A 275,060-nucleotide genomic window follows, 5' to 3' on the forward strand; every position below is an offset into this window, starting at 1 on the left:
GGGGCCAGATGGCTTCCCAGGGGAATTCTACCAAACATTTCAAGAAGAATTAATACCTATTCTTCTGAAACTGTTCCAAAAAATAGAAACGGAAGGAAAACTTCCAAACTCATTTTATGAGGCCAGCATTACCTTGATCCCAAAACCAGACAAAGACCCCATCAAAAAGGAGAATTACAGACCAATATCCCTGATGAACATGGATGCAAAAATTCTCACCAAAATACTAGCCAATAGGATCCAACAGTACATTAAAAGGATTATTCACCATGACCAAGTGGGTTTTATCCCTGGGCTGCAAGGTTGGTTCAACATCCGCAAATCAATCAATGTGATACAATACATTAACAAAAGAAAGAACAAGAATCATATGATCCTCTCAATAGATGCAGAAAAAGCTTTTGACAAAGTACAGCATCCTTTCTTGATCAAAACTCTTCAGAGTATAGGGATAGAGGGTACATACCTCAATATCATAAAAGCCATCTATGAAAAACCTACAGCGAATATCATTCTCAATGGGGAAAAACTGAGAGCTTTCCCCCTAAGGTCAGGAACGCAGCAGGGATGTCCACCATCACCACTGCTATTCAACATAGTATTGGAAGTCCTAGCCACAGCAATCATACAACAAAAAGAAATCAAAGGCATCCAAATTGGCAAAGAAGAAGTCAAACTCTCACTCTTTGCAGATGATATGATACTTTATGTGGAAAACCCAAAAGACTCCACCCCAAAACTGCTAGAACTCATACAGGAATTCAGTAAAGTGGCAGGATATAAAATCAGTGCACAGAAGTCAGTGGCATTCCTATACACAAACAACAAGACAGAAGAAAGAGAAATTAAGGAGTCGATCCCATTTACAATTGCACCCAAAACCATAAGATACCTAGGAATAAATCTAACCAAAGAGACAAAGGATCTGTACTCAGAAAACTATAAAATACTCATGAAAGAAATTGAGGAAGACACAAAGAAATGGAAAAACGTTCCATGCTCATGGATTGGAAGAACAAATATTGTGAAAATGTCAATGCTACCTAGAGCAATCTACACATTCAATGCAATCCCCATCAAAATACCATCCACTTTTTTCAAAGAAATGGAACAAATAATCCTAAAATTTGTATGGAACCAGAAAAGACCCTGCATAGCCAGAGGAATGTTGAAAAAGAAAAGCAAAGTTGGCGGCATCACAATTCCGGACTTCAAGCTCTATTACAAAGCTGTCATCATCAAGACAGCATGGTAGTGGCACAAAAACAGACACATAGATCAAGGGAACAGAATAGAGAGCCCAGAAATGGACCCTCAACTCTATGGTCAACTCATCTTTGACAAAGCAGGAAAGAATGTCCAATGGAAAAAAGACAGTCTCTTCAACAAATGGTGTTGGGAAAATTGGATAGCCACATGCACAAGAATGAAACTGGACCATTTCCTTACACCACACACAAAAATAGACTCCAAATGGTTGAAAGACCTATATGTGAGACAGGAGTCCATCAAAATCCTAAAGGAGAACACAGGCAGCAACCTCTTTGACCTCAGCCAAAGCAACTTCTTCCTAGAAACATCGCCAAAGGCAAGGGAAGCAAGGGCAAAAATGAACTATTGGGACTTCATCAAGATAAAAAGCTTTTGCAAAGCAAAGGAAACAGTCAACAAAACCAAAAGACAACCGACAGAATGGGAGAAGATATTTGCAAATGACATATCAGATAAAGGGCAAGTATCCAAAATCTATAAAGAACTCATCAAACTCAACACCCAAAGAACAAAGAATCCAATCAACAAATGGGCAGAAGACATGAACAGACATTTTTCCAAAGAAGACATCCAAATGGCCAACAGACACATGAAAAAGTGCTCAATATTGCTCGGCATCAGGGAAATCCAAATCAAAACCTCAATGAGATACCACCTCACACCAGTCAGAATGGCTAAAATTAACAAGTCAGGAAACGACAGATGTTGGCGGGGATGCGGAGAAAGGGGAACCCTCCTCCACTGTTGGTGGGAATGCAAGCTGGTGCAGTCACTCTGGAAAACTGTATGGAGGTTCCTCAAAAAGTTGAAAATAGAGCTACCATACGATCCAGCAATTGCACTACTGGGTATTTACCCCAAAGATACAAAAGTAGGGATCCGAAGGGGTACGTGCACCCCGATGTTTATAGCAGCAATGTCCACAATAGCCAAACTGTGGAAAGAGCCAAGATGTCCATCGACAGATGAATGGATAAAGAAGAGGTGGTATATATATATACAATGGAATATTATGCAGCCATCAAAAGGAATGAGATCTTGCCATTTGCAATGACGTGGATGGAACTGGAGGGTATTATGTTGAGTGAAATAAGTCAAACAGAGAAAGACATGTATCATATGATCTCACTGATATGAGGAATTCTTAATTGCAGGAAACAAACTGAGGGTTGCTGGAGTGGGGGGGTGGGAGGGATGGGGTGACTGGGTGATAGACACTGGGGAGGGTATGTGCTTTGGTAAGCGCTGTGAATTGTGCAAGACTGTTGAATCTCAGATCTGTACCTCTGAAACAAATAATGCAATATATGTTAAGAAAAAAAAAAGAAGAAGAAGAAGGTAGCGGGAGGGGAAGAATGAGGGGAAGAATGAAGCGGGGGAAATCGGAGGGGTAGACGAACCATGAGAGACGATGGACTCTGAAAAACAAACAGGGTTCTAGAGGGGAGGGGGGTGGGAGGATGGGTTAGCCTGGTGATGGGTATTGAGGAGGGCACATTCTGCATGGAGCACTGGGTGTTATGCACAAACAATGAATCATGGAACACTTCATCTAAAACTAATGATGTAATGTATGGGGATTAACAGAAGAATAAAAAAAAATAATAAAAATTTTAAAAAATTAAAAAAAAAAACTCTGGCAAATGTCAAAATCAATTTTTCCATATTCTGGACATTAACTAAAGAATTACAAAATTCCAAATCGTGTTTATCAAGAAAAATGGCTGAATCTTGGTAAGAACCATCTTCCCCTCTCCAGCTTCATGGTAGCCTTGAGGACCAAAAACTGTGATAGCCATTAAAACCAGCAATCTAACTGAAGAGGGTAGAATGGGTTTGGAACTTCCCAAAATCCCCATAATTGTCAACATTTGACCAGCTGATGGCAAGTTTATTGATAATCCCCATTCTCAAGACATGTCTTTATTTGACCTGACTCAGAACATGCTCTGTACCAACATCCCTGATTCTAGGGAATTTGAAAGAAAAAAAAAAAATCGGTGACAATTGTTTTAACATTGCAGCTGCCTGAGATGATGTTACTAAATGAGACTAATCAAAACACCTAAAAAGAACAGGGGAAGGCAAAGTCCGTAAGGGACTTTGAAAAGCTCACAGGCTTTCTTGGAAATCTAGAAGAACATGTGCAGGGCTGTGTGCATACACAGAAGAGACTTAAGAAGGTCCTAATCTCTCATCTCTAGCTTGCCTTAAGGCTCTGCACAAGCTAAGGCCAGCAAGATCACTGAAGATATAGGCCAACACACAAAGGCTGGGAAAGTTATTGGTTCAAAGCATTTATGGAAATCTCTGTCTAATCATTAGCTGACCACTAAGCTAACCAGGCAGAGACTTCAATGGCCACATATGACAAATAACACAGGATTTACAGAAAGAGTGCTGGAAAGTCACTAAACAAATGAATAAACAAACAGCAACAATACAACAAAAACAAAAGACCGCAACAACAACAAACCCTGGGGAAAGCATCTGTTTTCCAGAGTTGCCACAGTATATTGTTTAGAGCAGAAAAATATGAGACACACAAAGAAACAGGAATGTATAGCCCAGGCAAAAGAAAACAACCAATTATCCCTAACAAAGTCCAGACTTTGGACTTCTTAAACAGAGTTTAAATTACCTGATGAACTAAAGGAAACTATGTTTAAAGAATTAAAGGAAAGTATGAGAATAATTCAAAACACAATCAAGAAAATAATTCCATTTACAAAAGAAAAAAATTAGAAATAAATTTTTTAAAACACAAGATTTATATACTGCAAATCTACAAAATGTCAGTGAAAGAAATGAAAGAATACCTAAATAAATGGAAAAACATCCCATATTCATGGATCAGAAGGCACTATTATTGTTAAGATGGCAATATTCCACAAATTGGTCTATTCATTCAACCCAATCCCCCTCAAAGTGCCAGCTGTTATTTTTTTGCAGAATTTGACAGGTTGATCTTAAAATTTATATGGAAACACAATATCCAAAGCAATCTTCAAAAAGATTAAGGAACTTGTAGGATTTTTTTTTCCCCCTGAGAGAACGGAAGCATGCACAGGCCAGAGGAGGTGGGGAGGTGGGGGGGCAGGGACAGAAGTTGAGGGAGAGAGAGAATCTTTTTTTTTTTATTATTGTGTTATGTTAGTCACTATACGATATATCATTAGTTTTTGATGTACTGTTCCGCAATTCATTGTTTGCGTATAACACCCAGTGCTCCATGCAGTACATGGCCTCCTTAATACCCATCACCGGGCTAGCCCCTCCCCCTACCCCCTCCCCTCTAAAACCTTCAGTTTGTTTCTCAGAGTCCATAGTCTCTCATGGTTCATCTCTCCCTCCGATTTCCTCCCCTTCATTTTTCCCTTCCTTCTCCTAATGTCCTCCATACTATTTCTTATCTTCCACAAATAAGTGAAACCATATGATAATTGACTTTCTCTGCTTGACTTATTTCACTTAGCATAATCTCCTCCAGTCCCATCCATGTTGATGTAAAAGTTGGGTATTCATCCCTTCTGATGGCTGAGTAATATTCCATTGTATATATGGACCACATCTTCTTTATCCATTCATCTGTTGAAGGGCATCTCAGCTCTTTCCAGTTTGGCTATTGAGGACATTGTTGCTATGAACATTGGGGTGCATATGGCCCTTCTTTTCACTACATCTCTGTCTTTGGGGTAAATACCCAATAGTGCAATTGCTGGATCATAGGGTAGCTCTATTTTTAATTTTCTGAGGAACCTCCACACTGTTTTCCAAAGTGGCTGTACCAACTTGCATTCCCACCAACAGTGTAAGAGGGTTCCCCTTTCTCCACAACTGGAGAGAATCTTAAGCAGACTCCAGATCCAGTGCAGAGCCCAACACAGGGCTCCATCTCATAACCTTGAGATCACACCTGAACCAAAATTAAGAGTCAGATGCTTAACTGGCTGAGCCACCCAGGCACCCCAAACTTGTAGGATTTAGACTTCCCAGTTTCAAAATTATTTATTACAAAGCTACAGTAATAAAGTCATAAAGACAATTATGTACTGGTATAATTCAATGGATAAACAATAATCTTTTCACTCTCTTGGGTCCTTGCTTCTAAGATAACCAAGAAAAGAAGGAATAATGGCCATGCCAGAAAGGGCTCTGGCCAAGTGCAGCCTGTTTGCTGCACCAACTCTGCCTGTTGTGTGCCCAAGGGTAAGGCCATTAAGAAGTTCATTATTCATAACATAGTAGAGGCCACTGCCTTCAGAGACATTTCCATAGCAAGTGTCTTTGATGCCTATATGCTTCCCAAGCTGTGTATGAATCTACATCACTGTGTGAACTGTGCCATTCACACAAGGTAGTCAGGAATTGCTCTCATGAAGCATGGAAGGACCAAACACCCTCACTCTGATTTAGACCCAAGGGTGCTACCCCACAACTTCCATCAAAGCCCATGTAAGGAGCTAAGTCCTTAAGGACTAAAGAAAAACTGTTCTTTAGTTAGACAAAAAATAAAATGAAGAACCAACTTTAAACACACACACACACAACAACAATAATCTTTTCAACAAATAGTGTTGGAACAACCGATGCAAAAGAATAAAATTGAACCCCCTACCTCACACCATATATAAAATTAGCTATATGGTTTACAAATATTACCTCCCATTCTGCAAGCTGTCTTTTCATTTCATTGAACATGTCCCTGGTAATCAAACTGGAAAACCAAATGTGTCTTCCCCACAGAAACAATACTACATATATGTCAGTCACGTGGGGGTGGAATATGCTTGGGTGAGCTAATCTAGGAGCAATTTTAGAAGATGTGTAAGAAATGGCAACTGCATTCCCACTTCCAAACAACTAGCTTATAAACAAATTTAGATCAGACCCATTCTTCTGCTCTTTAAAGATTTTTTTATGTGGGTCCTTTCTAATGTTGTTTTTAATCAAATCAATGCTGCATTCCTACAGAAAACTCCTGAACATATGTTCTGAAATTTTACCTCCTGTCACCCAGAGTAGAGAGGAAGACGGAGCAGGGGTTTTCCTGAATGTGTGGCAATCGTAATGACTCGTGCTACTTCCTCATTCTAACCCTCTCTATGAGTGGGGTGGAGAAAGCTCACAGTCAGTCCTGGGGGAAACCATCTTTACTGCCAGCGTGTCCTTGGTGTAGTGATTGCTTTTTGTTTTCCTTTTGCCACAATGCAAAATGAGGAAATAAAAACGCAGAGCAAGACAGAGTTTAGAACCGTAACTATAGGACAACAAAAAAGAGTCATCCGTAAAATAAATGCAACATATATTAAAATGAATTCCTGAGTGTATGCTATCGAGCAAGTCAAACTCAGCATATTTCTTTGTACAGTCAGGTACTAAATGACTCTTTAATCATATAAAGTCAATAAAGAGAACAGAGGTGAAGAAGAAGAGGAGGATGAGTGCAAAGAGGGGGTAAGTGTGAACATAATTTTCCAACATGGGTAGTCCAGATAGTATCTCAGTTCCCCAAACGCTATTGTTTTGTAATTTCATTGCATTACTCTTTCAGATGTTTTCTCTCTGAATGGCTAGAAGTCAACAGTTCCGGACTCCAAATCTGTCTGTTAAAGCAAAGCACTCAAGTCCTTTCCAATTCACTCATAAAAAGAGGAATAATTGAGGGTTTTATACCTTAAGAGATTTCTCGAAGCATTGCACAGAGACTAAGCATCAGCAATTATGTAAAGCTATTCATAACTTAAAACTGAGGGGGAAAAAAGCCAAGTCGTTGAGGAAACCAGAGCCAAAAAAGGATTGCTATTTAGTTCACTGAACCATGCTGCTTTTGAAATACTATAATTCAGATCATTCAATAAAACTTGTTTGGCTAAAGTTTCCTTTTCTTTATTAAAAAAGAAGGACTTAGAGAAAAGAAAGCATGAACCGTTATTCCATAAAATAGGTATAATTATACCCGACTGTATGTGGTGGTATGAAAAATAAATTTAAAAATTTATAGGTAAAAGACCTAACACAGTGTCTGGCACATGGTAAGGAATCAGTAAGACTTGACTACCATAGTTTTTATTATTATTGCTGGTGTTAGCATGCCTATTATTATGGAGGTTGATCTGTGAGTGACAGGGAGGTTGCTGCCAGTTAGAGAACTGGTCTAAATCATTCAGAATGCTTATATTGTATTTCACGGACATGTACAGAAAATAGAATAATATTTCAGTTTTTGCATCAACATATAATTAGTTAGTGCCAGATCCTTGAAAGAATCCTTAATTTTCATGCTATTGTTCAAAATGAATTTCAGTGCCAAATTCCTGTGTGTGAGTCTTGGACCCCAACAACTAATTTATTCACTAGTTAATTTCTAAATCTTGAGTTATTTTTCATTATAAAGATGTCATATGCCCCAAAAGCACCCTTTTTTAAAAAGATTTTATTTATTTGAGAGAGAGAGCACAAGCACAGGGTTGGGGAGGGGGAGGAAGAAGCAGACTCCCCTCTGAGCAGGGACCCTGACATGGGGCTCAATCCCAGGACCCCGGAATCATGACCTGAACCTAAGGCAGCCACTTAACCGACTGAGCCACCCCAAAAGCACCCTTTAAAGAAAGACTACATGAGAAAAAAGGGGACAACAGACTTTGAAATTTTCTAAGCATCCTGTAGCTCATCCATCTGGGTTATCTATGCGTTTGTTTGCCTCCAATGAGGACACTTCACAACCTTTTAGATACAGAAATTAACTTGTGGAAAATTTATTGTAATGCAAACAATTCCTGTCCATAAAAATGCAAATTGTATTCCTGTGGCTATTGACCAGTTTTACCAGTTTTGCATGTATTTGAGAATTCATGTCACATTCTTTATCTGACTATAAACGTGTGGTTCTCTTTTAAACGGGCTACAACATCTGTTGGTCCCTCATTAATTCCTGAGTTAACTAAAATCTTTGATACATGTTTATTTTATATTGTATGGAGGTCATAATTTTATCTTCATTTAAAATCTCTCCTTCAATAAGCATAAGCATCAAGTTTATATGACTTCCTGAGGAACACATCTGAAATTCAAGCACAGAACCTTCCCCGCGAATGTTCCAGTCAAGGCCAGAATTAGCCCTTTTTCCTGTCACTTCTGGATAGTCATTGTCAGAAAGTCAGTCAGTCAAAGATGGCTGTCGAAGCTTAACAAGTGAAGAATAGTGTCCTGGGCATTTTTAAATAGCTTTTTCTATATAGGAAAAGCCTGCAAAGTTTCTAAGGCAATGTACAATGAGTTGTTGAGGGAAAGTAGGTAAGTATTAACCCCAGGGAAGTAAGATCCCTCTAGGGGGCTTCCTGGAAAGAACATTTGGAAGCCAGATTTGGGCTCAAAGAGGATTCACCTCACAAGAATGTATTCAAAGCTAACACTCTTTGAGGTTTTAAACTAAAATTTGGTTAATGTCTTATGAGAAAGCAAAGCATTGAAAAGCATTTTGTTTTCCTATTTTATCATTATAGTTGTTTAAAATACAGGAATAGAGGGGCACCGGCTAGCTCAGTTGGAAGGGTGTGCGACTCTTGATCTTGGGGTCATGAGTTCAAGTCCCACACTGGGTGTAGAGATTACTTAAATAAATAAACTTTAAAAATAAAATAAAATATAGGAATAGAACCATTTAGATTCTAGAAAGTATGTTGCTAAAATTTCGGGGCTTTCTGCTTACTTTAATCTTACATAATTATAGAATTGAATATTTTACAACTCTAATACCATTCCACTTATGTAAGTAAAATTTTATATAATTGAAATAATTATGTGGGAGGAATTTAGTCAACCCAACTATGTAACCATTCACTTAGGTTATAGAATTATAAAGACATTTAAAACATATTTCTATGTGAATGTGTAGTGTTTCTAACAAAAGTGGTATCAAACTATAATCATATAAGTAGCTGAAGATTATAAATGACCATTTAACGAATATGACTAATTATATTAGTGGGTGTATAATAAAAAAAGAAGCAAGTATGAGAATTTAAGTATGTGTCATCAAAGTGGAACATTTAATAAAAGATTACAAAAACCTAATGAGAGCTTTTTAGAATTAATACAATATGTTTTTAAACTAAGAATACTTCTTTTATTGTGAGTATTCTCCACAAATTGCCTATTATTAATCAGATTAGAAGATGTGAAAATTTTGTCAATCACTACTCAAGCATCACCTCCCCTACAAAGCTGTTCTTGATGCCCAGAGGACAGAATTAGATGTTCTTTCCTTTCTGCTCCCACACGGTGTATGCCATAAGGCTCAATAATTGTTATTTATCCATGGGTCTATATCTATAGGTGTAATATAATGGAAATAATATAGCTGTTAGAGTGAAAGCAGATTTGAATTCCAAAATCACTAAATTGCTACTTGAGTGATCATAGATGAGCAAATAAACATGAACTTCAACAAGAGGCGCATAACAACCATTATAGTATTATTGTATATGCTTATATACACAGTAGTGTTATAATGTTACTACATATGTTTATATATGTACAATAGCACTACAGTAGTGTTGTGATTAAGACTAAGGGAAATTGGGGGCGCCTGGGTGGCTCAATTGGTTGGGCGTCTGTCTTCGGCTCGGGTCGTGGTCTCAGGGTCCTGGGATCGAGCCCCACATCGGGCTCCCTGCTCCGCGGGAAGCCTGCTTCTCCCTCTCCTACTCCCCCCGCTTGTGTTCCCTCTCTCGCTGTCTCTTTCTCTGTGTCAAATAAAAAAAAAAGACTACGGGAAATTGTCAGGGCGCCTGGCTGGCTCGGTCCATGGAACATGCAACTCTTGATCACAGGTTTGTGAGTTTGAGCCCCCCACTGGGTGTAGAGATTACTTAAAAAAATAAAATCTTAAAAAAAGAAAAGACTACGGGAAATTGTATATGTTGCCACCTGGAGCATAGTAGGTGCTCAATATAGGTTATATAAACATTTCCACCTCTCACCTAGATATTAAGTAAGCTATTTTATCAATTTCATTATATATTTGCCATATAATGCTAACTAAATGTTGCAAGAGAAAAGTGGAAAAGACAAAATTATAAATGCCTTCGAAGTTGTTAGTATTTCCCATCTTGTTTTGGTAAGTCATTGCTAATATTCACTTTCTCCTCGACTTGGCTAGAGATGCTGTTTTGACACCAGTGTTTGAAAAAAACACAAATGATTGAGCAATTTTTGACCCTTGCAAAATGTCCCTGGTGCTTCTTCTTCATTATTAAGTAGAAAGACTAATGTCCAGTGCTGCTCAACTGGGTAAAGATGAAATGTTGGCCCAGGCAGAAAGATTCTGCCCTGCCTGTTCACGAAGTCTAGCCGAGGTGAAGGGGTGGAGGTGCTGGGGGTGCTGAGGCTCGGACCCATGCGGAGTCACCAGACCTGGTCCAACCATCTAGCTGGATTTCTCCCCTCCCATTTCACACCTTCTCACACTGCCCAAACCAGATGGCAGCCAGTCTCTGAAGCTGACTTTCCACCTGAGATGTCTCCTGCCTCAGTTGCATTTCTTCCACATTTTAGCTTGCATCCTTTGCAACTCAACTCAGTTCCCATTTTGCCTAGAAAATCTCTTCTGAATCGTCTTTCTCTTAGATCCCTATATCGCCTCTAAAAGACAGAGGTAATATCATCTCTTATAGGCCATGTTCCTCTCTTTTAAGGTTGATAAATTACAGGAGGCCAAGTTAAACCTTTATTTTAATAAACAGTGCATAATTATCAGCATTAGTATGCCCCCAATATTCCATGAGATGTATATGGACTATTAGTTGTTTATCCGAAATTCAAATTTAACTGGGCACCCTGTATTTTTACTGACGAAATCTGGCACTCCTGCTCTCTTGTCTTGTACTACAGTACTGCATTATTTCACTTGTCTTGTGTCACACCATGAGTCACAGCTGTGACCAGGCACTCAGAGACCAGGCAGAGTGTCCAATTGTTTTGTCTCACCCCCACATCTACCTCACTCTTCCTGCTACTCCATCACCAAATGCCCAGCACGGTGCCTTAAGGGCCATTGAGAGAGCAGGAGTAGGGCCCCCATGCATTCTTTCATTCTTTCAGGTAGCAAATACCCATTCAACTCCTACACAGTGCCAGGCACTGAAGGATATTCTGGAGATGCAACTTTAAACAAGACACAACCCTTGTCATAAAGGAGCTTCCAGCTCTTTCAGGAAAGCAGATGTGGCAGAAAGCAATCTCAATCAGTACAATAAGTTCTGAAATATGGTGAGTTGAGAACATGGGAGGAAGGCACAAAACCCAGTCTTTAGGGGTCAGAGGTATCTTCTGGGAGGAGAAACAGCTAGGTGAAGACCTAATAATTAACAGGCATGAACCAGGTAGTGGCAGAGAGAGAAGGCATTCCAGGTCCAGGCAGAGAGAAGAGCATGAACAAAGCCCTAAGGTAAGAAAGACCCTGACATTCATGCTTAACTATATAATCAAATCTGCCTTTTAGTTCAAGCTTATTTGACCCATGGATGCCACTGTCTTTTAAGCCTCAAGCTTCTTAATAGTTTTTTTCTCAAGGAATTCAGTGATGACAGCTCTTTTTCCTCTCTTATCACCTGAGTCTTCTCTAAGCTCCAGGCTGGTTTCTCTCTCCTTGGTGTAATCTGAGCATCTTCAAGAATGTAGAGATGGGGAGCACCTGGGTGGCTCAGTCGGTTAAGCATCTGCCTTTGGCTCAGATCATGGTCCCAGGGTCCTGGGATTGAGCAGGGAGTCTGCTTCTCTCCCCTGCTCATACTCTCTCTCAAATAAATAAATAATTTTTAAAAATGTAGAGCTGACCATGACCAGCCAATCCGGGCTCACCTCACACATTTCACCCCTCCAACCTTCCTCTCTCTGCTCCCTCCAACATTCTTTCCGATCTTCCCCTCAGCTTACTCCTTCCAACTCTGTTGCCCCGTGGCGATGGATGCCTGGACCCACAGCTACTCTCTCATCCACTTTGAGTGGTTCACCCTCATTCCGTACGTCCTACCTAACCCAGCCTAGTCCATACAGCAGCGGTGATGACCCTCGCTCAGTTCCAGTCCTAAAAGGGCAATCACAACAGAAAATAAAGTCATGTCCCTGGCAAGAGAGCTAACAAGTGAAAGAAGGAAGTTTGTAGGTAAAACCCACTTAGATAAAGCTGCTTCTTCACCAGTGTTCTTTTTATTAATCAGCTTTTTTGGTTATTTTCTCCTCCCTGGCTTGTGCTTTATACTCAGTAAACTGTTGATGTAGGAATTTACCTTTTGTTCTAATTAACTCTTCAGTTATGGCCATGTGGTAGAACTGAACAAATGGGATGAACAGTAGCTAGCTTTCTGTACCACGTGTGAAGCCAGGAATTTTAAGTGCTGTACAGAGTTTGTGACAACAGGGTATCCATGATGGTGAACTTTATGTGACAATTTGCGGGGGCCCCAGGAGATCCAGATATTTGATCAAACATTAGCTTGGGCACTTCTATAGGGGTGTTTTGGGATGAGATTAACTGTTAAAGTGATAGACCAAATAAAGCAGATTGCCCTTTCCAATGTGGTGGGCCTCACACTGCACCAAGGGCTTGAATGGAACAGAAAGGTGGACCCTCTCCCAAGTGAAAGGGAATTCTTCCTGCTTGAAAACCAGCTCCTCCTAGGTCTCCAACGGGCCTGCCTTCAGACAGGAACCACACCACTGGCTCTCCCGGTTCTCAGGCCTTCAGACTCAGACTGGAAATATATTACCAGCTCTCCTGAGTCTCCAGCTTACTGCCTCACCCTGGAGATTTGGAAATTTGCCTGCCTTCATAATTGCACGAGCCAGTTCCTTGTACTGATTTTTGGTTCTCTGGAGAGCCCTGACAAATACAGGAGCACAGGTCTGAAGCTATTTGGATTAGAATATGTGCCTTTGGTTGCCTTATAAATCTTTCATGATCCAGGTATATCCCATCTCCCTGGGAAATTAGTTCACTCTTCATTACATGTGGATGATGTGATTCTTATAGGTCATTTTTCCATGTTAAATGTCAAGGGCCTTTGACAAATACTGCTAGTTTATTTGGCAGGAATCAATCTCCTTCATACACACAGCCCCACGAATGTTCTCCATGTGTGTATACATGACCAGGAAGCAGCCCAGAATACTGCCTCCTATTAGAGGCAGTCAGGAGACAGGGAAATGTCTGTGAGTCCTGATATTCAGGAAAGGGGAAAAAATCTAAAACCAATTAATGTTTTCTCTTTAGACCCTCTCATTTCCTGTAACATTATACAAAGTAAAGAACTGGGAAGAAAGAGAAGATTCAAGGCTGTGGAGGGAGGGGATAAAGTGGGAGCTTTGTGGAGCCTTCAAGGACATCAAAGTGATAATCATGCAATGCTAAGAGCGGCTGGCTTCATAGATGTGCCACCTGGGCGGTTGCCCAGGATCCACACTCAGAAGGGCCCGGCGTTGGCTCTAAATGCTCCACCATCAGTGTCTTAAGGTTCTTAATTTTTGAACCAAAGGGCCCCAAATCTTCCTTTCACACTTGGTCCTACCAATTATGCAATTAGTCCTGATGCTACATAAAGCTTTCAGTTTGGTAACCAATTACAAATTAAAAGTAAGTATTTATTCAACTTTCCACCTATTGATTATTCTGATGGCCTTATACTAGAATCCAAGAATAATAGCAAACCAAACAGATCTCATACCCCCATGCTCTTCCGATGGTTGGAAAGAAGACGAGGCAAGAAATGACTTTGAGCAACAACCATCAGGAGTTGTGTACAATTGATCTTTGTGCAAAGCTTGAGAAGAGATGCGTGTTCTTATTAGCAGTTCTTACAAGATCTTGGATAACTGCTCTGAAAAATCAAGCACTAGACCTCTAATAATGGGGTAACATCTGCACCCAGCCAGTGAAGTGGCTTTATAATCTCCAACCTATGACCCAGCAATTGCACTACTAGGTATTTACCCCAAAGATACAAATGTAGGGATCCGAAGGGGCACGTGCATCCCAATGTTTATAGCAGCAATGTCCACAATAGCCAAACTTTGGAAAGAGCCCAGATATCCATTGGTGTGTGTGTGTGTGTGTGTGTGTAGTGGAATATTACTCAGCCATCAAAAAGAATGAAAGGGTGCCATTTGCAATGATGTGGATAGAACTAGAAGGTATTATGCTAAGTGAAATAAGTCAGTCAGAGAAAGACAAATGCTCTATGATTTCACCCATATGTGGAATTTAAGAAACAAAACTGATGAACACAGGGGAAGGGAAGGAAAAATAAAATAAGATGAAAATTGAGAGGGAGACAAACCATAAGGGACTCTGAACTCTAGGAAACAAGCTGAGGGTTGCTGGAGGGGAGGTGGGTAGGGGGATGGGGTAACTGGGTGATGGGCATTAAGGAGGGCATGTGATGTAATGAGCACTGGGTGCTGTATGCAACTCATGAATCACTAAATTCTACCCCTGAAACGAATAAAAAAAAAAAAATCCCCAATCTAGGAATTGAATAATTTGTCACCATTGTCAAAACCTTTTGTCATCCATCCCTCACCCTTGACAGTTACCTGGTGTAAGAAAAAGAAAATGCCAAGAAGCTGGAGGTATATTACTCGCTATACAAAAGTAATCACCCTTACTTCCACTTCAGGCATTAAAACAGACCAAATACCCTATTTCCATGTTTTATACACATATATTCATATCAATACAAATGTGCATCACTGCACAAAGTGACAGAGCTTTCTATTTAACATACTCTGGATAGATATTTTAAAAATGAAGGAATGTGGATATGATTAGTATTTTCCAAGAACTTTCAGCTGGTAGGATAGAGGAAGACATTGCTGCCCAAACTGATAAATGGAGAGCCTGGCCTGCTGATATGGCCATGCTCTTGGTCAGCTCCCCAAATAGAAGACTGCACTCCCATCACTGCTGACTCACATGTACCCTGAAGGGTTTGAGTTTCCTTCCTGTGGCAGAATCTTCTGCTTGCATCCCCACACATTTCACTCCATATACTTGCTCTTTTTCTTCCATACTAATTTCCAGACAATAGGATTGTATTAGTCAGCATTCCCCAGACAAAGTGAACGAACAGGAGATATACAGAGAGGGGGATTTATTATAAGGAATTGGCTCATGTGACTATGGAGGTTGACAAGTCCCCAGATTTGTCTTCTGTAAGTTAGAGTCCCAGGAAAGCCAGTGGTACAATTCTCATCTGATTGCCAGCAGGCTTGAAAGCCAGAAAGAGCCAATGTTTCTTTCCTGGTCTAAAGGCAGGAAAGAGTCAACACCCTAACTCAAGGCAGGCAGGCAGGAGAAGGAGTTACTCAGAACCTTTATGTTCTATTCAACTGATCGGATGAAGTCTTCCCACATCAGGGAGGACAATCTGCTTTACTCAGTTTACTAATTTAAAAGTAAATCTCATGCAAAAACATTCTCACAGACACACCCAGAATAATGTTTGAGCAGATATCTGGGCACCCCCTGGCCCAGAAGCATCTTGCGGCAACTTCCAGGATAGCCAGCCTACCCTGTCAGCCCCTCCTCTTCTGTGTCCCTTCCTTGATGTAGCCATCTTGAACTGTAACAATGAGCTGCTGCCATTTTGGACCATAATAATGAAGGACATCCCTCAATAACAGCAGAGAAATTTGAGGCTCTGAAGATTTTATGGAGCAGAACTTCCAAATCAACCCAGACTCTACATCCCCAGTTTTCCACATCATAGAAGAAAAAAATCTTCCCACTGTTATTTGGTGGTGGTGGCTGGGGGTGGGGGACAAGCCAGGGTGGAATGGGCCCTTCGAAGCTGATTCTTTTTTTTTTTAATCAATTAATGAATATATAGTGTATTATTAGTTTCAGAGGTAGAGTTTAGTGATTCATCAGTTGCATACAACACCCAGTGCTCATTACATCAAGTGCCCTCCTTAATGCCCATCACCCAGTTACCCCTCCCCCACCAACCTCCCCTCCAGCTACCTTCAGTTTGTTTCCTAGAATTAAGAGTCTCTTATGGTTTGCCTCCCTTTCTGATATAGTCTTATTTTATTTTCCCTCCCTCCCCCTATGTTCATCAGTTTTGTTTCTTAAATTCCACATATGAGTGAAATCATATGGTATTTGTCTTTCTCTGAGTGACTTATTTCACAACTGATTCTAATCTTAACTGATGCACGTCCCTTTTTCTCCCACTGCACATTACAGAATAAGATTACAGATTGGACAACAAATTAGCTAAAATACTTAGGACTAGAAAGAAAGAAAACCACAAGACCTGTGTAGCCCATCAACTCTACAGTGAGGGTAATAATAAAACTTCATTCAGCACAGTAATCTTTTGTGCGTCTTTCACAACATTTCATTTCTTTCCAAAAATAACCTTGTGAAGCAGAGAAAGCTGATATTTTTATCCTCATTTTTCTCTGAAAAATCCAGGATTGCCCTTGCTTGGATGGTAATTTGGTTTTAATTGATTCCTCATTTTTAGCTAAGCAAAACCATGCGGTATCAAGTGAACAATCTAATATCTTATTAAATAGAATGCTATCACTTTGCCAACATTTATGGGGAGCTTTAAAACCTCTTTATAAATGCAAATTAAGCCTTAAAGCAAGATTCTGAGATACTGGTAAAATTCTGTTTTAACATGATGGGCATCAAAATGACCGCTAAATTTAAACTGCATTTCAGGGGAAACCTCTGGTCACTGTGGAACAAAAGGATCTTGGGCCTGTCATTTGTTGTACTGGGTTTTCAATAAAACAAGGAAACACTATTGTTGGTGTCACAATGCATGGTAGCATTAAAGGCCAGGAGAGGGGCACCTGGCTGGCTCAGTCAATGGAGCATGTGACTCTTGATGTTGGGGTTGTGAGTTCAAGCCCTATGTTGGGTGTAGAGATTACTTAAAAATAAAATCTATGGGACGCCTGCGTGGCTCAGTCGGTTAAGCATCTGCCTTTGACTCAGGTCACGGTCCCAAGGTCCTGGGATCAAGCCCCACATCAGGCTCCCTGCTCGGCAGGAAGCCTGCTTCTCCCTCTGCCTGCCACTCTCTCTCTCTGACAAATAAACAAATAAGATCTTTAAAAAGACATAAATAAAAATAAAATAAAATCTATAAATAAATAAATAAAGTCCAGGAGAAAGCCTAAAGCTGGGAGAACTCTTTAACTTTAGCCCAGTGTTACTCTAACTTATTTGACCATGAAACAGTGTTTTCTTCTCCTTTTTTTTTTTTTTAATGCTTCACATTTCAAACACTGATGTTGCAAGAGCATGGTTTCAGAAATCCTATACCACATTCTACTGCCAGAGCACTTTCTTCTAAACAAACAGCCCTTAAGGACTAGATTGGAGGGGGTGGGGTATGCCTGCCATCTCCACACCACCCTCCCTAATTAGAATAGCCAGATTTATCCAATAAAAATACGGAGTTCTCAGTTAAAACTGAACTGCAGATAAACAGCTCTTTTTTTTTACGCAATGTTTGGGACACGCTTACACTATGTATATTTATAAATCTATTTATTGTTTATCTGATTTCTGAAATTCAGTTTTAATTGGGCATCTTGTATTTTGTCTGGCAACCCTGCCCCTTATCCATCCTCGGGGTGGAGGAGCTGAGGGTCCTCTTGGTTCATATTTCTGGACATTTAATGGGTCTTTACAGACTAGGAAGGACGCTGGGTTAAAATCATAAGCCTGGTCATCTTGCTTTTTTTATTTGCTTCTGAGGTATTTCTACCTTTTTAGCTTGTTGGTCATCTGTGCAAAGACGCTCCATGGGCCCCTGCAGATCCACTGTCCCCACTTTTCCACCCTGCTATGTTCCCCCTGGGAACCTGGCTATCTGGACCAGAGCAACATTCGCTTTGCCCTCTGACCTGTGATTGGGTTTGCCCTGTGGGGGCCACCAGCAGAAAAGGAAAGGAGAAGTATTTATCCCCCAGGCCCCTCCCTGCTAAGCCCTGGGTAAGCTGTGGCCTCCCATCCCCACCAAAGCACAAGTTCTTGGGATGTGATGGGGAGAAGCCTCTCCTCCAGACACAGTCTCTGCCAGGTCCTGGTCCCACTTCTTCCTCCCTTCATCTTCGAAAGCCTAGGAGAGACTTTCCCAAGGCTGCTAGTTCCCAGGGCTTCACCAACCCCCTCCAATTTCCCTTAACTCTGACCCCAACTTTGTAAATATTCTTTTTGTTAGGTCTCTTTTATTGGCCCCTTTTGAATGTATTCCTGTTCCCTACCAGGACATTGATTATACATGGTAAGACTGAGATTTGGGGGGGATACAGAAGTTTCTCACCTGCACCGTAATCCTAAATCTCAGACTGAAACCAGGTTTGCAGAAAGTCTTGCTTTAAGGGTTTTAGCACCACTAATAAAGAGGTTCCTTGCTTCCCATTTCTGGATCAGCTAGCTAAAAATCAGTGAATGCCAATCAGTCAGCTTTTATAGTTATTGCTACTTCAACTATTATTATTATAATTAATGCCCTAAATATCTGTATTTATAGTATTGCAATGGTCATGTAACAGTTTGGGGGTGCAGGTCAGTGTATTCAAATGCCACCAACACTCATCTTTCTCTGTGGAAAGAAGAACCTATAACCAAACAGAGATTTGCATGTAGACCACAGTGACTCCTGATAAGTCTTGAGTCTTGCTTCTTGCCTGGGATATGACATCTAACCACTGTATTCACCATGTTAGTTCCCAGAAAACCCTAAAATTTAGTTGGGAAACCAGATGTTGTCAGAATACTTAGGGCTTGACACAATCACAAGTTAAATGAAAAACAACAAACAAACAAACAAAAAAAGTGGAGAAAAAAAAAGAAAAGAAAGAAACCATCCCAACTTACCCATGGCTGATTTCTTTCTTTTTCCCAGCTATTTTTAAATTATCAAATCACCATAGTATCTACGGCATTCTGCAGATTACAAGGCTTGTGAGTCATATCCTTATTTACAGGAATGATGGGGAAAGTCAGCATGTTCAGTATTTACTCCATTTTTGAGAAGTGAGCAGACAATTAAGAAGGGGGGTGCGGGGGACAGTCTGTTTCACACACAGTCTGTTTCACAGTCTGTTTCTTGTCCTGCTATCTCTTTATCTTTCCTTTTCCAAGACTCAGATCTTAGAGAACAGCCACTGCCCAGACATGTTCAGTGACAGACAAAATCAGTTCAGAGCAGCTGATTGCAAATGCAAATTCTCCCTCTCATTCCACTGTTGAAAACTTGGTTCCTCCTTTATTCACACTGGCTCGGTCCTTCTGCTCAGAATTCTTGTCCTGAACGCCTTAGTCCAAAAGCCTCCAATAAAAAGTTTGTAAAAGACAAACTCCGGAGGGAACAACTGTGTTTTCTGGTTTGTGAGACTCAGGCCATCCCCTCTCCATCATTATCATATTATCTACACTCGCAGAAGCCGCCCACACACAAGGACTGGATAGGAAGGAACATTTTGAAGGTTTCCGAGAGCAAAATGAAACAGATATGATTTTAACACTGTAACTTAAAACCTTGTAAGTATAAGACATTTCTCTTTCAGGGAGCATTTGTTGGTAACTGTGAGAAATAATATATTCTGTCTATGATATAATATAGACAGAACTGGAAGGGTAGTCAAACAATCTAATGGTTCATGCAATCAGTCTCATAGTTATTTCATCTCAGCATATGTGCATTTCAAGTTTCTATGTTCACGTGTGATATAATTTAACTCTCAGCTCTGATTATTATCGTTCTTTAAAATAACAAGATGAGTAAAAAACATTATCTTAGAAGTTCTAATCACTTAAGAGTATTCTTTTGCCAGTTCTAGGTTTGCAACTTTGAAACACGAGATAAACATTTTTAAAAAGCTGGGGGGTAGAAATATTCATTGAAAAGCAGGATTATTAGTGTCACCCAATTAAATGTATTAATGGTGACTGTGAAGGTAGACTCAGTCTGTCTTTTATTCTGCCAAGACACATGATACTACTGAGGGTTTATTATTCTCTAAGGAGAAAAATATTCATTAAAATGACTTGTCAAGTAAAAAGTAATAATCCTATATAACAAACCCTATCATCAGTCTTTCTGGCCAGCTAGCTAAATATATACAATATAAATAACCCTCTAATGCACTCCCAACAACTGAAAGTGAGGTAACTTAAAAAAGAAAAACACTTAAAACATGTCACTGTAGAAGATGATGTGTTCACATGGTACCCTCTGTGCTTAAAATTCATGGCTTCCTATTGCTTTCAGGATTAAGACCAATATTCTTAATGTGATCTTCAAGTTTCTACAACCTCATCTCTTACTACACTCTCCCTACATCTTCATGCTCAGCCACACTGGTCTTCCTTCAAGGCTTTGAACATGCCACAGGGCCTTTGCACATGTTTTCACTCTGTATAGATGCCTTCCTCCACCCCTTCTTTGCCTCTTTAGCTCTTACTCATCCATCAGATCTTAGCTCAGTACTCACCACCTTAAGGAAACCATCCCAGACTCCTTATCTCAGTTAGATTCTCTTTTGTATGTTCAGTCATAAAGTATGTTTCTTTTCTGCTTGGCATTTACTTACCTCATGATTATGGTATATCTGTTATCTATTGCTGCATAACAAATAACCTTGAAATTTAGTGGCTTAAAACAACAAACATTTATTATCTCTTGGTTCCTGCTAATCAGGAACCAGGAGCAGCCTGGTTGGGTGGTTCTGGCTCAGAGTCTCATCACGTTGCATCAAGATGTCAGCCAGGGTGCACCTGGGTGGCTCACTCAGTTAAGCATCTAACTCTTGATTTCGACTCAGATCATGATCTCAGTGTTGTGAGATCGAGACCCTCATTGGGCTCCACACTGGGTAGGAGACTGCTTAAGATTCTCTCTCTCCCTCTCCCTCTGCCCCTCCCTACTTTCCTCTCTTAAAAAAAGAGAGAGAGAGAGAGAAGAAAGAAGAAAGAAAGAAAGAAAGAAAGAAAGAAAGAAAGAAAGAAAGAAAGAGAAAAAGAAAGGAAAGAAAGAAAGAAGAAAAAAGAAAGAAAGAAAGAAAAAGGAAGAGAGAAAGAAAAAAAATTATGTCAGCCCAGCTGCAGCCATTTGAAGTCTTGCCTGGTGCTGAAGGGTCTGTTTCCAAGTTCACTGGTGTGGCCTCAGTTCTCCTTACCATGTGGGCCTCTCCATGACCTACTTGACTCTCTTCAGAACATGGCAGCTGGCTCACCCCAGAGCAAGTGATCCAAGAGAACAGATGAGAAGGAAGCCCCTAGGTCTTTTATGATCTAGTCTTAGAAGTCACATACTGCTACTCCTTCTCTATTCTGTTAGAAACAAGTCTTCAAGCCCAGCTCACACTAAAGGGCAGGGAAATTAGGCTCTACCTTTGGAAGGGATTTTTGGTTATATTTTAAGACTAACCCAAGACTACATTTGGGTAAATATCTACCTCCCTTACTAGACAAGGGTACCTTGAGAACAGGACCCATGTTTCTCTTGTTCACTGTTGTGTCCCTGGCACCGTCCAGAATGCCTGGCAAAGTACAAGCATTGAGGAAATAGTTAAAAGAATGAATTAAATTATAAAAGAATGAAACTTTGTATTTCAATCCCAGTGCTAGGGAACTCTGGACAAATTCTCTAACATTAGTCACTGGTTTTGGAGAATGGGGTTAATTCTAGCTACCTCTCAAGCTGTTAAAAGAATTAAACAATACAGCCTATATAAAGCACCTAGCAACATCTGGCACAGAAGGGGCTCATTAAATGTTACTTCTCATCTTCTTTGCTTCGATTACATATGCAATCCACCCCAGGCCACACAGATTCTACTTCTCACATCCCTCCATCCCACCTAGTCTGTGACTCCCTTTCAATTGCTATGTCTCTCCTTCTTGCTCACTCCTTTCTACTGCCCTTCTGATAATTCCTGATGCCTCTGGTCTCTGTCTCATGTGATCCATCCCACGCACTGCAACCATGTGAGTTATCTTCAAGCCCTCCACGTTTCAAAACGTTTTTGTCCAAACTCCCCCCACAACCAGAGCCCAGTGGAACTGCACAACTTAATTTTCCACTACCCTCCTATATATATTCTCTACAGGAAGACTACTTACTGCCCCCAAATGTGTGGCTCTCACTCTGTGCTTCCCAACCACTGTTCTTCTGCTCATGCCATTCTTTTCTTCTTTGAGCTCCTACTATAAACTCCATTTATCTTATTGCATTTATGATTATTCATGTGTTCCAGGAACTAGAATGTGTGTGCTATTTCTGTTACTAAATTGGAAGCATATCAAAGGCTGGGACTATGTCACTCATTCTTACACCCTCTATTGTTGTTCCTCTGCCCTGCACTAGGAAAGTGTATAATAAACTTTTGTTGAATTGAATTTGAATTCCAGGTGGCTTTTATTTCCTTATTTGTGCTGACTTAATGATACATTCCAGCCCAGGTACCAGAATGAGATAGAGCAACATGCTCTGCCCATACCGACGATGAGAGATTTGACTTCTAGCCACATATAACTACATTCTTTTCATGTCTACATAAACTAAATGATCCACAAATAGCAAATCTTTAGTAGAGCAATTGCAGGATATAATATGGGTTACATTTTCCTTTAATTCTGGCTCTAATGCAAGTATCTTCACCTTAATATTTATACGACCTCTGTGCTCATTTGTAATGCTCTGTAGCATTTTCACTATTGCTAGTAGCAAGAATATGATAAATATATTTGAAGATAGAAAATTCTTAAATGATTCTGGGTTATGTCAGTAATATGCAGTGGTAAGTAAGATTGGGGGAAATTGTCAAACGAATGAATAGACAAGACCGGCAATGTAAGAAATTTTGTCTTTAGATTGCTCTGGTAATGCTTCAAAAGTAGATGATGTTTTCATATTTTCAATGAAAAAATGTCTGCTAAACACACACACACACACACCTAGGGAAATTCTTGCTTTTGAGTCATGAATAGATACCTTTTGGAAATACACAGTAAAATTTCAGGCTGAGACTGACACAAACATGAAAACTATTTATTCAGTGTCTCCTTACTATATTACCAGTGGTGTTCAAACATTTTGACCTCACAAAATTATTTTCATTCTGGTAGAGCAGAGGTACTATATTTCCCTGGCTCCCCCCCCCCCATTATCTATAAGGGGTCATGACGGCTTGAATTCTGTAAATATATGTAACTCTCTTCAGATGGGCAGTGACCAAAAACTAATTCTTGTGTATAAACGTTGGTAACATACTCTTCATCTTCCCAGTCCATTAACCCTGAATTTATAGAAACTTAGTGAACAATCCCTCCTTTATATTAGTATTTATAAGCCTTGGGGTTACTTAAGAAGGTTCTACCAGGATAATAGGGACTTTCATCTTTGGTCAAATGTTAAAGCAGCTTCAGGGCGAATAGGAGTATGTAACATTAAAAACTTTGAGATCTATCTAAAAGCTTTATTTTACAAATAAAGAAACTGAGGGTCAGGAGATGGAAGGACCTCATGGACTCTGCACCTCATGGCAAGAAACTTGTGACCCCTTGGCATTTGCCCACCCACCCAGTGACTAGTCTGGTCCTGGGTGTATCAAACTTGTCAGCACTGGCACACGGGGCCAGACAATGCTTTGTACTTGGGGTATAACAGATGTCCTGTGCATCTGGGACCTCTAGTCTCTAGATGCTAGTTGTACCTCTTCCTCTTGGTCATGACAACAACAACAACAAAACGCCTCTAGGCTTTGCCACCTGTCCCCCCAGGGGGTAAAATCATCCCCTGCCCATAACAGCTGGTCTATCCTAAGCCATCTTACTGTCAGAATCAACTATTCTCTTTTATGTTTTCTGGGAAAATACCTTAAGACATGAATGCATCATATTGAATATTAGAACTCTGCCTGATTTCCATGAGAAACCACAGTCTTTCCAAGAAAAGGGACTTCACGGCTTACTTCACACATTCAGATACAATAAGAACACAATCTGATGCAGGGTGGCCAAACCCAACTAATCTTTAGCCTAAGAGAAGCTCAGAAAGGGACAAAACACAGATTGACAGTTTTGATTCATGTTTAATGAAAAAGAAGTTACATGAATAGAAATGGACATAAAACAAAGAGATCAGTTTGGGGAAATAAGGTGATAGGTGGAACAGGGGAAAAATCATTTTATTCCTGAATTTATTCATATATTCCTATTCGTTATTACTGATCCAAAATATCTCCTGAAACCCAAAACAAAGTCAGAGTTATAGCTTTACTGATGTTTTCATGGGAATTCACAAAAGTCATATCCAAACAATCCTTTTCCATGCCCCCCCATGCCCCCAGAACACACACAAGCAAAGGCAGAGATGTTTACTGGTTGGTAACGTGGCGTAAAAGAAATGCAGCCTTATCAGCTTTTTATTATAAAGCAAGTTAGCACTGGTAGATGTGCTTTTGGCACAAACATGCTTTCTGCTAATATTTTCATGAGAAAGCTTTTATGATGCACAACCATTTATTCTTAGTACAATCAATCATTGAGGGATTAAACCTAACTCTGGTGAATATAAATAGGTGTGCAGACGTTGCTGACTTCAGGTTCGAGCACAGTTGAAATAGTCAAGACGTGAAATTTAAAAATACACAGATATGAAACTGCAGCGAGCATCTTACTGGTTTGTTTCATGGCTCAATTCTGTTCAGGATTCTTAGCCGAGTCAGTCAATATTCTATTTTTTTGTTTGTTTGTTTTCGTTTTCTACCCTGATGTACAGGATGATCACATCTTCCTAAAGAAGAAAAAAAAATCTTTGGAAATGAATTATTGATCTCTGAAAACATAACAGGTTTGCTTTGATCATCTTATTTCAAATAAAATATCCCTTCTCTCAAACTCGATCTGGCAAGCGTTAAATTCATTATAGACGTTTGCCACGTGGGTAATAAAAAGGAACAATGAAACTTTACACACTATCCCTTTAAAATAAAAATCTTTTGGCCAGCACACAGCCGTCACCAACCTTCTACGCTCACATTGACTCGTTCAAAGTTAGGACGAGCCCTGTCTCTTCTGATACTGAATTCTAAGTTTTTCCAGCTGCTCGACACATTGGGACTGAGCCAACTTCAACGTCCGGTTCTCCTCCATCAGCTCCTCGAATTCCCGGGCCAGCTGAGCAGCATCCACCTTCTCCCTTTCTGCCTGATCCAGCTTGGCGATGAGCTCCTTTCTGAAAATTCAGGGGGCAGTTGAGGAAAAGAGCACAAAATTTAATGCAAGCAAATTAAAGGAGGCAGTAACAGCATAATGGAAGCAGAATGTTTCCTTCTGCTTTTCTGAACTTCACCATTTCTACTGGCTTCCAATGCCTTACTTTTAGCTTTTCCTGCTTCGCGAGTTTTAGCCACTTTATTATTTTTTTAATTTTATTTTATTATGTTAGTCACCATACATTACATCATTAGTTTTTGATGTAGTGTTCCACGATTCATTGTTTGTGTATAACACCTTGTGTTCCATTCAATTTAATAACCATCACCAGGCTAACTCATCCCCCACCCCCCTCCCCTCTAGAACCCTCAGTTTGTTTCTCAGAGTCCATAGTCTCTCATGGTTCATCTCCCCCTCCGATTTCCCCCCTTCATTTTTTCCTTCCTGCTATCTTCTTTTTTTTTTTTTGATATATAATGTATTATTTGTTTCAGAGGCACAGGTCTGTGATTCATCAGTCTTACACGATTCACAGCGCTCACCATGACACATACCCTCCCCAACGTCTATCACCCAGCCACCCCATCCCTCTCACTCCCCACCACTCCAGCAACCCTTCTAGCACCCCTACCAGACACATCCAAAATACTAAATATAGACCAAAAAAGCTCAATAAGTCCTTCGACAGTCAAAAAAAAAAGTGATTTTTTTTTTTTAAAGAGTACAACAAATTGTAAAAGTTATAATTAGTTTAGGGGGGAAAAAAAACAGTAAGTCAGTTTATAATTTAAGATGGGATCTATTGTCCTATGGGTAGAACTATAGTTTGTCCTTTACCTTGTCTTTGTCTTCCAAATTCAATTACTGTCTTCCTTTGTTTTCTACTTCAGGGCTTAACAAAACTTTATTAGGCTTCTTTGAACTAAAGAATCCAACTCCTTCCTGCAAATATTATTTCCCATGTCCTTCCTTACTGCTTATGTATATCTTGCAGCCCTATTTAACAAAACAATATATCTACATTTCATGCTGACCGACTCTAGAATTTAGGAGGTAGGCTAAGGTTATTGGAGGGAACTTGTAGTGATAAGGTCTTAAACAAATTCAGTTCTCAGTAATTACATGTAAATAATTCATTGATATAAATACACATAATAAGGAGCTAAAGATTCCCAGTCCACGTTTAGATTTACTAAACATGACAACCCAAAACAGATCCGCTCCCCTTATGTGAGTCAGTTAATCCTAAACTAGATCTAACCAAATTCTTTGCCTATAAGCGTGTGTCAGACTTCTTTCTCTGTAGGCAAAAGCATAAGAAACTTGGAAGACCGCTTTAACCAAGTGATCAACCTTGACATCACCAGTAAGGAGATAAATAGATATGGCCGGCACCAAGGACACATCCCTTTTCTGGTATTCCTTGCCAAAAATGCATACACTAGACAACCTCAAATTGAGGGAAATTCTACAAAATTGCTAGCCTGTACTCTTCAAATTGCTAGCTTGAACCATTCCATATTTAAGGAAACTAAAGAAAAATGACAACTAAGTGCAATGCGCAATTCCAGACTGGAAAAAAATTGCTGTGAAGGACATTGTTCAGAAATTGATGCAATTTAAATGTGGATTGTGAAATAATGCTAAAATTCTTTTCTTTTTTGACGTAGTGTTCCATGATTCATTGTTTGCATATAACACCCAGTGCTCCATTCAGTACATGTAAAACTCTTAATTTGTAATTATTGTACTGTGGTTAAATAAGAGAATGTGCTTGTTCTTAGAATACTGAAGTATTTAGAGCAATGGGGCATGACTACATAGATAGATGATGATAGATAGATAGATAGATAGATGATAGATAGATGATAGAGAGAGAGATAGGAGGGAGAGAGAGAGAGAACCTCAATAGTGTGCAGTGTTGATGGAGGGAGAATAAAGCACAACTGGGGAAGCTTTGAATAATTAGTGAATCCAGCAAAGGATATACGATTTTTGCAACTCTTCTGTAAGTTTGAAACTATCAAAATAAAAAATTACCCCAGGAAAAGGACAAAACACAAATCAGAACTGAAGTTCTAGTATATTCTTCCTTCACCCAATGGACTGCCTTGTGCACCTACCTTGAGGACCACTGAGCAAAACCAAGCATTGGAAAGAAAGTGCCCAAAGGGGACAAAGGGGAGATAAGTTGGAATACTGCTATACATATACACAAGGTTCCTTTGGGCTCTTATTGATCTTTGAATTTTCCATGGTATTTAGAATTTAAAGGCCCTCAATAAATATTTGCTGAATGAATAATTAAAGAGTAAGATACCTCAGAGACAAATCACATGTATTTTAAAGATGAGGAAATGGAAATGCAAAGTGCTTAACCTAATTGAAAAAGTCACCCAACTAATAAGAAAGAGCCAGAAATCAAGCCTATCTTTCTGATTAAATGTTTATGGCTCTTTGCCTCTAAGTATAGTTTAAGCAATAAAGGTCAATAATTAGGTATTAGTAAAGTTCCTTATATAACTTTCCTAAAGAAATTGATAAGTAAAACTTAAAATTCAAATGAACTGTGTCACACAAATAATTCATATGGAAATAGAGCTTTGCTTTCAAATCATGGTCTGGAAATTGGCAGTACTAGGTATAACAATAGCTATTGTCCTGGTTCCATATCTGACCTCTCTTAAAACTCCTCAGGACATCTGTTATTAGTTTTGACTGGTAAGAAAAGATAAATCACAAAATCACAGATTTTACAGCTAAAAGGAATGATCATGATGGTCTAGTGCAGTTTTCTTGTGTTGGAGAAAGTCAATAATAACTTCTTCCTTCCTGGAATGAAGAGGACTCAAATGATAGATTTCTAAATTAGTTTGATGTACCTGATAAGCAATTATACACATATTCAATGAATACTGTCAAAATGTGTGTTGTCTTCTGTCCAAGACCTATTTATATAGATGTGTTTGTGTTCATCCATTAGCAATTCATAATTATACCTGGCACATCAAGCTATGGAGACAATTTTATAAATAGATGATCTGAGGATCAAATCAATATCTATAACTGGCTAAAATGTGGTCCTGCCCTTGAATCTGTGTTTATTATTTCTAGCATTCCCTTCAGTGTAATCTGATAAGGGGGTAGAAGACCATTATTACAGGAATCCTATTTCGGAAATCAAGAACCTATAATATAGTTTCCAACATGATGTATTTCACCAGTGAAAAGGCCGCGACCTTGGGTCCATCATAGATCATCTGCCATCTCCATCCTAAGCCATATGCCTGGAAAAGTTTTTATTTGCTACAACAAATGGGGGAAGGGAAAGTGCAAGTGAAGAGAACTTTGAAACTTTGTGGAAACTAATTCCAAAATTAAGGAGATTCCTTATGTTGCAGGAGGTTGGGACATGAATTCATCATTAGAACAAGTATTTCTGTTTCTGGAAAGACCACTACCATTATTCTTGGGACTTTCAAAGTTGACTAAGGCTTTTATTTGGAAAAGACAAAATCCTAGATGTTTTGGCTATAATGAACTAAAGGGTTTTGGATAATAATGTGATAAAATACAATCTCCATCATGGGGAGAAGTTTATTCTAAATAGTGATTTAGACTGTACTATCAGTGGTTCTTAAAAGATGTGTGTTCTAAAACAAGCATTGATACACAGGAGAGAAGAAGCAGATGCCTAAAGATGGCACAAAAAGGATGTGAAAGTCTACCTTCATGTCATGTGGCTAGGGAAACAATCCGTGGCATTGAAATGGAATTGCAAAGCACAGTCTAGACTATGGTAAGTGAAGCCCTATAAATGAATAATGCATGAGGAATAAATGTATTACATCATTTGGGAGCCAAAGGGCAACACTGCTTGCAGGAAGAAGTGAGATTTGCTCTAGAGTTTCTCTTGGCACAGTTAATCATTTGGGCCAGACATCTCTGCTATTGGAGGCTACCCAATTCACTGGCATCATAGAAGGTTTAGCAGCACCGTTGGCCTCCATTCACTAAATACCAGTAGCATCTTCCCCCACTGCCGATCATTACAACCAAAAATGTCTCCAGACATTGCCAATATCCGGGGGTTGAGGACTGAGGAATTGGCCCCGTTAAGAACCACTACTCCTGGGCGCCTGGGTGGCTCAGTTGGTTAAGCAACTGCCTTCGGCTCAGGTCATGATCCTGGAGTCCCGGGATCGAGTCCCGCATCGGGCTCCCTGCTCGGCAGGGAGTCTGCTTCTCCCTCTGACCCTCCCCCCTCTCATGTGCTCTCTCTCTCAAATAAATAAATAAAATCTTTAAAAAAAATAAAAAATAAAAAGAACCACTACTCCAAAGGAAATGGAGACTTCACTATTGATCACTCCACAAAAAGTTAATCCTGGAATAGGAATAGATGAAAGGCAAAATGTTTCCTCACTCTGCTCCCCCAAAGACTGGAGCCTCTTTTCTTAGCCAGGGAGACCTACTTAAAGGCACTCTCATTGAGAAGTGGTAAATATTCTGTCCCTTTTAACATGGTTCAAGGCAGAGATTAGATGGAGAGATACTGAGGAATGAGATTCCAGTTAGAAGTCTGAACAGCAGTTAAGTAGGTGGCATAAAAGGCCTAAATCATTATGACGGAGGCATGAACAGAAAGTGCAATCTCAAAGCCTGAAGAAGTTTAGAACATTGGGATTTCACACAAAGCTAAATCCTAAAGTGAAAAAATATCCTCAGCTATACCTCTGGAGCAAAGTAAAGAGCCAAGACAGTTCTTTGGTTCTATTCATCCACTCAAGTATTTCTTGAAATCCTAGTGCAAAGTAGGCACTTTCCTCGATGCCCGCTAGTGAAGTTGGTCTCAGGACGCATATCTCCACTGTTGGAAAATGAACGCCAGTCCTATACCCTACACAGAGGCATCTTACCCACATCAGGATGCCTTAGGGAAGAGGATAGGTCCCTTCCACCATATTACTGTTCACACTGCAAACACTTAGGGAGAAATACTCCATTTACTATTGCTTTATGACAATAAATTTCCTGATTTCTGGGGGCTGTGTAAATTTTTTTAAAGAATTTTTTTCAATGATTGGAATAGAAAAATGAGGTTTGGTTTTCAATGTTTTCTGTCTGTGATACCATTTTTCAAGGAAAATCTCACCCTGAAGTGAAGCAAATAAAACCGACCAAATAGGACTTTCTCTGGTTGGTCTTTGGACAGTCCCCTGCCTGACACCTCCTCCATCCCCAATCTTTGAAAGATTCCCCAGAACACAGCTTTAAAATCTCTGCCATCAGGAATGTCCTAAAGAAATAAATGTTTCTGATTAAACATCTATTGTTACTGGAAAATTCAGAACAAATTAAATGCCATGACTGAAAACAAATCATAACAGGGCTATTTTTAGACTATGCTGTTACAAATTCCATATGCTCCCTTTCCCCCGTCCTGATATGTTCCCCTCAATGAGATGTTGCTCCTTCCATCATCGTTTTATGTATTTTTAAAAGATCTGAAGATAAGGGCGCCTGGGTGGCTCAGTCAGTTAAGCGTCGGACTCTTGGTTTCAGCTCAGGTCATGATCTCAGTGTCCTAGGATGGAGCCCCGTGTCAGGATCCCCACTGAGCGAGGAATCTGCTTGTTTCCTTCTCCCTCTGCACCAGCCCCTCTCCATTCAAGTGCTGTCTCTCTCTCTGAAATAAGTAAATAAATCTTTTTTTAAAAAAAAAAAAAAGATCTGAAGATATAGATCTGATATTTTTGTGTTATTCCCATATGAAAATCCTTTTCTAATGTTTTGCCTGGACCCACAAAAATTATATAACATTTTTTTCAATTCCGTAATCAAAAGAGAAATAACCCAAATGAAAAAAATGGGCAAAGGCTATGATGGACATTTCTCCAAGACATAAAAAATGCCAAAAAGCACATGAAAAGATGCTCAACAATGTTCAGCTGTCAGGGAAGCATCAATCAAAACCACAATGATACATCATTTTGCACCCATTAGCATGGCTATAACCAAAAAGACAAAATAAGAGTCGGCAAAGATATGGAGAAATCAGAAACTTCATACATTTCTGGTGGGACTATAAAATGGGGCAGCCACTTTAGAAACAGTCTGGCAGTTCCTCCAAAGTTTACCCATTGAGTTATCACATGACACAGCCATTCTACTCTTAGGTATGTACCCAGTTGAACTGAAAACACACCTCCACATAAAAACTTGTACTCGAATGTTCATAATAGCCCAAAGGGCAAGCAACCCAAATGTCCATCAACTGATGGATGGATAAATAAAATACAGACTCTCCATACAATGGAATATTACTCAGCCATGAAAAGGAATGAAGCCCTGATCCACACTACAAGGTGGATGAACCTTGAAAACATCGTGCCAAGTGAAAGAAACCAGTCACAAAAGACCATATAGTGTATGATTCCAGTTATATGACATATTCAGAATAGGCAAATCCATAGAGAGAAGGTAGATGAGTGGGGGCCACTGGCTGATGGGGGAGGAGTACAAGGTTTATTTCCTGGGTGATGAAAATGCTCTAAAACTGTGATGATGGCGGCACAACTCTGTGAACATACCGAAAACCAGAGTAATTTTTTTTAATTATGTAACGTTTTTCATCCTGACGTTTCTAAGAGTTTATCTCTGTTTCTGACATTCTAAGTCAATCTTTTAAACACCATTGCATCTGGTGCAATGTTTCACATATACAGAAGACAAATGGTTTCTCCTTTGAACAAGATAAAATACCCTATCTGGAGCAAAGCAACCTTTACTAATTGTAAATCTGATTGTAGATCTAATTGTAGCTTAATCATATACTTTAACTTGCTGTCAAAATACTGGTGATAAATTTCAGAAGTAATAAAATGTCTACCTCTCACTTTTTCCCATTAGATCCACAAAAAAAACTATGTTATATTTTAAAAGTTTACAACATTTATTGAGAAAAGCATGTACACATTTCATTTTATTATATATGCAATTCTATAAAAATATCGGTTCACATTAAAAAGGCCTAAAAAGAGGCAGAAATAATAGTTGGAATTCTGGATGATGTCAGAATTCTTGGTAAGTTTTTAAAGCCTTCAATAAAATTGTCATTTTTTTCAATTGAGAAGAAAAAAAAAATCCAATAAAAGTAAGAACAAGCATTTCATAGATCAAATAAGCCAGAAGTGATTCTTTAAATTAAATTCATTGCATGCTGAATTTATAGTCCTAGAAAATGTTTGACTCTCTTTATCTATCTAATAGACATGATTTAAAATAATAGTTATAATCAACTCTTCTCTCTCCTCCGCAGTCTCCCAAACTTGATCCAGGGTGACCCCCTCTGGAGATGAGAGAGAAGTTCAGCTTCACCTGTGCCCACATGGTTCCACTGAAGAAAAACTCTTTTTTAAAATACCCGAGTTAGCATCTCTCTTTGTGTCTAGCTCACGCTAGCCAATCACCAGAGACAACATAATCACCCACACTTTATGAAATGATGGGAAAGAAATTCTTATCCAAATCATCAAAACACAGAGAGCTAATGACTTGGGTCAGATCCATTTGACCTAATTTATCTTGCTTGAACACAAAGAATGTCCCCCAGGAAAATACCTGTTACATAATGAATTTTTGCTTCGGTAAAGTGTTAATGAAAACAATGATCACCAATAACCCCTGGAGGACCAGTCTCATTTATTGATAAATATAAGCTATATCATACTTCCTATTTTAACAATTTATCTTAGTAATTCCTTATTGCTGATATCGACACAGTATTTTAAATATGGACCATACAAATTACAAATGACACATCTGTTACAGTGTTTGTATACACAGAGGGTATTACCGTGTCTTATAATCAGTCACTCAAAATCACCCTCACTCATGTTTGACCCTATGTACCTGTCCCTCTGCTTGGTGACTGGGACACCAAGAGATGTTAAAAGGTAACCATGTTTGTTGGGAACTCTGCACAGTCAGAAAGTCAGGACATAAAATTAAATAGATAACTATTGATAACACCAGCCCACAAATATGCCAGAAGAATCATTCCAGGGGCTCCTGGGTGGCTCAGTCAGTTACGCTGTTGACTCGATTTTGGCTCAGGTCATGATCTCAGGGTCATGAGATCCAGCCCCACCTCAGGCTCTGTGCTCAGTGCAGAGTCTTCCAGAGATCCTCTCTCTCCTTCTCCCTCTGCCCCTCCCCCTGAACACTTGCCCATGCCTGCTCTCTCTCTCTCAAATAAATAAATATTAAATCTTTTTAAAAAAGAATCATTCCAGTGTATTTTCTTTCACCCAGGAAGAGAGACGAACCCCGTGGACTGGTTGGGCAGGGATACTGGCTAAGCTCTCCTTGAGGGTAGCATTTGGGCATGCAAAGAGGAAGGAACCAGTCCTCCAGACCTAGAGCTTGGTGAATGAGCAAGGGCACAGAGGCAGGAAGAGTGAATAGACCGATGTAGCTGAAGACGAAGGATGAGGCAGAACATTCTACAGGGGTGCTGAGGCCATCATGAGCTAGAGCTTGCAATCCAGGCCAAGAACTTGGTGTCCTTTTCCAACAATGTGAAAACATAGGCAGGGAAACCAGTTATAATATTACATTGACCAGGATATGGAGCAGCAAGTCTTATTCTCAAAGAGCAGAAGCAGGGATGGAGAAAAAGGAATTGAGAGACTTTATAAAAAAGAAAGGAAAAGAGATAACAACAGAATTTGGCCTTTGCCGTGCATCTAGCTAATTATTTAAGAAGAAAGTGGGGGGAGAGGAGGGAGATAACATAGTTTCAAGAAAAAGCCAAAGTTCGAACAGGCTTAAGGGAAAAAATAAGATTAGTTATGTAGAAACAGCAGGAATATGTTTTCAATAAAAGACCACATGAGTCACTATTACATCGTTATCCTATTTTTTAATGAAACACCCAAAAATATAAACTTACAAAACATACAATTTAGCAGGTGAGCTTTGCATTGCCAAAAAAAAAAAAAGGCCACCTATGGGTTCATTGAAATAAACGATGTCTTCCAATACTTTCAATCTGAAGAGTTTACAAATAAATACATAATTACCTGTTATATATGTCTCAACAGCACAGTTCACACACATACACACCCACACACGCACACGAGGAGATACATTTATAGGCTACTGATTATACAAGTCCTCCTTTAACTTCCCCATGGGTATTATTAATAAGCTTCTTCAGCTCCTTTAAGGTTTTTTTTAGGACTCAGATTGCGTGCAAATGTGCAATCTGAGCATTCCAACCAATTTATGAGAACTTTCAGACCAAAAAGAAAGTCTCAGATAAATGAGGGGAAGATTTGTGTTTTCCTGATCTCCTCATAAACATTTTTTCATCCCCTTTAGCCATAAGTCCACGTATGATTTTATGTTTGAAGCATAACACAGCAAGGAAGTAAGAAAAGGTTTGTTAACCGAGGTCTTACAGTAAGTGCAGTCTGACCCTACAACCCATACTGCTCCCCACTATGTTATTCTGTCCAACCATCATCCTGGGGGGACAAGGGGCAGGGAGGGCAGTCTTCAAAGAGTCCCAAGAATTTTATAAATTACTCAAAACATATTTCATTTGCTTTGATTTTGAAAACTAAGTAATACATACCATGTATCACTTCAGGAAGAGGAAGTGGGAAAAAAACAGAAAGTTAAAGAATCAAAACATGTTTTGATTATGTGTCACGCACTCAACAAAAACTGATTCAGCCTCTACATCCCATGTACTGTGCTCGGTTTCAGAAATACGATGGTGAGCGACACCTGACTCTCCCCGCCTTCAGGGATTAAAAGCACTTAGTAGTTACCATGTAGTAGGAGATGCAAATATTAATCAAAAGATCTCACTAATAAATATGTAAGTATGGACTAAACAATGCTAGGGTAGAAAGGTGTCTGAGGCTTTGGAAGTATAAAAGATATGGGGATCACTGGGGTAGACACTGGTAGAACTGAGTGCAATTAAAAAAGGAGAATTCTGCAAGAAAAAGCTAAGTGTGAGTAAAATTAGAATGATTTAATTAATAGAACTCTGTAATTCCCTACAGCAGAACTGGAGTGGTAATGGAAGCTATCAATTTAAAAAACCTCCCTGGGCTATTGGACTAAAAAATGCAGTTAGTCTACCAATGCATTTACATTATTCCAAAGATCTGTCCCACTGGCTTCTTGACTTGACTTGATGCAGAAACTCCACCATTAAGCATTAATCAAAATTCACTCCAAGCCAAAGTTCTCTGGGGCTTTTGGGCACATCCATAGGAAACATAGTGTGACTCTGGCATTCTGGCATTTTTAATTTCCTGAACTAAAAATGCTTATTTAAAAATTAAGTTTCTGGTAGGAAGTCCTCCTGCTATTCTCAGTACTCCATAAAGTAAAGCATTTTGTCTTCAGCAGCTCGATTCGGGTCTTTTCTATAATCAAACATGATATCCACAGAAGTGGCCTAGTAACCTCTGAACCACAGAATGTCACTTGCCCCCATCCCTCCCTCTCACCCTCACGCTCAGCCCATTCCTTCCCTGCCTCCCCCGGTCCGTGACCAGTAGGCAGTACTCGGAGGCCAGAGGGTTCAAAGGGACAGTACTTACTTCCTTTCCTCAAGCAGAGCGATTTCCTTTCTGACCTCATTGTATTCTTCTGCTATTTGGCAGTGTTGTTTGAACACCTGCATGGATTCCACGGAGTCATGACAAGGCGCCAGAGGCTTCACAAACAAGAAGAAGAAGAAATCAGTCCACTTCTTTGCATCGGAATACATTATCAACGATTTCGCTCTACTGATGTCCTTTAGAGGGAGATTTTTGGCATGAGAATAGCATCGTCGGTCAACACTGGACAGAGTTTGGCTGATTCTACTTGACTGAAAAGAGGGAGGGGGGCTGACCTTTCCCCACATTCATCTTCCAGTATCATTCATGGGCATTCTCAGGCCCGAGCCAGAACCAGGAGGCCGATGACATGCTCATTATTGGCCATACATTGGAGTAAAAATAGGTCTTCTAATAATTCTCTACTTCTCCCCAGAAATCTTTTTTTTTAAAAAGATTTTATTTATTTATTTGACAGAGAGACACAGTGAGAGAGGGAACACAAGCAGGGGGAGTGGGAGAGAGAGAAGCAGGGCTCCCGCCGAGCAGGGAGCCTGATTCAGGGCTTGATCCCAGGACCCTAGGATCATGACATGAGCCGAAGGCAGACGCTTAACGACTGAGCCACCCAGGTGCCCCTGCCCCAGAAATCTTAAACTCTGCTTTAGAGAAGGGCAGTGGTGGGGAAATATTTCAGTGGTCTGCTTTAGTTACCGCTTGCTTTCTGTGCCTTTAGCCCAGAGGCATAATCTCATTTTGGAGAATGGAGTAGCCCTACAAGAAAGGCTCTTTTCTGAGAGATGCAAACAAACTGAAGAAATGAAGCTGGGCTGGAAATAAAGCTTGCAAGGATTAACAAACCCCATGAAAGACCAAACCCCAAGTGAGACAATGCTCGTCACATGTGAGGCCAAAAAGCATGGATTCGTGTCTTTGTTTCTCTCCCATCCACAGGGAAAACAAAGGACAGCAGGACAAGCCTTTAGACCCATAACATGTTGAAAATCCTACTCCTTTCTAGAAATTATTTTTTGAAAAACTAGCTTTCCTTGAGTTTATAATTCTAATTCCTAGTTAGCAACACATTATTAAAAACATTACATTAAGAAACACTAGCTAATAGTCTTTTAAAGAGTTTTTTAATCACCCTAGTCAATTATTTATAGAAAATGGCATATACTATCTGAGAAATACAATTTCATTGTTAAGTGGGCTCTTTGGTCTAATCCTTTTCTCGTTATAGTCTATATCTGTGAGTATGTGTCTGACTAGGTCATATTTTCACTAATTTTATATTCGGAAATTAGGAAGTGATGCATTTCTTCCTGCTTGCTCCTCTCTTTATATTCTTCAAGGACAAAGATTTCTTTGGGTGTTGTATTCAGCAACCCCACCCAGGATGTAGTAGAAATTCTATGAAGTTCTATAAAATCCTATAAAGCCTGACTGACAGATAAGATGACCCATCCCATTTATCATGAGGCCTCTGATTAGAGGTTTTCTAAAGGAAATAAAATTCGAAATAGATTTGCCTGAAAGTTACCTTCATGTGGAACATCTCATGTCCAGATTCATGGAAAATCTAATAATAATTGCATTATGAAGCATCTTTACCTACTGCCCCATGAACACATTTGTAGCATAAACTCAGCCTGTTGGAACCATTACCATCTTTCTTTATAGAAATAAATTGAAAAGTACTGCCCAGGAGTATTACAGTATAACGTACCCCATGAGACAAAGCTCTTGCCAAAGGAATTCAGAACTCCTGGCTCTTCTGGTCTATGTCCTAGAAATCACCACCCCCCTCATCAATTTTCACCTGTTACCCTGGCAAATTACCAGGTATAACAGTAAAGAGAATGAAAACAATTTACTCCGGGCACCCTAGCCAAGTTGCTATTAAATCATCTGTGCCCCATGTCCTCACTGGAAGGCCCTAAGACTCTACGCATCTTATTTCCTGTCCTTACGAACATCACATAAACTATATTCAGCTCATTCCATAACCTGCCACCCCTTGTAGGTCCCTGAGTCACACAATCAGCATAGTCACCTATGTGATAGCCAAAGGATTCTAGGAGTCCATGCAAAGGGTTTATGTCCTTAAGAGTAAATAAATGCACATAGCCATGTGCAAGAAGAAATCCCCTCTGCTGCTAGATACAAAAGGGAAAAATGAAAGTTACATATATGTGTGTGTGTATGTGTACGTATAACAATATGTAATAAAGTTACATATATAATTTTCCTAAATTTACATATATAATTTTCTTAAGAAGAGACTATACATTTACATATATAATTTTCTTAAGAAGAGGGGGGTCTTTTCCCCCCTTAGCTTGCTACCTTGCAATCCTTTTTATTAAGTGGGAAGTTTTTTCATTTGTTCTTTTTTTTTTGGCACTTCTTAATTGTGGGAAATTTGAAGATATTATGTATAGGTAGTGTGATCATGCTGCTAAGGGTATATAATATAGGGAGTATTTCAGGATATATACAGTATCCTCACATGCTCTTAGCAGGATGATCAAGCTACTTACACATAACACTATTTTCAAGGTTTTCCACAATTAAAAAGTAGTACTAATTAAAAAAGGAAAAGCCAAAAATATTTAGTGTTCAGCGTCTCAGGGAATAAAAAGATGCCAGGTGTCACTTCAAGCCTCCAGCTCCCGCAAGCTCTGTCTTCACCCAACCTGGCATATAACTAGGCACCACTTCTAGTTCTCCCAATTTGTATGAAAGCATTAAAAAGAATAGAGCAGATTTTCTTAAGCAAGGAGGGAAGTTATGTTGCATAACCCACCACAACATTGTAAAGTCATCTCATTAGTTGCCAGGGGCTTGGCAGGGAAGTGGGGGGGAAATGAGGAGCTATTTAATGGGTATAGAGTTTCAGTTTTGCAAGATGAAAAAGTTCTGGAGATTAGTTGCACAATAATGTGAATAGACTTAACATTACTCAACTGTACACTTAAAAGTCACCAACATGGTAAAATTTATGTTATGTGTTTTCACCACAATTTTTTAAAAAGCTAATGCAAAAAAGGAAAATGGTCATTAGAGTTTCTTGCTGCCCCCACTCTTCTTCTAAGAATTGCTGCAAGGATTCACTATCTGAGGCTCACTTCATATGCACCCAAATGCTCTCTCCTTCCCAAATTGCTCTCCAGGGAACATAAAATTTCTCGCCCCTTTATATCTAGAGCCATTCACCACAAACCCTAAATGTCATTAGACAAAACAAAGTGCCCCCTGACAGCAGGAAGTGCTGTCGTTAGAAGGTATTTGACGTTTATCCCAGCCTAAAATCCATATCCCATATGGATTTTTTAAATACATATGGTTTGCATCCCAACAGGAATTCTGGTGAAGAAGAGTATTAAGATATTTAGGTTTATACCCCCAAAAAAAGTAGAACTATAGGTAATGAGATGTTGTTCTGTACAATATAGAACACTGTTATTGCTTTATGATATACTAGGTGTTTGTGTGTGTGTAGCATCCTAAGGTCTTCACTGAGGGTGACTCTCTCTTACCTTCTTATAACCCCCGCAGAATAAGACATAATATATGACCACTAGCATTCATTGAATAAAATGAAACTGTTTGCCTGAGGGAAAAGATTCCTAAAATTCAAGCACAATAATCAGGTTTCCAGGGCAAAAATGGAGCTATCGATAAGTTTAAGTCATGTGACATTCGAAACATTGGCATTCATGAATTAATCAGTCATGCATAGGCTTAACACATGTTCACACTGAAAACTAAAAAAATAACGTAAGATAATACTGGTGGTAACCAAATGAAAAAATCTATTAGATTCTTGGAATAAAAATTTACACATGTTTTTGCTTTAATGCTCATTGCTTCGTTTTGACTATTCTCATCTGAGAGGCTTTCGTAGTCATCGTTCCGTGCTGGGAACAGGCGAGCAATAAACTCTTCATGTTGACAGTGAATTTCTTTTCACATCAGGAGAAAAAGAAATTTCCTTATTTTCTCCCTAATTACACTACATCTTCCCACACTGGATACACTTCTCCCGCTTGCCTAAAGGATGAACTATTGCATTCCGAAACAGGAGTCCAAAGATACTTGATTTGAAAGTGAAAAGGTAAATGTATTCTTCGTGCACTAGAGCGTGAGTCCTATGGGATCGCAGAAACAACTCTTCAGACTCAATGCCTTGGTATCTAGCCTACTCACGATACAGCCAGTTCTAAGAAGGTTAAATCAAGATATTCTCTTAACAGCAACTCAAGCCAACTTTGAAACACATTTTTCCAAGACCCAGATTGGGGTTGAATGAGGTCAGAGCCCAGGAGAGGGCACTTGCTCCCCACCCCCTTTCCTCCCTGTCCGCCCCATCCCGCGGCTGCCTGAGGATGGAGCTCGTAAGGGCTTTAAATTACACACCGTGTGAGTGAGTCGCTACTACCCCCCCCCCCCCCCGTATCCACCCCAATCAACAGGACAGATTGAACAAGATGAAGTAAGAGAGAAACCGCAGGCTCCTGTTCCAAGAATGCCGGCTTGAGCCACACCATCCCATCTCTGCTCTCTGCCCAGGGTTTATAGCAAGCTCCTCCTGAAATGGACTCCCGTCCTCTGGAAAGTGCCCCGTGGGAAAGGACCCAGCCAAGCATCTCTCTGCAAGGGACAAAGCCAACTTAAGTACTTCCGTTTTCTACTTGGCTTCTTCAAATACTACTGGTCCCATCCACTTAAAAAAAAGTAAGAATTTAATTTTCCTCTCCCAGCTTCCCACACAGAAGATTATATTTAGGAAGCTAAATATTCTACAGTTGCTGAGCAGACTTTTTATTTATTCCTTGAATGTCAGTGTTATCTTTATTTGGGTGGGGGGTGAGGATGGAGGTATCTGGTTTAAATTTATGTTGCATTTTAATATCCCTGAATTAACAGGCACAATTTGTTAAAACTAAATGGAAAAAAACATCGTCAGGACTAATTGCAGTATTTGAAAACTCTGTTATAGTAGAATTTAAAACACTTCTGAAAATATTTTAAAAATGGCATTTTTATAGTATCTACATGATGGCCAAAGTCAACAATAATCATTATACCACATATCTTCTATAACATTGAAATGAAGGACATTTAAGTCATTTTTATTAATGTAAGCATTACTCAAGAGTGTCTCAAACTTTTCCAACAAGGCATCTTGTTGGATGGCTACCAGGCTTCTCAAAAAAAAAAAAGTAAGGTACCATAGTAAAGGTCCAAGGTATCTGCGTATATTTTCCATGTGGTCACAAGCAGCCAATGAATGATAAGATACTTTTCAACATGCGTATGAGGAAGAAAATGCAGACAGTTTCAGTGTTTTCTATGGGATTATTTCTTAATTGCATTTCCAGATGGATGTTCAAGACCAGTGTAGCAGAGTCCCAGAATGCTAAGACTTCCCCATTTTCTATCATTTTCCTTTCCAAGACATCAAGCAATACACTGATGTAAGACCTGAAAGAAATTTCTGGAGAGACCGCTTGGATAACAAGATATTACAGCACACAACTGAAGCTAGGAAATTGTTTATTTGTGGAAGTGACATCAGTTTCTGGACTTACTAGACTCTGTCTGAGAAAAGGCAAGTTCAATGTGTACCACAGAGACACCTGTCACTGTCTTCTCAGATTAGATGGGAGGACTTTAAGAAGGATTGAAGCTATTGCTCAATTTGGCTTAAAAAAAAAATTGTTCCAAGTACCTTAGCTTAACGAAAAGAAGAGAGCATCAGAACCTCTATCCCTTATTCACATATCCAAAGAGATGCTTCTCTTGTCATTTTACACATACAAAAATAAATTACTAGGTTTTTTTTTTTAAAGATTTTATTTATTTATTTGAGAGAGAGAATGAGATAGAGAGAGAGCATGAGAGGGGGGAGGGTCAGAAGAAGAAGCAGACTCCCTGCTGAGCAGGGAGCCTGATGCGGGACTCGATCCCGGGACTCCAGGATCATGACCTGAGCCGAAGGCAGTCGCTTAACCAACTGAGCCACCCAGGCGCCCCAAATTACTAGTTCTTAAATCCTTCATTCAAAAAAACGATTTCACTAGAGAAGGAAATTAACATTAAGTGAGCAATTATTTTGCCAAGCACTGTGCTAGATCTATTCATTCTCACATTTAATTCCCACAACAACAATGTGAGATCAATATTGTTGTCTCCACTTTGCAGTTCAGAAAATTGAGGTTTATTCATTACCCTAATCTCTACCTGATGATAAAAGCATATTCTTCATTGCAATGCAATTAAAACCAGATTACAGCTCAGCTTTGGATCATCTAGAGGTCAAAGGATGATCTCCAAAACACAGCAACATGGTTAAATTTCAAGACAAATGTGGTGCCAACTCAGACCATCCTTCAAAACAAAGAGGGAGGTTGGGCATGATCTCGTTTTCAAATAGAAGGAAATTGAAGCCTAAAGAAAATTATTCCTTGAATCTCAGTGTTATCTTTATTTGGGGGGGTGAGGATGGAGGTATTCTGGTACAGAAAAGTAGTGATTTTTTTTTTCCATCATTCTTAGAAGTGGACATAGAATTGTGCCTCCTTTCTCTGGACGTGTGTGCTAAACCAGCTCAACCCAACTACCGCCTCTAATAGGCAGAGAGAATTTAGAAACCAAGTTCCAGGAAAGGAATCCGCATAAAATAGAATCAATGTACCCATTACCCCCATGCTGAGGCCTAAGGCCCACAAACGAACATTATAAAGAGATGCTCCTTTTAACACCTACCTTACCCCAAAGTCTCTTGCCCAACTTTTGCATTAATAGAGACATCAAGAGAAATGTTTGTCACGGCTATTCTTACACAGGGCTTTTTTTGGCTTCTGTGAAAATAGAAGCACCACGAATTACATGCTCCAACATGTCCACATTCTTGGCAAAGCAACAGAATCTAGGGGGTCAAATTGGTGAGAGAATATCTACCAGATAGCTACTTTATAGCTCCATTTTATAACACAAGAATGTGTAATGGAGATCAGAAAGTCAGAACCAACTTTACAAGGTTGTCCTCGAGGCACATTATGGCAACCTCGCAAACCAGAAACAAACAAACAAAAAAAACCCCGCTACTTATCAAAGTAATTTAAGCCCATACGTTTCCCAAAAGCTATAAGGGAAAGAAAGCTACCAAGATGCAGAATCTGAGATGGAGGTGGAAATAGCAAATTGGTTCAGACCAAAATTTGACCTCAGGTTTCTCATCTCTAAAGTGGAGACATTATAGTTAGCTTACACAATTACGGCGAGGCTCACATGAGATTGCGTGGAAGAGTCACTTGCCCAGCAATACGCAATGTGCACAGTGGGATTTAAATCTGAGGCTTATGCAAAGAGTAGGGATGGCAGTAATCACCTGGCATCCTCTATCTTTCATTTGGCAAGTTTTTAAGGCTCCTGTGGAGATAATCAAGAGTCCGTTTATCCTCGAGCAAATAGTGACAATCAGAAGGCACTTGGCGTACATTTGTCACCTATGTCAACCATTACTATGTGTAGAGAGCACATGACACTGACTCTGAAGAGGGCCTGCTCCACAGAACGGATTGCTCCTTTGCTACATAAAACATTTTCATCACTTTCGATACAGAGACGTCCTGCGGCAGAATGACTTAAATTTATAGGCTTATGCTAAGCATGGAAAGAAGAATGTGCTTTTAGATGTCATTTTCTGTGTTAGCTTTCCCCTCTCAATTCCCACTGTTTTGTTTTTGAGCCAATCATGCCCTGGAGTATAGAATAAAGGTAGCAGGCTACCGCCCCGGACAGAGGCAACCCTAACCAAATGGCTTGACAGTTGGTAAATGTTTATAACAAACTTGGTCATATCCTTCACGGCACAAACAAGCACTTATTTAAATGATTTAAGGTGTGAAGTTGGGAATGTTCCCTCCAGTCATGAAGACGTAAAGCAATACCATATTTTAAGGGAAGGGGATGGGGGGATCAAAACCCATGAGCCAGAAAGAAGCCTCTCAACTGCTTATCTTGTTAAGGCTCAGTGAAGACGAAATAGTCTCGTTGGATTAAAATAATTAAATAGACCTAATTTCTCGGGGTACCTGGGTGACTCAGTCGTTAAGCATCTACCTTCGGCTCAGGTCATGATCCCAGCGTCCTGGGATCAAGCCCCGAATCAGGCAATCTGCTCAGCAGGAAGCCTGCTTCTCTCTCTCCCACTCCCCCTGCTTGTGTTCCCTCTTTTGCTGTGTCTCTCTCTGTCAAATAAATAAATAAAATCTTTAAAAATAAATAAATAAATAAATAGGCCTAATTTCTAATATATATGTCAAATGGAATTAAAACCATAAAATCCAAATGGATCTTGAGATGCTCTAACAGAAAAATTGTCTGGAGAATTGCCAGGGGCGCTATGAATCCTGTAAAGAACAATCCATGAACCAGGGAAGACCATTAATGTTCCCAAAGGAAAAAAAAAAATTTGTCAATACAAAAGAAATAGAATTCACGATCCATCATTTGATGGAGGAAGCAGAACCTGAATATGTTTTTACTGTTCTATTTCCAAAACATGCATACTCCTTATTTTCATCTAACTGCCATGATAATAAAATAGCTTTGAGGTGACATTAAAATAAAGGAGAAAAAAAAAAAAACTGGGACTGCGGGGGGAAAAATCTAGTTTTTATTTTACAACCCCAACTATACCACCAGCAACCTATGCACAGCTCTTTTGTGAGGACAGAATCCAAGTGGGGAAAGCTGTGTGTGTGGTGGAGCATGCCAGACAGAAAAGCACACTGAGAGCTGAGTCTTTCTCCATGGTGAGAAAAAGCGATATTCGGGATATGGTTAGCTATCAGGAGCTAGAGGAACTGGGTTGAAGACCCTGCATGGGGTGCAGGAGAAGGAGGAGATAAGACGGCTGATAGCGCAGAGGAAATTTTAGAGGCGAACAGAGCTGTCCTTTGACATCTGGGTGGTGATCAGCATAACCCTCCCACCTTCTCTACTCTTTGTAATCTCTGCAGAACTGATACTGGTCTGTTGAGCGGGTGTCTGTTGGAGGACTGTGACAATGCCCTGGACTGTGGTAAGAGGTAAGAAGGAGGACTCCTCCAAGAAGCCTAGTCACACCTGAGTCAGGTTGGGTTGATTTTTTTATTTTTATTTTATTTTTTTTAAGATTTTATTTATTTATTTATTTATTTGAGAGAGAGAGAGCAGGAGAGGGGGGAGGGTCTGAGGGAGAAGCAGACTCCCTGACGAGCAGGGAGCCCGATGTGGGACTCGATCCCGGGACTCCAGGATCATGACCTGAGCCGAAGGCAGTTGCTTAACCAACTGAGCCACCCAGGCGCCCCAATTTTTTTATTTTTAGAGACCACTCTAGTACTGGAACACAGGCTCTTCCAATCTGACCTGGCTACTTCCAGGTTTTTAACTCAGTGCCCTGGGTACTGAGATCAGAACAGGAACCCACCAAAAAGGACATTGTTTTGGATTGCACAAGGGCTCATTCTTGGTTCTTCCCACCTCTGTCAAGGGCTGTTCAGGACTGGGGGTCCCACGTGTGAATGACTTCAGGATACCAGTCACACCCACAAATGGGAAGAACTGCTGGGTGTAAGACAATGGGGGACATCAGGCCTGATAGGTGGTAGAGGTTGCAGAGCCTAAAGGCTTTCAAAATCAATACTTAGAGGGAAAAAAAAAAAGTAGTGACTAAGTAAATGTCTGTGCGCAGGATTCAAGACCCCTATTAGATTTGTCTAAGTGTGACTGCAAAGTGAGATACTCAGGAGCACGTCTGGCCCACGGCCAGTATTCAGGTCTTCGGACCGAACCTCTTCCTAAAGCCATCTTTGCCTGGAATCCCCATATATCATCTAAAGAAAATTGAAATGTCATAAATTAGCTCCTTTCAAATGATTCTGGTGTACTGAAATGGGATCTCTTTGATAGGTCATCTGTAAACTACACACACAAAATAGTTTTCTCGCAGATCAAACCAGACAGTATTCAGAATGTTTAACTTAAAATAATTATATTCTACTGAAAGTTGTCAGAGGACTGGGGAGGGGTTGGGGCGGAGGAGAGAAAAGAAGATTATTCTGAAGCCCCCCTCCACCCCCCACCCCCGCCCATTACAAGTCACCTCTGCACAGTTTACCACTACATCACTCATCAAAATGGGCCACAGGGGCAATGGCAACCAGCCCTGCTCCCAGGCTCCAGAGCTCCTGATACATAGGAGCTTGCTTACGCTGTAAATTCTGCATATTCTGGTGTTATCGCCAGATACGCAGACAGGCATATTACATGCGAGTTACATGACTTTGGAGCTCTAGAAACGGAATCCTTGATGACTTGAAAACTCCCCACTCTGTCTCCAAGTCAGTCTTTTCTCAGTGAGGTCCCTTGTGCATTCACTATATCTTGTGAAGCTAAAGAGGAAAAAGGAAAGACTCTGGATAGATCCTTACCTGTAGCTGCTGGTCTAATTCTGGAAAGACCAGAGGAATGGCGTCTTCAGGAGGCGTATCATCTAGAACATGAAAATAAAAGGATTCTTCACTATAGAGCTCTTTCTCTTCTGGTAGGCGTCCTGCTCTCACCATCTTTGGATTTATACAATTAAATCATCAGTATATACTGCTTTAATTATTCTCATCACTTCAGGTGGGGACACAGAGAATACAGAAGACAATCTTGTTCATTTTTGGTACAAACAGAAGCCTGGAGAGCATAGCTGGCCTGGCCAAAATTTTGCAAACAAATATCAGAATCCTCAACTGTCCAGTCTGGAAGCTCTATAATTAAGAAGCACAATATTCTCATGGTAGCCAAAACCAGATTCCCTGGCATGCAGGAAAGTGCTTTAACAAGGCGCTAATGAGGTGATCAGAACAACCTCAATGGGACAGAAGAATGTGTTAGTGAAAAATAGAAGCTCTACTCTGAGTGACTCCAATGGGGGCTTTGATGTCCTTACCACAAATCACCACCACCAGGCAGTTACCCAGAGCCTCGTCTGGGTTCCGGTGAGCAACAGGCAGCAATCCAGGCAGGGGGTTCTTCCCTGCACGGCAGGCAGCAGTCCCCACATGAGGCCCCGTGCACTGCCTTGATGTGGGGGAACCTGAGCGAAGACAGCCATGGCCACTCTGTCCCCAAATGCCTTACACTGACTGACAGACAATAGGCGGCAGGTGTCAATGGATCAGAAGATGTTCTCAGAAGCATCCGAGGAAACCTGAGAGATGTTTGGCCTAAAATACCCAAGTCACCCCCAAATGTCTTCGAGAACATACTGTGACCCAGCCACAGGACTAGAGCACAGCCCCTTGTCAGCAGAACCTCATATGTCCAGGCGGACTCTGGCTCTGCTAGGCCATCCATTCCCATCCCCTCCATGTTGGCAACACCTACCCCGGGACAGATGACTATGAGAATAAGACAAAAGACAAGCTAAAGAATTGTTTAAAAACCAAATCTGTTTTACACTGTAACAAAGAAAGGAAAGTTCGGGCGCCTGGGTGGCTCAGTTGGTTAAGCGACTGCCTTCCGCTCAGGTCATGATCCTGGAGTCCCGGGATCGAGTCCCACGTCGGGCTCCCTGCTCGGCAGGGAGTCTGCCTCTCCCTCTGACCCTCCCCCCTCTCATGTGCTCGCTCTCTCTCATTCTCTCTCAAATAAATAAATAAAATCTTTAAAAAAAAAAAAAAAAAGAAGAAGTTCCAGGCCAGGGGCGTCTGGGTGGCTCAGTTGGTTAAGCGACTGCCTTTGGCTCAGGTCATGATCCTGGAGTCCCTGAATCAAGTCCTGCATCGGGCTCCCTGCTCGGCAGTGAGTCTGCTTCTCCCTCTGACCCTCCTCCCTCTAATGCTCTCTGTCTCTCATTCTCTCTCTCGCAAATAAATAAAATCTTAAAAAAAAAAAAATTAAAAAAAAAAAGAAAGTTCATGGCTTTCATGTTCTCACTATCATAACCAAATCTGTTTATAAAAATGTGCTGTTCTGTTTGAACAAGAGCATGTGCTATGGGCCACACCCGATGCCAGAACAAGTCTCCTCTCCCTACTCCTCGACAGCATGGTCCAGAATAAAACTCAGCATGCAAGGAGCTCCTGGCTTCTCAGGCAGTACAGTTCTTTGAAGGCACCAAAGATAATTACCAGGAAGATAATTCAAACAAGGACAGTCTTTGCCTCTGCCAAACACCTCAAGGGTCACAGCAGTTAATAGCTTCTGGTATATTTTAGCCAAGAGTAGTATAATAATACTCGCATTTAAAAGTGGCTTAAGACAATGGTAACGCATTGCCCAATTTGCATCCACTTTTTCCTGTGCCAGACTGTGGCTGCCCACAGTTTCACTAACTCTGTTCTGCTTCACACAGGAGGTAGAAATGGGGAAAAGCTCCCCAAGACCCTTGCTGCAGGCTGGAGGACTGAATCAAGAGGACACAAGGAGATCCGATCCCCAGGCCCTCTCAGGGCTCTCTTCCTACTCAGAATGACAACTTCTGCCAGATACTGTGGCTCTTCAAGTCCACCCCTTCATCTGCAAACAGTTGGCCAAAAGACAGAGATATTCACTTGCTGCTACCGACCCTTTACAGATAGCCTTCATTATGAAAGCTGTCGTTTGTAACCTGATTTGGGTCTAAGGCACATTTAAATGTACCTCAATAAAATATCAATAAGCCAGACATCATGATTATGTCAGTTCATTGAGTTCGAGGCCAGAACAACTTGACCCAGGTAAATGGGAACCTATTACACTTTGGCATCCCACCCCTAATAATCACAGACGAACAGGCACTTGTTAGAAGGAGAAACCACTTCTGTAAAGTACCAGAATAGATAGTGCCTTCCAGAATCCTAAAAGTCAGCCAGGAAGGGAGCTCAAGGCTTCCTGGGATTTAATCCACCTTGCTGCCTGTGAAGTCACACTCCTTCCTGCTTAATTACAAAAAAGAAGAAGCAAGTTACTCAATGGCTTCACTGTAGTAAAGTAAATAGCCAATACAGGTATGCCCCAGAATTAATACACCACATTGTAGAAATCTACATCATCACCTATAGTCAAACCGTGGCACTTATAGGTAAACATGCTGATAATTTTGTGGACGAGGCTGAAGATTGGATTTCTTGAGTTAAAAAAAAAAATTGTCTAACTCACTGACATAGAAACATGTAATGAGGGGCGCCTGGGGGGCTCAGTTGGTTGAGCAACTGCCTTCAGCTCAGGTCATGATCCCAGGGCCCTGGGATCGAGCCCCACCTTGGGCTCCCTGCTCAGCAGGAAGCCTGCTTTTCCCTCTGCCACTCCCCCTGCTTGTGTTCCCTCTCTCGCTCTCTCTCTCTCTGTCAATTAAATAAATAAATTAAATCTTAAAAAAAAAAAAAAAAGAAACATGTAATGGATGTTGTAATGACAAGCAAAATAAAGATAAGACTTTGGTTAAAGAAGGTTCACGTTGGATTAATCCAAGCGGGAAACGGCAGCGGAAATAAGAAAACCGAAGACAGATGTAAGGAGACGACCGAGAGTCTGAAAGCCAGGCCTGCCTTCCACTGCCTGATGCCATCTGGTTCGTCTGGCATCCCTGCCGGCCAGAAATTTCAGGGCTTGCAAAGCTGCTTACAAAGCTGCTCTGAGTTGATGTGCGGTGTGTTTTCTTTTAAACAGCGGCTGCCTTCTTTGACTGGTTTTAAAAATAGGCAAGTATTCTAAAAGCAGAATGATGAATCACAGGATTGGGCCAAAAGGAAAGAAGGAAAATGATTCAGACAGACTAGTAGCACAGCTGTTCCACCAACATTTGGCCAAATCGTTGTAAAACATTTTGACAGTGACATTGGATCGGCGTTCCTGAGAGCAGTTAGGTTTGTTTTGACAATTCAGAAGCACAAAGTGGATTGTACAGTAGCTATACAAGAGAAGAGACCTTCTCTCTGGCAAATTTGGCTTTTTTTTTTTTAAAGGAGAGCAGTTACCAGATATGCTTATAATATGACAAAATCAGAATGCAAGTACATTTTTATTAAAATATATTTATTTACCAAATAGTCATTGAATGCCTTTGATGTGCGAGGCAGGGACTCAGGCTCTTGCTAAATTGGCAAATCACTTTGTCATGTTTTTTTAATGTATTATTATTTAAAAAAATAATTCACTGACTTCATTTTTCAAAACGCCACTGTGGGCTTTAGTGGACCAAGCAAAATGCATCCTAAAAATTTTTAAAGAACGGAATATAAAGGAAAGAATTTAAAGGGTTGTTTTTGGGTGTTTTTTTGTTGTTGTTTTTTTGATAAGCAGATGTTCGCTGCCTGTTTTGCAAAACACGTGACTAAGTCAATGGTACTTAAGATAGAACTTTCTTATTGGTATCCCAACCATTATGACATGCCATAGTACATAGTCTCAGCATCCCTGGAACAGCTGTTGAGTTGCTTCTGTGGTTATTCTGTTTCAGATTTCCTTAAATTGTCTTCTCTCTGTTCCTCTGTGAATCAGATAAGTGGAACCTACTGGGTCTGTAATCCAAATCCTCACTGTTATTTAGCAATGAGAGCTATGTGGTCAGAGTTTTCAGAGAATGCTGCAGCTGGATGGGGCTAAGCCATCATCTGGTCCAGGACTCCGTGCAGAGCAAAGGACAAGGGCCCCAACAAAGGAAATGAGTCTCGTAAGACTAAGGGGTGTTTCCCAGCGCAGGGCTCTTCCCTATACTACTCTGCTCTTCTTCGCTTTCTGGGCCATGAGCTCCCCGACTTTTGTATTTCATGAGACAGTGAAATTTTCCTCAAAACATTGGGAATCATGCCTTAGAGTGTCCAACTTTTTATTCAGCTGGTGAAGATGACTCAGAACACCTACCATGTATCATTAGTGTCTCTTTATGACAGAGAGAACATTTTAGCCCCCAAATCTTAAGACAAACATAATCATAGAAAAGTGTCCATTATAATGGATAAATTTAGCTTTAGAGACAAAAGCAAACACACATCAAGAAAACCTCACTGCCGTGCCCTTTTTTCTTTCGTCGTACTTCGGAGAAGTGACGACTTCATCAAAGCCAGACCAGGCCTGCAAAGCAGCAGTTGAGAACCACTGTTCTAGGCAATATCTTGACCGGACTTTGGGATCCATTATCTCCCCCTTCCACTGGGCTCTCCAACCCGGGCATAACTGCGGGCAAATCCTTGGCAGGAAGAGTTTAGGTTTCCACACAGAGAAGACCTCAGGACAGAGATAAACCACGCTCAGAGGGCATTCCCAAGCCCCACCCCACTCCCCAGCCAGAAACTCAAGAGGCAGCCCTGCCCAGAATCCATTCCATTTGACTGCATTTTCTGCAGTCCGGGCTGGCCCCAGGGGCACGTGTGCTCACAGACACACAGAGCCCTTCCCCCAGGTGCGGCTCCTGGTGTAATGTTCTAGCGAGAGTACTTGAAATTCTTGGGCAAGTAGCCCTGGGTGTTAGTAGTGTGCCTCCACAAATTACGTAGCTATCCTGCCCGCTGGAGTCCTGAAGATAATCCTTCGGGCACTGGGAACAGACTCACACTTAGGAGGCAGATGGGTTTGGGCAACAGCTAGGGTGCCAAGGCTCATGCAAAAAGGTTACTGGAACTGTGAAAGCTTCTAACCACTCAAGACACAGTGGGTCAGTCCACATTCTGTAGGGCTCAGGTCAGCCACTTTTTTAATGTGGACAACCAACATAATCTCTTCGAGACTTGGTTTCTCCTCTTCTGTCTCAAAAACTTATTAGTAAAGGAATGCATATGTCAATTCATTCAGCCTAAAGCCGGGCACCTAGGAAATAATCAGTAATAATAATGAATATTTAATATAACTGAGCTTACTTTCCATTCCTTTTCAGCATAAACCCAACCAAAGGGGTAATGGGGGGCAAGGCACCTGCACGTGGATGTGTGCATATGAGAGTATGTGTATGATGGTGAGGGTTGAAGGTATTATTTCTCATCTGAATAATACAGACAGGAGGCAGGGTGAGAATCACTGCTTCTGATTACTTAGCTCTCCCCATGCCGGTTAAGAAAGATTTCCCTGGTGCAGCCACAACCTCACGTCTCCTGGGTTTTCTGTCTTCATTTAAATCTGAATTTAAGAAGGGTTTCCCTTTTACTTCCCTATCAAAGCAAACACTTTCCAAATGAAATATTATTTTTAAAATGTTAATTTATGCATGAAAGGTCTTTGAGTACTTTCATTTTAAATCTAAATCAAGATTCGTATTTTAGTTTTAGAAATAAGTGATCTAAGGCTGCCAACTTACATTACTAATATATCAAAAAAAAACTTTTTAAACATGTCTGTATACCTTGGGTCTTGTTAGAACATCACATCATTTTGAGACACATCAAAAGCTTTTTGAAATTTTGCTTCCTGCTTGTTAAACACTGGATGTGTGAACCCTTTAATACACATTGGATTTTCAGGGCCATCAAATTAAAAGTACAGACATGGATACAGGTACAGGCAGCGATTTGGTCTGACACCTAACAGATTGCCAATTCTTTATAATTAATAGTAATCATCATGTCACCTCAGCCAGTACCTACAAACAAGATCGTACATCAAGGGATGCCTGGGTGGCTCAGTCGGTTAAGCGTCTGCCTTCAGCTCAGGTCATGATCCCAGGGTCCTGGGACCAAGTCCTCCATCAGGCTCCTTCCTCAACAGGGAGCCTGCTTCTCCCTCTGCCTGCCCCTCCCCCTGCTTGTTCCACCAACATAAATAAATAAAATCTTTGAAAAAAAAATCATACATCAAACAGACTGAATGAGATTTCTCCACATAGAGAGACCTGATTCAGTTTAAAGACAGGTTTTATGTTTCTTAGAAACATTCATCTAGCCACTATTATTGTAGCTAAGAGTTTGTGAATCTTACCAATTTATTTTTTGTAAGAATATTTTTACTTATTTAGCTTATAACATATTTGCCCAGAAACATTTGCTTCAAAAAGAGCCAGGGGGAGGTATATTTATTTCTCAGCACACCCCCAATAAAACTTACCTCTACTTTTCCTCTTTCCTGCTCTATGAAAACATACCAGAACTAACCTTTCTCCACCATTTCCCATGGCTGTTGAGGAAGCTCTTTGCTGTCAGAAACAATCATGTTTCTCTCTCATTACATGGTCCTTACCTTCAAATGGGTAATCAAGCAAAAACGGCCCCAAGGGCCCGGCTCTGAATCCCTTCCTACTACTTATTAACTGCTTGATTTGAGGCAAGTTCCTTAACCTCCCTTAGCCAATGGTCCACATCTGTGAAATGGGTATAATGACATCTTCCCACAGAGTTGCTACCAGTCTAAATTGATGAGATGATATAAGTAAAAGCATCTAGGTATTCAACAAACAATGACTTCCGTCCGGCTTTGGGGGCCTTAAGCACCAGATACCAACTGATAAATCCAGCTGTATCTCAAAGAACCCTCATCTGATATCGGAATAACAAACTCAAAGTGGTTACAGATATTGTATTATTGATTTTATAGTATTTAATGATTACATTTCTACTGTGGTTCTCAACTCTGTGCTTCATGAAAGATGTAAATATAGGAGACTCCTCCCCCCTCAACTCCCACCGGACCTATGAGGGGGTTTGACTGCTTGCTGTCCCAGCGTGCTGAGACAGCTTTGGAGGCAGGGTCAGAGTTAGGAAAGGTGAACTTGAAAGAGCTCAGAAAGGCTCCCCGAGCCCCTATTCTCCCAAAGATCATCCTCACTCTTCACTGGCTGGCAAAATTCCAGGGGGAGCTTTAACCCTTGACTTCCTACCGATTCCCCTGTGGATATTTAAAAAAATAATAATAATAATAGAAAAAAGAAAAAACACTCCGAGAGATTTTTTTTTTTTTAAAGTAAACCTCAATATTCATTCATTTAATGCTTAGTGGGAATGAGGTTTTCCAGAGTCTTTCCAGGGAACAAGGATTGAGAGCATGGAGCAAAGAGAAGACAGGACACATTAGGGCCCTGAGGAGGGGGAGGGAAATAATACCTAAAGGTACCAAAGGTAGAAAAAGTTGAAGGAAGGCAACAATGACAAGAGACACTTCACCGGCATCACGATTTTGCTGAGAACCAGTTTGTGCACATTCGACATTCACACAACGTCCAGTGAAATTAGATTCAACGTTCACTCTTTCAGCTGCCCCACATGATTCCCGCTGCCACACAAACACCCTGATATGTAAGGAGAATAGTACTACTTAAAAGAGATCTCAACAGAATGGGTCCTGGATTTTTTTTTTAACTAAATGTCATATGATTAATTCAAGCCCAGATATGAAAAATTCTAATAGCTTGAAAGAATTTTTTAAAAACAAAATGTTGAAAGCTACTGGCCTGGGCTGATACTAGTATCCTTGACTCCTTCTTTAAAAAACCCTAAAAACTTAACAACAACCACCACCAAAAGAATCCTACAGCCAAGGTCTAAATTCACACTTGAGTGTAGCAGATTTTATAGCTTGACTGAAATAAAGAAAACTCTCAAGTAATGAACATGAAATCCTCATGTCAGTCCAACTCTACATTCTCTCCAGCTGGAGAAGAGCCAGTGATTCTCTAATAACCCAAGAGATGGGATTCATGTTTCTCTTCTGCATATTTTCTATTGGGAAAACTAACTCCATGAATGTCCCAATTTAGAAAGTTAACTCTTTGGAATTCCCAGGTTAGAAGTAATGTCAATCATATCATTAGTTTGTTAAAAATAGCCATTGCTGCCTCCAGGAACTGTGGTTAGCTAAGTGTTACTTAATGAAGGCTTCTGATGATAGGCTAGAAGTGGTGATTGTATTTTAAAGGGCTTTTTCTCCCCCCTTAAAAATTTGCTTCCTGTATTTAAGCCCCTGGAGGTCCACAGTCTATTTGGAGTCTTGTGGCACATTCTGCCATCAGTAAGCCATGATCAACTCCCCATCCAGAGCCAGTCTGTCACCGAGTCCTTTCAACCCTCCCTTCCTAATGTACTCTGAATTCAGCCATCCCATTCCATCGTCTGATCCAGGCACTCAGTACTTTGTCTCTGTACCATTATAAAAAGCCTCTTCCATTTTCTCATCTCTACACATTCCAGACTGTTCCACCAATCGAACATTTACCATTTTCATCCTATCATTTCCTTGCTCAAGAACTTTTGACACTCGATTGTTCCTGATCAAATCCAAACTCTGTTGTTGAACTTTTAGGATTATATTGTTAACTCTAGTTGATGGCTATATACACAGATATTCAAAGTAAAGCTCAAAGCATCATTCGTTAAATGACATGCCACTCTTCCACCGTTCAAACCTCTGCTCCAGTTGACAAGAATTTTACTATTTGATGGATATATCATGCTCTTCCTGACTCTTAGGTTTTGCTCAGTCTTTTTGTTTGAAAGGAAAAGGAAGAATGGTTAAAAGTTGGATAGCCCCCATTTTTGGTACCTGGTACCCAGAGATGGCACCTTTCCTACACTGCCTGTCAATACCCCACCTGTCTTCAAGAGCAGGTTGACTATCACATTTCCCAAGAAGCTGTTCACATCTGCTCTGGGTGACACAGATTTTTCCTCAACTCTCTTTGCCTTATGAAACCCACAGGAGCGATCATGCCATACTTCGTATTTGCACATCTCACCCACCTTTGGGAGAGCACTAAAGCATAGAAACTAAGTTCAGCTAATTGATAAGAGGAGAGGCAGGGGTACCCCAAATCCTTAAAACTGCTTAAGATGCTTATATTCTCCTTAATACTCCAGAATCAATTATCATAGATACAGGGACCAGTCGAGTCCTTAATTTGTGTCAAGCACTATGCTAAATGCTTTACCTATATAGTCTTATTTAATTCTTACAACCACTGTGTGAATTATCACTATATACACCTTGTGGGAAACTGAAGTTCAGCAAAATTGAGTGACTTACCCAAGATCACACAAATAGCGATGGAGATGGGTCTAGAAACCATGTCTTGAGGACTCCAAGCCCTATGTCCTTAACCTCTACACCAAATCATCTCAGAAAAATATGCAAAAAAAAAAAAAGCCTAATATAATGAAAAGAATGAGCACTCCTTTCTCATGGACTCTGCTTACCCCTGAGTGATAAATACATAAATATGGAATTACTTACCAAAATTCCATCTTAGTTTCCCCATTTACTATGGAAATCTAGGATGCTTGCCTTTGTTTTCCCCCTAAATGTGTGGTCCAGAATGCACTGGAATTCAAAAGGCATGCACAGCATGCGTGATGGCAAGTGTTGTTCTCCGTGACACTCCACGGGCTCCGTAGTCAAGAATTCAGAGGGAGTGTCTCCAAATATCTGCAAAGCATCTTTCTGTGCACTCACAACTTCATATGCATGCAGAAATACAGATTGCTGGACCTCCATCTGTCCCTACTGCCCCAGAATATATAGGAGTAGGGCCTTGGAACATGTATTTTTGGTGAGTGCTCTCAGGTCATTATTTTAAGAAAGGTTGAGAAACACAGAAACCCACTCCTGCCTTGGATTCTCTAGTTAGATGCCTTTTTAGAGATATGAGGACACATAGATCATAGGAAAAAGTTCTTTTTTAATTTTAGCAGTTTCTTTTTTTTTTTTTTAATTTTTTTTTGGATTTTTTTTTTTTAAGATTTTATTTATTTGCGAGAGAGAGAATGAGAGAGAGAGAGCACATGAGAGGGGGGAGGGTCAGAGGGAGAAGCAGACTCCCCGCTGAGCAGGGAGCCCGATGCGGGACTCGATCCCGGGACTCCAGGATCATGACCTGAGCCGAAGGCAGTCGCTTAACCAACTGAGCCACCCAGGCGCCCTTAGCAGTTTCTTTATAAATCTTCCCAAGCATCTTTTTGTGGAACCAGAGAGTAGGAATTACTTGAAATAAATGACAACCCCTTTTTGAAGCTACCGTATTAAAAAACATGAATTTCAAAAGTGGGCATTCTTGGGACATTTGAAAGACTGGAACGAATCAATCTAAATTGACTGGTTAAAAAAACATACAAGAGCTCCTAGTCAGGGGCCGATATCCTTCAAAGGATGGTGGCAAATTAATGACAAGTTGTGCATTTTGTATTTCAAGGAAGAATCTATTTATGCAACCCAAAGATCAAGATTCACCTCTCCATGGCTCTTTTCTGTACATAAATTAAATTTTGTTAAAATAAAGACGAGGAGGGTGCCTGGGTGGCTCAGACGGTTAAGCGTCTGTCTTTGGCTCAGGTCATGATCCCAGGGTCCTGGGATCAAATCCCACATCGGGCTCCTGGCTCAGTGGGGAGTTCTGCTTCTCCCTCTGCCCCTTCCCCTGCTCGTGCATCTTCTCTCTCTCTCTCTCTCTCTCTCTCTCTCTCACAAAAATAAATAAAATCTTAATAAATTAATAAAGATGAAGAAACAGTATATTTATCTGTCTCGTCCAAAATTATGATATAATAATATTGCTTGGAATAAATAAGCTTTATATACTGAAATCGTCTTTGTAAGACTGCTGATTGTAACAACACTTGTTCTGCTCACATGGGACAGGATCACAAGGAAGTAAATTATACTTCTTTCTCCCAGATTTGGGAGCTTACACGTATCTGTCTTGAAAGCTAGCCACTCAAGCATGAACTATTCCTCAAAATCTTACATTTATGAAATGCATAAAAGCAGGAGGGGCTTTTCTTTTTCTTTTTAGAGTAGTAATATAGAATAATAGAGTTCAGATTCATAAGTCTAGAGACCTGCATTTAAATCATAACTCTGTTACCTACTAACAGTGTGGTCTTTGGACCTCAAGCTCTGTGTCTGCAAGTTGGCAATACTAATGTCTACATTGCATAGTTATTGTTTTTAATATTTACTTAGTTATTTAAGTAATCTCTCCACCCAGTATGGGGCTTGAACTCAGGACCCCAAGATCAAGGGTCACATGCTCTACCCACTGAGCCAGCCAGGCGCCCCTACATTGCATGGTTATCTTAGAGATATGAAATAATACATATGAATGCCTAATACAGAAGAGAGGCAATTAATGTTAGTCATCATTTCTTTGTTGGGATGGATTGGTTTGCCTTTGGGGAGGATTTCCCTTCACCGTTGTGTTTCAAGGCAACCCGAGTGGAGAAACAGGACAACAGCAGGCCAGGGAAAGAGGGGTGAAAGCACAGACAATGAAGAGTCAAGGCTTCACCTCATCCTACTCTAGAACAAATCCTCCACTGGGGGCTGCACAACCCAGGAAGACGGGGGCAGGCGGGCCACCACCATAATCGCTTGGTGTAAGTAAAGCCTGAATTGGCTGTATAGTGCCAGACTTCACAGAGCCCAGATCCTTACTCTGCATTATTTTAGGGATGAACTTGCTTCTTGTCAATTATTACTTCTTAAAATATTACCCCTACATGGGCAGTGTAGGAAGAAAAATAGATGGCTGATTGATTGATTGATCGATTGATAGGTAAACAGAATCCGCCCCCAAAAGACCCAAGGTTGGAACAGTAATGTTGTTTGAGCGTGTGATTGTGGATTTTAAGCGATGACAGACTGAGAGCCAAGGCTGATGCCAGTGACAGAGATCCAAGAGTTCCCCTCCTCACGTCTGTGACCTCACACCACCTGGGGTCCCCGTCATAGGTGGTGTAATTCCATATGTGTGTTAAGGGGTCACTGAAGGGAGTCATGACAAAGGACTCCAACTATGGCAGCCTCACCTCAGACCTTACTATTTCAAGAGGGTCTGCCTCACCTGTCCCATTCATCACTCTGGCTGCAGTCTGTTTGTTCAGCCTGAACTGTGGAAGCACCAGCGAGAAACCAGGCTTTGGAACTTGGGCTCCAAGAAATGCTGCTGGGGGACGCCTGGGTGGCTCAGTCGGTTAAGCGTCTGCCTTTGGCTCAGGTCATGATCCCAGGGTCCTGGGATCAAGTCCTGCATCGGGCTCCCTGCTCCGCGGGGAGCCTGCTTCTCCCTCTGCCTCTGTCTCTCTCTCTGTCTCTTATGAATAAATAAATAAAAATCTTAAAAAAAAAAAAAGAAAAGAAATGCTGCTGGAACCGTGATATTTTTACATCACCTAACCAACTGCCAGCGCTTTAATAAACGTCTCCTCACACAGTTTCAGTGATGACATACATTGGAATCATTAGGAATTGTTATAGCCCTGGGAATTTTATAATAAAAGAAAGCTAAATGGGGAAAGTAAAAAGGAAGGAGAAATGTGCTAAAGCACCCAGAGGATCGGAGGCTGGGCGGCATCACCAGAGGCATTTCTGGAAGCCACGCTCCGACAATGCTTGATGAAAAATCACACGCCCCATCATTAGGTCATGCCAGGCATGCATTTTTTCTTTTTGTTAAAGATTTTTTTTTATTTATTCATTTGCCAGAGAGAGGGAGCACAAGCAGGGGGAGCAGCAGAGGGAGAGGGAGAAGCAGGCTTCCCGTGGAGCAGGGAGTCCGATGCAGGGCTCGATCCCAGGACTCCGGGATCATGACCTGAGCTGAAGGCAGATGCTTCACCGGCTGAGCCACCCAAGCATCCCCAGGCATCCATTTTTAAACACCCTTTGTGGAACAGGAAAAGATGACCGCAAAGCGGTGACGGGCAGGGAGGTGGCCCTCTCCCTGCATGCAGAGCGTACCTGAGGCATTATCGAGGCTGAAGGCGATGCGTACTGGCTTATCCGCAGGTACCCTGGCTGTGCTGATCATGTGGGCACCTGAGCTTTGGCCTTCCCCTGGGTCTTCCAGCTGTAAGGACAAGAGAGAGCCATTGTCACTTACCCAAGTCATCCCTCAAATACTCAGAGGATCTTGGAAATTGGAGGGAAAGTTAGTAAGCATTACTTTCTTATTTTGAAGATACTCCCAGTTCCTAGCTTTCTTTCCCTACATGGAAAGTATTCACCTGCCCCATTTAAAATTCTTTTTCTGGCTTATAAAAAAAACTTGTTTTGGAAATACATATCTAGAATGAAATATACAAGATGGAGCAAAATCTCCACCCACCTCACTTTTTTAGTATCCCTTCACACTGACTAGTCCAACCCTGGCCCTTCCAGGTCTTATATAGTGTTTTATTTTTAATTGAGGAGGATACAGAAGTCCTAATAGGGCATCAGATGGCTTCATATTAAATTAGCTTGTCACACTCAAAAGCCTAAGTTGGACCTGAATTATTGATCTGAATTATGGAGTGGTAAAGAATGGGTGATAAAGAATGAGTATCAAGGACCACTTCAAGAATACCAAAGACTATTTTAAAATATCCCACAGGTATAGTAAGAATATTATGTGCTTTAAATATCTAATTAACTGCCTGTGAACCTATCAAACATGTATCAGGTTGTACATCTTAACAATGTATGATACAAGCAAAAGACAGAACTTAAAAACATGCTATTGATGTTCTACTGTACCTGTGAAATTATCATTAATAAACTAAGATCGAATGAATGGAAAAACATCCTACAGATGAGTTGGGATGGGCAAAAATACATGCATATTTCCTTGTTATAATAATAGAATTTAGCCCAAATACATTTTACCAAGATATTTGATAACTTTTGTACAACGGGACTAAGGAAAAGAGATTGTTATAAATACATGATATCTTCATTATTTAAATACATATGTGTAACTTTTCTATTTTTAATCATGCTTCCCTAAACTCTCTACTTTCCTTCTCATGTAGACAGTAAACCAAAAACTCTGAGTGATATTTTTAGGAAAACGTCTCTAAAAATGGCAAAATATAAATCATCTCTTTAACCATCCTCAGCAAGATTCTGGGAACTGTTTATCAGGACATTTTCTCAGAGCAAGGTTTCCAACTCTTTCCCATAACTTTTTTGTATCTAAAAATAGTGTCCAGAACACTGAATTTTGTTTTTACACTTATTTATAGAGCAAACTCAAATGCATACACACACACACACACGTATATTTAGACAAACACACATATGGAATCATCCTACCCAGTGTATGGAAAGAGAACAGGATTATATTAAACACCTAGTATAGCTTTGGAGAAAAACCAGCAACTGTTTATCACCCAGTTAGAATCATATTTGGCCCATTCATTTAAAACCACAAATAGCAATGAACCATAAAGCACTCCGAGTCATGTCCTTCTAAGTTAAAAAAAAAAAAAAAAAGTAATAACATGAAACATTCAACGTAAGAAAAGGGTAATATAAAATTGCTGTTACTTGACTCAGGATATGTTTTATCTTAGCTCTGACATACATTTCTGTGTAGTCTCCTCTGCTTAGAATCAACCATCTTGTTAGCCACCTGTTCCTAGGGAATAGAACAGACTGTCTCAAATTTAACAAAACAAACAGTAAAAAACCCGTTAAAGTTGTAGCTAAGAGAAAAAGTCTGATTGTTATGCACTGTCCCATCACCGACCCATTTTATCCTAACATCAGAGGATGAAAAGCGCTCCTCTTTTGGCTAAATCTCCCAATGCTTCCCTGCACCAAGAAATAAAGCGCGAGAGGTGGAAATTTGCCTCAAGGTTTCCAGCACCCGGGAAATGAAACTGGTAAACACAGCTCATTAGAGCCCCTCCCCTCCACACAATGGAGAACATCTGCCTGCCTCGGAAAGGATGACAGCAGCCAAGGGGGGTGGATTTTGAGTTCCACACGGTGTTGGCCAGGAGAGCTCCTAAACCAGCTTGCCTTTTCATCACACCGCCTATGGGAATGGACCACTGCTGTCCTCCTCTCGGCTGTTAACAGAGCTTCGGTTAAGTTGCTGGTGCCCCGAGTGTTTAGTTCGGTCTTCACACCTGCTGCCTTACCTCACTTAGATGAGTGTCTGCACTTGTGTAATCCAGGGCCAGCCACTGCCTTGGCCAGTCGTCGCCTTTGTGGAGCGAAGACCTAGTGAGAGAGCAGCCTGCACCTGCTGCATAGCAGCCAGTGACAGCCTGAGGGGCAACGACAGCTGTCAGGGCAGTCCACTGCTACCTGCTCTCCTCCAGACCCCTGCGTCCCACGGGCCTCCCTGCTCCGCTTCCCTCCGCAACCCCTCTCTCCTTTCCTTGCCTCTCCACCAGCCAGGATGTTGTCATGCTTCTAGAAAAAGCAAGTGCAAAAGAAAACCCTCCTCCTGTCAGAGGCATTGATAAACAGCAAGTTGTGGAGAGTCCAAATGTTTTAATTCATTAGTCCTGGCAAACCTAAAATACAAACAGACTTGCTTCACAAGACAGGAATGTCTTCAGCGTGACCCAATCGGTGTCTGTGTCTATTCCAGCAAACTGGCAAAGACAGCATGACTCCAGTCAGCAAAAATGTCGGCAGCTCCAATCAGCTCAGCAAGACCCGGCCAACTCCGACAGACCGCAGGCTGACTCTCAGATGATAGCAAGGATCCTGGTTAAGAACGTGAGGTCTGAGATGGAGCCGCTGATGGGCTTGATGACTTGATCCCCTCTACAAACGCACCCGACTGCAAAACCAGTCAATGGTGAAAAGGAATGGAGCATTCGGTTTGTTCATCCTCTTTAATAGCTATAAACCTGCAGGTACCTTAGTACTTTAAAAGAGTTGGATGATGATGTTGAGGTTAAATAATTAAAGATAAACAAGTATTCAGAGAATGCAAAGACAAGCCATAGAAGAGAAGAGTAGTCTTTGCAAACTAAGTACCAGATAAAGAGCTGGTCTCCAAAATATAAAGAGAACTCTTTAAACGGTAAGAAAGCAAACAACCCAATTTTTAAAAATGGGCAAAAGATCTGAACAGATACCTCACCGAAGATGTACGATGGCAAATAACCATACAAGAAGCTGCTGAACACCATAGGTTATTCGAGAATTACAAACAATGAGTGACCACTACACACATATTAGAATGGTCAAAACCAAAACACTGACAGCACCCAAGACTGATGAGGACACATAATGTCACAGACACCTTGGAAGACAATTTGGTAGTTTCTCACAAGACTAAGCAAACTCTTACCCTATTATGCTCCATCAGTCCCGCTCCTTGATATCTACCCAAAGGAGTTGAAAACTACTGTCCACACAAAAACCCACACCCGGATGTTTATAGCCACTTTCTTCGTAATTGCCAAAACCCGAAGGCAAACAAGATGTCCTTGGAAGGTGAACAGATAAACCAACTGTGGTCCATCCGGATAGTGGAATCTAATTCAGTGATAAAAAGAAACGAGCGCTCAAGCCACAAAAAGACATGGAGGAAACTTAAGTGTATATTATTAAGTGAAAGAAACCAATGTGAAAAGGCTAAGGACTACATGATTCCAGCTATGCAAAATTAAGGGAAAGGCAAAATTTAATTAAAATTAAGAAGACAGTAAAAAGATCAGTAGCTGCCAGAGCTTCAAGGGAGAGGCAGAGAGGGTTAAACAGATGGGACTTTTAAGGCAGTGAAACTATTCTGGATGATACTATAATGGTGAATACATGTCTTATACATTTGTCAAAACCCACAAAACGTACAACACCAAGAGTGAACCCTAACCCAAATTGTGGACTGTAGTTAATAATAATGTATCTATACTGGCTCATCAATTGTAACAAATGCACCACACTAACACCAGATGTGAATATCAGGGGAAATAAGTGGGAAGAAGCATTGGGAGCGCATAAGGGAAACCTGCTTTTCATTCATTTTCTGTAAACCTAAAACAGCTCAAAAAAAAAGTTTAATAAATAAGTAAAAGGTCTTAGCAGGTTGTCTTGATCTAATGAATAAAAGACTAAATTTTGGGGCACCTGGGTGGCTCAGTCAGTTGATCTCAGCTCAGGTCTTGATCTCAGGGTTGTGAGTTCAAGCCCTACATTGGGCTCCATGCTGGGCATGAAGCCTACTTAAAAAAAAAAAAAGGCTAATTTGTTATGATATCCACAGCAACAAGCTGCACAGATTCAGATAATTAGAACATTCACATATAAACCTATTTGCATTTCTAACTGCAAATCTTTTCAGGAATCATTATTACTGTTTTGATGTTATTTTATGGTTAATAACATCACCTTACATAATGCATTAGACTTCATCAAAAGAGTCCTATTCACTATCTCATCGTCATCTTCCCTGTAATCCTGTAACATAATCATGGTCAATATTGTCACCCCTATCCGACAGATGAGCAAACTGAGACTCAGACAATAGAAGAAGCAAGCTTAAGGGTAAATGATCAGTATGGAATAAAGAACCCAGATAGGATCCAGGTTTTCTAATTTTTGGTTCATGCTATTTCCATTATACCAGGATGCACTCTGTATGAAATATCCAACTGAATTGTTTCATTAACGATGACTGACTCTTAACTTTTGGCTTGGAGGAGACAAAAGTATAACTTGCTTCAATGGTCTGGCATCCAGGTTCATCTGACCCCAGCCATATTTATCATGACTCTCCAAGGAAATCAAAGTTGTGCGTCTTATCTGTGCTGATGGCGAAGTGGATACCACAACCACACTCACACCCAAATCAACCCCTCAGGGCACCTTGAGAAATGCTGGTGGTGACATCAATATTATACTGATGTCTGGACTCCAGTGAAGCATCTGGACTCCAGTGAAGCTGACCCTTCAGAATGGAAAGACCCGAAATGAGGTAGCACCTTCCTCCTCTGCCCCAATCATCAAAACTCTGGAGGAGCCACCCAGAGATAGAAAGGGAAAAGTTACACATTAAATACAATAGAACTATTATTCTTTATTTTATTGTCAGAAGCACCTGACAGTTGCAACATAGATCTTTATGCAGAGAATTCCCCCGTGTCAATTAAAGCAATCCTGGGGACTGCCCAATTTGTAGGCTTTGGTGTCAATGGCCCCATCCTCATAACATCAAAGATGACATCAACAGTGACGCGGTGGATGCCCAGTTGGCAGAGCTATAAAGAGAAAGATTTCATTAAAGGACAATTTGACAGCAACCAGAAAGGAAAAAAAGAATACATCCAAATAATCTAAATGTGCTCCGTGCAAGTCTCATCATATAAATTCCAGGTTTTAAACAGTAATTAATATTCACTAACTCTTCTGTTCCCATAGGAGCAACAGTGTATTTCTTGGCTCTTTATCTAAACACTTCCAAGAGAGTAACAAATCTGAAACCCAAGTGAAATCCCTTCCCACAACTGTAACCCAAAATAACTACATGGTATTTTAAGAATTCAATAGAATTGTACTAATTCAATCAAAAAGCATTGTGAGTATACATCAAAATAGTAACAAATTAACAGTATGTCTCTGGGTAAAAGCAAAATGTATAATTTTTATTTTCTTCTCTTCAGCAATAAGTGTATTTTCTTATTAGGCGAGAAGTTAGTTTTAATAGTGTTCAAGGAGCTTTTCAAATAATGAAACCTAGACCTGCTTCTGAATGGTGGTCTATAATATGCATAGAGGCTCATGGGACAGGTCATTGTCACAATTAATGTGGTCTGAATGTCTCGATACAATTCAATCAGCATTTGAGGAAGATTTACTTACTTACTTACTTACTTACTTACTTACTTACTTACTTACTTACTTACTTACTTATTTATAGTAATCTTTACACCCAACATGGGGCTCAAACTCACAACCATGAGATCAAGAGTTGCATGCTCTTCCTACTGAGCCAGCCAGGTGTCCCTCATTTGAGGAAGATTTAGTATGCTCCAGGCTACTTGCCTCATCTTTGGGCTCATGCCTTTGAAAAATACCTATTCCCAGGCTCTCCCATGGCAGTGACTCAGTAGGGCTGGGATGGGCCCAGGGTTTTGTAAATTTAAATAAGAAATACTAATGCCTATGCATGGTGTTTCGGGAATGGTTTATAAGACATTCCTGACCCACGGTCCTAAGGGAAGCCTGATTATTTCACTGTCATGGAATAACCGACCCTTGAATTACATGGGGGTTTAGGGGTGCCATCTCCCCGGCTGACAGTCAACCATCCACATGTAGCTTTTGATTCCCCAAAAACGTAACTATTAACAACCTACTGTTGCCCAGAAGCCTTACTGTTAACATAAATAGTTGAGAACACATATTTTGTATGTTTTATGTATTATATACTCTATTCTTGGACAAGGAAGTAAACTAGGGAAAAGAAAATGTTAAGAAAATTGTAAGGAAGAAGAAATATAGTACTGTACTGTATCGAAAAAAAATCTGCATTTAAGTGAACCTGCACGTTCAAACTTGTGTTGTTCAAGGGTCCACTGTATTTTGTGCGGGGGAGAATTCAGGCTTAAGATAGCAGAACGATCAACTTTGTATCACTAAGAGAGGGGTGAATAGATGAGAACTATTAAACCACTCAATGGGTCCTTCTGTTGCCTTGTGGCTCCCTCATTGCAAGAGACAGAACGGTGTATAGCGGACAGCCTGGCTCCATCTCTTGCTGGTATGGGACTTCAGTAAAGTTGCTTAACTAATCTGTGCCTCAGTTTCCCCAAGTATGGTATATATGTCATAGGCTGTTTTGATTATTAAAAGATCAACAATGCCAGGAAGACAATAAGCACTGTGTAAGTAAAAATTATTTTGAGGGGCAAAAACATAGGGAAAACCATACCCAAAGGGTATCTAGAGTTAGAAAGCCTAGGTTTGAATTGTGATTCTGTGCAATTTTACACTAGCCACTTGACACGCCCAGCCTCAGCTCTAATCACAACCTAGAGTAGGGGTTGACACACTTTTTCTGTAAAGGGTCAGAGGGTAAATATTTTAGGCTTTGCAGGCCATACCACCTCTGTTGCAATGACTCACCTCCATCATTTCTGTTGTCAAAAGAGGCAATAGACAACATGTAAATGGATGGGTGGACTCCAGTAAAACTTCATTTACAAAACAGTAAATAAATGAGCACAGCTGTATTCCAGTAAAACTGTACTTGCAGACAATGAAATTAGTATTTCATACAATTTCCAAATGTCACCAAATACTATTCCCCTTTTGGTATTTAAGGTTTCTTTGAGATATAATTGACATACAACACTATATTAGTTTCAGGTGTACAGCATAATGATTCAGTATTTGTATATGTTGTGAAGTGATCACTACAATAAGTCTGGTTAACATCCTTACCACACATAATTACTGATTGTTTTAATATCTACTCTCTTAGCAACTTTCAAATACGTAGTATAGTATTGTTAACTATAGTCACCATGCAGTACATTACCTCCCCAGGACTTCTTTATTTTAAAACTGGAAGTTTGTATCCTTTTGATATTTGTCAACTATTTAAAAATATAAAATCCACTCTTAGCTCATGAGCTACACCAAAACAGGTAGTGGGCCAGATTTTTCCCGAGGTCTATAGTTTTAAGACCCTTAATATACAGAATTAGCCCAACAGGCGAGCATGGGATAGCTCAGGGCTTCCTAAACTGGAATAATATAATATGTGTGTCTGTGTGTGTGTGTCTGTGTGTCTGTGCGTGTGCATATGTGTGTGCGAAGCCTGTTTAACTTCATTTATATATAATTTTAATGGTTTTATACAATACATTTTTCACTTATAATTGACTAGATTTGACAAATATGTCCCAATTTCTGTAATAACTTAGACATCAGGCTCATGGAGAAGAATGACATTTTCTTTAATATTCTTGACTATGGGAAATTATATTTATCTTATATTTCAATATTTGCATCTTTCCCAAGAATATAAACTAGAACAAATAAAACCAAGTTTTAAAACTTGTTACTACAGTACAGATAGATTTATTTTATCATTTTAATATTATCCTAAGGAAAACATGAATTTCCTCTTACCTATAAATAACCCAGTGCGTACTCCAAAAAGCAAGAATACTCCCTTCTTTAGCACATCTGAATAGTGCTAACATACCAAATAAGAACCCCCATCATTGCCCGACATTATCAACATCCAGATAAACGCTCAGATCTCCAGAGATTTCTCACAAATGTCTTAAATTATTTTTTCAGTTCATTTTTTATTTTTAATCAAGACCCAAACAAGTTCCAAATATATGATTGGTTGCTATTGTCTTTACATTTTTAAAATCTATAGATACCACCTTTGATTCATTTTTTGGTAATTTATTTATTTTAGAAAACCATAGAGTTTCCCACAATTACACCTTGACATTGTTGTTCAACACATCTCCTTGTTCTCTAGACTCCCTGTAAATTGACAGTTGGATCCAGAAACTTGATCAGATTCAGATCTGATTTTTTTTTTTTTTTTTTGGTGGGGTCCTGGGGGAGGCAGGACTGCTTCATAGGCAGTGAATACCATTCTTTTAGAAGAACAAGTATTCTCCAATATTGACTTAGATAATTTTGATAATAATGTTACTTAAGTAAGTACAAGCATAAAACTATGTGTAAGCTTCTTACAAAACTCTTATTAAGGGATGCCTGGGTGGCTCAGTCGTTAAGTGTCTGCCTTCAGCTCAGGTCATGATCCCAGGGTCCTGGGATCGAGCCCCGCATCGAGCTCCCTGCTCAGCAGGGAGTCTGCTTCTCCCTCTCCTTCTGCCGATCCCTCTGCTTGCATTCCCTCTCTAGCTGTCTCTCTCTCTCTGTCAAATAAATTTAAAAATCTTAAAAAAAAAAACTCTTATGAAAACCAAATTGATAAAGCACTTATAAAAACATGTTTACAAATTAAATACAAATAAAGCAAAATTAAAATACCATTTAACCCCATTAATTAAAAATGACAGAATGTGGGGCACCTGGGTGGTTCAGTTGGTTAAGCGACTGCCTTCAGCTCAGGTCATGATCCTGGAGTCCCAGGATTGAGTCCCGCATCGGGCTCCCTGCTCGGCAGGGAGTCTGCTTCTCCCTCTGCCCCTCCTCCCTCTCATGCTCTCTGTCTCTCATTCTCTCTCTCTCAAATAAATAAATAAAATATTAAATAAATAAATAAATAAATAAATAAATATGACAGAATGCTTCCCTGAAAATAAGCAAGTACATGCAACTTGAACATAATAGTCATTTTGTACGATATGATTAATTAGGGTTCCTCCATCCACACTGCTGTAAGAATGATGACTGGTTGCTTATGGGACTTTTTCTCTGTGACCTACTTTGAAATTGATGCTTGATTGGTGCCCATGACATCCTTGCCCTTCACACAAGCACATGTGATTAAGAAAGTGCTTAGCACCTGCTGTCTGCAAACATTGGTCTCCTTTTTTCTAACCACAACTGCTTCTTTTGTACCATATTAACCCATGAATACAGCCTATTAAAATTGGAAGGCCTAAACAGATATATCCTGAATACTTTTCTGACATTTCTCAAATGAGCTTCAGTTTTAAGGTCACATCTTTCCTGAAATTATTAAAGGAACTCATTGAACTTCTACTAAAAATCCCAGACACTGAGCTGTATGGTCCATTAATTATTGTGGTTGTCTGTCCTCTTGGTGTGTGTCTTAACTTTGAAAGCCTCCAACTGTGAGAGCAGACCAAATGCCAGTCGAACCTCCCATGTGATTGAGGGGTAGGTAAAAACAAGCTTTAGCTTTAAATTAGGATTTAAATCAGGATTCTTTTAGGTATGAGAGTCAAAAACCAATTTAATGATGGCATAAATAACAAAAGATATTTATTGGCTCACATGACTAGGAAATCCAGGGCCCTTCTCATTTCAGAAGTGGATTTATCCAAAGGCACAGAGACATCAGGAATCTGTCTCTCTTCACATCCTGAGTCATCTTTCTCTTGTATTAACTCCATTCTCAAATGGAGTCTCCCCGTGAGGGGGCCATAAGCTATCTAAACTCACATTCTATCAGCTTTTTTTTTTATTTTGTTATGTTAATCACCATACATTACATCACTAGTTTTTGATGTAGTGTTCCATGATTCCTTGCTTGCATATAAAACCCAGTGCTCCATGCAGTACGTGCCATCTTTAATACCCATCACCAGGCTAATCCATCCCCCCACCCCTCTCTCCTCTAGAACCCTCAGTTTGTTTCTGAGTCCATAGTTTCTCAGACATTTTTCCAAAGAAGACATCCAAATGGTCAAAAGACACATGAAAAAGTGCTCAACATCGTTTAGCATCAGGGAAATACCAAATCAAAACCTCAATGAGATACCACCTCACATCCTATCAGCTTTAAAAGCCCAGTCAAAAGAGAATACCTTTTCCTCAGAATACTTGGGTACAAGAACATTGGCCAAGTTATTGGCCATATCCATCACTGTGGACAGACAAGGAGTACAGTATTTGGACAGTTGAGGCCTGCATCACAGATGCATCACAGAAAGTCAGGTAGGAAGGAAATTATTCCCCAGACTGAAAAATTGATATTGGCAAACCAAAAAAGAAAGGAAAGAAGGAAGAAAAAGAAAGAAATAATGAGGGAAGGAAAAAAAGAAAAGAAAAGACTACTTAAAAATCTTTTGCTACATCTTTGGAGGTAGGATAAATCAGTGTCCCATGAGGCACTTAGATTTCAAGATGGTGGTGAAAATGACCTTGATGGGGAAATAACTATGTTCCAGACCTTGGCTAAGTTCTTTTCATACACCTGATGTCATTTAATGCTCAAAACACCCCTTTAAGATAGCCACTGTCATTTCTATCTTATAGAGGAACAAACTGAAACTCCAAAAGTTTTAGTAATCTGCTCAAAGTTCCAGAGCTAATAAAGTACTGGACCAATTTTTTTTTTTTTTTTTTTTTTTGCCAAAATAAATCTCTTCCTCTACAAATCAAAATCCTGTTCAAGGCAGATGGCTAAAGTTGCCTTTGTAGGAGATACCTTTTCCCATTGCCAGAGTAAGAGTCTCAAAAAGTCATTTCTTTATAAAGGAGAAATGCAAAGTCTCAAAAAATGCAGAGTGTGTTTATTTTAACAATCAAATGCCAAAAGATACAAATCTGGTCACCTCGTCCAATGAATAAAAACGAGTTATTCCTTGTGCAGGGAATCAATATGAAGCTTCCATAATTAGCAGTCAGAGAAACAGAGAACCTTAGACTGGACTAGGATCTTAATCCAACTCCTTCTTGGGGAAACTGAGACCCAGAAAAAGAGGGTTATACCCTTGGAATGGAGAACAATAACGAAGGAGATGAGCACTAAAAGTTCATACCTGTTCCAACAGCATCATCCTCTTTATGAGCCTGAATTTATACGTGAGTCCAGATATACCAACCAAATACTACTTTTGAAAGCACAATAAGACTCTTAGAAAGTATGGATTTATAACATTTAAATTTTGAAAGAAAGGCAGAAGTGAGGTAGGACAAATTCCTGATCTCACTGATTCTTCTCACATAAGACATCCTTTCCCTCACCTCTCCATGCAGAACTGATCACCAAATTGGGTGACTTCTTCCAGGTTTGTTTCACAACATCCAGGTGGTGATATCATCACCAAAACTCCTACCTTGACTCTCCTTTAGCTCATCTGCACACAGCCATCACTGTTAACCCTCCTTTAAAAAGAAAGGTCTGGGGTGCCCAGGTGGCTCAGTCGTTAAGCGTCTGCCTTCGGCTCAGGTCATGAACCCAGGGTCCTGGGATCAAGCCCCTCATCGGGCTCCCTGCTCAGCCAGGAGCCTGCTTCTCCCTCTCCCACTCCCCCTGCTTGTGTTCCCTCTCTAGCTGTCTCTCTCTCTCTCTCTGTCAAATAAATTAATAAAATCTTTTTAAAATTTTTACAAGAAAGCTCTGAATCACTATCATACTCTGGTGAAAAGCATCCATTGGACAGAGGCAGCTTTTGGGGACCTGACTCCCATAGATGCCTTCCAAGAGCCTGGGTGGGACCTTACAATGGGTTCACAGGGTCATATGTCTTTGTAAAATCTGCAAAAGTGAGATAGGTTAGTTGCATTGGTTAAGATTTCCATCTCTTAGCAATTCGACTTCCCTTTTGTCACACTTCCTCTAGTGTTGAGTGGAAATGGAATCTCAGTGGGAATTTGGCTAAAGGGAAGTTGCGTTGGGGATACATTTACTATCCATATTCATCTGTGGTTCTCTGTGTCAGTACAGAGTATATGTCTGGCTGAGCCAGTGTAGGAATGGCTTCCAGTATTACCCCACTGCCCATTGTACCAACCCACAGCATGACAGCAACAAGGTGCAGAGCCATTGGTCATCTCGTGATATTAGTGTGCCCTAGAGGGTATGCATGATTTTCTAGACTTGTTCTCCAACAACATTCCATGAGCTCTAAGCACCACTAATCAAGATCCATGCCTCCATTTCTAAAAAGACTTACAGGTAAAGATGGCAGCTCAAACATTTTCTATTTCTAAAGCCCTGCTAAAATGATAGCAAAGCTTTGTTGTTGTAATTGGTTTTCATTTTTATTGATTTTGTTTTTGCTTTTAGGCATAAATCCACAAGGATGGGAAAATAAGAAAAGACACAACAAGTGGTTCCTTCGATAGCTCAGTTGGTAGAGCGGAGGACAGTAGAAAAGACACAACAGGAACAAAGTTTTGCAAGCTGGAAAGCAGATGGAAGAGTACTAAGAAGTGAAGAGTAGCCTGGGGATTCCTGAATCAAACTTCAGCAAGGCAAGTTGAGAATCAAAATAGATTATAATCTTCATAACAGGAGGAAAAAAATAAAAGAATCAGTGGTCAGAAATGTTTTGGGGGCTCTCAATCACAACACTGGAAACGACAAGGAAATGGAGCTAGTCTTGAATATTCCCAGAACCCTGGGATCATGACCCAAGCCGAAGGCAGAGGCTGAACAACTGAGCCACCCAGGTGCCCAAGAAAAAATTATTTCTAACCTGGAATTCCATATCTGAGCAAACTATCAATCAAGACTGAGGATTAAGATCTTAAAAAAATAATTTATATCCTGTGCACTTTTCTCAGAAAGCCACTGGGATGAACCAGGAAAGAGGAGGCCTGGGACACAGGAGACACAGGAGAGGGTAAAATACTTTTAGGATCACAGTAAAGAAGATTGGAGTGACCCTATATGCCAGGAGCAGGGGCAGCCCATGTCCAGTCCCCACAGAGGCAGGTCCAAAGACCACAGGAACAGCTCCTTAGGAATAGGAAATGGTTGGACTTTATTGGTACCATATGAGAAGAGATTTATACTATTGGCAGAAAGGCAAAGACATTTAGGGTTGAATTAGTGACATGAACTGAAAAAGCAAACAAACAAGAAGATGAACCCAAGGGGGCGTCTGTAGCAAAGTAGAAGGAACTGTAGTCGACTATTTGCCTCAGCTGTGAATAGTATTTACATGACCTTAATCATGTAAATACTGAATATTGACTTAACTAAAATTGCACTGTTGAAAAGAGGTGGTATAGGAAGGGCTCCTGTGTGTGTGATGGCAGCAGGATGCAGGGAGAAACAAACAAATCCTCGTTCTCCATGGTGGGAAGCCAGCAGATAATGGCACAGACCTAAAAAAAGCAAGAAATTGTAATGCAAACACATCGTGTAGGAGTGGGAGGCAAAGACCAACAACATTCTAGAAAGCGGTTACCTCTGGAATGGGGAGGATGGGAAGGAGGGCGGAGCACTGCTGGGATTTTTCAACAAACCTCGAGGAACTACTTGACTCTTCAGTGTATGAGCAGGTCAAACTTTGATAAAAGTTAAGATGCGCAAGGTTCCACTTGTGGGCTGAGTCTTGCCTAGAAGAGAACCTTCAGCATTTGAAGCCCTTCTCACCTTGGCCTCTTCCCCACTGGGCTCAGCTCATGGCCCACTCTTCCGATGAGGGGGCCACACTGAGCCCTCGGTGCCTTGAAACACGACAGCCTTGGTGCCCACTTTGTGCCCTTGCCGATCGATCAAGGTCATCTCTGCTATCACCTCCTCCATGCAGCCCTTCGAGCTCGCTATTCCCAAAGCCCTTTGTGCATGTGCACACTTGTGTTGCTTCCATCTCTTTACAGGTTGGCCCCCTTTCCTCCACGAAACTGCTAGAGAAAAGGTACATGGACGATGCCTGGTCCATAGCAGAAGCTCAATAAATATTACTGGAACTAAATCGAATCTGGGACCCAAGTGTCTAGTGGAGAAGACACCCAGAAAAACCAGGGATATCAGGAGAGAAGTTAAGAGATATCTGCTTATTTTGTCTATATCTCTAATTTTGTCTACTGCCCGGCCTGAATCCAAGTCAACCTCTTAACTTTAGATCTGTTTTTGTGAAGAATCAGTAGCCAAAAAGCCACAGGTATGACCAAATGAACTGAGGCATCCCTGCCCTAAAAGTCATGCTTGAAGAACACGCCAGGTCAGTGTTGACCACGGACCTCTCTTTTGCCGAGGGGCATACGGAAGTCCCCCCAGTTATCTACAGTTTTGCTTTCCATGGTTTCAGTTACAGCCAGGCAACCATGGTCCAGAAGCAGATGATCTTTCTTTTGACGTATCATCAGAAGGTCAGCAGTAGCCTAGTGCTGGGTCACAATGCCTACGTCATTCCCCTCACTTCATCTCAACACATGGGCATTTTATCAGCTCACACCATCACAAGAAGGGTGAGTACAGTACAATAAGACATTTTGAGAGAGAGAGAGACCACATTCACATAACTTTTATTACAGTATATTGTTATAATTGTTCTCTTTTATTCTTAGTTATTCTTGCTCATCTCTTACTGTGCCTATGTTATAAATTTAGCTTTACCTTGGTACATATGTACAGGAAAAAATAAAGCATACATAGGGCTTGACACTGTCCATGGCTTCAGGCATCCACAAGGGTCTTGGAACATACCCTCCATGGATAAGGTGGGACTACCATACACTCTCCAGGCCAGAGATGAGTGGCTCCAGAAAACAAAGGGAATTGAAAAAGCTATGTGAGAAAGAGGAAGTGAGGAAAGAGACCAGGAAACAGGATGCCAAGAAGAGAAACATGGGATTCCAAAGGGACAGTCTACGTTTTTCTGGGCAGTGTGTGATCTGTCTCCCTAGGAAACATACAGTAAAATCCACCTTGTTCACCAGTGCTTTTGGACATGTGTATTTTGAGGATGTAAAAAAGTAGCAAGTCTGGGGGCGCTTGGGTGGCTCAGTCAGTTAAGCGGCTGCCTTCAGCTCAAGTCAGGATCTCAGGGTCCTGGGATCAAGTCCGGCATCGGGCTCCTTGCTCAGCAGGGAGGCTGCTTCTCCCTCTCCCTCTGCCACTCCCCACTGCTCATGCTTCTCTCTCTCTCTCTCTCAAATAAATAAATAAAATATAAAAAACAAAAAGTAGTAAGTCTAAACCCAAAGTTGCTTGTGGGGAGACAACAGAGGTTACCCAAAGGGCTCAGCCACTTTGGAGTATGACACATGGTATTCCTGAATAGTATCACAAAGGCCAATGACACGGAGAGTTGCAAGACTCATCTAAATGGGAAGCTACTGGTATGGAAAAATGTTGCTGTTGATGGTGGAGGTATTTAATTAATCAAATTGCCAACTCAAACTTTTCCATTTCATTATTGGCTTACATAGACTCAGTGTTTTCAGAGGAAGGAGAAAAGTAAAATGACTTCGAAGTGAAGCAAAGAAGAGAGCGGGATATGGCTTAGCAATTCACCTTTTTTGTAGGAAAAGCCACCAACACGATGATAAAAGAAAAAGGACCCAACACAGTGTTTTATTCACCTTTTCATCTTGGTTCTGTCTCTCACACACGTAGCCACATTGAGATTGTTATTTCACATCTCAGGGCCACAGTTTTCCTGATCTCGAAGGGAGAGATTTAAAATTTAGGCTCTCTGGAATTCTTATAATTCCAAATTCTTTCATTTGGAGAGGTACAGCAGCCCCCAAAATGAAAAAAGCAAATCATCCTCAGAATTCCTTCCCTAGTTTTGATTCAGTAAAGGGTCAACCGGTTTGTAATAAGCCAAAAATACATTTTACAGCAACCGTCAAGAAAAGAACAGAATGAAGATAATCCCTCTCCTTTTTCCTGTCGAAGCCAGTTCCCAACACCACCCTCAATTTTACTGCCAAACCCATTTAGTCATCAGATATTTCATACCCCAGCAAAATCCATTCAGTCCCTGATTATACCGTGAAACCGGAGGAAAGTGACAAGGAAGAGATCATGTTTTGTTCATCAAAACATTTTTCAAATTAAGCCATCACATCCTAAAATAGTGGATTAGAATCACCCAGCAGGACTTCTTCCTGAAAGCATGCGAATGCACGATCCTTGTTTAGAAGTGGGGTGTCAATTACTTGTGCAGTTACAAAAATGACTAATAGCTAAAGCCTAATAAGACACCTGTCAATTTCCCTTTTTTTAGCTTAGCCACATTCAATGCATAGAAGTTGCCCAACACAAACAGCATTTTGCTGACAGTTCTGTGTGTGTTTATGCAGTGATAGCATTCAAACGAAAATGGAGTTTCAAATATTTCCATCCACTCCTTAAAAATACATTTTAAGAATTACAGTATTAACCGCAAATGAATGGCTGCCTCGTCTCTCCAGTGAGATACAGAAATAGCATCGTTAAGTCCATCAGAGAAAGGACAGCTTCCTATCATTGCTCCGGCTAAATGAGAATGAAGAAAATTTCCTAGAAGAGTCTACAAATAGAAACTGACGTTTTCCTGGAACAGAAAAATCCCAGTAAAGGACAGGAGATGATCTCCTTTTGAGATCTGAGAATATATTAAATATAAGAAACCTATCAATAGCGAGGACAGAGTTCACAAATGCTTCTGTGTTTCAGGTGAGAGCATGCATCTCTAAGAAAAAGCCTTACCCAAGGTTAGCATAGCCAAGGTAAGAATCCAAGTGGTATTTCACAGGTTGCCAGATTAGCCCAAATAATTTAAATTAGACAAGTCTGTACTACAAGGTCCTTTGTGGACTGAGTTCCATGAAAATGGAAGTTATTTATCAAGAAAGCATTCCTGAACATGAAAAAAGTTTGCTTTAAAAAGTCCTCTGGACTGGGGCACCTGGGTGGCTCAGATGGTTCAGCGTCTGCCTTCAGTTCAGGTCATGATCCCAGGGTCCTGGGATCGAGTCCCACATCGGGCTCCCTGCTCAGCAGGAAGCCTGCTTCTCCCTCTGCCTCTCTTTCTGTCTCTGTCTCTTATGAATAAATAAATAAAATCTTTAAAAAAAAAAAAAGTCCTCTGGACTGGGGCACCTGGGTGGCTCAGTCGGTTAAGCGTCTGCCTTCAGCTCAGGTCATGATCCCAGAGTTCTGGGATCGAGTCCTGCATCAGGCTCCCTGCTCGGCGGGGAGCCTGCTTCTCCCTTTGCCTCTGCCTCTCTCTCTCTCTGTCTCTCATGAATAAATAAATAAAATCTTTTAAAAAAAAGAGAGAAGCTTATTAAAAAAAAAATGTCCTCTGGACAAACTGTAGCTACTTCATCTTTTGAATGTTAAAATTATATATATATGAATATATATAAATATATAAAAATATATATTTTCAAACATTTTTATTTACAATTGACATACAATGTTAAATCTCAGTGATTTAACATAGCGATTTAACAATTCTATACATTACTCAGTGTTCACCAGATAGATGTAGTCGATTTTTTTTTTAAAGATTTTATTTATTTATTTGAGAGAGAGAGAATGAGAGACACAGAGCACGAGAGGGAGGAGGGGCAGAGGGAGAAGCAGACTCCCTGCCGAGCAGGGAGCCCGATGCGGGACTCGATCCTGGGACTCCAGGATCATGACCTGAGCCGAAGGCAGTCGCCCAACCAACTGAGCCACCCAGGCGCCCCTGTAGTCGAATTTTTAAAGAACTCTCTGCAGAGCCTTATTAGCATGCTTTTAGAATTCCCTTTCCAAATTTAGATTCTGAAATTCACATGAACATGAATTATGTTCCCTTTTACCAAGAAAAAGAGTAAATGAAGATTAATGTGACGGTAGAATGAATAGTATGTTGTATTCCATTTAGGTTTTTTAAGCAAGGATTTTTAAAAAATTATCTGCCATTGATCTGAGCTGTTTTTAATCATTTTCTTTAAGAACACATTAAGAGCGGGGCGCCTGGGTGGCTCAGTCATTAAGTGTCTGCCTTCGGCTCAGGTCATGATCCCGGGGTCCTGGAATCAAGCCCCACATCGGGCTCCCCGCTCAGTGGGAGCCTGCTTCTCCCTCTCCCACTCCCCCTGCTTGTGTCCCCTCTCTCGCTGTGTCTCTCTCTATCAAATAAATAAATAAAATCTTAAAAAAATAAAAAACACATTAAGAGCAAAAAGCAGAGTAATTTCAACTAGGTCTTTCCAGTTGTGTCTCCTTGAGCATTAACAAAGGATTGGAGCACAGGTGATTACATTATTAATGCTAGAACTAGATTTCTTTTAAATCATCTAAATCATCTCCTGCTTTAACCCATGAAGAGACTCAACCATCATTTATATTTACATGTATCTTTTTTAAAAAATAATTTACACTGATAAATTCTGTTCATATTTTGAGGACAAGATCCCAGTGTCATTTACCTGACTCTTCTAAATCCATATACATGACAGTTGGGTAACTTCATTTTTTAGATCTAATTAACATTTATATAGATTGCATATATGCTAAACGCTGCTTTAAGAGCTTTAAATACAGGAGCGCCTGGGTGTCTCAGTTGGTTAAGCGTCTGACTCTTGGTTTCGGCCCAGGTCATGATCTCATGGGTTGTGAGACTGAGCCCCACCTCGGGCTCCACAGGGCTTAGAGCCTGCTTGGAATTCTCTCTCTCTTTCTCCTCTGCCCCCCACACCCCCGCCCCCCGCCTCTGTGCTCTCTCTCTCTCAAATAAATAATTTTTTTTTAAAAAGAGCTTTAAATACAGTAATTCATTTAATCCTCACAACAATCCTATGATTAGGGCCAGCTTCCTGGGCAGTGACAGAGGGCCCCATGCTCAGAAAGACCCCATTCTTGGATTAATGCTCTGCTGTCGCCATCTTGAAATTGGAACAAGGGGCCCAGCATTCACTTCACTGAAATTTGAACAAAGGGCTCAGCAAATTATGTAACAAATCCTGCCTATGAAGTGTTAGATAGAACTCTTATCACTCCCATTTTACAGATGCAGGAACTGAGGCAAAGAGAGGTTAAGTAACTTTCTCAAGGTCCAAAAGCTGGTCATTATTGGAACTGGGATTCATACCCTGCACACCTCTGAACCCCCTTGGGGGGAGAGGCTGGAAGCCCTTATGCTCAGTTCCTCACTGGTTCTGCAATCCTAACATAGGTCCTTTACTAAGAGGAATGCTGCTTTCACTCTTTCCTCCTTCAATCAAGGCTTTTTATAGCTACAGAATTGCGGTGGATAAAGAAAAATAGATGTTGCGTTCACAAACAAGCCAAATTTGAAAAAAGAACTGCTTAGCTAAACGAAAGGTGAGAGGGTTTGAAGTGGTCATGGCAGGGGCTTAGCTATTTAAATGACGAGCTAAACAGGATACCTTGGGGGCTATTTCAGGCTCTGATCCCCAAATTAGAGCTTTTAGGAGTGGGATCCAGAGCCCTACATGGGAAAGACCAAGTTAGCTGGGAACGGTGATACCACAGCAGAGGCGGAACACATCAAAGGGAGCACTCCGCTGCCTTTTATAGACGTGAAAACAGCCCTACTGCCCTGTTGTCCCGCGGGCAAACATAAATAAAAGGTTTGCATCAGCTGAGGATCAAATACTAAAGAAAAGATTCAAGATATCCTGAGGACACAGAGTCAAAGGTCAAGTCTCCTGTGGAGAGAAGCATCTGGCCTCCTTTTGCTCTGGAGTTTCCTGCCAACCTTCTTCCATCCCCATCTTCTATCTAAGGTAACTGTGGGTGTTTCACTTTGACTAAAACCTATGAGCTCAAGGGGATGGACTGCAGACATTCCCCAGTAATCCCGGGCCTGGTCCAGACCACATAAACTCTGAGGGCTATTATTATTATTATTATTATTATTATTATTATTATTATTATTAGCTGTTGTTTCGTTTTCTGTCTGCGCTCTACATTCGATTTTTTTTAAAAATCAGAATAAAACTCTCTTGTTTTACTAATTTCAAAACTAGCTTCCAAATACAGGTCAATAAAAAGGCCACCCAGATTTGGGCAGAAATGATGTCTCCAAAGCGAACCCTGGAAGCTGCTGCTTGGAACCCAGCACGCTCCTTATTGCTAACTGCCCTTGCGCAGTGCAGACCAGAACCACACTGAAGAGAGAGACCCAGTAACTGATGGTGGAGTCTTACATGAAATGAATGGTTTTCAAGAATCTTCGAGTTCTCTGACAACACTGCGTGTTTTCTGATTGGAGTATGTAAAGTCAATACAAGGTCCCATAGTTCTTAGACTACTATGATTTTCTGATTGGTCGATAGGGGCTCTGTGCCTTCTAGTATGTAGTAAATTAACCAGTATCAGTCTTCTTAGGAGGTCCCCCAACCTCTGTCCCCCTGCTCAGAACCATCAAGGACCAGGTAAGGATTCCCAAAGAGGCTTCCCTGTCCCCAAATCCATTCTGCATTTGGCTGGTGTCAGATATCCTGTCCCTCCTGGAATTCCTTTCAATAGCATCATTGCTCCATGTGCAACCAAAAGTCAGAAGCACCGACCCTGAAAGAGCAAAGCTGAGGATGCCCCTGTGAAGGCCATAGTTGGCAGCAGGGGAGTTTGCCAGGATGGTGTCTGACCTGGACCCCTGAACACAAAAAACCACCTGCAACCACACAGGTCACCGTCTAGGTTAACATCACATCACTGTTGCAGGAAACTTGGAAGATGAAGTTGTAAATAACTTGAGTGTTTCAGGAACTTCCCTAAAATTCATTTATCCAAACACTAGACTATTCAGGGTTCCTCGTTAGAGTAAATAACCACCTCTCAGAACAGTAGAGCCTTCAACCAGACTCATCAGATGATTTTTTATGCTTCCTGACAGGTGTCATTCTCAGTTTGTCTGCCAATTCTGAACTATTATATAACAAATTTTGCCCAATCCCAATCAATCCCCACCATATTGAAAGACTCACCTTAAACCATACCCCATAAATATCCCACCTTTACCCTCTCGCTGCCAGGAAGCTACTAACTCTGCTTTGCTTTATCAACGTTTTGATATTTGAAGGCTCTTTTCAGGAAGTCAGTAATCGATACTTGCTTCCCCTCCACAACCAGCTCCAACCTATTTGTCTTCCCTGATGGCACAAAGGCCACATAATCAACAACTGGATACAAGGAGGGCCTCGGGCTCTGTGAGAGTTGCAGAGCAGAAGACTGGTGCAGGCTTTCTTCCCAGTGGCTTGGGCGAAAACCTGGGAATCATCACTGGAGGACCCACCTCAGCCTGCAGGGATTTATGGACCCCCAGGAAATGGCCTCCCTGTCCCTTGAGGGGTAAGCTAAGCCCTCCCTGACTGGGAAGCTGGGAAAGCCTAAGAGAAAAGGAAGAGAGACTTTCCCTCCAGGGGTCTCAGCAATGGGTTAGCAGCCTACCTGTGCCTATCCTGCGCCTATCCTGCCTTCCCAGCAGACTTGGCTGCCACCTTTTGGAGACCCCATTGAGCAAAACTATGCCACAATGAATTTGAAAAGGAAAAGAGACACACATAAAAGGAGGCTCAGAGAGAGAGAGTAATCCATCAGATTGTTCCAATTTAGCACATGCCAAGAGAAATAGAAGTGTAGGAGAATGCCAAAGGGAAAAAAATGAAGTCCCAGTTCAGGTCCAGAAACAGGTTGGAGCTAAAAATTATCATTTTCCAGCTAACATTTCACAAGATGAGTTGGAGGAAAGGAAGGCCATGTTGATATCCAAAATGGTGGTATAAAATAACTAAAGGAATAAATATCCTTTTTGCACAAAGCAAAAATATAAATAGAATCATGAAAGAAAAAGTAAAGAATTCTGGGAGAAAGTGGTTATAATCCAAGAATCCTGTATCTAAATCACCTGTCAGTATAAATCATAATAGAGGTTCCAAGGCACAGAGGGAAAAGAAAAGAGGAAAAGAAATGATTGATAAACCTTGAATATATACACACATTCATACAGATAGATATAAACACTCAAACATACATACATATATAGATATATTCATGTACATCTTGATGGTATGCATGTAAATGAATAATGGTATAATATTTAAGAATGTTTATAAATGTATTAGTAAGTTAACATTTATTAAACTATGAAAGAGGCAAAGAGGCATCTGGATGGCTCAGTCGGTTAAGCATCCCACTCAATTTCGGCTCAGGTTGTGATCTCAGGGTCCTGGTAATGAGCCCTGAGTTGGGCTTGTGCTCAGTGGGGAGTCTGCTTGAGATTCTTTCTCTCCCTCTCCCTCTGCCCTCCCCCCCCACTCTCTCTCACATAAATAAATATTTTTTTAAAAGACTATGAAAAAGACAGTGTTTCAAGTACTTGAGTTGTAGTAAATAACTAAACCCTCATAAAACCTTCATGACGATGGTACTAATACCTCTCATTCTGTCAAATAAATAAATAAAATCTTTAAAAAAAAAAAAAAAGATTTGCCTTCATAAGGATAAAGGATTGCATTTAATGTCAATCCTTCCAAAACTACAGCAAAAGATTTTGTAATGAATGAGCACGGAACCTTAAGGAGACAGAGAAGGAGAGGAGGCAACATGAAGTTTAGGGCTGGAAATATCCAGATGTGAGAATGACAGAGGGCTGAACAAACCAGAGGGTATAAGCCATCAGCAGGGTAAGTCAAAATCCAACTCCATTTACATCACAGAATCCTCCAAAGGCTCAGCAATTGGTGGCACCAGGGACCTCTGGAAGGGAGGATGAAGTGAGAAACTAAAATAAGGAGGATGGATTGAAATCTGTTTGAGACATTGTCAGACCCTTTAATTTCCTGTTCTACTCCATACTGCCAGTAAAAGAGTGGTGTTTTATTCTCTGGAGAAAGGAGAAGAGAGGATGAGTTGGTACACCTGCCTGGAAATGGGACGGTGGCGGGGGGAGGTGTGGTTAAGTGAAAGTACAGGTCTTCCTGTCTGCCCGTTCTGCAGTGCAGGCACACAGGAGACTGGAAGATTCTTCTCAGGAAAATCTGACAGACCCAAGAAGACGGGTCTAAAGAGACTGATCCCAGGAGGAGGAGGAGCTCCCAGCAAACCCAATAGCCAGATTACCTTCCAGTGCACAGGCCCACCTATGCATTCAGAGCTTCCGGCCAGCATTTACCTCCTTATTTTTAAACAAGAGCAGACAACCGGAAATCACCAGACACCTTAGGAACACCTCTAACATGAAAAATAAAAAACAACAACAAAAAAATAAAACACACAAACAGACAAACAAAAACCATAAAGCTATTGGAAGATGCAGAGACTACAGAGAGAGGAAAAAATACATCTTAAAATACATGTAGATAGAGGGTGGGGGGATGTGTGGAAGCGATAAAGGGGGTTAAACGTACACTTATGGTGATGAGCACTGAGCAATGTATAGAATTGTTGTATCATTATATTGTACACCTAATATAACTAATAGAACACTGTATGTTAATTATGCTTCAATCAATATATATGTTCAGATTTGATATATATATTCAGAATATATATATTTATATTCAGATTTAAAGGAAGATGAAACATCCATGAAACAAAAATAGGATAGTATAAAACAAAGAAGCATTCAGAGAAGGAAAAGAAGTTCTTTGAAATTAAGAACATGAGGGGCGCCTGGCTGGCTCAGTCAGGAGAGCAACTCTTTTTCTCGGGGTCATGAGTTCAAGCCCAATGGGGGGCATAAACCTCACTTTAAAAAGTAGAAATGAGGGCGCCTGAGTGGCTCAGTTGGTTAAGCAACTGCCTTCGGCTCAGGTCATGATCCTGGAGTCCCTGGATCGAGTCCCGCATCCAGCTCCCTGCTCAGCGAGGAGCCTACTTCTCCCTCTAACCCTCCCCCCTCTCATGTACTCTCTATCTCTCTCATTCTCACTCTCTCAAATAAATAAATAAATCTTTAAAAAAAAAGAATATTTTTTAAAAATAAAAATAAAAAGTATAAATGAAAAACTCAATGGAAAGGGTAGAAAAGAAAATTAAGAAAATTAAGAGCCTACCAGCAAGTAGAACAAAAAGGCACAGAGATGGAAAATGGAATGTGGTGGGGGTTAAGAAAATTAGAGGACTAGTCCCACCATTGTTTGAATATAGGAGTTCCAGAAAGTGAAAAAGTAGAAAATGTACCTCGAAATTAATGGCTTTAGTTAAGATCTATAACTAATTAATTATGGGTGATTAAAGTACATAATGGCAGAGATATATGAATGTATGTCCGTATAATGAATGTGAGGCTTTTTATGAAGGAAAAAGATTAATTTTGTGTTTAAAGTAAAATGTCTGGTCCCAAGGTGTAATTGAAGATAGTAAAAGAAAAAAACTTGCATGGGTACAAGTTGTAGAAGTTTTGAAGAGAAGTGAAAGTGTGCTCGAATTTTCTAAATCAAGGAAATGCAAATTAAATATACAATATAATATCACTTTATACATCATTGGACTGATAACCTCTTAAAAACAGAAAACATCTTTTGTTGGCAGGGCTGCAGGGAAAATATACAGCTGTGGATTGCTAGATTAATGTCTTCTTGGAGAGTAAACTGACAACATCAACTAAAATTAAAGATTGTGTATACCCTCTCACCCAGAAGTCCCACTCCTGGGAATCTACCCTACAAAAAATGAAAGCTGTGGTACAGACAGTATAATACAAGACCGTTTACTGGATTATGGTACATAATGGGAAAAATGGAAACAAAATGAGTGCCCATCAGCAGGAGAAAGTTGGTTCAATCACAATATTGTTATACAAAGGATTGTCATATAGCCATTCAAAAGAATGAATTAGAGCCAATGAAGTTGGATTGGAGGGATTATTGCTGAGTGAGAAAAGCAAGATGCAGAAAAGCATGTATAACATAATTTCTTTGTATAATACATATACATAGTCATAAGTAGGCTTATGCATATCTATGTTTGAATATGATCATATGGGCATGGAGAGAAATATTAAAGGAGACTTTTATTAACATGGGTTGGGAGGAGGAGCAGTGAGTAATGTGGGGACTCTAAGGATGGTAGGAGGGGAAACCAAATCAAAAAGAAAAGAAATTCGGGCGCCTGGGTGGCTCAGTTGGTTAAGCGACTGCCTTCGGCTCAGGTCATGATCCTGGAGTCCCGGGATCGAGTCCCGCATCGGGCTCCCTGCTTGGCAGGGAGTCTGCTTCTCCCTCTGACCCTCCTCCTCTCATGCTCTCTGTCTCTCATTCTCTCTCTCTCTCAAATAAATAAATAAAATCTTAAAAAAAAAAAAAATTTAAAAAAAAAAAAAGAAAAGAAATTCACTTAAACAAGGAGGCAAGATTTGATCACATTTATTCATTTGTACATAGGTGTATGAAGTTTTTTTTTTAACTTACAGGGGAAAATATTGTTTAATTTTCAAAAAAAGGAGCATTATTTGATATATTTAATTAATTGTCACTTTGTAAAGCACAGTCTGAAGAAGATCTGAAGAGATGTTTTTCCAAAGAAGACATACGGATGGCCAGCAGGTACATGAAAGAGAAAGAATGAACACTTCTAGGAAGGCTGAGAAAAATCAGAGAAAGTCCTTCTTTAAGCATAGAATCCCCCAGGGCAAGCTCTACTTCCTGTGTTGGAGTCCTAGAGACACAAAGCAAAAGATCAGGCCTGGTCCAGAGGCTAATCTGCAACTGGTTCCCACCACTAAGCCGGGGGTAGATACCTGGATGGAAATCACACGGTCCCAGGTACAATAGGAGACAGTCAATGAAAGTTCCTTCCCTGCTCATCAGGAAACAATGTGCTTCTCAGTGTGACAAGTCCTATCTCTGGGCTTCACAGGGAAGTGAGTGGTCCTTCACTGGGACCCAGAGTTTGGCTGAGGAGAGCTAGTTATTTACAAATAACTATTAAATGTATCTAGTTGGGGGCAGAGCTAGGCTTGTGTGCCCCCAGAAGATTGACCACTGAATCTCAAAGGCATGCGAAGACTGCAGGAAGGACATGGTTGAGAAGCCAGTGCATGCAGAAAGAGAATGTCCACCTCGGTTAATGAGGATTAGCTGGAGGATATGCTGTGGTTCATAGCAGACGTACTTTCGGGGTAATGCTTCCGGGAGCGTTGTAATTAGAGATGGCCACACACACATTCTGTCATTTAGGCAGGTCAACAAATACGCGGCCCTTTCCTGTGTGTGATTCCAAATACTCCCAGCTCAGGACAGTGTCAGGTTTCTATGCAGGACTTTTCTAATCCAGACAAGCTTTCCCTCTGAGCAAAGGTTCTCAAATTCACGGTATGTGGGTAAGGCAGGTCAGAGAGGAGTGGAAAACAGCAAAGCTCGCCTCCATGTGGAGGAGTTGCTTGTTGTTCAGACCCTGTGTGGTTGTAAATGAAATGACCTCTGTTGGGCGTCCCCATGCAGACCACACACAATAGAAAGAGGAAAAGGGAACGCAGTTAACTGTGGAAAGGGGTTTGTTCTGCTGGGATGACAATAGTTTAAATATAAACCATAGCTCTTGCTGAGAGGAGACCTGGAGAATGTTTCTGGAAGGAGAACAGAAGGAACCTCAAGGGAAAATAACGTGTTGTTTTTAAAGCATCATCTGGGGTGATGCTGATGCCGCTGGTCCAAGGACTACCCTTTGAGGAGCAGGGCCTTGAAGGACACAAGCCCTGAGGCTGAGTGACAAGAAAATATGCATTAAAAAAATGCAAACAGCATCATGGCTGGAGTTTGTATTGATGGGAACTCAACACCACGGACCAGTGGGCTGGAAAACCAGGAAGGATGAGAACAGGATGGCCCTTTTGAAGTAACTTGCTACATAGTAATAAGTACCTAGTACAAAGGAATTTGGCAGAAGTTCTTAAGAGAGACACACAGAAATATCCTCTTAACCTTGACTTTGTCATCTGTCCCAAGGAACTCACCAAGAAACCAGGCAAGAGATGCCCTATGCAAGAGAAAGCATCATGGAGCTGCTTTGTGTCAAAAACCAACCCAAGAAATGAAAAGAGGAAGTACAAAATACAAAGCACACCCCCACCTGGTCAGTGTCAGGCTAAAGGTGGAAGTGGGTCCCCACAACACAGTTCTGACCTAGGAGACCAGGCCTACTCTGCACTCCCTAGACCACTCACTGGTCAGAGTGGGGGGCAGGTGTCAAGGCCACCATGGAAGCAATGGGCATGCCACAAGCTATTAAGGGTATTCTTTAGGTGCATTCTTCTCCCAGGTCTTTAATTTACTGTGCATGCCCTTCAAGGCACCAGGAATCCAGGGCAGCCTAATGTGTTCTGGCTCCCTTCCCATGGAAACCAGTGCAGATTTGGAGGGGAGGAGGAAACAGTGGAAAAGTGGGAGGTGGAGGCAATTTGAGTTTTGCTACAAAGATCCTCCAATATACCACTGACACATTCCCCAGTTGCCTAGACAAATTAATAGGCTTTTGAGTGGAGTTAGGCTCTGTTTGCTTGCAGAGCCACTTTGTTCAAATATATAGTCATATAATTAAGATGATTTTAGCTGCAACTAACCAAAATTCCAACTCAAAGAACTGAAACAATAAGAAAATCTGTAGGGTACAAGACAGAGTTGAGGTAGACTAGTTCCGGTGTTGATTAATTCAGTGGTTTGATGACTTTATCGCAGACCCAATGTATTAGTCAGGATTCTCCAGAGGAAAAGAACCGCTAAGATTCATATAGATATATAGAAAGGATTTATTATAAGAGATTGGCTTATGCAGTTATGGAGGCTAAGAAGTCCCACGATCTGCCATCTACAAGCAGGAGGCCCAGGGAAGCTGGTGGTGTAGTTCCACTCCAAACCCAAAGGCCTGGGAACCAGGACGGCCAATGATGTAAGTACCAAACTGAGACTGAGACCCAAGCACCAACAGCCAAGGGCAGGAGAAGATGCATATCCCAGCTCAAGCAAGAGAGAAAATTTGCCCTTCCTCTATCTTTTTTGTTCTATTAAGGCTCTCAGAACATTGGATTATGCTCCCCTTCCTTAGTGAGGGCCATCTTCTTTACTTAGTCTACAGATTCAAGTGCTAATCTCTCCTGGAAACACTTTCACAGACTCACTCAGAAATAATGTTATACCAGCCATCTAGCCATCCTTGAGCCCAGCCAAGTTGACACATAAAATTAGCATCACACCCAGCTTTTTGCTTCTTTTTTTTTCAAGTTTTTATTTAAATTCCTGTTAGTTAACATATATGGTAAAATTGGTTTCAGCTATAGAATTTAGTGATTCATCACTTATATACAACACCCAGTGCTCATCACAAGTGCCCTCCTTAATGCCCATCACCCATTTAGACCATCCCCCACCCACCTGCCTCCAGCAACCCTCAGTTTGTTCTCTATTAACTATAGGGTCTCTAATGGTTTTTGCTTCTTTAAGCTCTGCTATTCTGTGTTGGCTTTATCCTTCAACTGACTCTTACCATGGTCACAAGATGGCAGTAGCACTTCCAGAGGTCATAGCTAGATATGACAAAATCAATATAAAGAAGAAAATGTTGGGGCACCTGGGTGGCTCAGTCAGTTAAGTGTTAGACTCTTGATTTCATATCAGGTCATGATCTCAGGGTCCTGCAATTAAGCCCTGCATCAGGCTCCGTGATCAGTGCAGAGTCTACTTGAAGTTTCTCTCTCTCTCTCTCCCTCTCCCTCTGCCCCTCTCATGCACTTGCTCACTCTCTCTCTCAAATAAATAAATAAATCTTTAAAAGAAGAAAATGTCTATTCTTGTATATCTCTCTTAGGAATATTTGCCATATTCCTCTGTGTTACATATCTATTCTTATATTAAAAAAAAATTACTACAAAAATTAACAGTTGAGGCAGGGATTGGCAAATTTTCTTTCCATAAAGAATGAAATGATAACTATCTTTGGCTTTGTGGTTCACATAATCTCTATCACAATTACTCAACCCTGCCATTGTAATGGGAAAGCAGCAATAGACAACATGTAAATCAATGGACATGACTGTGTTCCAATAAAACTTTATTTACAAAAACAGGCAGCAGGGGTGCCTGGGTGGCTCAGTCGTTAAGCGTCTGCCTTCGGCTCAGGTCATGATCCCAGGGTCCTGGGATCGAGCCCCACATCGGGCTCCCTGCTCCGCGGGAAGCCTGCTTCTCCCTCTCCCACTCCCCCTGCTTGTGTTCCCTCTCTCGCTTGTCTCTCTCTGTCAAATAAATAAAATCTTTAAAAAAACAAACAAACAGGGGTGCCTGGGTGGCTCAGTTAGTTAAGCGACTGCCTTTGGCTCAGGTCATGATCCTGGAGTCCCAGGATCGAGTCCCGCATCGGGCTCCCTGCTCGGCAAGGAGTCTGCTTCTCCCTCTGACCCTCCCCCGTCTCATGCTCTCTCTCTCTATCTCATTCTCTCTCTCAAATAAATAAATAAAATCTTTAAAAAAAAAAATAAATTAAAAAAAATTAAAAATAAATAAAAATAAATAAAAATTAAAAAACAAACAAACAACAACAACAACAACAAAAAACAGGCAGCAGGCTGGATTTGGTCTTCCATTTATAGTTTGCCAACTCCTGTCTTAAAACAACAAACATCTTTTACCTCACACTGTTTCTTTAGGTCAGGAATCTGGGCACAGCTCAGCTAGGTGGTCTTGGCTCAGAGTCTCTCATGAGGTTGCAGTCAACCTGGGGCAGTGTCATCTGAAGTCTTGACGAAAGCTAAAGGATCTGCTTCCATGATGGCTCCTCCAAATGGCTGTTAGCAAGAGGCCTCATTACATGTACCTCTCCATAGGGCTGCTTAAGTGTCCTCGGCAGCTGGCTTCCTCCAGAATGTGAGATCTGAGAGAGAGAGTAAGAAAAAAGCCATGACATCTTTTTATGACCTGGTCATACATATTTTGCCATATCCTAGTCTTTGGAATTGAGTCATTTGTCCAGCTCACACTCAAGAGGTAAAGAATTAGTGTCTCTCTTGTGAGGGGTCAAAACATAAAAACAAGATGATGGCATCAAATCAGTCTTGATGTCTTGGGCCAAATGTGTGCTCCATTTCTAATAATTGAGATTTAGCCTTATTCCTGAAGCCTATTTTTACCATGTACTTGATTTCTCTGTTCCCTGGGCCTCAGCTCATTGACCTAAAACTCACCCAAGTTGGAGAGACTCTTCAAGCAGACTCCCCGCTGAGTGTGAAGCCCAACGCAGGGCTCACTCCCACGACCCATGAATTCATGACCTGAGCCAAAACCTAGAGTTGGACGCTCAACCAACTGAGCCACCCAGGCGTCCCCAAGACTCTTTATCGCATGTGCTACTGGGAAGCCACAGGTCTGCCATGTATGGTTGTACAGTGTGTACACTGTGTAAGGGGCCCAGATGAGATGAAAAATTGGGGCTGAAATCTAGCCTGCACTCAGTTCATCAAGCCTTGTCCCCTGAAGAAGGAAACAATTTTTGTCATTCTTTTGCCTGAAGGAGCCACCTCTACAAGGATCTACATAAAAGGTGACTTATGTACCTGGGATGTTGATTTTTTGCATGATTTGTCCCCAACCTTGGTATATTTGTCTGTAACTCCAGCCTGTTGAGATTTATTTGGGTCCTGACTCTGGTATTCACCACATTCCCTATGTCTCCATAACTTTATATGTCAGGAGGTTACACATACCCAGAGAATACATGAGACAATCCATTTGGGTTCAGGTTTAAAAAAAAAAAACTTCTGTTTCTAAGGGGTTTTATTCATCTAGAGAAAGAAAGAAATTAAGCCTTACTATAAATTAGTTAATGTTAGTTGATGTTTATAAATTAATGTCAGCAGATGTTCATAATTTATAAATAAATATATGTATATTGAGGTAGACGCTCAGAAGTTTTTATAGATGCATGATCAGGAAATATTAAAGACTATTGTTTAATATCATCATCTAAGTCACTGATAAAAATTTTAAATGAGGCCAGGCTGAAAATAGAACCTAGAAATGAAGACTGATCCAATAGGCTATCTGGGTACCAATACAATTTGATCCCGCATCTAAGCCAAATCAACTGTTACCTAACAGATACTCCATGCTCAGCAGCCTCTAAGATGGTCCCCAGTGATCCCAACTCCTGCTTTTCACACCCACGTAAACGATATTTTGCATGACAGATCATGCAGCTTTGTAAAAATCCTGAACCAGAGGTGTCCGACTAAGCCACCCCCAGATTCCTGACCCATAGAAACTGTGAGACCAAAAATGTTTGCTGTCATAAGTTGCTAAGTCCAGGAAATTTTGTAACACAACAGTAGATAACTAATAGACTCTTCTAAGTGATTTGTAATAGATATCTCTAAACTTGCAACAACAAACAACCCTGCAACCTAAATATTATCATCCTAGTTTTACAAATGAGTAAAGAAAGGCTCAGAGTATTTAAATGGCTTTTCCGGTTTAAAACAGCTAGTAAATGACAGGATTCACTCTAAAATCCACACTCTTTTCCACTTACAATAATTATTCCCATATCTAGCTCTATGACCTTGAGCAAGTAACATCAAACTCTTAGTTTCCTCATCAGTAAAATTGGGGACTGAAACGAATTATTCATCTCTAATATTATAAAATTCCATCCCCCTCCTCTGCTTTAGCCACAGCCCGAGAAGCAAGTTTAAATGACTTTTATGCTAGAGAATGTTGGGGGTGAGGGGTGAGGATTTGAAGATCACTTGATTTAGCTAAAGAAATACATTGAAGTCAGAAACCACTGAAGCTTAGGAATCTCCATTATTTCTGTAGCTGATGCCAACCGCTTCCCATATGTCCCAGTGCTGCCACTCAGAGGATAAAAGGGGGATGCGGTCTATTTCTTTTTTTCTTTTTTTTTTTTTTTAATTTTATTTATTTGACAGAGAGAGACAGAGAGAGAGGGAACACAAGCAGGGGGAATGGGAGAGGGAGAAGCAGGCTTCCCGCCAAGCAGGGAGCCCGATGCGGGGCTCAATCCCAGGACCCTGAGATCATGACCTGAGCCGAAGGCAGACACTTAAGGACTGAGCCACCCAGGCGCCCCGGATGTGGTCTATTTCTTAGGAGGAAAGGAAGAAGCATCTACTCTATCAGAGATCCCCCAGCTACAAAAAATATAACGAAAGTAATAAAACTTATTTTTACTGCAACTCAGCGTACATCCCCTTAATAGAGTGATGTGACAGAAAGAACTTTGCAGAGCAATGCAGAGAAAGAGGTAGCATAGAGGCAAAGAGGGGCGCCATGATGTATTTACACATTCTTTTTTTTTTTTTTTTTAAGAAAAAGAGGGAAAGAGAAAGCACGAGTGGGGAGGTGGGGCAGAGAGAGAGGGATAGAGAATCTTTTTTTTTTTTTAAGATTTTATTTATTTATTTGAGAGAGAATGAGAGCACATGAGACGGGGGAGGGTCAGAGGGAGAAGCAGACTCCCTGCCGAGCAGGGAGCCCGATGCGGGACTCGATCCCGGGACTCCAGGATCATGACCTGAGCCAAAGGCAGTCGCTTAACCAACTGAGCCACCCAGGCGCCCCAGGGATAGAGAATCTTAACTAGGCTCCACGCTCAGCATGGAGCCCAATGCGGGACTCGATCTCAGGACCCTGCGATCATGACATGAGCAGAAACCAAGAGTCAGACACTTGCCTGACTGAACCACCCAGGCACCCCAACTTACACATTCTGAGATTCTGTTTCACTTTATCATGCTTTGCTATCATTTTCACTGGCTTTTTTGTATGTGTTCTGTTTTGACTCTTTCGATCTGTACCGGTGGTGCCTTCAAAAACCAGTGTTTCCAGCTAAGCCTCAAACCCAAAAACGTGGGAGCTACTGCCCTAAACCCTAGGACAATGGCCCACCTTGATCAGGGAGGGGACCTTTCGGCAGAAGCCCCTTCAAAACTCCCCCTGCCACTTTGGCATCTTTGGAAGTAAAAGGAATAGAGAGTTTCCACTTTAACCTGATGAAGAGGCTATTGTCCTCATAACTGAAGACACGAAGTCCGGATAAACAAACAGGTAGATAAAGGTAGATAAAGGTACAACAAGTTCCTCTCTTCCTCAATGGAAAGAGGCCCAGTAACAAATCTCTTGGGGTTTAATAGTATTTAGCAAGGCAGACTAGTTGGAAGCTTAAGGCCTTTGCTGTCTGATCATCCATTTGTTTCTTCGATGGTTCTACCATTTACTAGGTGGGCGAACACAGACAAGTTATTTGCCTTCTCTAAGCCTTAATTTCCATCTTTGCAAAAAGGAGGGAATTATGAAACCTCCCTCATGTATTATTGTGAAGGTTAAAGAAGATAGAACAGGGCACAGTGGTGCAAATAGTGGGGATTCAATAAATGCTGGATTTTCCTCTTTTGCATGCTTTTTTTTCTCTTAAGAAATTTCCATTTTTAAAAATCACCCTGGCTGCTCTAGGGAGACCGTATATAAATGGGAAGAATGGAAACAAGGAGATGAATCCAGAGGCTATTGCAGTTACAAAAGTGAGATACTAGTGGCTTGAACTCAGGGGGTTTGAGTGGAAAAAGAGAGAAGTGGTTAGGTCTGGGATGTGTTTTAAGGCTTTGTATTTTGTACTTCCTCTTTTCATCTCTTGGTTTGGTTTTTGACACAAAGCAGCTCCATGATGCTTTCTCTTGCATAGGGCATCTCTTGCCTGCCTTCTTGGTAACTGACTGAGTTCTGTGGGTCAGATGACAAAATCAACCTTAAGAGGATATTTGTGTATGTCTCTCTTAAGAACTTTTGCCAAATTCCTTTGTACTAGGTACTTATTCCTATGCAGCAAGTTACTTCAAAAGGGCCATCCTAGTCTCATCCTTCCTGGTTTTCCAACCCACTGGCCCACGGTGTTGAGTTCCCATCAACACAAACTCCAGCCATGATGTTGTTTGCATTTTTTCTTTTTTTTTTTTTAAACCATTTTATTTTATTTTATTTTTTATAAAGATTTTATTTATTTGACAGAGAGAGAGATAGTGAGAGCAGGAACACAAGCAGGGGGAGTGGGAGAGCGAGAAGCAGGCTTCCTGCCGAGCAGGGAGCCCGATGTGGGACTCGATCCCAGGACCCTGGGATCATGACCTGAGCCGAAGGCAGACGCTTAACGACTGAGCCACCCAGGCGCCCCATTTTTTCTTTTTGATGCATATTTTCCTGTCACTCAGCCTCAGGGCTTGTGTCCCCCAAGGCCCTGCTCCTCAAAGGGTAGTCCTTGGACCAGCAGCATCAGCATCACCCCAGATAATGCTTTAAAAATAACACATTCCTTTCCCTTGAGGTTCCCATGTATAGACTGCCCACAGCGGTCATTTCATTTACAACCGCACAGGGTCTGAACAACAAGCACCTCCTCCACTTGGAGGCGAGCTTTGCTGTTTTCCACTCCTCGCTGACCTGCCTTACCCACATACCGTGAGGTTTTAAGGGTAGAGTTGACAGGATTTACTATAAGGCACAAGGAAAGAGAAAAAAAATCCCTGTTAAAATTTATATTTAGCTTATTTCATCCCAAAGAAAGGGAACTTGACCCAATCCTATCCAGATTAGCATTGTCCAAAGAACTTTCAGTGACGCTGGAAATGTTCTACATAGGTGCTGTCCAATATAGTAGACATTAGCCACATAAGCCTTTTGAGCTCTTGCAGTGTGGCTAGTATGACTAAGGAATTGATTTTTTAATTTTATTTAATGTTTTTATTTTAATTCCAGTGTAGTTAACATACTGTGTTGTATTAATTTCAGGTATAATGATTCAACAATTCATATGTTACTCAGTGCTCATAATGATAAGTGTACTCTTAGTGCCCTTTATCTATTTCATCTACTCCCCCCCCACCCACTTCTGAATCCCCTTGAAATTAATCATTTTTCCCATAGGCACTATGGCCAAGTTTATATATGTACCATATTGGACAGTGCAAGTCTGGGTAATATGCCCCCTAGATGTTTCCCACTATAATTTCTTCCACTTATACAGACACAATTTACAGAACCTATGATCTGCTCTCACATACACTCTTATGATCTTGTCCAGTCTTAACTACTTGACCGGTTTCTATTGACTGAGCTAAAACCTGGGGAAAAAATTATCAAGACTCCTCTACTTCTGGGGCGCCTGGGTGGCTCAGTTGGTTAAGCGACTGCCTTCAGCTCAGGTCATGATCCTGGAGTCCCTGGATCGGGTCCCGCATCAGGCTCCCTGCTCGGCAGGGAGCCTGCTTCTGCCTCTGACCCTCCCCCCTCTCATGTGCTCTCTCTCTCTCATTCTCTCTGTCTCAAATAAATAAAAAAAAAAAAGACTCCTCTACTTCTGTTCATCCCAATATTATGACAGTAAGGGATAACCCATTTTGACCAACTGTAAACATCATTATAAAAATTATATCTTTACATGTTTTAACTAACTGGAATATTGGTCTTCTGCCTAAAGTATGGGAAGTCAATTGCTAAGAAACTATATATCATGTTGCTTGACCATGGTGCCTATAGGAAAAACTATTAATTTCAAGAGGATTCAGAATGAACTGGTAGTAAACCCACTGTCTTGTAGCCTAAAAACTGAAATGTTCATCACACCACAGGATACTTAGCAGGCATCTCAAGGTTGACTTATGGGGAATTGTAGTGGTGATTGTTAAAATTGAAAATAAATTTTAATTTTGTTTTATCTCATATTTAATGCTTAATAGTAAAATTTCCAATTTCCCTTTCTCTTTTCTTCCTTTCTTTTCTTTTCTTTTCTCATTTTCCTTAGGCAAGTTCCAAATATCTGTTGGCTACCATTTAGTCCATATACACCTAAACAATGTGTTCAAAAACAAACTTATCATCTAAGCTACATTAAAAATCCAAGGTCTCACCATGGCATGCATACCCCCTCCATATTCTTATTAGATGCTTATGAAGATTTTTTTGGTTCTGTCTGCCCAGGATCACTTTTTTTCTGATAATTGCAACTGCTTTCTCCCTAAGATGATATTCCTGTCCCCCACTTGTGATTTGTTTTTATTATTTTTTTATTGTTATGTTAATCCCCATACATTACCTCATTAGTTTTAGATGTGTTCCATGATTCATTGTTTGTGCATAACACCCAGTGCTCCATGCAGAATGTGCCCTCCTCAATACCCATCACCAGGCTAACCCATCCTCCCACCCCCCCTCCCCCCTAGAACTCTCAGTTTGTTTTTCAGAGTCCATCATCTCTCATGGTTCGTCTACCCCTCCGATTTCCCCCACTTCATTCTTCCCCTCCTGCTATCTTCTTCTTCTTCTTTCCCCCACTTGTGATTTTAGCAAGACAGCCAATCATGGTATTCCTCCCATTCCCCAGCTATAATCAGTGGCCTATATATGATGTGATCAGAGTTCTTATCTGAGATTTTATATGCATCATGAAAGAGAGGAAACCTCACTTTTCTTTGTAGTTGCTAAAATGAGATGTTATAAACCTTGTACTAATCATGCCTCTAATCATTAGTTGTCATTTCCCAACCATATGGAGGAAGCTCCTCTGAAATGGAAGAGAGTAAGACCAGCATGTAGAGGACAGGAAGAGAGCAGAGGGGCAGGCCTGATGGTTTCCTTTCATTCCCCTTGAGGACAGATCCACTCATGAACTTCCCAGCCCCATAAGCAGGGGAGAGGAAGATAGGAAGGGCTAGAAATGGAAAGGCAAGTCAAGAGAAGGAAATAACTGAGTAACTGAAATAACTAAGTAACTGGGCTGGAACTCAAACCCAGATGTTTCCTTTTCATAGATAAACAGCAATATCTTAACAGTCAAGGCAATAAATAGAGACATCTGAGTTAGGAAGGTGGCTATGTATATGAGCATGGTGGAATGGGGGGACCTGAGTCCTCAAATGCAACTTCCCCCAGAAAACTATAATGCACTAGCTGTGTACCATCTCTGATGTGAGGAGGGCAGCTTCCCTCCATGAGGCAAAGCCTTGTCATTGCCTATAATCACACATAGATCACACAAAGAATTTAGACCTGGAGCCATACTAGCTAATACAAATTTTGTACCATTTACCAAGTAAAGACACTATTTTGCTGCATTGACTAAGCAAAGAAGCCTATCAAATCAACCAATGCTTATTGATAGAAATGTTTCCAGCAATGGTTCTTAAAGTGTGGTCCCTGGACCAGCAACATCAGCATCATCTGGAAACTTCTTAGAAATTCAAATTCTCGGACCCCAGCCTGGACTTTCTGAATCAGAAAATGCAGGGATAGGAGCCAGCAATTTGTGTTTTAACAAGTCCCAGGTGATTCTGATGCATGCTGAAGTTTGAGAGGCACTGCTCTAGAGGAGAGTTTCTCAAATTCAGCACTATTGGCATTTTAGGACTGATCAATCTTTGTTGTAGGGAGGTATCCTGGCATCGTAGGATATTTAAATGAGTCTCTGGAATCGACCTGCTAGATTCCAGCACCATCCTGCTAATGTGACACCCCAAAATATCTCCAGACTAAATCTCCAAAGCTAAATATCCCCTGGGGGGACACAATTGTCCCCAGTTGAGAACCATTGCCCTAGAGTCACAACTATGGCCCGGACTGGTCCAAGCCTAAATCGTGACATATAAACAATCATGTCAATAACATATATGCATTCAAGTGTTCACAGGTATGTGACAATGTGACATAAACTAAGGTTTGAATCATTTATGGTTTACAAAGCACTTTGATATATATGTCACTTGTTCTCACATTGATCCTATGCAGAAGGTAATTATCATCATTCTCGTATTACTGGTAAGGAAACTGAGATTCAAATAGGTTACTTGATGTGCCCAAGATCACTGCCTGCTAAGTAACTGGGCTGGAACTCAAACCCAGATGTTTCCTTTTCATAGATAAACAGCAATATCTTAATAGATGGGCTATAAAGGGGGTATTTCTATCCTTGAAAAATATCATTGCTGGGGCGTCTGGGTGGCTCAGTCGGTTAAGAGTCTGCCTTCAGCTCAGGTCATGATCCCAGGCTCCTGGGATCCAGCCCTGCATTGGGCTCCCTGCTCAGCTGAGAGCCTGCTTCTCCCTCTCCCTGCCACTCCCTCTGCTTGTGCTCTCTCTGTCAAATAAATAAATAAAATCCTAAATATATATATATATATATATATTGCTTTTGGAACAAATCCAATATTAGCTGAGAAATAGTAGTTGTAGGAATACTTAAATAGAATGTTCAATATGAAATGTGTTGCGTATGCAAGAGTAGGGTAAGCCTATCCATAGATAGCATGGGCTGTTACTTAGAAAGAAAATTTTTGTGACAGTTTCTGTGAGCCTTAGAGATACTGGGGAGATCTGTACTCAAATCAAAGTAGTACAAAATAGCACAGCTAAACAAAGCCAGGAAGACTCTTTGTCCTCTAAACCATACCTTTTTGGGGAAAGTAAAACAGAATCAGAATCATTGGCTGAACGAGAGAAAGAAAGAGAAAAACCCAGAACACCAGAGAGCCATTGTCCCGCTGTGACCCAGATCCTTGCAGAATGAAGTGCTGTTCAACCAGCATTAGGCTCCTAGGGAGCAGTGTGCAAAAAGCCCACAAGGCCCACAGCTTCCAGGGAGTGGATGTGATACTCATCCAGAGGCGAGCTGGGGATTTCCACGGGCACAGTAATAGACTTTGGCTTCTGGGTGCGCATCCAATCACCAGCAGCCAACTCGCTGACCTTTGGACAGTCCTCCAACAAGGCCAAACTTGTTGCAGAGCATAAAACTGAAATTCTAAATAAAGATCAAGGCCAACTCAAAGTCACCATGAGACAAATGACCCCAAAGAAACTTTTTGATGTCAGTTCTTTTTTGCTCTGAGAAGAATTTGAAACCTCTTGCCTCTTCTTTAGAGAGGATTATTAAAGGTCTATAAACTGGAGCTTAAATCTGGAAACATTTCTAATCAGAGGAAAGAGCATTGCGCCTGGAGTCAGAAGGCCTGGGTTCTGGTCCTGGATGTTCAATGGAGAAACCACTGAGCCTGCCCTGGCATCAGGTTTGGGTTTTATTTTTTTTCCATAAAGCAGAGAGATGTGACTACAGAAAGTCTAGGATTCCTTCAGTGAGTATAATACTCTTCACCAACATCTGAAACTTGCAGTTAATATACCCACAACTTGGGAAACATCATGCATAAAGTTTAAAAAGCCAGGATTTTAGATTCATTCAGACCGAGCATGAAATCCCAGCTCTGCTGTGTTAGTTGGGCCTAACCCTTCCTATCCTCAGTGACCTCATCTTTAAAATAGAGGTGATGGTAATAGTACCCAACCCAAAAGGCTATTGTAACTATTAAATGGAATCATCTGGATAAACAATTAGCACACAGTCCTTGGCCCATAAGAAGTATGAAATAAATGGTCGTTGTTATTATACATTTGAAAATGGACACTCGGAAAAATAAAATTGAAGGTTTTTTTAAAAAGATTTTATTTATTTATTTGAGCGACAGAGAGCATGTGAGAGAGAGAGAGAGAGCACAGAGGGAAGGGCAGAAGGAGAAGCAGACACCCCACTGAGCAGGGAGCCTGATGCGGGGCTTCATCCCGGGACCCCGGGATCATGACCTGAGCTGAAGGTAGCTGCTTAATCAACTGAGCCACCCAGACACCCCCAAAATTGAAGGTTTTGATTAAAGTCTGTACCTCATATTGTGACAGAAGGAATGAGAGCCACTTAAAAATTGGCTAAGAAATATTATTTACATTCTATTAAAAAGCTCTCAGAATTGGTAGATAAAAGTCTCTCAAAAGGACATAGACCGTTTCTCATGTTTCCTGCTTCCAAATCAGTAGGTAATTAAACATAAAGGGTCCCTGCATACTTAGCACCATTTTGTAGTACACCCTGTTCTGCTAATTTTTAGTTAGGGATACATACACACACATACACAAAAGAGTGAGGAGAAAAGGAAGCCACAAGGATGTAACAAATTAAAAAAAAAAAAAAAAGCCTCAGTTCGTAAGGCTTGATGAGCCTAGCTCCATGTAAAGCAAGGAAGACATCAGGACTGATTTTTGTATTAGCAAAAAGGTAAAAGAGACTATATTTCCTATGCCTTTTACATATTCCATTCCATAATATTTGGTAGAGGAAAGAAAAGAGAACTTGGACTCCTTTTTATTATATAGTTTTTAAAATTTCTATTATTGAAGGCTAGTTGACATACAGTATTATATAAGTTTCAGGTGTACAGCATGGGGATTTGAAAATTCTATACATTATATAATGCTCAGCAGGGTAAGTGTAGTGGCCATCTGTCACCATACATTATTATAATGTTATTGACTATATTCCCTATGCGGTGCTTTACATCTCTATGACTCATTCACTTTATTTTTTTTTTAAAGATTTTAATTTATTTATTTGACAGAGACAGATACAGCGAGAGCAGGAACACAAGCAGGGGGAGAGGGAGAGGGAGAAGCAGGCTTCCCGCGGAGCCGGGAGCCCAATGTGGGGCTCGATTCCAGGACCCTGGGATCATGACCTGAGCTGAAGGCAGTCGCTTAACCAACTGAGTCACCCAGGCGCCCCTGTCTCATTCACTTTATAACTGGAAATTTGTACCTCTTAATCCCCTTCACCTATTTCACCCAGCTTCCCGTACCCCTCCCCTCTGGCAACTACCAGTTTGTTCTCTGTATTTATGAGTCTGTTTCTGGGTTTTGTTCAATCATTTGTCTTGTTTTTCGATTCCACATGTAAGTGAAGTCATATGGTATTTGTTCTTCTCTGTCTGACTTGTTCCACTTAGCATAATACCCTCTAGCTCCATCCATGTTGTTGTGAATGACAAGATAACAGTTTTTAATCTTATAAAACAATTTGTCCCTTTTTGGTCAGTAAGCAGTTAGAAAGACCTAAATTAAGGAAAGTGCACCCTCTGCAGGCTATTTAGTAGAATTTTAAAAGAAAACTCAGCACAGTGGCTCTCTGCTCCTCCCCGTTGGACAGACAGACGCATCTTCTGGTGCAGAGCCAGCCTTGACCCCGAGACACGATGGTGAAGGTGGGAGTAAACGGATTTGGCCACACTGGGCGCCTGGTCACCAGGGCTGCTTTTAACTCTGGCAAAGTGGATACTGTCACCATCAATGACCCCTTCATTGACCTCAACTACACGGTCTACATGTTCCAGTATGATTCCACCCACAGCAAATTCCCCACACAGTCAAGGCTGAGAACAGGAAACTTGTCATCAATGGAAAGCCCATCTCCATCTTCCAGGAGTGAGACCCAGCCAACATCAAATGGGGCAATGCCTGTTCTGAGTATGTTGTGGAGTCCACTGGGGTCTTCACCACCACGGAGAAAGCTGGGGCTCACTTGAAGGGTAGGGCCAAAAGGGTCATCATCTCTGCTCCTTCTGCTGATGCCCCCATGTTTGTGTTGAGCATGAACCATGAGAAGTACAAGTCCCTCACGATTGCCAGCAATGCCTCCTGCACCACCAACTTCTTGGCCCCTTTGGCCCAGGTCATTTATGACAACTTCAGCATCATGGAGGGACTTATGACCACAGTCCATGCCATCACTGCCACCCAGAAGCTTCCCCTCTGGGAAGCTGTGGCATGATGGCCAAGGGGCTGTCCAGAACATCATCTCTTCTTCTACTGGCTGTAGGCAAGGTCATCCCTGAGCTGAATGGAAAGATCACTGGCATGGCCTTCCGGGTCCCAACACATCATTTGTGGATCTGACCTGCCTCCTAGAGAAAGCTGCCAAATACGATGACATCAAGAAGCTGGTGAAGCAGGCATCAGAGGGCCCCTTCAAGGGCCGGCTAGGCCACACTGAGGACCAGGTTTTCTCCTGTGACTTTAACAGTGACAGTCACTCTTGCACCGTCAATGCTGGGGCTGCCGTCGCTCTCAATGACCACTTTGTCAAGCTCATTTCCTGGTATGACAATGAATTTGGCTACAGTAACTGGGTGGTGGACCTTATGGTCCGCATGGCCTCCAAAATGTAAGAGTTCCCTGGACCACCAGTCCCAGCAAGAGGAAGAGAGAGGCCCTCAGCTGCTGGGGAGTCCTAGCCCAAACTCATCTCCCAACACACTGAGAATCTCCCAACCTCCACAGTTTCCATCCCAGATCCCCTGAAGAAGGAGAGGGGCTTGGGGAGCCCTACCTTGTCAAGTACGATCAAGAAAGTATACTGTACCCTGTCCCCGCCAAAAAAAAAAATTGGCACAGTGAAGGAGTCTATAAAAAGAATGAAGAATGAATAAAGGAACGAATGAATTACATTTCACATTACTATTTTTACATTTTTTTACCATGGATTCAATAATGATGAAAATAAAGGCAAGAAAACAGTTTTGATAATGAGAAACTAGTATTAGAGCATGCCAACCCTTTCTTCTTTTCTTCAGTCCTACCCTCTTTCCCTCCTTCCTTCTTCCCTTTCATTTTTTCTTTCTTTCACTCTTTGAACCTCTCAGACACACCTTTTATATAAATCCTATGTAAAGACAGAGCCATAAGGTCGAATTCAACTTAGAGATACATGCTGCTTATTTCTATACGATGTCTTCATGAGGTTAATATGTGATTCATGTTTCAAAGCCCAACTTCACAGACAGGATCAAGACACAGTAAGACCATAAACATTCACCAGCTACAAACTTTAAATAGAGTCAAGTGCATAATGGTAAGCAGCCCTCAACTTAGGAAGGGGTTATCTTCCCAAAGGCAGCTTGTTCACTGGTCATTTAGAATTGGAAATCTTTTTCTCATTTGTTCCAGGGCAAGTTTGCAAAAATACAAATACACATTACACTAATAACACCATGATTTCTACCTCATCAAGCAGTAATATAGCAGTATTTTTATGGGAAAAGACAAATATAAGGCTCAACTCAGTATCTCAGGAGCCCATCCTCCTTTTCTTTGAGCAGTATGAGCAGGCTTCTCAGCTTCTGGAATTGGAGATGAAAGGTACTTCTGGGACACCCATAGCAGAGAGCCCAGCACCAGTAGCTTGTAAGTAAAAGGAAGCTAACTCACTGGGACAATCATACTCAAGATTTCCAAACTAGAGAACAAAAGAAAGGAAAGAAATTTCTGACTGTGAGATCAGAGAAAGCAGAACCACAAAAGGTGAACTGTCTTGCCTTCTTCAACACACACACACACACACACACACACACATACTTTTCCTTGTGTTACCAAAATTCACCCATAAATTGGTCAATTGTAGGCTAAGACTGTCTGTAATGATAATAATAACTGGGCTTCAGAAGCCTCAAGAAATATAGCATTAGTATTAAGGAATATATTTCCCATTAGCATTTTTATTATTTGCAGCGTAATTTATTTTAAAACCAATTTAATTCCATTTAACCTATCAAATAAAACAAGCATGGTTAAATTAAACTTTGCAGGGTGTGAAATAACTTAAGGAGAGCTTTAGAGAAGGAGATTGGAAGAACCCAGAAATTATATTTATTCCTTACACATATTTCAAAACACAATGAAAATGTAGTGCAAGGCTGCAAACTTGTGTACTTTGTCAAATATAGATCACATATCTTAAAATAAGTAAATGCAGGAAAGTGCAACAAAGGTGATAGCATTTATTACTTGCTGTTTCTTATGCTTATATTTAAGCTTCTTAATCAAGAATATTTAGAACAGCCCACATTATATGTCTATTTAAGCTTCACTTCACATAAACTCCTGAAAAAAATAAAAGCATGTATCTTGATCAGAGCTATTAGGACATAAGTGAAATATTTTCACAGCTCTACTCTCTCCTGAGGGCACAGTCTTGAAATTCAGCACTTTGGAGAAATACAGGCATTATTTAATAGTGGCTCATAAAAAAGTGTATAGGTTCAATACAGAAGCTCTTAACCCACTCAATTAACTTAGTAGATTAAAACACAACCAGAATTCCCCTCTTGGGAATCTAAGTTTTGTTTTCACTATAACCCTTACATGAGTCCAGGTTTGATGGAAAGAAATCTATTAATCCACGTCATAGCGTGGTGGTTAAGAAAATGGGCTTTGGGGGCGCCTGGGTGGCTCAGTTGGTTAAGCGACTGCCTTCGGCTCAGGTCATGATCCTGGAGTCCCTGGATCGAGTCCCGCATCGGGCTCCCTGCTCAGCAGGGAGTCTGCTTCTCCCTCTCCCGCTCCCCCCTCTTGTGCTCTTTCTCTCTCTCACTCTCTCTCTCAAATAAATAAATAAAATCTTTTAAAAAAATTAAAAAAAAGAAAATGGGCTTTGGAATTAAGCCTGGATAAATCCTTCATGCGCCTTAGGAGTCGTGTGGCCTAAGACAGGTATCTTAACCTCTCGGTGCTTCAGCTTCCTGCTCTGGAAACTGGAGTTCTTCATTTATTGAATACCTACCATGTGCCAAGCACTGTTCTGAGAGCTGGGAACATAATAATAAAGAATATGTATGGTCCAAATGTTCAGCAAGTTGACATTCAAATGGGTGGAGATGGAGAGTTTTTAAAATCACTCGACAAGAACATTTTCAGGGAAAATTAGGTGTTAGATGAAAATAAAGCAGAGTGATGTGAAAGGGGTATCAGGAGGTATTCTGGACAGAGTTGTCAAGCTAACCCTCTCTGGGAGGTGAGACCTCATCCGGGACCTGAATGACAAGGAGGAGCCATCCGTGCCGAGGTCTAGGAGAACAGCTGTCCAGATAGAGGGAACCGCTGGTGGAAAAGCTCCAAGGAGGGAACGAACTTGGGGTGTTTAAGAACAAAACGAGGCAGAGCAAGTGGGAAAGAAGCAGGGCGTGAAGAGACTGCATCACGCTGAGCCTTAGAGGTCCTGGTAGAGGGTCTGGTTTTTATTATAAGTCCACTGGGAAAGTCATTAGAGGATTTTCATCCCAGTGGTTGTAAAGATTAAATGAGATAACCTCTGTGAAGGGCTCCACACAGCAAATGCATGGTGCATAGTGCATACGCAACAAGATGTGTCATCATCACCATGGCTACGTGGACAACTCTGACATACAATACTGTAAGTGAGGCCCAAAATCTTCATTCATGTAAAAGTCAGGGTCGGAGTACCTGGGTGGCTCAGTCAGCTGGGTGTCCAACTCTTGATTTCGGCTGGGGTCGTGATCTCAGAGTCATAGGATCGAGCCTCTCATCAGGCTCCGTGCTTGGCACAGTGTCTGCTTGTCCCTCTCCCTCTGCTCCACCCCTGCTTGCTCTCTCTCTCTCTCAAATAAATAAACAAATAAAATCTTAAAAAAATAAAATAAAAAGTCAGGGTCAAGCTAGTGTAAGATTACTTGAGAACAGGGCCTGAACAGAGGATAGGAGTCAATTGCCAAGCAGCATAAAGCCAAATTCTCATTATTGTGGGCCCTCTTTTACTCTGTGGTCTTTCTCATCATGATTATCAGCAATTAAACTGAAGTCAAATCTTAGGCCAGCACTGTTCCCCAGCCTTGACTTTCGCCATCTGGAATGCAATGACAATGTGCCTATGGCAAAATCAATCTGAAGGAGCAAGATTTAATGCCATGGTCACTATAAAATGTCATCAACATTCCTTAATTTCTTCCAGAGCATCGTCAGGTAAGTGGACTTTCTACTTTCCGGGCTTGGTGAGAATCCTTCCACCCATTTCCCAGAGCTGGTAGGGAGCAAATACTTACTGGGCTGGGAATATGGAGAAGTCCATTTCAAGTTGGAACTCACGTGGGTGGGCCAAAGATTTTTTTTTTTCCTGGCCACACTTGACCATCTGTGCTTTCTCTTTCTGTGAGAACACTATATAAAGCCATCCTTACTACGTGGATCATTTCATTTACTAAATCATGGTTTATTTTTTCCTCAGGATATCACATGCTATTTTGGAGAAGGTTTTCAAAAGGTCTTAAGTGACTTGGCTTGAAATTGGTTTTGTATTAAGGGAAAGAACCGGTGTCCCAGAGTTTCAATCAGCACTTCAACAAACAGGCGACTGACCTCCCGCAGATTGCCCAGAGGTTGCCAACAGTAATAGTGGGCTATAAGACTTCCAGGGTTCATTTCTTTCTGCTGCTTTTCTACATTTTTCCTACCCTATTTTTTAGTGAAAACAGGACTATGGTTGAGGGTCTTACAGGAAGGGGTTGGGAGGGAGTTGGCATACAATAAGATCTGTTGCCACCTCCCATCTAACTGCAGAAGGTTCAATGATGTGAACTGCTTGGTTTCTGCATGGAAATAATTGTTTTTAAATATTTTATTTATTTATTTGAGAGAGACAGAGAGAGAGAGCACAAGTGGAGAGAAGGGAGGGAGAAGAAGAAGGAGATTCCCCACCAAGATGGGAGCCTGATGCAGGGCTCAGTCCCAGGACCCCGAGATCATGACCTGAGCCGAAGGCAGACGCTTAACTGACTGAGCTACCCAGGCGCCCCTCTTTGCATGGAAATAATTGAACTACCCAAGTTGTCCTTCACAGGAGTGGTAAAGAATTATGTTTCTACATCAAAGCCATCACAACATTGCTTCAAACAACACACTATGTCATTAGCACTCAATACTGTTAAATATAGTCACATTTCACTCATACATAATTTTGGGGGAATGAGGTTTTCTCCATAAATGAATTTTCCAGAAAAGTGATGCTTTGCCCATCAAGGATCAAAAGATGTTTTTTCATCATTTTTGATAGAATTTAAATGTATTTTACATATTCAGCAACCACTTAAATAAGATGCAAGAATCATTATTTGTTTTGTCTTTTCACAGCCAATGATCACTTGAAGTGTAACTCACTGCTGCACACAATCACTTCACCAAATAGCCCCACTTTGTCTCCTCTAGTCCTTCACGTCTCCTTTAGGAATGTCAGGCCCTCGTCTGTCTGGCTATTCTCTGTCACTCTTCACAACTATCAGTAGGTCGGACTGTTAGCTTATGCATTCTCACACCTGTTCTCATTTGCCCTGTGTGAGAAACTAGACCGCAGTATAGAGTTTATGGGAATGAGTGGCATTTTTTGACAATAATTCTCAGTCCCAAAGGCCCCAGGTAGGGGCCTAAGAGTCATTCTGTACCTCAAATGAGAAGAAAGTGGTGGGCTGGAGGATGCAGTTTCCTGGCTAACACGTTTTCCTTTTTCCTTTGTAATTTTTGGGCAAAGCTTGAGAGTCATCTTGAGATAAGTGACTGTATAGTATTGCATTTTCTAAACATGTTCCTTCCCTGTATCTCTCATTTATGCATAAATTATCTTATTCATCTCAGAAAGTTAATTTCTAAGTGTTGTTAGCCTGTATTTGCCTAAGTTGTCAAAAATCCCTGTATGATGATGTAAGGGGACAAAAAGATCTTTTGGAAGGAGATTTTTGGTAGCCATTACCCTTCTTGATCAGGATTCCTGCTGTGATTTAACTTTCACCTCAGTAGTGTGATTTGGCACAGTCAGAAGAGTGAATATCTGTGAAGAAACAGAAAATAGTTAAATCAAATAACAATGAGAAAATGTAATTTCTCTAGCCATCCACTACATAAATAGACACATGGATCCGTTCTAACTTTTATCTCCCTGAGACTGACCCTAATGAAAATCCTAGTGGAAATCATTGTAATAAAAATAGCCAAAACATTAAGAATAGGACAAGCAAGCATGACGATGGCTGATAAGCATTTGAACCATCAAGCATCCTTACTAATCCAACCACAAAAATAAGTACTGGCTCATGGGCTAAGTACCCAAAAGAAATCAGGGACCATCTTACATGAATCAGTTAGTGTGTGTACCTTAAGGAAAAGAATTCTACAATGATCCTTTAGTTCCCCTTATTATTATTTTTTTTTTTTTTTGAGAGAGAGAGAGCACACAAGAGCACATGGTTGTGGGGGGTCGGTGCAGACAGATGGAGAGGGAGAGAGAGAATCCTAAGCAGGCTCCACACCCAGCATGAAGCCCGACCTAGGGCTCAATCTCACGACCCTGAGATCATGACCCAAGCCTAAATCAAGATCAGACGCTTAACTGACGGAGCCTCTCCCCTTATTATTTTTAATAGAATCTACGTTTAGTAATGTAAGTTTTAAACTTTGGTGTTGTTGTACTTATAGTTGGTTGTGTTTCTAGCAAAAACTGTAAATTCCTCTCCCTAAATTAGTAAAAAAAAAAAAAAATCATTCTGAAGTGAGGCTTCTAAGCCCTTGAATCATCCTCAAACCATCTGTAAGTCCATAAACTAGCACTTTAAATATATATATATATATATTTTTTTTTTTTTAGGATTATATTTATTTATTAGAGAGCGAGCAAGAGAGAAACAGCGTGAGAGGGGAGAGGGTCAGAGGGAGAAGCAGGCTCCCCGCTGAGCCGGGAGCCTGATGTGGGACTACATCCCAGGACTCTGGGATCATAACCTGAGCCGAAGGCAGTCGCTTAACCATCTGAGCCACCCAGGCGCCCCAAATATATATATATATTTTATCCCACCTCATTCCATAAAGGATTTGATGAGGTTTATAAAAAACAAATAAAATCAGTAAATATATTTTTTTAAGCTGAGATAGTCAAAAAAAAAAAGAAAGAAAGAAAGAACAAGCAAGAAAATAATAAAACCAAGTAGTAAAAGTAGTATACAGAAATGGTGCACCATTAGCCTCTATGGTTGGCAGAGCTGGGCTACACATTTGGCTCAAAAATTCCAGCAGTTTAAGAGAGAAACACAGAAGTTGTAAGATTCATAGAGGCCATAAAATAAAAACAATGGTGGAATAATGAGATAAGTTTTCCCGACAAGTCACATAAAAAGGAAATGTAATGAAATGTTTGACATCCAGGAAAACAGGCCGAGAGTAGAGACAATAGTCCATTACATTTGGCTGTTCCTTATTATAAGACAATGACATGATACCAAAATGCAATTTGTCAAACTCAATTCTCCAAATAACTAGAATTTTGATGGTCTGGCTTGATCCAACAGCAAATTTGTTATCTAAAGGAGAATGAACTGCATGGCATTCAGGGGATTTCTCACAAACATAAATTTTTGCAATTAGGTTTCTGGTAAGGATAAAGGATGATTAAAAGTTATATTCTTAAACTAGAATTCCAGGGTACAGATATTCTGTGTAGCAAAATAAAGCAGGGAAAACTGAAGAACTGACCAAGATAAACACCCAGGTACCTTGGGAGTGGACTGATATCATGCCCTGCAAATATTTCTGAATTCACTTCAAAATATAAATAAATGGAGGGCGCCTGGGTGGCTCAGTCGTTGGGCGTCTGCCTTCGGCTCAGGTCATGATCCCAGGGTCCTGGGATCGAGTCCCACATCGGGCTCCCTGCTCGGCAGGAAGCCTGCTTCTCCCTCTCCCACTCCCCCTGCTTGTGTTCCTGTTCTCGCTGTCTCTCTCTCTGTCAACATAAATAAATAAAATCTTTAAAAATATATATATATATATATATATATAAATGGAAAAGATACCAATGCTCGACAACACACAGAATGACTACACTAATTTTTAGCTTGAATCTTTATAACACAGATATTACCAATCATTCACTGTGGCTCAAGAAAAAGAAAAACAAAAACAAAACTCAGTAAAACACTGGAGGAGGGCGCCTGGGTGGCTCAGTCGGCTAATTGTCTGCCTTCAGCTCAGGTCATGATCCCAGGGTCCTGGGATCGAGTCCCGCATCAGGCTCCCTGCTCAGTGGGGAGTCTGCTTCTCCCTCTCCCTCTGCCCACCCCCGCTTGTGCTTCTCTCTCTCTCTGTCTTAAATAAATAAATCCTTTAAAAAAATAAATAAATGAGAGAACAGTTGTTGGCCAAATATTTAAAAAAAAAAAAAAAACACTGGAGGAAACCTTAATTCAAATAATATTGCTTTCTAGTGAATCCTACAAGACACATTCATTCTGATATTTTCCTAAGATAACCTGCTGAGTGGAATTGTTGAATAAAAAGCCAGTGAATGTTGGAAAACTCTTAGCAAAAAAGGGTGATTGGTGTTTGAGTGGCTATGGTAGACTGCATGCACTATTGTGCTCAATTGTCATACTTCCTTGCATCTACACTCTCCAGTACTGCCCTCCCACATTGATTCTGGGCTGGGCCATGTGTCCTACTCCAGCCAATATGATAGTAGCAAATTTGACAAAAGGCTTGCTCATTTCAGCTTGCGCTCTTGGAACTCTCCATTTCAGCGAGCACCAGCCCAGGTAGCCTGCTGGAGGATGAAGTCGTGTGAGACACAGCTAAATTGTTCCATTTGAGGCCTCCTACCCTGCCAGTTCCCAGCCTACCCACCAGCTGACTGTCCTTGCCCTAATACAACAAAGCCTGGTCCAGATCAACCAAAGCGCCCAACCAGTCCTCTACGTGTGAGAAATGATAAGTGGTTGTTGTTTTAAGCCGCTAAGCTTTGGAGTGGTTTGCTAATGATAGCTGATACAGCAATCACTAACTGCTACAGTACCGGAATTTGAGCTATACTTTTACGTAGTATTAGAAAATAGTACCAAGAGGGCGCCTGGGTGGCTCAGTTGGTTAAGCGACTGCCTTCGGCTCAGGTCATGATCCTGGAGTCCCTGGATCGAGTCCCGCATCGGGCTCCCTGCTCGGCGGGGAGTCTGCTTCTCCCTCTGACCCTCCTCCCTCTCATGCTCTCTGTCTCTCATTCTCTCTCTCGCAAATAAATAAATAAAATCTTAAAAAAAAAAAAAAATAGTACCAAGAGTTGGTAAAGTCATTTCTAGAGCTTGGTAATATTAGTAGATAATATTTACTACTTCCACTCTGAATGGGAGTAGGGAGGGATTCAATTAGCTCGAAAATAGTACCAAGAGTTGGTAAAGTCATTTCTAGAGCTTGGTAATATTAGTAGATAATATTTACTACTTCCACTCTGAATGGGAGTAGGGAGGGATTCAATTAGCTCATCCAAAAGTAATATTGAATATTAAAAAATGAGTAAAAAGAAAGGAGGTCTTCAAACATTTCTGTTTTACTCATCTTGAGATAATTGTTCAATTGATCAGGAAACTGTTCTTCCAAACCCAGATCTTTACACTGGTGTTAGGATGCAAATTCTATAGAAGATTCTGGATTGGGTTCAATGTTGTATAGGTTAGCCTACGACTGGTTCCTATCCACAGAACCAAATACTAAGTAAAGATCAAAAAAAAAAAAAAGATGTGAACGATCTTATCTTGTTCTTGAAAGATTTCTGCATAAAATATACAGAAAGGAAAAATAATTTACCATGGAAGAGCCTTGCCAAAAGCCTGTTGCTTCTATAGAATATTGGCCTAAGAAACCCAGGCTTGTAATTTTTCATGGGCAACTAGCTAAAATATTTTTTTAAAGAAACAGTAATCTGATAAATCCATAATTAGAAAGGAGTATTTCTCTTTTTTAAGAGGTTGGGGGTGGGGAGCAGAATGTATTACATACTTTGCCCATCAGAGCAAAGTTAGAAAGGTCTATCACCAGCAGACAGTAAACTATTTTAATAACAGAAAATCCTCACCAGGGAACTTAATTTGACCTTTTGAATTAGTAAGACTATGAAAAGAAATGTTTTCTGCATACACTAGAAAGAGAGCAAATTATCATTATAAATTTGAGAAAAGGGGGGTGTCTCATATTGTTTGCTATTGGGGCTTCTTCAATCATCCTCACCAGATTCTTCTCAAAATCTTTCCTGACTCTCAGCTCTACCTGCCAGGTCTGGGCCAGCCACAAGAAATTAAGTTTAAAAACAAAACTTTTAAAAATCAAGAGTAAAAATTGGATTTGGCAAGATCCTGAAGGACTTCTGAATTTCATTTCCTATGTTAGCTCACAAGGCTGGCCATGAGTGCTTTTAGCTTCCTAAAAATCATACACACAGGAATTTCTCAATCAACATCCCATGTAGAAAACAAAAACCACTCTAAGTATTATAAGCAGAAAGGCTTTAATACAAGGAATCAGATGCTTGAAACATCCGTGATAGGATGGATGGTCCTAAGCTCTAAGATGGTCCTCCAGGAATAAATCCCAGATGTCACAGAACTGACCCACCTTAAGATCTATACTTTCTACATAATGGGAAAGTTGAGAATCAAGAAACACCACTGGACAGTCTGAGATCAGGAGCACCCCACTACTGCTCTGATGCAGAGAGCAAGAAGCCAGGATGAGGAAGCTGTCTCCTGGCCATACATTTTGCATGGAGACTAACTGTGGAATAGGGATGCCAAAAATGCATCCTGTCATGACCCTGCCTGCTGGAGGACACACCAAGTCCTCATGAAAATCAACCAGATCTCCCTACCACCTTCCAAACCTCACACGAGTGTATCTAGCTGCTGGAAATCTCACTTATACCCAGCACCGTAACCATGAGGGAATCTGGAAGGTACAGTTTGGGCTTCCTGGCTTCTGCAACACAAGTTGGCACAAGAGCATCAGTCTTGCATGTCCATCAGAGGAGCTATGGCGGTAACTCCTCGTTTTTCTAAAAGAGGGAGTGATGAGCACAGTTTTAGTGTATCAGCAATCCGTTCGTAAAAGCAGAAGGAGAACTTGTCTCTCGGTCCCCTGGGACAGAGATGTGATCAATCTCCAGAGATCTGAGCCATCACCAATGGAATCTAAATGTGTCTTTCTCCATTTCCCCTTTCTCATCCCCTTAACCTAACCAGCTCAATCCCGGCTAGGCACAGATCGCCACAGGGGCAACTAAGCCAACGTTTAAAGTAAGAGGAAATGATCACGTTCATACAGTCCAAGATCTCCATTCTCAGAATGGTTAATACTCAGGGAGTGATTAACTATAACACATTTCAGCTCTTTTTACTTTGCTTTGACCCAGAAAGACTTCAGGGGAGCTGTTCACTACAGCATTGCCTTGGACAGATTGGCTGGACTACTTATGAACCTCTGAATGTGGGTCACAACCACAGTCCATCTTGGAACAAAAAAGTCATAGGCATTCCTTATACTAAAGTTACAGACGATCCTGGCCCCTGGCCACCATTAAGCGTGCCAGCAATTCTTGCTTAGGCTAAGGCAGCCATAGGGGCTTGTAGTACCCTTGATTTGAGAATTCAGCAGAACTTGGGGTTTTTTTGTTAGATAGCAATTCACTGAGCCAACCAGATGTTCTCTTTTGGGATGTTTAAATATGAAACACACAGAAACCCACCTGAGGGGGACAGGGCAGCTAAGAGACACATAGAGACAAGGAAAGAAGCTGAAGCTAAATGTAGAGAGAAGAAAAAGAGGCCAACAGTAGAAAGAGGTGAAGAGAAGCAGAAGCCATAGAAACAGAGATAAACTTAGGTATAAAAATAGTAACTCAGAGACACCAACCTGTAGCATGTACATGAAGTCATCTTGCCCTAGGACAGATGTGCAATTTCTTACTTTTTTGCAATCCTTAATAATCCACACCCTCTAAAGTGATTTGTTTTCCTTGCAACCTCAAGGAGCCTAACTCAGTTCCCAGAATAGAGGGAACTGACCTTTCCAGGTTTGTGCCTTGTGTTACTGTTTAGAATAAGAAGCATCTGTTTGCAAATGAAGTTGGTGGGAAATTTACCATTCAACATCTCCTTCGGGGTCCCAGAGAAATGGCTCATGGGAAATTAAATCTGTCTTTTGATGTTTTGAGGCTGGAGGAATGTCTCCACCTGTTCTTTAACAGACCAGGTGTTTAAATGGTTCTTCCTGCTAGGGGGTTCATAGAATAAATGAAAGTCCAAAGATGACAGAAATGTCGTCCAACATCCGGAAGACAGTGGGAAGTCTACTAAAGGCAATATGTGCATCAAGGTGAATCTCAGCTGGTTTATCAGAGAAATTAATCAGGACCAAAAAGTTCCTATAAGAATGGAGAATACTTTGACATTAATGCCCCAAAATTCATATGTTGAAGCCCTCATCTGCAATGTAACTGTATTTGGAGATAGGCCTATGAGGAGGTAATTTAAGCGAAATGAGGTCCTAAGGTGGTGTTCTGATACAATAGAATCAATGTCCTCCTAAGAAATGTCACCAGAGATCTTGCACACAGCAGGATGGCAGCCCCCTACAAGGCAAGAAAGAGGCCTCAGAATAAAACAGAATATTCTGTTGTGGCAGCCTGAGCTGACTACGAGAGCTTGACAGCCACCATCCCTCTGCCTCCTGTAAGTTTGAAAAACACGAGCATAGGGCGCCTGGGTGGCTCAGATGGTTAAGCGTCTGCCTTCGGCTCAGGTCATGATCCCAGGGTCCTGGGATCGAGTCCCGCATCGGGCTCCCTTCTCCTTGGGAGCCTGCTTCTCTCTCTCTCTCTCTCTCTCTCTCTCTCTCTCATGAATAAATAAATAAAAATCTAAAAAAAAAGAAAAAAAAAAAAAGAAAAACATGAGCATAACTAGCACCTCCTTACCTCTGTGCAAGTTTTTTTCCCCATAACTAAGAAAAGAGGAACCTACAACCTTGGACTTAAGGCCTCCGTCAGTAAAATGATTAATATAGCCAGAATACATATAGTAAGTTCACGTGATAGTTTTAAAATAAGGTCTTAAGTTCCCAACTACGCCACATGCTAATAGAGGAATTTTATTCACTGGAAGGGTAACAAGGTCCAGCTAAACAACCAAAAATAGAGAAGAGACATATTGGTCATGGTGTGGGGATTGGTGTCAGCAAGAGAGACATCTGCCTGTGTCAGCTCAGGATCAATCCAGCTCCCTCTTTTGATTCCAAACATGGCCGCCACCACCAGCATTTAGATCAGTGGAAACACGCAGGTTCTCTGGACTAATATACCATTCCTGATGCTGAGCTCACGGAGATTTAATCATCTGGAGAGGATCCCCTTTGATTGTCACTAGGTAAAGTGTCAGGAGTGACAACTGAACCATCTACACCCACACAGCTTGATGTCCACATTAGCATGACTTTACCAGTGTGATGTCTTCATCAACTTAATTATTCCAGGAAACACTGACCCAGGAAGATAAAAGCTGCAAATAAATAACTTTATTGTTCCTTCCAGGAAGTTCCTGAAAGATCCACCAACTCTTCAATAGAAAGCATCAAATGACAGTTTATACTTCAAGATTCTTTGAACGCCTTGCCTCAAATCCTCATCTTGCTGTGCTCATCAATCCTATATCATGATCCATATTCAAACCAACCCAAGCCCCTGCATTGAAAGACCTTCATTACCTGGACTTCAAAAACCCATAAACATCCTAACTTTGCAACTCCCCAAATGAGGTGTTATTAAGATTCTATCAAAGCAGTATTCTCCCTGACTGCAGTACAATAAACTCAGCTTTGCCTCATTAACATGTTGTCTTGGTATTCTATTGATAAGGAAATAATCAAGGGTAACAAAAGGCTGCAAGATCTCTCACAACATGGGGCTACAGAAGTGTTATTTCAGCAGAGTGGGGAGGAAGGGTAAGCGTTCAAAAGATGGAATGGCAAGATGCACCCCTTTGAGGACCAGGAATCACTGCTGGAGTGAACCCTCTAAAGATAGCCACAAGGAAACACAGTGTCAAGAAACTAGGGGAATGGATCTGCCTTGGTGCCATGGCAACTTTGCATCTATCCATGTAGACCACATAAGGAAAGGCAATCCCAAACTAACCTGGGTCTTGGCAGAATGTTTTGGGATTCTCCTGGAATACAAGAGGATGGGAAGCCTTCAAAGAGCTTCTTCAAGGCCCTTTCCCCTTCACCTCTGCCAAAAAAAAAATTATTAAAGAAGACAATGTAGGTGATAAAAACAAACTTCAGTTCAAACTTTATGAAGAGTCACCTTTTGGAGAACTGCAAAGTGGAGTGCAAGGCAAAAAGCTCTTATAGGATAAAGAATAAGAACAAGACAAATAGAAAATTTCTGATTGTCTGGGGCCACATAGTCAGCCTTGTTTGGAATGAGAAGGCCCAGAGATGGCTTGGTATTTGGGGATTGGCTGACTGGATATACTGCATTTCTGGGCAGAGAGTGTTTCCAGGGACACAAAAGGTGTCTAAGTTTCAGTTTGCTGATATGGCACCCTGAACAAGAGTGGTTCCATCTTGGGCCTAAAGTTCAACACCTCCCTATCCCCTCTGGGATGCTGTCATGAAGCAGTTTCTCATTATCTCCAGGGTTCTGATGGGGTATGGATCATCCTATTCTATCCCCTGCAGAATAGAGGGGCAGAATATAAAAACAGTTAGTCGTGGTATCCCACAGCCTGCGTTGCAATCTCATAGTACCTCTGGTTTCAGTGTAATTCTTTCTTTTTTTTTTAAGATTTATTTGAGAGAGAGGTTGAACAACGTGGGGGGGGAGGGGGGAAGGGGAGGGAGAGGCAGAGGAAGAGGGATCTCAGGGTGGTGGGAGCCTCCCCTACCTGCCCCCCTCAGGCTTCCCCCTCAGGGGGGAGTCCCCTTCACTCCTTTTCCCTCTCCCTCTGCCCCTCCCCCCACTCGTGTGTGCGCTCTCACTCTCTCTCTCTAAAATATATAAATAATCCTTTTTGTAAAACTCTATTTTTCAAAACCAAATAACGAGGAGTGGCATTGTTTTACATTTTTGTAAATCTCTTTTATATTTGGCTTAATAAAAAAACCTGGCTTCTCATGCCCTTTACATTCAAACTGTTTTAATCACACACATCGTGCATCTCTGGAAAACTCCCCAATTAAAGAATGAGAAAGCAAATGTCTCAGTCTTATAAAAATAGTTTTCTCCTGAGGACCCTAAGGTCTTGGTGAGCCGCAGAGGTGCCTGGACCACACTTTGAGAATCCCTGATATCTTACAATGTTTCCCAACAAGTGGTTCACATATCATTTGATTTGACATGGCAAAAAAAGTTTTATTTCAATAATTATGTATTTTAAGTGCTTATTAGAAGTTATAACTGATGATACACTTGATGCATCTGATAATTCCTTAAGGCACAGCAAAACTGTCCCAATTTTAAAAAATAAGCAATTTGCAAGTGTCCGAGTCAAAGAACAAAAGTCGAGCCAAAACGTTCTGCTTCACGTTTTCTGTATTTTAACAAGAGTGGATTACTTTCACGGAGTGAAATTATTCCTAAAAATATTACATTCAACCTTGTTGAAATCAGCCATACGTTGATTTGGGAAGACACAGAGATCGAGTTTTAAGATTCTGGGCGCATAAAAAAGATTTATATTTCCAGGAAGAAGCAGAAAACATGAATATAGGTAATGGTTAAGAGCTCGTATTTTGTAATCAGTCCGATCTGGGTAGCAATCCTAGGTTTAACGCTACTAGCGCTGTGATCTTGAACAAATTACCATTTGTAAACGTCGGTTTCCCCGTATCAAAAGGAGATAGTCATAGTGAACTCCTAAGATCAACCATTAGCTAAAACACCGCACGTAAAGTAAACAGCACAGAGCCCGGCACACACGAGCGCATTCGCTGTATCGTTATTCCTACAGATTTTATTTATCGCCCTCAAGGCGCCAGCGCTTCCCACAGGGCCCAAGACACAGCAGACGCCCAGCGACAGATTTCGGTGGAGGAGAGCAGGTGCTCCGCCTCGGAGAAAAAAGGCACACCTGCCCTGATGTTCTGGGTGGGTCTGGAAGATTTCGTGCAAGCTAATCTTAAGAGGAGCGGGTTCCAGGTCAGAAATGGCAAAAAAACAAACGTCCCGACCTTGGAGTTTCAGCAACGGGGTTAACAGCGCAGCGAGCGAAGACCGCCAGGTCGCTTGGACGTTTGCCAGCCGGAAGACCGAGGGCGCGCTCTGCGATCGGCCCAATCGATCGACGTGATCGAGGATCGTCAACTCAGTTCTGGCTGCAGGAACTGTTTTTTCTCGCGAGGCTTCAGACCAGGCGGCCAGGGAAGAGGCGGGCCCAGCTGGAGAGCAAAGAGGAGCGTGAGGTCGCCGCACGCTGCGTCCCCAGGAGGCTTTGCGTGCCCCTCGCTTCCTCCCGGATCTTCTGAGCGAGCGCGTGAACGGCTACCTGCGCAGGCCATGGCGCTTCACGTCCCCAAGGCCCCGGGCTTTGCCCAGATGCTCAAGGAGGGGGCGAAGGTAAGGCATGGAGGAAGAGGGAGTGAGGTAGGAGCGTTACCGTACGGCTGCGGCGGCCGGAGCGAAGGAGAGGGGCCTGCTAACGGGCCGGGTGTGCTCCCCGGGCACAGCGGTCGGAGGAAAAGAAGATTCCAGAAAGGGAGGTGTTCTGGGAGGCGCAGGGAGGCTCGGCCACCGAGGCCCGCGGGCGTTTCCGTTCTTCCCCGACTTTTGTCCAAGGGGCAGAGGCGGCGAGAGAGGGGCAAGGCCACGGAATTCGCGTACTATGCTTCCTAGCCGGGCAAGCGGAAAGCAGCTGGTGCATTTTCCTCCATCCCTAAAACGGGGCTGATTTGGCTCTCCACCCTTAAAGGGTGTTTTGAGGGTGAAGTCGAATAACGTGGGTGAAATTGATTTGGGAACCGCGAAGCCGATTGACACAGTTCAAGGTGTGGGTAATCCGAGGAGAGGGACAAGGGCCAGTCCTTGACAGCTTTCCTTCAGATGAGGGGTAGAGGGAGGGCTGCCCGGTTCGTTCGCAGTAGTTCGTTATGGTAGGGAAAACGTTACTCTCAATTCGAATGGGTTTTGGTCCCAACTTAGGTTAGCTAGTTGGATGTAAAACCAACCCTCAGGTCTTGCTTTGCTCTCTAAATTAAGCAAAAGATGGTAGCTTTGCGGTGTAACTCTGGCTTACCGGGTTAAGTATAAGGGACGCCCTGGACTAATTAAAACTTTTTGTTTTGTGGTCAGATCGTGAACGTCATTTCAAGAACATAAGTTCTTTAAAATATCTTGATATACTACTGATAAGTTTCTCTCTTGTGTTCAAAGTGTTCCTTTGTTTGTCTCCCAAATTTCCAATACTTAAATATAGATCATTGTGGTTCAGTTTACAGTAACAGTGTTCGGGAACTAGGTTTTTGTTGGCAGAATACACTTGGGATAACATGAGTATATCAAATAGTTTAATGTAAATCCTAGTAAAACATCTTTGCTGGTAATGACATTGACTATTCTAAAAAGTGAGACTGAAAATTTTTCGTAGTTTTTATTCTTTTGAGACAAGGATAATTTCAAATACTGATAAAAGAAAGAAAGAGTATTGTTTAAAAAAAAAGATTTGATAGAAAGTACTGTAGTAGAGAATGACAAAGTAAGAAAGTCTGCCTCCCCCCGAAAAAAATGAAGGGTCATCTTACAATTAAGTAAGATGTTCAAGGAAGAACTCTTACTCTGCCCCTCCCCCTGCTCATGCTCTCTCTCTCTCAAATGAATAAATAAAATTTAAAAAAAAAAAAAAAGAACTCTTAGCTCAGTACTGAGTGACAAAAGGAAACAGCAAAGCTTAAACAGGGCAGTGTTCCAGGCTGAGAAACTAGTAGGTACAAAGACCCTAAGGATGAAATGAGTTTGACCTGTTAAAGAAAACAGAAAGGTGCTGGGGTTGAACCTCATTAAGGGAAAGCAAGAATGGTGAGAGAGGAATTTAGAGAAGCTGTGGGTAAGGACTTGAGCGTATAGGACCTTGTAGCCCTGAGGAGGGTTTTACATTTTATCGTAAGAGTGATGGGAAACCATTGATACGATCCGAATTATGATCACATGGCTGTTCCTCAGAGAATGGGTGAGGGAAAACGCCAGCATGTAAGCAAGATCAGACTGAGTGCTATTTTAAAAGTTCAGCTCTCGACTCTGAAGATATTGCTTCTAAAGTAATGGTTATTAACATTATGCAGATCACAGTTCCTTTTATGAATATTATAAAAGCCACACCTTATGCTCTAGAACACAACCATCTCATAGAACTACCCGTGATGAGGGACATGTTCTGTATCAGTTCTGTCTAATACAGTATCCACTAGCCGCATGTGGCTACTGAACACTTGAACTGTGGCTAGTGCAGTTGAGATACTGCATTTTTTTTTTTTAAGATTTTATTTATTTTGTCACAGAGTGCGAGCGTGAGCATAAACGGGGAGCTGGAGGCAAAGGGAGAACCGGGACCCTGGGATCATGACCTGAGCTGAAGGCAGACACTTAACCGACTGAGCCACCCAGGCATCCCGAGAAACTGAATTTTTAATTTTAACTATTTAAATAACCACATGTGGTTAATGACTACTATGTTAGGCATAGCAACTCTAGAAAAATGTTCACATGAACAAACAGGAGGCTCATGAAACCCATCTGAGGCCGCAAGTAAATCCCAATTCTTAGAAGTCCGGTATAAAGTTTGAGAATTTTCATATTGTGAGCAATTCAGCAGTTTTTCAGTATGGATGCATTAGAATTGTGTTCCATTTCACAAAAGCATTCAGAAGTCCGTATACTAAACATTTGGGGGCAGGTATGTTAAGTGGAAATTCCCAACAAACAGAAAACTGCTGGCTTTATGATGCTCAGGTTCCTAACATAATAAAAATATTCATACCATATTTTCAAATTGAGTCAAAAAGTAATGATAAACTGAAAGGTATTTTTACCTGAAATACCTCATCTGCATTCACTGATCAATCACAGCATTCTTCCCTGCACTTTGACTACATTTGAAAAAAAAATTATAGGCTTTATGTTTTGATGTGTAAGCAGGTACCTGTGGTCCCTAAAAATGTCACTTTATTCAACCAGTGAGCAAATTTATGGATCATTTATGAATAGCAAGCACCATGCTTTCCATAAGCCTTGCTTGATTATTCTTTCAGCAGTCCTGTAGGTAGGTACTATTATTATACCCATTTTTAAGATGAAGAAAATCCTTGTGTTTCACTGTTCTGTCTAATCAGAACGGGGGTTTGTTTTTGTTTTTTTTATAGCATTTTTCCGGATTAGAAGAGGCTGTGTACAGGAACATACAAGCTTGCAAGGAGCTTGCCCAAACAACTCGTACAGCATATGGACCAAATGGTAATTTCCAAATTCATGTTTTTAAAAGATACAGTGATAGAATTTTATGTACTAGCTTCTTCAAACTTACTCTGGGAATATTATACATAAAATGAGAGTATTAACTACCATACAGAAGCAATTTCATAGTTCATTGCCACCAGTGTAGTGTTTTCCAGTTTTTAACCAGCAACTCAGGTCTCTTTAGAAAAATAGGAATCAAAATGTTACTTTTTATCATATTGAGAGGATAGAAAAATTATGGTGCTTCACTATTGAGATGATACCTAATGTAAGGGAGAAAGTTCTCTTTTGCCTCCTGCCATCAACTGAATTTAATTGGTACACATGTATGGAAAGCAATAAAACTATACTTTTAGGTAGATTATTTGGTCTTTATGTTACTGTAATTTACATTTATTGAACAAAAGTATGAGAAGATAGACATCCTCCCTAATAAACATTAGGAGGTTAGAAAGGACAGGAATAATATGGGGGTGCATTTAGGCTAATAGAGTTTTAAAGAGTAAATAATAGGTGTCTAATTTTTATAGTTATTTTAAAAAATAGATACAAGCTTATATTTCTTGACTAGGTTTTCTTGGGTATTTGGAGAAGGATTTGAGCGATAATGGATTTTTTTTTTCTAACTTTTTTTTTTTCTTTTTTTTTTTTCAGGAATGAACAAAATGGTTATCAACCACCTGGAGAAGTTGTTTGTGACAAATGATGCAGCCACTATTTTAAGAGAGCTAGAAGTAAGTTTTTTCTTTGAAATCAAGGAATGTTTGGTGATGTCAAAAATTAAGTATATATTGACATAGAAAAAACCTCTTAGGACAATAAGGGACTTTTTTCCCCCCGGCTTCAAAGTTTATTATTTTCAGTTTTCCTAATTATGGTGTCCTCTTTAGTTTTAACATCTTACCACTTAAATTTAAAAACCTCACAAGTTATTAGTTTATGGAGGATTGGATGTGATAAAAGCATATTTGCTAATAATCATATCAAAGTGAGTATTTGTCTCATTCTATAGAGTAGAACACTGAAGTGAATTATTCCATAATGCAGAAGTAGCTGATACATAAAACAGTGGTTTAAAAAAAAAAAACTGTTTCTTTGGCTTTGTGAAAATAAAACAGTTGGTGGCATTTTGCTTTGTTCACCTACAGTTTTGATGTTACAGAGTCTGTAGAATAGATAACTACCGGCAGGGTTGTGAGAAAGGTCTGGCACCTGAACATCAGAGAGCCATTCCTCATCTAGCTGCTTTGTAGCTGAAAGATATTTTCAACTTCAAGGAATTTTCCTGAACTTAGCTCTTAAAGCATCAGAGCTTAATCTTTTTGAATGAAACTCTAGGTATGTTAACATTTCTCTACTTGCTTAAATAACAGTCTGTTTTTAAAATAATATGGTGAATAGAACAAATTTAATTCCAGAAGATGTTTATGGGAAGACTAGTCATTGTAAGTGTTAATGTTGGACACTAAGATGGACTCAGGAGTTATTCAGGGATGGTGGGAATATTGCCTTGATAAAACCATAGTGACGGGGCAGCTGGGTGGCTCAGTCGGTTAAGCGTCCAAGTCTTGATTTCAGCTCAGGTCTTGATCTCAGGGTCCAGGGATTGAGCCCTGCATTGGCCTTTCAGTTTAGCAGGGAGTCTGCTTGCGGTTCTTTCCCTCTGCTCGCCCCCACTTGTGCATGCACACACGCTCCTGCTCTCTCTCTCTCAAATAAATCTTTAATTTATGCCTGTAATAATATTCTGAACCTTATGTGCGAAGATGTATGTACTAGATGACCATCAAAAGAAGATGCAGTTTTAAGTTGTTTTCATTTGTAGTGATGCATTTGTGCTGACAGTCTCAGAGGGATTTGGATTGTCTTCCTGGGACCACACTATAATATATAGCAGTATGACTGAATGGAGTTACCTAGCCCACGGGGAGATTGGAGTCTGTTAATTTAAGAAGGAATGGAAATGAAAAACTTAGTGTTGCTTTAAGGATCAAATGTTTTTGATATTTAAATTCAAATCCCTTCTACCAGGTACAGCATCCTGCCGCAAAAATGATTGTAATGGCCTCTCACATGCAAGAGCAAGAGGTTGGAGATGGCACGAACTTTGTTCTGGTATTTGCTGGAGCCCTTCTGGAACTAGCTGAAGAGCTGCTGAGAATTGGCCTGTCAGTTTCAGAGGCAAGTGTTCATTTTATAATGTACTCCTATTTAATTTGTGCCTATATATACACATACCGTAAGAATCATCATTGTAATAATAGTTAACGTTGAGCGGTTTACTTGTGCCACTTCCTGGAGCACATGTGCCTTACGTGCAGTATCTTCTCCTGTTCTTACAAGAACTCTGTGAGTATGGCCTATACTTTATTTTAGATGAGGAAAGGGAAACTTAGAAAAATCTGTAAGTGGCAGTTAGCATTCAAATTCGGGCCATCACAAAAGCCTGAACTCTTGGTTAGTAGGCTATGCCGTTGATGCTATTCTGAAAGTATACTTTGTCATTATATTTGGAAAACAAATACCCGTATTCCTTGGGTTACCAAAATAAGCTATTTTTTAAGTCATGTCAAAATTATGTCTTTTGAAGAAATGTTTTTGCTCTTTATTTTTAAGGTCATAGAAGGTTACGAAATAGCCTGCAGAAAAGCCCATGAGATTCTTCCTGATTTAGTATGTTGTTCTGCAAAAACTCTACGAGATGTTGATGAAGTGTCATCTCTGCTTCATACCTCCATAATGAGTAAACAATATGGTAATGAAGTGTTTCTGGCCAAGCTTATTGCTCAGGCATGTGGTGAGTATATCAGTAAATGAAAAGCTCCAAAATTAAAATGTCTTAATGAGACTAAGATATTTTCTCTGTTGTTGCAATGTATCTTTTGATATGTCTCATTTTCTTAACAGTGTCTATTTTTCCTGATTCTGGCCATTTCAATGTTGATAACATCAGAGTTTGTAAGATTCTGGTAAGTTTAGAAAATGCATCAGTGTTGTCTACATAGGTCAATTATATTTTGCAGAAAGGAAAAATGTGTTCATCCAAACTTAAATTTTACCCCAGGTTTTGAACATTTAGGACTTTGTGCCTTTTGAGGTATCATTTGTACCTTTTGATATTAGGTTAAATTTTAAAGGTTGATGTATTATCTCCTTGTAAAGTCCTCATCTCTCCATGACAACTTGAAGGTTGAGAATGGTGTATAAATAAAATATCACGTCTTATATTTTTCATATGTGCTGAATTAAAACAATAAACTTAGAAGCCAGTTTCGAATGAGATGAAGTTCTGTGGCTCTACAATAGAATCACATCTTAATGTTAGTATTGAAATAAGAGTATTCTTTTTTAATTTTGTGTTTCCTATAGTAAAATTTATAATTTCAGTTGAGTTTGCTTATATAAATATACCTGCTGTGTATTTATACAGATGCTGTGCATTTTCTGACTCCATGCACTACCTCCTCCTCCCCCATTAAACTGTAAGCTTGTAAGATCAGAAACTCTGCTTTGTTCCCTCTTCTGTCCCCAGTACTAACAGCTGTGCCTGCTCCATTGGCACCAAGTATTTGGGGAGTGAGAGAATGAATGGCTCAGAGCCATTGTTCTCGGTCTTCGCTTGCTCCCAGTGCACTGAAGGCCCCCTGCCTCCTTAACAGTGGCTCATTCTCAGAGTGATTTCTACCGCAAGCAGACTCATGTGCTTTGCGCCCACCACGCCACTCCTAATTACCAGGAGTCAATTCCTTGGTATATTACTTTATTTAGAAACAGGTCTTTTTGGTACATGCAAAATAAACAACTGAGCCTTGATGTTACTTTGAGGAGATCATGGATGACTTTCGTATTCAATTTTAGGGCTCTGGCATCTATTCCTCCTCAGTATTACATGGCATGGTTTTTAAGAAGGAAACCGAAGGTGATGTAACATCTGTCAAAAATGCGAAAATAGCAGTGTACTCTTGTCCTTTCGATGGCATGATAACTGAAACTAAGGTATGTAGACTTCAAAACCTTAAAATTAAAGGTAAACATTTGACACTGCCTTTTCAGGTTAATGTTTTATGATTCTTAAGTTTTTAGGTACAGATTGCTCTACTGCTTAATTATTGAAGATTGCAGGATTGTGTTTCTTAGAATCAGATTCCTGTTCTTTTTTGGATACCTAGTTCATATACTAAATTTGAAACATGAAATGGTAGCAGTATAGTTTATGTTCTAACAACTCTTGACTCCTGTAAGTACTTGCTTAGCAAGTAAAATGCTCACGGAATAGGAGTACTGTGTGCTCTTCATTAGTATATTTAGAAGTTGAGATCCTGTAGCATCCTGAAACAAACATGCTAATATAATTTGAAAATAATAGGTTTGTTTTTAAAAATACATTGTTAGGAAGTTTGAAGTTCTTGTTTAGAGGTCACTTCTGTCTTTGTCCCTAGAATTCTTAAAATCTGAGTTGATGGTTTAAACAGTTTCACAGTTTGTAGATGAGCCAGGGGGAGTCATTTTAGAAAAGTTTAGAAGAACTTCGAGAATCACAACGTGGTGATTTTGGTACACCAATTGACATTTGTCAGAAGAAATGCCAAGACCACCTGCCCAATATATCTAAAATAAGTGTTTCTCCAACTTTTCTACAAAGTGCCTGTCAAAGAGCAAAATGCATCAGTTTTAGGAGTGGGGGGCTCTAGCAGTAAGCTGAGTTTTTATGAGTTTTATACACATTTTGTATTGTTTCATAATGTGTGTGTAATTATTTTCCTATTTTTTTGCCAAATCTTTATTCAGTAAAATAATACTCTATGACGTTGAACACCAAACTAGTAAAATGGTTCTAAAGAGCATGCTTGCTTGTTTTGCTAGGGAACAGTATTGATAAAGACCGCTGAAGAATTGATGAATTTTAGTAAGGGAGAAGAAAATCTCATGGATGCACAAGTCAAAGCAATAGCTGATACCGGTGCAAATGTAATTGTAACCGGTGGCAAAGTGGCAGACATGGCTCTTCATTATGCAAACAAGTACAATATCATGTTGGTGAGGTGAGAGCTGCATTCTATTAACCTGTATTGTAAATAGCCTTTTGGTGGTGAAACACCGAACACCTTCAATACACCATGAATTCATGACTTAAAAAAGGGCAAGTAGAAGATACTGGATCAAATAATAGCAGGACTTAACTCGATCTAGAGGGGCAGGAAATGCCTGTGAGAACTAACTTATATTTATACTGAGAGCTGAAGGACCAATCAACAGATGTTATTTGAAGAGGGAGAGGAAAAACATTCCAGGCAAAAGCCACAGCTTGAGAGACCAGACTCAAGCCTGGTGCACACGGTCAGGGTATGGGATCCGGAATGTAACTTCTAATCCATAAACCCGTTTATGGGGCACAGGAGACAATTTACCTACCCATTCCCACCCCTCCCAGCACCTGACCAAATATGCAGTGTAAATCTCTTCTCTTCCTTGGGGCTCTCGTGATTGCCCGGAGTGAAGCAGAAGTTTTCTATATACCAGGCCTGCCTTAGTGTTTTAGAACTGTAATTCGTGACATTCTAGTGAGGCTCGAACTCCCCCAATTCTAGAATAATGCCGTCTACGTAGACCTATGTCTGGATTACATGTGCAGTCCATACCTATTGAGCTTAAATTCAGAATCAAGAATGTGACTTGGGGACCAGTGTACAGTTTTCCTGTTTTCATCTCTGCATTGTGTTATGGTATCTGATGGAATTAAAACTTCTCTTAAGCTCTCTGGGTTTTTTTAAAGGTTGAATTCAAAATGGGATCTCAGAAGGCTATGTAAAACAGTCGGTGCTACAGCTCTTCCTAGATTGGTATGTATTTTGGACAACATTAAAATGTAGTTGAACCTTTTTGAATTACTTTTATTATAACAGTCACTTTCTTTTAGACTCCTCCTGTTCTTGAAGAAATGGGACATTGTGACAGTGTTTACCTCTCAGAAGTTGGAGACACACAGGTGGTGGTTTTTAAGCATGGTATGTAGAAATGGTCAAGTATGTTTATGTAAGTATGGGGTGTTCATTTGCTTGTATTCATATATTTAAATTTCTTGACAGAAAAGGAAGATGGTGCCATTTCTACCATAGTGCTTCGAGGCTCTACAGACAATCTGATGGATGATATAGAAAGGGCAGTAGATGATGGTGTTAATACTTTCAAAGTTCTCACAAGGGTCAGTATTAACAGTACTCTTAATTTAGTAATTTTTAAGGTTTCAAACATAGTTGGCAGAGAACTTCAAAATGAATGGCTTATGTAAAAGCAAAGTACCTCTTACTTAAGGCCAAAGTGTCCGTTGCTGATGAGTATGATAGTTTTCTGAAATGATTATGCAAAAAAAATAAGCGGCAAAGCAAGGCTTTTGACTTTAACTGTTAGAAAAAGTTAGTTTATGGTTGTTTTTTTATTTTAAATGTACCTTTAGTTTCTTAAGCATTATTCTTAGTGCTTTGTCTATGGAAATGCAGGTATATTGTGTGCTGTTCCCATTCTTAACTTTGGTTCTCCCTTTTCATATACCAGACCCTATGTACTATAAGGTAATTTGCCCAAGTCACTCCATTATTATAAAATTTGTAATTAGAATTTGTGTAACAATGCCTGATTAAAAGCTCTAGTCTGGTGGAGTACTAGAATCTGAGAAGATTAGAAAACTATAAATTGCTTCTTAGTAAATTTTTTTTTTCCTACATATTCTAGGATAAACGCCTTGTTCCTGGAGGTGGAGCAACAGAAATTGAGTTAGCCAAGCAGATCACATCATATGGAGAGGTATAGCTTTCTCTGTATAAATTGACTCTTGTCGTGTTCCTTGAATAAAGTACAGTGCTAAACACATTTTTGTTTTAGACATGTCCTGGACTTGAACAGTATGCCATTAAGAAGTTTGCTGAGGCATTTGAAGCTATCCCCCGGGCACTGGCAGAAAATTCTGGAGTTAAGGCCAATGAAGTCATCTCCAAACTGTATGCAGTACATCAAGAAGGAAATAAGAATGTTGGATTAGATATTGAGGTATTTGAAAAAACAAACACTGTAAACTTACTTATTTTGTCAATATAAAACATAAAAATGGAAGTAGTAAGTTTAAAAGGGAAAGTCAGAAAATGTTCTGATTTGTAAGCAGATGATTTTCATAACAAAAGCTTTGACATAGTTTGTCTGACATTTCCTTTAAATAACCTTTGTTTTATAGTGTGCGTAGGAGAGTACTTTCATCTGGCAACTTTCTACATAAGGAGCCATGTGTTTTTATTACTGAGCTAAACATTTTCACATTCAGCAATTTAAAGTGAAAGAAGGAAAATTGTTTTTGTGCTAACAGGCTGAAGTTCCTGCTGTAAAGGACATGTTGGAAGCTGGTATTCTAGACACTTACTTGGGAAAATACTGGGCTATCAAACTGGCTACAAATGCTGCCGTCACTGTACTCAGAGTGGATCAGGTGAGTGACAAGAGAAATTTTGATCTTTAAAAGTACTAATTTTCATATGGTTCAGTAGTGTATTTTCATTGAACTGGTTATTCTAGCCAAAGGCATATTCCTTTATTTTTCATCTTAGAGATGCTACAGTGCCCCCAGAAAAGTTCGGGGTTTTTTCTGTTACAGTTTTAAATTGTATTTAGTATATTTCAGCTAAAATAAATGAGTATCTTTTCAGTGAAAGAAACCTTTGCCATTTTTAAACTGGAATGGATAAAACAAGTTCATAGTTTTCAGACATTTTTTAGCCTAGGAACCCCTTTCTACAAATAACAATGGAAACTCCGGGAGTTCACTGTGTCATGTGGAAGGCCCATGAAGCCCTGAAGCACGTGCACGCCACCAACTTTAAGGAAAATGGAGCCTCTAGTTGTCCATGGAGTTGCTAGAACCTAGGTGCATAGAATTCTTTCTGCTAAACTGTTTTGAGGAACTAAAAAGTGTCAAAAATCATAGTATTTCTGCCAATTTTTTTTGCAGGGGGTGGTGGGAAGGATACTGTGGCAAAGAGGAAAATGGTCAAGACTCTTCTAGGTTCAGATATGAGCCTGAATTCAAAGGGGATTTTTCAAAAGGTGTTTTCTGAAATCCATTTTCCTTCAGAATTCTAGAAATGATTGTTAAGTATTGCTTAATAGAAAGTTGTAATTGTGAGGGGCATGGTTATAAATCCATTAGGTGAAAATCATGCCAAATTAATCTTGGGAGAAACAAGTTATAAGTAGAAATTAATGGAGAGGAGTTTAGACTTACTCTAAGCATAACAAGGACCAGTTAGTTGTTGATAATTAAAACATTCTACACCTCAGTAGAAATAAGAACTTTTTTCCTACTTTTGGTCCTTGAGATGACAAAAAATGGAACTGGATATCCAGTTTCAACTCACTGGAGATAAACAAATTGGATGTTCATGTCCTGGATTTATTAATAGGGTGTGTTTATATCAGTGTATCAGGTGGTTTCCAGTAGAATATGGTTTTGGAGTTCTCAAATAGTGCAGGCCGAAGAAAATGGTTTTTCTAAAATTTATACTAAAAATAGAAGGGGACAGGAGAAGCTAAGTACATTGAAGCATGAGGTAAACTGGAATTCTAATAGTGGGAGTTCCTTAACTGAGGAACTTTTTAAATGTCAGTTATCCAAGTGAGACAGTAATTATTACTAATAACCCAAGTGCCTTGATCACAGAGGCACTTCTCAATTTTGGTTTTAAACTGGGATGCCTGTGTTTTGTTTTATTGTAGAGCAGGATGTTGATTGTTGTGTCTCTGGACTTTTTTCAAATATCTGAAGAACCCATCTGACTATCAGTAACCACTTTGTTACTATAATGAACTTGTACTCTTTAAGGGACTTGCGAATCAAGTTTTAAATATTGAAGAACTTAGGGCTGGATTCATCTTTGTTCAGGTGTTTGTTTCACTAGTTCTGAAATTATAGTCCCCAAACCAACAGCATCAAGATCACCTAAGAATTTGCTAAAAATATAAATAAATTCTCGGGGCCCCTAACAGGCCCACTGAATCAGAAACTCTGGGAGGAGGCCCAGCAGTCTATTTTAAATAAGCTCTCTGGTGATTGACGCCTACTAGGCTGAGAACTGTTCTGAGATGTTTGGTTTTATCAAGCTACACTCAGGTTCTAAAACTGTACCTAATACCTTTAATTCAGCCTGAATTTAACCTCAATTAGTGAAATGTTATATGAAGAATTTCAAGTTTAGATTTCCTGTAGAAGCTTCTGAAAAAAGGGGTGTTGAATCTACTGGAAGTGGTAGTGAAGATGTTTTACGGTTTGTGTTGCTTGAGACACAAGCAAGACCCCTTGATGTTCTACAGAAAGATCTCTTAGTCCTATAAATTTGGGAAGCAATGGGTACTATTTTCAGGTTAGAGATTCAGAATGTACATTAGAGTTTGAGAGTTCTACTTTGAGGAAAGCCAGCTAATTTAGATTCTCCCAAATTTGAGTCCAAAGCTGCCACTACCCCTCTTTTTTCTCCCAAATAAATCCTTTAAAAATGCTAGATGGTTATACTTGGAACATACTTGGTGGTTAGTGCATTTTAGAAAAATTAGGGGCTTCTTGGTGTGTTCTTTTAAGTTACCAGGAAACTACATATATGGTAATTGTTTATGAATACGCACTTCCTGCCACTTGAATGGTTTTCATTTACAGGTACTAGAAAATTTCAGTGTTGAACTTTTATATATATTTTTATTTATGTACCAACCACTTTAGATTATAATGGCAAAACTGGCAGGTGGACCTAAACCTCCTAAACCACAAGGAAATTGGGATAAAGATGATTGGCAAGACGAACTTCATATATAAATAGCAAATCAGGTGCCAAACTGATTTATATTAGTAATGCATGCAGGTATTTTTCACATTTGGCTAGGGTTATTGAGTTACTGAAGTGCATGTCTTAGAATGCCCTTCACTAACGTGTTTGGATTTTGTTGCTGTTAATGTCCACAAGAGCCGTCAAAGCATTGCTGGAAGCTAACAACTTTGTGATAGTGTCTCATATGCAGTATATAACAGTTTGCTTATATGAGAGGATTGCTTCGTCTTGAATCAGTCTAGCAGAAAAATATTCTTTCTCTTCATTTTAAAGGTAAGTTTATAAGTATGTACTTGTGGTTTGTTTTTTCAGATCATCATGGCAAAACCAGCCGGTGGGCCCAAACCTCCAAGTGGGAAGAAAGACTGGGATGATGACCAGAATGATTGACTGGCTTAGTTTTTACTATAGGTGAAGACTACATTTGTAGTAGTAGTCTAGGAATTGCTTGATGTTTTCATATTTTCCTTAAATTAAGAAGTGTTTTGTGTTTATATCCTCAGCTGGATGATACAATAAACATGTTGTTGGTATCAAAGCCTCATTGATGAGCAGTGTTCTTGGACGTGAATGACCTGTTTGTCTCAACCTTGGTAATGAAATTAGCTGTGGGACCTCAGGCAAGCCACTTAATTAGAGGCCAATTCCAATATATAGCTGGCTTGCTGCCCGTTTGGAACACAGCCATGCTCGTGTATTTACATACGGTCTATGGCTGCTTTCTGTAAGGAAATGGCAGGGTAAAGGAGTAGTGATAGAGACTAAGTGGCCTACAAAGCCTAAAATATTTACTATCTGTCCCTTTACAGGAGGTCTGTCTCCCAGATTGGATTTCAGTTTTTTCACAGCTCTGCTCTGGGAATTCTAAGACTTGAGAGGGCTTGTTGTAGTACCAATGAATGATCTGTTGAATAGCTAGCTTAAAATACAGTCCAGTAGTAGAATGTAAAGATACTTGTAATACAACTGAAAATCTATCTGGTAATAGAGATAAATTAAGCAAGTCAGTTTTTATAAAGTAGATCTTAATTTTTTAAGATCAGTAAGGAGTTTTGAAAAAACATGAAAGGTTAACTGATTTTATGGGACACAGGCTACTGTTGTGTTGGTTATGTGAGGTCTATGAGTAACACTGAAATTTTATATTAAAAAAACTAAAATTTATATTTTGGTATTTGGAAAGAATTTTGGGAGCAGTACGACTGGGACTTAGATAAAGTCAAGTGTTAAAGAGTAATGGAAGTTTATAGACAAGCTTGGTATCTATTAAGGCTCTTAGGATTATAAGCAACTTGGCAATGCTGGCTGCCTTGGGTAAAGACATTTTCTCTGGCATGCTAGCATTAAGGGGGACCTGGTATAAAATTACTTGAGTCTCGGGAGTGTCTACCTTGGGTCAGTTAACAGTTGCACGGAACAAGTGCAGTTAGGCCCACACCACACCGTAGCTTACGTACACTGTATGCCATCAGAATTGTAAATACGAGTATTTCTTCCAAGTATATACGATTGCCAATATCAAATGTCTATGCTTATATAATCAACACTTTTTAAAAATACACCTGAAGTTTCATTAGCCAGTCTGAAACATTTTTTTAAATGTTACCTGCTAGGGTAAGAACACAACTTAAAATCCTCCAAGTAATAAGTTTTGGGGGTAAGTCAGTTTATTGATGCTATAACCCACCACCCAGACATATTTAATCACAGAGGACTTAAGGAATTCAGAATCCTCTCCAGAAACTGGAAGCAAGAATAAAAACCACTATGACAATACAAAACCATTGTAAATTTTTAGGTATTTTCCCTTCAATATTTTAATAAACATGATTTCTTCTGGCATGTGTTTAATTTTAAGTGAACATGATTTTACAGTTAGTCTTTACTTCTTTATTATTATTATTATTAATTACAGCCATTTTAAAAGCCGAGAAAGCACTCTTTGAAACTATTACAATACTCTCTCATAAAACAGGAGGTACGCTTGTGAGTTCAGTACTTTGGCTGTAGGCACAGCTTGCACATGTGTATCACTGATGTGAAACCACTGCCCTTTGGTTGACTGCATTTCGAAATCTGTCGAGAGAAAGTTACATATAAATGGGAAGATTCAAGTTCATTATTTTTTGGTTTTGCCATAATCGGAATACCAGAATTTTCCAAGACCTCTTACCTTGTGGAATATCACCATGGAGAACGAGATTAGAGAGATGACTATTCGCAGCTCTGGTCTTGGCATAGGCAGTATAATGCCCTGACCTCATGGTACCACTGTGTTCAACGACTCCATATAAGGAATACAGTACCCTCGTATTTTCTTCAGCGACATTCTTTCAAAATGAACAGAATTCAAAAATTAGTTCTAGTCCCATTTATAGATGCCAGTGGCAAGATCACTTTATGCAAAGGGTGGCTAACCTTTACTTTGAGAATGTAGAAATCAAGTTCGACCTTGACTACGACTTTTTCCCTACCTTTACCCAGCCTACTGAGTACTGTCACCATGGCTTGATGTTTTTATTGCTTTTATTAGAAAATCACCATTGCTGTTTCTCTGCTAGAATCATAAACCAGAGGCCACTTGCTGCAATTGCAGTTTCCTGGCCCAGATACTTAAATAACTGAACTTGCCAGTTTCTATATGAGTCCTGGGCTCTGATAATTGCAAAATACCTCAATAGCGCTACCAGTCCAGTTCCTCCCTAGACTGTAAGCCTTTTTTAAGATCAAGAGGATAGCGTTTAAGTTGTGCCAAAACTCCCCCTTACATTTACACATGTCCCCTAAAGATTCAACTTCTCACTTTCACCATCTAGACCTCAGAGCCTGCTTATTCTAAAATCCCGTATGCTGTAGGGCAGACTGGTAACAAGGAAAGGCATTCTCCGAGCAGGGGGCCACTTTCAGACAACTTCCAACCTAGGTTCTCTTGTAAAAAGTCCTGAATGGGCATCACTGTCCTTCCACAGAACTGTCATCTCTTTAAATCTACAGCCCCCATTCACTGGAAAACTTCATACTTCACCCCAAATCCTGTCTGCTTCCTTGGGGAGTTCATGGGTTGTGTGCTTCCCAGGGTTTCTGCAGCCATCCTGTTTTCACTGCCATACCCAGGACTAAATTCTGCAATGGGTCCTCACTTGGAACTGTTCAAGTCTTCCCATTTTTCTAGTCTCAGCCCACAATTCTGTTCTTCCAGTTCTCATCTCACCTGTCCCCTCTCTCTCCAACCTAACTGGATGCTCCAGTCCTCATTTTCTCCTGGCTGATGAAGCCTCTCCTGGCCTCATTCCCCGATCAACTCTGTGTCTTCTCTACTCAAAATGGCAACAGAACAGCAGTGTCTGCGTAGACCCCCACCTAAGACCTACTGATGCCCAAGTGACATGCACACATTAAAGCTGGAGAACTTAGACCACATGCATCAGTCTTAAAAATAATCTCTTAACACCCACCACCAGCCTTGCCAGCACATTGATCAGAAAATCCTACTCTGGGTGGATTTTCTGGAATCCTACTCTGGGCGCCTGGGTGGCTCAGTTGGTTAAGCGACTGCCTTCGGCTCAGGTCATGATCCTGGAGTCCCGGGATCAAGTCCCGCATCGGGCTCCCTGCTCGGCAGGGGGTCTGCTCCCCCCTCTGCCCTCTTCCCTCTCGTGCTCTCTGTCTTTCATTCTCTCTCTCTCAAATAAATAAATAAAATCTTTAATAAATAAATAATAAATAGATAGATAGATAGATAAATAATAAATAAATAAAATAAATAGAAAGAAAGAAAGAAAGAAAGAAAGAAAAGAAAGAAAGAAAGAAAGAAAGAAAGAAAGAAAGAAGAAAGAAAGAAAGAAAGAAAGAAAGAAAGAAAGAAAGAAAGAAAAGAAAGAAAATCCTACTCTGAATCCTACAACAAACCCTTCCCAACCCCACACCCAGACAGCTGCTATTCCTAGGCAGCAAAATTACATACCCTGCAGATTGATAAACTCACTGAGGACTCATCAGGATCTCGCATGTGACTACAATCTTGTAACTTGTTCCTTAGCTCCCTAGTTCCATGGATTTCCTTCACAGCAACTGGCCCATTCCTTTAGCCTCCCCTTATCCCCCAAACCTTTACTAATCTCTGCTGTTGACTTCACCCCCCACTTCAGGAAAACGGAGATACAACCTACCCAACTCTAAGTTGCTCATTCTTGGCAACCCACCAGCTCTGAAATACCTTTCTTGAAGGATTTTAAATTTTTAAATTGGGAGGCAGGACAGGAGAATTTCTATCATTTCAAATTTTGCACATAAACTTTATTAATGTTGATACTGAAGCATTTGAAATCTGAATATACTACTATAGCTTCTCTGTCCAAATTCTTCAACATGGAGATTTGCTGAGATTGTTGGTAGTGTCCTCCTCGTCTACATATGCCTCTTACACTCAGCTGCTCACCGGAGTTGTCATTAACCGTCTCTTCTCTTTCCCCATGCTCTACTCAGGGGATCCTATCCTCACAGTTTAAACCACCACCTATGTATTGATTTCCAAATCTTTTTTTTTTTTTTTTTTTAAAGATTTTATTTATTTATTTGAGAGAGAGAGAGAGAGAATGAGAGACAGAGAGCATGAGAGGGAGGAGGGTCAGAGGGAGAAGCAGACTCCCTGCCGAGCAGGGAGCCGGATGTGGGACTCGATCCCGGGACTCCAGGACCATGACCTGAGCCGAAGGCAGTCGCCCAACCAACTGAGCCACCCAGGCGCCCTTGATTTCCAAATCTTTATCTCCAAACCTAACCTCCCTGCCCTGAGCCTCAGGTGTGTACATCCAAATGTTTTCTAAACAAAGCCCCATGGATATTTCAAAAATAGCTGAAACTCAGTGTATCCAAAACCAAACTCATTATCCTTTCTCTACCTCCCACCCTCTCTTCTTCCGGTACTTTATACCCTACCTCAGCTAATGGTACTCCCATCTGCCCAGCTGCCTAGTCACTCAAGCCAGGCCTCAGGAATCATGCTCAACACCTCCTGTTGTATTAACCTTACCATCCATTTCAAGGCCTCTTCCTCATCTTCCAGAGCCAATCCAATCACGAGTCTGGTGAATTTTACCTCCTAAAATACTCTTGCAATCTTGCCTTCTCTTACCCTACTTGAAGTCCTCACCATTGACTAAATTAATTCAACAGCCTCCTAACTAGAGAGTCCCTGCCTCTCTAGTCTTTTCCTCCTAAAAATCTAACCTCCTCCATGCTTCAGCAAGTAACCTGTATAATACACACATCTGGCTATGTCACTCCATTGCTTTAAACTGCTCAGTGGCACCCTACTACACACCTAGTAAAGCCCAAGTTCCTCACAACGATAATCCTCCAAACCTCATTCCCATCTCACTTCTCTGGCTTCACCTCCCAGTGTTCTCTAGGATTTGTACTGTAAGCTCTACACTGCTTCTCCTGCTAGTCACTAGTCCCCACCACACCACTGTACACATCTTTGCTCCAGCTGCTCTGTTCTCTCTGCTGAAAACTAGTTTCCTCTTGACTCATCACACTAACTCTTACTCCTTCTTTAAGTAGTGGTTGAGGTGTGGTCTACTTCACAGAGCCTTCCCTGAACTACCAACATATTGGGTTAAGTGCATAACCACCCTGCTCTGTGTATACCAATCTTAACACTCAACCATATTAAACTGAAATTACCTGCTGATCTTTAGTTTTGTGCCCTCAGCTCCCAAGACAATGTCTGCCACCATAATAGAAATTCAAAAAACGAACCGAATTTAACAACCTAATATTCAAAATGATTCATCACAGATCTTGAAATTATAATGGTACAAAGATCAAAGACCCATTCTACTCAGTCATTCTTATCAACTTTATACTTGAGTGAGTTACTGTTAGAGTATCTGGTAAATAAGCTATGATTTCCCTTTAAAGGATTTTCCCAAAAAGACCACTTTCACTTACCTTACACTTGAGGGTACAAAAAGGAGCCAAATCTAAGATTTCTGGAAATTTTATGTGTTTGTTAACTTTGCGAAGGTTAAAACCAGCCTAAAAAAAGGGAGATAATAGATTTGAGTTCTTTTCCTGGAAAAGCTGTACACATTAAGTAAACTGTAGTCCTACTCTGATGCATAAAACACCAACATCCAACCCTAGGTTCAATCTTCTCAGGAGACTCTTTTCTTTCTGACCACTAAATGATTTTTGCTAGGTGCACACCACACACACACCCCAACGCATTAAGAAATCTGCTCCCAGGGGCGCCTGGTGGTTCAGCTGGTTAAGTGTCTGACTCTTGATCTCAGGTCAGATGTGATCGGGCACGTTGAGGGTGGTATGGCCACAGACTTGATCTCAGCTCAGGTCCTGATCTCAGGGGTGTGAGTTCAAGCCCCATGGTGCACTCCACACTGGGAGTGGAGCCTACTTAAAAAAAAAAAAAAAAAAGAAAGAAAAGAAAAAAAAGCTGCTCCCCTGAGAAAATTCTCAGTGTTTCTGCTCTGGCCATCCAGAAAAGCCAGATTAGTTCAGAGGTTTTGAGTGCTTAAAACTCAGCAATAGCAGAATACTTTTCTGTGGAGCACATACTCTCTGCCTCCTTTCTAAAACCAAGCTTAGTGCTTGGTTCATGGAGACCCACCCAGTTAGTCAAACCCATACACCAACCACTGGAGAGAAAATGTTCTAAAGGTACTTTGGGAATTTGGAACTTAATTTAAAACTTGTAGTGCTTACAACCAAAGTCTTCCAGAAAAGACAGGGTCAACAAAATGATGAAAATCCAAGGTATCAATGTTTTTTATGAAGGGTCAGTAAAAATAAGGTACCACACCCAAAACAGAAAGAATATCACTACTTTTCTTAAGTGTGAGATACAGCTAGTAAACTGGACTTTTTTTTTAGCCTGAAAAAAAGTTAAGAGTAAGATGCTAATTTTACTAAAAAGGACAACATGAGTTCTAGTAAAACTGAGGAAGGACTGCGCCTACATGTCTCCTCCACCTTGACAGGCGTCTTCATCTAAGTTTTTGTCATGCCCAGGTATATTTCTTACTTCCCTATTTTTTTTAAATTAGAACTAGGAAATAACAGAAAACCAAAGAAACACAGTAATATGGTGAAACAATAACAAATAAAGCAAATGTTACATATTTAAAACAAATTTGAGCTAACAAAGGGGTACCTGCTGAAATCTCTTTAAATGAAGAGTGAGAACAGGAGGAGCAAGAGAAATTAGCATCTGCTTTTTGGCATTGGTATAAACATGTTTCCTTTCACCTAAAGAAAGAAATTTTAGCAGCATGAAAATCATTTTAGACTTCTGAAGCATTCACATTTGCTATAAAATCATTTTAAACATCTAACACAATTGATTTATCTTTAAACTTTCTGGAAAGGACCAGATAATAAATATTTGGGGCTCTGTGGACCAAGAGGCAAAATTAAGGACATTTTGTAGGTATCAGTAAAAATTTCCACAAATTCCCACAAATTTTACTGATGTAATTCAAAGTATAGCAATAACTGAGTACGACTACAGTCTACCAAGGAGAACGGAATTATTTTTGGAGAGATACCATTTAATTAATTGGGGCTCAAAGTCAGTATTTCCTACCACTGAATCATTTTCAAATGTTCATCAATAAAAAACATAGACACCATACAAAAACCTAACTGTGGACAATAGTTGGCCACTGTTTGCTCTAAAGCAAACAGAAATGCTATAAAATCAACACAATTTACTTTTTATATTGACATGCAAGCTAGACTTTTTAAAAGTTTCAATAATTCTAGTAAGAGTCCTTAGGAATCCACAATCCCTCCTTATCCCACTTACCCAAGCTCAAAAAAAGGGGGGTGGGGGAGAAAGGGAATCATCACAATTTTTCTGTTCTATATTTGAGGGAGACTAGAAGAAAGCACTGTCCTCCCAGTACCTTGCACTGGGCATGTCACAGAAGTACATGAATGAAATGAAGTGTAGCTTCCTGCATTCAAAGGACAGGGCCAGTGCATATGCTGACAGGAAACCGAGCATACGGAGAAAGAGCCGCTATCTGTAAGGTCCCTGTTGTAGCAACAACCCAGTGGGATGATCTACCCACAGACAGAGGTGTTGGAGAGCAAACGGTCCCACTCTATCTGCTGTTCAGCTGCCACGGAGTTTTAGCCACTTTAATCTGTTTGTTCAACCTTCTGTTAAAATATTTACACAGGGGAGGGAACTTACTGATGCCATGCAAATCCCGATACAATTAAGAGAGCAGGATTCTACCTACTCCGTGCAAAATGTGCCCCCGAACATTAATTTCACTTTCAGCGAGAGAATCTAAATTACCTTTTATGTTTGCCTTTGGTCCACTAAAGTGTCTCCGGGTGCATACTTCGCAAAGCAGTTTATTTGCCTCTCGAAGTTTCTCGTTTCGGGTGAACTGATATAAACAATGTTGGATTGAACACTCATCAGTATGGAAAGCTTCCCTGTTTGCAAGAGTACAGAAAGCAGTTTCTGGATCTTCGTTTACAACTTCATATACCTTGGTCCCAGGAGAATGACTCTCATTCAGCATCTCTACATTTATTTCGTCAGGTTGAAGAGCAGGGTTCAAGTTAAGGTTTTTGAAACCACTGGAAATGTCCACCTCACCACTCCCTTCTGTCAGATAGGCACCATTTAAATTCATAGAACAGTCAGCGGGAGGAGATGCCAAAACCTCCAGATCATTATCCATGTTGACGTTGTTCATATCTATTTCTTCTGTGGATTTTTGATTGTCAGTTTCACTTTCTACCATTTTTTCTTGGCCATTCAAATCTTTCTGATTAACACAATATTCTTTATGCCTAATGTCCTCTTCTGAAATATGGTTGGATTTAACATCCACTTCTCCCTGAAGTGACATTCCAACCTCACATTCATTATCTTCAGGATGGTCAATGGTACAGATATCATTTAAATGAAGAACTTTTCCTTGAATTTTTTGTTGTCTTCGTTGGTTCTGTGCAAAAAGCATAAAACATTAGAATACAAAAATAAAAAAGGAAGAAGAAAAAAAAAAAAAGGAAGAGAAAGAGCATACATGTACCACATCAAGTTTTTTTGTTTATCAATCAAAAAATTTATAAGGAAGACTGCACTCCCAGAATTCTGATCCTTAGAGCTCCTTTTACTATCAGGGACCAAATAAATTATGAAGAAAGTTCTTTCACTGGAGGAAAGCAGGAATAAACCATCACCAATCATCAAAATATTGTGACGCGGGGCACATAAAAACATGCAAGACATAGTCTGTGTTCTAAGGGAAGTGACCTAGACAGGGTAGTAGACAGGACAGAAATTGCCAAATCCAAGCAGCCAAGTATGAAACCATGTTGGGAGTCCAACTACACAGAGAGCAGGAAGGGATGTATCCATGTGAGTTAATGATTATCAGGTCAAGGTTGCACTGAGGGAAGAAAAAAACAAAATGAAAACTCAAGGATGCACAAGTACAGGACTGCTTTGGGCAGGATGGAGGAAAACATCTCAGGAAATAAACGGCCCCAAATTAGGGAGGAAGCAAGGAAGCCTCATGAACAGAGGACAGTAAAGGACTTCCCTCCTAAAATCATTTTTATTTGCCCTCTTTGCAGCCTATTTCCAAGCAGAGTGGGGAGAAAGGCATTTCATCCACATTCCTGTCACTGGAATGCCTAAAGACTCAAAGTGAAATGACAATCCCCATGAGGCTAATCTGTAATACCAGAAGGCTGAGACACACGCAGGACACAAACATTTTCCACTTTGCTTCAGCTACAAACAGGGTTACAACATGAAAGAAAAATGGAGAAAGGATATAAGCAAATACTGGAAAGAAAAGGGAGCACAAATGACTGAAACATAAAAACATCCTTTACTTATATTAAAATAAATGGAAAATAAAACTGCACTGAGAAAATATTTTCCATCTATGAAACTGGCAGAAATCCAGAAGTTTGATAATACACTTCTGTCAAGGATAAGGAGAAACAGCAAGTCTCATTGTTGCTGGTGGGAATATAAATTGGTACAGCCTTTGTGGAGGGCAACTAGGTAACACTTATCCAAACTACAAATGCCATCCCTCTTCTCAAAATGTGCCATACTGATAACAGGAGTATAGGATTATTCACTGCAGCACTGGCTATTATATAGCAAAAGACTACAAACAGCCCAAATCAATAGAGAAACGGTGAAATGAACGACAGTACATCCATAAAGCAGAATATTATACAGCTGTTTAAAACAACAGAATCCTTGTGTCCTGAAATGGAAACATCTCCAAGAATCCAATTAAGTAGAAACAAAACACAGGGTCCAGAACAGTGTGTATAATTTTTTTTAAAAATTAGGAGGAAAAAACAAGACTACATATTTGTATTTGATCGTATTTTTCAAAAGAAACTCCAGAAGGACATATGAAACTAATGAAAGTGGTTATCTATGTCGTGAAAGGACAGGGTTGAAGGGGTACTTTCACTGTGCATCTTTATATATTTTTAAATTTTTGAAAGTCAATGTATTAAGAACTCAAAAAATTGTTAAAAAAGAACTAAAACTCTTAAAAGTTCTCACAAGCAGGGGTGCCCAGGTGGCTCAGTCAGTTGGATATCTGACTCCTGATTTCGGTTCAGGTCATGATCTCGGGGTCATGGGATTGAGCCCCATATGGGGCTCCGTGCTGGGCTGACATGGAGCCTGCTTGGGATTCTCTCTCCCTCTCTCTCTATCTCTCTCTCTCTTCCCACCTCTGCCTTTCCCCCCCACCCTGCTCCCATTCTCTCTAAAAAAAAGGAAGTTCTCACAAGTAATGCAAGATTACAAAAAACAAAAGCACAACCTTTTCTTTCAGTCCAGACTTCAGACTCAATAGCTACAAATATAAAATTAGAAAAGCACAGTTTTCTTCCTGGTTACCTACCTTGGCTTGCTTTTTGGCTTGCTTCTTTGCTTTCTTCTGTAAGTGCTTACTTGTTCCCGAAGGAATGTCACTCCTCTCTTTCATGTAACTGTCATTATCTTTCTCCCCCTCGCTCTCTTTATCTTCATCCTCCATCGTCTTTTTCAAATTTTTATCATTTATACTTTTCTTACCACTCTTAAAATATGGGCCAAAAATAAAATTTTACAACAAATGATGAAGAGATTTCATGTTAACCTAAATATTTTTCTACTCCTATGTCACACTGGATTTACTTTCTATAATGTTTGAAAATATATCCAGGACAAAATTCATTCATCTCAAATACTAGAAAGCAATCTTATATACTGAGAAAACAAGCCAACAAACAAAACAGTAAAAAAGGCAACTTCACATGCCAGTAAAATAGAAAGAAATATCATGCATTTTTTTAGATATGTGCTGCATCCCACAGTAATTATGCCCCTCTCTAACTGCGCTTCCTGTTTATCAGTGATTTACTTGTCCCACTACAAGCATTCCTTTTTATCCTTTTCCTTCTTTCTGTGTAAATGAGAGTTTTAGAAAAAGAGAAAATAAAGTAAATTTGGTTAAGACTTTAATCACTAAGTAACACTGATTAAAGGGACCCTGAATTCATATGAAGTTACATAACGATTTATCCATTATTCAGATAACAGGCTTTCTTTTTTCCAACCACTAGCTGACGGAACCAAATTAATATGGCTTAAAACTGAGATACTCTCTATTAACATGTATGAACTGAAGACTGTAAGGGATTTATGTTTAGTCTTAAATAATGAAAAAAAAGTAATTTTTTATATAAAGAAAATACTTCCCCTACATGTCTACCAATCAAGCTAATTATCTATAAAGAATTCTAGACACACCATCTATCTTCTTCTAAAATAAAAAAGCATTTATTCCAATTTCTATTCAAATCTTTAAAATTCTATCTCAAATACATTTAAAAAAATTCCTCCAGGGGCTAATGTACGAACTTGGAAAAGAGTGGCAAGGCTTCCCTCATAAAATCTAACATGCGGGGAAAATCTACTTAAATAAAATAAACTCGATACATCTTACCTGATCATCTAAAACTGGTAGAGACAAATCAAGGAAAGATTCATGAACCAAGGAGACCTTAATCAACCAAAAAAGATAAATGTAAAAAGGAAGGAAAAAATTCATTTTAGACATTATATAATAAGATTATGGTGGGGGGATTACATTTTTTAAAAATTCTTAAGAAAATGAAAAATTACACAGTGTTGAGGGCTTTGGGTTAGGAGAAATAAATTAAAAAGTTAAACTAACTTCTTTCAGACATAAGGAGTGTTCACAGTCCCAGGAAAGAACTATGAAGATTTGGGAAGCCCAACAAAGAAAACCTTATGAAACTAGATACTTCTGTTTTTGAAAGACACAACTGATGAACTATACTTTATTAATATTAATGAATAAATCCAGTTCACACTACATCAACTTACAGTTCTACATTCATCACACATGATTGTACTAGTTAGTTCACCACCAAAGATGCGGTCGACAAAACTTAGTACAGATTTTTTCTTTTCATAATCTAGAAGGGGAAAAAAAGTTTATCAATTATCCTTATATAATTAATTGAATAAGTTAGAACTATTTACTTACCTATCTAACCCTAAAATTTTATTTTTAACTTCCTATCCCACAGGTTTTCTCTGTTCATAATTACCATAATTTTATTTTATGCTATAGTCAGCAGCAAATACTCCACTTTTGAGCATAACACAATTTAACACAATCATGTCTCGTGAAAAAGAAAAAGTTCTTATCCTAGATCTAGTCAGTGGAAAATAAACCGTGCAAGTCAGTGAGACCTCCTATACCCACTAGTAAAATGAACAGATGGGGCCAAGCTGGATGATACTCTAGATCACTTCTAGCTCTACCACTCTAATAATATTCAGCAGCAAACTTAGGAGAGAATGCACATAACTTGCTTTTAAACTCTAAGACTGAACTCCATTCAAAATCAAAACAAAAAACAAACAAACAAAAAAATCAGGAAAACATTTCAGACAAAATCTTCCTTTTACTTTTTCTATGTTCCCAGAAACAATCTTGGTAAGTTTAATATAAGACAATTTTACCACCTGGTCACCCAGTTTTCTAAATACATGGAATGTATAAGCCTTATTCCACTGATAAGTGTGTCCATTTATACAGAAACACACTTGATGACAGAGAGCACCAGCAGGGCAGGATTCTCTCCGCTACTGGCCTGGCCCTAAAGGACACCAGAGATGCAAACAGGTGCTATGTGTTGATTCTAAACTGTGCTTCACAGGGGTGCCTGGCTGGCTCAGTCAGTAGAGCATCTGACTCTTGATCTTCGGGGTCATGAGTTCAAGCCCCACAAAAACAAAGAAACAATAGAAATAATATAGTAGCCACGAGTCACTTGTGATGATTTAAATTAAAATTAAATAAAGGTAAAAATTTAGCCCCTCAATTGCCCCAGTCACATTTCAGTGGCTGAATGGCCACATGTGGCTAGCGGCTACTGTATCAGAGAGCATAAATATGGAAGAGTTCCATTATCACAGAAAGTTCTGTTGGACTGATCCATCCTAAATCTTTACATGCCACACAACAATAATAATGAAGTTGGCACCATGATTAACAAACCAGCTACTGACAACTCACACAGACAAGTGTAACTCACATGTCACTGCTCATTAGAAATACAGCTGACCTTTGAACAACATGGGTTTGAACTGTGTGGGTCCACTTATATGTGATTCTTTTCAATAAATACAGCACAGAACTGAAAATGTATTTTCACTTCCTTATGATTTTCTTAATAACATTTTCTTTAACTTACTTTACGTAAGAATACTGCACATAATACAGATTACAAAAAAAAATACATGTTACTTTACTGTTTAGGTTATCAGTAAGGCTCCTGGTCAACAGTAAGCTACTAGCAGTTAAGTTTTTGGAGAGTCAGAACTCAGAAGTAGGGCGCCTGGGTGGCTCAGATGGTTAAGCGTCTGCCTTCGGCTCAGGTCATGATCCCAGGGTCCTGGGATCGAGTCCCGCATCGGGCTCCCTGCTCCTTGGGAGCCTGCTTCTCTCTCTCTCTCTCTCTCTCTCTGTCTCTCATGAATAAACAAATAAAAATCTTTAAAAAAAAAAAAAGAGAACTCAGAAGTAGATTTTCGACTATGCGGGAATGGGGCGGGAAGAGACTGGTGCCCTTAACCTCTGCATTGTTCAAGTGTCAACTGTGTAAGCTTTTGAAAAATAAAACTGTAATCTCATTTTAGCTCTATCTTTATAAATTTCACTATAATACAGCATAAAAATATACCAAAGTTAAATTTTTCAAAAATATTCACCTTTGGAGTACTGAATAATTTTTTTAAATCAGTGGTGATAAAGAAAAATTATGTTAGTAACTGTGAATTTGAAATACAAGTGCCAGCAATCTTGTCCTAAGTTACAGAAGAATTCAACTATAGTGTGTTAGTTCAAAAAGTCAGACATTACCTTTAACTTTATTTTTTAGTTCTTCATCCAATTTCTCAGTAGAATTACCAAATGCTTTAAGAATTCCTTTACTCACTCTCTAAAAGTAATAAAATGGGTATATATACACTATTAAAATTTTGAAGTTTTATAGTTATTTTCCTTAGAAAATATGTAATCAAGTCAAGAAAGTGATCAAAAATTAGCTCCCCAAACTTACTGAATAAAAATTAGTATTTCCAAAGTCACATTTTCAAAATTAATTGAAGGAGCTAAAAAAAATTACAAAACCATTACTAACCCCTGAACAAAGGCACTGTCTTACTTCAAGATTTTAATCTATTCAAACCAAAGCTTTTCAGCACATGCCCACCTCCTTTGGAAAGACCACTGAAATATCATGTCCAAGAGCAGACTGTTTAAATGAGAGCTATAGGGGACTCCAGCGTTCAAAGCTGAGAGCCACCATTACTGGGTGACCTTGAACCAGGTCCCGAACCTTATTTACACCCTGGCTTCACAGTCTATGGAATGAGAAAATGATTAACAGCATCTACCCCAGAGAACGTTTGTGAGGACCAAGTAAGGTAATTCACATAAGATTCTGAAAACAGTGCTTGACATAAAATAAGAGCAAAATAAGTATTATCACTAGTTATCACTTGTTATCACTCGTATTACTATTGTTAATTATACTCAACATCCCCAAATACATTACTTTTCATCTGGCAATTTACAATTAAAAACGTAACTATGTTCCCTGACTCTTAAAAATGAACATACTTCCTAGACTCAAAAAGCTGTGTTAAATCACACTCAGAGTAAGAATAAGAATGCACTGCAACTGGGAACTGTTTGGGGAGAAACATTTTCCAATAATCGGGAGCTCTGCTGGCATAGGCTAGTACAACAGAATAGAACTAAAGAACAATAATGCCCCAACCAGCAAGGAAAACAGAGCATCGTGAAAAGGAGAATCATTTCTAATTCTCTTCTCTCATTCTACTGAGTAAAATATACCAGTTGAAACCACTGGCGTAGAAAAAAAGTTTTAAATACAATGGCCTCAGTAACTAGTTTCATTGCTGTAATAACCCTCTAAGGTGCCAAATGCCTGACAAGTGAATGACGATGGGATTAATTATACTGGTCAAAATACGCTAACCTGTTGTTCTTCTGCTCTCATTCCATCCAATAAATAGCGAAGCAGCTCCTGGCTGTCCTGCTGCTGACAGCCTTTAAACCGTACTGCTCTACGGAAAAAGAAGACAAGACACAAAGAAAAACAATGATGAATCTACCAAAAAATCTTCTTGTAAAAGATCTTTACAAAATCCTAGGATCATATCCCAAATCTCAGAGGGTTCTAGTTTCTCAAAATTTCCACTTAGTTTGACAACACCCTTAGCAGATTTAATTTTCACATTAAGTTCATGTTTTTTAACCCAAATGAAATAAGCCATGCTGTAATATATATACTGGGCTGACTCTAACGAGTTTTTCATATTATTTCTCAGCACCTTACTGATGCACTGAAAACAAAATCAAAGCAGATACTCACTTTTTACAGACCTGAGAAAAGAGTTCTTTAGGTGTCACGATTCCCTTTTTGGTCTCTTGCATCTCATTAAGAAACTGGCTCATGGCTAACGTAAGAGGGCCTGGAGGCTCAAGGTTTATTTCTAAGGGTTCCTGAATATGGGAATAAAAATTACTTTCTTCAGTCAAAGTACGGAATCATTTGTTACCAAATCGTAGCTAGTCAACTTGTTAATGCCAATGTTCCTGATAGAGCTGTCCCATTTAAAACTTCAAAATGTACATCAAAAGATGTAGAAAGTTTCTGTTCGTTGACTATGAAGAATTCAGTTCTACTGTTTTAGTTTTAGAATATCAGGAGCAGACCACCTAAGAACTGAAAGAGCCAGAGCAAAATGTGAATAATAAAAATGGATACGTTAAAATTCATTTTGCTACACACAATTTAAGCCACCTGAAAAGCTGTTGAAAATAATAATGCGTGCCTAGGGCTTCACGCCTATCAACAGCTTTCCCAAGGACACCAAACACCAGAGCACAGCAGAACATGACATACACATAGCAAATAAATCTAAAGGCTTAATCTATTAGCCTGAAAATGTTTAACTCAGTAGCCTAAAATAAAAGCAAACAAAACAAGTAAAAAAAAGGTGAGGGCGCCTGGGTGGCTCAGTTGGTTAAGCGACTGCCTTCGGCTCAGGTCATGATCCTGGAGTCCCGGGATCGAGTCCCGCATCGGGCTCCCTGATCGGCAGGGAGTCTGCTTCTCCCTCTGACCCTCCCCCCTCTCATGTGCTCTCTCTCTCTCATTCTCTCTGTCTCAAATAAATAAATAAAATCTTAAAAAAAAAAAAAAAGGTGAAAATGAGGGCGCCTGCGTGGCTCAGTTGATTAAGCAATTGCCTTCGGCTCAGGTCATGATCCTGGAGTCCCTGGATCTAGTCCCGCATCGGGCTCCCTGCTCAGCAGGGAGTCTGCTTCTCCCTCTGACCCTCCCCCCCTCTCATGTGCTCTCTCTCTCTCTCAAATAAATAAATAAAAAATCTTTAAAAAAAAAAAAGAAAAAAGGTGAAAATGAGCATCAATTCTTTAAAATAATTTTGAATGCGGATATTCAGAGAGGAAAATTACTGACTGTAAAAGAAAATCTTAAAGTACATACAGTTAGTGCCAAATCGGGTGGTTCAATTTTTACAATTGTTCCGGACATTTTTACTTCTTTTAGTAGTTCTCTCAGCACTGGTGTTTGTGACAAATTCTGGAATAAAGGATGGAAAAGAAAAGGAAAATTATTTAAAAGCAAATCAAATATTTATTTCATCACTCAAATATTTAAATAATCCAAGTATTTCTTAAGTGTCTACTCTACCAAAACAGAAAATCACTATCAACACTGCAGTCTTCATTGTATCTATCTTAGGAAACAAAAAGTAACAGCATGCTCTTCTCCCCCACCTTATTTGGCTCCTAAGTTCTTCAGTTCAGCGCTTACTCATCACCTCAAAAGGGCACTGCCTACTGTCCAACATGAAGTAGCTACCTTACCACCACCACCACCTGTAACTAGGTATTTGTTTCTGTACTAGGTTATCCTGTACTTCCCCCACCTGAGTACAAATTCCTTGAAGCCAGGGGCCATGTTTGTTTTGAACTCTAACGCACCCCAGTGCTTAGTACAGTGTTTTACTGTCATGCAAAGTCAACATTTCCTTAAGTATTCTTCGAAAACTCAGAAATAAATTACTTGGGGAAAAAACTTAATACTATAAGTAACAAGTATGCAAAAACATCCTATAATGTGAGGAAAAAGATTTTTAAAGAGGGAAAAAAATTAACATTGGCACCTGCATAACTGCATTGAAGAAACATGTATTTCCCAAATTACTGAGTCCTTTCACAGTTATTTGGGAAGCAGAATTCGTGGAAGGATTTTCTTTAGTCATGTTTTCCTTTTTATCTCGCTCTTGTTCATTTTTACTCTCCTTTTCTAATTTTTTATTTTCAAGTTCAATGTTACCATCTTTTGCTGCTTTAAGGAAAAAAAAAGGAAGAAAAAAAGACCCAGCAAAATGTGTAATACAACTATACCAAATGCAAAGTTATACTTGGGACAGAGTACTAGAATTTGTGAATTTTTACCTAACATCATTATTCCCAGCTGTTTGATTTTAAATGTTTTCTAATAAATATAAGTAAATTACCATCACCAGAGAAAAACCAATAAAAAATATTCAAAAGTGATGGAAGCATTAGTTTGACAAATGAAACCAAACAGTGTATGTTTGGCATAAACCTTCCTCTGTTTACTGCACAGTTTTTTGTTTTTTGTTTTTTTCCAAATGAGCACATCCTACCTTATGAAAATAGAGTATAAAGCAATCAAGTAAAGAATGTGGACATGAAATAAATTTTTAAATGAATGGGTCAAAAATGAATCCTGAAGTTAAGAACAAACAATGCTGGCCATGCAAAGATACTCTGTGACTGTAAAAATCAAAACAAGCTTAAAGCAGATGATGTATGCCAACCCAATTAATTATGTATGAAAAAAAGCTGAAAAATATCTGGCCTTCACTTTTATATCATCCAAACACAAATATAACAAAATAAATTCAGTATGAGGCAGGTCTCTCTCAAGCCCCCTACAGAAAGGGTATCACTGCTCATTACTTCAGCTCATCACAGACTCTTTATCATATCTGACTAGACTGTTCCTCAGATTCCCTTCTAACACATTATAATAATCTCTATTCCCACTGTTTTACATTCTTAACCAAAAATAGTGTTACAGTTTGAAATCAACCATAATTCATTTTACTCAGGTATATGTAATGCTGAGCAGTACAAATACATTAAGTAAGATATATTAATAGATACACTAAGATACATTAGTTAACATTACAGTATACATTATATACATTAAGTTAAATAGATACATTAAGTTCACATTAAATAGATACATTAACTTAACATTACAGTATACATTAAGAAAGAAATTATTTTACCTGATTTTGGAGTTGTAATACCAGCTTGTTTTCTAACAAAATCAACCACCTGACCCAATCTGTTTGAACTACAATACTGGACTTCATCATCACATAGGTAACACCTGTGTCCCAAAAAAACCACAGAGAAGAAAAGTGACAAACACAACCAAAAAAGCGGATGAATTATAATTCTTGGAAACCAAAATGTGTAACCACCAAATTATTCTATTAAAGAAAATCAAAATAAAAATTTTGTGTTTTCTTGAAGAAGACTATCCATGTTACCTCTGGTTTACTTAGTAAGGCTAGCCAGAACTGTGGCTACATATAAATACTGTGGAAAAACTCCAATCATTTTACTGAAATGGCTATTAACAATATTAAAGTCAAAAGTTTTTTCTACACATATTTCAAACTACAGACCTACATCGTCAAAATTAACAAGTTTTACAACTGACAGATGATGTGCAGTGAACACTACTGTGTAAATGTTTTTTAAAGATGTGAAAATTTGTTTTGATGATGTTACAAGAAATATACATAACAAAAAAAAAAAAAAAAAGAAATATACATACCAGCTTGACATTTATATATTCACTGCCAAAATTTTACTATATTCTCAGTTCATCTGAAATTTGTTCTCAGTGTCCCAAATTTTAAATAACCCACTACATGCCATTTATAATATCACAAGCAAGAAAAACAAAAGGGTGAAGATTCGTATCTTCTACATGCTACAATTTCTATGTGCGTACAATCCTAAGCGAAAGGTTCTCAAATATCACATTCTCAAGCCTTCTGAAAGTCATGGTATTTAAACAAACCCTACAAAAATTTAAACTTTCTTGCTCCTTAAACACCTCCATTCTCCAATATTTCAAATAGTTACCAGTCAACTGACAGGCACAAGACTTGAAACTTACCATACACTCCAGTTGTCCAAACTGAGAACCAGACAATGAGGTTCAGATCTTGGTGTCATATAGTGTTTCAAGGCATGTTGCTCCTGAGATTCTCTGCCACAGCCCTAGAGAATCATAATCATAAGCCTCGAAGCCACGAAAGTTCACAAAAAGAGAATTCATAATCCATAATGCACTAGAAAGTGGCCTGAGAAATTCTGTCACTCTTACAATTCTGAAAATAACAGATTAGCCTCTAGAGAGTCCCGATTTTGTGAAAACCTAAATACAAATAGGCAACTGATCTCAACAAGAAGGTATTTAGGAACCGTGCATTCAACGTAGTCTTCCTCTCCAACTTGTGCTTTCCAGTCCCAACTAAACCATGCTGATGAGCCATTCACTAGGTCTAGGGTGAGCCACTTAACAGCTTCCTAAGTATTTTCCTGACTTCGACTTCTTTCTTCACAAACGTATTTTTTCAGTTTAATAGTATCTGAAACAAACTCTGTTCATATACTCAATTCAAAAATTATGAATTGCTTTCAAACTTCTAATTAACAAACCTGATACCATCTGAGCTCACCCTACTTTCCAGGGTTAGCTTTCATATTGTCTTATATCAAATCCCACTCAGTCTTCAAGGTCTAGCTCAAAGGCCACCTCCTCTCAGAAGCCTATGCTTATCCTTCCAGATGAGAAAACATTGTATTCTCGCTGTAAACAAACTCCTACAAAACATGGTGTAAATTCCTGGTGGGACTCCTTATTTTCTACTTCATATTAAAGTTGTTAATGTTTATATCCTTCCTCCCCTGGATTATAAATCCTGAAGATACAAAAACAGAACTAATCTTCTATTACCAAAAAAAAATTTAGCAAATGGAAGGAGGTCAATAAGCATTAATTGAACAAGCAAATGGGAGATTTTCACCTACAAGATGTATGTATAGACTTATTCATAAAAGAACATGGCCAGATTTTCTGTCTTTCGCTGGTTAAATCACTGCTATGAAATATATCTTCATTGTGTATCCATCTGAAATCAGGCCACCCACTCCCTTGGATTGCACTACAGAAGAGGTCCTGTTTCTCTAAAGCTAAAAATACACCTCGAAGGGGAACTGTTTATCAATGGCTTCTAATCTTTTAATTATGATATCAACACTACTGATTTAATTTATCCCATTCAACATTCAATTATAAAATAAATGAGTATTAATTTTGAAATAACACCACTTGAGATCATTTGAAACATAAGAATGAGATGACTTGTCTTAAGACAGCAGTTGAGAATCACTTTCTAACAGTGCAAAAGGTAACTATGGTAGGACAAAAGTTAACAATTAATAGTGATATTGTCTTACCCTTAGGAACTAAATAGGTAGCAAAATAAAATTTATAATAGGAAATGTACTCTGGAAAATTTCAAGTAACAAAATATATTCATTCTCACCATATATATTTAAGAGCTTCAGTGAAAACCTTTCAAATACAAATAATAAATATGTTCTTTGCAGTCATTCAATTTTTTTTTAAAGTAGACTCCATGCCCAGCGTGGAGCCCAGTGTGGGGCTTGAACTCATGACCCTGAGATTAAGACCTGAGCTGAGATCAAGAGTTGGATGCTTAGCCAACTGAGCCCCAACATTCAAATACTTTTAAACTGTCTGACTGCAATGAGATAGCACTATTCCCCTATCAGAATGGTTAAAATAATAAACTGTGACAATACTAAATGCTAGCAAGAATGCAGAGAAAGCTGATCACTCATACACTGCAGGTAGGAATATAAAACATTATGGACACTCTGGAAAACAGTTTGGCAGTTTCTTTTTTTTTTTTTTTTTTTTAAGATTTTGTTTATTTATTTGACAGACAGAGACGTACCGAGAGAGGGAACACAAGCAGGGGGAGTGGGAGAGGAAGAAGCAGGCTTCCCATGGAGAAGGGAGCCCGATGCGGGGCTCGAACCCAGAACCCTGGGATCATGACCTGAGCCGAAGGCAGACGCCTAATGACTGAGCCACCCAGGCACCCCCAGTTTGGCAGTTTCTTAAAAACTAAACATTCAACTAATATATGATGTAGTAATTGCACTCTTGGACATTTTTCCAGAAAAATGAAATCATAAAAACTTGTATATAAATGTTCATAGCAGCTTTATTTGTAATCACCAAATTTGGAATGGGACAGCCCAGATGTCCTTCAACAGAAGAATAAACAAACTGTGGTACATCTACAGCATGGAATACTACTCAGTAATAAAAAAGAGCTACTGATACACACAATTTAGATGACTCTTCAGGCAATTATGCTAAGTGAAAAAAGCCAATCCAAAAATGTTGCATACTGTATGATTCCATTTATATAAAATTTTTGAAATGACAGAATTTTAGAAATAGGGAACAGATTAGTGGTTGCCAGGGGCTTGGGGGAGAGATGGCAGTAGGGATATGGGTATAATTAAAAAAGGGCAACATGTGGGGCACCTGGGTGGCTCAGCTGGTTGACCATCCGACTCTTCATCTCAGCTCAGGTCTTGGTCTCAGGGTCATGGGTTCAAGCCTCACATTAGCCTACTTAAAAAAAGTGGGCAGGGGGATGGACAACACTAGAGATCTGTGTAATTTAAAAGTACTCAGTATCTTGACTGTGGTAGTGGATACATGAATCTAGACAGGTGACAAAACTACACAGAACTTAATATACACAATCGCACATGTACAACATAACATACAAATGAAGAGAAGTAAAACTAGGAAGAACTGATTAAAATTGATGGATTGGGAGTGCCTGGGTGGCTCAGTCGGTGAAGCATCTGCCTTCGGCTCAGGTCATGATCGCAGGGTCCTGGGATCAAGCCCCGCATCAGGCTCCCTGCTCGGCGGGAAGCTTGATTCTCCCTCTCCCACTCCCCCTGCTTGTGTTCCCTCTCTCGCTGTGTCTCTCTCTGTCAAATAAATAAAGTCTTTTTAAAAAAATAAATAAATAAAATTGATGGATTGTATCAATATTAATATCCTGGTTGTGATATTATATTATAGTTTCGTAAAATGTTCCACTGGGGTGGGGCACCTGGGTGGCTCAGTTGGTTAAGCATCTGCCTTCGGCTCAGGGCATGATCCCAAAGTCCTGGGATTCAGCCCCCCATCGGGCTCCCTGCTCAGCAGAGTCTGTTTCTCCCTCTCCCACTGCTCCTCCCCACCCCCATCAGCTTGTGCTCTTTCTCTCTCACTTGCTCTCTCTCAAATAAATAAAATCTTCAAAAAAAAAAAAAGCTCCACTGGGGGAAATGGGGCAATGTACATAGGGATATCTCTGTATTATTTCTTATACTGCATATGAATCTATAATTATCTCAATAAAAATTTCAATTTAAAAGAAAAAAAGTCCTCTGCCTCATCTTGAAGCTTCATGACAGGAATGCCTAGCAGCCCAGTTGCCTAACATATAAACTTAACTTGCCACCAATAACAGAGAAAGAGACCCTGACCGTTATTATCATGACAATACCTGTGAGCTGTTCTGCCCCTAGATACCATCCATGCCCCTAAACCCAGGTACTCATTCCCACAGCTGCCACGAATGTGGCCTACTGACAGCTCACAGCTCAGTCTATCCATTCCCAGGAATTATCCTCAGATTGTAATGGAGCTGCCTTGACCAAGGTTAGTCCCCCTCCCCAGCAGCATCCCACATCCAATCTTAGTCTATGCACAAGTACAAAGGCCTGGCCCCTTGTCTCAGTTCAGGACATCTCTGAAGGCCAGAATTCATTGTGGGATCAGCTGAGGCCCCATAGCACTGCCTCTTACTTCAACTTCTCCCTCTGCTTAATCTTGCCTCTCTAACTCTCTTCCTGGTTGTGGTACCTGAAAGCACTCCCCAATAAACCACCTATACACAAACCTCAGTCCCCAAATCTGTTCCCCAGGGAATAGAGCCCATGCCCCCTGGCAGCCTACTCACCCAAACTGTGGTTTTATGTAATACCTTCTAAAATAAATTCAAAGAGTTTTATAAAATCCCATATTGATCAAAACCTAAGCATACCTGATGGCCACATTTAAGACATAGCCAAACTGAAGGGTTTTCTTCCGTTTCTTCTTCAGATTTATCTTTTACTTTATTGTCCGTCTTACAATCTTGGCAAATATTCCATTCCACATTCAATAAAGCCCTTTTCAAATTACCTTGTTCCAATCCTTTTCTAATGTGTCTGCACATAGGTTCTATTAAAACAAATAATAAAGGAGTATGTGAGGTAAAAATGGCTTTCTGCAGTTAAACTCAAAACTTACCCTTCATTTGAACTTCAAAAATGAATTTATAAACAAATTGTTAGATAATCTGAAAGCTTAAATTTCTGTTTCACATTTGAATATTATGATGATGGAAGAGATTTTATACAAATTTGAAATTTTGGCTTTTTGAAGTCCTAGGTATAAACATCACCATCCCAAATTCACTTCAATTTATTTATCTATTTCCTTTAAATTAAGGCCTTTATCATATTAATTATTCTCTTTATCCTAAAAGGTTCATGAAGAAGGTCCTTCGTTAAGTCAACATTACAACTATCGCAGGCCCAGCACTATGGCAGGGGCCAGGGAACCTAAAAAAGACCAAGCCACAGCTCTTCTCTTTGAGTAGTATTCTGGCAGAAGCAGATAAATAAATAAATGTATAAGAATCTCCAAAATGTGGGGCGCCTGGGTGGCTCAGTCGTTAAGCGTCTGCCTTCGGCTCAGGTCACGATCCCGGGGTCCTGGGATCGAGCCCCGCACTGGGCTCCCTGCTGAGCAGGGAGCCTGCTTCTCCTTCTCCCTCTGTCTGCCGCTCTGCCTACTTGTGCTCTCTCTCTGTCAAATAAATAAATAAAATCTTTAAAAAAAAAAAATTATCTCCAAACTGTGCTGCAACAGTACACAAAGGGCTAAAATCAGTGAAGGTTACCTAGGGTAGGTAACATCTGGAGTCTTATTAACAGTAAGAAAGTTTTCTGGTATTAAGCACTTACTATGAGCCTCACACTGTGCTAAATGTTTTTGCATACATGCTCTCATCAGAAAGACACTACTATCCCCAATGACAGATGAGGAAACAGATTTAGTGCCCAAGATCACACAACTACAGAGTGGCTATGCCAGAATTTGGACTCAGGTCTTCCTGACCTCAAAGCTCACACTTTAAACTATGAACTCAGGGACTATAGAACAACTGAAAAGGCCATATCCCACGAACAAACGTATGTAGGTATAAAATGTCAAAGTTCATACTGTCTCCTCAAACTGTTTCCTCACAAATGTGTAAAAACAAGCAGCTGGACCTGAAACTGAAAACCCTGTTGGGACCAGACCAGTAAAGGGTTTTGCAAGTCACTCTAAATCGCTTCAGTTGTTTCAGGGATCCTAGAGGTTCAGAAACCAGTCAAGTGGCACGTTTAGCTTATGTACAATGAACTTGCACCCAGAGAAAATAAATACAAATGAGATCATACAAAAAACTACTAAATCCCAGTAGGTGGTCAAAGAAACACAAACTAAAAAAAGAAAATACTCTTTTTCAACTAGACAATCAGCAGATGTTTATAAATGATACTAGCAAGTATTGATATCATTAAGGGGAATGGGCACTTTATTTCACTGCTAGGGGGCCTTTAAGTTAGTAAAAAATTTTTGACGGGCATTTAGCTATGGAACCAAGAGAGTCTTGAAAATATTTATGCCATTTAATTCAGCACTTCTACTTCTAAAATCTGTACTAAAAAGATAGCTGGATGTGCAAAGAGATTTAGCTACAAAAATGTTTACTATCACTCCATTCAATATCACTGAAAAGTTAAAAATTACCTAAATTTGTAACAGTGGGGAATTACCTAAGTAAATTATGAAATATGTACCCATGGTCCTTTACATCAATGGAGTATCATGCCATTAAGAATATTAAGACTATTAAATGACATGGAGATAAAAACATTAAGTTAAAATGCAAATTACAGAACAATAATGTACACTTTGATCCCATTTGTACATATTAAAATATATGTCCATTTAGGGATATAAACATAACTTTAAAGATTCAATTGGTGAAATATACCTAAAGATTCAGAAGAATCATCAATTGGAACAGTTTTTCCCTTTGTCCGTTTCTTTCCCATGTTGGCACTTTATGGATTACTTACTGACACAAAATAACAATCTAGAAAACAAGATAAAGTTAGCTTGACAAAAAAAAAAAAGAGTATGTTTTATATTTCTCTAGGCAATAGTAACTAAGCCACATATTTTACATGTCTATCACACTTTATAATTTACAGAGACCATTCACATGTATCATCCAGTTTTCAGTAAGAACTCTGAAGTAAATAGGATAGTATTACCCCTATTTTTCATAGCTTAGAAAACTGATTCTTAGTAAGATTAAGAGTTTTGCAATGAGGGGCGCCTGGGTGGCTCAGTCGTTAAGCATCTGCCTTCAGCTCAGGTCATGATCCCAGTGTCCTGGGATCAAGCCCCGCATCGGGCTCCCTGCTCCATGGGAGGCCTGCTTCTCCCTCTCCCACTCCCCCTGCTTGCATTCCCCCTCTCGCTGTGTCTCTCTCTGTCAAATAAATAAAATCTTTAAAAAAAAAAAAAAAAGAGTTTTGCAATGAATGTAAGAGTCAGGAAAGAACCTGTGTCTTCTTACACAGATCCTAAAAAGTCTCAGCACTTTACGCTATTAGGAATTTAACTTCTCACTAAATAAATGTGGAGTGGTGGAGGCATTTTGAAACAGAATAATGTCCCTTCCTTCTAAGCTATCTTTCTTAGCTCTGCAGTCTATGCAAATTAAACTGATAATTTCTCCAAGAAAAATCTGAAATAATTCTGAAGATAATCTACTAAAGGGAGTTAGAAAATTTATAAACTTCAAAGCCAAATATAAAAAGTTATCCACTGTTCCACATTTTCCATACCAGGATTCCCTCTGGATATTAGCTAACTGAGAATTTATTACAACTGCATTCTCAACTGTTTACGTTATTACATTACTGCCAAAATCAGTTTGGAAGACTATGACAAATCTAGCTGCACATCAAATCTTCACCTCCTTAGTCAACAATTCAAAATTAAGAATACATGAAAAGTGCTGCAAGTACATATAGATCTACCTAACTTTAAATAATAATGATTTTGAAAACTTGTATTTCACATCGAATAACTTAAGTGTCAAAATCACCTAAATGACTATAATAATTATTTTACCTGGGATTCTTATTAAAATTTTGATTACATAAGTGGAAAGTAGGACCTGGGAAACAGGTTTTGAAAACACTTCCCAATTAATTCTGATACTAGCTGTCATCCTGTCCTAACTAAAGTCTTAGAAGTATTCCTCTTTCAGCTCTTACTTGGTTAGTGTAAATAAAGTTAATTCAAAAAGGTTTATATGAAGTGCCACATCAAGTAATTGTTAAACTTTCCAAGGATCATCTAAAATGTAACAAGGCTCCATGTTTACAAAATAAATGAATTAACAACAAACAAAAGAATAAAAGTATACTGGTATATACAAAACTAGGGTACTTTTTATGTACATTTTGTCACCCTAAAGTAACATATTACATAATTTATCTCCTCTATAATTATAGATTTTAAGGGAAAAAAAAATACTACCCAAGTTCTTGCCTCCGATCCAACTACCTCTAATCTGTGCTGCATTCCAGTACCAGATAGATCTTCTTCTAACACCATTTTCATCATATCCATGCTCCTGAGCTGTGCACTCACGGTCCCTTATAAATTGGCCTCAATGCTCTGGTGGTAATCCTGATTCTCATTACTTCTCAGCAAAGAACCACTAAACTTTAATTATACAGTCCGTTTGATCTTCAAAGCCATTTCATAAACATTATTTGATTTTCACAACAACCCTTTACATGGAGCATTTTGCTAAAGGAAGAAACTCAGAAACAAAATGATGGAAGATCATAGGGTGGCAGAGATGGAATTAAAACACAGATCTTCCAGTTCCAAGACCACCACTCTTTGCATTCCAATCAAGCCAGTCTCTCCAAAACACTGTGGCCCCTCCTCTATGACTTTGATCTCTAGCTGAGATGTTCTCTCCATCTATCCAAATCTTACCAGTCCTCCAAGATGTCCATTTCAATGAAGTCTTAGGCAACATTCTACTCTAAATAAACCTCTCAAATGAACTTCCCCAACCTTAATAACGTGCACTGTTCGTTTTGTCCCCTAATCCAATGGGCTGCTTCTTAAATCTTTGACCTGGACACGTGTTATTTGTCTATATGGAATCTAAAGTTCTAGGAGAAAGAAATGGTTTTGGGCATCACCTCTGAATTGCCTAAAGCATCTAATACAGTGTTAGTACATATAGAAATACTTCTCAAGAAATAGTGCTTGCTTTGAAACAGAAAAAGAGCATAGTACCTGGGACATAAAAGATGATATGAGGTACAAAGGTAGGTACACCTAAGAATGAAGCAAAAAGGTTCCGGTGAAAAACAAAAAGGTAAAGAAAGAAGAAGTCTCCTGTAGTGAAGACAGCACTAGCAAATGTGGTTTGAGGACTGCAGCAGCCCGGACTCCAAAGAAAAACTTGAAAGACTAAATGTAACTACTTCAGGGAGAGGACAGTAGGGTTCACTTCAAAGCTGTGGAAAGGGCTGCAATAAATCTTTAGCAGCTATAAAGGGCATCAAATAAGTCTAGAGAAAAGAGTGGCGAGTACCCTCGCTATAAAACATCAATAAATCTATTAAGCTTTTCAGGTGAGTCTTCAGATGAGAGTCAGCTTCTCAGCCAAATTACTCTTTGCAGGAGTCCACACAAAATTTAAATCAAGGCTGGGTCTTGCCGGTTCGCATACTAATCCAGTTCCCTTTCCTTCCCAGTCTTCCCATGCCTGCTCGATTCCATTAAAAATGGAAGCGTTTGGAAAACTTTGTCAGCAGATCCTAAATACGGCTTTCAAGTTCGGCGTAGATCTGACCTACCCTAGGTTCACTGAATCGGTGAGATGACAGATCCTGCTTTTCCTACTAACCACCACATGGACGCGACAGCAAACCCAACCCCACCCTGTAGGGTGCTCCCGGCCGCGCGGCGCCCGCCACACCTCCCGTTCCCTTCCAACTGCTCTGAACCCAAGGGGGAACCTTCGGGTCCGGGGTCGATCAGGGCGCCAGCACCGACAACTCATTGGCCAGCTCCTGGCACTGACAGGACATGAAGCCAATGAGGACGCGGTACCGGGCCGCGGCCGGGCAACGTGCTTAAGGAAGAGGAGCCTTCGGGAAGAGACCTGCCTTCCAGGTCAAGGCAGGAAATTCGGGCTCTCGAAACGCAGGAAGTCATGCGAGCGGAGCCTGCGAGTCAGTGGGAACAGAACTCACCCACGGCGACAGCGCCCATAACTGCATCCCCTAATGAGCCTGTGGGCTGGGCAGCCAGCTCCGTCTTCCTCCCGGTGACGGATAGAGAGCGACAGAGCCGAAGCCAGACTGACCCCTAGAAAGCAACAACTTCCGGTACGCGGCATTATGGGTGGTGGCTTAGCCCCAGGGGCCTGCGGCGCTGACGCTATTGCAGTGGCGCTTTCGCGCGGTTCCCTCCGGAAGTTCAGATACCGCCGCCTGAAGAGCCTGGCTGTCAGTTTTCCCCACTCTGGTGTAATTATGGGGTTGTTTAAATGTTTCGGAAGCATGAGTACCTGGTGGTGGTCAGAGTATTGGAATCTCCTGGATGGGTTACGTTATTCACATTACATCTAAATTCTGGCTAGGAGGGTAAAATTTACATTTCACGCAGTTCCCCTAATTGTGCCCAATCGCCTTCTAAACGTTGAGTACGTAAATTGTCTTGAACTAACCTTGCCCACGGAAGGTAAAATTTTCAGACATTTACTGTGTGTCCGTTAAAAATATGTAAGGGCCGAGTCCCCTGTGAAGTGAATTAAATGAACATAGGCTCGCTACCCTAGGGTTTAGTCTTCTACAGAAGACACAAGAGCAGCTTGGGGGAAAAAAAAAAGATGCAAGCGCCAGTAGAAACATAGGCAAGGGATATGAACAGGTAATTCACAATAAAAAGACAAGTGGTCATAAGAGAGAGGAAGAAATGTTCCTCCCTTATTAGTAATCAGATAAAAGTAGATTAAGTGGCATCCTAACCGTTCAAACTGGCCAGAGTAACAAGGGTTACATTTAACTCTTTTGCTCTTTACTGCTGATAGAATTTTTTAAGCTTTCTTCACTCAGCACACAGGCATTTTTTTTTCTATTCTAAAACGCAGCCTTAGGGACATTGTACCACTTGCTTCCTCTGCCTAGAATGCTGCTCCCCATGATCTTCTGTGGTTGCTACTTTATTGTAATTCTGTTCACACCTTAAAAGTTACCCTCTCACAAAGAAATTGGCTGGGCAATCTAGCTTATATAGCCACCTGATCATTCACGTCACTTTATTTTTTGTCACTACCCCGCAATTATCACTATCTAATATTTTTCCTTCATATTTACCTATATATTTCTTCCCCACCCCCCCAGCCCCCATACATACACAGAAACATGCAGATGTAAGCTCTTTGAGAGGTGGGACATCTTTGTCTTGGTCGTGGCTATCTCTAGTACCCAGAAGTGTCCAGAACATAGTAAATGCTCAATACTTACTGAAGGATAGTCATTAGAAATGAAAAATTTTGCAAGAATGTTCATAGTAGCCTTACTCATTTTAGCCAGAAACTAGAAACCCACATTTTGAACAAAAGAATAGGAAAACTGTGGTTTAGTCATAAAATGGGATTCTAAGCAATAAAAAGAAACTGTAAGGCACAAGAACATGGATGAATCTTTAAAATATTATAGTGAAAGAAGACATACAAAAGTACCTACTATGTAATTCTATGCATATGAACAGGCAAAACTAATGATGGCAGGAAAAAATCAGAACAGTGGTTGCCTCTTGGGGGGTTCAGGTGGGGACTAAGAAGCATGAAGGAACTTTCTAAGATGCTAGTGATGTTCTATATCTTAATAGGATTTGAGCTACACAGGTGTATACATTTGTCAAAACTCAGCAAATGTACATTTAAGATGTGCATTTCATTTTTACCTCAAAATAAAAAATCAAACATTTAATCTTAATGCTATGCATGCTGAAGTACTTAGGGAGAAGTATGCTAAGGTCTGCAATTGCTTTGAAATGCATTAAAACAGATGGATTGATGAATGGATTAGATATATGACAAAGTTGGTAGAATAAAATGTTACGATAGTGTCTAGAATCATGATAGCACCAGTTTCTTAACCTCAGCACTATGGACAGTTTAAACCAGCAAATTCTTTGTTGTAGATGGATGTCTTCAGCACTGTAGAAAGTTGAGCAGCATCCCTAGACCCTATCCATTAGATGCCAGAAGTACCCTTCCAGTTGTGACAACTCAAAATGTCTTCAGATATTACCAAATGTCCCCTGAGGAGCAAAATCACCCCCTTCTTTTCTTCTTCCCTGAGGGTCACTCCACTACTTCACTGTAAAATTTTCTCAACTTTACTGCATGCTTCAAATCTCTCATAAAAATTGGAAAAAAAGGGGCACCTGGGTGGCTCAGTCGTTAAGCATCTGCCTTTGGCTCGGGTCATGATCCCAGGGTCCTGGGCTCCAGCCCCACATCGGGCTCCCTGCTCAGCGGGGAGCCTGCTTCTCCCTCTGCCTGCCGCTCCCCCAGCTTGTGCTCTCTTTCTCTCTCAAATAAATAAAATCTTTAAAAAAAAGTTGGAGAAAAAACAGATTAAAAACATTGAAAAAATGCCCACAAAGCACCAAGTCAAAGATGCAGCTATGAAAACGTATGTACTAATCTTATTTTCATTAAAAAAGTTTCAAGTTATTGATACATTATACCAATGAATATGTTCACAAAAAAATCCTGAGATTTCTAAAATGAATATGTAACATAAAGAAAAAAGGCATTACCTATATTTAGATTGTGAAGAAAAAATCTAAATTACTCTCATGGTGGAGTCGCCTTCAAACTGTCCTTTTATTATCAGTGACAAATTTTATGCAATAACACAAACTGAAGCCCCTAAAGTCGCCACGACCACCACCCAGGCTCACCTCTCCCTAATGCCTTGCTATTTAGGGGCCAGAAGCATCCCTCTTGTGTGGGAAGATATCAGAAACCCAGAATAGGGAACCCCACTCTGACCTATTGAATCCCAAGCTACACATAATCGAACGATTCCTACACATGTTTGAATCTGAGGAGCGTTACTTTAATGGACCATTCCTTGGCCCAGGGAACAGTGCCGTCTAATACTTCTCCGTGACCCTGGCAGCAGCTGGGAAATGCCAATAGGGTGGAATTTGTACTTTGCGACTGAGAAGCCCATAGCATTGCCAAGAATTCCAGCCGCTGAGCACCTGCCAGGACCAAACAGCCAGGACCAATGGGCTTCCGGGGCCTTTGGCCCCGCGCGCGCGCATGCGCCAAACGGAGAGGGCGTTGTCTTCCCCTAGGCCGCCTCGCTGGAGTGGTTTGTAGGCTTCGGATTGTCTAGCACTGGAATTCAGAGGCTCCCTCTGGATGAGACTTGAGCTGTCCGTGCAGCCAGAAAATCCATGGTTTCAGCACTGAGGGGGTCCGTGGCTCCAGGTGAGTCTTCAGTCTACCGCCGCCCAAGCGAAACGGGAATCTCCCGTGTGGCAGAGGCCCGTTTCCGACTCCGGGAACTTGGCGACGTCGTGGCCCCGCCTTCCCGCGCGCTACGCACTGCTCATTGGTTAGAGCCGGCTGTTCTGACCCCGCCCGCAGTCGGGACCCTCCCTTCCCACATTCACCACCATCCCCAGGCCCAGGCAGCTGTTAGGGGCGACGGCGCCTGCGCACAAGGTTTCTTCTGCAACTTGCTGGGTGTCAGGGCTTGTGCCGCCTGGACCCGCTCTCCTCTGTAAAATAAAAATCTGCGAGGAAAAAAGAATGGTTCCGCTTAGGAAACTCCGTTTTCATTCTACGTTCGTACAGAATTCACTGAAATCTTGAGTCCGAAAATTCTTTTCAAGGGTTTGGGTCTTTTTGCATTGAAATCTTATCTACGAAAATAATTGGACAAGTAAATAATATACCTGTAACATCACTCCCATGGTTGTTCGCACACGGGTTGCTTGGCCCCAAACTTCTTTGCTGGCTCTATTTCATCTTCCAGACCTCCGAACTCAGTAGGACTTTCTCCCAACTTCACTCACTCAGTAAGTGACAAAACAAACATGCCTTTAAATATATGTTGGTTACTCCCAAAATTACATCTCCAGCCGGATACCTCATAAACTGCATAATTGTACATCCAGCTGTCTCCTGAACATCTCTATTTTTTTTTAAAGATTTTATTTATTTATTTGAGACAGAATGAGAGAGAGCGAGCACATGAGGGGGGGAGGGTCAGAGGGAGAAGCAGACTCCCTGCCGAGCAGGGAGCCCGATGCGGGACTCGATCCAGGGACTCCAGGATCATGACCTGAGCCGAAGGCAGCCGCTTAACCAACTGAGCCACCCAGGCGCCCTGAACATCTCTATTGACTAGGTGTCTTAATAGGCAGTTCATTACAGTGTATTTCTAAAACCAGGCTTCGAGTGTCCACCATCTTCCCTACCTAAATGCCAAATCCATCCTTCCTGTCTCTTAATGCCTTGGATTCATTCTTACATATCACATATAATTTGTCAGTAAATCCTGTTGGTTCTACTCTTTCTATATGTCCAGAACTCGAAAGTTGCTCACCACCTGGACTACACATCCTAATCCAAGCCACTGTCATCTCTCGCCAAGTCATTGTAGTACCTCCCTGGTCTTTCACCTTTCATCCTCATTCCCCTGCACATTTCACAGCATCAGAATTGGGCCTCTCCATAAGTAAGTCAAACCCCTGCAATGGCCTTCCATATCAGACAGAATAAAATCCGAAGTCCTGGCCATGCCCTCTGAGTCCTAACGTAAACTGCCCCACATTTCCTCTCTAATTTTGTCTCCTAAAATCTTGCTCCAGGCTTAGCTCCAATACCAGGTCTAGCACTTCCCTTCCACAAGACCTTTGAATTTGCTGTTCTTCTTGCCTAGAAAACGCATTTTTTGTTGTGATTTTTGAGATTTTTTTTGGTGATTTTTTCATTGTTATAGTCTTAGTGCCAAGGACAATGCTTGACACACAATAGGTGCTCAAGACACATTTGTGGATGAATGACAAATAACAACAGCAACCACTTTTGTAGTACTTACTCTGTTGCCAGGCACTGTTTGAAGCACCTTCCACACATCATTTAATCCTCACAGCAACCCTATCATTCCCATTTTGGAGATGGGGAGACTGAGGCACAGAGAAAGTAAGCCACCTGCCTAAGGTCACACAGTTTTTAAGTGCATGTTGGCAGTCTAAGTAGCAGAGCACATATTTAAACCACTATGATAAAAATACAAAATAAATTCACTTCCTCTAATGGGCGCCTGGGTGGCTCAGTTGGTTAAGCGACTGCCTTCAGCTCAGGTCATGATCCTGGAGTCCCTGGATCGAGTCCCGCATTGGGCTCCCTGCTTGGCAGGGGGTCTGCTTCTCCCTCTGACCCTCCCCCCTCTCATGCTCTCTATCTCATTCTCTCTCTCAAATAAATAAATAAAAAATCTTTAAAAAAAAAATTTCACTTCCTCTAATAACCATCTAATAATATCTAATAACCTCAACTTTAAAAAAAGACTAGAAAAGATATTCATGGAATTCCAATGAGTTCAGGGATTTTGAATACTTACATGAATATTTTGTTTAATAACAGTAAATGCATAAGTTAGGGTGTCAAATGAAAAGAGGATATAAAATTATATGAAGTGACTGGTTAGTAAAGAAAACATAGATACACACTCCACTTTGAAATTCTGAAGAGACTGCTTAATGAAGGGACTGTTTACAGAGGTGTGGCCAGGCATTACTGCCTCTAGGCCTAGGACGATTTCCTGGAGCTGAGGAAGAAGGGCTGCCCACAAAAGCTGTGGTCTTAGGGGGTCATGGCCATTGTCAGAATCCCACCAAAAACAGGAAGCCAGTGGTGAAGAAACACCCTGGCTTCTTTCTCCTCCCATCCTCCCCCTTCCTGCCAGAGCATTAGCTGAAACTAACCACAAGAAAGAAGAGTGGGGTGTTATAGGCTGTGGAGGTCAGTTTTTCAGTCTAGAGCAGGGAAAAGAAGGACCAAGAATGTGTTTAGGGGACAAAGAAGAAGTAACTAGCAGAAAATGGTCCAAATAATGAGCCCCTGAATTAGGCCTTTGTAGTCAAGTTTGTGAGGAAGGGACAGGCTCAGGGCTATACTGTTTTTCTTGTGCTTTCCTGCCTTACAGACCTTTCTTCTCTCCCCACTATGCTTCCTTCTCCACTTTTCTAAGTCTTAGCCTATCTTTAAGGCTCAAGTCAGGGTCACCTGGCTGGCTCAGTCGGAAAAGCATGCAACTCTTGATCTCAGGGTCGTGAGTTTGAGCCCCACGTTGGGTGTAGAGATTACTTAAATAAATAAAACTTAAAAAAAAAAAAATTGGAGAAAAGGTTCAACTAGACCCTGTCTCCTTCCTTAAATCTTTCCTGATAGCCCATTTCATTGATCATGTACTCCTCTTAAACCCCACAATAATGCCTATACTAGTCATTTAACACTTAGCCTTTTTTATCTGCATTGTTCTGTATCTTACTAGATAATATGTACTGATCCTCAAACTAAATAGAAAGCTCTGGAATGGAATGAAGGATGAAGCTCTAAATAGAGTATTTACTCAATAAACATTTACCCAAAGATGAGAAGGAATTCCATGAAGACGCCATTAACCAAGATAATGGTGTTTGATTTCACAGAGTAAATTCTCTTTGAGAAGGTAAGCCATATTTCCTTTGGAGCAATGGGACTGAGTTCTGTTTTTCTTTTCAGATGTGTAACTCCTTTTTTCTGAATTCAGAAGCACTATATACTAATCCTAAAACTTCAAACAATATAGAAGCATACAAATTAGTCCTTCCCTTCTTCCTTCTACCCACATCTAACAAACTAATTTGGTGAATTCTCTTTCTGACTTTTTTCATGTATGTATAATGATATAACAATGAATAATATGATCATACCTATTTATATTCTACAATCTACTTTTTTAGGTAACTGTTGTATTATGAATATCAGTGTTTATATATATATTTTGATGATCTCATAATATTCTGTTTAGATATATATTTATTTAACTAATCTATTGTTGAACATTTAGGTCATGTCTGATTTTTTTATTACAGATAATAAGCAGTGAACATCCTTATAAACACCTTTTTTATATACTGTCTGATTTTTTCCTTAGATCAGCTTCATAGAATTAGATCAGCTTTCCTTATACCAACTTTTTCTTCTATAACAATTACCAGATGTTAACCATCTTGTGTGTGTGTGTGTGTATGTGTGTGTTTGCACATGCATACTAATTCAGTAAGTTAAAAATATTGTGTAGGGGGGACTTCCACTTTTGGAACAACAGAGTAGATGTGTTTTTCCTAATTTGTCCAGCTAAGTACAACTAAGGATCCTGGACACTATTTATAAAACAAACACAAAAGACTCTGAAAAGTGAAAGGGAATGCAGACCAACTAGGGACCTTGGGACCCAAGAAAGGACACAGTGGTGACTTTCTTGGTTATTCTTTTTTGCCTCAAATATCTGAGATTTGATTAAAGAAGCAGCAACCCAGAAATACCAAAGGTACAGACCAAACGAGTTGTAAAGCCTCAAAAAACCCTGCTCTCTAGCTAAAGTACCAAGAAATGTGCAGCTGAGCAAGATGGAAAACACTTAGATAATAAATGCTCTACACCAGGCAAATACTAAAGAAAACACTGTGGCCTCTCCCCTACCACACCAGCAAAGGGAGCCTAGATTCCAACTTTACTGAGCTGTAATAAGCACTTCAATGCCCACACCTTGCCAGGATATATCAAAAAATCTGATGAGGGATCTAGGACTTTCCTCTCTGCCTGGTGATAATGACCTTACCAGAGTTTAGTGTCAGATCCATGTCAGATCACATGGGGAGCCTCTACTTCCACTCTGATGCAGCAATAACAAGGCATCCCTCCTTCACCCTGCTGGAATGATGTCCAAGAAGTCTAGTGGGGAATCCAACTTTCACCAACACCTAGCATTAGCAAAGTGGCCCGTCAACATGGTGTTAGTGGAGGCCACATGGGTAACAATAAGGAGGCTTTCCCACCCTTCCTGGGCATAAGCCCCCCTTTTTTTCTCCCTTCTGAAGCAGGATGTCAGAAAAAGTATGCTAAAATGGAAGATTTGAGTAATATTCAGTCTCAGAATACTTAAAATGTCCAGATTTCAATAAAAAAATCACTCATCATACCAAAAACAAGGAAAATCTCAAACTACATGAAAAAGATGATAAAATAGATGCTGGTGCCAGGATGACAGAGATGGTAGAGTTATCTGACAAAGATTTTATTTTTTTAATTTTATTTTTAAGTAATCACTACACCCAATGTGGGCCTTGAACTCATGACCCTGAGATCAGGAGTTGCATGCTTCCTACTGAGCCAGCCAGGTGCTTGATCTCAGGGTCATGGGTTCAAGCCCCACATTGGGTGTAGAGATTACTTAAATAAATAAAACTTAAAAAAAAAAAAAACCTATCTTAAAAAATTTTCAATGAGCAATTATAAACACACTTCAAGCAAATAAAAAAAAAGGGTCCCAGTAAAGAAATAGAAGATGTAAAGAAGAATCAAATGGAAATGATAGAACTGAAAAATGCAATAACCAAAATTAAAAACACAGAAGATGGACTCAACAACAGAAGAAAGGGGACAGAGGAAAGGAGCAGTTAACTGGAAGATATAATAGAAATTATCCAGTCTGAACAATGGAGAGAAATAGAGCAAAAATAAATGAACAGAGTTTTAAGAACATATGGGACTGTAACAAAAGATCTAACATGTCATTCCAGAAGGAGAAAGAGGGCGGAGGGCAGAGCTGAAAAAAGTACTTGAAGAAATGATGGTTGAAATTTTCTCAAATTTGTCAAAAGGCATAAACAGATTCAAGAAATTAAATGAATGTCAAGCACAAAAAAACTCAAAGAAATTCACATAGAGACACATCATAGTCAACCCTATGAAAACTACAGAGAAAGAAAAGATCTTGAAGGCAAGCAAGAAATGAACCTTTGCTATAAGGTTCGAATAAGAGAGTATTTCTCATCAGAAACTATGGGGGCCAAAATGAAGAGGAATGATATTTTTCAAGTGCTCAAAATAAAGAATTAACAACCTAGAATGTCATATCCAGTGAAAATATCCTCAGGAATGAAGGGGAAATCAAGACTTTCTAAAGCTTTTTTTATTTTATTTTATTTATTTATTTTTGAGAGAGAGAGCAAGCACAAGCAGGGAGGGGCAGAGGGAAAAGCAGACTCCCCACTGAGCAGAAGCCCAATGCAGTACTCAATCTAGGACCTTGGGATCATGACCTTGTCCAAAGGCAGACGCTTAACTGACTGAGCCACCCAGGTGCCCCAAGAAATTCTAACATGAAGGAAGATTAAGATAATTTGTCACCAGCAGACCTACCCTAAAAAAAAATAGCTCAAGGAAGTTCTCTAAATGGAAAATTTAATAAAGAAATAATAATAAATAATAATTAGGAAAATAATAAAGAAATTATTATGGAAGAAATACAGAAAAAGCAAAAGTATGGGCAAATAAAATGGACTTCTCTCTGTCTTCTTAATTATATTTGATGGCTGAAGCAAAAATTATAACTCTGTGGTTCTAAATATATAGAGAAGAAAATTTTAAGATCACTATTTTACAAATGCAGGAAGGTAAAGGTACATAAAGTTTCTATATGTCATTCAAGCTATTTAAATAAGACATTGGTAGACTGTGATGTTTTATATACGTGTGTGTAGAGTAACCACTAAAAGAGCTATAAAAAGAAATACATGCAGAAACGTTACAGATTAACCAAAATGGAATTCCAAAATATTTTCTACCTGCAAAAGGCAGGGAAAGGAAAACAAAGAAATGGAAAACATAGAAAAAAACAGAAAATGAAATAGGTACTTAAGTCCAAACATATCAATAATCGTGTTAAATGTAAGTTGTTTAAATACAGTAATTAAAAGACAGAGATTGCCCCCCTACATACATACATACAGAATTATCTGTTCTGAAATATCAATAGTGCCAAGATTGAGAAATCCTAAACTGGAGTCTAGTTAAGTCTAGACTCTAGACTTTCAACAAATTCGTGTTTTCTACTGCACATTACACTGCTGCTTTCTAGGGAACCTGGTGCTGGTTCCTGAGCCTTCCTGAAGTTCTGCAGCTCCCAGCCACCTGACCAAGCAGTTAATAGAGGGAAGGAAGCTGAAATATAAGTTAGTTATAGTTCATTTACCCCTTTTCACCTTCCAAACTTTTGTTGATAGCTTTTGTTATTTCCTTTCCCTTTGTCTTTGAGAATTTATCCTTTTATTCTCATTTTAATGGGGTCACAGAGAAAGGGAAATATTTATACAAGTGCTCAGAAGTCCCTGTTTTATCAGAAGTCCCTACACTTTTTCTTGCAAATGAAATTAATTTATCTAAAAAAAAAATCCTATTTGATTGTCATCTTGGTGAACTTTATAACCCTGGAATGGTGAAGATTTTCTAACAAAGATTCAAAGTCCAGAAGCTATGAAAGCAGAAGTTGATGAATATGCCTACTTAAAAACTCATGAATGGTACACACAGACAAAAAAGACTATGTATTAAGAATTTTTTTAAAGAGTTTGCAGGGGCTGGGGAACCTGGGTGGCTCAGTCCATTGGGTATCTGCCTTCAGCTCAGGTCATGGTCTCAGGGTCCTGGGATCAAGCTCTGAGTTGGGCTCCCTGCTCAGTGGGGAGTCTGCTTCTCCCTCTCCCTCTCCCCCCGCCCCCACCCAACTCATGTGCCCTCCCTCTCTCTCAAATAAATAAATAAATATATAAATAAAATCTTTTTAAAAATTAATAAAAATAAAAGGTGAGGGGACTATGTAAAAACCTACATTTCAATATGGCAACTTTTGGAAGGCAACCTGGCAATATGTACCAAAATCTAAAATGTTATACTTATTGACCCAACAAGCCACCTCTACAAACTTATCCTTGAGAATACAGTATTAACAGTTTGCCAAACTGTATATATAAAAAGAACTTCTATTAAAGAAATGTTCATAATAGCAAAAGTGTGGAAACAACCCAAGTGCCCATCAATAGGCAAAAAATGCAATAAATTATGACATATCAACATGATTCAGTATGACAGTCAACCACAGAAAGAATGAGATAAATCACTATGTACTGACAGTGAATATATCTTTGACATATTTTTGGAGGGGAAGAAGTGGGGGGAAAAGATATGTTTATATGATCCCTATGGATACATTTTGATTATGTATCTCTTTACATATACTTAAACATTATACCACCATATATTTTCCATTTATGTATGTCTATATAATTCCTAAAATATTTTCTGTTTCTCTAACACCAAAACTCTTCACCTTGGATGGGAGACTTAGGCAGATAGGGGAAGAGATCACCCAGCTGAAGCCATATCTTCATTTTTTAACCTTCTACCACTTGAATTTTATAACCTAGTACTTTTTTTTTAATGTTAACAGAGGGTACTTGAGCTGTGGGATTGTTAGCATATTTTCTCTTCTTCACATTCTTCTGCTTTTTAAAAACTAATAGACACTAATATTAAGAGAAAAATATTAACCATCCACAAAACTAACTCTGTTACTTATTCTGTTCATTCTAGGTTTCCAAAGTAACCAGTCATATAGCCTCTCTCCTGGCTATATCATTGATAAGGCTTTTGACTACATAATTAGTTTACTTAAGTGAAATTGTTCACTGTGGCAGCTCAAGATTCCAGGTCAACGCTCCAGACACAGAGGAATTTGATGCCTGGTTATTATTAGAGTTTTATGGCTTTCACTGGATCAGCCCATAGTTTGGATCCTTAGTATATTACATCTGTTTAAATTTCACATTTTATGAAGAAATCAAACACACTTTCATAAGGACCTATATTGATCTATTGAGTTCTCCCAAGATTGCATTTGTAAATTATCTATCTTATCTTATCCTTACCTCCTTAGAAATTTACGGATATCCAAAAATGATTGAGATTGAACAGGCAGAGGCCCAGCTCTCTGAGTTAGACCTGCTAGCCAGTATGTTCCCTGGTGAGAACGAGTTCATTGTGAATGACCAGCTGGCTTTAGCAGAACTGAAAGATTGTATTGAAAAGAGGACGATGGAGGGACGATCTTCTAAAGTTTACTTTACTATCAATGTGAACCTGGATGTATCTGAGGAAGCAATGGTAATTCAGTTTGCTTTTTGAAGAACTGAAAGCCTGTCAAGAATTAAAACACCACTTAGGGCATTTTCTTCTTTTTTTTTTAATCAGGTGATGTTTTCTCTGGCTTGTATTCTTCCCTTTAAATACCCTGAAGTTCTGCCTGAAATTACTGTCAGGTATGTTACAGAAATTGGCCAACATCAAAGGTTAAAATTAACCTGAGAATAAAAGCAGTGCTTAAGTTTGTTTTCTGTCCAAAAAAAATGATTTAATTTTTATACTCCATATCTTTTTCATCAGATCAGTATCACTAAGTAGATCCCAGCAGACTCAGCTAAACACAGATCTGACCGGATACCTGCAAAAGAATTGTCTCGGAGATGTCTGTATATTGAATGCCACAGAGTGGGTTAGAGAACATGCTTCTGGCTATATCAGCAGAGACACCACACCTTCCCCTGCTCCAGGAAGTACATTCCAGCCAGTTGATCTCATTCTCACAAGACTGTGGATCTATAGCCATCACATCTACAACAAGTGTAAAAGAAAGAATATTCTAGAGTGGGCAAAGGAACTTTCCCTATCTGGATTTAGCATGCCGGGGAAACCTGGTGTTGTTTGTGTGGAAGGCCCACAAAGTGCCTGTGAAGAATTCTGGTCAAGGTTTGCTTTCACAAATGTTGTATACTGTGTCAATAATTTTAGTAGTAAAGAAGATACTAAAGATGTGGAAATTAGTATGTCCCTGGGGTTGTACCTTATAGGGATTCAGTCTCAAGTCAATGGATAAAACAGAACTCACATATGATCAGCATTACCCCCTTCCCTGACATGGTGCACATAGATGTTCTGTGTATAGCTGTTTAATTGAGCCCCTGTCCAAGATGTTATGATCCCCTCCATTTCCATGGATCGGATTCTTAGTGATGTGATAAGCTGTGCATATCCTGTGAAACAAACAGGTTTCTAATCTTCTCATTTCTGTACTGACATCCTGAATGAGTTTCTAAGAAGTCCCTTTGGGAGTCTGAGATACAGCAATGTCCACATTTCTAAATGTTGATATGAGGCAGTAGCAATAAATGAGTTTGGGGATAGGATCATGACCACCATCATATTGAATTAAAATAAATCCCTGTGAGATAAAAGTAAATTTCTTTACTTCTGGGAAAAGGCGTTGAAAAGTCTGTTTTATAACTTCTATTTTCAATGCTCTAGAAACAAAACACATTTTCAATATGTCTACTTTGAAAATTTCTTTTCAGACTCAGAAAATTAAACTGGAAGAGAATTTTAATTCGCCATCGAGAAGACATTCCTTTTGATGGTACAAATGACAAAATAGAAAGACAAAGAAAATTTTCAGGTTTTGAAGAAAAAGTGTTCAATGTTAATGGAGCCAGAGGAAACCACATGGACTTTGGTCAGCTGTATCAGTTTTTAAATGCCAAAGGATGTGCGGATGTTTTCCAGATGTTCTTTGGTGTGGAAGGACAGTGACTGGGCAAAGGAGTATTGAAAGTATTTTGTCACTGTTGGCCTTTTGATTTTTCCCCCAATCTTTCTTGAAAGATGAAGTAATTTGGGGCACCTGGGCGCTTAGTCGGTTAAGCGTCTGACTTTGGCTCCAGTCATGATCTCCAGGTCCTGGGATGGGGCACTGCTGTCAGGCTTCCACTCTCTCTGCCCCTCCCCCAACTCATGTGCTCTCTTTCAATCTCTCCCTCTCAAATGAATAAATAAAATCTTTTAAAAATAAATAAATTTAAAAAATAAAAATGGATTTAAGATATCAAAAGAGAGAAGAACAAGTTAGATGGTCCTGCCTGCACTGTATAATGTAAAAGACACAATAAAAGCTATAAGAGGGGAGGGGCGCCTGGGTGGCTCAGTCATTAAGCATCTGCCTTCCTCTCAGGTCCTGGGATCAAGCCCCACATCGGCTCCGTGGGAAAACTGCCTCTCTCTCTCCCACTCCCCCTGCTTGTGTTCCCTCTCTCACTATGTCTCTGTCTGTCAAATAAATAAAATCTTAAAAAAAAAAAAAAAGCTATAAGAGGGGAGCCTGAGTGGCTCAGTCTGTTAAGTGTCCAACTCTTGATTGTGGCTCAGGTCATGGTCCCACAGTGGTGGGATCCGGTCTCAGTTGGGCTCTGAGCTTGGCAGCGAGTCTGCTTGGGATTCCCTCTCTCCCTCTCCATCTGTCCCTCCTCTCTCACTCAAATAAATAAATCTAAACAAAAAAAAAAACTGTAAGAAACTGTAGTTAAGGGCACCTGGGTGGCTCAGTCCATTAAGCATCTGCCTTCAGCTCAGGTCATGATCCCAAGGTCCTGGGATCAAGCCCCACATCTCCCGCTGCCCACCCCCCCCAACCAGCTTGTGCTCTCTCTCGCTCACTCTCAAATAAATAAAATGTTTTAAAAAAGGAAAAGAAACTGTAGTTAAATGTTAGGAAACATAGCTTTCTTAGATTATTACCAATGATTACATATTTTATATATAAACATCCCTATTAGGTAAAATTGACCAGTATGATTGCACATACATTTAATCCACAATGACAATCTGTCAGTGTATTAATTTGATATATATCTTGAACTGGAATCATCTACAAAGAAATAATAAATTCTGAAAAGAAACTATGAGTCCCAAATCAAACTATGGTTAAAAATTAAGAGGATTATTAGAAAACAAAAGTGTGGGCAGGAAATAGTGGCCATATGTCCACTTTTATTTGTAAAAGTAATTCCTGTACAAACTTTTTTTTAAGATTTTATTTATTTGAGAGAGAGAGAGAGAGCACCAGCGGGGGGGAGGGGCAGAGGGAGAGGAAGAGGCCGAGCCCAATGTAAGACTCCAGGATCATGACCTGAGTCAAAGGCAGATGCTTAACGGACTGAGCCACCCAGGTGCCCCAAACAATTATTAAGTAAAAATTTTTAAAATATTGTAAATTGTAAAATTAATCCCATAAATCCAAATTAGTTGAACTTGGACTAACAAAGTCAAAAGCCACTGTTGTCATTTGCACATTAATTTGATAAACTGAATTTTTTTTTAAAAGATTTTATTTATTTATTTGAGAGAGAGAGAATGAGAGAGAGCACATGAGAGGGGGGAGGGTCAGAGGGAGAAGCAGACTCCCTGCCGAGCAGGGAGCTCGATGCGGGACTCGATCCCGGGACTCCAGGATCATGACCTGAGCCGAAGGCAGTCGCCTAACCAACTGAGCCACCCAGGCGCCCCGATAAACTGAATTTTAAAACAAAATTACATCTGCTATGCAAAACTGATGATCACTTTGAGCACTAATATAAAAACTTAGCTTTTTTTTTTTAGAAAGCTATATAATAAGATATTAGAGAAACCCAACAGAATATGTCGTTTGTGGACCTCCATAAAGACTGCAAGGCAGCTACGAGTTTATGGCATTTAAGGACTGATGCACTTGGTGCTTCCCAGTCACCTACCCCCTGCCACCATTACAACTATTTAGAACCATCTGAGCCCATAAAAATTCCGCAAAGGGGCACTGTGAGCCTTCCGGTTAAACACAATTTAGCAATCTGCTCCCATCAGGACTGGGGAGGGATGTGGGCCTTAAAATCTTTTGCCATCGCCCCCCCCCCCCCCCCAATATCAAAGGCAGAACCCTTCAAGGAGCAGAGCAGATTCCAGCTCAGCATGAAAGGGAGTGACTGGCTACCTGCTGACACTCGGCTCCCCAGAGGCTTTCAAGCGCTCCGGGGCTTTGACTGACACTTTGGCCTTCCCCAGCCCCCGCAGCTTGAGCGCACGCGAGGGCTCGCACCGGGCGCAGCTGGGAGGGCCCTAACGAGGCTTTAGCGCAGGTGCCGCACCTTCACCGACTTGCCCTGGAACTACTAGCCCGGGTTGGGGGCGTTGTGAATGTGGGAGCAGGTGGGCAGAGGCTTTTGACGCGGGGCTCTAGCCCTAGACTGCGGACTTGCCCTTCAAGTAGGGATCTCTCAGCTGGACGGGTGCGGCTGTGCTGCCAGATCGCCTTTTTCTTTTTTTTTTTTAACCGCTCATTATCTTTTGGGGAAAAGGCTTCGATATGCATTCTTTTGGGATTTCCCAGATGCTGCTATAGCGGGAGAATTGGTGGAATTCTGCTCCCTGAAATTCTGGTGGTGCAGTCCAGGACCGCCGTGTCTCCAGATTTTAACCAGGGAATTATCTAAGTGGAGGCTAATTTTTTCCTTCCAGGGGCATTTGGCGTTTTGGATTTTGTGAATCTCTTCTTTCTCCCCCAGCCCCCCGCCCCCATGTATGTAATACATTTTTTATTAGAAAAGATGATTATTATAGGAAATGTAGAACTAACTGGATTTAAAATCTACCCACAAATCCGCCCCTAAGAAGATAATACTAAATTTTGGTTTTACGTTTTATTTTCTAGTATATTATTTTTACTTATGGGTATATGTGATATTAAGTGATATGTGATATTCAGTTGAATGAATGCAGCATTTTAGTTAGTTCTGGAAATTCTTACCTACTTCAGTTTTGTTATTAAAGATATCAAGTACCTGTATTTGTCCTAAGAGTCCTTTTTATGAATCTCCTTGAAGATTAAACACGTTCACAAGAGGATAAGAACAAAACTATAAATGACAAAAGACTCAAAAATAGACATGGTTAAAGATCTGATGACAGCTCATTATAATGTACCTGACAAGGAAATCTGGTTATTTCTGTGACACATAACACCTCAATAATCAGAATATTGAGTGATGACCTTATACCAGAAGGTAACATACCAAATAAACATGCCTAATTGGTCAGAGACGTCATTTATGATTTAAATCTTGGGGAAGTTTGTTAAAACCTTAGAAAGTTTTAAAGCACTTGCCTATATAGGATTACAGATCGTTAAAGACCTGATAAAGACAAAACATAGACACTGGTTTTCCAGGCAGACAAAAGAAAAAAACCCTTTGTTTACATTTTTTTATCAAAAGCAGACCAACAATCTAAGAAAATTTAGTGTTTTTTTTTTTTTAAAGATTTTATTTATTTATTCATGAGAGACAGAGAGAGAGAGAGAGAGAGAGAAGCAGAGGGAGAAGCAGGCTCCCAAGGAACAGGGAGCCCGATGCGGGACTCAATCCCGGGACCCCGGGATCACGACCTGAGCCGAAGGCAGACGCTCAACCATCTGAGCCACCCAGGCGCCCGAAAATTTAGTGTTTTTAAGAGAAAGAAAGCACGGGGCGCCTGGGTGGCTCAGTCGTTAAGCGTCTGCCTTCGGCTCAGGTCATGATCTCAGGGGTCCTGGGATCGAGCCCTGCATCTGGCTCCTTGCTCAGTAGAGAGCCTGCTTCTCCCTTTCCCTCTGCCTTCCTGCCATTCCCACTGCTTGTGCTCCCTCTCACTATCTCTTTCTCTGTGTCAAATAAATAAAATCTTTTAAATAAATAAATACATAATACATACATACATAAAATCCATTCACTTCGGCTTTAGTCCACCCTGATGGCATATAAAATTCCTTTACAAAGATTTCCTTTCACAAACCTACAACTTTCTTTTGCATTCAGATTTTGTCTCAAGCCATTTTTCACCAAACAACCGGTATCATTTCAAGACAAAATTTCTTTCTTTTGCCTTCAACAAAAATGTATTTCCATTCATTATATCTTTTATTAAGATTGATTTTATTTATTTATTTATTTATTTATTTACTAGAGAGAGAGAGAAAGAGAGCGTATGAGTGGGGAGAGAGGTAGAGGAGTAGGGAGAAGCAGACTTCCTGCTGAGCAGGGAGCCTGACATGGGGTTCAATCCCAAGACCCTGAGATCATGACCTAAGCTGAAAGCAGACACTTGACTGACCGAGCCACCCAGACACCCCCTTATATCTTTCTTATATATCTCCTACTTTCCTACATGTAGAGTTGCTTCCCTTATTTTCATCAGTTTTAATTACATTTAGCAGAATTTTAACTCTTAGAAAACTTAGTCTCTTAGTGAAAACTAAGTAGTAACCAATTGTGAACTGTTACACCAGAATTCTTTCAATGGCAAATTTATGAATCAATTAAGCACAAAGCATGCTTACCAACAAACTCAACTATCCTTAGTTTCTCCGCAATAAGAAGCCAACAAACCTACATTCACTAATCAATGCTTTAGTACTCCTTTCTATTTGGAAAAAACCTAGATATCTGATGAATTCAATCCCAAACATCATCCCAAGCAAAACTTTAAAGATTTAGGCTACCAAAGACTATCTTAACAATTACCCATGAAAACCTTGAGATGGACAAAATTAACCATCATTTTAAGTCATCTTTTTGCTGACAAATTGCAACAGAGATAACACAAGCTTATTTGACCTTTAGTAAACCTTGGTAGAATAAAAAGTTTCATATTTAATGCTGAGAACTCTAAAGACATGTCTATCTTAATTAAACCAACCAACTTAAATTAGTTTAAATAATGAATTATGTTCCACGTGGGTCCCCTTAAGAGTCAATCAATTTGTTTCCCATCGTTAATTTTTGCCTGGGGCACCAGTGTGGAAATCTGAAGTGGGCAGAGTTAGGTCCAACAGGGTGCTCTTTGCTCCTTGACAGCAAGGATAGGAGGAGGAGCCAATGGTGCCAGAGGCACTGAGGATGATATAGGAGACAGTTATGCAGGCTGCACCGAAGGTGGTGCAGAAACAGGAGGGGGGGAGGGGAAGGCAGAAGAGGTGAGGCGCTACCAGGAAGGCTGGAGGCAGATAAGAGTCCAGAGGGCAGAGAAAGAGGTCTCTTGGTCTTAAAGCTCATCCACTTGACAGATGAAAAGACAGGTTGAAATGATGGCTGAAACCAAGTTTGCACTGCAGTTCAGAGTTTAGATGAGAAGATTCAGCCCCACATTGGACACCAAAATGATGTGGTTTGAAGTGGTGGGGTTCAGAGCCCATGGTCAAGAAAGAATTCTTGAGACACCTTTGGTGCAAAATGGTGGCTTTATTAAAGCACAGGGACAGGACCTGTTGGGCAGAAAGAGCTGCTGTCCTGGGGTTGTGAGGAGTGATGGATTATATAAGATTTTCTATCCTATGGAGGGGAGGGTGATGTTAGGGCTCCAGGAAATTGAGTCTATAGGTTCCTGGAGATTGCTTTTTTTCTTGTAAATCATTAAGACAGTTGCAAACTAATGGAGACTCATGTCCTACATGATTGTGATCTCTATCAGTTAACCACTTGTTTTTTCCTTTCCTTTGTTCTTAGGCAGCCAGGAGTGCCTGAGGAATGTCACACATATACCCCAGGGTGGGGGGAGGGGGTTGCAATTTTTGTGCTGCAGTCTTACGCTTTGCCTTCAACTTGCCTTTTGCTCCCTAATCAATGAGATCGTAACCTTTTTCGGTTTTTGTTTTGTTCTGTTTTCGGTTTTGTTTTCCAATCATCAAAGCTACTGTGAGCATCCATTATGTGTCTTCATGTTAGATTTCCAAAAGTGGAAATTCACTCTCAAGCCCTGGATTTCTCTTGTCAAATTGCACTTATGAAAGGTTAAGAAATAAAAATTGCAATTCTGAAAATTCCTTTTCTCTAGATTTTAATCACCATTATTATTATTTTGTCTTTTTTTTAGATGAAAAACCTACATTTTATGTTATCTTCATTTGACTTTTAGAGTGGGTCAATTATATTTCCTTTGTGGTAAATGCCTATTTATGCTTTACTTATTTTTACTTAAATGGGCAGCCTTAAAATATTTATTTGTAAGCATTTTTTTAACAATAAGCACATTGGCCCCTAGGTAATGTTGCAGATTTTCCCATTTGTCTATTTGTTTTTTCTGACATAGGGAAAAAAATTTTTAATTTAATGTATTTAAATCGATCAATAGTTTTCTTTATGGTTTTCTTTTTTTGGAGTATCAACTGGGAAGGCTTTCTGTTGGTTCAAAACCTTGGGAGCTTCCCAGGTGTAATCTGAGAGGCCACACCTCCCCCCTCCACTGGGAGGGCAGGGAGGGAAGGAAGAGGCATGCCGCCACTCCAGAGTACTAGGTGGCATGTGGTTTTTGTTTGTTTTGCTTTGTTTTATTTTACAGGAGACTCATAGGGGAAAATAAAGATGCTTTTGAAACAAGGGGTTTTTAGCCTTAGCCTTAAGCTGTTTCCTCTTAGAGTTGAAATATGCCAGGAGTCTTTGTTATTCTGTAGTAAGAAAAGAAGAAATCCTTTCCTCCTAAAATCTTATAAAGGTCCTTCTGTTCAGTCCAATTTGCCAACCTAGGTCACTTACCCATCCATGGACCAAGTTGACTTCCCAACTTCTGTGTTTTGGACTGACTGGATGCTTTGTCCTGAAACTAAAAATGAATTTCTCTCTTCTAGAATCATGTGTAGGTGTATACCTGAACAAAATTTGTCCATTAAGTGGCAAAACCAAAGGGAGTCATCTTTGGTGGAAATGTGTTTATTGTGCAACTTAAGAATACTCTAATCTTTTTGAATATTTGCCTTTTGATCTCAAAAACTTGAATTTTTGTCACTTCGGGGAGGTAGTCATATTTCTTTGTTGCCTTTTTAAGCCATGTTATGGTAATTTGGAATACATTTTCAACAACTTTCTATTAAAGAATGATAATATATTTTAAGCAGAATAACAGAAAAAATAAGCTTTATTTTTTAAAGTGAGTCCAGAAAGAAGATGCCGGGGCACCTGGGTGGCTCAGTCGGTTAGGCATCTGCCTTCAGCTTGAGTCATGATCTCAGGGTCCTGGGGTCGAGCCCCGAATCAGGCTCCTTGCTCAGCGGGGAACCTGCTTCTCCCTCTCCCTCTGGCTGCCGCTCCCCCTGATTGTGCTCTCTCTCTCTCTGTCAAATAAATAAATAAAACATTTTTTAAAAATTTACTTAGTATCTGTACCTCTGAAACAAATAATGCAATATATGTTAAGAAAAAAAAAAGAAGAAGAAGGTAGCAGGAGGGGAAAAATGAAGCGGGGGAAATGGGAGGGGTAGACGAACCATGAGAGACTATGGACTCTGAAAAACAAACAGGGTTCTAGAGGGGAGGGGGGTGGGAGGATGGGTTAGCCTGGTGGTGGGTATTGAGGAGGGCACATTCAGCATGGAGCACTGGGTGTTATGCACAAACAATGAATCATGGAACACTTCATCTAAAACTAATGATGTAATGTATGGGGATTAACATAAGAATAAATACATAAATAAATAAATAAATATAAAAGGTAAAAAAAAAATTTACTTAGTATGAATTTTATTGTGTGTGTTGGCCATGAAGATAATGCAAGCAGAATAAATCCACTATTCAGCATTACAAAATGTAAGATCAAAGACCAATAATCAAGAAAGTCTGCTATCTAAAATTCATTAATTGTGGGCGCCTGGGTGGCTCAGTTGGTTAAGCGACTGCCTTCGGCTCAGGTCATGATCCTGGAGTCTCGGGATCGAGTCCCGCATCGGGCTCCCTGCTCGGCAGGGAGTCTGCTTCTCCCTCTGACCCTCCCCCTCTCATGCTCTCTCTATCTCATTCTCTCTCTCAAATAAATAAATAAAATCTTTAAAAAAAAAAAAAACCCACTTTCTAAAAAAAAAAAAAACATAAAATTCATTAATTGTATGATCAGAATGTTTAATAAATCTGACCCAGATAAACAAATAATTGGGATATACAATACCAAAATATCATATTCTTAACTTTTTAATGCATTTACTTAGGCTTAATAGAAATATACCCAGGGTTTTATCATCTTTCTAGATTTTAATAATTTTTTTTTCAAATATTCATCCACCGTTAGGCCTTTTAGTATTATAAACAGTCTTAGAAGACATGCAGCTTTCTCCTATTAGCCCCATCTTACTTCCATACCAGGTATTGTGACATACTAATTACCTTATAGCTTGAGATGTTGACCCCTGGGAGGTGACAGTTTTAATAAACAAAGGGAACTTACATAGGAGGCTTTCTTGGGTGGCAGCAAGATGAATGAATCCCCACACCAGCCCACCAAATCTTAAAAGTTTATATAAAGAGGTTTTAACTAGGTTCAGTCACATATACTGTGCAGGTGTTCTTAACACCATATCATTACCTCAAGCCTGAATCAGTCTCCGGGAGCAAGAAAGGCAAATGGAACACACATTTCAAGGGAGGGGGGGCAGAGGGGTAGTGAGGAGCCCCCCCCACTACCTGGGTCCAGCTCATGGGTCAACCAGCAGTTCTTTTCCATGACCTTCCCCAACACTTTCTGAACTCCAGGATAATTATAAAATATATCTATTTATATAACCTTGTAATTTCGTTTGTTTTAAAAATCTTGTGAAAGGAGTGCCTGGCTGGCTCAGTCAGTAGAACATCCGGCTTGATCTTGGGGTTGTGAGTTCAAGCCGCATGTTGGGTGTAGAGATTACTTTAAAAAAATCTTGTGAAAATGATATGCAACATTCATCCTATTTATCTATGAATATTTACCTTGTACAAAAAGGTAAAAAAGAATAAAACAATAAACAGTCATAATCTTGCAACCCTGTTAAAGAAATAAAACTTTACCAGTATAGTTGAACTCCGCTTGAGTACTTTTGTTTATTACAACAATTCCTGGCAGATTAACCCCTACCCTGAAAGTATTTATCATTCCCATAAATTTCTTTGTACTTTTATGACATATGTGTCTATCTCTATGCAACATCTTATGGCTTCATTTTTAATGTTCAGTCCTTAGCAATTCATTTTAGAGTGCTGCATGAAATAGGCATTTAAATTATTTTCTCAAAAAGTAACCAGTTGTTCCAATGATATTTGTTGGACAATCCATGTTCTTCAGACGTTTGAGATGCTACTCTTATCAGAGCCTGAAGGTGGGCTTCTGGATGTGCCTTTCTATTTCACTATTTATTCCTAAACAACACTGTTTGGATTGTTATGGCAGTATCTCACGTTTTAAAGTTTGTTAGATGAATCATTTTTTTCTGTTTGCTTTTCAAAATATTTGTAGCTATTCTTCATGTGTATCCTTTCAAATGAGCTTTTGAGATAGTTTTGTGATACTTAAAAACAAAATCTTGGGGCACCTGGGTGACTCAGTCAGTTAAGCCTCTGCCTTTGGCTCAGGGCATGGTCCTGGAGTCCCGGGATCAAGCCCTGCGTCTGGGGTCAGCCTGCTTCTCCCTCTCCCTCTGCCCCTCCCCACTCTCATTCTTTCTCAAATAAATAAAATCTTTAAAAAAAATCTTACCAGGAATTTGATTGGGAATACATTAGATTTATATGCATAGTTTTTGAGATTGACACCTTTTAACTTTTGTGATTTTTTTCATCATCTATTTATGACTCTGATTAAATTTTTTTTTTTTTTTTTTTTTTTTTTTTAAATTTTGTCTTTTTCTTCTTTTTTTTTTTTTTTTTAAGATTTTATTTATTTATTTGAGAGAGAGAGAATGAGAGAAAGCACATGAGAGGGGGGAGGGTCAGAGGGAGAAGCAGACTCCCCGCCGAGCAGGGAGCCCGATGCGGGACTCGATCCCGGGACTCCAGGATCATGACCTGAGCCGAAGGCAGTCGCTTAACCAACTGAGCCACCCAGGCGCCCTTCTGATTAAATTTTTGTAGCCTTTTTCCTCTTGGTACTGCTCTTATATACTATTCTTAAATTTTTTAAGTATTTTGGATTTAATAATTATCTTCAATTAGGTCTTTTATTTTAGAACTCATTTATTATAACTTCAAAATTGATATTACTGCCTGATTAAACAAATTCCTCTCAGCATTATTTACTAAAAACATCCTTTGATTCTTCCTTTACTCTCTCAGACATACTTTCAAACCATATTTTTGAAGTTCATTAAGACTTTTGGTTGCATTAAATTACATGTATTTTGATTAGAATGGACATAATACTAATAACTAATATGTATTAAATGCTTATCAGGTTTTGTGCAAAATCCTTTCCAAGGACAATCTCTTTACAGCAATCCTTTTGATAAATATACTTTACACACAATAAAACTGAGGATCAGAGCAGTTAAGTGAAATGTACAAATTTGCAGTTAGTAAGTTGAGGACCTGGACTAGAAAGTCAGCATGAACCCAGAACCTGCCTTCTGAAGAGCTAACATATAGTCCCTTGTCATTTTCCCATTATTTCACTTTTCTGTCCAGAAACAAAAGATATCTTTCCATATATCTTTTATGCTCCTCAGTACATTTTTTGTATTTTTTTCCATATAGGATATAAATTTTATTATTTTATTCTTGTTGATATATATTTTATTGCTACTTAGAATATCATCTTTTTTCATTATATTTTCTGTTATTGTTAGTCAAATCAATACCTTTATTATATTGGATATTTATTTAATATCTGACTATCTTTGTAAAGTATTTTATTCTTTTAAATATTTCTTTTATTAACACTCTTGTGTTTTTCAAGTAGACAATCACAATACGCCAATAATACTCCAGTGGCCTACTTTCCAATATTTACATTACTTATTTGTTTTTGATACATTTTTGTAGTACTTGGAACTACAGAACAACGATCAAGAATGCTGGTAATTGAATGCTGTTTTTTCCCCTAAATTTATTGCTAATACTTATTATTTATTCAATAACTGTTTACCCACTCTGGAATGGATAAAACTGGACCCAGTCCTCATCAAATTTTGATTCTGGCTGGAGAGAAAGACATTTGACAACCATTGAGACTGCTATTTATTTTCAATTTTTGTAAGTAGAACAATCCATGAGAATGCATACAGCAGAATCTGACCCAGCTGAACTTGGGAAGAGCAGGGTGTTTGGAGAGAGGGAGTGGCAAAGAAATTTTCACCCCAAAAGAATAGCCTTAGTGAAGATCCTGAAGCTGGAGAGCCTGTGACACATTTGGGGTGCCTGGGTGGCTCAGTCAGTGGTTAAGCATCTGCATTCAGCTCAGGTCATGATCCCGGGGTCCTGGGATCGAGCCCCCCATTGAGCCCTGCATCAGGCTCCCTGCTCAGTGGGGAACCTACTTCTCCCTCTCCCTCTGCTGTTGCCCCTGCTTGTGCTCTCTGTCTCTCTTTCAAATAAATAAATAAATAAATAAATAAATAAATAAATAAATAAATAAATAAATAAATAAATAAATAAAAATAAATCTTTTTTTAAAAAGTAGCTCATGTTTGGCAAGTAATGAACAGAATGGCATGACAGCTTGGAGGGGTGGACTAGGGCCATGTAATATATGACTTTATAGGCCATTTTTAAATTAAATACTCCTCTGGCTGCAGCATGTATCCTAGATTGAAGGTGGAATGTGTATTTGCAAATCAATGAGGAGGCTATTGCCAAGGAATGATTCTTGGCTTAGCCAGTGGAGATGGAGATGGAGATTGAAATTTGGATACATTTGGTGGTGCCTGGGTGGCTCAGTTGATTGGGTGTCCCACTCTTGGTTTCTACTCAGGTCATGATCTCATGGGTCGTGATCTCATGGATCTCATGATCTCTGGGCATCGGGTTCTGTGCTCAGTGGGGAGTCTGCTTGAGGATTCTCTCCCTCCGTCCTTCCCTTACTCTCTCTCTCTCTCAGAAATGAATAAATAAATCTTTTTTTTAAAAAAGAAATGTGGGGTGCCTGGGTGGCTCAGTTGGTTAAGCGACTGCCTTCAGCTCAGGTCATGATCCTGGAGTCCCGGAATCGAGTCCCGCATTGGGCTCCCTGCTCGGCAGGGAGTCTGCTTCTCCCTCTGACCCTCCTCCCTCTCATGCTCTCTGTCTCTCATTCTCTCTGTCTCAAATAAATAAATAAAATCTTTAAAAAAAAATAAAAATAAAAATAAAAAAATAAAAAAGAAATGTGGATACATTTGGAAGATATTTAGGAGGTTAAGTTGTTAGGATTTGAGAATTTATTGAATAGAGGTACAAGGGAGACAGTGATAGGAAGGTTTATTCTCACAAGTGTGGCTTGTGGAGGTGAATTTATTGTGGTGCATTTTACCAAGATACACAATATAGGACAACCAAGTTTGGGGGTAAAATAATTCCATTTTGATGAATTTGAATTTGAGTGCCCAAAATACATTCAAATTAAGCTTTCTTTTTTTTTTTTTAAGATTTTTTATTTATTCATTTGAGACACAGAGATACGGAGAGAGAGAGCATGAGCAGGGGGGAGACAGAGGGAGAGGGAGAAGCAGGCTCCCTGCTGAGCAGAAAGCCCGATGTGGGGCCTGATCCCAGGACCCTGGAATCATGACCTGAGCCGAAGGCAGACGCCTAACCATCTGAGCCACCCAGGCGCCCCTCACATTAAGCTTTCTAATAGAAATTGTCTACATAGGTCTTTATTGTAAAAAGGTCTGGACTGCATATAAATTTAGGCAAAAAGCTGTGAATATGGATGAAATTGCATAGGCAGAAACTATGGATGAAGAGAGCAAATGGCCTGAACCGAATCCTGCCGAATAATGGACTCCAATATTCAATATTTGAAAACTCCATAGAAGCAAATGAGTCACCAAAGAAAACCAAAGAAAAGAAAATTAGGAGGAACAGTCTGAAAGTATGGTATCAGAGTAGTGTAGAGAGTATTTTATAGGTACATTCACATTTCTGCCCCTACCCCTTACTCCACTGGATTTTTTGAACCAAATCTCAGACATTGTTATCTTTTTGTGTACAAGCTTCAATGTGTATCTTTAAAAGACAGACTCTTTTTTTAACATAGCCAAAATACCTTTGTCACACCCCCAAAATTATTAACAACCATTCTTTAATGTCACCAAATATCCAATATATCTCAGAATTTTTTTTAACAGTTTGTTTGAATTATGATAAAAACAAGAGCCAGACTTGCATTTGGTTGATATGTCTCTTTAGTCTCTTTCAATCGGTCCCCTTTCTCTTCCTTCTCTTCCCTCTCCTCCTGCTCATCCTTCAGCATATTTATAAAACTGATTGCTTGTCTTGTAGACTTTCCCAAATTCTAGATTTTGTTGATTGTCACTGTTCTTTAAAAGCACCCCTTGCTACAAGGTTTGCCATTGTTTCTAGACCTTTTCAGGAGACAAAGATGGAAAATACTATTAAAAAACATGTATACAGGGCGCCTGGGTGGCTCAGTTGGTTAAGCGACTGCTTTCGGCTCAGGTTATGATCCTGGAGTCCCGGGATCGAGTCCCGCATCGGGCTCCCTGCTCAGCAGGGAGCCTGCTTCTCCCTCTGACCCTCACCCCTCTCATGTGCTCTCTCTCTCTCATTCTCTCTGTCTCAAATAAATAAATAAAATCTTAAAAAAAAAACACAAAAAAAACCATGTATACACATGCACATAGGAGTTCATACTATTTTTTTTATTTCAAATTTATTTTATTTTAAACCTTTATTTTTTAAAGTAAGCTCTACACCTAACATGGGGCTTGAGCTCACAACTCTAAGATCAAGAGTGTCATGCCAGGCACCCCTATCTTAAACCTTTTTGATTTTATATCTCTTTTCTTAGTTCCTAATGGCATTAACATAATTACATATTTGCTTTTTAAATCAAATATGAATTTAGGTAAAAACTCATCTTTTTTCATGAGTTTCAGACTTCTATGAGTTTTGACAAATGCTTATAGTTGTAACCATTACCTCAATCAAGATACAGAATATTTTCATCACCCCCCCAAAATTCTGTGACCTTTATAATAATTACATATTTGATTTGATTTCAGAATAATAGTACTGATATTATTATGGTATTATATTATTGAAAATAGCTTAAGAATTTTTTGCAGTTCGTTTGTAAGATATATTCCACACAGATATACAGTCTGAATGTGCCCTAGAGTTCACTGAAATAATTCCTCTTTGTGTTACAAAGCCATCAACTTTACTGATGTACAAGTTTTGCTTTTCTTTTTTAGGGAGAGTTTTAGGGAGAGAATTTATTTTTATTGCTAAAGTCATGTGAAATATTTACTTGATTCTGAATTCCAGTCTATAGTATAAGCTATATTCAGAGAAGTCTAGAGCTCAGACGAAGTGTCTCATGGAGCTAGGAATCAGCCCTCTGAGGGGGATGTTCCTGCCTGGCTGCTCAGTTACTGGTACCCCTGAGGTGCACAATAAGGGTGACTAATGATTGAAAAAAAGATGCAGAGTGAAACCGACTGCCACTTAAACGAATTGATGCTGCCAGGGCAAAGCACCACTGCTGGGATGATGCTAAGGGAATGGAGCAAGTCACTTCTCCTTCTTGTCTCACCCTCCTTCTAGTCCCCACTGTGGATGGAACCTAACAGGAAGCCAGTTGAATAAAGGAGAAAGAGTTTGCAGAGTCTCAGTATCATGGAGTTGAGTATAAAGGGGTGAGTATGTGGACATGAGAGACAGTAAGTAGCAATGTGTGCTTATATTTCTCTAGTGTCATTGAGAATCAAAATCACTTAGTACAAGATCTGTACATTTCAAATTTTACTAGACTTTTCTAAAAACCACACTTAACAATTTTGATACAAAAAAGGGGGGATTTAGAGAATATTGCCTAGAGCACTACTTCTCAAATTTTAACAACACCTAGGAATCTTGTTAAAAATGCAGAATCTGGGGTGCCTGGGTGGCTCAGTCGGTTAAGCTTCTGACTCTTGATCTCAGCTCAGGTCTTGATCCCTCCCCCTTGGGCTCCACGCTGGGCATGGAGCCTACTTTTTTTAAAATGCAGGCTTTGATTCAATAGTCCTAAGGTGGCCCCGACAGTCTGCATTTTTTTTTTTTTTTTAAGATTTATTTATCTATTTGAGAGAGAGAGCACAAGCAGGAGGGGTTGAGGGAGAGAGTGAGAGAATATGAAGTCCGCTCCCGCTGAGCACAGAGCCAGAGGCGGGGCTCAATTCCATGACGCCCAGATCAGGACCTGAGCTGAAATCAAGAGTTGGTGGCTTAACCAACTGCGCCACCCAGGGGGCCCTCTGCATTTCTAATAAACGCCCAGGTGATGCGAATGATTGCATTGTAGGTCAACCATTTCCCTGTTTTGTTTTGTTTTTTTTTAAGATTTTTATTTATTTGAGAGAGAGAATGAAAGAGAGCATGAGAGGGAGGAGGGTCAGAGGGAGAAGCAGACTCCTTGCCGAGCAGGGAGCCCGATGCGGGACTCGATCCCGGGACTCCAGGATCACGACCTGAGCCGAAGGCAGTCGCTTAACCGACTGAGCCACCCAGGCGCCCCCATTTCCCTGTTTTCACAGCCACTACCATGTCATTCTTCTGCTACCTTTATGTGAAAATGCCCTTATTACGGATCATCCCAATTGCCTACCCGCTAAGAGGGGAACAAATCCCGTTCCCAGAAAGCGGGAAAAAGACAGGGTTTGAAGCCTCGGGTCTCATGCTTGGCCTCTTATTGGGCATGGATGACGTCACTCAGACAGGCGTGGCTCTAGTTGTGACGTTTCCGGCGGCGGATGGTGAAGGACGCGGCGGGAGGCGGGAGCGGAAGTGGGGGGCAGGAGGGCCGGTGGGTGGCGGAAGGGGAGGGCCGGTGGGTGGCGGAAGGGGAGGGCCGGGAAAGTCGCTCTAGTCGGCCCTTTTCCGGCGCGAGGAGCCGGAAGTTGTGGCCCGGCCGTGTCAACTAGGGGGCTGCGGGCTGAGAGTGCGGCTGAGACCGCGACCATGGGCGGGAAGAACAAGCAGCGGACCAAGGGGAACCTGAGGGTGAGTGTGGAGGTGCCTCGGCCGGCCGGGGAGTCCTCATCTCGCAGCGGCTGGTTCTACCACGCGCGCGTCCGGAGGGCGTGTGGAGCGCGGCTGTAGGGAGGCGTGTGTTTGCGTGTCGAGTGTGACCTCTCTGTTGTGTGTGCGTCCCCCCGAACCGGGTGGGTTGTCTCTGAGCAGATTGGGGATTTGTGAGGGAAAAGATGTTCCATGCCAGAGCTGTCTCCACCCGAGCACACATCCTACAATTTCCATTAAGGAATGGTTCAGTATCCGTTTCACCTGGAAGGTTACCTGGCCGGGCTAGCGGGGGTGGGGGTGTGTGGCACGAGGAACAAGGGAATTGGGTAGAAAGCATTTAAAGTGAGCCTGGTGTGCAGGGCATCTCGGATCATGTCGCTCTTTTGCTCAAAAACCTGCTGGGGCTCCCCAGATTCCTCGGGGTAAAGGCCAAATGCCTTACGATGGTATACATGGTATGTGGTCAGCCTCTGGCCCCTTCCTTTCTCTGGCACCGTCTTCAGCTTCCTCCTCGCTCGCTCCATCCAGCCACAGTGATCTCCTCACCAAGCCTTGACCTTGCCTGGAAGGCTCCCTAAGGCTCTTCTTTTAGGCGGCTACAAATTTGCTTGGGACACCCCAGTGAGGTCTGTCATGATCGCCCTATTTTAAATTGTAGCCTCCCACTCCCTGTGCTCCTTTCCTGCTTTATTTTACTCCTGTGCACTTAGGACTTCTCACATACTATGTAATTTACTGTCTTGCTTCATTTACTGTCTTGCTTCATTGGGGTGTATTATGAAGGCAGGTGTTTTTATGAAGGCTGTTGTCCTAGGAGCCTAGAACAAGGACTAGTATATAGTAGAAGCTCACTAAATATTTTTTAAAAGATTTTATTTATTTATTTATTTATTTATTTATTTGCGAGAGAGGGTGGGGGCACAAGCAGGGGGAGCAGCAGAGGGAGAGGGAGAAGCAGGCTCACCACTGGGCAGGGAGCCCACCACTGGGGGCTCCATCCGGGACCCTGGGATTATGACCTGAGCGGGAGGCAGATGCTTAACGACTAAGCCACCCAGGTGCCCCTAAATACTTGTTTAAAGAAGACCCAAAAGTGGATTAAACTTACCATTAGGGATGTTATAATGATACATTTTTATGGTATTAGGCTTGTTATGGCACAGTCCAATATTATGAGAGTGCATTTTTCCTGCTTCTGATCAAATTCTAGTGATACCAGTACATTTTCTTAGATCTGCCACTTGATCTGTTTTTGGCAGATAGTAGCAACTGTAATAATGGTAACTTGCCTTGTGTTGGTACTGTGTTAAGCACTTTACTTGCATTCTCATTTAATTTTAATTTTTTATTTGGACAGTTTTTTTTTTTTTTAAATATTCCAAACATGAGGATAAGTTGCAAAAATATTAGACTGACAAGCCATATGTTTTTTACCTAGATTCATCAATTGTTAATATTTGGTCACATTTGTTTTCTTTCTCTAAATATATGTATTTTGCTGAACCATATGAGAATTAGTTGCGTATATCATGACACTTAACTCCTGAGTACTTCAACATGTATATTCGAAACAAATGCCATTCTTCTTCATAACCATGAACAATTACAACATGCAGAAAATTTAACTTCAGTATACTACTACTGTCTAATAATAGATAACATTGTATTCAGATTTCTATATAGGTGTCAATAATGTTCTCTATAACTTGTTTTTAGATACAGCATTTTTAAAAACATCTAAGATACAATCAAGGAGTGATTCCATTCATTTAACCATTTAGCTCTAGGTAGTTTTCCTTTGGGGGTTTTTTCTTTTCTTTTTCTTTTGAGGGCAGTTCTTTTATGACAGGGACAATTTAGAAAAGTCTAGGGCAGTTCTTTTGCTTAATTTAGAATTGTCTCATTGTTCCTTATGGTGAGATTCAGGTTAAACAGTTTTTGATAGGAATGCTTCATAGATGATGTACCATCATCAGTGCATCAGGGTGCACATGTTTGTCCCACTATTGGTGTTATTTAATCACTTGGTTAAGGTGATGTCCATTGTAAAGGTATCTTTTTCTGTTGGCTATTAACAAATAATATGGGGAGTGGTATTTTGAGACTGGGAATAATCTGTTTTCTCACAAACTTTCACCTAATGGTTTTAGCATCCTTTGATGATTCTTGCTGGAATCAATTTTAATGGTTTAAAAATTTACATTTAATTTTGACAACCCAAGTAATGGCTTAATAACTTACTATTTTCTCATTTTAAAGATGATGGTACTGAGGCTTAGAGAAAGGGGAAGTTGCATAGTTGAGATTTGAACTTAAGAATGGCATTCTAGGGGCGCCTGGGTGGCTCAGTCGTTAAGCGTCTGCCTTCGGCTCCGGTCATGATCCCAGGGTCCCGGGATCGAGTCCCACATTGGGCTCCCTACTCAGCGGGAAGCCTGCTTCTCCCTCTCCCACTCCCCCTGCTTGTGTTCCTACTCTCGCTATCTCTGTCTCTGTCAAATAAATAAGTAAAATCTTAAAAAAAACAACAACAACCTATTTTTAAAAAAAAAAGAATGGCATTCTTTCATCCAACAGACTTTGAGTACTGAATGTCATGTACTCAAAGATCATAGACAGATGTTTCTTGTTCTTGAACTATTAATTTAATGATAAACATATAAGTAAGCAAATGATTATAATATATTAAAGAATTATGATATGGGTATGAATAGAAAGAAAATGGGAGAACAGAAAAAGAATGATAATTGACCTGAGGGAGGCAAGCATTGAAAACAAGAGTGTGTTTTGAAGGATGAGTAGGAGTTTGTCAGGCAATGAAAAGGAAGAAAAGGTTTTCAGGTGGAGAGAAAAGATTACACAAAGATCCGATTGTGAAAGGCATAGCATATTGAGAGAACTGTGACTTCACTTTGGGACTGGAACATAAGTGGTGGTAGCAAAATTGGGAGAGGAGAGGAGGAACTGTGACAAGGGAAGAAAAGAGCGTAAGGAGATAAGCCTGGGAAAAGCTAAGGCCAGATGGGGAAAGACCTTGTAAGTCTTCCTGAGTTTGGCCTTTAAACTGTGTACTCAGGATTGCCACCTCTACTACTTCTAGAAGACAGGTACAAAAGAATGAAGTAGGTGTAATGTAAGAAAATTAACTTTCAGAAATAGAATCAAGGTTCTTATTTTTGAACTGTGGGTATAAGCATTTAACATGCAGTAGAGGAAGTAACAAGAAACAGTAACTATATTTTAAACTCAAAGTAGACATTGAATAAAAGATACAATTAGTATATTTTTGAAGTAATTTGTTACTTTAAAACTGGAAGTTGGAAATCTGATACCTTTTATTCCGTATGTAGTTATCACTATCAGCTTGGATATTTCCGGTCAGTTCAGAATTCAGCCTTGAATTCTTTGGCTTTTTTTTTTTTTTTAAGATTTATTTATTTATTTATTTGACAGAGAGAGAGAGAGAGAGAGAGAGACCACAAGCAGGTGGAGTAGCAGGTAGAGGGAGAAGCAGGCTCCCTGATGAGCAAGGAGCCCGATGCCGGGCTCCATCCAGGCCCCTGGGATCATGACCTGAGCCGAAGGCAGTTGCTTTACTGACTGAGCCACCCAGGAGCCCCCTTTTGTTTTTTTAAATTACACTCCATGCTCAGCATGGAGCACAATGTGGGGCTTGAACTCACGACCCTGAGATCAAGACCTGAGCTGAGATCAAGAGCGGGATGCTTGACCGACTGAGCCACCCAGGCACCCCTTGACTCCTTTAGCTTTTAGCATTAATTTTTATATGATTTCATTATTCTGTTTTATAATAAAACTGTTTGTAAGTGATGTTATAGATAAAATTCTGATGTCCTAATATTATCATATTTAGTTTTCAGAATTGTATTATAATTCACGAATTTCCATTGTAGCTGTTTATCCATGTACCAGTATTGAGAAAGGTGAATTGAATAATGTTAGTTCATTTTAAGAAAGTTCTAAAATAGAGAACCTTTTCTGAAATCAGTCTTAAATGCTACTGTTTTGGAAAAAAAAAAAAGTAATTCAGGTTATCATTTTCATTTCTGGTCACTCATTTCAGTTTAGAAAATAGTCCAGATTATTTCCTGACAAATGAGTTTCCCAAACACGATTTTGCTAGGTATGAGCAAATCAAATCACACATTTGGGTAGCCCTTTCAACCATTCTTAGAAAGAAATCAGAAACAGATGAATTTATTTATTTATTTATTTATTTATTTATTTATTTTTTAAGGAACAGGTGAATTTAAATGGATTCTAATGTCATCCTGGACATTGAACTGAGGCATTTTCTTTTTTTTTTTTTTTAAGATTTTACTTAAAATCTTAAATAAAGAGAGTGCACGTGAGCAGGGGGAGGGATAGAGGGAGAGAGAGAGAGAATCTCAAGCAGACTCAGCGCTGAGCATGGAGTCCAGCACAGGGCTCAGTCACACAACCCTGAGATCATGAGCTGAGCCAAAACCAGCAGTTGGAGGCCTAACGGACTGAGCTACCCAGGCATCCCAGAGGTATTTTTCTATTAGATGACAATGAATATGTTATTCTTTCAACAGTTTAAATATTTTTTTTTTGTCACAACCAACCCCCTTAACTTTTTGCACTAAGAAGCTACTATATTGAGTATCCATCTAACAAACTACGACTATGGTTCAAAGGAGTGTATCTTATATCCTGACCATTGTATTGATTTTATGTCCATAGTAATGTAATTTGTATCCATTATAGCTCAAAGAAGTTAGGGTAACTTTGGGTATGTAGAAATGAGTGTGTCTGCCCTCAAGGAACTCCTAATCTTAGAAAGAGCTATCATTAGACTTGTCCCATGGTGGTGGTTGAGTGGATGAATGAAAAGTTGTAATTCATGTGTGAATTAATTTTATATCATTACATAGTACACATATGTGTGTATATATACTCTTTATACTAATTTGGAAATTAAAATTTTTATAAAATAGTACTTATTCTTAACCATATGTAATGCGTTCTGAGTTTTAAAGTTTTATTCTATTTTTTTGAAATGCTGTCATGACCCATTAAGTTGATAATCATGAGCCACTAATGGATTGTATCCAATTTAACCAACATTGTTCTGATGTTTAGCAGACCAGGAAATAGCACTAGGATCACTATTGATAGGTTCTTGGTGATGGGAACATTGCAGTAGATGAAATCTTAGGCTAGGAAATAAAAAGTTCTCAAATAAGGGTGGGTGCCTGGGTGGCTCAGTGAGTTAAGCATCTGCCTTTGGCTGGGGTCATGATCCCGGGGTCCTGGGATTGAGTCCTGTGTCAGGCTCCCTGCTCAGCGGGGAGTCTGCTTCTCCCTCTCCCTCTGCCTCTCCTCCTGCTTGTGCTCTCACTCTCTGAAATAAATAAAATCTTTAAAAAAAAAAACAGTTATCAAATAAAACCTTGTTCCTCTCTAAGAATTGTCAAGGACAAGAACTCAAAGTTAAATTTTGAACACTTCCTGGACTCTGACTTTTTTTCTCTCAACTTTCTTATCAGCCTTCTAACAGTGGCCGAGCTGCAGAACTGCTTGCCAAAGAACAGGGAACGGTGCCTGGATTTATTGGTTTTGGAACATCTCAGAGTGACCTAGGCTATGTTCCTGCTATTCAAGGAGCTGAAGAGATTGACAGTCTTGTAGATTCTGATTTCCGAATGGTGCTGCGGAAACTTTCTAAGAAAGATGTCACGACAAAATTAAAAGCAAGTTTTATGTTTTTCATAAAAATGATCAAGAAAATCCTTTTGTTAGAATAAAATGTCATTGGTATATTTTATGTAAAGAAAAATGAGCAATCGTTTATCACTAATAAGTTCTTTTACAATTGTACTTTTTTCTGACACATAGACTTAAGCTTAGTTTTTACCTTTTATTTTCTGGGCTATAAATTAGTTTGTTGTTCTGCACTTATTTGAACCACTTTGGAATTCTGGGTGTATGGTTTTTCCCATTAGAGAATGTAATTTTGACCCTATAGTATTAAATGGAGTTTTTGTTTGTATACATTTTATTAAAAAAAAAAAGAGAAGTTTCTATTATAGTATGTTGTGAAGGAACTCTTCAAATTAGTCCCATATGGCATAAATAGAAGCAGTGTATTCTCCCATTATATAAAATAGACTAAGCTTCTAGAACAGAATAAATATAATCAATAGATAATATTGTGGCTGTTGATCCTTAGTAATGTTGCTAATTTATTTTTAGGCTATGCAGGAATTTGGAACAATGTGTACAGAGAGAGACACAGAAATTGTAAAAGGAGTCCTTCCATACTGGCCAAGAATTTTCTGCAAAATTTCACTTGTAAGTGTTAAAAAACTTATACTAGTTTTTTGTTGTTGTTACACAGTTGTTTTTTTTTTTTTTTTAAGATTTTATTTATTTATTTGAGACAGAGAGAATGAGAGAGAGAGAGCACATGAGAGGGGGGAGGGTCAGAGGCAGAAGCAGGCTCCCTGCCGAGCAGGGAGCCCGATGCGGGACTCGATCCAGGGACTCCAGGATCATGACCTGAGCCGAAGGCAGTCGCTTAACCAACTGAGCCACCCAGGCGCCCTGTTACACAGTTTTTTGTTTTTTGTTTTTTAAAGATTTTTTATTTATTTATTCATGAGAGACAGAGAGAGAGACAGAGGCAGAGGGAGAAGCAGGCTCCCCACGGAGCAGGGAGCCCGATGCGGGACTCGATCCCAGGACCCTGGGATCATGACCTGAGCCGAAGGCAGACGCTTAACCGACTGAGCCACCCAGGCGTCCCTGTTACACAGTTTTTGATTGAAGTCATGGGGACTGTTACATTTATATGACTCATTTTTGGTGAGGATTATAAAATGTTATGTCAGTATTATGCAGATTGGATCATGTTAGTTGTATAAAGTGTATTGGGAGTCTGTTTTCAGAAATTAGGTAATTACTAGAGAATTACCTAGATACTTTCTAGTCATAGTAAAATTTGACAGTTTAATTTCTTTGCATGTTTGCTGCAAAAGAGTGAGTGTGAATTTGAGTCTATCTTGAATAGTTTTTATCTCATTGCAAGAAGGGGCAAAGGAAAAATGAATCAAATTTCTCACAATTTTTAAACTTAATAATTTTAGTTTAGCTCTGCCCGTAGGTGAGTTCTTATTAATGGGTCATCATAGCATATCCAGAAATGTCTGTATTTGTATTTTTATGGGCTGGAGCTATTTTAAACCATGTTATATTTTTACTAGGATCATGATCGCCGGGTTCGAGAAGCCACACAGCAGGCTTTTGAGAAACTTATCCTTAAAGTGAAGAAGCACTTGGCTCCTTATTTAAAAAGTTTAATGGGCTGTTGGCTAATGGCTCAGTGTGATACTTACACACCAGCTGCATGTGCAGCAAAAGATGCCTTTGAAGCAGCTTTCCCCCCAAGCAAGCAACCCGAAGCCATAGCGTTTTGCAAGGATGAAATTGCAAGTGTAAGTTCTTGGAACTGTTCTCCGTTTTCTTCCTCAAGTATTTAAGGGATATAAGGCATATTATAATGGTAGCTCTTTTACCTGGCCTTGTGAAGATTGAGTAAGTAAGTGGCGTTTAACAAAATTGACCATTTTTGATTTTTAACATAAGTAACATTTTGGATTGAATCTTTCTAAGTTATTTAAGTTTTTCATCTTTAATTTATAAATATTAGTCGTAGTACCTAAAAGATTTGGGTTTATGCTTTAGGCTACAAAATGTGAAGAAAGAATACATCTAAAAAATAAATCTAAGTTTATTTTCCCCATATTTCCATATCAGTACATGTATACAGATCTACTTCATTCTTTTTGTTGACTTTCTGATATGGATGTACAACAGTTTATTTAACTCCTTTTATATTAATAAACATTTGGGGTTTTCCCTCAGTTTTTTATTATAACAAATACTGCTTCAGTGAACATTCTTGAATAGATCTCTTCATAACCTGTGGAGTGATAGTAAAATTTATAGTAACCATATGTCGGGTCAGAGGATAAGAACATTTAAAATTTTTATAGATGGTGATAAATTGCCCTTCAGAAGTCTATATAAATAGGCTTACCTATCTGATCTTTCCACCTAATACCTCTCCTACACACACACGTGCATTCTAGTTCCCCATTTAAGTTATTGGTTCTTCCATTCTTTATTTTTCAGGTTTACCAAGTTTGTTTTTCTAGGGATGGGGTTTGTAGCTTTAATCATATTCTCAAAGGGAGTTGTCTAACCCAAGAATCATTGGTTTATTTAACATATCAAGTATTAAGTGTTGTGAGAGTGAAGTGTGATGAGTTGGAACACTAGGAGTTTTAGAAAATGGATTTTGAGATAACTAATTTGACTATTCAGGTTTTCATTTGGTTGGTTTTTTGTTCTTGGCTTTGTTATGGATGGGTAACTGATCATTGAATATGTGGATTATTTCCTCCATTATTCCCCCTTTACTTGGTTATGTCACAGTTCTTAGAGGTACTGAGTTTGAACTTTCCCAAGTTCAAAACCAATTTTGTAGAGAGGAGTTAGGCAAATGAAGACCAAAATGTCAGATTTATAGTTATTACATTATACTGTCTGTAAGAACATAGGCTCCAGGTCATACACACAGTGGGTTCTAGTCCCACTGTGCCATTAGTTTTGCATGTGACCTTGGGCAAGTTTCTGTGCCTCTATTCATCTATTAAAGTGGAAATTGTACTTCATTGAGTAGTTGTGAGGATTAATTTAGTCAATGGATGAAATGTATTCAAAGCAATACCTAGCATGTGGAAAAGCTAAGTAAATGTTACCTATTGTTATTGCCGATAAAAGGGGTCCTAGAACAGTGGGTTCCCTAGTCTGCATCCTGGAAGTAGGCAGATTTACCCACTTTGAACGGAACCTTAGACATTTCTCCATGATGAAGCAGAGCACAACATGTGGTCTCCTCTATGAGCTGGGAGGCGCTCAAAAAGAGGGGAGAGGAAAACAACCTAATTTCTCTTCCAAACTTACTCATCGGGAATTCTACTTCACTGCTGTGTACAAGAGGAATGGAGGAGCAAGAGACCAGGAGTATTTAAGGGGAAATTCCTCTTGACAGGTATTGGAGATGTTCAGAAGAAGTATCCTCTCCTTTTTATCCCAAAAGCAGTCAACCTTGGGGATTGATAGGGAAAGAAAAATAGGTAAAATTCAAATCTTTTAGTTTTGCTGCTTCATTTGCTACTTTTTGGGGGAAGGGGTAAAAACTTTTAGGTCAGATAAGGTTTATGTTCTAACTGTTCACCATTGACAGTTCAATAAAATCTCAAGGTTTATGGAATTCCCCCCCCCCCATAGGTGCTGCAGGATCATCTTATAAAAGAAACACCTGATACACTCAGTGACCCACAGTAAGTTATGTTCTATCTGTGTAACTCATGTTAAGAATTTGTTTCACTCATAGGTAATAAGACAATCATTTCAAGGTCACATTTTTAAAAAAGGGATTGTAAAAGTAGAGATGAAAATACTTAATATAATACTATATGCCAGGTGCTGTTTTAAGTGTTTTTACTTGCAAGTTGTCCTGTTTAATTTGAATTATCTGGGAGTTACGTGTTTTGTTCTTTTACAAAGAAATATTTTTATGTTTTTCCCACATTTACCTTTTGATAGTCCTAGCAGGAATCATTTTAAGGTCTGGTTGAAATAGTGAAGAACTATGAATAGTTCTGTTGAAAGAGTAGTAAAATGTCCCATTTACTTTTATGTACAAATAAAACTATGAGAAGTTCATAATGGAAAGTAATCTTAGATGCACTGATACCAATTCCTAGAATCATCTTGCTACTGAGAGCAATATATTTGCACACTTTTTTCAAGTCACAGCTTTTCATCTACTTTCACCTTGTATTAGTTGAAAAATATGTGATTAAAATTCTGTGTATGTTCATATTTTAAGGGAGGAGGGTTGGCACAGGGAGGTAGAATGTAGAAATAAAGCAACTTCAGTAGATATTTAATGATAAAACATTTAAAAAAGAAGTGCCAAATATGCAGTTTGGCTTATTTTCAATCCTTATGTATATTTATTTTCTTTTCACATCAAGAACGGTTGCAGAGGAAGAAAGAGAAGCTAAATTCTATCGGGTTGTAACTTGTTCCTTATTGGCCTTAAAAAAATTGCTTTGCCTCTTACCTGATAATGAGCTTGATTCTCTGGAGGAGAAATTTAAGTCTCTTTTATCACAGAATAAGTTTTGGAAATATGGAAAACACAGTATACCTCAGGTATCTTAATCTTTTATTGTAAACATTTCTGTGATTCCTTTTTTTCCACTCTGATATTGTTTATATTTTTGCTTTATGCTTATTATTTATGTTTAAAACTCAGTGAACACATCTTTGTGGTTGGACTGAATTCCTCTTTTACTGCAATGTTATTGTATTTTCACTTTTTTATTTAGTTATTTAGACCTCAGGTTCAGAGTTATATTATTACACTCCTCTGTTCATTGTGCTTTAAAATTGTTGCTTTGTGTGAGGCTCTTCTAACTTAATGCATTTTTTCTCTCTTGTCTCTGCTTCCCTTTTCATCCTCCACTTCTACCAGCTAACCATTCTAAATGTGCTTAGTGTATGTCCTTTTGTATGTAAAGTTGATGCTTGTTATTCATGGTAATTAGGTTATATGAAGAACCCGCAAACATTGAATTAGTGAATACTGAAGCATTGCTCCTAGGGGAAATATAAGATTAGGTGTCTGCGAGTCTTTGGTCACAACATTTTTCTCGGTCAATATATAACCTTGTTTTATGTATGTTTGTTTAAAGACATCTTAATATATATTGCTGATTCATTAACATTGAACTCCTGGACAATAGCACTAGAAGTCATGCCTGAATGAAGCTTATCTAATATGCATTTTCTCTGTTAGGCACATCATAGCCCTTTTGCATGTATTTTTAATTCAAATAAATGATACTATGTTATATTTCGTTCCATTTATTTTTTACTTAGTACTTTTTAAGTACTAGGTGGCTCAGTTGGTTAAGCGTCTTAACTCTTGATTTTGGCTCAGGTCATGATCTCAAGGTTGTGAGATTGAGCCTTCATTGGGCTCCACTCTAAGCATGGAGCCTGCTTAAGATTCTCTCTCTCTGAAAAGAAATAAATCAAAAGTACTAAAATACTTTAAATCTATCATGTTCTTATATGTATATTTGGTCCGTGCCTTCTAACTGCTCTGTAGTACTCAGAATTGCATTCCTTCCATTTTACCCCCCCCCCACATTCTCTCAGTGGTAGACGCCCTGATTGCCTCCAACTCCCTGCCTTCACAACAGGCAGCAGTGAACATCTTCATTTATATCCCTTCAAATCTGCAAGGATTTCTTTTTTTTTTTTTTTTAAGATTTTGTTTATCTGACAGAGAGAGACACAGCAAGAGAGGAAACACAAGCAGGGGGAGTGGGAGAGGGAGAAGCAGGCTTCCCGTGGAGCAGGGAGCCCAATGTGGGACTCGATCCCAGGACCCTGGGATCATGATCCGAGCCCGAAGACAGACGCTCAACCACTGAGCCACCGAGGTGCCCCTGCAAGGATTTCTTTTTATTTATTTGAGGGAAAGAGAGAGCATGGGTGGGGGAAGAGAGGGAGAAACAAATTCCCTGCTGAGTAGGGAGCCTGATATAGGGCTCAGTCCCATGACCCCGGGATCATGACCTGAGCCGAAGGCAGAGTCGCCAGCTGAGCCACACAGGTGCCCCAAATTAGTTTTTTTCATAGAAGTATCCTGAAAGTTGAAAGACTGTCTTATCCTTACTCTGGCACCTTTGTCAAAATTCAGTTGACCATATATCTTGGATTTTAATTTTAGACTCATTATTCCATTTATTTATATGTTTATCCTTACACCAATACCACACTCTCTTGATTATTATTGTTTTGTAATAAATTTGGAAACCCTCCAGCTTTGTTCTTTTTAAAAAATTTTAGGTTATGTTAGGCTATGTTAGGCCCCTTTCATCCTAAAATAGTATTTTATAATGTGTTTCATCCTGATCATGTTTATAATTTTTGGTGCTGTTGTGAAATGGGTTTTGTTTTTTGTTACATTTTTTATTACATTTTTTATTTTGTTTGTACTGAGATAGGTATCCTATACTTTTGTATGTTAATTTATATTCAGCAACTCTCTCAAACTCTTGTTAGTTCTAATAGTCAGTGTTTAGATCTTTTTGAATATTTTTTTTTTAAAGATTTTATTTATTTATTTGAGACAGAGAGAATGAGAGAGAGAGAGCACATGAGAGGGGGGAGGGTCAGAGGCAGAAGCAGGCTCCCTGCCGAGCAGAGAGCCCGATGCGGGACTCGATCCAGGGACTCCAGGGTCATGACCTGAGCCGAAGGCAGCCGCTTAACCAACTGAGCCACCCAGGCGCCCCTCTTTTTGAATATTTTTATAGCCTGTTATTTTGTTATGATTATAGCTACTTACTTGGGTTACTTTCCAATTCTTTTTTTTTCCTTGTCTCTTAGTATTAATTAGGTCCTGCAGTTGCGTAGAAGTGGTGATAGCTGGCATCCTTTTCTTGTTCCTGACTTTAATGAAATAGTTGTAGACTCTTAATATTTTGAGTATTGGGGTGCCTGGGTGGCTCAGTCGTTAAGCGTCTGCCTTCGGCACAGGTCATAATCCCAGGGTCCTGGGATCAAGCCCCACATGGGGCTCCCTGCTCTGTGGAAAGCCTGCTTCTCCCTCTCCCACTCCCTCTGCTTGTGTTCCCTTTCTCGCTGTCTCTCTCTCTGCCAAATAAATAAATAAAATCTTAAAAAAAAATTGCTTATTTAAAAAGAATATTTTGAGTATGATGCTTTCTCTAGATTTTTTAAGGTTTAAAGTTTCCTTTTCCTTTTTTTTTTTTTAAAGATTTTATTTATTTATTTGAGAGAGAGAGAATGAGAGAGAGCACATGAGAGGGGGGAGGGTCAGAGGGAGAAGCAGACTCCCTGCTGAGCAGGGAGCCTGATGCGGGACTTGATCCAGGGACTCCAGGATCATGACCTGAGCAGAAGGCAGTTGCTTAACCAACTGAGCCACCCAGGCGCCCTCCTTTTTATTCTTAATTTGCTGAGTATTTGTCATAAATTAATGATAAAATTTTCTTGATTGCTTTTTCTGATATGTTTAAATGATCATATAATTTTCCAGCCTAGCATTTAAGAGATAAACTTAGTCATGCTGTGTATTTATCTTTTTAAGTACACTGCTAAAATCGATTTGGTAATATTTTATATAAAATATGCAGAAATAAAGTACTTTGTGAGGTTTAATATAGGTGTATATGTATTTTTTTATCCCAGAAAATATTATTATGATACTCTTTGAATCTTTTTACCTGCGTATTTATTGCTTTGTTTGCTCTTTATTCCTTTTTTCATCCTTCCATCTGGGATCATCTGCTTTGTATGTAGAACATGTCCTTTGGATTTCTTTTTGTGTTGGTCTGCCAATGATGAAGTCTTTTTCTTTCCTCTGTCAGAAGATATTTTTATTTCACTTTCTTTTTTTTTTAAGGTTTTATTTTTTCAAGTAATCTCTACATCCGTTGTGGGGCTCAAAGCTACAATCCTGAGACCAAGAGTCTCATGCTCTGTTGACTGAACCAGCTAGACACCCCTTCATTCTCATTGACCTAAATTTTAACTGGGTACAGGATTAAATATTGGCAGTTGTTTTCTTGTTGATTTTATTGTTGCTATTGAAGTTAGATGTCAGTCTTACTGTCCTTCCTTTGAAGGTAGTTTGTCTTTTTCCTCTGGCCACTTTTAAGGTTTACTCTTTGTTTTGGTTTTGGTTTTGGTTTTGTTTTTTTTGTAGTTGCACCATTTTGTGTCTTGGTGTAGATTCCTTTTTATGTGTCCTGCTTGGGATTTGTTGGATTTCTTGAGTTTGTAGATTGGTGTATTTCATTGGCTCTACAGAATGTGTAGCTATTAACTTCTTCAGATATTTCCATTACTTCATTCTCTCCTCTTCCTTTGGGATTCTGATTAAATATATATTAAATCTTCTTTATCCTCTGTGTTTTATGTTGTCCTTGGTGTTTTTCATCTTTTTTGTCTTCCCATGCTACTTGGTGGATAATTTTTTTATTTCTCATGATCTGTTCTTAAACTGTGAATTGAGTTCTAATCTATCTATCATGTATCTATCTTTCTTTCTGCCTGTTTATTTTTAGTTTAGGAATTGTGTTTCATTCTTTTTCACATCTGCTGTGCTTTTTCTGAGATCCTTTTCCTTTCAGATTTCTTTAAACTTTTGCTTCTTTAAATATAATAAGAATTGTTGATAAGGAATTTGTAACTGATAATTCAAAGATTTAAAGTCTCAGATCTCTGTGTCATCTTTTGTTTCTGCTGATAGTGGCTGATGGTTTCTTAGTTTTTGTTTGGTTGGTTGTATTTAACTTTGTGCGGCCTAGTAGCCTAGTGCATCAATAGGAATAATTTGAGGCCCCAACTGAAGACCTCAGCCACTAGAGAGGATCTGGCTTCAGCCAAAGAAATAGAAAGTTGAATTCTTTCTGCCTTCACTTTTATGTGGTAATTCCTAATGTCCTTTCAGCCCACATACTCTACGCAAGATTTTAAAATGTTTTTTCTAGGCTTTTTAGTTTTATTAATGGGAGGGTTAGTATGAATAAACAATTAAGCTATTAAATAAAAATTTCATCGTAGCTCTACTAGGCTTTAATTTAATCCAGCTTTTCCTTTTTTGTTTTAGATCCGCTCAGCTTATTTTGAGTTAGTTTCTGCTTTGTGCCAGCGTATTCCACAGTTGATGAAAGAGGAAGCATCCAAAGTGAGCCCATCTGTTCTACTTAGCATTGATGACAGTGACCCCATTGTGTGCCCAGCTCTCTGGGAAGCTGTACTGTATACACTTACAACTATTGAGGTGTGTAAGAGAGGTACATCCAGTACATCGGGGAGTATTTGTCTTCTTAGTTTGTATTTTAGAAGCCTTAGATATGATGTGAGAGAGAGCCTATCAGATTATACTATCTAAAACTTACTGGAAAAAAATATTTTCTTAGAAATAAAATACTTAATCCAAAACTTGGTATAAATCTTAAACTGACTATAAAATGGCATAGAGTTTTTATTGTACTTTTAGTTTAGCCAGTATCAATTATTCTTTAAACCTTATGTGGTCCAGTGCAGTCAGTATATCTGAATCTTTTATTTAAGATTGAATATTGCTGTCCCTTTTACAAAGCAGCTTTTGTAGAAGTCTTTTAAGTTAATTATTTCTGATCAATTATGTGTTAAGCACGTATGATTACTATATGTAATAAATTTATTAAAGTTTCTGAGTTTTAGTTTAAATTTAGTTTTAGTGATGAGAGATTTTAACCTCTCTAGGTAGAATGCATGATTATTACTTTTGAGAGCTTATATGTCTCTTAATTGGGAAGAGTATTTTATGATCTCTAATTGTTATTATAATCTTTCCTTTGTTAGGACTGTTGGCTTCATGTAAATGCAAAAAAAAGTGTGTTTCCGAAGCTGTCAGCTGTGATCCGTGAAGGTGGTCGGGGTCTGGCTACTGTCATATATCCTTATCTTTTGCCATTTATCAGCAAACTCCCTCAGACCATTACAGATCCAAAGTTGGATTTCTTCAAAAATTTCCTCACCTCTGTAGTTGCAGGGTAAGGAGTTTAAATTTCTTGATCACAAGAGATTTTTCTTGTTTGCATATATGGGTAGGATGACATACTCGTTATTGTCTGATTTAAATTTCTCCAAATTGTTTTGCTGTTCATTAAGCACTTTTAGAGTTTTCAGAGAATTACAATTGGAATCCTTTTCTTGGGTACTTTCAAGGCTTCAGTTGTAGTACACAATAGAAAGTGCAATGAATATGGTAAGGCCTTAGATGGAAATAGACCATTTTTCAAATGTCATTTTTTGTTATGTTGATAAATACAAATGCCCAAATGGAAAAAATGAACCACTGAAGAGTTTGTAACTTCCATAAACTTAAATATGATAGCTGTTTTTAAAGTCATAATTTAAAAAAATCATTTCTTAGTGTAATTGTTGAACTTAAAAAAGATACTCAGTTTTATTAATGATTACAAAATTATTTTTTACTACATTATTATCTTTATTTAAGTCCTCTCTTTAAAATTTCAGATGGATTTGTTCCTGAATAGAAAATAGACATGTATTCTCTTTTGTTGACATATTTGAAAATATGCTTTTTTCACACTTCTTCAAGTTCCTATTGTTCTGAGTTTTTAGTTTAAGAATTTTACTGTAAAAAGTTCTCTTCTTTTGGTATGATGCCTTATCCATGTCTTTATTTAGGTGTTTCTGAGTTGCTTATTTTCTTTTTTGTGAAAGAGTAAGCCATAGTTATTTATTATTTCTTAGGCTGTCAACAGAAAGAATAAAAACCAGCTTTTCAGAGTGCTCAGCAGTAATATCAGCTTTTTTTGAATGCTTACGTTTTATAATGCAACACAACTTAGGTGAGGAAGAAATTGAAGAGATGCTCATCAATGACCAGGTACTTATAATGTAAAAATCATCAGTGCCTTTGCACACTGACTATAAAGAATCAAGCCCATTGTATCTTGTTGCCATTTTTATTAATTAGCCTTCATATAGATTTCATTTTTTATTATTTACAAATTGAGTAACGTGTATTGCTGACCAACTAAATAAAAATTCTATATTGTTTGTTGCCAGAATAATACCATAATTCTTGAGTACTAATTAGTCTCTGGATGTGCAAACCCTGTTTATTGTAGAGTTGTAACACAAAACATAGTTTCAAAGTTGCTATTTGTGGTCTTTTATATTAAGTGTAAATTATGCAATAATTTGTTACTTCTAAAATATTTAACAACATTTATCCTTTTGTGAACAGTTGTGCTTGGCTTTTAGAGCCAGTGATGAGAGCAAGTTCTGGAATATGGTTCCTTATGTTAGGAAATTAATGAAATTATATAAGCGTAGATCCTGGTTGAGGTCTCCGTTAACTTCTCTTTGTAATTTAAGAAAAAGCGTTCTGAACTCTATGGGTCCTGTATGTCTTTCATATTGATTTAGAAAAAAGTAAAAAACTTGAATAAGTTCAGAAAATGCAAAGAAGACTATATTATTTGTTAATGACCAATAATCTTGATTAATTATATCATAAAAAGTAATTTAGGGGGAATGCAGCGAAATTGTTAACCTCTTTGTATGATATGAAAATGATCTTCAAGTTAACTCTTCAGAGTTTTGAGGGGGAAAAAAATCAATGTTTTTCAGTTATTAAATATGGAATTTTATAATATTTTACAAATACCTTGTTTATTTATTTTTTTTAATTTTGAGAGAGAGCAAGCAAGCAAGTGGGAGGAGGGGCAGAGGGAGAGGTTTAGAGAGAATCTTAAGCTGGCTCCATGCCCAGCTCAGAGCCTGACTCGGGGCTTGATCTCAAGACCTTGAGATCATGACCTGTGCCGAAATCAAGAGTCGGGGGCTGCTTAAGGACTGAGCCACCCAGGCGCCCCCCCCCCGCCCTTGTTTATTTAATTTTACTTGTTTTTTTTACAAATACCTTGTTTAAATTATATTGCTCCTGAAAACTGAACTTTTCTATTTCTACCTTCTCTTTTAGTTGATTCCTTTTATTGATGCCGTCCTCAAAGACCCAAGATTGCAAGATGGGCAGCTGTTTAACCATTTAGCAGAAACTTTAAGTTCCTGGGAAACCAAAGCAAATGTGGAAAAAGATGATAAAACAGCTCACAGTTTGGACAAAGTGCTACTAAATTTTTGGGAAAGACTCTCAGAGATCTGTGTGGAGAAAATCAATGAGCCAGAAGCTGATGTGAAATCCGTGTCAGGTGTATCTAACCTGCTACAGGTCCTTCAGAAGCCAAAGGGCTCACTGAAGTCAAATAAAAAAAAAGTTGGTAAGGTTAGATTTACTGATGAGCTACCAGAAAGTAATAAAGAGAATGAAAAATGTGTCTCCTCAGAAGGCGAGAACAGTGAAGGCTCTGAATTAATGACTGAACCTTCTCTCACTCATAATTGTTCAGACCTTATATCGCCGCTAAGGAAGAAACCTTTGGAAGACTTGGTCTGTAAACTAGCAATGATGAGTTTTAATTATGTCAATGAGCAAAAGTCGGAGCAACATCTAAGGTTCCTTTCTACTCTGCTTAGTTCTTTCTCTTCAACCCAGGTATTTAAAATATTGTTAGGTGATGAAAAATGGAGTATTGTCAAAGCTAAACCTCTTGAAATAGCCAGACTTGCACAAAAAAATCCTGCAGTGCGGTTTTTATACCAGAAACTGATTGGTTGGCTAAATGAAGATCCAAGGAAGGAAGCTGGTTTCTTGGTGGACATTTTGTACAGTGCCCTCCATTGCTGTGACAATAATATGGAAAGAAAATATGTCTTGGATGATCTCATTGAGGTATTGTTCTTGTGTATCTCTTTAAACTATAATGGTTTACATTGCCACACTAATTATTGACAAATAGAATGAGACCTGCATGGAGGTTATTCTTGGGTGGTTTCTTGGCTGTGAATATCTGTTTAAAGAAGAGCAATATATTCTTTCCAATTTTAGTATATGTGCTGCCAAAGCGAGCACAAGCAATATATCCTTGATTGTGATGGGGAGGTGTATGAGACTTACGGGTATGTGTTCAGTAAGAATGGTAAGATGACAAATGCTTGGTAATAAAAGGCAAAGTTTTTTAGTCTATACTTTTTAAAGTTGGAGTAGCTAAAAAAGTTTTAGTTTTGTAGTGATTACATAGCGACTTCATTCCTTCTAGCAGATTATTTCTAATTCTTTTTCCTCTTTCAGGGGGATCTGAAATGGAATTCTATTCTTCAGGTCATTGAAAAGGTATCTTAGGGATTTTTTTTTTCTTTTTCTCCTTTTTTGTATTTATGGGTATAGAAAAATTAAAACCAATCCTATTCACATGCAGGTATGTAGTCAGGTGTCTCTGTTAGAGAACTTCCTTCTTATCATAACTTTCTTCCCATAATTGGGAAAGCTTTTGTTGTTTGCCTTTCTTTAGTATTATTTTTCTGGTTAGGAATATCAGCAAAGAGGGACTAGGCTCTGGAAAATCCAGTGTTTCTCCCCTAGCAGGTAACAAAGGGAGAGTTAAACATTTGATTACCTTTAAATTAAGACTATAGGTTTCTACCCTTATCCTAGTTACCTTTTCTTCTATAGAAATGGATTGAGTGGTTTTAGCTTTGGCTAGAACACTTCAAGAAATTAAGTTTGTCCTACTCTGGAATACTATACAGGCAAATTAAGATCCTCCAGGCTTTGTCTGATTGCCACTTGACTAAATAAAATTAGTGATAGAAATAATGAAAAGAAATCAAGGAACCTAAGCAATTTAGAAGTTTTAAAAATGGCTTAAGTGTTTTATCCTAATAAAGATGTAAATGATGCAATACTTTTCTTTTTTTTTTTTTAAAGATTTTATTTATTTATTTGAGAGAGAGAGAATGAGAGAGAGCACATGAGAGGGGGGAGGGTCAGAGGGAGAAGCAGACTCCCTGCTGAGCAGGGAGCCCAATGCGGGACTCGATCCAGGGACTCCAGGATCATGACCTGAGCCGAAGGCAGTCGCTTAACCAACTGAGCCACCCAGGCGCCCGATGCAATACTTTTCAACCATAGAAATGTTTAGACTAGTTACCTAAAATTTTTATTTTAGCATTTTTTATTATTTTTAAATTTTACACAGATAACTTTTTAATTTACTTTTTAATTTAAGGTTTTTTTTTTTCGTATCTTTATTTTAAATTATGGTAAAAGCCCCATAACAAAATTTGCTATCTCAACTATTTCTGCGTTTACAGTTCAGTAGTGTTAAGGATATTCATAGTATTGTGAACCAGTCTCCAGAATTTATCTTGGAAAACTGAAACTCTATGCCCATTAAATAGTAACTCCCTATTTCCCCTAATAGTTTCTTTTTACAGAATAAATACAGAATATTAATTTACTGTTTTTCAATGAGAAATATAACTTATCAATATTTCATTAGTTTATCCAGTACCTTCTCTTTCTATAGACAGGGTACATGAAAAGCCAAATTATCAGAAAGCTACTTGGTAAGTCTAGAATCAGAGCAAAAGGAGTTAATAATTTGATAAGAGAAGACTAATACCCATTTTTAACTTAGGAATGTACTTGCCAGGTAACTCAAATACTCATATCCATTTGGAAGACTATGCTCTTCCTGGGTAGAGTTTAGAAGTTACGGGTGTGTTTGCCTCTTACACTTCCATGACTAACTGGTCTCTTCACTCCTCCTTAAAGCTGGTCAGGTTCTTTCTGTAGATTGGTTAAAACATTAAGTATTGTACTTCATGTCTTGCTAACTTGAGAGACATTTAGAAGTTTATTTCCTGGATTCTTTAAAATAGATCAGTTTTATTTAGTAAACTGTGTTAGGAAAGCCAATATTATAGCTATATAGACTCTAGTTTTTCTTGTTTTTATGCAACTTTATACTTTATGATCAGAGTTATAAAGTCAGCTTCTTTAAAAACAAACCTGAATTTTGTAACCAGAAAAGGACTTTTGAGATTTTCTAGGTTAATCTTCATTTCTAAAATGAGGAAAGAGGCCCAGGTTGGTTAAGAGATTTGTCCAAGGTCATAAAGCCAGAATAGTGGTAAAGCTTGGGCTAAAATAAAAGTCCTGGTTACCTACAGTTTCTTAAATAAGAGGATAAACAGTTTTTTAGGCACCACCCAATCCGCACTTGGATTTTTTTTTTTTTTCCAGATTGCTTTGAAATGAACCAAGTTGCAAATTCCTTTCTTGTCAGCCCTAAAGCAAAAGAAGCTCTGGAAACATGGATCAGCATGCTTTTGGGGGTGGATTTACAGTTTTTTTTTTCCTTGCTTCCCCACTCCATGAAAATAAACCAGTTGCTGTTAGATATCTGGCCTCAGTTACTATTGCAGAGAATTAAGGGAAATAATAAGGCCCATTGTTCATATTGAAGTAACTTACAACTATTAAATAATGGTTGTTCTTTAATTTTAGTAAAATTAATGAACAGAAATTTAAAATATAGAGCATTTTAAAATCTGTCTTCAAAGTTCATCCATTCATTATTCATTGAACATATCTGCAGTGTTGATAGCAGGTATCAAAGAAGTTTAAGACAGTCTCTACTCTCAAGGAACTTACAATCCCATTGGAAACAAGACATACACAGATGAAACATTATAAATAATAATACAATCCAGTAAGTGCTTTAGAAATTCAGAGAAAAGCAGTGATGAGTATGGACTGGAGTGGTTGGGGAAGATTTCGTAAAGCAGGTGGGCTTTGTAACAATTCTGAGAGAATGGATGGGATTTTGATAAGTAAAGAAGAGGGGAAGTATTTGTGGTTGGGAAGATAGCGTGAGTAAAGCATGAAAGTGTACATAAGCAAGGCTTAGTGGGGAAGAGGGACAATACCAGCCTTCTTAGAACTTGAGGAAGAGTGGGGGTAGTGTTGGGGCCATGATGATGAAGGGAGGTAATATGGTACAAGTAATATTTTAGGTAGATATACTTTTTGATCTTGCTTCTAATCTTTGCTTTGATTTTATGGTTTTAGGCATGTTCTAGTTCAGATAAACATGCTTTAGTAACTCCTTGGCTAAAAGGAGAAATCATTGGAGAGAAATTGGTAACCTTGGCAGATCATCTTTGTAATAAGGACTTGGAATCCTCAGTACCTTCTGAATCTTACTTCTCAGAAAGATGGGCTCTTCTAAGCTTGGTATTATCCCAACACATTAAAAATGGTAGGCAAAAATATGGCTTTTGTTTTTTAGTAGGAAAAAAATCTTTTGCTTTTGGGGGGGATTCCATATTGCAAAGTTTGCATGTAATTGATTAAGAATAACAAGAGTTCATTCAGATATTTTAATCTTATAAGCACCCTAAATGTTTGTTAATCTTTTTAGCATGACTTGGAAGACATTGTAATATTTTTAGTTTTATATTCTAAAGGGTTTTGAATAGCAAAGCTGTTCACTAATTTTATAGAGCATTGCTTTTTTTTTTACTTTAAAATTGTTTTTTTACATTAGGGCTTTTATGTGTGAGAGATCAGATTGATTTATTGATATAATTTTCTTTTGTCTACTACATTTTTTTTTAATACACAGAAAGATTTAAGTGGTTGTTGACCCGAAGTAAGGTAATAAAAAACACACTGTTAATATTTTTAAAATTTTTTGTCTCTGTGAACTTTTTTTCTCTAGATTACTTGATTGGAGAAGTATATGTTGAAAGAATTATCGTTAAACTTCATGAAACTTTATCCAAAGCAAAGGAATTGTCAGAAGCTGAAAATAATGACTCGTCAGTGTCTTTTATCTGTGATGTGGCCTATAACTATTTCAACTCAGCAAAAGGATGTTTGCTAATGCCATCATCTGAAGACTTATTATTAACTCTCTTTCAGTTATGTGCTCAGAGCAAAGAAAAAACACATTTGCCAGGTAATAGCTTACTGCTCAAATGTTTTGTTGGGAATCTCCGGCTCTGACCTTCATAGTGTAAGTGCCCAGGCTTTATTAAATGAATCATAATGTACTTGAAAGTTGAAGGCATTTTGAGTAAAGGGCTACAAATCTTAAACACTTTGAGCTTTAGAAACCAAGTTAAAGATGTCTGTAGACATTATGTCTAAATTCTTTCTTGATACCAATGACACAGTTTTAGAAGGGGCCATGATAGATGAGTTGGAATCTTAACCCCTTCACTCAGTGGCTGTGGTTTGGCAAGTTGCTTAATTTCTTGATGCCTCAATCTCCACATTCATTAACGGGGGGAAGGGGGAGCGGGTAATTAATATCTCCTTCTCTTCCTCACTGTTGGTATATATCGAAATGAAATTGAGATTGCCTTTTTAAGGACTATATTGCCTTATGTATTAATCAAGACTTAATTTTGAAAGGAATGTTAAAAAATACTAGTATTGATACCCTTCCTCCCTTTTATACTAACTTCTCTATTTGGAAAAGGTATAATATTTTTCACATCTCCAAAAGGACAGTGCTCTTATAAATAAATTCAGAGCAGAAGAAAGCTAACTTAAAAAATCTTAACATGTTTGTATTTACATGGCATGAGCTAGCTTGTATTATTGCACATTTATGACCATTATTTTGTTTTGGCAAAATTTTATGTTCTCCTTTTTTAGCAGTATCTTAAAAATCTTAAGTCTACATTGAGTTATTTCAGACATTTTGTACTGATTATAGTTGCTTCATAGGGATTACAAATTACTGTTGACATCTTGATTTTAGACTTTCTTATCTGTAAACTGAAAAATACTTGGCTCTGTGGTGTGAATTTATTGATCCACCAAACTGGCAATACATATAAACAGAGTACCTTCCTATGTTTGTCTGCTCTGTGGCTGAAGAACCAAGTTCAGTCTTCATCTTTGGATATCAGAAGGTAACATTTTTTATGCTCATTTGCTCTGTCTTTAATACCTGATCACTGTCTTTAAATAAGAGCCCATGATTAGTGTGAATGACTATGGAAAATGATTTGTTATATAAGAAATCTATAGGACTCGAAGAGAAGATCCAGACAAAAAGATTTTTCCAAAAGGAATTTGTTTTAATGATCATTCATTTAAATTCCATTAAATGAAGAGTGATTTGTCTTAGCATATCTGCTGGACTCCTAATTTATGCTCAGTGATGTGATGGTGGTGCCATCCTGTGTCTTGTGGGCTGGTGTGGATTATAACCATGACCCCTCATGGCCACCACACATAGTGATTATTCTTCATTGTTTATTTTGGGGGCCAGGTAGCCACTGCTTAAAGGTGTTGAATTGCAAATATATTTCATACCTCATGCCTAAATCCATATGTAAAAGTGAAAACCAAGAGAATGCATCCAGAGGCTGTTAGGGTTGGGTCATATATTTTGCTGAACGTCATGGTTTTTTTCATACAATAAGGTAGCTGTATTTCAGAAATATCTGATCTGAAATAGGTCAAGTTCCATTCATTCTGAGATAGAAGCAGCACTCAATTTCAGATCATAAATGTTGGATTAAATCCACAATTTGGCTGTGTGTATTTTGGATATAGGGTAGAGGAGTTGCTTAGCTTCATTTTTACTAGTCTTTTTGTTCAGGTAAATTGTTAACCTGCCACAGGGTATTTAATGTGTACGGGGGTGTTAAGTTAGTCATAGCATAACTGTAATAGTTACGTTGTTTGCATTATTTTCAGTCTTCAAGTCCTCTTGTCTGCTGTTGATGACTTGCTAAATACGCTTCTAGAAAGTGAAGATACTAATCTTCTGGGAGTGTATATTGGAAGTGTAATGCCAAGCAACAGTGAATGGGAAAAGATGAGACAGTCTCTTCCTATGCAGGTATGTTTGAGATTGGACAGTGCTTATCTTATTCTGAACTTTGGACTTTGTGCAATCTTAAACATTTTTATTTTATTCTGGGGAAGAAAAAAGTAAACAAAATGACTATCTTCTGTTTTTTTTTCTGGGGAGAAAAAAGGTAAATGAAATGAGTATACTGCTTTGCCTTTACATCTCTGAATGCTCATATATTGTATGTTTGTTGTTTGTAAGACAATGGCAGTTGCCATGGTACAAGGTGAATTAGACCTAGTTTTGTCCTGAAGGAGTCTTAAATACACATGTTGATAATTTCTTAAAGTAAAACCCAAACTTCTAGGCTTCTGTGATTTTACTAATAAACTAGTAATAACTTCATTTTTGAAGTTATTCTAATAACATTTTGAAGATATTCTAATAATTTCATTTTTGTTCCCTGTCTTAACTGCATAGGTAGTAAATAATTTAGAATATCTAATGATTTTGTATATAATTTAATGTATTCTTTTTACAGTGGTTGCACAGACCTCTTTTAGAAGGAAGATTGAGTTTGAATTATGAGTGTTTCAAAACAGATTTTAAAGAACAAGATACAAAGAAACTTCCCAGCCATTTGTGTACTTCAGCATTATTGAGCAAAATGATATTAGTTGCACTGAAAAAGGAAATAGTCCTAGAAAATAATGAGCTTGAGAAAATAAGTAAGTATATATGAGCATTCAGATATAATAGAAATGTTTTGAAATAATTATAATTTTGAAAGAATTTTGATTAACCTGCAATTTCGATAAGAATCTTCCATTCCTATTAGCTGTTTTAGTGATGAGAAACTTGAAGTTACTTGAGTGGTGAATGGTAAATTGCAAATTGGATGGAAACATACTGAAATCTTGCTATAATCTTATTAGCAATAGAGCAGAATTTGGTATAAGATCCGTTACTTAAGCTGGCAAGACATTGATACAGGTAGATCCTATGGCATATATCCTTAAAGAAAATGGTTAAGTGAGTCTAACGTTTCATCAAGGATTCTGAATTTTCAGTTTTTGAACCACCAAACCTTTGTGTTCAGAGGGATGTATGTATACACACACACACACACACACACACACATTAAATACCCTGTGGCAGGTTAACAGTTTACCTGAACAAAAAGACTAGTAAAAATTCAAACAAAAAATTCTCCCATTCTAGGAAATGGTGTAGAATTGTAGGAAGCAGAGTGACCTATACAAAATGGTATTAAAGGTACAGAGGATTTGCATAATTTCTCTGTCAGTCTTGTTTGTAAGCCTTCAGCTGTAGAATAGTTAGTAGTAGAAGAGAACATATGCCCTGGGGAAGAAAGCTGGAACCCCTCTTCTGACTAGCAGCTCCACAGGCAGTTAAGGGCAAGGAGATTAGGCTGCAGTTTACATTGCCCATAGAGTGAATCTGTCCAAAAACAAAACTGGAAATTGGAGTAATGATCTTTGTAATATTTGTTTTTGTTAATTGTGTTACTAATTACAAACTGACAACATTATGTATTTAATCTTCTTATCAACCCTATCAGATATTATTATTGTTGTTTTCCTCACCTTGTTGTTTTCTTATCTTGACTTGATTAAAGTTACTTAGCTTGGAAGGGATAGGATTAGATTTTGAACCAGGTCTCAGGTCTTCTGACTCCAAAATCCATACGTGGCTTTATAAGAGAGTGTTGTGACTAATTATGTATTAAAATCTACTATGATGTGCTAGGTTTTGTGATAGGTACTGGTCATTGAATTCTCACAGCACTCCCTGAGGCAGATTTTCGTACTCTAATTGATAACTGTATGTACAGCTCATTTGAATCCAGACCAGTCTGTCACCGAAGTCCACGCCCTGTTTACTATATCATGGTATTTCCCATTCCTTAACATTGGCTTGAACTTCTCATTTCAGGTGTTGGGTCCATTAGTGGTTTGTCCTGTAAGTAACTTGTTACCACTTGAGGCAAAAATAGTAGGAAGATTCTTCCGGTATTTCTGGTAACTTAGGCTAGTTGCATTCTTAACTAATCAGAAAAGGAACCAAGTAAGATTTGGGAGAAGAGTCTTATTTTGTATCAAATGTTTTCAGGTTTCATTATGGAACATCTCAAAGCAGATTTGAAAATCAGTTCATAGATATTTTGAGACTGGTGGGCATAGCAGTATTAGAAAATGGGGCACAGAAGTGAAAGTGATAGAAGACCTCTTCACAGAATACACTTGATGATGTGTCGTCCATTCTATAGTTGCAGAACTGCTCTATTCACTGCAGTGGTATGAGGAATTAGACAATCCACCTATTTTCCTAACTGGATTTTGTGAAATGCTTCAAAAGATGAATATTACGTATGATAACTTACGTGGACTTGGTAATACTTCTGGCCTTTTACAGCTGTTATTTAACAGGTAAGAATCCCTTTCAACATCCATTTTTATATGATTATTTTACTCATTTTTGGCTTTGTTTCTGTAAAATGTAAGCTCACATTGTGCTAATCTTTCAGTCAGAGGGTTGGTCTAAATTAAACCCAATTCTTTTTCTTTTTTTTTTTAATATGTATTATTTGAGACAGAGTGAGAAAGCACAAGCAGGGGGAGGGGCAGAGGGAGAGGGAGAAGCAGACTCTCCACTGAGCGGAGAGCCTGATTCCAGGATGGATCCCAGGATTCCAGGATGGATCCCAGGATCCCGGGATCATGACCAGAGCCCAACGAAGGCAGGTTCTTCACCGACTGAGCCACCTAGGTGCCCCTAAATTAAACCCAATTCTTAATGATAAATACTTTGTGGATTCTAAGTACTCGATTTACTCATCTGGGGAGATATTTGAACTTTGCTTACGTTCTTAAATCCATAAATACATTCAAGAATGGGACAGATGACAATGAAAGAAATAGAAACCTTATAGAAGTTGTTTTGTCATCTGTGATCCATCCTTCCACTACTCTCAAATCTAAGCTTTTACTTTGCATGTTGTTACAGATGTGTCTTAACAATATAACCACAGGGGCGCCTGGGTGGCTTAGTTGGTTAAGCATCTGCCTTCGGCTCAGGTCATGATCCCAGGGTCCTGGGATGGAGCCCCGCATCAGACTCCCTGCTCAGTGGGGAGTCTCCTTCTCCCCCTCCTTCCTGCTCGTGCTCTATCTCTGTCTCTCTCAAATAAATAAATAAAATATTTTTTTAAAAAAAGATTATAACCACAGAACCCTCTCGCCTAGTTGAGGAAGTAGGTATGACAGCAGTCATACAGGTTATAGCAGTTACATATTTAGCCTGTTGAAATTACTGTGTTGAACTGCTTCTGTCTTTTTCTCACTAGCCAATAGTGTTTTGAGTATGCTCTGTGGTATCAGGGGCCCCAGGCTGAGTACATCTTTCGCTGCAATCTCAGTCCACATACTCAACACTCAGAACTTTCCCCGGCTGATATTAATACCTCCTTGGTTCTTCAGCATTAACCAGGCTTGGTGTCCTGTGGAATATGTCCTTTCCCAGCTGCAGTCTCTGGTCCTCAAGGCTAATCTCCCCTATTGGGATTTGCAGGGTTTGGGGATGAGAGCTCAGTACCAGGAGTGTTGGAAGCTAAGCCTCCAGTCCATTCAGTAATGGCAGTTGTTTGGGGGCAAAATCCCTATGTGAATTAATACCCTCACAAGGTGATTTATTTAATTCTGTAAAAGGAATCAGGCAAACAGTCTTTAAAAATCTTAAACATTTTGAAAATGGATTTTTTCTTTTTCTTTTTTTAGATCCATGGAAAATGGCACCCTTTGGTCTCTAATTATTGCTAAGTTGATCCTTTCCCAAAGTGTTTCATCTGATGAAGTAAAACGGCATTATAGGAGAAAAGAAGGGTATTCTGATTTAAAATGTTTGTACTTTGTTGTATTTGGTCACTTTGGCAACCCCAACTAATGAATAATCTCTAATCAATCAGGAAACAAGGTTTAAGAAATGAGGAAATGAGTATTAAAGACTTTTTTTTTAAGATTTTATTTATTTGGTGGGGGGAGAGAGAGCGAGCGAGCACACATAGAGGGAGAGGGAGAAGCAGACTCCCTGCTGAGCAGGGGGCCTGACGTGGGGCTTGATCCCAGGACCTGAGCCGAAAGCAGAGGCTTAACCAACTGAGCCACTCAGGAGCCCCTCAGCTGAGCCACCGAGGCACCCTGAGAGAATTAAAGACTTTAAAAGAATTTCAGTTGTTTTAGGGTCGGGACACACCTTATTTTATAAGTATTTTTAACTTTATAATATTTTGTTATGGAATTTTATACTTGGTTTAAAAAGCATTTTGTTAACTTGCTCTCTTTTCCCCAGAAATCTCTTTGGTAGAAATCTTTCTTTTTCCCCTCCCTAACATCTTTCTTCTATTACTTTATTTGCTATTTGGAAGTGATAGGAAAAGTTACTTACTCTTCTCTTTAATAAGGATCATCCTGTTGAAAAATACTATAGAAATGTGATAAATGTGTTCTTAAGACAAAGAAATAGATTATGGGGTTGGACATACTAGAGATCTGGAGTTGGTCATATTAGAGAAGCTGAACACTCAAACACTTAGTTGAAATTTACCAAGAGGCATTTCGAATTTTCTGATTTACCAAGAATTCTGAAATGATATGTATATGTTCTGGTACAGTAGAATTGTAAACTAAATTTCTATTTTTTCGTATTTAGAAATGTTTTATTAGTTATTATTTTGAAGTAGTTATAGATTTACATGCAATTGTAAGAAATGATACAAAGAGATTCCATATACCCTTCATTCAGTTTCCCTCAGTGGTACCATTTTGCATAACTTTAATACAATTTCACAACCAGGAAAATGGCATCGATACCATCCATTGACTAAGTTTACGTGTACTCATTTGTGTGTGTGTTCTATGTAATTCACATGTCTGACCACTACCACAGACCAAGAGACAGAACAGCTTTATTGTAAGGATCCCTTGTGTTACCCTTTTTTAACCAGGGCCACCTCTCTTCCTCCCATTTTCATCTCCAGCAACAAGCAATCTGTTCTCTTTATCATTTAAGAAAGTTATATAAATGAAATCATATAGCATATGATCTTTAGACATTGGCTTTTTTATTTAGCATAATTTAATTTTTTTCTGATTATAAAAGTAATAGGGAATTAACTAGAGAAGTATTAGAACTAATTACTAATGATGGATTTACACTTGGCAGAAAAATCAAAAACTTTTTTATTCAGTAGTAATAATTAAAAATGGCATAGGACGCCTGGGTGGCTCAGTCGTTAGACATCTGCCTTCAACTCAGGTCATGATCCCAGAGTCCTGGGATAGAGCCCCTCATCAGGCTCCCTGCTCGGCGGGAAGCCTGCTTCTCCCTCTCCCACTCCCCCTGCTTGTGTTTCTGCTCTCGCTCTCTGTCTCTCTGTCAAATAAGTAAATAATAGAAGACTGCTTCTCCCTCTCCCACTCCCCTGGCTTGTGTTTCTGCTCTCGCTATCTTTCTCTGTCTCTCTGCCAAATAAACAAACAAACAATATTAAAAATGGCGTAAGAAAAAAGATTCTATTCAAAATGACAACAAAACTATACCTATAATTTAACAACAAAAAAAAAACACAGTATAAAACTTTAGTAAAGATTACAAAAGAAGGTGGGAAGATAAATTGTAAAAATGGTTGTGTCAATCTAATTGCAGTGTAATCTCAATCAAAATTCCAGCAATGTTTTTTGAAAAACTTGACAAACTGCCTTTCAAGGAAGAATGCTCAAGAGTTGGTAGGGGGGCAGAAAAAGAATCAGTAGGAAATCTCTGAAAGAGAAAAGTGGAAAGGACTTGCCTTGTCAATATAATAATTAAGCAGTATTAAATTGGTGAATAGACAAATCAGTGGATCAAGATATAGAATCCCAAAACTAATCCATGCAGATATGAGGATTTAGTTTTTGAAACTGTCAAATTAGAGGCATGAGTCAATAATACATGATGTTAGGAAAACCGGATATGTTTGAAAAAAATAGCAAGGTGCCCCTCTCTTACGTTATACACCAGAATGAAGTCCAGATGAAAGCTAAATGTAAATGTAAAATGTAAAACAGATCTGTATAAAAGTATCAAGGGAAAATAAGAGTCTCTATATAATCTTGTTATGAGGAAGATCTTAAGCAAAGCACAAAAACTCAGAATCTGTAAAAGAAATGATAGATATTTCATTTTGTGAAAATGAAAACTTCTAGCAACGTAAGGGCCCATCAATAAATGAATGGATAATCAAAAAATGTGGTATACACATACAATGGAATATTATTCAGCTTTTAAAAGGAAGGAAATTCTGACACATGTTATAACATGGATAAGCCTTGAGGACATTATGCTAAGTGGAATAAACCAGGCATAAATGACAAATATTATATGATTCCGCTTATATGAGATACTTAGAGTAGTCAAATTCATAGAGACAGAAGGTGGAATGGTGGTTGTGAAGACCTGAGGAGAGAGGAAATGGGGAGTTCTTGTTTAATGGGTAGAGTTCCAGTTTTGTGAAATGAAAAGACTTCCAGAGATTGGTTTACACAGCAGTGTGAATGTACTTAACACTACTGAACTGTACACTTAAAATAGTTAATTTGCTAAATTAATGTGTATTTTACCCATAATTAAAAATTTTTAGAAAAAGAAAACTTCTGTATGACAAAAATGCAGTAAATAATGGTTAAAAGACAAGTGACGAAATGGGAGAAAACTTTTACAAATTAAAAACTTAATATCCATAATAGCTTCTATTAATCAGTAAAACCATCCAAATTAAAAAATGTGTCAAGGACTTTAACAAGTAATTCATAGACGAAATGTTCAGTAGTCATTTCATTTATAAAATGAAAAATGAAAGAATTTGTCATAGTAATAATGATAGAAATACAAATTAAAAGAAGCACATTTTATCTGCCATCTTTCTAGAAACTAAGAAGATTCATTAAGTGTGCAGTCACACTTGTCCATTTTTGGTGAAAGTGTAAATTGTGCTTTTTAGGAAAGCAATTTGAAATTATCAAAATGTAATACATTCATATCCTTTGCTCTTGTAATTCTACTTCTAGGAATCTAGCTTAAATAGTATTATATTTGCACATATGCAGAATAATACCTTGCTCCCAGACATTTATTGCAACTTTATTTGTAAGAGCAAAATTTGGGGAAAAACGTCAATGCCCACTAATAGGGGAATAGTTAAATTATGATAGTATGGAATATTTTTCTTTTTTTCTTAATTTAGTTATGGAGTTTTAAAATAGAAAGTAATTTATATCCATATGTTCTGACGTAGAAAGGTCTAAAATGTAAGTGGAAAGTAATACAGTAGTATATTTAAAGTGATCTTATTATGTAAATACATAAACACATAAACTAATAATAAAAACATAAATACATAAACATAAAATTCAAGTCTATATATGACATCTGTGAATATCAATTCGTAGAAAGGACACAACTAGTACTGTTTAAATGAATCAGTTGACTCTTAAAGAGAACATAATCATCATATATTGTTGTATAATTTTTAAAAATTATACATGGGGGTGAAGTTATATATGCTTATGTTAAAAACTAGAAGCCTTTCATCATCCAGAACCAGCAACTCTCAATCTCTTCATTGTTTCCTTTTTTTTCTATAGGTATTTTATATAGTGGCATTATTAGTCTTTTTGAATATTCTGAAGGAATTTTCTGAAACCACTGCATGTTTAGGATAAATATAATTCATACTTTTCCTTTTCTTTAAACAGTTTTTTCCCACTAACGGAAGGTAATATGCATACCATTCAAAGTCTGTGTCCGTTTTTGTCAAAAGAAGACAAGAAAGAATTCATTGCTCAATGTATACCTCCCCTTTTGGCCTGGACTAAGGAAGATCTTTGCAGTACTAATGGTTAGTGCTTGATAATAAGTATTTCTTTACTTTAATTATTGCTTGAGATAAAAGAAGTGGTTCTTAATATCTAAATCCAAATCTAGCAGAGATAAATTGAATTGCAGCTGATTTATTCCTAGTTTATACTTTTGCTACATAACAAGTTGGCAGTCAATAGGATGAGTGTCGTTGGAGAGTGACTGTTACCATTTTGTAGTACAGAAATGCTACAGCCTTAAGGGAAGATTAAAACCTCAACTGTCCTTTCATTATTTATTTCCATCCATAGCATTTTTAGCTATGCTTAATTTCTCCCTAGTCAACCAATGACTGAACATCTAGAGGTAACAGAGAATAATTTTTGTTGTATTTTAAACCTTTTTGGACACTCTGTACTCTTATTAGTTCATTTGTTTATTCATAAACACTTTCTGAACATGGCTCTTTGGCAGTTCCTTTGGTAGAGAGGACAGGCATAGAGTTATATCGTGATAACCGATGTATCAGAAACATGTCCTGTGTGTCAGAGCAGCAGAAAAGGAGTTTCCCTACTCTGCTTTGAGGCATCAATGGTGATTTCACAAGAAAAATTTAACTGGGTGATGAAGGATATTTTTCCATATGGCTATAGTTGGGGATGGGCATATGGATATAGTTGGGGACAGACAACATGAAAGAGTGTGGAGAGTTCAGTTTGGCTGGCATTTAAAGTAGAAGGTTGGGGACAAAGGGTGTAAGATGCACAGGTAGCTGGATTTTGAGAAAGGGTAGGGGAAAGGCCTTATGTAGGTTAAGGAATTTGGACTTTAAGAGGTAGGCAGTAAGGAGCTATTGGCTCAAATTAGGTAGGAGAGTTGTAAGACTGTCTCATTAGAAAGATATTTTGAGGGGCGCCTGGGTGGCTCAGTCAGTTGGGCGGCTGCCTTCGGCTCAGGTCATGATCCCAGGGTCCTGGGATCGAGTCTCGCATCGGGCTCCCTGCTCTGAGGGGAGCCTGCTTCTCCCTCTCCATCTGCCTGCTTCTTTGCCTACTTGTGCTCTCTCTCTATCTCTCTGTCAAATAAATAAATAAAATCTTTAAAAAAAAAAAAAGGAAAGATATTTTGATAACTGAAGGGTGGATATGAGGGAAGAGGGATTGGGGGTAGAAGACAGATAGGAAGCTATTGGAATGTCTTTATTTTTAAAAATTTTTACTTTATTTATTTTTTTGGGGGGGAGGGGCAGAGAATCTTAAGCAGGCTCCATGATGGCAGTACTCAGTCTCCCAACCCTGAGATCATGACCTGAGCTGAAATCAAAGAGTTGGACGCTTAATTGACTGAGCCACCCAAATGCCCCTGGAATAATCTTAATGAGAGATAAACAGAGCTTAAATCAAGGCATAGATGGAAGAGAGAAGTAGGAAATGAAAGAGATTACGGAAATAGAGTTGGTGTGGCTCTGTGATTCTATTTCTGAACTGCGTAGAAGAAAATACCAATAGGCTTTATAGAGAACCTTTAAAGGAGACTTGAAGGTTAGGAGGAAGTAGGCAAGGGGTATACAGGGAGCCAATGTTAAATTAAGGTGGCTATGGGTTATTACTCAAATGGAGATTGTCTATCGACTGGATGGAAATACTACTTTCCAAGCCCATGTTATGTAGGTAGTAGTATAATCTGTAAATGAGCATAAGCTTGTCCAGGCAGAGTGAAGAGTGAGAAGAATATCAAGGGAACGCCAGTACATAGATACAAGGGGTATGTGGGTGGGGGAGAGTTGAGAATAAGGACTAAAGATAAAAGCAGAGGAGTTTTAGGTAGTATTCATCCCCTGTGTTAAATATCACAGAAGGTCAAATAAATTTCAGGACTGAAAAGTGTCCATTAACTTTAGCATTATTGGAATGAAGAGTGGTGAGAAAATGGAGGCATATAGTTTGTTCTAAGTGTTCGGTGAAAAGGGATGTAGAAAAGTGAGAGCCAGAGATGAATTTAAGGTCAGAAGGAAAATTGGTGTTGCAGGGGAGAAGGAGGAGGAGTAGAAGATAGAGAAACTGGTGATAGCTCCCACTGAGGAGATGAGAGGGATGGAATCTACTTAGAAGATACTAACCTCGTGTAGGTTACTCCTCATCTGAGAGGAGTTCGGAGAGATGTAGGATGGATGCAGATGTGAATAAAGAGGGTAGGGAACTTGATGTGTTCCTTACTAATAAGCTTTGCATCTCTTTGAGCTAGATCATTTAGTGAGTAGAAACTGGATTGCAAATTTTAAGAAGGATAGTGAAAGTTTGAAGTAGTGGAAGAAGAATACGCCTATCAACAAACATTTGTCAAGAAGAATTACCCTATGGCACCCAAAGCCAGCCGATGTCAAAAATAAATTATTGTGGCATTAAGCTTTATAGTTTTGTTCACTGACAGAGTTATACTATAGGATCAGGCAGGGATTTGCAGTTTGGGAATGGGGATGCAGTTGAACTGGCTGTGCATAGAGGAGAGGAGGACCTAATGGGAGTGCAGGTGGTTTCTCCAGGACGCATTATAACTGAAGGATGGCCAAGGGAAAGAAGGGGCAGGAGACAAGGCTGCGGTGTCACACAGCTGTGTGCAGTCACACAGACCACGGGTTCCTAGCTGTGTGGAGGCTCTACAGGAGGAGGAATGTTTTTGAGATCTGACAAGTAATTTTGCTCTTTCAACCAAAGTAATGAAATAGAATTAGCTAACAAATAGTTTTTAGTATATAGTTGTTAGAAAATCTATTGTTTCTGATTACACTTGAGCTCAGCCTATTCTATTTTGCCAGGAAGATTAAAAAAAAATTATTCCTCTGCCTTTAAAGGACGTTAAATACATTATACATTTTTTTTCTTTATTCCTCAGTTTCCTTTTACCTAAGGATAAAAACCCAAGTCCTTAGTTTGGCCTGTTGGACATTTTACAATCTTACTGCAACTGATCTCTCCAGTTTTACTTTTTGCTTCCATCCTGGACCAGGCAATGCTAAATCTTCATGATTTTTGAACATTATATACTTTTTTTTCAGTTTTATTGAAAAATTATTGACATACATCACTGTATTAAGTTTCAGGTGTACAACACGATGGTTTGATTTATATATATATTGTGAGGTGATTACCACGATAGGTGCAGCTCACATCCATATTCTCATGTAGATGCAATAAAAAGAAAAGCAAAAGGAAAAAAATTCCTCCTGATGAGAACTCAGGATTAACTTTTACCAGCTTTCCTATTTTTATATAGTAGTGTTAGCGTAGTCATCATGTTGTACATTACATCCTTAGTACTTATTTATCTTATAACTGGAAGCTTGTGACTGTAATCCTTCCTCCAAGCCCCGCCCTCCCCCATCCTCCCTTCTGGTAACCACAGTCTAATCTCTTTTTCTGTGAGTTTGGGTTTGATTTGGTATTGGTTTGGTTTGGTTCCACGTATGAGTGAGATTATACAGTATTTGTCTTTGACTTATTTCACTTTAGCATAATGTCTTCAAGGTCCATCCATGTTGTCACAAATGGTAGGATATCCTTTCTTTTATGGCTGTGAATAGTACTCCATTCTATGTATATACCACAACTTCTTTTCCATTTCATTCATTGATAGACACTTGGGTTGTTTCCATGTCTTGGCTATTATAAATAATATTGCTATGAACATGGGGGTGCAGATATCTTTTGGAGTTAATGTTTTTGTTTCCTTTGGCTATACATTGACCTTTGAACAACATGGGTTTGAATTGTGTGGGTCCCCTTATATGCAGATTTTTTTCAATAAATACAGTACTATAAATGTATTTTCCTTATGATTTTCTTTAAATTTTTTTTTTTTTTTTAAGATTTTATTTATTTATCAGAGAGAGAGAGACAGAGGCAGGCAGAGGGAGAAGCAGTCCCCCTGCTGAGCAAGGAGCCCAATGCGGGACTCAATCCCAGGACCCTGGGATCATGACCTGAGCCGAAGGCAGACGCTTAAGCCACCTAGGCTTATGATTTTCTTGACATTTTCTTTTTTCTAGCTTACTTTATTATAAGTGTAATTGGTAAGGCTTCCAGTCAACAGTAGGCTGTTAGTAGTGAAGTTTGTGGGGAGTCAGAAGTTATATGCAGATTTTCAAGTGCATGGGTTGGGGGGTTGGTGCCCCTAAACTCCACATTATTTGAGGTTTGTATTCTCAGAAATGGAATTACTGGATCATACAGTAGTTCTATTTTTAATTTTTTGAGGACATCCATACTGTTTCCCGTAGTGGCTGTGCCATTTTACAGTCCCACCGACAGGGCACAAGGGTTCCATTTTCTTCACAGCCATGCCAGAATTTGTTATATCTTATCTTTTTTGATGGCCCTTCTGATAAGTGTGAGATAATACCTCATTATAGTTTTAATTTTCATTTCCCTAATGACTAGTGATGTTGAGCATCATTTTATATATCTGTTGGCCTTAGGAATATTTTCTTTGGAAAAATGTGTATTCAGGCCCTTTGCCCTTTTTTAAATTGGGCTATTTGGTTTTTTGCTATTAAGTTGTATGAGTTCTTTATATATTTTGGATATTAATCCCTTATTGGATATATGGTTTGCAAATATTTTTCCTATTCTGTAGGTTGTCTTTTCACTTTGTTGATGATTTATTTTGCTGTGCAGAAACTTTTTAGTCTGATGTAGTCCCACTTGTTTATTTTTTATTTTACTTGTACTGTAGGAGTCATATCCAAAAATTAATTACCAGGGTGCATGTCAAGAGCTTCATTCCTGTCTTTTCCTCTAGGAATTTCATAGTTTTATATATTTAAATCTTTAATTGCTTTTGAGTTAATTTTTGCAAGTGATGTAAGATATGGGGCCAGTTTTATTATTTTACATGTGAATAGCCAATTATCCCAGCATCATTTATTGAAGAGACTGTCTTTCTCTATTTAGTATTCTTGAATACCTTGTCAAATATTAGTTGATCATATTTTGGGCTCTCAATTCTGTTTCATTGGTCTGTTTGTTTTTATGACCTATTATACTGTCTTGATGACTATAATAGCTTTATTGTATAGCATGACATCAGAAGTGTGATGCCTCCTGCTTTGTTCTTCTTTCGCAGGATTTCTTTGGCTATTCAGGGTCTTTTGTGGTTCTATATACGTTTTAAGAGTGTTTTTTCTACTTCTGTAAAAAATGCCAGTGGAATCTTGAATAGGGATTGCATTGAATCTATGGATGGCTTTTGGTAGTATTGATATTTTAACAATATTAATTCTTCCAGTCCACAAACATGGAATACCTTTCTATTTATTTGTGTCTTTGATGTCTTTCATTAATGTCTTGTAGTTTTCATTGTAGAGATCTTTCATTTTCTTAAATTCCTAAGTATTTTGTTTTTGATGCTATTGTAAAATGGGATGGATTTTTTTTCCAGAAAATTTGTTGCTATTGTATAGAAATGTTACTGATTTTTTTATGTTTTGTATGTTAATTTTGTATCTTGCAACTTGACTGAATTCACTGATCTAATACTTTTTTTGTTTGAGTCTTTAGGATTTTCTATATATTATATCATGTCATTTTCTTAAGTTTATTCCTAAGTGTTTTATTTTTGATGCTATTGTAAATGGGATAGGGAATTTTTTTTTTCCAGAAAATGTGGTGCTGTTGTATGAAAATGTTACTGATTTTTGTATGTTAATTTTGTATCCTGCAACTTGACTGAATTCACTGATCTAATACTTTTTTTGTTTGAGTCTTTAGGATTTTCTATATATTATATCATGTCATTGTAAAGAGACAATTTTACTTCCTCCTTTCCAGTTCTAGTACCTTTTATTTCTCTTTCTTGCTCGGTTGTTTTAGCTAGGACTTCTAGTACTATGTTGAACAGGAGTGATGAGAGCAGGCATTGTTGTCTTGTTCCTAATCTTAGAGGAGAAGCTTTCAGCCTTTCAGCATTGAGTATGATGTTAGCTGTGGGCTTGTCATTTATGGCCTTTATTATAGTGCAGTATGTTATTTCTACACCTAATCTGTTAAAAGTTTTCATTATGAATGGACGTTGAATTTTGTCAAATGCTTTTCTCTGTGTGTACTGAGATGATCATATGATTCTCTTCTTTCATTTTATTAATGTGAGGTATCACACTGATTTGCGTTTATTGAGCCATCTTTGCATTCCAGGGATAAATCCCACCACTCATCGTGAATGATCCTTTTAATGTACTGCTGTATTCAGTTTGCTAGTATTTTATCGAGAATTTTTCATCTATATTCTTCAGGGCATTTGCCTATAGTTTTCTTTTCTAGTAGTGTCTTTTTGTCTTTTTCTGGTTTTGGTACCAGGATAACGCTGGCCTGGTAAAAACAGTTTGGGAGTGTTCCCTCCTCTTCAGTTTTTTGGAAGAGTTTAAGAAAGATTAGTGTTGATTCTTTTTTAAATATTTGGTGAAATTCACCAGTCAAGCCATCTGGCCCTGGGCTTTTCTTCATTAGGAGATTTTTCATTAGTGATTCAGTTTCCTTGTTAGTAATTGGTCTATTCAGATTTTGTTTCTTCCTGATTCAGTATTGGTAAGTTGTATGTTTCTAAGAGTTTTTCTGCTTCTTCTAGGTTGTCCAGTTTGTTGGCATATAGTTTTTCAACAGTAGCCTCTTATGATCCTTTGAATTACTGTGATACCAGTTGTAATGTCTCCCTTTTCATTTTCAATTTTGTTGGTATGAGTCCTTTCTCTTTTTTTATTCCCTTGGTTAGCCTAGCTAAGGGTTTGTTGGTTTTGTTTCTTCAAAAACCAGCTCTTAGTTTGTTTAATCTTACTATTTTTCTGTTCACTGTTTCATTTATTTCTGCTCTAATCTTTATTTTTTTCTTTCTTCTGCTGACTTTGGGTTCATTTTGTTCTTTTGCTAGTTCCTTAAGGCAAAGAGGTAGGTAGTTTATTTGGAGATCTTTTTTGGTTCTTAATGTAGGCATTTATTGCTATGAACTTCCCTGTTAGAACTGCATTTGCTGCATCCCACAAGTTCTGGTATGTTGTGTCCATTTTTGTTTATCTCAAAAAAGTTTTAGTTCCCCTTTAATTTCTTTGATCCATTGGTTGTTTAGGAGAGTGTTAATATCCATATGAATTTTTAAGTTTTCCTCTTGTTATTGATTTCCAGTTTCATGCCATTGTGGTCAGAGAAAGTATTTGATATGATTTCAGTTTTTTTGAATTTGCTAATATTGTTTTGTGGTCCAGTCTATGGTTTATCTTAGAAAGTGGTCCTTATGCGCTTGAGAAGAATGTGTATTGTGCTGTTGTTGGTTAGAATGGAAGCATAAATGTTCTAAATATTATCAACATAGAAATATAAGCTGTAATTTTGTTACAAGTAAATACATATATATTAGTTAGGATATAGGAGTATGTTTTCTTCTGTTTATATCTGTTAGGTCCATTTGATCTATAGTATGTTTAAGTCCACTGGTTACTTACTGATTCTTTGAATAATCTATCTTCATTGTTAAAAGTGCAGTTAAAAGTCTCCAACTATTACTGTATTACTATTTCTCCTTTTAACTCTGTTAGTTTTTGCTTTATATATATATACTTAAATATATATTTGCTCCAATGTTGGATGTATAAATATTTACACTTGTAATATCTTTTTGATATATTGAACTTTTATCATTATATTATAACCATCTTTGTCTCTTTTTACCATTTTTAAAGTCTGTTTTGTCTACGTAAAGACACATCTCATTTTATTGCATTTTGCTTTGTTGCATTTTGCAGATACTATGTTTTTTTCTTTTTAATAAATTGAAAATTTATGGCAATTCTGTATCAAGCAAGTTTGTCAGCGCCATTTTTCCAACAGCACTTGTTTACTTCATGTTTTTATATTTTGGTAATTCTTGCAAACTTTTTCAGTATTGTATTTTTTTCTGGTGATATGTGAGCAGTGATCTTTGATATTACTGTTGTAATTGTTTAGGGGTGCCATAGGCTATGCCCATGTAAGTTAGCTAACTTAATTGATAAGTTGTGGTGTGTTCTGACTGTTCTACCAACTGGCCATCCCCCTGTCTGTCTCCCTTTCCTTGGGCTTGCCTAGTGCAGGCCAATTAATAATCCTACAGTGACCTCTGTGTTTTCAAGTGAAAGGAAGAGTCACATGTCTCACATTTTAAATCAAAGGCTAGAAATGATTAAGCTTAGTGAGAAAGTCATGTTGAAAATGAAGATAGTTCTGAAAGCTAAGCCTGTCACACCAGACAGCTAAGTTGTGAATGCAAAGGAAAAGTTCTTGAGGAAATGAAAAGTGTTCTCCATTGAACACATAAATGATAGGAAAGAAAAACAGCCAAGCTACTGATGTGGAGAAGTTTTAGTGGTTTGGACAGAAGATCAAACTAGCTATAACATTCCCTTTAGGTCCTAACTTTTTTCAGTTCTAAGAAGGCTAAACGAGGTAAAGAAGCTTCAGAAGAAAAGTTTGAAGCTAGGAGAGGTTGACTCATGAGGTTTAAGGAAAGAAGCCATCTCTATAACATAACAGTGCAAGGTGAAGCAGTCAGTGCTGCACAGAAGCTATAGCAAGTTATCCAGAAGATCTGGCTAAGGTAATTAATGAAAGTGACTACACTAATGGCAAGTTTTCAGTGTAGATGAAACAGCCTTCTGCTGAAAGATGCCATTTAAGATTTTCGTAGCTAGAGGAAGAAGTCAATGGCTGGCTTCAAAGAACAAGCTGATTCTCTTGTTAGGGGCTAATGCAGCCGGTGACTTTAAATTGGAGTCACTGCTCATTTACCATTGTTGTTGCAGTTTACATTTTTTTAACATTATATAACCAATAGCAGATTTTTGTAGTTATGGTTATTTTTACTAATTTTTTTTTTAGATTTTTAAATTTTATTTTAGAGTAAGCATACACGTGGGAGGAGGGGCAGGGGGAGAGAATACTAAGCAGACTCCCTGCTGAGCTCAGAGTTTGATGCGGGGCTCAGTCCCACTACCCATGAGACCATGACTCAAGCCGAAACCAAAAGTCAGACGCCCAACCGACTGAGTCACCCAGGCACCCTGTATTTTTACTATATTAAGAAAATATATTTTTTATTTCTTTATTTTTAGAAAGAGAGAAAGTGAATGCACATATGCCCATGAGCGGCAGGGTAGGGGCAGAGAGAAAGGGAGAGAGAGAATCTTAAAGGAGGCACCATGCTCAGCACAGAGCCCAGTGTGGGGCTTGATCTCATGACCCTGAGGTCATGACCTGAGCCAAAATCAAGAGTCGGAGGCTTAACTGACTGAGCCTCCCAGGTGCCCCTAATTTTACTATATTTTTTAAAAACTTTAAACTAGAGTTGTAAATGAATTATGTACCACTACTATCATATTCCAGAATCCAACTATGACTATATATTTACCATTACCAATGAGATTTACAATATCTTTTTATGTTTTTATGTAGCTAACTAGTATTCTTTTATTTCCACTCAAAGAACTCCCTTTAGCATTTTCTGTAAGGCAGGTCTGGTGGTAATGAACTCCCTTAGCTTTTGTTTTGCCCAGGAAAGTTTTTGTCCCATTCTCTCCTGGCCTGAAAAGTTTCTGTTGAGAAATTTGCTGATACTCTTATGGAGGTTCCCATGTATATAACTTACTGCTTGTACTGCTCTTAAAATTCTTTGTCTTTGACTTTTGACAATTTAATTATGACTCAGTGTAGCCTTATTCACATTCACTTTATTCACAAATAATTATCCTTATGTATCTGGATGTCCATTTCTCTCTACAGGTTCGGGAAGTTTTCAGCCATTATTGTTTTAAATATACTTTCTGTTAGTTTCTCTTTCTGGAATTACCATAATGTGAATTTTTTTTTTATTGTGTTCCATAATTCCCATAGGCTTTCTTCTTTTTTCTTTTTGCTCCGGTGTCCTATCCTCAAGGTCTCTGATTCTTCTGCATCGTTGAGTCTACTTTTGAAATGGTTGAATTCAGTTCAGTTACTGTATTTTTCAACTCCAGAATTTGTTTGTTTTTTTTGATGGTCGCAGTTTTCTTAATCAAACTTTGCATTTTGTTCATGCATTGTTCCTAATTTTGTTTAGCTTCTTTGAGTTTGCTAAACTTCTTTTAAGAGAATTATTCTGAATTCTTTGACAGTTTATAGGTTTTCATGTCTTTAGGATCTGTTATTAGAGCTTTACTAGTTTCCTTTGGGTGTCATATTTATCTGATTATTTGTGATCCTTTATTCCTTACGTTGGTATCTGCACATTCGATTATGCTCCTCTTCCAAACACTAATAATTTATAGGTTTGTTTTGCAGAGATAGTTCTTTACCAGTCAGCTCAGTTTGGGTTTTTAGGTGTGTCTGCTGGTAATGTCCTTGTGCAAGTAGGGCCTGCTATTACAGTCTGTTTTTGGGCAAAGCTGAGCTCTGAGGAAGCAGGGCTGGTGGGGTCAGGGGGAGGCTAACATTTGGAGAAGACTGCTAGCTTGGTGCTGCAGTTGCCTGGATTCTCTGGTCAGACTCACTAGATAGTTAGGACTGGGTACTATATTGATCAGTGGATTGGGCTATGAATTAGCTTCTCTGCCCTGCCAGGGCAACAAGATAGATTCCAGAATCTATACAGCTCATTGTTTGGGGACCTGAATTGGCAAGAGTGTGCACAGAATTCCCTTGTTAGGTGATGCTCCGCAGATGGGGGAAGCCACAGGTTGTGCTCACCATTCAAGTGCCGCTGGACACAGGGCTGTTGGATGGGCTGTGGAGCTTCCTGTGTGCTCTGGTTATTTAGGTTCCCTGGTCAGACTAGCTAAAGGTTGTATTCGATGATGAGTGGGGCTACAAATTAGATTTCCTGCCTGGGCACAGTGGCAGAAAGAGGTCTAAAGCCAGTAAAGCTCTATATTGTCTAAACTCAAGCAGAACTGCATCCCAAGTTCCTTGACTGAACAGGGCCACTGGTTTTGGTCTGCAGACTATCAGCTGTGCCCACCCACCTCGGTTGTAGTGCTGCTGTGCTGTAGAGCTTTCAGGAATTTTTGTGAGCCCTTTTGGTTGGATGGGCTGGAAGACTCTCCACAATGTGTGGGGCTATGTCTCAGCTCCCTTGCCTGGGTGGGAGGAGGAGGGGCCAGGAGTGACCCTCAGCTTTATCTGTGAATTAATCACTCTGCCCGTGTGGAGCCGGGGAAGCCCCAATGCATGGCTTTGCTCTGGGGTGATCAGTCCCACTCAGCCACCTCTTGGCTTGAGTGCCATGGGGCCACACAGCTTTCAGGGATTGTCTCCAGCCCTTCTGGTCTGATGGGGTGGAAGATGCTCCACAGTGTGTGTTGGGGGGGGTGGGGAGGGGGGAGCTGTGGCTCAGCTCCTTACCTGGGAGTGGTAATACCACTGGGCTTTAGGGCTGTCAGAACTCCTCCTTTAAGAATCAGAATCAGGCAGATCTGCACCCTGCTATGTTCACTGGTCAGTGTGCCCCTGGCTTGGTTCTGCAGATAAGCAAAGCCACTGGTTGGGATTATGCTGGGCACTGCAGGTATGAACTTGGTCTGCCAAGATCCGTGTGCTGGTTGTTACAAGTGCTTCATCCATTCTTTGTCAAAGTCAGAGTCCCAGTGGCTGAGCCCTGCAAATTTCCCAGCAGTCCTAGTGCTGTGAGATCAGAGTAGGAGCTCCCACAAAGGGACTCACAATAATGGGTGTGTGTGTGCTGGTTTCCCCCCTGGGTGCTCTTTTCCTACTGAAGGAACCAGAGTCTTAGGGGAGACCTCTCCACATGGTGCTGCACTGTCCTGGGGAGGGACAGTGCAGTCAGTGGATAGCTGCTTCTCTTACCTTCCTAATGCATCTGTCTTGATCTCAGTGATGTAGGGGGTATTTCAGCCTGACCCCTGTAGGAGTCTCAGTGATGTCTTGTTCTTGAATAATTGTTAGTTATTTTTCTTGTGAGCGGGAGCAAAGCTAAGAACAACCTATGTTGCCATCTTGGTGATGTCTCTCCTATTCTACACTTTTTTACCACTTTGTGCCTTAGCTAGAGTGCCCCTTTGCTACTCTCGCAGACTTGTTTATCTTTTGATAAATCCCGGTTCAAATGCCAGCTTTGAGAAGCCCTTCCTTCCTTCCTTCCTTCCTTCCTTCCTTCAGATTGATTCATTTATTTCAGAGAGCGAGTGAGTGGGGGAAGGGACAGAGGGAGAGAATATCCAAGCAGACTCCGGCTGAATGTGGAACCCAACTCAGGGCTTGATCACACGAGCCATGAGTTCAGGACCTGAGCCAAAACCAAGAGTCACATGCCCAACCGACTGAGCCACCCAGGCGCCCCTGAGAAGCCTCTTCTGACACAACCTAGATGGAGATAGTTGTTTCCTTTTCTAGGCTCCCATTCTTTGTCCACATTATATTGTAATTTGTTTTTAAGTCTGCTAGTACTGCTGGATGAGTCCCTTCAGGGACTGGATTTTGTTCATCTTTCCCCAGCATCTAACAAGGTACCTGGTATTCATTATTTATTCATCTTCATTTAGTCAGTCAAAATAAATGTCTGTATCTCAGGCATTGTACTAGGAGGAAGTATACAGTGATAAGTAAAACGGACGAGGTTCCTTCATGGAGCTTACTTTCTGTTGAGGAGATAACAATAAATAAGTAACAAACATTAGTGCTGTAAAGGCAACAAACACATGATAATTAAGAACAGAGAAATGCAGAGGGCTGTATTTCATATATGTGGGAGTTACATAGAGTGGAGGCAATACTGAAGCTGAGTGTTGAAGGATAAGAAGGAACCAGGGATTCTAAAGAGGGGTGAGCCTATGAGAGCTTTCCAGACATAGTACATGCCTGTTGAGTGAATGTATGAATTATGGAACGACATATTCTGTTTCCCATCTTTATTTAACTTTACACTCCATGTTTTTTGTATGTTTGTTTTTATTTGAGAGGTGGGTATACTGAGTGAATCCTATACTTAAGAAACCCAGAATAAAAAACAAAACAAAACAAAACCCAGCACAGGTTAGTGTAAAGCACAATATCATTTACTCACTCCACCTGTACCTCCATCCCCACCCCCACTCCCTGTTCTGTGTTAGGTGCTTGGTATGGAGAAAGGGTTTCTGCCCTGTGGAGCTTACACACTTATTTCTTGACTCTTTCATGTAAGCCCTTTTTAGAATTCTTAACCAGGACATTTTTGGAGGTTTTTGACCTATCTCAAAATAGACTTTCTTTTTTTTATAGTAGCAATACAATTTTTTTTCTGAGTTTTCATTTTCTTTTTTTTTTTTTTTGGTCTGTTGCACACAATTTAACGATATAAGAATGAGTTGGTGTTTTGCCATTCTAAAGAGTGACTGATTTTTCTTGCATTTTCTCTTTATAGTAATTACAGTGCTTACATGATTTGCACTAGAATTGCTTTTCCTCATTTCAAGTTTCATATCGAAGAAAGAAAAGAATGCTTTTTCTCTCTTAACGTTAGCATGGTCTAAGAGAATGATCATCCCTATTTTTTATCAAAAACCAGTTTTTTCAGAGAAACAAAGCAATAATTTCTGCATCTGTAAGACAAGACTTTGGTTTAAGGCAGTATGTATAGATAGATGGGGGTGTGTATGTGTGTGCATTTTAATTTTCATTTTGAATTTTACTTTAGGAGGTTTTGGACATCTTGCCATTTTCAATTCTTGCCTGCAAACCAGAAGCATAGATGATGGGGAGCTATTACATGGTATATTAAAAATTCTAATATCCTGGAAGAAAGATCATGAAGATATTTTTCTTTTCAGTTGGTAGGTGATATTTTATACTGTGTCTCCTTCCCCCATTACAATGTGTATCCAGATTGTGTATCTTATAGTCACATTTTTGTACAGTAATAGGATAGTAAACATTTAAGCCAACCTTTCATAAGTATATCAGATTTAAAATAAAATAGTTTAATTGAATGTCCTTATCATTCTTCCATGTTTTTTTGTTTTTTTGTCTTTATCACAGTAATCTATCAGAAGTAAGTCCAGAGATACTAGGTGTAAATATAGAAATAATCCGATTCCTTTCCCTGTTTCTGAAATACTGCTCATCTCCTTTGGCAGAGAGTGAATGGGACTTCATCATGTGCTCCATGTTGGCTTGGTTGGAGGTAAATTAACCCGATGTGTCATCACCGCTGTTAAGTCTTCATGCATATCTGTATACTAGAACCAACTACTAATCTTATTCTTTAAGTAATGATTGTAATTAGCTCTTTTGCAAACATTTAAACACTTTATAGATGTATTCCTCACCAGTTACTGTTTGATAGAACAGTGAAGTGATAGAGGTTTAATGTCTGCCAGTATCATTCAGTGACCAAATCTCCTGCTCTTAAAGTGTTCTCTCCATTAGCTCATTTTAATACATATTTGTAGCACAGCCCTTGGAGATTTTATCTTTCATGATCAGTTTTTTCATCTTTTTGGCTCTTAATTAAATTATTATTAAAATGTACTGTGCCAGTAATACATTAAAGATTAAACAAATTCAGAGGGAATTAATGCTCTTTTTATGACACAAAGCAAGCATAGTATTTGTGGGCTCTGATGCCAGCAAATCATTAGGGTTGAATTGGTCTGAATCTCAGCTTTGTTTGCTGTTAGCTGTGTGGCTTAGGGTGTTCAAACTTGACCTACTTGAGCCTCGGTGTCCTTATTTTATTTATTTATTTATTTATTTAAAGATTTTATTTATTTTAGAGAGAGAGATTATGAGCTGGGGAGAGGGGCAAAGGGAGAAGGAGGGTGAGAATCTCAGGCAAGCTCCCCGCTAAGCACAGAGCCTGACTCAGGGCTCAGTCTCACAACCCTGAGATCCTGACCTGAGCCTAAGTTAAGAGTTGGACATTCAACCGACTGAGCCACCCTGGCGCCCCCAGTGTCCTTATTTTAAAAATAACTTAATAATGCCCAATTAGGAGGGCTCCTGAGAAGATTATAAATATGTTTTTATAATTTCACTTGGTAAATGGTACTTGATATTTTCCTTCATAGTTTTAGAAATAGCATTTCAGAATAAATGGATTGATTCTAATTCTTAGTATTTAATTTTTTAGAAAGTTATTTTGATGTAAAATGTATAAATGTCTCTGAGACTCTACACTTCAACTGCTTTTTATTTTAAAATTTAAAGAACTGAGGGGCACCTGGGTGGCTCAGTGGGTTAAGCGTCTGCCTTCGGCTCAGGTCATGATCCCGGGGTCCTGGGATCGAGTCCCACACCCGGCTCCTTGCTCAGGGGGAAGCCTGCTTCTCCCTCTGCCTGCCCCTCCCCAAGCTTGTGCACTCTCTCTGACAAATAATAAAATAAATAAGATAAGATAAGATAAGATAAGATAAAATAAAATATAAAATAAAAAAATAAAAAAATAAAATAAAAAATAATAAAATAAAATAAATAAAATAAAATAAAATAAATAAATAAATAAATAAATAAAATAAATAAAATAATAAAATAAAATAAAATAAAAATTTTGGGGGCGCCTGGGTGGCTCAGTCGTTAAGCGTCTGCCTTCAGCTCAAGTCATGATCTCAGGGTCCTGGGATCAAGTCCCGCATCGGGCTCCCGGCTCGGCAGGAAGCCTGCTTCTCCCTCTCCCACTCCCCCTGCTTGTGTTCCTGCTCTCGCTCTCTCTCTCTCTGTCAAATAAATAAATAAAATCTTTAAAAAAAAAAAAATTTAGAGAACTGAGAGAGTTTTCTTTAATCCCTTGATTTGTGGTGTTCTGGTAGATGTCTGCTAACCTATTTCATTTTTGTTTCTTCAGACAACAAGTGAGAATCATGCATTGTATTCTGTTCCACTTATACAACTGTTTGCCTGTGTCAGCTGTGATTTGGCCTGTGAGCTCAGTGCTTTTTTCGATTCTGCAACTCTGGATACCATTGGCAATCTCCCTGTAAATCTAATCAGTGAATGGAAAGAATTTTTTTCCCAAGGCATCCACAGTTTGCTTTTACCTCTTTTGGTGACTGTTACAGGCAAGTGAAAGGGGAATCATAGTGGGATTCATTGCAAATGACTAGTTGAAAAATTCAAAACAAAAACTTTGGCTGCTTAAGTCAAACGCTACAGAAGAGTGAAGAAAAGAACCTGAGAGAAAGCTTGGCATCTCAGAAGCATCACATATGCTTCTGCTTTACAGACAAGAATTGAAAACTGGCAAAGTATCCAAAGACTATTACGAGTTAAAATAATAGTAATTCAGATAACCTGAATAGATTATTTATAACTCAAACTTCTCTCTTTTTTAAGGATGAGATAATAGAAGTTATGATGACTGTTTAAGATTACATTAAACGGTTTCTAGTGAGGACTGCTCTCCTTTTGTCAATTTTTTACTTCATTTTCTTAAATGACATTTAACCGTGAATCAGTCAAGTTCTGTTACTCACTTTATTTTGGGATGTGCATGTTTCTTTCCTTTTTGTCATCAGAAGAAAGTGAAGATACATCTGAAACATCCTTTCAGAATGCAGTGCTGAAGCCCATGTGTGAAACATTAACATATATCCCGAAAGACCAGCTGTTGAGTCAGAAACTCCCTTCAAGACTGGTTGCTGGCCAAAAAACAAACTTACCAGAGTATCTCCAGACTTTGTTAAATACATTGGCCCCATTACTCCTCTACAGAGCTCGGCCTGTGCAAATTGCTGTTTACCATATGCTATACAAGTAAGAATTCTTCCAATTGAATCAATGTTGTGGTGGTTCCAAAAAAAAAAAAAAAATATATATATATATATATATATATATATATATACACATATTTAGTTTTAACCCTTGGTCATTAAAAAAAAAGTCAAAGTAAAAAAAAAAATAAACTCAATCATGCATTTTAATAACAGGGATGCCAGATTTTGGATCATTTAGATCACTGTTCTCTATACATCGTTTACATTTAGATAGTCCTGGCCATAGGTGATTATTTCAGAAAACAATCATTTTAAAATATACTCATTACAAAGTAAGTATTGGTCTTTCTGCTTTTGAGCATGATTTAACAATGAACAGTTTAATGTAGTATAATATATATTCTGACTTGTAGATTGATGCCTGAATTACCACAGTATGATCAGGATAATCTAAAGTCATATGGAGATGAAGAAGAAGAACCAGCCTTGTAAGTTTTTTCAGTAATTTATTTTATTTAATTCTCATAATCCACCTCACTTATAATAACTTCAGAAGATGGATAAACACAAAAGCTCTGAATTTAGAGCATATATTCATTCAATAGATCTTTTAAAATCATCTGTAAGATAAAAATGAAAGAGTCCAGCCAAAAAAGATAGTTTCTCTCCTTAATTGTTCCTAAATCATATTTTCAGTTTGCTACGATTTGGCAGAACTTTCTTTGACCACATGGTAGCTGTGGAAAGAGTATATCAATTTAAATACCTGTTGAGCACCCATTTTGTGCAAAGTATTAAATGTCTAGGGGAGAATATGGTGTTTAGTAATTGTTCTTATTCATAAGGAGCTTATAATCTAGACGATATTCCTCTATAATAGAAAACAGTGTGTGGCAGGTGCTATGGAAGAGGATAGATAGCATGCTGGGGGAACACAGCTGCTTGCACCAGAAGGGAAGACTTTTTCTTGAGAAAAAGACATTTATTCTGGATCTGTCAAGTTAGGTAGCACTTCAGCAGGGCAGGGAAGACCATATAAATTAAGGGAGTACCATGTGCGAAGGCGTGAATGTTCGGATGTGCTGGGGAGTGTTGAGTAGTTGCCACTTAACATATTTTTTACTGTCTGTATCTTCCTCCACTGGAATAGAAACTCTGTAAAGTCAGGAAGTTTTGTCTCTTGTTCCCGACTATATTCATAGCATTCAGAATGGTCCCTGGCCTAACGCAGACTCATGAATACTGCTCATTTAATAAAAGGATAAATATTCGATGAATATATGTAGAGTAGATAGGGAAGGTATAGATAATGAAGGGCCTTAAAAATTACATTTTCTGGGATTTAGGGCATTATTTGGTAGAAGATGGGAAAAGTACCAGCTGATTCTGGCTATAGTATGAATCATAAATTATACAAAGAAGCACACAGAGATGGAGACCATTCTAGAAACAGTAATAGTGCATGGAGGGCAGCATGGAAATGGAGAGATACCTGAGCTGGTATTTGTAAAATCCAGTGACCGTTGGTGTGGAATAGAGAAGGGTTGGTAGATGGGATAGTGGTGTTGAAGGTAAAAATCCAAGGGCAGAAGCTTGAAGACCTGTGTTTATGGGCTGGGAAAAGGAAGCCACAAGGGAAGAAATGTTGCACAGGTGAAAGGAAAGAACTGAGCTACAATGTCAGAGAGAGTTTGACAGGATATACACACATATTTCACTTTCTGAGAATCTCCTAAGTTCATCTGAAAGTATTAAGGAGTGTAGTAGTTCAGTAAAGAAGAAAATTAATTTACATTGTCATAAATTAATATGAATATTGAATTTACTTTCCTGAAAAGACATACAGTCTTATGTTTTTTACTCTTCATAGGGATCTGGTAGGACCTGGTATCGCTAACTACTAGAGCTTATATTTTATAGTATTTATCATATATATTTTAATTAATATAAATATGAAAAATATTTTACATATTTATGAATATAAAATGTGTTTTGTTTACATATGTTAATGTATTTGTAATTAAATATATTTAATGTAGCAGAATTAGCAGTTAAGATTAGCAGTTAAAGCTGCATCTGTAAAGGGGGACTTTTAAAATGGTTTTTGAAAAATAGAGAAAGATTTTTCTGAAATGCTTAAAGTGTATACATGCTGTCAATTTTTTAAGGGATAAGTTATGAAGAAAATTGTGGTGTTTAATCATTGATTCATAGGTCACCACCGGCAGCATTGATGTCTCTTCTTAGAACTCAGGAGGACTTGCTAGAAAATGTTTTGGGATGTATTCCTGTTGGACAGATAGTAACTATTAAGCCACTGAGTGAAGACTTCTGCTATGTTCTGGGATACCTCCTCACCTGGAAATTAATACTTACTTTCTTCAAAGCTGCTTCATCTCAGGTAAATAGGTGATAACTTTTGACAGTTCTGTCATCTGTGTGTTTCTGTTACTGTTCTAAACCCTTTGTTTCCCCTCTTTTTGAAAAAAGGGGAAATGCCTCACATTTTAATCTTCCCTGGCTAACTTCAGACATTCTGCTAAATTTATATCTGTCCCTTAACTTCCTTATCCTCCCCCCGCCACACACACACACACACAGTTTTTTTGCAAAAGTAATCTCTGGAATGTGCTTGAATCAGTTTTTTCTTACTGAATGTAGCCACCAAGTCCTTTTACTGCAGGAAACAAGATTTATATAATTTAATTTTGTGTTACTGCAGTAATAATTCCAAAGGACTTAGATCTTGCTGTTTTTGTTTTTTTTTTCCCCTTTGGTCAATTTCTGACCCATTTGGAAATTTTATTAATACATCATTGGGAATTTACCTTATTTGAAAATCAGTTTTTAGAGCAAGATCTATGAAATGTTACTGTGTAATTCAAACTGTTATCTCAAAATGGTAAAAAATATCTTAAGATAATTATTTTGCCCAAATTATTCTAGCAGCCACTAGATGTCTCTGTTGTCTCATGTTTAGGAAGAAAGACCTCATTGTCTAGGAAGAAAGCTGGAAAAATTTCCAGGTTTTCTTTCTTTCTTTCTTTTTCTTTTTATTCTTTAGGCTGATCCCCACTTAAAAAGTTCCAATAAAATGTTGATTGAATCAGTTTAATAAACTGATGGCTTTTTAAATATAAACAGTGGCTTTTTTGACAGGTCAGTACAATAACAGTTTATTACCTCATATTTGAGGTGTGATTAAATATGGCATTCATTTCCAATGTGATTTTTCCAAATTCCTAAGTTATAATTTATGTCGTTGCTAATAACTCATACCTTGGTACAAATATATGAACATATGCATCTTTGCATTTGTATATCTAAGGGGAAGATCAAATTACAGAGGCAACGATGACCTAGATGTTTAAATTGTTTTATTTTTCTGTAGGCTGGCCACTTATGTTTGTGACTTGAGCTAGTTTTATTTGCTGGTGATGTATTTCAAGAACTCCTTGTTGGGCTTTTATATTTGTTTCTTAAAATATTGTTGATCGCTTATAAATTGCAGCAAAGTGAGTCTTCCATGTGTAAGAATTTTGTTCTTATCATTTTATATTCAGAAATTTTGAAAATGGCCATGCATCACTTTTTTCATTAAACCAGAATTGGGGTGGGGCACAAAGAATTGTACAGCAGCATTAATGAGCCTGGAACTTGAACCGAATGGTGACAGTTAAACCAGAATAACTCAGTTAATAGCCTAATTAGATAAATCCTAAAGCAAACAGAATTTTTTTAAAAAGCACTGTAATTGGTCCTAAATCTAGGCTTTTAAAAAACTTTTTTCTTGAAGAGAAACAACAACTCCCAGTGAATCAGATTGAACTGGAACAAAGCCATGAGCTTATGTGTGTTTCATAGCTTTACTAACATGTTTTTCACATACTATCAAATTTACTTAAAGTATACAGTTTGGTGTTTCTGCTGTATTCACAGAATTGTGTAAATATCACCACTTTCTAATTTTAGAACATTTTCAACACCTGAAAAAAGAAACCTTTACCCATTTGCAGTCAGTTCCCATTTCCTCTCAAGCCTTCCAGCTCTTGGCAGCCACTATTCTGTGTTCTGACTCTATGGATTTGCCTCTTCCTGGACATTTCACATATGTAGTCTTTTGTGTCTGGCTTATTTCACTTAGCATAATGTTTTCAAATTCATGCATGTTATGCCATATATCTGTATTACATTCCGTTTTATGCCCGAATAATATTTCATCGTGTGACGAGTATACTACATTTGTTTATTCATTTATCGATTGATGGACGTTTAGGTTGTTTCCACTTTTTGGTTATTGTGAATAAAGCTACTGGGAACATTGTATATGAATTTTTGGGTGGACATATATTTTCATTTCTCTTGTGTTGTACAGCTAGGAGTGGGATTTCTGGGTAATATACATGTGTTTTTAAAAGTCCATTGATTTTTTTTCCCAAGTTTTTATTTAAATTCCAGTTAGTTAACATACAGTGTAATATTAGTTTCAGGAGTAGAATTTAGTGATTAATCATTTATGTTCAACATCCAGTGCTCATCACAAGTGCCCTCCTTAATACTTATCACCCATTTAGCCCATCATCCTGCCCACCTCCCCTCTAACAACCCTCGGTTTGTACTTTATAGTTAAGAGTGTCTTGGGGTGCCTGGGTGGCTCAGTCAGTTAAGCATCTGCCTTCTGCTCAGGTCATGATCCTGGAGTCCTGGGATCAAGCCCTGGGATGTAGTCCTGGGATCGAGCCCTGCATCGAGCTCCCTGCTCAGCCGGGAGTCTTCTTGTCCATTTCCCTCTGCCCTGCTCGTGCGCTCTCTCTCAAATAAATAAATAAAAAATCTTAAAAACGACAACAAAAAATAAAACAATTCTGCAGTTTCCCATTTAAAAAAAGTTTCTTATGGTTTGCCTCTCTTTCTTTTTCCCCTATGTTCATCAGTTTTCTTTCTTAAATTCCACATTTGAGTGAGATCATATGGTATTTGTCTTTCTCTGACTTACTTTGCTTAGCATTATACTCTGTAGCTTAATCTGTGTTGTTGCAAATGGCACGATTTCATTCTTGATGGCTGAGTAATATTCCATTGTATATATACCACATCTTCTTTATCCGTTCATCAGTTGACGGACATTTGGGCTCTTTCCATAATTTGGCTCTTGTTGATAATGCTGCTATAAGCATCACGGTGTATAACCCTTCGAATCTGTATTTTTATATCTTTTGAGTAAATACCAGTAGTGCTGGATCGTGGGGTAGTTCTATTTTTTTTTTTTTTAATGAAATGCAACAGTACTTTAATTAGTTCAGTGCTACAGGTCCATTGATCTGTGCCACCCACACCAGATCTATTTTTCTGTAAAGATTACCTGACATTTGTTGTTGTTGTTGTTACTGTTTTTTAGTAGGCTCTATGCCCAGCGTGGGGCTTGAACTCACAACCCTTAGATCAAGGATTGTGAGTTCTACTGACTGAGCCAGCCAGTCATTGCAGGGTAGTTCTATATTTAACTTTTTTGAGGAACCTCCATACTGTTTTCCAGAGTGGCTCCACCAGTTGCATTCGCACCAGCAGTGCAAGAGGGTTCCTTTTTTTGCACAGCCTCGCCAACACTTATTTCTTGTGTTTTTGATTTTTGCCATCCTGACAGGTGTGAGATGGTATGTCATTAGTTTTGATTTGCATTTCCCTGATGATGAGTGATGTTGGTAATCTTTTTTTGTGTCTGTTGGCCATCTGAATGTCTTTGGAAAAATGTCTATTCATGTCTTCTGCCTATTTTTTAACTGGATTATTTTTGGTTTTTGGGTGTTCTTATAAGTTCTTTATATATTTTGGATACTAACCTTTATCAAAAAAATCCATTGATATGTATCATTAGCTTTTTAAAATTCTACTTCCAACTTTTTTTTTTAAATTCAGATTTACAGAGGAGGTAGAGGAGTAATTCAATGAAAAGTCATGTACCCTTTTCCTAGAGTCACAAATTTTTAAATGTTGCTACTTTTGAAGATTTATTTATTTTTGGAGAGAGAGAGAGAGAGAGCGCAGCGGGGAGAGGGAGAGGAAGAGAGAATCTCATGCAGACTCCCCACTGAGCATGGAGCCTGACGTGGGACTCAGTCTCATGACCCTGAGATCATGACTTGAGCCAAAACCAAGTCGGATGCCCAACCAACTGAGCAACCCAGGCACCCTAATGTTGGTACCTTTGTACGTGTTTTCTCTATATTTACTTTCTTTGTATTTCCTTTTTCTCTGCTCATCTATTTGAAAGTTGCTGATGCATGAATACTTTTACGAAAAGTATTTAAACATATATCTCCTAAGAACAAGGACATGTATTGATATAGTTATTATACTCAAATTTAATTTTAATGCAATAATCTAATTTGTATTCAAATAATTTTGATTGTCCCTGTAATGTCCTTTATAGTTTTATTCCTTCTCTATTGAGGATTTGATCAAGGATCATGTTTGCATCATGTTTGTCATATTTCTTTAACCCATAATTTCCCTACCTGTCTTTTCTTTATTGTCATTCAGGTTGGTTATTTTGTAGACTCTGTTAGGATTTGAATTTGTCTGATTGTTTCCTCATGATGAGTTTCTGGTTGATTTTCAGCGAGAGCACTTACTGCACTTGGTGATGTGTCCTCAGTGTGTCACCTCAGGAAGCACAGAATGTCAATGTGTCCTTTATTGGTGATACAAAGTTTGGTTACTTGGAAAGGTAGTGTCCTGCAGATTTCTCCATTGTTAGGTACTTTGATCAACATATTTTAAAAATAAATTCCATATCCTATGGCTTGATACTTGTATGTGAGCATTTGTAGTGTTCAGAAAATGGTGTCTTGCACCAAGAGGAGATACATGCTTTAGTGGGAAGAATAACTTTAAAACCGGTACATATACCAAAGAGTTGCAAAGTAAATGTGAACACAGGAAAACTGGGTTATTGAGGAATGAGTTCTGAAGCACACAGATGCCTTTAGTGCACTGAGTGGTGCCAGATTTTCCTATTTCTTAAAATTTTAATCCCCGTATGGTTAACATACAGTGTTGTATTAGTTCCAGGTGTACAATATAGTGATTATATAATTCTGTACATCACCCAGTGCTCATCACAAGTGCCCTCCTTAATCCCCATCACCTATTTCACACACCCCCCCGACCTCCCCTCTGGGAACCATCAGTTTGTTCTCTATAGTGAAGAGTCTGTTTTTTGGTTGTTTGTGGGTTTTTTTATCTTTTGTTTCTTAAATTCCACATATGAGTGAAATCATATGGTATTTGTCTTTCTCTCACTGACTTATTTTACAAGATTTTCCTATTTTTAAAAAAGGAACCAGAAATCCATATATTTTTTGAAGATTTATTTATTTTGAGAGAGAGAGAGCACACTCATGGGAATGGGGATAGGGGCAAAGGGAGAGAATCTTCAGACAGACTCCCCACTGAGTGGGAGCCTGACACAGGGCTTAATCCTATGACCCATGAGATCATGACCTGAGCCAAAACCAAGAGTCGGACACTTACCCGACTGAGCTGCCCAGGCGCAGCCAGAAATCCATATTTTTGAGTGAAATCCTGCTTTACAAAACAAGACCCCAAGACATTTTGGACTACTAGTTTGTGCTCTCTTTTTCTAAAGGGATGCTGGAGTATTTGCTGTGGTGTGAGGTCAGCCATAAAAATGGGATTAGTTTTAAGTAGGACTTTTGTAAGATTAAGAACTGTGGTGCGGAAGGGGTATGTAGAAGACTTGGGAGGAGAGGGAGCAAATCATCTGGGGAGTGGGGAGCAGATTTTCTTAGAGAAAGCAAGGAGATAGTTTGAGGAAGATGTTAGAATCCGTCTCATAATGAGGGGATAGTGAAAACTGCTTGTTCATGAAGAAAGGGAGTAGTGCCGTCAGTGACACGTTTGGGAAGTAAGAATGTGGCATGTATTTTGTAGGACTCTGCCATGTAATTCTAAGTCTTCAAATTAACGCCTTTTTCACTGTGTTCTTATACAGTCTATTCTACTTTGATTTGTTCTTCTCACTGACTTGGTTTAATTGGGTTTACTAATAAAAATTCTTTACTCTCCACCAGCTTCGGGCACTGTACTCAATGTACCTTCGAAAAACAAAAAGTTTGAATAAATTGCTCTATCACCTGTTCAGACTTATGCCGGAAAATCCGACCTATGCAGAGACAGCTATTGAGCTCTCAAATAAGGACCCTAAAACATTCTTTACAGAAGAGCTCCAGTTGAGTATTAGAGGTCAGTAAGATGTGTGTTTGTGTTCTTTCTTGGAGACTAGGTCCAGATTAGGCTGTATTTATTATGCTGTACTCTTCAGAGTTTGGATAATAACCCCAAATGTGTGTCCTGGCTATCAGAAGATTGAAGTGCATGTTAAAATGTCTTGGAGATGTGAGGAGGGTACTATGTTTTGTGAATACTGAGGTGGATATTCTAGGATTTTTGTATAACCTCACAGTGAGCTCTGGGGAAAGTATAGGGACCAGACTCCTTTTCATAATTTATAAGAAGACAGTCTTTAAATTTTTTTAAAAGTTTATTTATTTATAATCTCTATACCCAATGTGGGTCTCAAACTCATGACCTGGAGATCGTGCTCCACCGACCGAGCAGCTGAACACCCCTAAATTTTTCCTTCTTTTTATTTAACTTTTTTTCCCCACTCCCTGGGCATAGGGGCTTGGGTTGTCCTTTTTAAAATATGTATGTTCCCTTTTTTTGTGATCTGTCATGTGAAATATAGAATGCTATGTCTAGGCAGATTTTTCAGTGTCATTTGGGATCTTCATTCTTTTTACTTCTTTTTGCAATTCCAATGATTCATTTTGAACGTGTGAGAGAAAGTTAATACTCTAGAGTTCTGGCTTCGGTATGTTTGTTTTTTGAGCTCTAGCTCTAGTTTTAAAGAATTGAAAATGATTTTCTAGTCCGTTATTCTATGTAAGAAATACATGTTATTAACTAAGAATTTGTTTTTTCTTCAGAAACAGCAACTCTTCCCTACCATATCCCACACTTGGCTTGTTCAGTCTATCATATGACATTAAAAGACTTGCCTGCCATGGTTAGGCTGTGGTGGAATAGTAGTGAGAAGCGTGTTTTCAATATTGTAGATAGATTTACAAGCAAGTATGTCAGCAATGTTCTTTCCTTTCAAGAAATTTCTTCTGTGCAAACAAGTACACAACTATTTAATGGCATGACGGTTAGTATTATCTTGAATTTTTTCCAGAAAAGTTGTTTAAATATTGGTTATGTTTCTCATTTGTAGTGAGTATCATCACAATATTAACCATTGGTTCAGAATTTACAGAAATTGTCTACTATATTTTCTACTTCATTCTTGGGTATCAAGTCTCAGTATTAATGTATAGATTGAAACAATGTTATAATTTCATTTACTCCCGTCAGAGTTTTTTGAACATTCATTAGTTCATTCAAAATCTATATTGGAACACCTGTAGATTCCAGGCACTGTGTGTCAGTCACTTGGGAAATGAATGGTTTGGTAGGGTCAGATTCCTATTGTGTAATATCATACAACCTAATAAAGGGGAAAGAGTGATACCGGTATGTTTTTTGCGTTGGAAACTGGAAAGTGGCACATTAAGAGGAAGCGTGCTCTGCGATCAGCATGGGAAAGGTTCATCTGACTGAGGGGGTTAGGTGCACCTTTATGGAGGAAGGTTACTTTGAAGTGGGCAGGATTGTGTTTTAGGGGCAGTGAGGAGAAAGTGTTGAATATAGAGAAAGCAGTATGGCAAAAGCAAAAAGCTTGGAGATGAGAATGTCATTTCTGTGATTGCCCTAAGAAATGCTGAATAAACCAGCATTCATACAGAGCAGGACTCCTGAAGGTAAATAGAGAACCAGTTGCTTCCATGATGAATTACAGCCATACTGGGAAAGGCCTCAAATGATAGTTTAAAATATTTGGTCCTATTAGGCCACTGAAAATTTTCCTTTGAAGCAAGTGACACTGTCAGTGTTATAATGGGTAAAATTGCTCTGACTGTAATATATAGTATAGGCTGTTGGCATGGAGCTTGGGTTCAAATGCATAGTCAGGGAGACCCACTGGTGTAAACATTTTGAATAACAAGGAGGGCCTGAGTAAGGCAGTATCAGTGGGAATGTTCCATTAAAGGAGAGGAATGTTAAAAATTTTGTGGTGATTTATCCAAACTTGTAGCTAGTTAATATCTGGGAGGAGGTGGAAGGAAAAATTTAAGATGATGCTATGGTTTTTAGCTTGGAAATAGGACAGTCAGAAGACTACATTGGTCAAGCATGGTAATTTGTATTTTATGTTGTTTGCAATGCTAGTATGAAAACTAAAACCAGGTGGAAATAATTCTAACGGTTGATGGTTGGCTATAAAGCTCAAGAGAATTCTGTGTCAGAGAAAGACTTAGGGGACTTCTAAATATAGATGATATTTGATACCCTGGGTGTGGAAGAAGAGCAATAATTAAGAATTCATTCTGTCACTGGTCTGTTCAAAACTTATGCAGCAACCCTAATATCATAAAACATACTTTTTTATGAGAAGGATTTCTTTTGAAACTAACTTTGAATTTCATAAAAATCACTATAAAATATGTCAGGTATATAAATGTATGTATTAAATATCTCTTGTCCAGTAAACCAACATGTTTACCTGTGTTGTCTTTGAATGAAGACTGACTGCCAATAGTCAACCTATCAAGATGTTTTTTGAATGAAAGGAAAGAAATTTGCAAAAAGGTATCACCTTTCCTGTGTTGCAGGTTAAAGCTCGAGCTACTACCCGAGAAGTGATGGCTACTTACACTATTGAGGACATAGTTATTGAACTTATAATACAGCTGCCTTCCAATTACCCCCTGGGTTCAATAACCGTGGAGAGTGGGAAAAGAGTAGGTGTGGCTGTTCAGCAGTGGCGGAACTGGATGCTGCAGTTAAGCACTTACCTCACCCATCAGGTAAGTTTCTCTGTGCACATTCAGCTTTCCAGATGGTACTGCTGACCTCCTCTTTGAAAGGTAAGTAAGATAAAATATATCACTTCTGCTTGAGGTTGGAAGAGATACTGTATTTCCTTGGGTCAACACAGATGTATACCTAAATGACCTGAACCTACCTACTGAGCTGTTTTCCTTTTTAAGGTTCTGCAGTTTTTTTTTCTGCTGTTTGAGAGGAATTGACTTTACTCCACTGACATTGTGGATGACACAGAACAATACGTGGTATTAAAGAAATTGTTTGAGAGGGAATCTTTGTAAGATACTGGATCAATGAATATCTTTGGAGCTACTTTTAGTCTAATATTTCAACTCTCCTTCTGTGACTAGAGAAATCACAGTACTCTCAAAGATCTTTGACTTTTAAACAAATGTTAGTTGTTTGCACGTTGAGACTATAAAACTTGATGTATTGATGCAAAACCTCTCTTTCAGGTCTGTCTTTAATGGAGAAAAATTATATCTGGTTTCTAAAACTTGGGAGGTCATTTTAAAACCCACGTTCAGAAAACTTAGGAGATGTGAATATAGCCAAGCAGATTCTGTTCTTTCTAAATTAAAATTCAGGGGTGCCTGAGTGGCTCAGTCGGTTAAGCGTCTGCCTTCAGCTCAGTTCGTGATCTCCGGCTCCCTGCTCAGCGGGGAGTCTGCCTCTCCTGCCGCTGGTGTGCGCTCTCTCTCTCTCTCTGTCTCGTGCTCACTCTCCCTCTCTCAAATAAATGAATAAAATCTTTTTTAAAAAAATTAATTAATTAAAGTTCAACTTTAAAATTTATGAAATTGAATAAAAATAACTTCGGTGGTCTTCAGAGTATATTTACTCTATTTTTTTTCTTTTTGTTAACAGAATGGAAGCATTATGGAAGGCCTAGCCTTATGGAAAAATAATGTAGACAAACGTTTTGAGGGTGTTGAAGATTGCATGATATGTTTCTCAGTCATTCATGGTTTCAACTATTCTCTTCCCAAAAAAGCCTGTAGAACATGCAAGAAAAAGTTCCATTCAGCCTGCTTGGTAAGTCCAAAGAGAAAATAACTTACTTATATTTTATGTATATTTATATGTGTGATATCTAATTTTAGAAAATGATGTTAAACTCTTAATGGTAGTTAATGAGAGGCATATTAAAATGATTTTTCAAAATCTGTAAAAGATAATTAGTAATTCACGGATATTGGTAGCATCAAAGCACTTTAATAAATGGGTGTTTTTATTATAGCTCTTACTCAAACAGTAGATGGTCCTATAAGATCTAGACCATAAAGGAGACTGAAAAAATTGGAACCAGGGGCCATCTGGCATTAGAGCTCTTTACTGTTTTTAAACATCATATTGAAAAGAAAGCTGCCCAAGATACAGTTGCTTCATAAGGAGGTCTTCCTGACATGTCTTAGTGGTTGGGTGCGGGAACATAGGGAGAAAGAGTCATACTGTAGCCTTTGGAAGTAATGTGAGTTGTGTTGATTTTGGAGATGAATGGAGGAAGCTAAAATTTTGGTATTCTCCCTTTCCACTTAATCATTGTTAAGCTTACCTTGGATGTATATGTAAAATGACAGCTTTAAAAGGTACTTTTAACATTTAAAACCTTTTCTTTTTCAGTACAAATGGTTTACGTCTAGCAACAAATCCACTTGTCCACTCTGTCGTGAGACCTTTTTCTGAATTTTTTCCTTCCATTGGAAGTGATCCCTGAAGTAAATCAAGCAAAGACTGTGGATCTGGATCCATCTTAAAGTGTTGATGGGAGGAGGCCAGTGAGCATTACTTTTAAATAGGACCTTCTCTGGAAAATTATTTTGGTTAAAGTAATGATCCTAAAATCAGGTTTACTTATCTTTAGATTGCTTTGTAAATGTTTGGAAACCTTTTCTTTTACATAAGAATATTACATATTTGAGAGAAAATATTTATATTAATAGTTTAATCTTTTTGTATATTTAAAAATAAATATGGAAAAACTCTAAATTACAGAATTGGAATTTGTGAAAGCACTGTCCAACTGTATTATGCTAAAAAGCCCGTTCAGTTTGTTGATCTATGTTCTAGAAGAGTCCAAGTGAGGCAAATGAATTGAGAGGGTTGATTTATATCTACAGATATTTTAGGACTTATTTATTAGTTATGACAAAATTAATTAGTATTCTGCTATTTGTAGATTATTTTAATGATAAAAATGAGGCTAAGCTATTAATATAGCTTATCATAAGCTATTTGAAGCATGCTCTGAAATCCTATATAAAAGAGTGTAAACTGAACTTTAAGGTGTCTCCATTCAAGGGTTATGAAATTCAGAAAATTAAATTCACGGCACTGACCTTTTGCTGTGGAAGAATTTCCATGTATTAGTGAAATTTGAATTGCAGACTTGTCAGTGAACTTATTACTCCATTTGAGTGAGTCTCTAGAGGGTATGAATTTGAGAGAAACAGAATTAGATTATTTCATTCATGAAGCAGAGTGGTAGTTACCCCTCTATCTAGAGGGAAGAAATAAATAAGTATTTCTGAAACTTAAAATTGGTGGAAAAAACAAAAATTTTAAAATGTCGTAGGAGGCTTTCAATTTTGTAAGCAAATTTTGCTATTCTTACTGGCCAGAGTTACACTACATTAGAGATTTGGGGGAGCTTATTTTTTCCAGCCTTTAGAAGTACAAGTTAATAATTTTAGTACTAAGTAAAATTCAGTATAATGGGCTGAAGTGGAATAGGTGAATACCTGCCATTTGCCACATCACTGTTACCCTTAAAAAAATTGTGCCCAAGTTATAAAAATATGGAAGTTTAGAACTTGGAATAATTTTATTGCAGTCTTCCATTACATGGGAAATATTAGCATATCTAATAGCAAGTTTACTTGAAAGATCAGCTAATCATCTCTGTTGCAAATGTTTAATTGGCAAAAAGCAAGTCATGTTAAATAAAATCACTGCTTACCATCAACTGGGTAAAATGGTTATTATTGAAATAGAATGAATGTGGTCAGAGTATTGTAGTCAAGAGTGAAGTATTATGCATGAATTACAGATCTCTTGAGTTGAATTTGTAGATGCAGTATCCTACCCAGTTTTGTCTGTCTCTTGGATTTTTCTCCCTAGTGTTTATTATCTTATAGCCTTGGAGACTCAAGGAGTCAGTCAATGAAGAACAGATAGCAAAATTCTACCTCTTCTTAATGCCTTTCTTAAAATATTCTCTTTCTATGTCTCTCTCTGACATAGTAATCCCAAAGGATTGTGTTACTCTGTGAAAGTTACACACTTTTCCTTTAAAAATGGTTTTATAATAAGACCTTGTTTATAACTTTTCCAATATTCGTACTTCTTGGCTTCTGACCCAAACCTCAAGTAGAACAGAAAAGGGAATAATGGAGCATTGTTTTTCCACGTTAGTATCTAGGGCATCAGGTTCTTGGTGAAACACTATAATTAAATGGAATACCTACTCCTCATACTTAGGACTCTTAACACATTTCTTTGAGACTTGTAAATATAAATGTAAAGCTTGTTACTGTTTATATGCTAAAGAAAAAGCTTTCCAAAATAAGACTGAAATTCAGAATATCATTGATTAAAGTTTTATTTATATAGCTTTAACAACTCTGCAGAGCATCCCTTAAAATTCTAGCATAAGGACATTAAAAATTGCATGAGATTCAAAGCCCATTAGCAAAATTATTAATTTAAAACCCTAATGTAAATTGCAAATTTTAGAATTTATTTTTAAACTCTTATTTATCACATGCTCTAATGTATGTACATAAGTTTCTGTGGCTTAAATAATTAATGTTATTATTTGATAAGTTTTGGTGGTGTGAATGATTAATGTTCTTATTTGATTGTTATACCATATGTGCCCATTAAGATTCTTTTTAATTATAAAATATTTCAAGTATACAGAGTAATAATAATATAAATGCCCTTGTACTCTTCACAAACTATTTTGCCATATTTGCTTCTGATTTTTAAAGAAATAAAATATTCCTCTTTTGTACTCCTCCCTGATGCCATCTCCTCTTTCCCTCCCTAGAGCTAACCTACTGTTCTGAAGTTGGCGTGACTCTTTCCTATTTAAGATTTTATACTTTATCATGTGTTTGTATCCATAAATAATATATAGCAGTTTAAAAAATATTTTTATTTGCGATAGCCTATTGTATGTAGTCTTTTGTAACTTGCTTTTTCATTCAACATAACTGCTGTTTATAGAATATTAGTTTACTTCCCAATTCCCCCAATAATGGTCATTTCAATTATTATTTTTTGCTATTTTGAACAGTGCTGCAGGTGTACATCCTTGATAACATTTTCTCACACAGATGTCCTAGAATATTCTCTCATATGCCCCCAAACGTATATGTAGACCGTGTGATATGTATACTCTCTGACTTTAGATCTTGTCAAGACAGTTGCTCTCCAAAGTGGTGTGTAAGTTTGCACTGCCAACAGTAAGGGAAGAGAGTTCTGGTTTTCTTGCCTCATCACCAATACTTAGTCTTCTCAGGTTTTTAAATTTTTCTAGTCAGAGCTGTGAGAATATAGCTTTTTGTTTTAATTCATATTTCCCTGGCCACCAAGAACCTTAGCTTCATTTCATATACTTATTGGTCATTGTGAATTTATTATCTATATGCCTACTTTTCTCTATTACATGGCAGCTTTTAGTGTGTGGGTTGACTTTAACGTGGTCTGTGGCTGTCTTAATTATATAGAATTTTGCAGTTAAGTTTAGTCACATTTATCACCCTTTTCCTTTATGATTGAGCCCTTTTTGTGTTAGGTTTTAAAAATTTATTCCTTCCCCGAAGTCTGAAAAATTCTATTTTGCTTCAAAAGCTATAAATTTCAAAATATGCCTAATTCACCTCAAATTAAATTTTGTGATTGCTGTAAGGTAGAAATCCTACCCCATATTGATAGCCAGTTCTCCTAACATCTCTTATTAAATAATATGCCTATCCCCCCATTAACTTTGTAGTGGCTCCTCTCTTACATTACCAAATCTCTTTGCATGTGCAAATTGGTTTCTGGACTCTGTATTCTATTCCATTGGCCTACTTATCTGTGTTAATTCTACACAAATTTTTTTATTTATTTAAAACATAGCTTTATAATTAATTTGAAGAGGAGGTAAGTAGTCATCTACTCTTACTGTTCCAGGACTTTCCTCTGCTATCCAAGTACTCCCCTTCCCTTGCTTGTTTATTATCATGGCTAGTTTGTCCTCACTGTACTAAGTTGTTTTAGGAAAGAATTTGATAAATGCCCATGTTAGGTTTTATCTGGTGCAACTGGGTGGCTCTTCTGGCTTAAGGTCTTCCAACCCAGTTATTCTGTTTGTTTCAAAATTGGAAACAAAAATTTTGTATATTTGTGATGGAATGCTTGAACTTCTCCGTGATTTTGTCTTTTTGTTTTATAAAAGTTCCTTGCAAAAAGACTTTGGGCTCAGCAAGGTATTTAGCATGGGGGTCTGCTAATCTAACAACTTTGATAATATCTTTTTTTTTTTTTTAACTCTGGATTTCTTTTTAAGGATAGTAACTTCTTTAGGTGGCACCAAAGCATCAAATAACTTGTATATTTCATATCGGATTTTATTAGGTTAAGGAACCTCTGTTTCTGTAGCATTCCAAATTGATATGTTATTTCAAAAATATACTGGCTGTCTATTTACTCTTCTTAGCAATGTGATATGTCCTGTAAAAGACTCTTAAAAAGAAACCTATAAAAGACTACAAGTTTGTCCACTTAGTCTATTTTTCTAAAAGACTTTGGTGTATTGTATATCCAGATAATAGTCTTCCTTTTCATTTTTTTAATATAAAACCCATTAACAAACAGTATTTGTAAGAATTTAGTAGTGCAGTGTTCAAAATGTCTGTTCTGGGCATAGACACTTCTTGAACTGCAGAACCATAATCATGGGATTCTTCATCAGCTAAAGATAATAAAGTTAATGGATTTGAGAACGCTATACCACTGGATGGTAAAATGAGAAAGAGAAGGTGATAATATACTTTATGTGGTACCATTAGATTTAATTTGCATATTGATCTTGTACCTTCCAACCTTGCTGAACTACTTTATTCTTTTTTTTTTTTTTTTTAAGATTTTATTTATTTATTTGACAGAGAGAGACACACCTAGAGAGGGAACACAAGCAGGGGGAGTGGGAGAGGGAGAAGCAGGCTTCCCACCGAGCAGGGAGCCCGATGCGGGGCTCGATCCCAGGGCCCTGGGATCATGACCTGAGCCGAAGGCAGACGCCTAATGACTGAGCCACCCAGGTGCCCCTGAACTACTTTATTCTAATAGGGGTGTGTGTGTGTGTGTGTGTGTGTGTGCGCGCACATATGTGTGTGTAAATTCCTTAAGATTTTCTATTATATACAAGATATGGCAAATAAGGAGTTTTACTTCTTTTCCAGTCTGGATTCCTTGTGTTTCTTTTTCTTGCCTAATTGCCTTGGCTGGAACCTCCAGTGTTGAACAGAAGTGTTGAGAATAGATATGCTTGTCTTGTTCTTGATCTTAAGGGGTAAACTTTCAGTCTTCCAGCATTGTGGTATTAGCTGTGGTTGATAATAATCAGACTTAAAGGTGAACTTAGTACAAATGTGAAGATGCTTCAACTAATTATAATTAGTCTAGTTAGCAGTTTCTCTGATGCAAGAGAAAATAAGCTATTGGATCAAAGGATAAGCTTGTAAGAGACAGTGGAGTTTTTATGTGTGCCATGCTGCAGAAAAACTGTTAGAGCAGAGTTTCTCAACCTCAGTACTTTTGGCATTTTAAGGTGCATAATTCTTTGTTTAGGGAACTGCCCTGTGTATTATACGATGTTTAGCAGCATTCCTGGCCTCCATCTACCAGATGCCAGTGCAGCATCCCATTTGTGACAACCAAAAATTTCCAGACATTGCCAGATGTCCCTTGGGTGGTAAAATTGGCCCTAGAGAACCATTGCCTTAGAGCAGGACTAATAAGCCCTATTGAATAAAAATATAATGTGAGCCGCATGTTATTTTAAATTTTGCTAAGTAGCCACATTAAAAAATGTAAGAAGAAATAGGTGAAATTAATTTTAGTAACACATTTTAACTTGGTATCCAAAATACTATTTTGATATGTAATTGATATAAAAATTAGATATTTTACATTTTCTATATTGTTTTTGAGATCCAGTGTGTTATTTCAAATTTACAACACATTTCAATTCAGATAGGAAATTTTCATCAGAATTACTTGATCTTTACTTAGATTTCAGAAAATTTACAGTTAAGAAAGTAAATTCACATACCTAAATTTTTCCAAACATACTTAAAAGTTTTACAATAACTGGATCACATGTCCATTTTGGAATTTAAATTAATTAAAATTAAATAAATTTTACATTTAGTTCCTCAGTCACACTTGGCATATTTCAAGTGCCTACTGAGCCACCTGCGGCTAGTGACTGTTGCATTGGACAGGTCTAACTTTACATGTACAGACAGAAAGAAGGGTTTATTAGAATCTAGGAAGATTCAGTCTGGACTGTTGTTAAATTCAGATCCAAATACTTTACCTATGTCTTGGGAGTCTTTGCCTGTAAGAATTCTGGGATTAGGGCGCCTGGGTGGGTGGCTCAGTCGGTTAAGTGACTGCCTTCGGCTCAGGTCATGATCCTGGAGTCCCGGGATCGAGTCCTGCATCGGGCTCCCTGCTCTGCGGGGAGCCTGCTTCTCCCTCCCCGCCTCCCCCTGCTTGTGTTCCCTCTCTCGCTGTGTCTCTCTCTGTCAAATAAATAAATAAAATCTTAAAAAAAAAAAAAGAATTCTGGGATTATGGGTGCGTGGGAGGCTCAGTTGGTTAGGCATCTGCCTTCAGCTCAGGTCATGATCTCGGGGTCCTGGGGTCAAGCCTGCAGCCTCTCATTGGGCTCTCTGCTCAGCGGGGAGTCTGCTTCTCCCTCTCCCTCTCCTTCTGTGCTCTCTCTCTCAAATAAGTAAAATCTTTAAAAAAGAATTCTGGGATCATAGCTTACCACTTGATTATTTTTGAAATTGCACACACAGTGTAGTTATATGTCCAAATCAGCTATGCTTTAATCATATATAGAATTTTCCAGAGCTTTAAAAAAAAATCTTGCAGTATTACCTGGCAGTTTCATATATTAAGTAGAACCTTACTTATTAAATGGTTGTGTCATAAAGAAAGTACTATATCTTAATATTGGTCCCAGAATAACAGTTAAAGATTTAGACATTTCCACTATTTGGTTTTAGTACTCTGAGGGATCTGGTATTCTGTGGTAGTGGAATTATTAGTTTATAAAGTGACCCATATCTGTATTTTGTTGTCCATCTCTATTTATAAACCTGTCTCCCTAGTTTAGAAGAAGGTCAGGGAATTTTTAAGTGCTGATGTCTCCTGGAGTGGCATTAGTAGAGAGACTTTGGATAGTTGTCCTGTTTTTATCCATTATAGGGCATTCATTTTTCCTAAGGCCCCTTCTGCTTATGGTATCCTTGTCCAGAGCTGCCTAATTCTTACAGAACATAAAACCTTTTGGTCTTATTTTTGATACCAGTTGTTTTATCTTGAGGGTCAGAAATTTGTTTTGATTTCTAGCTTTTTGAAATGTTAAGTGACATCTTCTAAATTGTCATTTTTAAGTCCTATTTTCATTTAAAAAAAAAGGACAAGCCCATCTGCCTTTACAAATTAGCTCTTGAGGGTACCCCAGAATATTGTTTCAATTTTCAGAGTCTGCTACTTACTCATCTTATTTGTTTATAATTTTGAATTTTCGTCCAATCTGTCTATGAGGGAAAGGCTTCTGGAATGGCCTTATGTAGTACATTTCCTGTTTGCTTCCCCTTTCAGGATCATACATTGAATTATGAGGAAACTGGGTTATTTAAACCATCTCCTAGTTTTGGGATCTTTGTTGTTATTGATTTTGCTGCTTTTAACTATTTTGTTCCCATCTGAGGGGCTAATAATTAAGTGAACTTGTTGGTACAGACTTCAGGACAACAAATATCTAACAAAATTCTAAATTCTATAGCAAGTTTGTTTTCCGAAGGTTAAGAAAATCCTTGATTATAGCTCTCTACTTGACTCCAAACCAAGATTAAAATATCAGTTTCTTTAGATCTGCATTCTGCTCTAATAGTTTTGAAGGGATATGATATGATGTAATTGTTCTAAGAAAAACTTTGAGCAAAGGATCACTTTTTTTTCAAGGTAAAAGAAGGTGCAGAAGAAGGAATTTGGTAAAGATCAAGAGGGAAAGGTGTGAGGAGGTGGATTTCAGAAGGCTTGAATGGCAGTGAGTTTTCAGTATTTCAGTTTGAGATCTCAGCATACCAATCAAAAGTTGACTGTTGAATACTTCAGGCTTTTCCCTCCTGATTTTTCTAGAGCTCCTTTGAATGTATTAATTTTGGCATATCAGAAGTTCCTTAAAATGGCTATAAGTAATTCTAAGTCATTTTTTAGCAAAATTTTGCCACTTACCAAGTTAAGCACAAGGGTTAGGATTGTAGTGAAAACTGTTAGGAGGAGGTTGTGCCTTTGACATAGACAAATCAACGACAAGAAAAAGGCACTGCATTTGTCCAAAGTGTATTTGTTAGCAGTAGATGAGGGTCCCCAACCAAGCAGAGGAGAGGAAAGAGCTGGTGATCAATGACCCCAGCCATTGATGATCCTGAAATAAAGACTAAACAAAGTGAACTTCTTTTACAAATTGCCAGGCCTTGAGGAGTACTCATGAAGATGACCCAAAGCAAAATTCAGCCAATCATTCTAGCAGCCAATTGTCATCAGTCTAATGGGCCATTAGTCTTTAGAGTCAATTTATACTGATTTGGAGCCTATTGCATCTGTCTGTTCCCTATGAAGTACTTCCTTTTATACATTCAACACACGCAAGACAACAACGGACAAAACAGGAATACTTAAAACAAGATTTTGTATAAATAGATGAACAAAAATGTGAAAACAAACCAAGCAGTGGGAAAATAGGATAATGGCAAAAATATTTACCAAATAGTTCACCTCTAAATCAGAAGGTAGGTTATCATATAGACAGGACAAAGTATAATAAATAAACTTATATGGAGATCTATTTGTTTAGAAGTCTTAGATAAATTGAGCAATAAGAACTAAATGAAACTGGTCTAAGTTCAGATTGTTTTTGAGAAACTCACCTGGCAACAGGTCTGAGACCTGCTGGAGTGTGGGGCTCAAGAAGCCACTGATCTTTCCTGTTGGTCCAAGGATCCACTGGAATACCATCAAATGAGGTATTCTAAATGATCTTCTTGTGGGAATTGTCCAAGGAAGAGATGAAGATTACCACTTGATAACTGAAACAATAGCTGGGAAAGGGAGAGTTGTGCTGGTTAGGCCCATCATTTTGAATAAACCCAACTGCTAATTTTATATGAGGTTTTTGAGTGAGGGATTGTTATGGTGTTCAGTTGGTTGCAGCGGTCGAGTGGATTGAGGTCAGTCTTACAGACATGGTTATTCTGGCAAGATCTGGGGCCAGCTGGCTTTCAGCAGATTTACTAAGTTTATTGTTGATTGGTTGGCCTTTGAAGTATGAGACTGTCACTGAATGATTGGCTTCCAGAGGCAAGTTGTCATTGATCAATTAAGATAAACTGAGGCAAGTTTGGATTGATCAAATAGGTTTAAAACGGATTCAGATTTACTTGTTACTGGCTATAGAACAATCTTTTATTAGGACTTTCACTAGGCTCTTTTAATAAAAACCTATTCCTAATAGGTTTCTTGGTTCATAATTTTTGCTAGATTTACTTTTTAAAAAATGAAGTGAAATTCACATAACAGCCATTTTTAAATGGGCAGCTCAGTGGCATTTAGTACAATTTAACAGTTACTCCTTAATCTCCCACCCAACCCCTGGTAACCACCAGTCTACTTTCTGTCTCTGTGGATTTACCTATATAACATGTGACCTTTTGTATCTGCTTTCTTTTACTTGGCATGTTTTCAAGGTTCATGCACATGGTAGCATGTATCTGTATGTCACTCCTTTTTATGGCTGAATAATATTCCACAGGATGTGTATACCACAGTTTATTTATCCATTCATCTCTTGATGGACATGTGAATTGTGTTTTTTGTTTTTGTTTTTTTTTGCTGCTGTGAACAATGTGTCTATGAACATTCATGTACAAGTATTTTTATGAGTACATGTTTTCAATTCTTTGGAGTATATACATAGGAGCAGAATTGCTGGTAGTTCTATTTTTAGCTTTTTGAGGAAACACCAAACTGTTTGCCATAGCAGCTGCCACATTTATATTCTCAGCAGTGTCCAAGGGCTCCAAAATCTTCCCATCCGTGCCAACACTTATTATTTTGTTTTTTTCCCAGTTGCCGCCATCCTAGTGGATATGAAGTGGTATTTCATTGTGGGTCTGATTTGAATTTCTCTAATGATTAATGATGTTGTGCATCTTTTCATGTGTTCATTGACCATTTTGTGTATCTTTGGAGAATAGCTATATAAATCCTCTGCTCATTTTAAAATTTTTGTTGTTGAGTTGTAAGACTTTAAAATATATATTTAATATATATTAATATATTAATATTAATAATTATAGTATATATTGATCTATATCTATATATATATTTCGGATACTAGACCAAGATCTACTTTTTGTTTTTATTTATTTATTTTTTTAAAGATTTTATTTAGTGGGAGAGGGAGAAGCAGGCTCCCCGCTGAGCAGGAAGCCGGATGCAGGGCTCGATCCCAGGACCTTGGGATCATGACCTGAGCCGAAGGCAGCTGCTTAACTGACTGAGCCACCCAGGCGCCCCCAAGATCTACATGTTAATGCTCTTTAATTTGGGGGGGAGTTCCTGAGACTTCAGTATTAATTAGATTTGGCTTTGAATGACAAACAGTCCAAAGCAAATTTCTTAAACAAGAAATTTCTCTCTTTTGTAAATGAAGTCCAGATGTAAGCAGTTGAGGGCTGTACTCCATAATCATGACAGACCGAGGTTTCTTACGTATGTACATGGACCTAGGTTTCTTAGTTGTTGCTTCACTATTCTCAAATTGTGATTCCACTTCATGGCCCAAGCTGACAGCTCAAGCAAGCCCCAGCTGTTATGCACTTTACAGTCAGCACAAAGGAAGAAAGAGGAACGTGCTCGCTTGCTGTGAGGATGCTCTTCACAAGTCACACACAACACGCACATCCTTCAGGAAGAATTTTTTCTCCTGTCAATCTCGAGCTTCAAGAGCAGCTGGAGAATATCTTTATTCCTAGTAGCCATATGTCCAGCTCAAAGTCAGGAGTTCTGTTGCTGAGGAAGGTGGGGAGAACAGATATATGGAAGGACAACCAACAGAGTCTCTTAAACTGTTTTGATACTTGTGTGAGTGCTCGTCTTTTCCAGTATTAGTCAGTATTTGCAAACCTGGATGACCATAATTTTCTAGAGTTGCATATGCCTGTAAAATGTCAGTGTTCTTTATCCAGTCTAACAACCTTTGTTTTTTAATAGTAATATTTAGCTCATTTACATAATATAGATAAGTTTTATATTTTTCTAATTGTCTCATTGCTTGTGTGTTCTTTTTTTGCTGCTTTTGGACTCATGAGGTTGTTCGTTTTCCAGGCACCCATAGTCTTCATGAGTATCTTTTATTCTTACATCCTTCTGTTATCTTAACTTTACATTATAAATGTGTATGGTTTATTATTCAAGGTTATCCTGGAGTTTATAACAATACACATTTGGCTTAATATCTCATATGAATTAATACTTTAACCACTTCCTGGAGGACAATTCAAGGACCTTAGAATAATTTCAACACTATTGTTTTGTTTTGTTTTGTTTTGTTTTTTTAATTTATTTATTGGAGAGCGAGCGAGAGAGAAACAGCATGAGAGAGGAGAGGGTCAGAGGGAGAAGCAGGCTCCCTGCCGAGCCGGGAGCCCGATGTGGGACTCGATCCCAGGACCCTGGGATCATGACCTGAGCTGAAGGCAGTCGCTTAACCAACTGAGCCACCCAGGCGCCCTACACTATTGTTCTTTTGTACTATTGTTTTCAAGCATTTCTTTATATTTTAAAACCCACAAGACATTACTGCTTTATTAGCCTGTATGTTAGTTTGTATTTGTTATATGTCCTCTTTGTATTGATTTGTATTGATCTCCACTCTTCCCTGCATCTTTGGCAGTTCCTGTCTTTCATCACAGTACAGTGTCTTGCATCTTTGGGATTCCACTGTGTCTGTTGCAAAGAATTGGAGTTTTATTATTCCTTGTAAGGAATGTATCCCTCACCCCACCCTCCCCCGGCTGCTTTGATTTTCCCTTTGTTTTTGGTTTTAAACAGTTTGGTGTCTCTAGGTGTGGATTCTTGTTGTTATTGTTTGTTTGGGATTGTAAAACTACTTGAATCAGGGATTTGATGTCTTTAGTCATTTTTTGGAAAATTCTGAGGCATGAACTCTACAAATAGCACTTTTGCTCCATTCCTTCTCTCCTGTTCTACTCAATTTTCACCATAAACCATATGTGTCTTAGATTTTCTGTGTTGTTGTTGTTTTATTCTTTCTTCTCTTGATGTTTTTATCATTTGTGTTCTAGTAGTTATTTAATAACTTAGAAAAATGTATTTTTAATACCTATAGTCTGGTCACAGGAAATTAATTTTTTAAAATTTCAACTTACATTTTGTTACAGAACAGTATTATGGGGGTAAATAAAAATATTTTAAGCACTAAAATATGCTATAATTCTGTGAGGTAAGTGGAATAAAAATACTGACCCAATGAATGATGTTAAATGTCTGACTGTTGAAGAGTTTGTTCTTGTATTATTATATTGATGATGGTACACGACGAGATCAGTCACGCCAAGGGTGGTATGACCACAGACGATACGATGATGGTGGGAATCAAATTGCTATAGTATTTAGATTCTGTTAGATACATTTAAAAGAATGATATAACAGTTTTTAAAAATGTAAGTCTCATATGCCACTGGAGATGATATTAAACTTATTTAAATTTATGATGGTAAATGTTAGTTATCAATTTAAAAAATAATGTGAAGTGGTACATATTTTCCCAAAATGTGTTTAGAGGTATGCAAGCAATAAAGTTTGAAGTTACTGTTCTGGCAGATGCTAAGTGTAAGGTGGGCTATCAGGTTCTAATACCAGACCCACACAGATCTTTACTGATAGTTTTATAGAGATTTAAAAATATTTCTTGAGATTTGGTGCTAGAGAATCTGACATGAATAGCGTGTCACGCTCTCTCTATTCTAGGTAAGCTAGTCAAGTTACGGTGCTAGAAATGTTGAAGAAACTGCTTTACTGCTTGAGGCCCATCTTCCAAAGGCTCTGTGGTTAGGATTCTAGCCATTGCTGGAAAAGAGAGAGAAATCAAACATTTCTGTTGTCAGAGCTTCCCTAATAGCAAAATCAACAGCCTTTAGGAAATGAAAAGTTTACATTTTCTATCAACAAAAGAATACACATTTTGACATGTCTTACTAGAAATGGTTTTGTAGTTAATTGTCACAAAATTACAATTAATTACATTTTTGGGAAAGCACTTTCCTTAATTCAGCACCTCCTCATGCCTACATAATGTGGAGCTTTGTCATGGTCAGCTTGGCAGTAGTTCTGAGGACAGTGCCTGTGGAATGTCACATCTTTTTTTCTCATCTTACTGTGCTGGCAAGACTTCTTAGTAAACAGTCTTCCTTGTTTCTTGATTAGCTTTAAGATGGAATATTTTAAGTACTAAATGTGATACACATGTATAGATTTGGGGTACATAATACTCTGTATTAGGAAGTATCTTTCTATTCTTTGCTTATATTTTAAAGTCCTGAATGGATGATGAGTTTTATCAAATGCTTTTTCTACATCTATTTAAATGACAAATTGTTGTTTTTCCTTCCTCTGTCCTTGAGGTGGATTACATAAATAGATTTCCTAATGTTGAACCATTCTTGCATTCTTAGGATAAACACTACTTGGGTCATGATCAGTGCTATTATTACTAGTAATATATTTGTGAGTTTAAAAAATATTTTTTTCAAATTTTGCATCTTTGTTCACAAAATCAACCTATGATCTTTCTTGTATTTATTTATATTCATAAGGGAAATTAACCTAAATTTTCTTATATTGTTTCCATTTGGTTTTGCTATCAATGATACACTAGTATCATAAAATGAGTTAGGATTCTTGAATGTTTGGTAAAACTCACCCATAAAATCACCTGGTGCTTTTATTTTATGGGGTGAGGGTAGAATGGGCAGATACTCAACTAATTCAATGGCTTTAAATGTCATAGACTCGGGGCGCCTGGGTGGCTCAGTCAGTTAAGCGGCTGCCTTCGGCTCAGGTCATGATCCTGGAGTCCTGGGATTGAGTCCCGCATCGGGCTCCTTGCTCAGCAGGGGGTCTGCTTCTCCCTCTTCCTCTGCCTGCCTCTCTGCCTACTTGTGCTCTCTATCTGTCAAATAAATAAATAAAATCTTTAAAAAAAAAATGTCATAGACTCTTTAAAGTGTTCCACTTTTCACAAGTTAGTAAGTTTTATTTTTTTAGGAGATTATCCATTTCATCTGTTTTCAAATTTATTGCTATAAAGTTATTCATGTTATTTTCTTATGATTTTAACATTTATACTCTATTTGCAAATACGGTCTTTTCATCCCTAATATTTATTTGTGTCTCATTTCTCTTTTTCTTGGTCTACTTTATTAGACATTTATCTTGTTAATCTTTCCAGAGAACATGTTTTTGTTTTTAACTCCTCAGATTCTCTTATGTTTTATTAATTTTTTTTCTTTTTTCTTTTTCTCCTTGTCTTTTGGGATAAATTCTTCTGTCTTGGCTTATTACTTTCTTCTATTTCTTTATACTTTCTGATAGTTTATTCTTATCCTTTTTGTACCTTGTTGAGTTGGATGTTTCCTTATTTTATCTATTTTTGTTTGTTTTCTGATAGATGCATTTGAGGGGTGTATTTCTCTCTACATCTTGAACTGTATTTCACAAGAGTTGACATGTGATGCTTTTTCATCTCATGATTTTCAATATGATTGTTAATTTGACCCAGTTATCTAAAAGCAGTTTTTTTTATTGTTTGTTAATATAGGAAGCATATCCCTTTTATTTTCACTTTTTTGAAATAAATTTCTACATATACTTCATTGTGGTTATGATTTCATTTCATCGTGGTTACTGTTTTCCCTCTGGCATGCGGTCATCCTTAGACGGGAATCCCTAAGCCCACTCAGGGTGCAGCAGTAGGCTCCACCTTTTGAAGGGGTGAGTGTCAGAGAATTTGTGGACATAATTTTAAAATCCCCACAATGGAGATAATGCACATACAGATTCTGATGGAGCAATGTTACACCAAAAACAATGTTCTTTTTAATTTAAGAAAGCTATAAAAGACAAATGAATTTCAAATTGGTTGAGGTAACTATATAATTTAGGATTACATCTAAACTGTGTTATGCTATCAAATAGCCTCGGTTTAATTTATATATACACACACACTTTATACTGACTGAACACTATAAACAAACACACAAGCTGATATTAAACAGTATACTTCAGCAGAACAATGCATTCTTCTTCTCTGTGCAGCCTATCATAAATTGGGTTTTAGATACATTGGAGGTTTCAAGCTCATGCTGTAATTCACTGTAAGTGTCCTACAAGGGCATCAAAGCTTTTCTAAGTCCTCTAAATTTTGATTACATTTGTTTAAGCTCAGAAAACTAATGAAAGAAAATGGCATTTACAATACACCATAGGAGCCAGGGAGACACCAGCACTTAGCAAATCCACTAAATAAGCAACCCCATCTACTTCAAAAATTCCTAATTATTTTAATATGACTGCTCAAAGACAATTGTCTCAGCACATGGCTACTGCGGGAAGCACGTTGATACATCACTTTGCGAAGCATGACTTTTCATTCAAGTGATTATTCTAAAATAATTTCATTTTCCGTTCCAGTTTTTCTTATTTCACATATGAGAAGCAAGGCTATTATTACTGATGTGTTTCATTAGCAGGACTTTGGAGTTAAATGATGCCAGTTTTATATTAATGTCATCAGATACATCAAAAGAAGTAAGTTTAAGTCAATGCCAAATGGGCTCAAAACTTTAAAAGTTCAGTTCGAGGAACTGAATAAACTTTTTGGAAATTCGTTCTGTTGATTCAACGTCTGACAATATTGTGCATGTTATGAATGAAGTTGAAAAGCTCAACACTGAATATAAACCTGTTTGTTTTGATGGTTTTATTAGTTCTCCAAACCATCCCTAACACAGAAGTTTAAAACAACAAACATGTATTACCTCACACAGTTTCTGTAGGTCAAGAATTTGAGGTTGGCTTATGTGGGTGGTTCTAGCATGAAATTGAGGTCAGGACGTTGGCTGTATCTGCAGTCATCATGTGAAGGCTTGACTGGGGATGGAGGGCCCTCTTCCCAATGATTCAATCACATGGCTGTGGGCAGAAGACTGTTCCCTCACCACATGAATGTCTCCATGGGGCCACTTGAGTGTCCTCACAAACATGGTGTCCGGATTCCTCCAGAGTGAGTGATCCAAGACAGTAAGACAGACGCTGCAATGTTTTTTATGATCAGCTCTCAAAGTCTACGTCCTCACTTTTGGATTCTTTATCACCAGCACCTGTGGCGGTGGTGCACTTCATTAATGATTATTTGCACCTGAAATAGGATAGGTCCACCAGGTGCTTAGGGACTGACTTAGCCCATCAACACAGTTAGGCCTCCCTCCTGGGACTAGAGACTGGCACCAACTGTCAGTTCTCTGACTCCTGTGTGAATTATTACGGTGAGATGCTCAGCAGCTACCAAAGCAAGGGATTTAATGGCCATTGGTTCAGGCTCTCATCTTGGGTCCAAGGTAGGTATCCTTGGTAGAGTCAGGGCTAGGCCAATCCTCAACACTGTAAGTGTCCCCTTTTCCTTTACTCTAAGACAGGGGAGTTGCCCAGATTTCGGCCTTCGTCACTGTGCCTGTGAAGGATATGGGCATCCCTTCCCAAAGCCTGTATTCCTGTGGTTATCAATCCTGGCTGCATATTAGAGTCATATGGGGAGTTTTGAAAAGATAGCAATTGGGTCACCTGGGTGGCTCAGTTGGTTGAGCGACTGCCTTCGGCTCAGGTCATGATCCTGGAGTCCCGGGATGGAGTCCCGCATCGGGCTCCCTGCTCAGCGGGGAGTCTGCTTCTCCCTCTGACCCTCCTCCCTCTCGTGCTCTCTGTCTCTCATTCTCTCTCGCAAATAAATAAATAAAATCTTTAAAAAAAAAAAAAGATAGCAATTGTCAGCTCTCATTCTCCATGATGCTTACTCAGTGGTCTACGATGGGGCCCCTGGCATCACTGTATCTTGACACATATTCAGGCAATTATAGTATGCAGCAAGAGTTGAGAAACATTGCTCTGTTTTCTTCCTGAGTACCAAAAACGGGTTGGCCAACTTTCTATAAAAGGCCAAACAGAAAATATTTTAGGCTTTCCGCTAACTGTTCAACTCTGCCAGCATATCACAAAAGCAAATGAGTGAGCATGGCTGTGGTCCAATAAGATTTCATTTACAAAAACAGGTTGTGGGCCAGATTTGGCTTGTGAGCGGCGGCTTGCCAGCCCTTGAGCTAGATCAGCAGAACATGAATAGCACCCTGAAGCTACAACCGAAGGCTCTAGGGGGCCACCAAGCTGCAGGAGTCTCACTGTGTGTCCTGAATTCTGGCAACGGTAAAATTTTAGTTTCCCTAGTCTCTACACATTTGAACTAGCTGCTTGGTGTAGGCCTAGTTGTGGTGTCATTTGTCTTGAATAGGATTGGACCTATCCTTCAACCAGAATCCCTACCACTACCCTATTGTGGAAGGGTCATGCAGGGGGAAATAACCTCAGAGCCACGAAGACCCTGTCTCTGGGACTCTCGCCCCACGGCTGTGATACTCACCGCTGTGTGTCACCAGGCACGTACAGCCACGGCTCCCAGTCCCTGGTCTCTTTTCCCCCACTGGGCTGAAGATGCAGTTGGGAGACAAGTCTTCATAGTTCTCTTATAAACGTTTCTTCATGTCTTGCAAGCAAGGCACAAACTGCCCTTTGCTCTAGGTTATATTTTCAAGAATATGTGTCTAGTGACCATCCTTGGAAGCTAGGGATAGTGTCTCCAAAGAGAAGACACTCCTAGAGCAAAGAGCAGGCATTCTTACTCTTCAGTCTCATAAACAGTGTCTCTCCACAACAAAGGGAAGGCATGCTTAATGCCCATAATAAAAAAATCAGGATTCCCTGAGTTCAGGGTTTCTCTCTGAGGATGCAACCCCCTATGTGTGCAGGGTTTTGTCGGGGCCCATCCGTGTTGCTCCCGTAGGACTCGGGGGCCAGGAGAAACGGATGAACATATGCTGATCCTCATATGAATCGCTATGCTGAGGAATAAAACTCTTTGTCTCTGACCCAGAAGCTCTCTTGGGTGAAACTGTCAGGCTGACCCGTTAGCTTCAAGTAGGGTAAAAGCTCCACAGTGCAGTGCCCTGCAGTTTTCCCTCCTTAGCGCTGGCCGACCGGAGCCAGTGGGCCTTCATGGGCTAGTCCACTCCCAGAATGTTGTCCTGGCATGTTTACACACACTCCCAGAAACAAGCAAGCCTCCCTGGGGACCGCCGAGAGCTCCCACCTCTATCTCACTCCTTCCCCATTCTTTACTTCACGCATGAGGTTTTCTTGCCAATCCCACTGCCTCTGCCAGTGAGCTAGGCCAATGTGGTTGGAGTCTGGAGATTTCTGAGGATGATGGTGAGGCTCAGCCCACGTTGTTTTCACTGTGCCATTTCGAAGAAAAATCAAATTCGGGGCCTGCTCAGGAAACCATGGCCTGAAGATGAAGCTAAAGGTATGACTATGAAATCCTTCTGTACGCCCTCAGAAGCCAAGGTGCTGCCTCAGGGCAGGTTTGGTCAGAATAAAGGCCCTCTAAAGATTTTATGGATGCACCTCACAGACTCAAATAATAGGGCCTCCAGGAAGTTTAAAGCCATTACCCCTAAGACATCTCAGCACAAGCCAAGGTAATGAAGTTATCTTGAAGAAAATTTATGTGTGTCACATACTAATGGAGTTAACCCCAAAAGATTGTTGGGAGACTTTAACATTTTAAAGAGGCCTGTATCAATGTTAATAGTTTGGACTGAAAAGGACAGAACATACAAAATGAAAAAGAGGTTTTGGACCTCTAGACATCTAGAAAGCAGGCCCCAGCCTGTGAAAACTACTTAGATGCAATTAGGTGCTACTTTAGTGATGAAATAAATCAGAGGACCAAAAAAAAAAAAAAAAAAATCAGAGGACAAACGAAGAGCTTAGATGAAGGGACCGAGAGCCATGGTGAGTCAGTTCTGGGCTGCAGTAGGACCGAGTCCAACATTTGCCTGGCTGCATTCCAGAATCCTTTTGAACAGTGGTACCCACAGCACTTATTGTATGCTTGGCCCAAGATTGTAGGCTGGGTGTGGGGGAGGAGGACAGCGTACCCCTTCAGCACACGGCATACAGATAAGGAGTTGCTGCACTTGCTGTAGTTCAGGAACAAACCCTGAGGGGTCTCATCCACTTCTAGACCTGAGTTTTTAGCCCCACTCTACACCGGTGCCTTATTAATATGCTAGTCACTACATCTTGGGTTCTCCACTTGAGCATGTTTATGATTTGCACATCAGCTCTCTGCTACCTCACATAGAATAGGGCCGTTAGGTAGAGCGCCTGGCTGCCTCAGACCATGGAGCATGCGACTCCTGATCTCGGGACCAAGGGTTCAAGCTTCATATTGGGTGTGGAGATTACTTAGGAATAAAATCTTAAAAAAAAAGAGCAGAGTCATTAGGTGCTGTAGGTTAGAAACAAGACGATGAGTTCCAGATGCTAAGCTGATGTTGTATTGGGGTGAGACTTTGGGGGGCTTCACATGGCCAACAGAATGCAGCAGAGGTGATGTTATGTTACTTCTGAGATCAAGTTATAGGAGATAGCAGCTTCCATCTTGGTCTCTGGCTCTCAGATCCTTTCTCTGGGAGAATCCATGCTGTGAGCAGCCTTATGGAGAGGCCCATATGCCAAGGAAATAAATTCTGCTAACAGCCATATGAGTGATCTTAGAAGTGGATCATTAATCCCCATTTGAGTCTTGACATAACTATGGCCTTAGCTGACCACTTTATCGTAACCTCAGAGACCCTGAGCATGCACCACCCAGATTCACCTATGTATTTTCTAAAACTTAAAAAATTCAGTCTTGGGTGCCTGGGTGGCTCAGTCGGTAAGCATCTGCCTTTGGCTCAGGTCATGATCCCAGGGTCCTGGGATCGAGTCCCACATTGGGCTCCTTGCTCAGCAGGGAGTCCGATTCTCCCTCTCCCTCTGCCCCTGCTTGCGTCCCCTCTCTCGCTGTGTCTCTCTCTGTCGAATAAATAAAATCTTTTAAAAAAATAAAAATAAAAAAATAAAAAATTCAGTCTTTCATATTTACTCCTTAATCTACTTTAGTGATGAGAGAGAAAGACTGTTGGAGAAGGTCATCAAGAGGATGTGACTGCCACCGGGGCACCTGGGTAGGTGAGTTAGTTAAGCGTCTGACTCTCGATTTTGGCTCAGGTCATGATCTCAGCATCCTGAGACCAGGCCCTGTGCTCAGGAGGGAGTCTGCTTGAGATTCTCTCTGTCCCTCTCCCTCTGTCCCTCCCCCCAGCATGCATGTTGCTCTCTCTCTCTAATAAATACATAAATCTGGAAGAAAAAAAAAAGATGTGACTGCCGGTTGACCCACTAGCAGGACCCAGGCAATGGAGAGCTCCTTACCCCCTCTCCTTTCCCTGGAATGTATGTTCTGCCCACTGTTCCCACAGCTGGAGTCATTTTCAAAGACACAGCTTTGAGAGAGCAATGTGTGGTTGAGACTCTCTGGATGGTGTATGTGACTGAACCCTGTTAAGGCCTCTATGCAAACTTTTAAGATTCTGGTGGGTGGGTGCTGAGATCTATTCATCTTGCTTCATTTTCCTTATAGGGTGTCTTGTCTGTCAGCTTCCCTGCTCATTAAAACTGCCACCCACCTATCTGGAACGGACGGCCTCTTTCTTTGGTCTCTCTCAGCCCTCCGTGTATGGGGGCCAGTTTCACATTTTACCGGGGAAAATCCTGAGGTTGTGAACTGACAGTCATTTGTACCAGTAGTAGTTACAGAAAATTCCATTTCATTTGCAGTGCTATCTCCATCATACATGAGTTTCTATATGTATGTGCATTTCTTTTTCTTTCTTAAAGATTTTATTTATTTATCTGACAGAGAGAGACACAGCGAGAGAGGGAACACAAGCAGGGGGAATGGGAGAGGGAGAAGCAGGCTTCCCGCGGAGGAGGGAGCCCGATGCGGGGCTCGATCCCAGGACCCTGGGGTCATGACCCCAGCAGAAGGCAACTTAACCAACTGAGCCACAGCAGCGCCCCTGTATGTGCATTTCTGTATGAGTTTTCTATTCTGTTTCAATTTATCTTTGGGCCAATAAAAAAAATTGTCTTAATTATTGTTGAATACTTTTTTTTTTTAAAGATTTTATTTATTTATTTGAGAGCGAGAATGAGAGAGAGAGAGAGAGCATGAGAGGGGGAGTGTCAGAGGGAGAAGCAGACCCCCCGCTGAGCAGGGAGGCCGATGCGGGACTCGATCCTGGGACTCCAGGATCATGACCTGAGCCGAAGGCAGCCGCTTAACCGACTGAGCCACCCAGGCGCCCCTGTTGAATACTCTTTGACCACTGGGTAGTTCAAGCTTCTCCATGCTCTTATTTGAGAGTGTATTGGTAGTTCTTGGCCTTTTGTTCTAGGTCCATGAAAAACCCTCTTGGGATTTCTTTTTTTTAAGATTTTATTTATTTATTTGAGAGAGAGAGAAGGAGCAGAGGGAGAGGGAGAAGCAGACTCCCTGCCAAGCAGGGAGCCCAATGTGGGGCTTGATCCTGGAACTCTGGGATCATGACCTGAGCTGGAGGCAGACACTTAACTGACTGAGCTACCCAGGCGCCCCACCCTCTTGGGATTTTGACTGGAATAGTACTGTATCTACACGAAGAATTGGTATCTTTAAGATACCAAGTCTTCCTATTCTTGAACATTCTTGAGTAACTCTCCATTTGTCTAGGTCTTTAAATCAAATTTTAAAAATGTATGCATGCTAGTCTTGTGCAGATGTTAGATTCACTTCACAGTGACTAATTGTGTTTTCATTGTAAATGGTTTTATTAAAACACATTTTTCTTCTTTTGGGGGCCAAATGCATAGAAATACAAATGATTTTTGAATATTGATCCTATAGGCAACCACTTTCCTAAGCTCTTTATTATTGCTAATATTTTCTCTGTAGCTTCTTTGGAGTTTTCTTGGTAAATGATCATGTCATCTGCTAATAATCTTAATTTTGTTAACCTTTCCTATCCTTTTTCATTTATTTTTCTTATTTTGCTGGCTAGAACTTCCAGTGGAAATCTTGAATAGGAGTGGTGATAGGTGGCATCTTTGTCTTGTTCTTGATTTTTAGAAGGAGATGGTGGATGTTTCCAGAGTTTTTCCTTAAGAATATTTGCCATAGATTTTGGTATACAGGTCATATCAGGTTAACAAAGTTCTTACTCATCCTAGTTTTCTAAGTGTATTAAATCTTAAAAATGATTTTCCACATCTGTTGAGGTGATAATATGGGTCCCCCCCTTAATCTATCTAGAATGATAAATGGAATTTATAGATTTTTCTATTAAACCATGCTTACACTCCTGGGATAAATTCAACTTGGTCATGGTGTATCATCTGTTTTATATATACTGCTAGACTTAGTTTGTTGAAGTTTTATCATTTTTTTCCTCTACGTTGATGTGACTGGTGGTAATTTTCCTTTTTTATACAATTCTTGTCTGGTTTTGTTATTAAGGTTAAACTTGCCTCATACAGTTAGTTGGGGAAAGAATTGTCTCTTCTTCTTGGGCATACGGTTAAACTATATTGGTAACATCTGACTGAAAATTGGCCAATGGAATGTGAATTGACTTAAGCTATTTCCAGGACTGGTTCGTAAAAATCTCCCATGCATAATCCACCATTCTTTTTTTCCCTAACCATGTTAACTTAAAAGCTGAACGTGATGGTGGTACAAAATAGAAGAACCCCGAGTCTCTGAATGAGTGAATGGAACAGAGCACTCTCCACCCCCTTGACAAACACATTACACTATAAATAATAGGCAACCAAAAACTTCTATTTTGTGTCACTAATAAAGAACTTGGCACATTGAAGTGTACTGCAATTTTGATAAAATCCCAAGATATGTCATATTGGCTTTGTTATTTGCGGGGTATGGAAGGGTGAAGAAACTGATAACAGAAACTGATTAGATGGTAGCACATGTTATACCTTGGCAAAACAATTGGTAAAACTGTGATTGACAATATTTAAGTACTAGCTGAGCTTTAGGAAGAGAGGTTGGAAAACTGTGACTGTGATGTATGTTGATTGTTACTATGTTCGGCAAAGTGTGATAGGGAAAAACAGACCCGTTTAGAGGAAACAATGGAAAGTCACAGAGAGTCTAAAAATGCAAGGTACCAAATGATTGCAAACCTGACAGCCTCTAGATCCCAAATAGTAAGAATAATTCAGTCTTATTAAGATCAGATCAAGAATGCTATCTTCCCACCCAGTTCTACCATTTAATTGAGAGAAAAGCACAGGTTTAAAGCTACAAAGCAGGTTTAAGAACTATTCCTAGGAACAAATTAGCTGGATGTAGTGATTGGCAAATGGGACTGTCAGCAAATGGATCAGAAACCTACTAGGTGTTTGAAGAAATCTATTGTCAAAGAAACCCAGTGCCTACCCTCCCCCCGCCCCCCCCCTCAAAAAAACCCCCA

At 39.1% G+C, this 275,060-nt stretch overlaps 5 protein-coding genes, 1 long non-coding RNA gene and 2 pseudogenes across 23 annotated transcripts; 6 read left to right on the forward strand and 2 right to left on the reverse strand.

Annotated features, from left to right (window-relative positions):
* Window positions 1-5,731, forward strand: part of LOC123834444 (small ribosomal subunit protein eS26-like) — a 25,070-nt pseudogene extending 19,339 nt beyond the window's left edge.
* An 18,645-nt stretch (window positions 5,732-24,376) lies between these two features.
* Window positions 24,377-117,967, reverse strand: MAP3K7CL (MAP3K7 C-terminal like). Of its 6 annotated transcripts, XM_054504120.2 has the most exons (8): window positions 117,817-117,967; window positions 115,778-115,870; window positions 107,531-107,608; window positions 89,754-89,995; window positions 59,830-59,938; window positions 46,641-46,702; window positions 36,151-36,266; window positions 24,377-25,541 (listed from the first exon to the last, which is right to left on the reverse strand). In XM_054504120.2, exons 5-8 carry the CDS (start codon window positions 59,897-59,899, stop codon window positions 25,361-25,363), a joined length of 429 nt encoding a protein of 142 aa, XP_054360095.1. In that variant the 5' UTR covers window positions 59,900-59,938; window positions 89,754-89,995; window positions 107,531-107,608; window positions 115,778-115,870; window positions 117,817-117,967; the 3' UTR covers window positions 24,377-25,360. The 6 variants fall into 6 exon arrangements, with proteins under 6 accessions (XP_054360095.1, XP_064435848.1, XP_045758554.1 ...); XM_064579778.1 differs by lacking the exon at window positions 115,778-115,870 and having other exon boundaries at window positions 117,817-117,955; XM_045902598.3 differs by lacking the exons at window positions 89,754-89,995; window positions 107,531-107,608; window positions 115,778-115,870; window positions 117,817-117,967 and adding exons at window positions 61,436-61,489; window positions 61,998-62,263 and having other exon boundaries at window positions 24,377-25,100; window positions 25,332-25,541.
* LOC123863246 (uncharacterized) lies at window positions 40,414-48,845 on the forward strand. Its single transcript, XR_010407815.1, has 3 exons — window positions 40,414-40,890; window positions 45,186-45,254; window positions 48,557-48,845. It is a non-coding gene; the product is annotated as an uncharacterized LOC123863246 (long non-coding RNA).
* On the forward strand, window positions 101,196-102,167 carry LOC123834452 (glyceraldehyde-3-phosphate dehydrogenase-like; annotated as a pseudogene).
* Window positions 117,968-118,001: 34 nt separating the features above from the next.
* Window positions 118,002-131,488, forward strand: CCT8 (chaperonin containing TCP1 subunit 8). 4 transcript variants are annotated; one of them, XM_045902592.3, is made up of 16 exons: window positions 118,003-118,201; window positions 120,997-121,087; window positions 121,745-121,824; window positions 123,122-123,271; window positions 123,707-123,887; window positions 123,998-124,059; window positions 124,949-125,086; window positions 125,954-126,132; window positions 126,864-126,930; window positions 127,008-127,095; window positions 127,177-127,292; window positions 127,820-127,891; window positions 127,970-128,134; window positions 128,445-128,564; window positions 130,845-130,949; window positions 131,263-131,488. In XM_045902592.3, the coding sequence occupies exons 1-15, from the start codon at window positions 118,142-118,144 to the stop codon at window positions 130,935-130,937; spliced, it is 1,662 nt and encodes a 553-aa protein (XP_045758548.1). In that variant the 5' UTR covers window positions 118,003-118,141; the 3' UTR covers window positions 130,938-130,949; window positions 131,263-131,488. The 4 variants fall into 4 exon arrangements, with proteins under 4 accessions (XP_064435800.1, XP_064435791.1, XP_045758548.1 ...); XM_064579730.1 differs by lacking the exons at window positions 130,845-130,949; window positions 131,263-131,488 and adding an exon at window positions 128,852-130,354 and having other exon boundaries at window positions 118,002-118,201; XM_045902593.3 differs by lacking the exon at window positions 130,845-130,949 and having other exon boundaries at window positions 118,006-118,201.
* A 982-nt stretch (window positions 131,489-132,470) lies between these two features.
* On the reverse strand, window positions 132,471-160,370 carry USP16 (ubiquitin specific peptidase 16). 8 transcript variants are annotated; one of them, XM_064579689.1, is made up of 19 exons: window positions 160,239-160,347; window positions 159,274-159,315; window positions 156,932-157,033; window positions 154,886-155,064; window positions 150,850-150,953; window positions 149,945-150,048; window positions 148,784-148,968; window positions 148,102-148,197; window positions 146,962-147,092; window positions 146,566-146,653; window positions 145,422-145,500; window positions 143,375-143,466; window positions 142,971-143,027; window positions 141,885-142,061; window positions 139,283-139,943; window positions 138,128-138,222; window positions 136,906-136,992; window positions 133,124-133,280; window positions 132,472-133,026 (listed from the first exon to the last, which is right to left on the reverse strand). In XM_064579689.1, exons 3-19 carry the CDS (start codon window positions 156,990-156,992, stop codon window positions 132,902-132,904), a joined length of 2,478 nt encoding a protein of 825 aa, XP_064435759.1. In that variant the 5' UTR covers window positions 156,993-157,033; window positions 159,274-159,315; window positions 160,239-160,347; the 3' UTR covers window positions 132,472-132,901. The 8 variants fall into 8 exon arrangements, with proteins under 8 accessions (XP_045758544.1, XP_064435759.1, XP_045758540.1 ...); XM_045902584.3 differs by lacking the exon at window positions 160,239-160,347 and adding an exon at window positions 159,840-160,043; XM_045902582.3 differs by lacking the exon at window positions 159,274-159,315 and having other exon boundaries at window positions 160,239-160,368.
* Window positions 160,235-177,321, forward strand: RWDD2B (RWD domain containing 2B). 3 transcript variants are annotated; one of them, XM_045902594.3, is made up of 7 exons: window positions 160,250-160,373; window positions 163,366-163,501; window positions 166,578-166,754; window positions 172,065-172,291; window positions 172,379-172,446; window positions 172,571-172,933; window positions 173,536-177,321. In XM_045902594.3, the coding sequence occupies exons 4-7, from the start codon at window positions 172,085-172,087 to the stop codon at window positions 173,768-173,770; spliced, it is 873 nt and encodes a 290-aa protein (XP_045758550.1). In that variant the 5' UTR covers window positions 160,250-160,373; window positions 163,366-163,501; window positions 166,578-166,754; window positions 172,065-172,084; the 3' UTR covers window positions 173,771-177,321. The 3 variants fall into 3 exon arrangements, with proteins under 3 accessions (XP_045758551.1, XP_045758550.1, XP_054360094.1); XM_045902595.3 differs by lacking the exon at window positions 163,366-163,501 and having other exon boundaries at window positions 160,235-160,373; XM_054504119.2 differs by lacking the exon at window positions 160,250-160,373 and having other exon boundaries at window positions 163,042-163,501.
* Window positions 177,322-189,805: 12,484 nt separating this feature from the next.
* On the forward strand, window positions 189,806-266,241 carry LTN1 (listerin E3 ubiquitin protein ligase 1). Its single transcript, XM_064579673.1, has 30 exons — window positions 189,806-189,951; window positions 195,507-195,710; window positions 196,213-196,311; window positions 197,223-197,453; window positions 199,315-199,367; window positions 200,067-200,247; window positions 204,746-204,919; window positions 205,486-205,676; window positions 206,404-206,539; window positions 207,641-208,450; window positions 208,850-208,891; window positions 211,634-211,823; window positions 212,286-212,525; window positions 213,336-213,489; window positions 214,283-214,427; window positions 214,921-215,107; window positions 216,670-216,829; window positions 218,177-218,281; window positions 222,191-222,333; window positions 235,974-236,109; window positions 236,315-236,459; window positions 238,119-238,332; window positions 238,789-239,026; window positions 239,400-239,474; window positions 241,201-241,387; window positions 247,080-247,251; window positions 247,998-248,218; window positions 249,783-249,977; window positions 250,864-251,031; window positions 251,620-266,241. The coding sequence occupies exons 1-30, from the start codon at window positions 189,910-189,912 to the stop codon at window positions 251,680-251,682; spliced, it is 5,301 nt and encodes a 1,766-aa protein (XP_064435743.1). The 5' UTR covers window positions 189,806-189,909; the 3' UTR covers window positions 251,683-266,241.
* The last annotated feature ends 8,819 nt before the right edge of the window (window positions 266,242-275,060 follow it).

Source organism: Mirounga angustirostris, unplaced genomic scaffold (assembly GCF_029215605.1).
Source record: "Mirounga angustirostris isolate CCGP_5_RB_7025 unplaced genomic scaffold, mMirAng1.0.hap1 SCAF_1, whole genome shotgun sequence".
Taxonomy (NCBI): Eukaryota; Metazoa; Chordata; class Mammalia; order Carnivora; family Phocidae; genus Mirounga; species Mirounga angustirostris.

Excerpts from the sequence above, each read along its gene's own strand:
- USP16 (XM_045902582.3), bottom strand. The coding sequence starts at position 156,992 with ATGGGAAAGAAACGGACAAAGGGAAAAACTGTTCCAATTGATGATTCT. Across the intron at positions 150,954-154,885 it reads GTCTTAAATGTGGCCATCAG|GGCTGTGGCAGAGAATCTCA; the intron begins GTATGCTTAGGT and ends ATGATTCTCTAG. Across the intron at positions 143,028-143,374 it reads TGTGTGATGAATGTAGAACT|GTCTCCTTGGTTCATGAATC; the intron begins GTAAGTTGATGT and ends TGGTTGATTAAG.
- MAP3K7CL (XM_045902598.3), bottom strand. The coding sequence starts at position 61,471 with ATGGTTGATTCTAAGCAGAGGAGACTACACAGAAAT. Across the intron at positions 36,267-46,640 it reads AATTAGACCAGCAGCTACAG|CCTCTGGCGCCTTGTCATGA; the intron begins GTAAGGATCTAT and ends TTGTTTGTGAAG. Across the intron at positions 25,542-36,150 it reads GCTCTGCTTGAGGAAAGGAA|AAAGGAGCTCATCGCCAAGC; the intron begins GTAAGTACTGTC and ends CTGAATTTTCAG.
- RWDD2B (XM_045902595.3), top strand. The coding sequence starts at position 172,085 with ATGATTGAGATTGAACAGGCAGAGGCCCAGCTCTCTGAGTTAGACCTG. Across the intron at positions 172,447-172,570 it reads CTGCCTGAAATTACTGTCAG|ATCAGTATCACTAAGTAGAT; the intron begins GTATGTTACAGA and ends CTTTTTCATCAG. Across the intron at positions 172,934-173,535 it reads TGTGAAGAATTCTGGTCAAG|ACTCAGAAAATTAAACTGGA; the intron begins GTTTGCTTTCAC and ends ATTTCTTTTCAG.
- LTN1 (XM_064579673.1), top strand. The coding sequence starts at position 189,910 with ATGGGCGGGAAGAACAAGCAGCGGACCAAGGGGAACCTGAGG. Across the intron at positions 222,334-235,973 it reads AGATCTTTGCAGTACTAATG|GAGGTTTTGGACATCTTGCC; the intron begins GTTAGTGCTTGA and ends ATTTTACTTTAG. Across the intron at positions 248,219-249,782 it reads AACTATTTAATGGCATGACG|GTTAAAGCTCGAGCTACTAC; the intron begins GTTAGTATTATC and ends CCTGTGTTGCAG.
- CCT8 (XM_064579730.1), top strand. The coding sequence starts at position 118,142 with ATGGCGCTTCACGTCCCCAAGGCCCCGGGCTTTGCCCAGATGCTCAAG. Across the intron at positions 121,088-121,744 it reads TACAGCATATGGACCAAATG|GAATGAACAAAATGGTTATC; the intron begins GTAATTTCCAAA and ends TTTTTTTTTCAG. Across the intron at positions 126,931-127,007 it reads CTACAGCTCTTCCTAGATTG|ACTCCTCCTGTTCTTGAAGA; the intron begins GTATGTATTTTG and ends ACTTTCTTTTAG.